At 46.5% G+C, this 225,505-nt stretch overlaps 6 protein-coding genes across 16 annotated transcripts in view; 5 read left to right on the forward strand and 1 right to left on the reverse strand.

The window, feature by feature from the left end:
* The first annotated feature begins 10,727 nt into the window (after positions 1–10,727).
* Positions 10,728–23,146, forward strand: ACTG2 (actin gamma 2, smooth muscle). Its single transcript, XM_028741124.2, has 9 exons — positions 10,728–10,856; positions 12,920–13,081; positions 14,953–15,081; positions 16,463–16,573; positions 16,848–16,932; positions 17,895–18,056; positions 20,355–20,546; positions 22,291–22,472; positions 22,898–23,146. The coding sequence occupies exons 2-9, from the start codon at positions 12,956–12,958 to the stop codon at positions 23,039–23,041; spliced, it is 1,131 nt and encodes a 376-aa protein (XP_028596957.1). The 5' UTR covers positions 10,728–10,856; positions 12,920–12,955; the 3' UTR covers positions 23,042–23,146.
* Positions 23,147–26,371: 3,225 nt separating this feature from the next.
* DGUOK (deoxyguanosine kinase) lies at positions 26,372–40,969 on the forward strand. Of its 2 annotated transcripts, XM_028741122.2 has the most exons (7): positions 26,372–26,528; positions 29,155–29,267; positions 31,062–31,249; positions 32,024–32,171; positions 35,243–35,358; positions 40,456–40,555; positions 40,756–40,969. In XM_028741122.2, the coding sequence occupies exons 1-7, from the start codon at positions 26,477–26,479 to the stop codon at positions 40,819–40,821; spliced, it is 783 nt and encodes a 260-aa protein (XP_028596955.1). In that variant the 5' UTR covers positions 26,372–26,476; the 3' UTR covers positions 40,822–40,969. The 2 variants fall into 2 exon arrangements, with proteins under 2 accessions (XP_028596955.1, XP_028596956.1); XM_028741123.2 differs by lacking the exon at positions 29,155–29,267 and having other exon boundaries at positions 26,399–26,528.
* A 6,409-nt stretch (positions 40,970–47,378) lies between these two features.
* Positions 47,379–168,266, forward strand: TET3 (tet methylcytosine dioxygenase 3). 6 transcript variants are annotated; one of them, XM_028741116.2, is made up of 11 exons: positions 47,379–48,750; positions 79,185–79,241; positions 127,807–130,516; positions 139,862–139,952; positions 143,734–143,827; positions 144,478–144,686; positions 148,690–148,840; positions 149,796–149,885; positions 151,988–152,125; positions 155,701–156,037; positions 157,952–168,266. In XM_028741116.2, exons 1-11 carry the CDS (start codon positions 48,436–48,438, stop codon positions 159,781–159,783), a joined length of 6,024 nt encoding a protein of 2,007 aa, XP_028596949.2. In that variant the 5' UTR covers positions 47,379–48,435; the 3' UTR covers positions 159,784–168,266. The 6 variants fall into 6 exon arrangements, with proteins under 6 accessions (XP_028596949.2, XP_028596950.2, XP_077787354.1 ...); XM_077931228.1 differs by lacking the exon at positions 47,379–48,750 and adding an exon at positions 78,585–78,758; XM_028741119.2 differs by lacking the exon at positions 47,379–48,750 and adding an exon at positions 78,765–78,903.
* A 2,782-nt stretch (positions 168,267–171,048) lies between these two features.
* On the forward strand, positions 171,049–178,625 carry BOLA3 (bolA family member 3). 3 transcript variants are annotated; one of them, XM_028741113.2, is made up of 5 exons: positions 171,049–171,171; positions 172,330–172,456; positions 175,603–175,691; positions 176,345–176,458; positions 177,728–178,625. In XM_028741113.2, the coding sequence occupies exons 1-4, from the start codon at positions 171,130–171,132 to the stop codon at positions 176,414–176,416; spliced, it is 330 nt and encodes a 109-aa protein (XP_028596946.2). In that variant the 5' UTR covers positions 171,049–171,129; the 3' UTR covers positions 176,417–176,458; positions 177,728–178,625. The 3 variants fall into 3 exon arrangements, with proteins under 3 accessions (XP_028596946.2, XP_028596945.2, XP_028596944.2); XM_028741112.2 differs by having other exon boundaries at positions 178,220–178,625; XM_028741111.2 differs by lacking the exon at positions 177,728–178,625 and having other exon boundaries at positions 176,345–177,206.
* Positions 178,626–183,946: 5,321 nt separating this feature from the next.
* Positions 183,947–192,212, forward strand: MTHFD2 (methylenetetrahydrofolate dehydrogenase (NADP+ dependent) 2, methenyltetrahydrofolate cyclohydrolase). 3 transcript variants are annotated; one of them, XM_028741107.2, is made up of 8 exons: positions 183,947–184,141; positions 185,810–185,994; positions 187,496–187,618; positions 187,781–187,933; positions 188,014–188,121; positions 188,770–188,862; positions 189,227–189,352; positions 191,397–192,212. In XM_028741107.2, exons 1-8 carry the CDS (start codon positions 184,008–184,010, stop codon positions 191,534–191,536), a joined length of 1,062 nt encoding a protein of 353 aa, XP_028596940.2. In that variant the 5' UTR covers positions 183,947–184,007; the 3' UTR covers positions 191,537–192,212. The 3 variants fall into 3 exon arrangements, with proteins under 3 accessions (XP_028596940.2, XP_028596941.1, XP_028596942.1); XM_028741108.2 differs by lacking the exon at positions 183,947–184,141 and adding an exon at positions 184,493–184,651; XM_028741109.2 differs by lacking the exon at positions 183,947–184,141 and adding an exon at positions 184,749–184,795.
* Positions 192,213–194,874: 2,662 nt separating this feature from the next.
* SLC4A5 (solute carrier family 4 member 5) overlaps positions 194,875–225,505 on the reverse strand; it is a 75,952-nt gene continuing 45,321 nt past the window's right edge. The window contains exons 11-25 of the mRNA XM_028741115.2: positions 224,376–224,550; positions 223,774–223,907; positions 222,436–222,707; positions 213,500–213,561; positions 210,863–211,063; positions 210,004–210,117; positions 208,262–208,423; positions 205,381–205,559; positions 204,697–204,769; positions 204,266–204,334; positions 201,789–201,962; positions 200,637–200,801; positions 198,951–199,035; positions 196,404–196,471; positions 194,875–195,008 (exon numbers count right to left, since the gene is read on the reverse strand). Coding sequence (XP_028596948.2) covers positions 196,437–196,471; positions 198,951–199,035; positions 200,637–200,801; positions 201,789–201,962; positions 204,266–204,334; positions 204,697–204,769; positions 205,381–205,559; positions 208,262–208,423; positions 210,004–210,117; positions 210,863–211,063; positions 213,500–213,561; positions 222,436–222,707; positions 223,774–223,907; positions 224,376–224,550 — 1,900 coding nt within the window. The 3' untranslated portion in view covers positions 194,875–195,008; positions 196,404–196,436. The remainder of the gene's footprint in view (positions 195,009–196,403; positions 196,472–198,950; positions 199,036–200,636; positions 200,802–201,788; positions 201,963–204,265; positions 204,335–204,696; positions 204,770–205,380; positions 205,560–208,261; positions 208,424–210,003; positions 210,118–210,862; positions 211,064–213,499; positions 213,562–222,435; positions 222,708–223,773; positions 223,908–224,375; positions 224,551–225,505) is intronic.

A 225,505-nucleotide genomic window follows, 5' to 3' on the forward strand; every position in this document is an offset into this window, starting at 1 on the left:
GTTTTAAAGCACACTAAGTAAGAATTGAATACAAAAGTAAGTCCCATAGTTTAGCCATGCACTATGGGAAGAAGCCCTTTATTTTATCAATATCTGCAAAGCTTACAAACTGTGGCGGTGAAAACAAGTCTCTGGCAAGAGGGGCTGCTAGGCTTGGGAGCTCCAGAAGACGAAGCATGTTCCCTTGGCAGCTTCTTAAATCTCTTCCCATGCAATGTGAGTGCATGTTGGGTGTTATACTCCACTTAAGTGAGGCCTAGCCGGCCTGGCAAACACCCCACATGAATTCTGTGTACATCTACATCAGCCTTCCTCAACCTGGCGTCCTCCTAGAATCATAGAGTTGGAATAGACCACAAGGGCCATCGAGTCCAACCCCCTGCCAAGCAGGAAACACCATCAGAGCACTCCTGACATATGGTTGTCAAGCCTCTGCTTAAAGACCTCCAAAGAAGGAGACTCTACCACACTCCTTGGCAGCAAATTCCACTGTCGAACAGCTCTTACTGTCAGGAAGTTCTTCCTAATGTTTAGGTGGAGTCTTCTTTCTTGTAGTTTGGATCCATTGCTCCGTGTCCGCTTCCCTGGAGCAGCAGAAAACAACCTTTCTCCCTCCTCCAGATGTTCTAGACTCGTAATTCCTATCAGCACAGCACTGTCCAAGTAATTTTGCTTCCTGAGACAAAGGGCAGGATGGCACCCTCCCATTCCCCCAACAGAATCTGATCAGCAGTTGAATCTTACTTTCCCTTTAGTGATAGGTCAGCATCACAGAATTGTAGAGTTGGACCCAAAGGGTCACCTGGTTCAACTCCCTGTAATGCAGGTACCACAGCTAAGGAATCCCTGACAGAAGCCTTCCAACTTCTGGTTAAAAACCTCCGTTCCATTAACCACATTGGCAGGCGGGGCAGGAGGACCAGCAGAAGACAAATACAGTGTAAAAAAAGCAATAATAAGAATTCAGAAATAAGAAATCAAATGCAGCTTTGGTTTTAAAATAGTTGCAAACCTAACATAAATTTGTATATGAAATAACTTTATGGAAACAAATGACAATTAAAGAACAATGTATATCTGCCTATATCCAAAGCAAAAGAGCACAAACACAGTATACTGACAAATTATAAACAATGGGAACAGATGATGGTGATGATTGCTATTACAGTGGTACCTCGGGTTAAGAACTTAATTCGTTCTGGAGGTCCATTCTTAATGTGAAACTGTTCTTAACCTGAGGTCCCACTTTAGCTAATGGGGCCTCCCACTGCTGCCGCGCAATTTCTGTTCTCATCCTGAAGCAGAGTTCTTAACCCGAGGTACTATTTCTGGGTTAGCGGAGTCTGTTACCTGAAGCGTCTGTAACCTGCAGCATCTGTAACCTGAAGTACCACTGTATCACCATTATTTATTACCCAGCCTTCCCCATAACATTGCAGGGTGGGTTAAGTAAAGGTAAAGGTACCCCTGCCCGTACGGGCCAGTCTTGACAGACTCTAGGGTTGTGCGCCCATCTCACTCAAGAGGCCGGGGGCCAGCGCTGTCCGGAGACACTTCCGAGTCACGTGGCCAGCGTGACAAGCTGCATCTGGCGAGCCAGAGCCACACACGGAAACGCCGTTTACCTACCCGCTAGTAAGCGGTCCCTATTTATCTACTTGCACCCGGGAGTGCTTTCGAACTGCTAGGAACTGCTACCCATAGCGCCACCCGCGTCCCACCGGCAGGGTGGGTTACAACAGTTTAAAAATACAGCATTAAAACAATTTGAAAAACTTAACAATTACAAAAAAACACAATCACAAAAAACAACATAAAATGCAATAGCATCTAATAAAATGTAACAAAAATTCATACAGTTGCTTGTATTTAGATTTCCAATCTTTCTGCATTAGAAATATTCATGGCTGTTTTTCTAATAAGATATAACTCACAAAGTATCACAGAACCCAAACATGTTCGGACCTCTGTCTTTCTCAGTGGTCTCTGTACTCTGGACACAAAAATTGTTCAGTGTACAAGTACATATTGTGTGTGTGTGTGTGTACATACACACGCACACACACACGTAAATGGAGGTGCTCCCCCAAGCATATGCCACCTGTGCCCCAGAATCCTTTGCACTGCAGTGCGGTTTCACAGCAGAGAACGGTAGTTCTTGGGCCAGCTTGTGGCATGGCAGGGGGTTCCTGGAAAGCACAAACCTCCTGAAAAGTGCTCTCTAGTGTGTGAGGCTTGGGAAGGCATTGCCCAGTGGCAGCTGCTTCCCTGGGCCAGTCCCCGGAAGTGTGGTTTTTCTGCTTTTGGAGCTCAGGCTATGAGCCTCCCCCCTCCGCCTGCTGGGAGATGCCAAGGATTCCCTGCAGCTTCTCTTCCTCCTTCCGGCTGGCCTGCTTTGTGTCATAGGTTTCTGCTGCTCCTCTTGCTGCTGCAGCTGCATTCCATTCCAGTGGCAGATGCTGGGATACCAAGCGCCCGTGGTGGGGCTGCGAGGGAAGCTGGATTGGCTGCCTGGGTCAAATGCTTCCTTATTAGGCTGTCCACTGCCTGTCAGGGTTTGGGGCTTTCAAGTGCAAGTGTTGTCTTTTCGCCCAAAAGCTCCCAGGGTTTCTATGAAGGACCCCCTTCTTGCTCGGCTCAGTGGGCATTGGCTTCCTGCTTTGCTTGAGCACAAGGCAGCCTAAAAGCCCTCCAATTTCAGGACTGCAGTGGGCAAGGGAGTCCAGGAAAGCAGGGAGGGATGTCTGGCACCCCTGACTAGGTAGATCAGGGGTCAGCAACCTTTTTCAGCCGTGGACCGCTCCACCGTCCCTCAGACCATGTGGTGGGCTGGACTATATTTTGGAAAAAAATATGAACAAATTCCTATGCCCCACAAATAACCCAGAGGTGCATTTTAAATAAAAGCACACATTCAACTCATGTAAAAACACGCTGATTCCCAGATCGTCTGCGGGCCGGATTGAGAAGGCGATTGGGTCGCATCTGGCCCCCGGGCCTTAGGTTGCCTACCCCTGAGGTAGCTCTTCCCCCAGAGGAAGGATTGTAGCTCAGTGGTTGGGTATCTGCTTTGTATGTAGAAGCCACATGGAGCAATGGACTAACTTGGTGCAAAACTGAGTCTTTGACCCGGGTGAAATACAGTCTAGTTTTGCCCCTGCTTGGTATAAGGCAGCTTCTTGTGTTCCTATTATAGATAGCAAACTGGGAATGGGGCTGATCTGAAGTGGGCCAGCTTGCAAGGAAAATCATAACAAAAACAAACAAAGAGAAGTGTGTAAAGAACTTCTAATGCTTCACTTGCAAAATGGCGGCTTCTACCTCAGCCGCACTTCTGAGGTGTTAGTCTGAGGGTTCCAGGCACCTACTCAGGTTTGGTTTCCTTAGAATGCAGGCGTGTGGAAACGGTGGCGTCTTTAGGATATATGGTTTTATTTACACATACAGTATATACAAGGGGTGACCGGAAAGTTCGGTGAATGGTCACAGAAATTGGAGAGTGAGAAATAATTCGAACATCCAATTGGCATCGGAAACCCACAGAATGCTCACAATTGTGGACGGAGAGGAAGCTGTAACTCGAAAGATAGTGTATGAGTGGCTTACGCGTTTCTGTGAAGGGCGGCAAACCATCGAAGTTGACCCTCAGTCTCGCAGAGTGCCGACGAGCAGAACGGCAGCAAATGTCGACAGAGTTCATGAGTCATTGATGCAGGATCGGTGTTTGTCCATCTGAATGATGGTGGAAGAATTGCATATTCCACGTGAAATCGTTACTGAGTTGTCCCACCCTCCATATTTTCCCGATCTGGCCCCACTGGATTTCTTTCTTTTTCCAAAACTGAAATTTGTACTGAAAGGACACAGATTTTCCAACATTTCACACGTCCATGCTGCTGTGACGAGGGAACTGAAAGCAGTATGAAAAGAGGACTTCTCCAGAAGTTTCCAACAGTTCTACGAACATTGTCAACGGTGCATTGTATCAGAGGGGGCCTACTCTCAAGGCCTGTAAGGTATGTATGCTTGAATATTTCTCGCTGTCCAATTTCTGTGACCATTCACTAAACTTTCTGGTCACACCTTGTACAACCGGAGCATAAGGTGGAGGGCCTCACAGCATTAAGATCCCATTAGAACTTGTTTCTCCGTTTGGATCCAGCCCAGAGCAAGCAGGTCTCTGGGCTCATCAAGACTTCTGCTTGCCCCATGCTTTCTAGACACTGGTGTGAGCAGTTTTGCACGTCCCGCAGCTTTCCCCGGGAAAACGCACTCTTGACCGCTCAAGGGGTTTTTCCATGGAAAACCCGATAGCCATTTGGTTTGATTCAGCAGTAAACTGTGGGTTTTCGTGGGGCAAATGGAGGTGTGGCTGAGCCTGTACAGCTTCCATCCTGTTTCCAGCTCAGCTCACCCATGCTACTCCTGGCTCTTGTTCTCCTACCCAACAGCTAGGTGAGGGGAGTGAAGGAAAGACCCTCCCTTAGCCTGGAGGCCGCATCATTATTTTGGGATGCTAATGAAGCAGCCAGCTAATTTCTCTGACAAGTCCAGCAACCTCCTCTGTTAGATTCTAACCTTCACTGGGTACCAGACCACCAGAATGAGAAGGGACTCAGGACGTTTTCCAGATGGATCCCCCAAACCCACAACACTAATTAGAGAAGTCAGATAATTTCCGAGCTGTATGATAAGCCCATGGGACGCGGGTGGCGCTGTGGGTAAAAGCCTCAGCGCCTAGGGCTTGCCGATCGAAAGGTCGGCAGTTCGAATCCCCGCGGCGGGGTGCGCTCCCGTTGCTCGGTCCCAGCGCCTGCCAACCTAGCAGTTCGAAAGCACCCCCGGGTGCAAGTAGATAAATAGGGACCGCTTACTAGCGGGAAGGTAAACGGCGTTTCCGTGTGCGGCTCTGGCTTGCCAGAGCAGCGATGTCACACTGGCCACGTGACCCGGAAGTGTCTCTGGACAGCGCTGGCTCTCGGCCTATAGAGTGAGATGAGCGCACAACCCTAGAGTCTGTCAAGACTGGCCCGTACGGGCAGGGGTACCTTTACCTTTACCTTTATGATAAGCCCATATGGAATTTAGAGGTATTTTATGATACCCATCCCCTCCATCAACTGAATTTGAACATAAGCGACGACTGCTGCCCCACTCCTCCCCAACTGGCATGGGTTTTTTAGTTTAGGTTGCTTTTTGATGTTCTGTTTGTTTTATTGGCATTAACAATAGCAGCCACAGCAGCAGCAACAACAAAAACACAATAAAATAATGTTTGTTAAACATGGCTCTGGGTCGTATCCAGTGTAAAGGTAAAGGGACCCCTGACCGTTAGGTCCAGTCATGACCGACTCTGGGGTTGCGGCGCTCATCTCACTTTATTGGCTGAGGGAGCCAGCGTACAGCTTCTGGGTCATGTGGCCAGCATGACTAAGCTGCTTCTGGCGAACCAGAGCAGCGCACGGAAATGCCGTTTACCTTCCCGCCGGAGCGGTACCTATTTATCTACTTGCACTTTGACGTGCTTTCGAACTTCTAGGTTGGCAGGAGCAGGGACCAAACAACGGGAGCTCACCCCGCTGACCCTCTGATTGGCAAGTCCTAGGCGCTGTGGTTTAACCCACAGCACCACCCGCGTCCCTGTATCCAGTGTAGTGCTGTGCTAAAGTCATTTCAATTTATACTTGCTCCATGGGTGAAATATTTTGTGGAACATTGTTGCATGAGAGAATGCATAAGCAGGTTGCTGCTCTGTTTGCCGCACCATAGACTGCACAATCTGTTGCATACTGTTGATCCTCTGCCTGTTCCCAGGTCTCAAGGAGGCTTCCCTTTGCCACGGTGAGCTATCAGCATCTATCTGTGACTCTTGCCTCCCTCTTTTGCTGCTGCTGCTGCTGCTGCTGCCCACTCCTGAGAGGCTCTGCCTGGCTACTGTGTACATTTGTTTTCCTTAAAAAGGCAGCAGGGAGTTTCTCAGCTTCTGGTTGGATCTTTTAAGGCAGACTTCGCCAACCTGGCCTCCTCCATATGTTTGGGGTTAAATTAAAGCAATAGCTTCACACAGCGCTTAATATAGCTCTTCATCGCCTGGCAATCTCTTGACTCACCTCACACCATGCTTATATTATGTTTACTCAGAAGTAAGTCCTGTTAGCAAAGATCCTCTGCAGCTTTAGTGAGAAGGATTCCCCTTAGTGTTTCTGCATCTAGTAGTAGCTTCCTGCTCCATACAGGATTGCTCCTGTCAAACTTACATTGGCAGGGAGTACCACAGGCCCATTATAGGCTCAGGCACAATAAAGGCCAACCAAACTTCAGGGGCATGGGGGACTACCAAAAATTTGGCAAATCTTGTGCTACTGAATTAGGTGCTCCTTAGCTGCCCTGTTATGCTTATGGAGTCGTTACATTGATTTGTTAAAGCATTTTAATTGTTTTACATGTACCGTATTTTTCGCTCTATAAGACGCACCAGACCACAAGACGCACCTAGTTTTTGGAGGAGCAAAACAAGAAAAAAAATATTCTGAATCTCAGAAGCCAGAACAGCAAGAGGGATCGCTGCGCAGTGAAAGCAGCAATCCCTCTTGCTGTTCTGGCTTCTGGGATAGCTGCGCAGCCTGCATTCGCTCCATAAGACGCACACACATTCCCCCTTACTTTTTAGGAGGGAAAAAGTTAGTCTTATAGAGCAAAAAATACGGTAATTGCTGTTTGTTTTTGTTTTTTAAATTTTTTTACATGAGACATGGTTTTAACTGTTTTTAAGGGAAGATTGTGGCATTTGCTCTGAGGAGGCTAAGTTTATCACGTGATAAGATTTTCATACAGTCACAGAATTGCGGTGTTGGAAGGTGCACAAGGGTTATCAAGGTCAACCCTTGCAATACACGTATGTAAGTTATTGCTTCATATATGCTTCTGCTGCATTGCAAATTGCACTGAGATGCCTCGTAGGAAGCAATTCATTAATGAAACAAATAATGTGACCAAGTTTGCTGATAATAGCAAATGGTTCAGCTAAAACAAAGAGAGGTTGGGAAATGCTCCTGGGACCTATTGAGGTGGGCATCAAACTGGAAAAGCACCTGCCTTCATGTATATGCTGAGCTGGGTCTCGGGGTTGTGACCGATAGCTTGAGGAAAACATTGGTGCAATGTGGGGCTGCTCGGAAACAGGCGAAGAGCATGCTAGAGAACAATTTGGGAAAGAAAGCTGCTGATATCATAATGCCACAACCGGGGTGTGACAGTGGTGTAGCGTGGGGGGTGCAGGGGGGGCCGGCCGCACCGGGCGCAACATCTGGGGGTTAGGGTTAGGGGGCGCAAATCCACGGGTTAAGGGGCGCAAATCCACGGGTTAGGGGTGCAAATTACTTGCCTTGCCACGGGTGCTGACAACCCACGCTACGCCACTGGGGTGTGACTCCACTATTAACATCCACTTGGAAGGCTGAGTTCAGTTCTGGTCCCTGCATCTCAAATGTGGTATTCTAGAGCTGGGAAAGGTGTAGAAAAGAGTAGCCAAAATGATCAAGGGGCCAGAGCAAATCTTGAGTGCCATCAGAGTGGCACTGCCAGTCAGCTATGCAGAATCCTGTACTAGCTGCCCAAGAGGCATTCAGTGCCTTTCCTTGTCACTTCCCTTTCTGCACAAAGCCTGATCTTTGGGGGAAGTTGGTTGCAAGGCCTCCCAGTCAACTTCAGTTACTCAACCCGAATTGTATGGTACGTGACTGAATCCTCCTGGAAAATAGTGATAGTCTGGAAGTGCCCTGCAAGGTAGAGGGGCATCTACCTTGCTGGTGCTGAAATAGCTTCCTGGGCTTTCTCCCTGTCCCCAGGCCCATCTAATAATAATAATAATAATAATAATAATAATAATAATAATAATAATAATATATTTATACCCCACCCATCTGGCTGGGTTTCCCCAGCCACTCTGGGCGGCTCCCAACAGAATATTAAAAACACGATAAAACATCAAACATTAAAAACTTCCCTAAACAGGGCTGCCTTCAGATGTCTTCTAAAAGTCAGGTAGCTGTTTATTTCCTTGACATCTGTTGGGAGAGCGTTCCACAGGGCAGGTGCCACTGCTGAGAAGGCCCTCTGCCTGGAATACTCTGTGTTGCTTGGAGCCAGGGAACCAGGTGGAGGACCACCTTTTCCACCATGAGCTTCTGGGGCGCTTGGGTAACCTTTGCAAGCTCTCCTCCAGGGACCCCCAGCATGTGAGGTAGGGGGCAACTGAGGAGTGAGCCTGCTTAGTGGTAGCACCACAGCTGTGAAACACTCCCCCCCCCCCGCAGGAGCAACATACTGTGTTCTTTTGGTGCCACACAAAATCCTTTTTATTTTTGATGGCAGTGTTTCCCACTGGTGGTCAGCGGACACCAGGAGGTCTGCAAAACCCACCCAGGAGGTCCGTGGCATCACTCACATAACAAAAACAACCATTGTTGTTGTTGTTTAGTCATTTAGTCGTGTCCGACTCTTCGTGACCCCATGGATCAGAGCACGCCAGGCACTCCTGTCTTCCACTGCCTCCCGCAGTTTAGTCAAACTCATGCTGGTAGCTTCGAGAACACTGTCCAACCATCTCATCTTCTGTGGTCCCCTTCTCCTTGTGCCCTCCATCTTTCCCAACATCAGGGTCTTTTCCAGGGAGTCTTCTCTTCTCATGAGGTGGCAAAAGTCTTGGAGCCTCAGCTTCAGGATCTGTCCTTCCAGTGAGCACTCAGGGCTGATCTCCTTAAGAATGGAGAGGTTTGATCTTCTTGCAGTCCATGGGCCTCTCAAGAGTCTCCTCCAAAAGAACCATGGAGATATCAAAATGTTCAAAAGAACATTCAAAAGTCTGTGCCTTGGCTTTTGAAAAACAGGTGTCTGCAGTACTAAGCTATTTGGGAGCCACTGCTCCAAGACCTTTTACCCTCCGTGGTTTCTGTCTACAGTTCTGGTTGCATCACCTCAGAAAGGGTATTATGAAGGGCAACCAAGATGATCAAGGGGAGGGAGCGACTCACATATGATGAAAGGTTGCAGCATTTAGGACTTTTCAGTTTAGAAAAATGGTGAGTAAGAGGCGACATGAAATAAGTTTATAAAATCAGGCATGGCATGGAGAAAGTGGATAAAGAAAAGTTTTTATCCTTCAACCTCAACATCCACTGAAGCTGAATGTTTGAAAAATTAATGGCAGATAAAAGAAAGTCCTTCTTCACACAGTACATAGTTAAACTATGGGACTCACTGCCACAGGAATCAGTAATGGCCACCAACTTGGATGGCTTTTAGAAAACGATTAGATAATTCCATAGAGCAGCGGGTTATCACAGTGGCTCTGTTCTGCCTCCATGGCTGGAGGTAACAATGCTTCTGGATACCAGCTGCTAAGAGCTACAGGAAAGGCCAGGGCTCTCAAATCCTGCTTGCAGGTTTCCCACAGGCATCAGTTTGGCCACTGTGAGAGCAGGATGCTGGGTTAGATGGGCCATGGGCCTGATCCAGTGGTCAACCAGATGCCTATGGGAACCCCACAAGTGGAACCGAAGCACAAGAGCACGCTACTCTCTTGCAGTTTCCAGCAACTAGTATTCAGAAACACAGTGGCGTAGCGTGGGTTGTCAGCACCCGGGGCAAGGCAAGTAATTTGTGCCCCCTAACCAGTGGATTTGCGCCCCCTAACCCGTGGATTTGCGCCCCCTAACCTGTGGATTTGCCCTAACCCCAGATGTTGCGCCCGGTGCGGCCGGCCCCCCCTGCACCCCCCACACTACGCCACTGCAGAAACATAACTGCTTCAGGTCACGGAGGCAGAGCAGACCTCTGCTCTATGAATCTGTCTAATCCAGGGGTAGGCAAACTAAAGCCCAGGGGCCACATCCAGCCCAATTGACTTCTCAATCCGGCCCACAGGCGGTCCGGGAATCAGTGTGTTTTTACATGAGTAGAATGAGTCCTTTAATTTAAAATGCATCCCTGGGTTATTTGTGGGGCACAGGAATTCGTTTATTTCCCCCCCAAAATATAGTCGTCCCCCCACATGGTCTGAGGGACAGTGGACTGGCCCACAGGTGAAAAAGGTTGCTGACCCCTGGTCTAATCCTCTTTTAAAGCCGTCTAGGCTGGTGGCCTGTGGGAGTGAGTTCCATAGTTCAGGTGTGCGCTGTGTGAAGAGTCAGACCTTCCAGTCAGTGCTGGATTTAGGGCAGCGTGGACACACACATACATCGGCTCAGCAACAACAACTTACATTTGCATGGGTACCTATTGAGAAGATCCATAAAAAGCAACTGTGAAAATAGGAAATATTTAGGGGCGTGCCGAATTTGGTCTTTGCTTAGGGTGCCATATTAGGACCCTGTCCACTCCTGTCTCAGTGGATTGGGCCCCTGATACTGAAGAGGAAGGGTGTGCATTTGGATTCCCTGCTTGTGGAACCAGAATGTCTTGGTCTGACTCTGGCCATTCTTGGTAACTTTCTCACCTCTGTCCCTGGACCGGCTGCCACTTCCTCTCCCCGTGAAGCTTATAAGGACTTGCCCCTCACTTGTTTACTGAAGTGTAGCATAAAAGGAGTCAGTTCACAAATGAGGCGTTGCTTCCCAACTTTTTCCCTGCATACATTTTTCTGAAGATAATAATTCACCAGGCTCTGTTCTACCATCAGCCCAAGGTCAATATAATGAAATAAAACACCTTATATGGCTAACATACTATCCATTGGCCTTTTTAGGGTCTTGGCTTGGAGAAGATCCGCCTCTGAGGTTTTATAGTCTCACTGGTATTTATACCAAAGGCATCGTCAGAACAGAGTCCCCGAGGAAAGGAGTTTTCCTGTGCACTTGGTGAGTAGCTGCAGAAAGATTCCGCTTGCATGAACCCTCTTCTTGGAAACTGCCTCGTTCAGGGGCAAGGCAGGAGTCGTGCATGTCAAGGGAGACTTGGGACCCACATTGCTGGCTGGCCAGGTTTGGAATGCACCTGAACATTGCTCCCTGTGTGTGCCTCTGGGAGGAGTGAGTGGCCTAAGCTCTGCCGCTTCACTGAAGGTTTCTGCCGGTTTTTGTGGCTGTCTTTGTGCAAGTGTTGTGCAAGTGTTGTGCAAGGCTGTCTTTGTGCAAGTGTTAGCGGCTGTGGCTTGCCTCTCTCCACAGCACACTTTGGAGGCAGAGGGAAAGACCGGGACTTCTTGGGTTTATGGTCCAATATGCAATCAGGGTGTCAAGTCGTTGCTGTTTTTTAAAAGCGCAACTTGGTGTTTTGGATGCCACTTTTGGAGAAAGCCAGAAGTTTTTGACTACTATTCCTGTGGATGCTAAATAATTTGAGATTATCTGTCACATGTTATTGATCGCCTAGGGCTAACCCCTCCCCCCACCCAGTTATTTATTCCATACAGCTGCTTTATTTTCAATACTTGCTGAAATTAGTATTAGCTGTGACTGTTTCATCTTTCTTTGTATGATAAAAGCAGGCTGGTGTGCCTGAATCTGAAGGAAATATGTGGGGAGGGGCCTTTTTTCCCTTTAGAAGCCAGGGGTTGGAGAGATTATTTCCATTTTTGGGAAAAGCTTGTGAGAAACCTCGTGTTTCTGTTTACTCTCGCCCAGAGTCCTGGCGTGGGATGCCAGGCTTGCTCTCTGATTCATGCCTGCAGCTTGCGGAAAATTTAGAAAAATTCCAGAGGACACAGAACAAGGCTTGCGCGTTAGAAAAGGAAAATATAAGTATATGATACAATTGCATCCTCCAGGGAAGGAAATCTGAAGTAAAGTGATCCAAAATCTCTGGTGTGTGAAAACTCTTGTGCAGAAACCCAGCATGAAAGCAACTGCACTCTGCACCTGCTCTGTGACACCTCCCTCTGGTACAATCCTGGCACACAAAAGCTTATACAGTACCAAGAACAAACTTAGTTGGTCTCTAAGGTGCTACTGGACAATTTATTTTTAAAATATATATATATATATCCCGGTGATAATTCTGCTAGCCATCCACCCTCACAGAAGTACAGGCCCCACAGCAGGTTCCTTGCAGAAACGAAATGACTGTCAAACTAAATCTGCACTGCAGACATGCTTTATGGGGTATCCTCTCACGGTTGGATTCACTGGCTGCCTTCAAGTCAGTTCTTTGGTCAGTCTCTGTGTTTCATGCTTGCAACATACCGTAATTGAATCCCCTTCTGCCTGTCCTTCATTCAGGGCTGCCTGAGCCAAAACACAAGATTCCAACTCTACAACTATAGCATTCTATGATTAGTGCAAATTCATCCTAATAAACATATTTGACTTATATATGCAGCAACATCCCCCAATAGGAGGCATTTTTGTACAGTATGTCATTTTCAATAATATATTCATTTTTTTGTGCACTTTCCCTTAGTATATGCATTTTTGTAAGCACTGGTTGGCAAACTGCGCCACAACATTCAGATGAGCATGAATTCTGAAGGATGACTCTGTCTTTTGCTTCACATATTGTTTTGAAAAGAGCAGATTTGATAGCTTCAGCTTTAATTGAAATACTTTATTGTCACTTGTGCAACTTGTATACAGTGAGATTACAAGTGTATCTTGTATTGAATTCCTCCTCCTCCTCTACCTCAGAAAGAAAATGGGTTTTTCAAGGAATGATCTACCCACTGTGTAAAAAACATGTGTGTTCTCCCCAGATATGCATTGACTGCCCACTATAATAGCAACTCCCACTCAACGCTGGTGAGAGGAGATCAGGCTAGCTTGGAGGGAAAATGCACACACATCTCCGTCTTCAAGCCCCTCATTGCCACTCCCTATAGCATCTTCTGCCTGATGCCTTTGCCTAATGATGCCTCTTGCTTTCACCAGCAAAGACCCCTCCTGCACACACAGTCACTACATGTCCTTCCCGATCTTCCCTCTTCCAGGTCTCCTGTGTCCCAGCACCACCCTCAGTCGAAGCCATGTGTGAAGAGGAGACAACCGCCCTTGTTTGTGACAACGGCTCTGGGCTGTGCAAGGCTGGGTTCGCCGGTGACGATGCCCCCCGTGCCGTTTTCCCATCCATTGTGGGTCGCCCACGTCACCAGGTTTGTGCACAGAGTTCCCTTTGGGTGCTTCTAATCAGGGATTTTTTTCAGCTGGAACTGAGGGCACATCTCAGATGGACGCCATTGCTATTACAAGAGAACAGGGGAGGCATTCGTGGTGAGTTCCGGCACCTCTTTTTCTAGAAAAAGAGCACTGCTCAGAGCTGGGACTCAGTTAGACTGGTAAAGAAAAAGCTATTTATATACGTTGTATGTGCGATATAACATTGTGCCACCAAATGGCAATGTGGAATCCCGTTTTTCTCTACCTGTTTAAATTTACAACGCTTTAAACTGAAACACTTCTTTGATGTGTCTAGATCCAGCCTTGGACTATGGACTCAGCTATACAGCTGCAAATAAAACATTTTAAGCGTGTTTTAAATGTAATATACAATGTGGCATTAGATGGCAATAGGGAACCTTATGGAAAATTCAATGTATTTTTAAAAAGGCATTTTCAGAACAGTTTTTATATGTGTATAAAACTCCCATCAGCCTCAGCCAGCATGTTCAAAACATCTGGAGGGCACCAGCTTGGCAAAGGCTGATGCATGGCATATACATGGGATAAAATTTATTATTACCAAAAGTATAAGTATACAAATGAATTATCCAAAGAAACACAAGATGAAGAACTATAAATCTTAAATGAAAAAGAAAAGGAACACTACAGTTTATTAGGAACCATCAATAGAATATATATTCAAAGGTCATAGTCAGAAGTAATTGTACAACTAAATGTGTTTGGATGTAAGAAATTTGTAGTTTCATAGACCAGTAATTCTCATGTAAGATACTGTAGGACCCCATATTTCATCAGCTAAATGCACCTTGAGATTTGCTGAAAGTCTGGCAGCTTTTTCACTATTAGAGTATCCCAGAGCTTTGCAAAGTCTCTCTCCTGCCCCCCTTTAAAGAACTGGTAGAGCAAATTTACCAGTATTTGGGAAATACCAGGTTAGCAGAATCACGGGAGTTCAGAGCCAGCCACATCAGAAATTCAGCAGGGGAAAGATTCCAGCAAATTATTTGATTGAATAAGATAGAAGAGGATCTGTTTTGAATGTTTTGGTCACAAGCAACTGTTTGTGGGCAAAGGACTCTGACAGGTTAAGGTTTCCCATGCGCAGTGCTTTTTTTCTGGGGGTGCTCAAGGGTATGCAGTACTGACACCTTCCCCCCTGTTAAAAGTGTAGCACTTACTGGAACAACTTCAGGGTGAGTTCCAGCACCTTATAAATAAATAAAAAAGCACTGCCCCTGTGAGAATCCTTGGAAATGGCACAGTCTGTGGCTGAGTTCCCTTGATTCTTAGTTTTCACAGCTATTCATGCGACTGCATTCATGCCATGCAGAATGCTTGCCAAATGAGAACCTTGCCATGTCTGTAGGGAGGAAGAGTAATTGATGTTCAAGATCTGGTCCTTGTCATTCTGTCAGTGAGGCTGAAATAGTCCATATTCTAGGAAATGAGACTTGTGAAGGCCAACATAACGGTTCCCATTTAGCAGGGTGGAATGAAGAGTGCTGTGAGGCAGAATGCCAAAACTTACCATGAGCGTGTGATCAAGTTGAGATTTGAGCTGAGGATTCCCTGGTGCACCACACTCCTACCCAATATAAAATTTCACCTTCTTATTATTTATTTGCTTATTCGTTGAAAAATGTATTTTCCAGTCTGTCCTCATATAGTTCTAAGTGGGTTGGAGAAGGGCGAATTCTAAATGGTCTTCAGAAGGGAGAAGTTATGTTGGCGGCAGATGAGTGGGTGTTGGATTATCCAGAGTTTGTTTCCCTTTCTTTGAATACCTCATGCCTGGAGAAGGATGAAGAGGGGAGTTGATGATGTTCCTCTTCTTGGTTCCTAGGGTGTGATGGTCGGGATGGGCCAGAAAGACAGCTACGTCGGGGACGAAGCCCAGAGCAAGAGGGGGATCCTAACCCTCAAGTACCCCATTGAGCACGGCATTATCACCAACTGGGACGATATGGAAAAGGTGACAAGCTCTCCTCTTCGCAGTGGCGTAGCGTGGGGGGTGCAGGGGGGGCCGGCTGCACCGGGTGCAACATCTGGGGGGGGGCGCTCGCACTCGCAGCTCTCTGCCCCTACCTGGCTCACTGCTAAAATCCATGGGTTAGGGGGCGCAAATTACTTGCCTTGCCCCGGGTGCTGACAACCCACGCTACGCCACTGCCTCTTCGTTAACTTTTTAATTCAGAGTTTGAATGGGAGGTGTTTTTTTTATTAAAATAGAAAAGCACAGACAATAGCCAGGAAATAAAATAACTTCTCAGAGTCTTGTATAATGTGTAAATCAGCAGAGCACCTACTCCTAAACCTTCCTTCTCCAGCCTTGATGTTTCTGCGAGTTTGTAATAACATTGTATCATTTGATATGATCAAACAAATAATAGGATAACATATGAATGGCAATTGATAAATTTCTTGCTAGATTCCGTGGCTTTCCAATTGCATTTTCAACCAATTCCAGAAAGTATTGTAGGAATTAGAGGAATTTCATACATAACAGTGGCTAGAGAATAATCAGTCATTTAGCTGAGCCAATGTGATGGTCTGAAGACACGACACACCAAACTTAATGACATGATGATGGCCTACTTCCATTTTATAAATAAAGCATTTTGCTGCTCTTACCCACCAAAAAAGCTTTAAAGTATTAGTGTGTATAGTCACCATCCTCTGTACTTCTTTGGACCCTAGCAGCTGGGGTGACCAGACTTTGTGGCTTGGATCAGGCATAGGCAAACTCGGTCCTCAGGATGTTTTCGGACTACAGTTCCCATCATCCCTGACCTGTTAGCTAGGGATGATGGGAGTTGTAGTCCCAAAACATATGGAGGGCCGAGTTTGTCTATGCCTGGCTTGGATCCTAAGATCCAATGAGGTCCATGTAAGGAAAGCAATTCTCCAGGCCCTTGCCCCAGGTCCATGTGATACTGCACAATCTGATCTGCATTCAGGTTGCTAGGCTTTATGATAGAATTAGTGCCATTCAGTCATGAAAGATTCACAGTTATGGAACATACGTGTTTGGGCATTATGGAGGAATGACAGTGGCACTGGTCTGAGGAATGACTGCGTTTCCTGAGCATCCCCCCATAGAGGCAAATTGACGAGGTTATTTTGCTTTAAGGGAAAGTGTGCCTGATAGCAGTAGCATACAAATAAGAAATGGCTTATCTGAGTCAGCAGCACCAGCTGGGCACGATAGGCAAGACCCAAAGATGGATGTAACATTATGGAGTCTTTTCACAATCACTGGCCAACTCTGAACGCTTGTGACGTGTTGAGAATGAAGTCAGGCGAGACAAAGCCCGGCACATTGCAGGCAACTCTTCTTTGTCCACTTTGCCCAGATTTGGCACCATTCTTTCTACAATGAACTGCGAGTGGCTCCTGAAGAACACCCCACACTTCTGACAGAGGCACCCCTGAACCCTAAGGCAAACCGAGAAAAGATGACCCAGGTAAAACCTCCTCTCCTGCTCAGCTGGACAATGTACAATGAACATGATGTATCTGCTTCAAGTGGTGGATTTGGGAAGCCATTAAGGGAGTTGAGGCAGAGCTGGGGGGGGGGGCGGGGTTCCCCACACAAGCCCCATTGAGATGCCTTCTGCAGCTCCTTTCCATTTCAATAAGATTTGCGCAGGAGAGCAGATTGTGCTCTCGAGACCGAAGCCTCCTCTATCCAGCCCTGGAAGAGTGGTGTGCCATTCATTCTCTCTTTTCCCCTCCTAGATTATGTTTGAAACCTTTAACGTCCCTGCCATGTATGTCGCAATCCAAGCTGTGCTGTCCCTCTATGCATCTGGCCGCACCACCGGTGAGTGCTTAGCTTCAATTGCCGAGTCTTCAGAAGTCTGAATTCCATACAAGTCCACACAAATCTGAGATGAAAGAGAGCCAGTGTGGTGTAGTGGTTAGAGTGTCGTCCTAGGACCTGCGAGACCAGGGTTCGAATCCTCACTCATTCAGGAAGCCCGCTGGCACAATAGCAGAGGCAGCCTGGCGTTCATCCTGCTCCTGATGGTGTGCTGATGACCAAGCACTTTACAATACAGTGATATGGATGGTTGGCATCTCATTGGATTTCCAAAGACAATGGATTGGGCCTCCAGGGTTGAACTCAAACTGCTGGAGAATCACAGCACCTGCTGATAACTTGTAACTGCTGCCTCCCATGTTTTTTGCTGTGTTAGCAGTACCAAAGTGACCTCCCATGGGGCGCAGGACTGAACAGTGTGTGTGGAGGTCCTGGGCTGCCCAGGCAAAGGGCAAAGGAAAGCAGCATAATACATTCAGCACCAGCTTGGCTGCTGGAGTTGCCAGAAGGAGGCGTACAAGGTGTCATCCAATTGTCTTAGAGAGCCAACTCCAGATTTGTGTAGGGTTTAATCCATGGGTAGGCAAACTAAGGCCCGGGGGCCGGATCCAGCCCAATTACCTTCTAAATCCGGCCTGCGGACGGTCTGGGAACCAGTGTGTTTTTACATGAGTAGAATGTGTCCTTTTATTTAAAATGCATCTCTGGGTTATTTGTGGGGCATAGGAATTCGTTCATTTTTTTCTCCAAAATATAGTCTGCCCCCCACCACAAGGTCTGAGGGACAGTGGACCGGCCCCCTGCAGAAAAAAATTGCTGACCCCTGGTTTAATCCTTAGCCTTTTCTTCTCCCTAAGATGTCCCGCAAGACAGCGGGTAATATTTCCTGAGTAATATGTTGACGTAAGAAGAGTCAATCGTGTCACATTTGTGTCACAGTCTTCCTTCCTCTTCCTCCTTAGGCATTGTTCTGGACTCCGGTGATGGCGTCACTCACAACGTGCCCATTTACGAAGGTTACGCCCTGCCTCACGCAATCATGCGTCTTGACCTGGCTGGCCGCGACCTTACAGACTACCTCATGAAGATCCTGACAGAACGGGGCTACTCTTTTGTCACCACTGGTAAGGAGGGGCTGGATCCTTGGAGCTGACGGCAGGGACCTAGGTGGGGCTGCTTCAGCATTGCTTTTCTTCTTTACAGTATTTTAATTTTTTACTTTTTAAAGAAAAGCTCAGATAAGCACTTTTATATTGTCATGTGGCTCAAGACATCTTAGCGTTGTCTCCTCGTTGCATTTTTTGGAGGGGGGGAATTGAAAGTAAATGGGGGGGGGGAAATAACACATTTTGTTAGATGGGATTGCCTTACCCCATCCGTTAGAATCATAGAATTGTAGAGCAGGAAGGAACACAAGGTTCATCTAGCCCTAGAAATTATAATAGTGCAATAAAATATAAAAGACACACGGAAATACACTGAGAGGAAATGGGTAGAGAGAGGTGTATTGAAAGAAAACTAACAATAACAACAATAACTAAGGCAGGGTATATACAGTGGTGCCTCGCAAGACGAAAATAATCCGTTCTGCGAGTCTCTTCGTCTAGCGGTTTTTTTGTCTTGCGAAGCAACCCTATTAGCGGCTTAGCGGATTATCGCTATTAGCGGTTTAGCGGCTTAGCGGCTAGTAAAGGCTTAGTGGCTTAGCGCTAAAAGGCTATTAGCGGATTAGCGGCTATTAAAGGTTTAGCGGCTTAGCGGCTAAAAGGCTATTAGCAGCTTAGCGGCTATTAAAGGCTTAGCGGCTAAAAGGCTATTAGCGGCTCAGCGGCTTAGAAAAAGGGGGGGGGAGTGAAAAAAATCGCAAGACGTTTCCGTCTTGCGAAGCAAGCCCATAGGGAAAATCTTCTTGCGAAGCACATCGAAAAACAGAAAACCCTTTCGTCTAGCGGGTTTTTCGTCTTGCGAGGCATTCGTCTTGCGGGGCACCACTGTATAAGACAGAGGACACCAAAGAAGGAACAAAGGGGGAGGAGCAAAAGTAAAAAAAGTAAAATCGTTGTTTATTGCCTTGACATATGCTGGGAGGGCGTTCCACAGGGCAGGCGCCACTACCGAGAAGGCCCTCTGCCTGGTTCCCTGTAACCTCACTTCTCGCAGGGAGGGAACCTCCAGAAGGCCCTCGGAGCTGGACCTCAGTGTCCGGGCTGGATGATGGGGGTGGAGATGCTCCTTCAGGTATACAGGACCAAGGCCTGCACCAACACTTTGAATTGTGCTCGGAAACGTACTGGGAGCCAATGAAGATCTTTCAGGACCGGTGTTATATGGTCTCGGTGACCGCTCCCAGTCACCAGTCTAGCTGCCGCATTCTGGATTAGTTGCAGTTTCCAGGTCATGGCGGGAGATAACCAGAGCATGCACCACTCTGGCAAGACAGTCTGCGGGCAGGTAGGGTCTCAGCCTGCGTACCAAATGGAGCTGGTAGACAGCCGCCCTGGACACAGAATTGACCTGCACCTCCATGGACAGCTGTGAGTCCAAAATGACTCCCAGGCTGCGCACCTGCTCCTTCAGTGGCACAGTTACCCCATTCAGGATCATGGAGTCCTCTACACAAGCCCGCCCCCTGTCCCCCAAGAACAGTACTTCTGTCTTGTTGGGATTCAACCTCAATCCATTGTTATCTTCAACCCTTTCATTCCAATAGCTTATGAAAAGGACCCATCATTCTAGGAACTTGTTCTCTTGTTGGCTTCTGACTTCTCTTCCTGAGTATTCCATTTGAACAGATGCTAATGTTTGCCATATTTTCTTTAGCCATTCTTTCACTTGGTGGGGTGTGGCAGTCACTTCAGTCTTCTAATATTTAGAGATGCAAATTCTGTCTGCATTCTCATTTCTGTTATGAAGATCAGCTTACATATTGCATGGTGCTTATGTGGGTGTGTGGAAACATATGATATACTCCCCCCACATAGGAGACGACTGTACAAATGGGTGTGTTTTCTTTTGGGTATGTGCATTGTGTGTTCAACATCATGCCTAGCTTTGTTAACAGCCTTCCCCAACCTGGTGCCCTCCAAACGTTTTGGACTACATAGCCCACCAGCCCGCGTCAGCACAGCCACCTCTGGAGAGAACCTGGCTGGGGAAGACTGACTTAGGGCATACCTTCACTGCAAATAGAAGGGAGTGCTAAATCGCTTTGAACTATTGTGGCCTCTTTCACTGTGCGGAGAGTTCGCTAGGAGTTGTCCTTGTGGGATTGTGCTGAGAATCTTGACAGAGGGCATTTCCCAAGGTTGGGTGTACTGGGAAAAGTAAATTAAAACAATTCAATTTGGTACGTCTTAGTTCATCTACCATCATATCATCATCTTCATTTATTAATTTATATACCATGCCTCTGTCTTTCACAGCTGAACGAGAAATTGTGCGTGACATCAAGGAGAAGCTGTGCTACGTCGCTCTGGATTTTGAGAATGAGATGGCAACAGCTGCTTCCTCCTCATCCCTGGAAAAGAGCTATGAGCTTCCTGATGGGCAAGTCATCACCATTGGCAATGAGCGATTCCGTTGCCCAGAAACTCTTTTCCAGCCTTCCTTTATAGGTGAGTCTGCATCTCTCGAGTCTGGGGTCAGAGAATCTGAAGTAATGCATGAGAAACAATATTTCCTTCTCTCTTGGGCCTCTTTTCTTTGATTGTGATATTTCAACCTGAAAAATCATTTTTTGGTATTAATATTTTATTGAAAAGGTTTCAGTTATAAAGGAATAAAGTGAGGCAAATAAAAATAAAATAAAAAGGCACAAAAATGTGTAGAAACAATATACAAATATATACAATGTACGAAAAATACCTTAACCCATACATTCTTGTATAAATTTGGTATTATTATGCTAATACGTATGTAAATATTAATAGTCTACTACATTTTGTATAAATTCATTCCAATTTTGTTGTATTTATCCAAGCAGTCTACGTCTGTAACAGTCTGTTCATAAGTTGCAAGTGTTATCATATTGTCAATCCATTTATTAAAGGGGATTATATCTTTATTCCAGTTGATCAATATCAGTCTCTTGGCTATCATTAGGGCACATAGAATCTATTTTCAACATCCTGTTGTTAACTTCTATACCAGGCATAGACAAACTCGGCCCTCCAGATGTTTTGGGACTACAACCCCCATCATCCCTACCTAACAGGGCCAGTGGTCAGGGATGATGGGAATTGTAGTCTCAAAACATCTGGAGGGCCGAGTTTGCCTATGCCTGTTCTATACAATAGATATATAGTTCAGAAGAATATAGTTCAGTCAATCATTAAAAGAAAACAGAGCCTTACCTCTTGCATTCAATTTATTCATCCCTTGCTTCTCCCTCTGAAGGAAATCCCAAAGCAACTAACAACACCATACAAAAAAATACAGTCATCTCAAAAGACAAAGGAATATTTTATTTGACAAAAATGCTAGAATAAACCTATAGATACATTTTGCATTCAGTACTTAAGAAAACAACAATTCAGTCAACAATGAAAAATCCATAAACAATGGAAGAAAACTATATATGAGAATGAATTCTTCCCATTATATAATTATATAATATAATTATATAATTTTTACACTACAATAAAATTAAAAACCATGGCCATTTTTAAAAGAAGGTAGTATTTAAAGCCCAGTGAAACAGCGACAGCTCTTAAAGGCAAACCAACAGCAGTGGCTTTTGCCAGTTGACTACAAAGGCTCTGATGGGAGAGGATGCAAAGATGTTTGAAACATGCTCCCCAGAAATGAACTTAATTCCAAAGTTTCATCAAAGCCAACCATAGTTCAGTGGTTGAGGCACTTGCTTTGCATGCAGAAAAGAGAGCCAGCGTGGTGCTGTGGTTAGAGTGTGAGACTAGGACTGGAAGAGACCAGGGTTCGAATCCCCACTGGGCCATGAAGCTCACCTTGGGCCAAGCACGGCCTCTCAGTCTAACCTACCTCACAGGATTTGGTGGGGATAAAACAAGAAGGGAGAGAACCATGAGCACCACTTTGAACTCCTTCGGAAAAAATGGTGGGCTATAAATGCAATGAAACAAATGAATAGCTCAGGTTCAGTCTTTGGTTTCTCCAGGTAGGACTGGAAGTCTCCCCTCTCTGAAATCTTGGAGAGCTGCTGGCAGTCAATATAGGCAATACAGAGCTAGATGGAGCAATAGTCTGACTCAGTGTGAGGGTTTCTTCCTATGTACCTATCAGCTGGGTAGTGATCAGTGCTGAACTGCCAGAGGAAGTTCATCTTACTGAGTTCCCATCTGAACTGGGGACAAGCTACTGATTTTGGACCCTTCCTCCTAGGCATGGAATCTGCTGGCATTCATGAGACAACCTACAATTCCATCATGAAGTGCGACATTGACATCCGCAAAGACCTCTATGCCAACAACGTCCTTTCTGGAGGCACCACCATGTACCCTGGAATCGCAGACAGAATGCAAAAGGAGATTACAGCCTTGGCTCCCAGCACAATGAAGATAAAGGCATGTCTGCCCTCTTTTCTTTCAGGGTTTGAAATACTGTCCCTTAGCAGCCGCCCGGCCCCATCCCACTTGCAACCTGGCAGGACAGCACATACTGATGGGAACAAAGATCCATGAGTGTGCTATGGGGAGGGGATTACCCATGAGTTTTTGGAACTGTGCCCCTTCCAACCGTCAACCACAGGGAACTCTTTGCTGTTATGCTCTGATGGGTATTGGCCCACTGACATGCCTATGGAAATAATCCAAAATTTAATACTATCTGTAGTTGTTGGCATATATCTGATGATAGCTGTGGGTCTTGACATTTTCTCAGATCAGAACTGACTTTTTGTTTGTGCTCAGTCTCACACCTTACTTATTCGGTAGCCAAATGACCATCAAAAATGTCACTCATTAACCCTATTCTACAAATGTTTTCACAGATCATTGCTCCTCCTGAGCGTAAATACTCTGTTTGGATTGGTGGTTCCATCCTGGCCTCTCTCTCCACCTTCCAGCAGATGTGGATCAGCAAACCAGAATATGATGAGGCTGGTCCTTCAATTGTCCACCGGAAGTGCTTCTAGAGGCCAGAGCTAGATTCTTCTAGAGCATGGAGACTCCTTCCTCCTCCTCCTCCTTTTGCAATTCTTTCTAACTCTTCAATAAGCATTAAAACGTTTTTCAAACTCTGCCTGTAGCACTTTGTCCCCTGTTGTTGTTGCTGCTGTAATCTACTTTGCACCCTAAGGCTCAGGGCAGGTTACAACAATTTAAAATACCATTTTAAAACACACAACAGTTTTTAAAAAACAGTGTGGGTTCTTAAAATATACATTTTAGGTGTCAAAGGTGCTAGGGTAAAAAGATGTGTCTTCAGCATACAATGGAAACTATATAGTGAAGGGCCAGGTGTACCTCTGTGGGGAAGGAATGCCACAACTTAGGGGCTGCCACAGTGAATGCCCTCTCTTGGCTTACCACCACTCCAAACTTCTGTGGGTTGTGGAACTACCAAGAGGGCCTGCTCTGTTGACACTAGAAAACTGTTTGCAGCAATGAGGTGGTCTCTTTCAGATATTTGGGGCCTGAGTCCTTTTGGGCTTAAAATGTTGATGTGATGACCCTGAATTGGGACCAGAAATGAACTGGCAACCAGTTCAGTTGTTTCAAAACAGCAGCTACATGAGATCTAAACAGAACCCCAGCCAATAATCTGGATGCTGCATTTTGGACCAATTGAAGTCGCTGAGTCGTTCAAGGTCAAGCTCACGTACAGCACATTGTAATAATCTAGCCTGAAAGTTACCAGAGCATGGAATACAGTGGTCAGGTCTTTTGTATGCCATCAATCTTCACATCTTGCTCTTGAGTAAACTTATTTATGTTTTATAAAGTGAAGGTATGCAATTCAGAGAAGTGGGGGTTGTTCAAATGAAATATACCTTTACCTGAAAATTCAGTACTTCAGATGCTAGTCTGTTGCATGAAAAACAACAAAACCATGTGGCATCTTAAGAGGGCTGAATCAAGACCATGATGTTCCCTGGGCCAGCAGCCTTTAGTGGGTACCCTACTCTACTCCCAACTCTAGAGTTGCATGTACGACGTCTTGGGCATGTGAACACACTCACCCAAAGAAAAAGCATGTTATGTGCAACGATGGGGTGGTAAGCTCTACTCACACTCAGATTAATGGGCCTAAATTATGTCCATTGATTTCAGTAGGTTTACTGTGAGCAGTGCTTAGTTGGATACAAGCCATGTGGGAAACATTTCTACATATCTTAAAGCAGGGGTAGCCAATGTGGTGCCTCCCAGATGATGTTGGACTGCAGCTGTTGCCATTTGCTGACCATTAATCCATAAACAGACCCCCGTGTTGCAATATAGACAAGCTGAACAAAATAACACAACACGATGGCCAATAACAATGGCACAGAACACTACTGTATTTATAGACTAATCCAAATGATCAGAAATTGCAACCAAAGTCTCTAAATCTTCACCAGTTGTGGCAGAGTAATTCAAAAGTTTGATATATACATAATCTTGATGAAGAATCGATTAAGATTGGCTGATGAAGCATTGAATGAAACAGATTGGTTATCCGGAAACTTCTGTTCCAGCGATATTTGATGACAGATTATGGGACGCGGATAGCGCTGTGGGTTAAACCACAGAGCCTAGGACTTGCCGATCAGAAGGTCGGCAGTTCAAATCCTCGCGACGGGGTGAGCTCCCATTGCTTGGTCCCTGCTCCTGCCAACCCAGCAGTTTGAAAGCACATCCAAGTGCAAGTAGATAAATAGGTCTACTTCACTCTGGCAGGAAGGTAAACGGCGTTTCTGTGCACTGCTCTGGTTCGCCACATGACCCGGAAGCTGTACGCCGGCTCCCTTCGGCCAATAAAGCGAGATGAGCGCTGCAACCCCAGTTGGCCACGACTGGACCTAATGGTCAGGGGTCCCTTTACCTTTACCTATGTATATATCAAACTTTTGAATTATTCTGCTGTGACTGGTGAAGGTTTAGAGACTTTAGTTGCAATTTCTGATTAAATAGTGTTAATGCCATTGTTATTGGTCATTGTGTTGTGTTATTTTATTCAATTTGCTGACCATTGGCCATGCTTGCTGGGACCAATGGCAACAGCAGCCCACAACATCTGCAGGGAACCGAGCTGGCTGCATCTTCTGCACTTCACCGGAAGCAAGACTGGAAAGGCCCCTTCACACATTTGTTGTGCCAAGGGGTCTTCTTCGGTGCAAGCACTGGCATCACCCCAGGTGCTGCGTGGCTTTCCTGGCCCTCTTCCAACCTCCACATGCTGGATGTGGCCACCTGCCTCAGGGAAGCCTCCCTGTTGCCCCTGCTGCCTATGTCCAGGGTGTGGCCATTAGGGTGGAGGCTGGGGAAAGGGCAGCATCTGGAACATGGCCAGCAGCATGGGCCCCTTGCTCTGGTGGAGACAGTGGCGTAGCGTGGGGGGTGCAGGGGGGCCCGGCCGCACCGGGCGCAACATCTGGGGTTAGGGCAAATCCACGGGTTAAAGGTAAAGTAAAGGTAAAGGTACCCCTGCCCGTACGGGCCAGTCTTGACAGACTCTGGGGTTGTGCGCCCATCTCACTCAAGAGGCCAGGGGCCAGCGCTGTCCGCAGACACTTCCGGGTCACGTGGCCAGCGTGACATCACTGCTCTGGCGAGCCAGAGCCGCACACGGAAACACCATTTACCTTCCCGCCAGTAAGCGGTCCCTATTTATCTACTTGCACCCGGAGGTGCTTTCGAACTGCTAGGTTGGCAGGCGGGTTAGGGGGCGCAAATTACTTGCCTTGCCCCGGGTGCTGACAACCCACGCTACGCCACTGGGTGGAGACCCCTTTGCACAGTTGACACATGAAGGGGGCTTGACACATCACCAAAGGGAGCAGGGCGATGTGCTGCCTCCTGCCGCCCCCCCCCCCACCTTCCACAGGCGGGGCACAGCCTCTTGCTCTTCTGCTGCTTCATTCCGCCTAATGGGTGGGCCGGCTCCGGTTCTTTGGCAACTTTTCTTCTCTAGAACTCCTGTTTTTAACTCTGTGGCACAGAGCTGTGAAATGCCACTCAAATTCGTTCCAGGAAATGCTCCGAGCTGTTTTATATCCCAGAAAGGCAGAGTTTGCCGAATGGCACCCTTTCTGCTCCTGAGCTGTGAGAGGAGGTGGCTACGCTACCGAGCACCGCAGGGGTGGGGCTTACTCCCGAGGAGACATGCACGGGGTGGCGCTGCAGGCGCCGGATCCTCTCAAAGCATGACTCCAGGGTGCCGCATTCAACAAGCACACCCTCCTGCCCCGCAAATGGCCGTCCGCGGGAGTACTGCTGCCCCGAGCTGCGCCGGAACAAAGTGAACTGGGCCCCTTTGGGCTTGGCGGGCTCCGGAAAGACACGAGCGACTTCGGCAGGGCGGTGGCGCAGGCGCAATAGCTGGGCTGCGCCTCCCGACAGCTGGGCGCTCGCTGGCGCGGCTCTGCGCGATGGCTGCGGCGCGGGAGGCCGGCAAGAGGCTCGCCATCGAAGGAAACATTGGTAAGGGGTCTGGGGAGGGGGCGCAGGAGGAGCTCGGGGGTCTTTTCTTCCATTTTATGCCGGCAGCGCCATCCTGAGACTTGGAAGCGCCCGTCCAGCCGGAGGTGGTGGTGGTGGTGGGGAGGAGGAACTCTGCACTTGCTCAGAGGCAGCCTTATTATTGCCTCGGTTGCACCAGGGCTCGGGCCCTTGCACGGTTGCAGGATATACGCATTAGGAGCAATGTTCCGCCCCACTCCCCGTCTTGCATCAGTTGGGGAAGCCGCGCAGTCTCGGGCTTTGGCCAGCCTCCAGGGAAGATCTTGGTTGGGTGGTGATTGATTGATTTACTATATTTCTAGGCTGCTTTTCATTCAGATGAATAGCAGGCAGTTACAAACAGTAAATAACATTCCAAACTCAACACAAATCATATAGAACAGATAACAAATTGAAATATACTCAGAGTCGCAAAGTGATTTCATGCTCTTTATTCAGCTCATAGTGGTGAGGAGGAATGAATGAAAGTCCCCTCAAAGTATCTGCTTTATATACATTATTTACACAATGGGCTGCACATGATTGGCTAATTCCGGAATTCTACTGTAAGCCAATCAGGTTGTGGATTCACTTCTAACTGGAGCATGATTGGGTAGTTCCTGCCAACCAATCATACTGCTGCATTGTTCTAGGACCAATCAGACTGCTGCATTCTGAATCCTATTGTTCTAGGACCAATCAGACTGCTGCCTTTTGGATCCTATTGTTCTAGGACCAATCAGGCTGCTGCAGTTTGGATCCTATTCAACTCAGTACATAACACAAATCATAAGTAAAACCGTTGCAATCCATATAATACCATCAACTAAAAAGGTTAAAGCCTGAACTGGTGCCTCCGCGAGTGTTCAGAAGTGAATGGAACTTGGTGGTGGTTGCAAGAGCACTGTTAGGTTGGGCGGTATTACTATGCCCCATAATATGCAGAAGGGGAGTGGGGCCAGGGTGAGGTGCGAAGTGGGTCACATGCACACCATACGTTTGAAGCACATGGCATCCGAATCCTGGGAACTGTGGTCACTTAAGTGTGCTGGGTATTGTAGCTCTTTGAGGAGCAAACTACAGGTCCCAGGATTCTTTATCCAATGAAGCTGAGCGTTGGAAGATTCAGGGCAGGGGGGAAAATGTCCTCCTTCATGGAGCATGTATGGAACTATGGAACTCACTTCCACAGGAGGCAGCAGTGGTCACCAACTAGGTGGCTTTAGAAGAGGGTTGGACAAACATTCACCTTTGGTGGACGTGCCCAAAGATTAAGGCTTTCTGGGAGATGATCTATAATGAAATGAAAAAGGTATTTAAATATACCTTCCTGAAGAAACCAGAGGCCTTTCTCCTGGGCATGGTCGGCCAATTGGTGCCAAAGAAGGATAGAACTTTCTTTATGTATGCCACAACAGCAGCAAGAATACTTATTGCAAAGTATTGGAAGACACAAGATTTACCCACACTGGAAGAGTGGCAGATGAAGGTGATGGACTATATGGAACTGGCGGAAATGACTGGCAGAATCCGAGACCAGGGAGAAGAGTTGGTGGAAGAAGATTGGAAGAAATTTAAAGACTACTTGCAGAAATACTGTAAAATTAATGAATGTTAAAATGATGTTGGATTGAAAATAAGTGGTATTGGTAATAAGGTTAATAAGAATATGCAAATATGGATTGATAATGGATGAAAATGTATAGTTATAATAGGTTAAGATATAGAGTAAAGATAAATGAAAGAGGGTAAGGATTTGCTGAAATGATTTTGTAAATGGGAATACAAAAAGGGGAGGTGTGAGGAGGTCAAGGAAACAAGTAAATGAGCTTAAAGATATTGAAAAATGGATTTATTTTTAAATTTTTTCTTAGCTATTTGTTTTTTGTATTTTGTATTCTCTTTTTTCCTTTTATGTATTTTTTGGTAATCTGTATTTTTCTTGTTATCTTTTTTCTTCTTTTTTCTATGTTTTCTTTTTAGTTTGTTAATTTTTGTTTTAATTCTCTTTATTCTGTAAACCTATGTTTTTTGTAAAACGCTAATAAATATTAAAAAAGAATAAAAATAGAAGAGGGTTGGACAAATTCATGGCTGCTGGCCTCCACAGCCGGAAGCAGCAGGGCTTCTGAACACCAGCTCCTGGAAACCACAAGAGAGGAAAGTGCTCTGTTGCTTGAATCCTGTTTGCAGGCCTCACAGGCATCTGGCTGGCCCCTGTAAGAACAGGATGGCGCTCCTCTTCTTACGTTCTTATTTATTTCATAAAATTTATATACTGCTTGACTGCTTGACCCACCCTCAGAGCTGTTTGCCAGAATGATTCTTAGGGGGAAGCCATGTGCCCCAAGTGTGTGGTGTGAATGTTACATCCCATCTCCACGGCTCATTCTCTGCTTCAGGATGAGAAAAGAAATCTTGCTCCGGCGGCTTGGCAGCAGCGGGAGGCCCCATTAGCTAAAGTGGTGCTTCAGGTTAAGAACAGTTTCAGGTTAAGAACGGGCCTCCGGAACAAATTAAGTACTTAACCCGAGGTACCACTGTATTTGGAAAGGCGGTATAAGGAGGAATGTTGGCTAATGGGCATACATGTTTTTTGCTCCGCCAGCGGTGGGGAAGTCAACGTTTGTGAGAGTGCTCAGAAAAGCCTTTCCAGAATGGTCCATGACCTTGGAACCAGTGTCCAAGTGGCAGAAAGTTCAAGCTGCTGGTCCCCACCAGGTAAGAGTGCAGATGTAAAACTTGTTAGGTCTGTAAGGAACTGAGCTATTTTGGTTCAGAATATTGTATTCAATCAACTGGGAGTTCTTCTTCAGTACAAGAATTCTGAGCAAAGGGGAAACTTGCCTTCTTACCAACATAATCATTCAGAAAAAATAACCATTCACTCTCGTGCAACTTCCTTTGGCACCAAATAGTCACCCTCTTTGTGCTAAAGCAGGCTTCCTCAAACTCAGTCCTCCAGATGTTTTGTGACTACAATTCCCATCATCCCTGACCACTGGTCCTGCCTAGCTAGGGATCATGGGAGTTGTAAGCCAGAAATATCTGGAGGGCCGAGTTTGAGGAAGCCTGTGCTAAAGTTTATAAGAACACCAGTAGAGCCTGCCGGATCAATCCAATGGCCCATTGAGTCCAGCATCCTGTTCTCCCCGTGGCCAACCATATGCCTGTGGGAAACCTTCCAGCAGGAAACGACTGCAAGAGCAGCCCTCTCTCCCCCTGTGGTTTCCAGGAGCTGGTGTTCAGATGCGTTGCTGCCTCCGACTGTGCAGGCCTAGCACTGCCAGCATGGCTTATATAGCCACCAATAGCCTTATCTTCCTGAATCTTCCAACATTTGCCTCCCCTGAATGCCTATGAATTTTAGTGTTCTGAGAGAGGTAGAAAAATATTTCTCTATCCACTTTCTCCATACAATGCATGATTTTATAAAGTTCAAAAAAACTTCTATAAAGATTTTTTAAGACTCCACCCATCCCCTGTGCTGTGCTTCTATTTATCCCAGCTTGCTGGCTGGGACTGATAGGAGTCCAAAAACATCTGGAGGGCACCAAGTGGGAGAAGGTTGAGCTGGAGGGAGGTGAATCATAGAATCATAGAGTTGGAATAGACCACAAGGGCCATCAAGTCCAACCCCCTGCCAAGCAGGAAACACCATCAGAGCACTCCTGACATATGGTTGTCAAGCCTCTGCTTAAAGACCTCCAAAGAAGGAGACTCCACCACACTCCTTGGCAGCAAATTCCACTGTCGAACAGCTCTTACTGTCAGGAAGTTCTTCCTAATGTTTAGGTGGAATCTTCTTCCTTGTAGTTTGGATCCATTGCTCCGTGTCCGCTTCTCTGGAGCAGCAGAAAACAACCTTTCTCCCTCCTCTATATGACATCCTTTTATATATTTGAACATGGCTATCATATCACCCCTTAACCTCCTCTTCTCCAGGCTAAACATGCCCAGCTCCCTTAGCCGTTCCTCATAAGGCATCGTTTCCAGGCCTTTGACCATTTTGGTTGCCCTCCTCTGGACACGTTCCAGTTTGTCAGTGTCCTTCTTGAACTGTGGTGCCCAGAACTGGACACAGTACTCCAGGTGAGGTCTGACCAGAGCAGAATACAGTGGCACTATTACTTCCCTTGATCTAGATGCTATACTCCTATTGATGCAGCCCAGAATTGCATTGGCTTTTTTAGCTGCCGCGTCACACTGTTGGCTCATGTCAAGTTTGTGGTCAACCAAGACTCCTAGATCCTTTTCACATGTACTGCTCTCAAGCCAGGTGTCCCCCATCTTGTATTTGTGCCTCTCATTTTTTTTGCCCAAGTGCAATACATTACATTTCTCCCTGTTAAAGTTCATCTTGTTTGTTTTGAAGAGGAACCCTGCAATCTCTTCACATGGCACAGGTTCACAGGCCCTGCTGTGGCGTCCCCCCAGAAAACACACACTTTGTTTTGTGGTTCCTGTTCCATTTGGTTCTTAAATGCTTGTCTCTTAAATTATTCCCTGTCACAGGCCTCTCCATCTCAGAGCTTTGCGAACCTGCTTCAAATGATGTATCAGGAGCCTTCGCGATGGTCCTACACATTCCAGACTTACTCGTGCCTGAGTCGGCTGAAGGCGCAGCTGGAGCCTCTGTCTGTGAAGCCCCTGAAGATGTGGGACCACGTGCGGGTTTTTGAGAGATCTATATATAGTGATAGGTATGGTGCCACAATCCTGTTCCTGAAGTTGGCAGCAGCAGCAACAGGCCAAGAGAAGTGGGGAGATGTTTGCCTTTTGAAAGAACTGTACATCCCCTGGCGTTGTGGGTTAAAGCCTCAGCGCCTAGGACTTGCCGATCGAAAGGTCGGCGGTTCGAATCCCCGCAGCGGGGTGCGCTCCCGTTGCTCGGTCCCAGCGCCTGCCAACCTAGCAGTTCGAAAGCACCCCCGGGTGCAAGTAGATAAATAGGGACCGCTCTGGCGGGAAGGTAAACAGCGTTTCCGTGTGCTGCGCTGGCTTGCCAGATGCAGCTTGTCACGCTGGCCACGTGACCCGGAAGTGTCTCCGGACAGCGCTGGCCCCTGGCCTCTTAAGTGAGATGGGCACACAACCCTAGAGTCTGTCAAGACTGGCCCGTACGGGCAGGGGTACCTTTACCTTATTCAGTGTCCCCTCTCCATGCGCAGAGTGCTCTGCAGTTTCTTCCCACACTTTCATTGTTGTTGAATGTCCTTGCAGTTCCTTTCAACTTATAATTGGGGAAACTAAGGACGGTGCCCCCTTAGCAAGGAAAGCTTTGCCATTCCTTCCATTGGAGCCTCTTCCCCGCAAGGAAGAGGAAAACCTTCCATTTTGTAATGATGAATGGATGCCAAATGCAAATACAATATTTTGGGAGCTTGGAAATTTCACATTTATCTCTGACTTGCCTGTTGTTCTTCTTCCTGTGTTTGTTGCTGTGCGGGTGGTTTAACTACACGGTCCTCCCCCAGGTACGTCTTTGCCAAAAACCTGTTTGAGATTGGCCACCTGGCTGAGATTGAGTGGGCAATTTACCAGGACTGGCACACTTTTCTCCAACAAGCGTTCGGGGACCAGCTTGACATCCATGGCTTCCTTTATCTACGGGCACCTCCTGAGGTAACTGGAAACCTCTGTTATGTTTATTAGACGCTTCGCCACCCTCAAAAATGAAAGTCAAAGTGATTTACAAAAATGAAGATTGAAAGCAAGTGTTGGGCCAAACGGTCCACTCATGTGGGAAACTGCCTGCTACATCTCTGTCTGAGTCATTGCTCTGGCTGCCTCACCTTCTACTCTGCTGAAGGCAGGTAAATCTGCAGGCTTGTTGCATTGGATGTGAATGGTTCCTTCAAAGTTGGTGCCCTGGGTGCACCTTCTCACAGTCAGGAAGCATGTCCACGAAGGTTTGGGTGGGCTTCTTTAATTTTAGAGGTGAAAGGGACCCGGTGGGTCATCTAGTCCAACCCCTGCAATGATAATAATAATAATAATTTATTATTTGTACCCCGCCCATCTGGCTGGGTTTCCCCAGCCACTCTGGGCGGCTTCCAACAAAGATAAAAAATACACTAAAATGTCACATATTAAAAACTTCCCTGAACAGGGCTGCCTTCAGATGTCTTCTGAATGTCAGGTAGTTGTTTATCGCTTTGACATCTGATGGGAGGGCGTTCCACAGGACGGGCGCCACTACCGAGAAGGCCCTCTGCCTGGTTCCCTGTAACTTGACCTCTCGTAGTGAGGGAACCGCCAGAAGGCCCTCGGAGCTGGACCTCAGTGTCCGGGCAGAACGATGGGGGTGGAGACGCTCCTTCAGATATACTGGACCAAGGCCGTTTAGGGCTTTAAAGGTCAGCACCAACACTTTGAATTGTGCTCGGAAACTTACTGGGAGCCAATGTAGGTCTTTCAAGACCGGTGTTATATGGTCTCGGCGGCCGCACCCAGTCACCAGTCTAGCTGCCGCATTCTGGATTAGTTGTAGTTTCCGGGTCACCTTCAAAGGTAGCCCCACGTAGAGCGCATTGCAGTAGTCTAAGCGGGAGATAACCAGAGCATGTACCACTCTGGCGAGACAGTCCGCAGGCAGATAGGGTCTCAGCCTACGTACCAGATGGAGCTGGTAAACAGCTGCCCTGGATACAGATTTGACCTGTGCCTCCATGGACAGCTGTGAGTCCAAAATGACTCCCAGGCTGCGCACCTGGTCCTTCAGGGGCACAGTTACCCCATTCAGGACCAGGGAATCCTCCACACCTGCTCGCCTCCTGTCCCCCAAAAACAGTACTTCTGTCTTATCGGGATTCAACCTCAATCTGTTAGCCACCATCCATCCTCCAACCGCCTCCAGGCACTCACACAGGACATTCACCGCCTTCACTGGTTCTGATTTAAAAGAGAGGTAGAGCTGGGTATCATCCGCATACTGATGAACACCCAGCCCAAACCTCCTGATGATCTCTCCCAGTGGCTGCATGTAAATGTTGAAAAGCATGGGGGAGAGGACAGAGCCCTGAGGCACCCCACAAGTGAGGGCCCAGGGGTCTGAACACTCATCCCCCACCACCACTTTCTGAACACGGCCCAGGAGGAATCATGGCAGGTTTTGACTTGTATACATCAGCAGTGGCTCTGCTTTGTTAGCCCAGGGGCCACATTTTGTACCAGCAAGCTCTCCAGGGGCCGCAGTACATGCTAGGCATTGTCAGAAAAGTCGGTGTGATGACCAACACACCTGCACATATGTGTGCACACACACTGAGCATGAGATTGTGAAGGAGGGGGTGGTACTTGGTGGTTCCAGCTAAAAACACAGCAGTTTCCTCCATTGCAACCTAGAACGCATTTCCAATCTAAGAGGGAGAACGGAGAAGACCATGGAAAGGGAAAGCCACAAGAGAGTGAGTGTGGCCAACCAGGTGCCTTTGGGAAATCCACAAGCAGGATTAATAATAATAATAATAATAATAATAATAATAATAATAATAATAATATTTATACCCTGCCCTCCCCAGCCAGTGTCAGGCTCAGGGCGGCTAACACCAATAAAATCACAGTAAAAACATAATAGGGGGGAAAGAGGGGGTGTGTGAGGAAAAAACCCCAATTAAAATACAGGTTAAAATGCAATTTAAAATGCAGCCTCATTTTTAAAGTAGCTGATAAATCTAGACCATAAGGGGAGGGAAACATAAGGGTCAGACTGAGTCCAAACCAAAGGCCAGGCGGAACAGCTCTGTCTTGCAGGCCCTGCGGAAAGATGTCAAGTCCCGAAGGGCCCTAGTCTTGTGACAGAGCGTTCCACCAAGTCGGGGCCAGTACTGAAAAGGCCCTGGCCCTAGTTGAAACCAATCTAACCTCCTTGAGGCTCGGCACCTCCAAAGTGTTGTTATTTGTGGACCTTAAGGTCCTCCGCGGGGCCTACCAGGAGAGGCGGTCCCATAGGTACGAGGGTCAAGCACAAGACACTCTCCGCTGCTGTAGTTTCCAGCAACTGATATTCAGAACCCTTTAGCCTTGTAGCCATCACTGCCTTCTGTGGGAGCAAGTTCCATAGATTAACTCTGGGCTGCATGAAGAAGGACTTCCTTCTGTCTGTCTAGAAACTTCCAACATTCATATTCATTGGATGTTGAAGAGTTTTATTGTTACGAGAGAGAGGGAGGGAAAACCTTTTATCTCTCCACTCTCTCCACGTCATGCATAATTTTATAAACTTCTATCCTGTTGCCAGTTACTCACTATTTCTCTGAACTAAAAAGTCCCAAGTGCTGCAACCTTTCCTTGTAAGGGAATCGCTGCATCCCCTTGGTTGCTGTTTTCTGAAGCTTTCCCAACTCTACAATATCCTTCTTGAGGTGAGGACTGTACACAGGACTGCATTCCAAATGTGGTCTCATCATAAGATTCGCATAACGGCATTACGATCCTGGCAGGTCTATTGTCAATGCCTTTCCTAATGATCCCTAGAATGGAATTTGCTTTTTTTCACAGCTGCTGCATTCTGGGTCTATAGAAAGTCACTTGGGGCTGGATCAGGCTTGCATTGTTTGCTCCCTTGGTAAACCTCCTTGGGTGTGAGAGTGAAGTGTGCCTCTCTGGCAGAACAGGAGTTGCTGGTTTTAAGGCAGTGTGGGGCTCTGGCGTTCATGCCGCTGGCCAATGAATTTCCCTTTCCCTCCTTTCAGATCTGCATGGAAAGATTGCGCCAAAGAGGGAGGCCTGAAGAGAAGGGGGTCCAGCTGCGCTACCTGGAGCAGCTTCACACTCAGCACGAACATTGGCTCATGGAGAAGAGCACAGAGTGAGTCACAGGCGGAGCAGCAGAGAGCTGGCTTCAGTGGCAAGGCAGTTGTGGCTCTGCAGGCAGCGTCTGCGCCTGATCCTCTGCTTTTTGGTCCCACTCGTTGTGTCACGTGGCAGGTGTACGCTGGTGCCAGAGCACCCACTTGATCCCACACGGAAGAGAGAAGCATGCAGCCAAGCCACAGTTCCCGTCACCTGGAGATGAGGATGATTGTTTGCATCCCACCTTCTTTCCTTCAAGGATCTCAAGGCGATGTATGTGGTCCTCTCGCTCCCTGTTTTATTCTCACAACTCTGTGAAGTGGGTTCGGCTCCAAGACAGTGACTGGCCCAAGGCTTCTGAGTGAGGATTTGCATCCAGGTCTCCCAGGTCCTTGTCCAACACTTTAACTGCTAAACATTACTGCTGCTGGGCTATGATGCTGAACAGCAGCAAGGGCGGCCAAAAGGAACCAGGAAGTCTTGGTAGCACAGAAATGGGCGGGCTAAAGACCACAAGGTGCAGGAGGGCAGCTGTGTACAGATGGATGCTGTGTCCTGGGCTGTGCACAACTCAGACCCCAAAATAAGATATGTGGCAGGCAACATTTGGAAGTGGGCCATGGGGTGTATTTGCCATTTGCTTCCCAACCAGAATCCTTAACAGTCTCTTGCTCACCAGACACAATTAGTGGGCTCTGGGTCACTCAAGAGCTGCTTTCCTAACAGTAAGTCAGGCCTGATCCAGGTTACTCTTTTATGATTAATTTGGGATTACTTATTGGCAGAATTTTTATCCTTTCCCATTGTCACAGTTTACAGGCCACTACTGTGTTAGTTAGGGGACGCGGGTGGCGCTGTGGGTAAAACCTCAGCGCCTAGGACTTGCCGATCACATGGTCGGCGGTTTGAATCCCCGCGGCGGGGTGCGCTCCCGTCGTTCGGTCCCAGCGCCTGCCAACCTAGCAGTTCGAAAGCACCCCCGGGTGCAAGTAGATAAATAGGGACCGCTTACCAGCGGGAAGGTAAACGGTGTTCCGTGTGCTGCGCTGGCTTGCCAGATGCAGCTTGTCATGCTGGCCACGTGACCCGGAAGTGTCTGCAGACAGCGCTGGCTCCCGGCCTATAGAGTGAGATGAGCGCACAACCCTAGAGTCTGGCAAGACTGGCCTGTACGGGCAGGGGTACCTTTACCTTTACCTTACTGTGTTAGTTGCAGTGTTGTTGCAAACCAAAGAGAGGCTGGAAGTTTCCGTTCTGCAGTGGGAGCGATGTGTGAAATCACAAGCTAGCTCAGCCTTCTCCAACTTTGTGCTCTCCCCATGTTTTAAGCTGCAGGTTCTATCAGCTCCAGCTAGCATGGCTGTGCTCCCATCAACTCTGGGGCACTGGCTGGGGCCGATGGGAGCCGAAGACCCAAATCTCTGGAGGGCATCAAGTTGGGAAAGGCTGCTCTAGGGATTAAGTCGTCGTCATCCTTTATTTTTTATTCATTCCGTTCCATTTATGAATGCTTCCTGTAGTGACTAAGAATAAAACCAAGTTTGTATATTTAAAACAAGTTCAAATCCAATGTATGTACAGACTGGGATAGAAATTTCTACTGCACTTCTTTTAAACCTGCAAGATGTATGTTCTCATTCTGCATGCTTTATTCTGAACACAGTGCTAGGGTTTTCCGACTGTTATTTAGCAGGAAGAGAGGCAGGAAGGAATTATTGTTGCTTTACACCAGCAGTTAAGGCGACTACAACTTCACCTCTCCACCAAAAAGCAGAAGAGACTGTAAATTACAGGTGCCCAATATTATCTTCCTTGCTGTTTAATCAGTAAACACATCTGACAGCCTTGCATATTGTGATCACTTACAACTGAGCTTCCAGAATCCAGTGAGCCTTTGGGTGGTGATGACTTCACTCAGCTGAGCTCTCTTGCCACACAGAGCCTGTCCATCAACTTCTGAACCTTAATCAGTGGAAGCAAAGCAGATGAACTTCTATGTTTTGCCTTGGTCTTTCACCCCCAGTCTTCTTGTTCTCAGCCTGTAGTTAGTCATGTCCATCTTAAAGAAGAAGTGTGTTTTCCAGTTCTACATTATTAGTTTTCAGAACCAAGCTTTTTTAAAGCTTACATAGTTGTATAGTACGAGCAAAGGCAGCAGAGTAAATGTCAAGCACGATCAGAACATGGGACTGTCTGACCTCCCCTTTCCACTGCTTGTGAATTCTAATGATTTAATTCATTTTAAATGAAGCCCAATTCTATATCCCTACTTACAGTAGTACCTTGGGTTACAGACACTTCAGGTTACAGACACTTCAGGTTACAGACTCCGCTAACCCAGAAATAGTACCTTGGGTTAAGAACTTTGCTTCAGGATGAGAACAGAAATCGTGCGGCGGCGGCAGTGGGAGGCCCCATTAGCTAAAGTGGTACCTCAGGTTAAGAACAGATTCAGGTTAAGAATGGACCTCCAGAATGAATTAAGTTCTTAACCCAAGGTACCACTGTACTCATAAATGTGGGGCACTCCTCCTTTCTTATCCTGACATGTTTCTTCTTGTGATGATGCAGACACTTACCCAAAACTTTGTCTCCCTCACTTGTGTTCCTCTTGATGTTGCATGTAATACTAAACTATAGTCAGAAACAAACTGTGGCTTACTGTGAATTTGTGTGTTCACACAGTTCAAATTGCACCCACCCTTTGCCAAGCTGGGAGTAAAGAACGCCACAGTGCTGGCTTAGCATTTTGTGTGAACCAGCATTGGTAGTTTGCATCTCTCCAAAGAAACTAGTAAGTCAAGAACAAACCTTGACTTCTGCCCATGGTTTGTTTGGGTTAGTGTTTGCACACAACTCTAATCCAGCACTGTTGTTTGTTTCTTCCCAGTTGGCAAATGGATGAGCAGAGTGGGTGTGATTTGAGCAGCACGTATCAGCTTGCTGGCACATTCATAGTAAACTATAGTTTGTTTCTGACCATGACTTACTGTTTGGTGCAAGCCAGGCCATTAACTAGCTTGTCCCATCCTTCCTCACTATAGCCCAGGGGTCTGCAACCCGCGGCTCCGGAGCCGCATGTGGCTCTTTTACACCTTTGCCACGGCTCCGGGGCGGATACTAGTGAGGGGAGGAGGCGCATTGTGCGCCCCGACACTCCCCACTGTGGCGGGCGCTGTACTGGCTGTGACGTCGCATGGGGGGCGGTGCGTGCGTTAGTCACGCACCATCCCGACGTCACCTTCCCGCCCGCTGTCAGATCGCAGCTCCAGAGATATATTTGTTTTAAATGTCGCAATGGTTTTGCGGCTCCCAGTTGTTGTTTTCTTCGGAAACGGGTGGCTCTTTTTGTCTTAAAGGTTGCAGACCCCTGCTATAGTCTGTCACTACAAACACACACCATCCCCTGTATCCTAAGTAAAGGCAAATAGAGAAAGCAGAGGTTTGGCTTGCAGTGAGGTGACCTTTGGTGTTGTGATCCTCAGTGTTACCTTAGACGAAGAAGTTTGGGGCTGAAAGACGGAGGCAGAGTGTGGGTGCATGGAGGCTAGATTGTTAAGTGAGCACATTGCAGAAAATGTTTGCTGCTTACATGATGCAGAAATTAAGGCTGGCACCTTAAGTTACAATTTCTACATTTTGGGATGTGCGTAATGGAATTAGTAAGTGCCTTAAAAATGTTTTTTTTATCTGAAGGTAGAATGTATTTGGCTTTGTTTCAAGGAAATCCATTGAATTATATGAGTCATGGTGACGGTGCAAGGCAGCAAAATTTAGCTCCACTGTGGGTGTATAATAGTCAACATATGCACTATGCTTTAAGATGCTGAAAGCTCTATCTCTGTGTAATAATCTGTAATCCTTGCATGAAGCTGCAAGAGAGGCTGTTTTTTAAAATTATTGCTGGTTTTATTAACTTCACAGTGTGATCAACAGTTCAAGGAGTAGATTTGGTATACAGTGGTGCCCTGCAAGACGAATGCCTCGCAAGACGAAAAACTCGCTAGACGAAAGGGTTTTCCGTTTTTTGAGTCGTTCCGCAAGACGAATTTCCCTATGGGCTTGCTTCGCAAGACGAAACGTCTTGCGAGTTCTTGCGAGTTTGTTTCCTTTTTCTTAAAGCCGCTAAGCCGTTAATAGCCGCTAAGCCGCTAATAGCCGCTAAGCCGCTAATAGCCGTGCTTCGCAAGACGAAAAAACCGCAAGATGAATAGACTCGCGGAATGGATTAATTTCGTCTTGCGAGGCACCACTGTATTGTATAGTATAAGCCACTGTTATCTCCAAATTGCTGTGGGATGGCAATACAGTGGTGCCTCACAAGACGAAATTAATCTGTTCCGTGAGTCTATTCGTCTTGTGGTTTTTTCGTCTTGTCAAGCACGGCTATTAGCGGCTTAGCGGCTATTAACGGCTTAGCGGCTATTAACGGCTTAGCGGCTTTAAGAAAAAGGAAGCAAACTCGCAAGAACTCGCAAGACGTTTTGTCTTGCGAAGCAAGCCCATAGGGAAATTCGTCTTGCGGAACGACTCAAAAAACGGAAAACCCTTTCGTCTAGCGAGTTTTTCGTCTTGCGAGGCATTCGTCTTGCGGGGCACCACTGTATAGTAAAGCTGAGGATTACAAGAGGGGCAGGAATCTTTGGGTCCATAGAGAGCATGCGCCCCCAGACCTCTGTGCCCTTGGAACATTCCCCAGGCCACGCCCCTCACTGACCCTGCATCACACCCTTTTTTGGCCTGGCTGGAATGTAAGCTTGAACTCTTGATTGTCTGGATGGATGATGGAGGGGTGTGTGTGTGTGTGTGTGTGTGTAGAAACTACCCTACTGCACAAAGGTAAATTTTCCATTCATTCTTCTGTCACTAGTATGTGATCCCGAGAAGATTGTCTAAAGGGAATGTGGCCCCTGGTCTGCAAAAGGTTCCCCTTGCTCTGCTTTCAACAACCTTGGCATGTAGTGCACTGAAGGGAATGAGGTGAATTAATGAGACAACTCAAAGTCAATGCAGATGAGATCATTCAAGGAAGTGAGCTGAACTACCCACTGTAACTGAAGCCACAATATTGATTGCATAGTGAAAAGAAATAACATTCTTATTGCCCCCACAGGATTCATTCTGAAAACATAAGAAACGCTCCAGTCTTGCTGCTTGACGTCACAAAGGATTTTGAGGATGACACAAATGAACAAGGGAGGCTTATGTCCCAGGTAAGATTTCACTTCTTTGAAATGTGAAAGCTTTGGTATAATGCACAAAACTTGCGTATTCTTCCATCAGATGAAAGTTGGCACCGTAAGCTACCAATTTGCCTTAATTGTGTGCCTCTTATTCACTGGAACTAACATGGCAACAACTGAACAAACAATTGTTTGGATTTTATTTGAAGATCTGTTTCCTCTTTTTGCAGGTGAAGACTTTTATAAAGACTCTCTCAGGGGAGGCTGTCCCTTCTGCGTCTACCACTGCCTCCTAGCCCAGGATCTCACAGCAGGCTCCTCTGAGTGGATGGCCACCAAGAGAAAGCAGTCCTTTTTTTTTCCACCCTAAAGATATTTATTAAAGTTTTCAAAATGTTACAAAAAGAAAAAGAGAAAATACAAAGTAAAAACAGTTAAAAACAATTCAATATTTCCGTATCTTATCTTTCATTTGCTTGTTCCCCAGACCTCCTCACACCTCCCTTTTTGTATTCCAGTTCAATTAGTTGGTTCAGCAAATCCTTTCCCTCTTTGTTTTTATCCTAATCTTTAATCTTAATATATTATAACTTTAGATTATCACCTGTTAACAATCCATTTTTACACATTCCTTTATGACATTACTGCTAAAAACCACTTAACTTCAACCCAACATCATTCTAACATTCATTAATTTTGCAGTATTTCTGTAGATAGTCTTTAAATTTCTTCCAATCTTCTTCCACCGACTCTTCTCCCTGGTCTCGGATTCTGCCGGTCATTTCCGCCAGCTCCATATAGTCCATCACCTTCATCTGCCATTCTTCCAGGGTGGGTAGATCTTGTGTCTTCCAATACTTTGCAATAAGTATTCTTGCTGCTGTTGTGGCATACATAAAGAAAGTTCTATCCTTCTTTGGCACCAATTGGCCGACCATGCCCAGGAGAAAGGCCTCTGGTTTCTTCAGGAAGGTATATTTAAATACCTTTTTCATTTCATTATATATCATCTCCCAGAAAGCCTTAATCCTTGGGCAGCCACTCATGTCATGTGCATCCAGCAGTTCTGACTTACATAGAACACTTTTGACGAACGATGAAACAGTTCCCTGCTTTCTGGCCCAATGGCTTTGAGTGTGCAGCCTGTTCTCTAAAGCAGGGGTGAGAATCTGGATCCTGCCAACAGGAGTAGAACCTTCTTGGTCTTGCTCTCCCCCTCTGTTCCTCTCTCTTTCTCCCAGCCCCCCCCCCATCAAATACACCAATCCAAGTTTGACAGGTGGGTGGGACTCCGCACATGCCAATCCCCTGATGTCACAGTGATGGCTGCTGGCCAGTTTTTGTCCGCGCAGTTGGAAAGCAAATGGTGCAGGCTAAGGCACAAGCATGTGTGAGTGTGGTGTAGTGGTAAGAGTGTTGGACTAGGACCGGGGAGACCAGGGTTCAAACCCCCACTCAGCCATGAAGCTCACTGGGTGACCTTGGGCTAGTAACGCGCTCTCAGCCTAGCCTACCTCACAGGGTTGTTGTGAGGGTGAAATGGGGAGGAGGAGAGCTATGTTTGCCACCTTGAACTCTTCGGGGGAAAGGTGGGATAGAAATGTAACAAGTAAACAGCAAATAAGTGTTGATGGCCAGCTGAGTCTAAAGTATTTACTGTTGTTGTTGGCACTGATCTGCCTTGGGAGACAATGAAGGTAAAGGTAAAGGTACCCCTGCCCGTACGGGCCAGTCTTGACAGACTCTAGGGTTGTGCGCCCATCTCACTCAAGAGGCCGGGGGCCAGCACTGTCCGCAGACACTTCTGGGTCACGTGGCCAGCGTGACAAGCTGCATCTGGCGAGCCAGCGCAGCACACGGAAATGCCGTTTACCTTCCCGCTAGTAAGCGGTCCCTATTTATCTACTTGCACCCGGGGGTGCTTTCGAACTGCTAGGTTGGCAGGCGCTGGGACCGAGCAACGGGAGCGCACCCCGCTGTGGGGATTCGAACCGCCGACCTTTCGATCAGCAAGCCCTAGGCGCTGAGGCTTTTACCCACAGCGCCACCCGCATCCGGGAGACAATGAAGTACCTTCCTAATTTAGTCAAAAAGATAGCACCGAGACCTTCAGAACATGAAAAGTTACAGCACTCTGGAATAAGATGCCAGTGAAGGGAAAATGCCTTTTAAAAATCTGCCTCTTGATTTTGGTGATGCACAAAATCGCTTTGCTGGGGAAATAACCAAATACAGTAGTTATTTCCCCAGCAAAGCGATTTTGTGCATCACCAAAATCAAGAGGCAGATTCGGTGGAGTTTCACTGGTCTGGTAAATGCATTTTAAAAGTTCCAAGCTGTGGCTGCCCACTAGGTGGTGCTTTATTTCAAACTCGCTTTCCTGACGCGAGTTTAATTAAGTGCTTCAGCTCCAGAGCCTGACAGACTCTGGAATAACACAGCTCTGTCCCAGGATGGGAGTGAAGCGCTGCTAGGCTGGAAGATGTCTTGGAGTCAAATGTTTTTTCCTACCCAGATCGGTGTGATGAGTTAAATATTTTTTGGTTGACTGCTGTCCACATGGTTAATCTGAAAGTAAGGAGACTCATGCTCAGAGGAGCTGGTCTTCAGGCCAGGGAAAGCTGGCTGCTCCTTTAACATTGAGGGCTTTTTAAAAATTATTTTTACAATCTGGAGGCTGCTATGCATACTATTTGTTTAATGAATTAAGAATCACTTCCCACAAAACATACCAAAGTGAATAACAAAAAACAAAAATGCCAATAAAAACATCAACACTAAAAAAATGTGTAACTGATGCATAAAGAACTAAAGGGTTTTATTGTTGGCAGCCTGTCAACTGTCAAGTTATAGCATACGAATTAAGGGGGAATCAGCAAATATTACATTACTGGAAGAATGGCAGATGCAAGTAATAGACTATATGGAACTGGCTGAAATGACCGGCAGAATCCGAGATCAAGGAGAGGAGCAGGTGGAAGAGGACTGGAAGAAGTTTAAAGTTTATCTACAAAAACATTGTAAAATTTATGAATGCTGAGGGCATTAAAAATGAAATGAAGGGGTTTAAGTGGTCAAGATAAATAGATTATAAAGAGAAGGATAAAGGCTTAAGATGAATAGTCAATGATCTTGCTGAACTAATTTTTAAATTGGAATACAAGAAGGGAAGGCGGGTGGAAGTAAATGAGAATAAGGTATTGAAAGTTATCAAAATGAAAGAGTGTTCTTTTTATACTAAACTTTTTTGTTGTATTTTTCTTTTTCTTGAGCGTTTTTTCTATTGGGATTTTTTGATGTTTGTTCGCTGTTGTTTTTCTCGTGGTTTTCTTTGTTGGGTTGTTAACTTTTTCTGGAAATCTTTAATAAACATTATTATAAAAAAAAAGCAAATATTACATTACAGGTGCAAGCTCCAAAGGTGTGTCCGACCTAATGCCTTGATGGGAAAGCTGATCAAAGAGCTGAAAGCACTGAAAGGGCATCTAGGTGGCATTGGTTTTGTTGCTGGTGACTTTTGCTTTATAAAGGTAAAGGTAAAGGATCCCTGACAGTTAAGTCCTGTCGCAAATGACTCTGGGGTTGCGGCGCTCATCTTGCTTTCAGGCCGAGGGAGCCGGCGTTAGTCTGCAGACAGTTTTTCCACGTCATGTGGCCAGCATGACACTGGTGAAACCAGAGTAGCGCACGGAAACGCCGTTTACCTTCCCGCTGGAGTGGTACCTATTTATCTACTTGCACTTCGATGTGCTTTTAAACTGCTAGGTTGGCAGGAGCAGGGACTGAGCAACAGGAGCTCACCCTGTCACGGAGATTTGAACCGCCCACCTTCTGATTGGCAAGCCCAAGAAGCTCTGTGGTTTAGACCACAGCGCCACCTGTGTCCCTTTATACATGCTTTATACAGTATGTTAAAAAGGAAGGAACAGACTCATGGACAGCTCTGGAGGGACCTGTTTGGGTAAGACTAGGACTACGTCCACACCAGACATTTAAAGCACTATCAAAACACTTTTAACAGACATGGCTTCCCCCGAGAATCATAGAATTGCAGAGTTGGATGCAGTAGGGTCATGTGGGGCGGCCAGAGGGGCGCTTGCCCCAGGCACATTTTTTGGGGGGTGGGCGCATTTTATTCCTTGCCACCCTGCCAGCCGCATGCTGCAGTGCCGCTGTCTACCTGCAGCCCTTGGCAAGCGCAACAGGCATGCTCCCAAGTAGCGCACTCATGCTGCTCTGCCAGCCGTGCCCTGCTTTGCGATGCTGCAGGGCTGCCCGAGGAGGATGCAACAGACATGCTCCCTTCCTGTTCAGGGCACGTGCCTGTTGTGTCCTCATTCAGCTTTGCTGCATCTCGGGGCAGCATGAATGCACCCTTTGGGTGCATGCCTGTTGTACCCTCCAAGGGCTGCGGGCAGGCAGGGATGCAGCACAGCCTTGCTTGGTAGGGGGTCAGCAGCGGTGTGGGCTGGGCATGGGCTTCATTCACCCTTCATGCTCTGCCCCCTGCCCCTGGGTGAGTGCTCCCCCTGGGTGCACAGCCACCCTCCTGCCCCAGGCACCACCACAAACGCTATGCCGCTAGTTGGAAGGGACCCTGAGGGTCCAAAGCCCTGCATGCAAGAATCATAGCTAAAGCATCCCTGGCATATGGCCATCTAAGCTCTGCTTAAAAACCTCCAGTAGGGAGTTCACCACATCCCAGTACAGTGGTACCTCGGGTTACAGATGCTTCAGGTTACAGACTCCGCTAACCCAGAAATAGTACCTTGGGTTAAGAACTTTGCTTCAAGATGAGAACAGAAATTGCAGAGTGGTGGCGTGATGGCAGCGGGAGGCCCCATTAGCTGAAGTGGTGCTTCAGGTTAAGAACAGTTTCAGGTTAAGAATGGACCTCTGGAACGAATTAAGTACTTAACCCGAGGTACCACTGGGTCAGAACAGGCTTCCTCAACCTCGGCCCTCCAGATGTTTTGAGACTACAATTCCCACCATCCCTGACCACTGGTCCTGCTAGCTAGGGATCATGGGAGTTGTAGGCCAAAAACATCTGGAGGGCCGAGGCTGAGGAAGCCTGGGTCAGAATCTACTTTCCTATGATTTAAAATGGTTTGCGTCCTCCCCCCTCCGGAGCAGGCAAAAGCATGCTTACTCCATCTTCTGTGAGGTGGCCCTTTATATATTTGAAGGCAGCTATCCTATCACCTCAGTCTCCCCTTTTCAAGGCTAACATTCCCAACTCCCTCAACCATTCCTCATGAGGCTTGATTTCTCTGGGAGTTGTAGTTAAGGGTGCTGAGAGTTGTTAAGAGACCCGTGTTTCCCTCGCAGAGCTACAATTCCCACAGTGGTTTAACTGTCCTGAGGGAACTCTTTGAGAATTGCAGCTTTGTAAGGAGAACAAGGTGGTCAACTAGAAGCGTTACCAGATGACAAGAACCTTGCTAGATCCTCACCCTCCTACTCACTGGCAAGCAAGCCTCACAGAGCAGCACAAATCAAGATGCAACTGATTTAACTGCAGAGTGTGTGACAAACTCCTGTACTGCTTGTTGTTGTTTAGTCGTTGAGTCGTGTCCGACTCGTCGTGACCCCATGGACCAGAGCACACCAGGCACTTGTTTTATGAGATACGTAATACAGAACTACGGTGGACCTGTGACGCTGTGTGTGGGCGTAGCTGGGGGTAAATCCTGGCTATGCCCATGGTGATGTGCAGATCATGTAACACACAATCTCCTCTTCTGAGCAAAACTTTTATTTTTCTTGATTTTTCACTTACATTGTATGTATTTTTGGAAACAGCCATGCTCCCCTCCCCATACACTTCATTGGGAAAGGGTGCATATGCCTGGTTAGAGACTGCCCGAACCTAGCATAAAACCCAATAAGAGTCTGCTGGGATCATCCCAAAGGCCCATCCAGTCCACTTGACACTGAGATGGTCAAGGTGTGATTGGACGGTACCACTTTAATCTGCAGGTGGGGAGAGGGGAGACCTGTAATTGAATGGATGCTCTTCCAACCCTCAAAAATTTCAGACACAACCAAGTAATATTCTAGTGGCCAGGTTACATCTTTCCCCTCTGATATGATGCTACTATTCTGTCGTGCATGAAGTTTAATCACTTGAGCCCCTCCTGGACGGCTGGAGTGGCCCAGCACGGCCACCCTTTCACTCCTCCCCCCTTTAAAAAGCCCCTGAAAGCTGCGGCCCTTTGCCCCTTTCCAATTTAGGCAGGAGCAGAATCCCTTCGCGCTCATGCCCAATAAGGGCCCTGGTGGGTGCACGTGTGAATGGCTCATGCGGGAACAGGCTCGGCTCTTCAAGAAGCTGAAGCATTTCTAGAGCGCTGCCACTTTCCGGAGCGCGTGTGTGGCCCGAACAAGTTTTTAAAATGCCCGTCGAGGGTCCTCCGGCTTCCTTTCCTCCTCTCCCGCGAGAGAGGCTGGAAAGCGCGGCTGAGGCGTCTCGTGTGAAGGCGCCGCGGGGCCGGGGAGGGGCGGCTGTGGCCACGCGGTTGCACCCGGGGGACCCCTGGCCCTCCCGCTGCCTCGCCAGCAGCTCCTTCCCAGAAGCGCTCGTCCGCGGCCGGGCCCCTTCTTCCGCGCCGCGGGGACCCCCGAGGGCAGGAGCGGGTCACGGAGCTGCAACTTGGCGAGCCCGAGGCGCGGCCGGTCCGGAGCCGCGCTCGCCCCGCCGCCAGTGCCGCGCGCCCCCCGTCTGGCTGGCAGGCGCGGGCGGGCGGGCGGCGCTGAGTCAGCCCCGCGCCGGCAGCAGGCCGCTTGCTGCTCCCCCCGGCCCGGCCCAGCCCCCGCCCAGCAACCGCGGGGGGGGGGGGAGAGAGGCACCTCCAGAACAAAGAAGCAGCAGCAGCAGCAGCAACGTGCGCTTCCTCCTGCTCCGCCGCCTGCAAGACGCTTCCCTCCGAGCAAGCTGCAGGCGGGGGCTCCCGGCCCCCCCCCGCCCCAACGGGCCCGATCCTAGCGGTTCCCCTTCCCAGGAGGAGGCGGCAGCGGCGGCGGCGGCTGGTGCTGGTGGTAATAAAGGGCTCCTTTGTGTCTTGGGCGGGGGCGGCGTTTGGAAGCTCCTTCTGGGGGCTTGACCAGCCGAGAGACTAGTTTGCCCGAAACACAACCCCCGCTTCTCTCTGGCGGAACGGGAGTCTTTTAGAAAGCAAAAGGAGAAGGGAGAAAAGTTCTCTCAAGCTTTGCCTGCGAGGAAGATCCTTCCACCAGGGAGTGGATTCCCGCCGGGATCTCGCGTGGGGGTGGGGTAGGGTGGCGTTTCTAAAGTTTTTAAAGGGCGTTCCCAGGGAAAAGCTTCCTTCTCCTCAAAACAAATCCAAAACGACACTTTTAAAAAAAATTGCTGTCTTGGAAACCCAAGAGTGCTGTGTTGCCACCAGTTCGATGTGGAATGAGCTTGGGCTGACGTGTGTCTCCAACCTTGATGTGCATATGGAGGGGGTGCTGTGAGTAATGGCCCCCCACTCCCGCCCCATTCCTCTTTAGAATACTTTGCTGAGGAAGTGCGACTTTGGACCACCAGGTGTGGAGCCTCGAACTGAACTCTTTCTTGATACTCACCCTGTCCAAAGTGCTTTTCCCTCCAGGATGGTCCATGTTCAGAGCACCTCTGACCTCTGTTGTCCTAAAGATCCCACCATTTGGGGGTGTAGCACCCTGGGAAGAGAGAGAATATCGGGAAAGAAATGTAGATGAAGTACAGCAAGGGGAATAGTATATCTTTTTTGTTGTTGGAGCGAGTTGGACTCATTAGGTAACCCAAATTATTCACCAAGGTGTTTTTGAGATCTTTGTTCTGAAGAGTACAAAGTCTTGCACAGCTTCATGACAGGGCATCACCCTAAACTGGGTCCATTGCCGTTCTCTGCCACTGCAAAGTCATGAAAAAGGTCTGTTTAGCGCCGCCACTTAGCAGCACCCTGGAGGGGGCCTGTCACTACCCTGACTTCAGTGAGATGCTGAGCACAGCCAGCGGTGGCTTCCCAACAACAGTGCAGAATGAGGGCTGCATTGGTGTGGACTCTGCCTCCCAGTCCCGGAAGAAACGAAAGCGCTGTGGGCTCTGCACACCTTGCTTAAGGAAGGAAAACTGTGGGGCTTGCACCCATTGTGTGAATCGAAGAACCAGCCACCAGGTCTGCAAGATGAGGAAATGTGAAGCTCTGAAGAAAAAGAAACTGGGGTGCATGAGAGAGGTAAGTGTTCCTCTTCTTAGATGTTTGTTTGAAGGGATTCCTTCTGTTGCCGGGAGCCCCGGGACCCTTTGCAATATTGAAGAGGATGTGCACTCTTGGGTTGTGCCCAGTTGCACATGATCTGTGAGATGTGGCTCAGCTCCCACTGTGGCACTGGCAGAAGTGTGGATCTGGGGCCACCTGTGGGTTCCTTGCGTACTTTCAGATGCTCCTTGAAACTACAGTGAGGAATAGTGTAGGGCAGTGGCTGATGAGCGAGAGGCTTCTTAGGAGTAACCTGAGAGACAGCCCACTTTTCAGTGTAAACTTTTAATGTTTAAAAAGAAGTGGCTGCTATCCTCTTCTGCAAGTGACTGTGTTCAAAGAATGGAAGGGGGGTGAACCAGAATGGACCAGAATTTGATTCCTGGGTGGGATGCATTTGGACCAAGGCACTTGTCTGCAAAAGGGTGAGCAAACTAGAATTGTGGTTGACTATAGAACATAGTTGGAAGAGCCACAGCTGCGTGCCATTTTGAGGGGTCATCATGGGGTGCACTCCTCTTACTGTGCTCTGCCTTGTCAGTCTCCCTAAAAACATGTGTCTTGAAATGGTTGCTTGGACTGTATAGTTGGGCCAAAACCCTCTTGGGAAAGCCTCTAAGTCTTAGAATGGTAGAGTTGGAAGAGACCACAAGGGTCATATAGTCTTAGCCCCCTGCAATGCAGGATTCTTTTGCCTAATCTGGGAGTTGAATTCACGGCACTGAGCTTAAGAGTCTCATGCTCTACCAACGGAGCTATGCTTGCTTTCTCACTGCCCAGGTGAGTGGTGGGAGCTTCTAGAGAGCAGCTGCCTGCACTTCAGTCTGGAAACTGTAGCTCATAGCTGGATACTGGGGTACCTCGGGTTACAGACACTTCAGGTTTCAGACTCCGCTAACCCAGAAATAGTACCTCGGGTTAAGAACTTTGCTACAGGATGAGAACAGAAATTGCGCAACGATGGCGCGGCAGTAGTGGGAGGCCCCATTAGCTAAAGTGGTACCTCAGGTAAACAACAGTTTCAGGTTAAGAATGGACCTCCAGAATGAATTAAGTTCTTCACCCGAGGTACCACTGTACCTTGAAAGCATCCGCTGCCCTTCCTGCAAGTGAATGTTTAATAAGGGATTCTGTCCGTATAATGGTAGTTGTTACATCATGGTTAGCAATTAGACACATGATGTTCAGCCAGATGGGAGGTGTGTCATGAATTGCTAGTACCATGACATAACAGCAACTCATGTGGGTGGAAGACTTTAAGCTGCTTCCTCTTATCAGAGTATGGGAAACTGTAGAAGCAGCAAAAGCAAACTACGCTGCTGCTAAATGCCGCTTCTAAATGAAGGCAATGCACTTTCAAAGTTGATTTTACTGGATAGTATGGTAGCACATGCTGGAGTTCATTGCTCTGTGGCTGCTTTGCATGTGATTCAATGTTGAGATGCGGCCATGGGAAGTTGTAATTTGCACAAGACTCTTTTCTGTTCACTTTTTTCCATGCGAAGGAGCCCTCCGTGCCAGTGTTAGAAATTAGTCAGGTGCATTTTGTGACCACATGGAGATTTCTGGATGCCAGGTTGCAGACTGACATCTCCATCTGGCAGGTCCTTCCAGCTTCCTTAAGCAAGTAAGCAGAATAACTTATTTATTGCATTTATATCTCACCTTTTTCTCCAAGGAGTACGTAGTTTACTCCCCTCCTCAGTTAATCCCTACAACAACCCAGTGAGGTAGGTTAAGAGGCTGTGACTGGCCCAGGGTCACCCAGTGAGTTTCATGACTGAGTAGGGATTTGAACCCTGATCTCCCAGGTCCTAGTCCAACACTCTAACCACTACTCCACACTGGCTTCCTGGAGTACCTCTGCTATGGGGCAGCTATATGAATTAATAAATAAATATGGGGAAAGCAAAATGTAACTCAGAGAAGGATCTGAAACATTTTCCTTGAAGCTTGAATTTGTTTTATTCTGGATTATTTTATTTTATATTTCAACGTGTTGTAAACGGCTTTGAGATTTTTGCTTTAAAATATAAAGCAGGATATAAATGAAATGAAGAAGAAGAAACTTCATTGGTGAAAAAATGGCACCTAGACATTCTGTTGAGGCGACCGTAACCTAGGTTTAAGATGCCATTTGGTGATTAGTTTATACTTCTGAGTTTCTAACACTGCTCCTTGCCCAACAGAGCAAGTTGTTAGTGATTGTTAATTTCTCTTCATGGAAGGTTAAGAGGTAACACCTCGGCCACCTTCAGCATCTGGCTCTTCTTGTAATTATTATTATTATTATTATTACATTTGTTATCTCAGGTGTCAAGGTAAAGAGATGTGTCTTCAGCATTCACCAAAAGTCATATAATGAAGGTACCAGAGGCACCTCTGAGCAGAGTGAATTCCGCAGCAGGGGCTGCCACAGAAAATACCCCCCAGTGGCGTAGCGTGGGGGGTGCAGGGGGGCCTGGCCGCACCGGGCGCAACATCTGGGGGTTAGGGTTAGGGGGCGCAAATCCACAGGTTAGGGGGCGCAAATTACTTGCCTTGCCCCGGGTGCTGACAACCCACGCTACGCCACTGCTACCCCCAAACTTTGAAGGAGGTAGAACTACTATGTGGGCCTCCTCCGCTGTGCTTAACACCCAAGAGAATCTGTAAGGAAGGAGGCAGTTTTCCAGCTATTTGGAGCCAAAGTCACTTTGGGCATAAGCACTTTGAATTGGGCCCTGAAATGAACTGGCAACCAATGCAGCTGTTTTAGAACGAGGCTATAGGAGGCAACCCCAGCCAGTTAACTGACCACTACGTTTTCAACCAGTTGAAGTTTCCAAGCCATCTTCGAGGGCAACCTCACATAAAGCACATTGCAATAGTCTAGTCTGGAATTCATCAAAGCATGGAGTACCATGGCCAAGGCATCTTAGTCCCAAAGGGGCTGTAGCTGACGAAACAGCTACCGCTGCAAATACACATTTGTAGGCTCCAGTGACAATGTTGGAACAGGAGTACCCCCAAGCTATGAACCTGTTCCTTCTGGGGGAGTACAACCCCATCCAGAACAGGCCATCTTCCCATCTCCTGGATTTGAGAACTTGGAGCACATAACATCTGTGTCTCTTCAGGATTCAGCCTCAAAGTTTTTGCCCACATCCAGCCCATCATTGCCTCCAAACACCTGTCTAGCATCTCAGGCACCTCTCCTGATTCAGATGGAACAGAGTTGGGTGTCATCTACATATCTGTGACACCACACTCCATATCTCCTGATGACAGCTCCCAGAGGTTTCATATGGATGTTAATGATAGGCAAGATAGAACCCTGTGGGACACCACAGGACAACTCCCATTGATCGCATTGGACAGTGCCCCCCCATCACTATTTTCTGAAGTACAGTGCTCCCAACCCCCTTCTCCTTGAGCTGCTCCGTTATACTGTGGTCAGTGGTATCAAAAGCTGGGGAGAAGGCATGAAGAACGAGCCAGGTCCCACTGCAGTCAGATTAAAATGTATCCCATTATTCAGCCTCCTCCAAGTGTGCTGGAATCTGGACAGCCACCATCTTGAGTTGTTGTTGTTTAGTTGTTTAGTCGTGTCCGCCTCTTCGTGACCCCATGGACCAGAGCACGCCAGGCACTCCTGTCTTCCACTGCCTCCCGCAGTTTGGTCAGACTCACATTTGTAGCCTCGAGAACACTGTCCCACCACCTCGTCCTCTGTCGTCCCCTTCTTCTTGTGCCCTCCATCTTTCCCAATATCAGGGTCTTTTCCAGGGAGTCTTCTCTTCTCATGAGGTGGCCAAAGTCTTGAAGCTTCAGCTTCACGATCTGTCCTTCCAGTGAGCACTCAGGGCTGATTTCCAGTGAGCACTCAGGGCTCCAGTGATTTCCACTCAGGGCTCCAGTGATTTCCAGTGAGCACTCAGGGCTGATTTCCTTAAGAGTACTCAGGGCTGATTTCCTCTTGAGTACCTTGCCCCAAAAGGGGAATATTAGCCACTGTGTGATAGTGGCTTAACCCTTCCGGGTCCAGGCACATTCCTATAGACTTCTGTTTTTGCATGCGGACAAGAACCTAGGCAAGTGAATCCTCAGTTCTTTTAGGCAAGAGTAGATGTGTTCGAGACACAACCAGGCATGGTGGAGAGAGAGAATGAGAGAGAGTGTGTGAATGAATGGAGCCCCTTAACTTGTTCATTTGCATATTCTAAAAGGCAACTCCTTTGATCTTTTAAGAGAGGGAGAGAAAGAAAGTTTTGTGGTTGCCATGCACAGAAGAATGGTGCATGCTGAAGGATGGTTGTGTCTGCATGAGGCTGCACTGTTTTTTTTTTTTATAAATAATATTTATTAAGAATTTCCAAAAAAATTAACAACCAAACAAAGAAAACCACAAAAAAAACAACAACAGACAAACATCAAAAAATCCCAATAGAAAAACACCCAAGAAAAAGGAAAATACAAAAAAAAAGTTTAGTATAAAAAGAACACTCTTTCATTTTGATAGCTTTCAATACCTTATTCTCATTACTTCCACCCGCCTTCCCTTCTTGTATTCCAATTTAAAAATTAGTTCAGCAAGATCATTAACTATTCATCTCAAGCCTTTGTCCTTCTCTTTATAATCTATTTATCTTAACCTTCATTTCATTTTCAATGCCCTCAGCATTCATAAATTTTACAATGTTTTTGTAGATAGACTTTAAACTTCTTCCAGTCCTCTTCCACCTGCTCCTCTCCTTGATCTCGGATTCTGCCGGTCATTTCTGCCAGTTCCATATAGTCTATTACTTGCATCTGCCATTCTTCCAGAGTGGGTAGATCTTGCGTCTTCCAATGCTTTGCAATAAGTATTCTTGCTGCTGCTGTAGCATATATAAAAAAGGTTCTGTTTGGGGCTGCTGTTAAAGACTGTTCTTTAGTTGGCTCAAAGTATGGGTCCAGAATGCTATTGGGAACCTAGCAAATGGATATACAGTGGTACCTTGGTTCTTGAACTTAATATGTTCCAGAAGTACGTTCAGCTCCAGAAACCGTTTGAAAAACAAGGCGCAGCTTCTGATTGGCTGCAGGAGCTTCCTGCACTCAAGTGGAAACTGCTTTGGACGTTCGGCTTCCGAAAAACGTTCCAAAACCAGAACACTTACTTCTGGGTTTTCAGTGTTCGGGAGCCGATTTGTTCAACAACTAAGCCATTCGAGAACCGAGGTACCACTGTAATGCCACTCTTATATTATCAACTACATTACTTCTGGGCTCATTTTTAAAGTGCTGATGGTTTTAATGGCCTGGGGTCAAGTCAATTTTAAGTGTCTTCTTTGCCTAAGCCATGAGATTGGAATTGGGTGTCCTGCACCAGCTATGAGGTGCAGGACCTTTTATGAGTGGCAATGCCAAAACTTAGTAGGGGTCCCCCTGGATAGATCAGTTGGGTCCCCTCTTTTCCTCCTTTTAGATGCACTTGAAAGCCTGCTGTTGCAACTGTTGTTAGTTGCAATTGTATTCTGTTTGTAATACAGTGGTACCTTGGTTTACGAACTTAATCCGTTCTGGAAGTCTGTGCTTAAACCAAAATAGTTCTTAAACCGAGGCATGCTTTCCCTACTGAGGCCTCCTGCCGCTGGTGCCCTTCGACCGTTCGGATTCCATTCTTAGACCAAGGTAAAGTTCTCAAACCAAGACACTATTTCTAGTTTTGCAGAGTTTGTAAACCAAATCGTTCTTAAACTGGACTGTTCTTAAACTGAGGTACCACTGTAGTAGGATTGCTTGTTATATCTTTTTAAACATTATCTTGTTTTAATTACATATGAGATTGCCGCTGTTTACTTTGATGCACACCACTTTGGATGCAAATATATGTGAAAAAGTGAGGTTTAAATTGACGTAATCTGCAGTCAAGGGACTTGGCTGATTGGTTTGGGTCATCCTGCAACCACGTGCCAGCGTGACTCCTTCCTTACTGTGGTTGTGTGCTTTTCATTCTACAAAGTAGAAAGTTCCATCTAGTTGTCATGATGCCAGAAACTGTCAACTGGTGGTTGGCGCTGCCCATTTTGGAGACGAGCACGAGGGAGATGGTTTTGTTTGTGTAGGGCAGGGCTTGGCAGATAACGTTCAGATACATAAGGATTTACTGACAGATCTCTGGGTGAGTTGCAGCAGATAGGCCAAGATTTCTGACTTTTCTGACATCCAGTTATTTAATAATGCCAACAACAAAATGACTTCCAACTCCAAAATTATATTGTTGTGATGAAGAAAGCTGGGGAATAAACTGTCATCTGGCTGGCCGCTCTGAAAACAATATAATAATAATAATAATAATAATAATAATAATAATAATAATAATAATAATATCTTTATTGTCATTGCCCCAAAATTTTGTTGTCATTGCAACAAAATTACTTGACTGCTCCATAAAAACACTAATTAAAACAATACAGTATAGTACAGCAAGGAAGATTAGATGACTTTCAAAGTCCAGGCTTCCCATTCAGGGCCGAGATCGCTCTGGAGAAGAAGCTGTTCTTAAGACGGCTCGTCCTTGTCTTCATCGTCCTGTATCTCCGTCCCGACGGCAGGAGCTCGAAGAGACCGTGACCAGGATGCGATGGATCTTTTACTATGTCCAGTGCCTTCCTATGGCACCTTGTGGCATAAATCTGCTCTAAGGTGGAGAGTGGGCAGCCAACAATGCTCTCTGCTGCCTTAACAACTCTGCACAACCCCATCCTGTCCTGGGTAGTACAGCTTCCGTACCACACACATAAGCCATAAGTGAGCACGCTCTCAATGGCACAGTGATAGAAGGCAAGCAGCAGTTTCTGCGGAAGATGGTTTTTCCTTAGAATTCTCAAAAAAGTACAGTCTCTGCTGCGCCTTCTTCACAAGCCCCCTTGTGTTGACACTCCAGGACAGATCCTCTTGTAATTCAATGCCCAAAAATCTGAACGTTGTTACCATCTCCACACAGACCCCATCAATCAAAAGTGGCTGGATATTGCTCTTCTGTCTCCTGAAGTCCACCACAAGCTCCTTTGTCTTCCTTGTATTTATGAGCAAGTTGTTAGCCCTGCACCACTCTGTCAGCCGCTCCACCTCATCTCTATAATCCGTTTCACCCTCCCTTTCGGTGATGAGCCCAGTCACGGTTGTGTCATCTGCAAATTTGACAACCCTATTACTAGGGTGAGCAGCGACACAATATGCTAGAGAGATGGGCTGCTGGCTCTTACTAAGTTCTGAATCAGGACTGAATTTGTGTGGGGCAGCTCCATTTAGTTCTGCTTCTCAAAGCAAATCGCTAGTTCCAAAATTCTTTTCATTCCAAATGTATGTCTCTTGCATTTGGATCTTGAGGTTCTAGTAAAAAATGAAGTACATCCCATAAATCTGAAATTTGCTCCCCCCTGGGATGGCAGGGAGTTGGTGGGCGTGTCTGCAGTTGCTGGTGCACTGGCCGGCATGTACCAATTGTCTGGTCAGTAAAACCACAGCAGAGATTTGGGCCTAATGTTTTTTGAAGCAGTGAGGGTTTAGTTTAAGTGTGTGTGTGTGCAGGTTCTGGTTAAGGGTTCCTTTCCCACGCACTGGCCTTGCAGCCAAGAATTGCCTCGCTTGTAGCCTTCTGAGGTTGCAGGAGTATCTGCCATACTTACCACCTGCATATGTTCTGTGGGGGTTTCCCCCTTATTCCCTGACCTATGAAAACGGAGACAGTGCTGTTGTTGTTCTGCTCTTCTATGCTAGAAGTAGGAGGCATGTGGAGAGAGAATTTCTGTGAAAGGGAGACTTGAAACTAAATTTAAAAGCCCTTGTCACACTTCTGCATTATGTAGTTCTGCTTCTCAGAGAAAGGAAACTCCTCTGTTGGTGCTTTTTTGTCTTGTAAGCCACTGGTGCTGGCCTTCCTGTCAGTTAGTGACTAATTTTCCAATTTTTGCATGTTGCAGTTGTGCAGCCAGAGCAAAGAAGCAGAGGCAGGGGCTTCTGACTCACAACGTTTACCTACTTGGGAGGAGAGAGGGAGGAAGGAGCTGCAACGCCTAGGGCCACCTTTACACGTTATGCCACGTGCTACCCACCTAAGGACACTAGAAGAGCCTAGCTGCTAGATCAGTCTAAAAGGACCCATCTAGTTCAACACCCTGTTTTCACAGCGGCCAGCCAGAAGCCTTTTTAGTACAGCAGACACTGTGTCAGTCCTATAATCGGAAGGTCCTGAGTTCAAGCCTCAGAGAAGGCAACTTGCAGCTCTCTCATTTGGACAGCCAGTGTGGTGTAATGGTTGACCATGACCTGGAAGACCAGGGTTCAGATCCCCACTTGGCCATGAAGCTCATAGGGTGACCTTGGGCCAGTCACCATCTTTCAGTCTAACCTACCTCACAGGATTGTTGTGGATACAAGATGGGGGGGACACACACCATGTAAATCATCTTGAGCTTCTTGGAGGAAAAGGTGGTATAGACATACATACATACATACATACATACATGTTGTTGTTGTTGTTGTTTAGTCGTTTAGTTGTGTCCGACTCTTCGTGACCCCATGGACCAGAGCACGCCAGGCACCTCTGTCCTCCACTACCTCCCGCAGTTTGGTCAGACTCATCTTTGTAGCTTCAAAGACACTATCCAACCATCTCATCCTCTGTCGTCCCCTTCTCCTTGTGCCCTCCATCTTTCCCAACATCAGGGTCTTCTCCAGGGAGTCTTCTCTTCTCATGAGGTGGCCAAAGTATTGGAGCCTCAGCTTCAGGATCTGTCCTTCCAGGGAGCACTCAGGTCTGATTTCCTTAAGAATGGATACGTTTGATCTTCTTGCAGTCCATGGGACTCTCAAGAGTCTCCTCCAGCATACATATGCCAGCCAGCCAGCCAGCTACCAAGCCCATTATGTGAAACCTGCAAGCCGGACCTGAGTGCAACTACAGTGCCCTCTCCACCTGTGTTTCTCAGTCACTGGTAATTAGAAGCATGCTGCCTCTGACACTGGAGAAAGGACATGCTCATTGCTAGTCGCCATTGATTGTCTTGCCCTCCATCCATGTGTCTGGTCCTCTTTTAAAGCCATCCAAGTTGGTGGCCATCACCCACATTGGTATGAATGAATGAATGAATTTATTAATACGGTCACAGACCAGCGTCAACACACACAATATCACAGATCATAAAAAATATCAGAAATACAAGGGACAATATGAATATAACAAGGATTTAAATATAAAAATTAAAATTAATTGTTAGCGTGCCCCCTGTAATTAACATTTAGGGGTTTGGACATTATGGGATACCACTTGCTTCCTGCGATTGATTGCAGACGCACAGAATTTAGCTACATTTAATGTAGTCTTGGGATTCTTGTCCTCTAGCAGTAATTTTAAACTATGGTATTCCGATTCTTTCCTGGACTTTTGCAAAACAGGCGTAATAAAAGTCAAACGTATGTCCTCATAAAGACGACAACGTAATAGTACATGTGAAGCAGTTTCAACTTCAAATTTACTTTTATATCAAATGCACATTGGTACTTTAGTTGAAGTTTGACTTGCATGTGCCCACAAGTCAAATCCCCCAAGAGAGAATGCCACTCTAGTGTTCGCCACAGCACCTGTGCAGATTTTTGGGAGGCTTTCTCCCAGCAGCCCAACACTGTAGCACAACCTGGACTACATTTGTGTGCTCCATCCATGGAAGGTTCAGAGGATGGCGACAGAAGAGCAAGCCTTTATGGTGGTAGCCCCATTTGTGAAATGCTCTCTCCAGGGAGGGAATGATGCCTGTTGCCATCTCCATATAGTTTTAGGTGCCAGCCAAATGCTTTTCTTTTCCCTTGGACTTTTGTCCCTTAATCTGAGGGACATTGTGGCTGCTTTTAGTGAGGTGGGACATGTACCGTATTTTTCGCACAATTGGACGCACCGGACCATAGGACGCACCTAATTTTTTTGGGGGGAAATAAAGGAAAAAAATTTCCCCTTTATTTCCCCCCCAAAAGCAGGTCAGGGAAACCGAACCAGGTCGAGGAACAGCGGGATAGTGGCGCTGCGCCTCCCTGCTGTCCCCCAAGCTTGTGGGGCTGGCCGATGTCTGTCCAGCGGGCGGGGAGCTCTGCTTCAGGGCGCCCCACCCGCCAGGCAGCAGGCTGCTATCCGCAGCGTGGGGAGCCCTGTGGGGAACTCCTGCAAGGTTCCCCACTCTGCGGATGTATGCCTGGCGCGAGGGGCGCTCTGCTTCAGGGCGCCCCACCCGCCAGGCAGCATGCTGCTATCCGCAGCGTGGGGAGCCTTGTGGGGAACTCCTGCAAGGCTCCCCACTCTGCGGATGTCTGCCTGGCGCGAGGGGCGCTCTGCTTCAGGGCGCCCCACCCGCCAGGCAGCAGGCTGCTATCCGCAGCGTGGGGAGCCTTGTCGGGAACTCCTGCAAGCCTCCCCACTCTGCGGATGTCTGCCTGGCGCGAGGGGCGCTCTGCTTCAGGGCGCCCCACCCGCCAGGCAGCAGGCTGCTATCCGCAGCGTGGGGAGCCTTGTCGGGAACTCCTGCAAGCCTCCCCACTCTGCGGATGTCTGCCTGGCGCGAGGGGCGCTCTGCTTCAGGGCGCCCCACCCGCCAGGCAGCAGGCTGCTATCCGCAGCGTGGGGAGCCTTGTCGGGAACTCCTGCAAGCCTCCCCACTCTGCGGATGTCTGCCTGGCGCGAGGGGCGCTCTGCTTCAGGGCGCCCCACCCGCCAGGCAGCAGGCTGCTATCCGCAGCGTGGGGAGCCTTGTCGGGAACTCCTGCAAGCCTCCCCACTCTGCGGATGTCTGCCTGGCGCGAGGGGCGCTCTGCTTCGGGGTGCCCCACCCGCCAGGCAGCAGGCTGCTATCCGCAGCGTGGGGAGCCTTGTCGGGAACTCCTGCAAGCCTCCCCACTCTGCGGATGTCTGCCTGGCGCGAGGGGCGCTCTGCTTCAGGGCGCCCCACCCGCCAGGCAGCAGGCTGCTATCCGCAGCGTGGGGAGCCCTGTGGGGAACTCCTGCAAGCCTCCCCACTCTGCGGATGTCTGCCTGGCGCGAGGGGCGCTCTGCTTCAGGGCGCCCCACCCGCCAGGCAGCAGGCTGCTATCCGCAGCGTGGGGAGCCCTGTGGGGAACTCCTGCAAGCCTCCCCACTCTGCGGATGTCTGCCTGGCGCGAGGGGCGCTCTGCTTCAGGGCGCCCCACCCGCCAGGCAGCAGGCTGCTATCCGCAGCGTGGGGAGCCCTGTGGGGAATTCCTGCAAGGCTCCCCACGCTGCGGATGTGTTCCCGAAGCGCCTGGAGCTCTGCTTTCAGGGCGCCCGGCGCTCCGGGAAGCAGACTGAGCGGAGCGCTAATCCCGAAGCCCCAAGCTTCGGGATTAGCGCGGCGCTTCGCTAGCCCTGGGAGAGCCACGCAACGTCGCGGGGCTCTCCCAGGGCTAGCGAGACCTTGCCGGCACCCAGAAGCTTGGGGCGCGCTGAGCTCCGCGTGCCCCAAGCTTCGGGATTAGCGCGGCGCTTCGCTAGCCCTGGGAGAGCCCCGCAACGTCGCGGGGCTCTCCCAGGGCTAGCGAGACCTTGCTGGCACCCAGAAGCTTGGGGCGCGCTGAGCTCCGCGCGCCCCAAGCTTCGGGATTAGCGTGGCGCTTCGCTAGCCCTGGGAGAGCCCCGTAACGTCGCGGGGCTCTCCCAGGGCTAGCGAGACCTTGCCGGCACCCAGAAGCTTGGGGCGCGCTGAGCTCCGCGCGCCCCAAGCTTCGGGATTAGCGCGGCGCTTCGCTAGCCCTGGGAGAGCCCCGCAACGTCGCGGGGCTCTCCCAGGGCTAGCGAGACCTTGCTGGCACCCAGAAGCTTGGGGCGTGCTGAGCTCCGCGCGCCCCAAGCTTCGGGATTAGCGCGGCGCTTCGCTAGCCCTGGGAGAGCCCCGCAACGTCGCGGGGCTCTCCCAGGGCTAGCGAGACCTTGCCGGCACCCAGAAGCTTGGGGCGCGCTGAGCTCCACGCGCCCCAAGCTTCGGGATTAGCGCGGCGCTTCGCTAGCCCTGGGAGAGCCACGCAACGTCGCGGGGCTCTCCCAGGGCTAGCGAGACCTTGCCGGCACCCAGAAGCTTGGGGCGCGCTGAGCTCCGCGCGCCCCAAGCTTCGGGATTAATGCAGCACTCCGCTAGCCGTGGGAGAGCTGGGTCTCCCACGGCTAGCGGATAGCTTCCTGAAGCCTGGAGAGCGAGAGGGGTCGGTGCGCACCGACCCCTCTCACTCTCCAGGCTTCAGCGAAAGCCTGCATTCGCTCCATAGGACGCACATACATTTTCCCTTGCTTTTTAGGAGGGAAAAAGTGCGTCCTATGGTGCGAAAAATACGGTAGTCTTGTATTTTTCGTAGATTTATAGAATTGGAGATGGAAGGGACACAAAGGTTTATCTAGTCCAGCCTCCTGCAATGGAGGAACCTCCGCAGTTTAGCTGCGTTTCCCCATCATTTTTATACTGGTGGTGTCTATAGGTTTTTATTGTTTTAAATTGCTTTTAAAGTAAGTTGCTTTGAGTTACCTCTGCAAGAAAAGTGACAAACAAATGCAATTCCTCCTCCTCCTGCAGATTTGCCATGCCTGGTCTTCCTGCTAATGCTGCCATTCTTCCATAGAATCACAGAACTGTAGAGTTGGAAGGGATCCCATTGATCATTTCGTCTAGCCTCCTGCAAGGCAAGAATCACAGTTAAAGAATCCCTGACAGTTCGCAGTCCAACATATGTTTGGAAACCTCCAGTGAAGGAGAGTCCATCACCTTCCCAGGCAGTGGCGTAGCGTGGAGGGTGCAGGGGGGGCCGGCTGCACCGGGCGCAACATCTGGGGGTTAGGGGGTGCAAATCCACAGGTTAGGGGGCGCAAATCCACGGGTTAGGGGGCGCAAATTACTTGCCTTGCCCCGGGTGCTGACAACCCACGCTACGCCACTGTTCCCAGGGGATTCCATTCCACTGCTAAACAGCTCTTATCACCAGAAACCCCTTCCTAAAGTTTGGTCGGGATCTACTCTCTTGTCCTTTGAATCCTTTGGTTTGGATTGTGCCCTCTGGAGCAACAGAAAATGTGCTTTGAGCATGTCCCCCCCCCCCAAAATGCTGCTTCCTGAAGCATGTGCTTTCCCTATGTCAAAGTTGGGGACACACTTTTACACCAGAGAAGGGTTTTTTTGGGGGGGGTTAGAAACGACCCACCTGCGGAGGAGCTCCCCCCACCCCAGCACCTCTCAGCATGACTCAGAATTGCTCTGGCGTCCAGGACGTCCCCACTGTGCCACTTGCCCTTCAACACGGTGGCTACCGACTGTAGGTGGGGGTTGGGGGGGGGGAAGCCAGCGTGGTTGGGTTTAACAGGGTATGTGAAATGATGCACATGATTTCACAGCACTGCCAACACATCATCCCATACTTACTAAGCACACCGGCTCACGCACCAGAAATATGCTACATTGTCAATTACCAAATCCACCCACACAGCAGATCTGTGAGCAGGTCAACACTTGCCTTTAAAAGCTCGCTTGTGACGACAACAAGCACAAGAAGCTTCTGTGTCTGTTTTCCCCTTTTTCTCTCCCCCCCCCCCTTTCCCCTTTCCCTTCTCTTTTCCTTCCCAGCCAGAGGCAGCCAAAGGCATTTGGCTCCTGAGGCAGAAAATCTAAATGACATCATCCCTGCCACCCCTCCCCAAAAAAGTTAAAATAATGAACTCCATTATTTGGTGGGGAGGGACCCTCAGCTCAGTGGCAGAAAACATGCTGTGAGCGCAGAATATTCCGGTTCATGCCTTGGTATCTCTGGGTCAGGCTGGGAAAGATTGAAGCCAGAGACTGTGGAGAGCAGAGGCTGCTGCTGATCAGTGTGGGTGAAGGGTGGGAATGCCCCCACCCTGCTAAGGGCCACATTCTGTTGGGGGCAATGTGGGGGGGGGGGACGCTTTCAGGATCATCAGCTTTCAGTGTTGTTATGTATTGAAGTTCTCACCCTGGGCCAGCAGGGGGATACTGTAGATAGTTTCACTCAGGTCCGCATATGCAAATAAGGAATTCAAAGTGACGTTCAGTGATTGGATAGTTACAGAAAGTTGTTACTGTTGCTTTGTAGTTGAACTCTATATAAGCAGGTTGGCTGAACCCTTCAGTTCAGTCCTGTTCTGGCCTGTGAATAAACAAGAGCTGTTTGAAGAATCGCTGTGTCGTCTGATATGTTCACCCACAACTTAACAAGTGTTACACACGCACACACACACACACACACACACACACACACAGCGTGCTTCCATCCATCCATTCACCTTCCTTCTCTCTCTCTCTCTCTCTCTCTCTCTCTCTCTCTCTCTCTCTCCCTCTCTCTTCTTCCCCTGCTGGAGTGGCAATTAGGGTTTTGTTTTCAGTTTTAAATTTAAAAAGCTCCCATTGGTGTCTGTCCCCGTCCCCGTCCCCAAACCTGATTGCCACACTTGGGAGTTAGGTGGGGTTTTTATCGTGTTGGCAGTGTGTGGCAGGGTGGGGAGCAGAGGGTTAACATTGTAGATTGAGTGGAGCTGGAAGCATCTGTGGGCTAACTCATGACAAGACAGCTGCCTACATTTTGAGCACAATTGCTGACAACTGGCTCTTCCCCTGCCACCGCCAGAGGCAGGCCGCCTCAGCTTGCCTTAATTTTGCGCTCAGTCCTGTGCCCAGATTTGCCTCATGCTCTGGACATGTTTATGTTCTGGCTCTGGCTCCCCCTGCCCTGCCCCAAATCAGCCAGCGTTTGGAGCCAGACAAAGTTTAGTCTGCCCCAAGTCTCACTCCAGTGGCTTGCAGGCAGAGGGAGCTAGAGACCTTCTCTGAGACTTGGCTGTGCCACAGTTTTGTGGGCCTCACACAAGTGTCCAGGATGTGATTGTTCAGTGGGTTTTGTGCCGGTGACTTGGGGGCTGGCAGGCAGGGATTCAGACCTGGTTCACCACCAATTGTATGATGACTTGAGTCTTGATAGTTGCAAAAGGCTCACCAAGTCATGAATTGAGGTCCTCCCAAGTCCTCCATCACTTCTGTTATGGAGACACAACCTCTTTTAAAGCTTGGGGACAGAGAGGTGTTCATTAAAGATTTAAGCCAGTTGGAAAGCTGTTTTAAATAGCATCCTTTTCCTTTCAAAAAAAACCTCTGGAATTTGTTGCTGTGTGTTGAAACTTGGGTAAGCTGGCAGGTGCCCAGTTTTCTTAGATGGAAGCCATGATAGTTGATAAGTCGTTTTTGAAATGGATTTCAGTGTGTGGTGTAGGTATGTCATAAGACCTTTCTTCCATGGGAGGTCCAGAGGGTGGCAACATGAGAAAGGGCCTTTTCTGCAGTGGCTCCCCACTTGTGGAATGCTGTCCCAAGGGAGGCTTGCCTTCATTGCATATCTTTGGGCACCAGGCAAAAATGTCTCTCTTTAACCAGGCCTTTGGCTGTTTAACATTCTATTTAAATGTTTTAAATGTGTTTGCGGGAGGGGGATTATTGGCTTGTTTTTGTTCTTGTTTTTATTATGTATTTTGTGGTCTAGTTTTGTATTTTTATGTTGTGAATTCCCTATGATCTTTGGGTGAAAGGCAGTATATAAATTTGATGAAAAGTGAATAATAAAAGATATGGTTGTTGTTGTTACAGCAATTATACACTGAGCTGTGCTCCTTTCTGTGGAGGAAGGAGGATGCAGAATGAAGCCTTTGTTTCTATTTGGTACTGTTCAGACATAGTGGCCAAGCCATAGCTTGTTGTGTTGTGAACAAACTTCAGACTCACCTGCTCCAATCTCTTTCCAAACCTTGCTGCCCCCCATCCAGTTTAAATAAGCTGAGGGTCTTGGTGAACCACTGAATTTTCTTCTTCTTCCTGTTGTAGCAATTGCAACACACTGTGCTAGTTGCAGTATGACTGTTAATTGTATTTTTAATTGCCTCTTTTTATTTCTTACATATTGTGTTACAACTTGAATTCCAGGGAACCTTTTCCAAGTGTCTCATGTTCACCCTGGCCGTTTCTAGTCTATCCTGCTCACCTTGTGGGCAGACTGGGCTGCTGAGTACTTACAGATGCTCTGCAGAGAACCTCCATAAAGCTCATGGACCACTGTTGATCTGCAGGTTTGGGAGCCCCTGGTGTAAACCATAGTTTGTAATATCCAGATTGGGGAAACCATGGGTTGCTTAAAACAGGAAGGGAATTGTAGTTCATGGTGTTGGGAGAGGGAGTGCAGTAGTGCTTTTATGACAGTCAAACCATGTTGTTTGAACCAGGCCTTAACTTTTCTCTTCAACCATTGTTGAAAATTTATTTGCTGGTGGAGGTAAGGTATTGTTGTTGTTTTTTTAAAAGATATTTACAGTATTAGAATTTTAGAACATGAAAAAAGAAAAAAGAAAAATACAAAATCAAAATAGATAAAAAACAATTCAATCTTTCCATCACTTTCTTTCATTTGCTTATTTCCTCCCTTTTTGTATTCCAGTTCGATTTATTAGTTCAGCAAATCCTTCACCTCTTTGTTTTATCCTAATCTCTAATCTTAAAATAAAGTAACATTAAATTTTTGTCTGTTAATTGTCCATACTCCTTATAGCGTTATAGCTAAAAACCACATAACTTTTCATCCAACATCATTCTAACATTCATTAATTTTACAGTATTTCTGTAGGTAGTCTTTAAATTTCTTCCAATCTTCTTCCACCAACTCTTCTCCCTGGTCTCGGATTCTGCCGGTCATTTCTGCCAGTTCCATGTAGTCCATCACCTTCATCTGCCATTCTTCCAGGGTGGGTAGATCTTGTGTCTTCCAATACTTTGCTATAAGTATTCTTTCTGCTGTCGTGGCATACATAAAGAAAGTTCTATCCTTCTTTGGCACCAATTGGCCCACGATGCCCAGGAGAAAGGCCTCTGGTTTCTTCAAGAAGGTATATTTAAATACCTTTTTCATTTCGTTATATATCATCTCCCAGAAAGCCTTAATCCTTGGGCACGTCCACCAAAGGTGAAAGAATGTACCTTCGGTTTCTTTACATTTCCAACATGTGTTATCGGGCAGATGGTAGATTTTTGCAAGTTTGACTGGAGTCATGTATATCATTTTCATAATATTCTCTCTTAAGGCATTACATGCCGTAAACTTCATACCTGTGGTCCATAACTGTTCCCAGTCAGCAAACATAATATTGTGTCCAACATTGTTGGACAGTTTCTGTAAATCAAAATTTTTGTTGGGACTGCTTGCACTGAACTGTATATGTTTCAGAATTCACATGTGACTTGGAAAGCTGTCACAGATTCATTTTTATGGGTGCCATCAATATTTTAATAATATATTGAAGGGAAGAACTATTTAAATAAGAGCCACCAGAGAAGGATTGGAACAATTGTTACAGCACTTTTGATTTTTGAATGTTGTTGTTGTTGTTTAGTCGTTTAGTCGTGTCCGACTCTTCGTGACCCCATGGACCAGAGCACGCCAGGCACTTCTGTCCTCCACTGCCTCCCGCAGTTTGATCAAATTCATGCTGGTAGCTTCAAGAACACCGTCCAACCGTCCAACCATTTTTGAATACACACTCCAAATCTAGCTGTCTGTTTCTGTCATTAATAGGTATTTGGCTTAACCCTTGGCCTTACATGTATATAGTGTTAAAATCAAGGGGGCTTACTCCCAAGTGCCTGGTTTTTTTTATTATTTTAAAAAAAGAATGATGTGTTTAGCACGCTCCAATTGTAGACCTTCACCTCCACCTCGCTTATGACTTTCTTCCTGATTCTCTTGCCAGCCAACTTTTAAATTGCTGTTTTTCCTTCCTTGCACAAAGTTCCCTAAGTGCATATTGAAACTGTTCGAAAGCCTCACAGCAGGCAAAATGGGTTAATTTGCATTTATAAGTACACCAGATATTATGCAGCACATTGAGACAGGGATCAAAGCTCATGGAAGCTCAATCATATTTGGTCCAGTACCAAAGGAAATGTTTAAGAGGTGCTGATAGTGTCTATTCCTCCAATCTAGCTGCTTTGTCTGAGGTGAACCATGAAGTTAAATGGTTTAACACAGCAGCTTTATAATACCTTTCATTTTTTTTAATAATAATTTTTTATTCAATACAAGTTAAAATACATACATATTCACAACAAAAGAAAATACAAAAGAGAAAAACAAATACATCTATCCAAGGAAAAGGAATTAGAGAATACTTTGTCTCTTTTCATATTTACAGTTATTTATACCTCTATAAAATGCTATTCATGATAACACAGTGAAATGAAATGTAAGATATCAGAATAAAGAAAAAGGGAACAAAGAGAGAATAAAAAAGTAAAAGAAAAGATCATATATGAAAATTTTTAAAAAGTAGATAAGCACTCACAATACATAGCCATTTCCCATCTATATTTACCGTATTTTGCGCCCCATAGGACGCACCGGCCCATAGGACGCACCTAGTTTTTTGGGGGGGAAATAAAGAAAAAAATTCCCCCCCGCCAGGTGCGGGGCTGGAAGAACCAGGTCGGGGAACAGCGGGAAGGTGCGCTCCGCCTCCCCGCTGTCTCCCGAGCTTTTGGGGCTGGCAATGGTGAGAAGTGCGCTGAGCCTGGGACTGGAGGCAGCTCTGCGCAGCCATCGGGAGCTGGGCGAGACTTCGCGCCCCGCGCCCGATGGCCGCGCAGAGCTGGGCTGAGCCCGGGACTGGAGGCAGCTCTGCGCAGCCATCTAGAGCAGGACGGGACTTCGCGCCCCACTCCCGATGGCCACGCAGAGCTTCCTGAAGCCTGGAGAGCGAGAGGGGTCTGTGCGCACCGACCCCTCTCGCTCTCCAGGCTTCAGCGAAAGCCTGCATTTGCCCCATAGGACGGACACACATTTCCCCTTCATTTTTGGAGGGGAAAATGTGCGTCCTATAGGGCGAAAAATACGGTACATTAAATTGTATAATTTCGTCTTGTCCTTATCTATCTTAAATAAATTGTTTCTTTTGAAAGAAAAAAGAAAAAAACTTTTTATAATACCTTTCAAAGCTTTATAATACCTTTCAAAGCGTGGGAATACAATACAGTGGTACCTCGCAAGACGAAATTAATTCGTTCCGCGAGTTTTTTCTTCTTGCGAGATTTTTGTCTTGCGAAGCACGGTTTCCCATAGGAATGCATTGAAAATCAATCAATGCATTCCTATGGAAACCGCCTTCAGACCAGGTCCGGGGACAGTCTGTCCCCCGACCTCTTCTGAAGGCGGGGGGGGGGGGGGGGACAAGGGCTTTTCTTCCCACCGCCAGCCTTCAGAAGGCTGTTCTGAAGGCTGGCGGTGGGAAGAAAAGCCCTTCTCCCCACCTCCCGCCCCGCAAGCTCCGGGGACAGGAGGGCTTCGCTGCCGCCCGCCAGCATTTTAAGATCGCCCCGGGACAGCGGAGAAGTCTCCGCTGTCCCGGGAAGGCAGGTGGGCGGGAACAAAGACTTTTGCCCTCCGCCGGCCTTCAGAAGAGGTCCAGGACCTCTTCTGAAGGCCGGCTGTGGGCGAAAGTCTTTGCTCCCGACCGCCAGCATTTTAAAAGAGGTCCCCGGAGATTTCCCTATGGGCTTTCTTCTTGCGAAGCAAGCCCATAGGGAAATTCGTCTGGCGAAGCACCTTGAAAAACGGAAAACTCTTTCTTCTTGAAAGTTTTCCGTCTTGTGAGGCATTCGTCTTGCGAGGTACCACTGTACCCTCATTCTCAGCTCACAAAAGGTCAGGAGCCAATTCTTGCCATCTGATCAATATTAAATATCAATATTGCCATCTGACTCACCTTTCTGAAAATGCTTTATGTTTAAAAAGTAACCATGCACCCATGGGTCCCTGGGCATCAAGCCCCTTGTACTCCTGTTTGAAGGATAAGTTGGAAGCCCCAAAAGCATTGCTTCTAGCATAATAGAATCATAGAACCATAGAACTGTAGAGTGGGAAGGGACCATGAGGGTCATCTAGTCTAACCCCCTGCAATGCAGAAATATTTTTGCCCAGTGTGAGACTTGAACCCATAACCCTGAGATTAAGAGTACCATTCTCTACTGACTGAGCTGTCCGATTCCCGTCAGACTGCCCATTCCCTTCATGTCCTCCTTGTGAGCTTCCCATGATGCATCTGGCTGGCCAGTGTTGGAAACAGAACGCTAGATTATTTATTTAGTCTGTTAAAAGCATTTTTATCCTGCTCTTCAGCAAATAATAAAATACAAATGTGACCTTAGTGTGGCTTTATAAATAGACAACAGCAGTTTACTACAAAGCCCAGCTTTCAGTTGCCTTTTATAATAATAATAATAATAATAATAATAATAATAATAATAATAATAATAATAATAATTTATTTATACCCCGCCCTCCCCAGCCAAGGCCGGGCTCAGAGCGGCTTACAAGCAATAATAAAAACAAGAAGAATGATTACAACTTAAAAACAAAAATAAAATACAACATTAAAATAATGGAACATTAAAATATTAAAATGTAGCCTCATTGCAGGAGGAGAAGGAAAAGGAAAAAAGAAAGAGAGGGAGGGAGGGAATCAAATTGGCTCCAAGCCAAAGGCCAGGCGGAACAACTCTGTCTTACAGGCCCTGCGGAAAGAAATCAGATCCTGCAGGGCCCTGGTCTCATGAGGCAGAGCGTTCCACCAGGTCGGAGCCAGAGTTGAAAAGGCCCTGGGCTCTGGTTGAAGCCAATCTAACTTCCTTAGGGCCTGGGACCACTAGGGTGTTGTTATTTATGGACCTTGAGGCTCTCCGTGGGGCATACCAGGCGAGGCGGTCCCATAGGTACGAGGGTCCTAGGCCGTGAAGGGCTTTAAAGGTCAAAAGCAGCACCTTAAATCTGACCCTGTACTCCACCGGGAGCCAGTGCAGCTTGAAAAGCACTAGGTGAATATGCTCCCATGGCAGAGACCCATGGTCCCTTTTGTGGCTACTCATTCAAGGACTTGAGAGCATCCTTGTCAAAGTGCTGCTGCTTCCACCTGTACTTTACTCTTCAAACAGTGCACAGAAAACGCTCACTTTCAAAAAGCAGTTCTCTGCAACTGCCCAGGAGTAGCAGTATTATCCCTACAGATCCTTGCGAGGCTTTCTGTTACTTCCACATCTCTCTCTGAAGCCAAGAGATTTCTGCAGAGATTCACCACCCACCTCTCCCCTTCTTGCTGCATCACTGACGTCCCTGGCTCTTTTGAGAGTGATGCTGGAGTTGGGAAAGTGCGAGCTGTGTTTCCATGCCGACAGTGATGATGTTTTCAAATTGTCTAAAATTGCTTTTTAGCTGGCAAACTCATATAAGTGTGGTGGCTGGGTGGTTTCATGCCAGTCAGTTTACAGGGTTTACGTGTGAGTTTGCCAGCTGCATAAGGAATGTGAAAATAAGTTGGGTCCATCTTTGCAAAAATTTGATAGGTAGTGATTGTGGCTTGTAGAAATTTGCTTTCATTCCTGTGTCTAATTGCCTTGTTGTACACTGCCATTATATAAACAAATGAAGAATAAGTTGCATCTGAACTTGTGTGTGTGTGTGTGTGTAAGAGAGAGAGAGCGGGGGGGGCGTTTCATAAATCTGGAATAGATCTGACTGATCATCTAGTCCCCAAATCTTGATGTGATGCATCATGACCATAGTGAAAGTACTATTTTTGGAGTGGATTGTTTTTAGTTGTTGTAGTTGTTTTTTTTTTAAAGAAGTGCACTGCCAATCCTGTTCTCACACATTTCCTAAGCCAGGATTAGCCAAATGCCCCCTAGATGTTGTTGGACTGTATCTCCCATCATCCCTGACCATTGAGCATGCTGGCTGCAGGTCCAACAGCATCTGGAGGGCACCATGTTGACTAACCTTGCTCCAAGGAGCCGCATCAGCACACCCTCTGATTGCTGTGTAGCTTGTACAGTATTGACCAGAAATGATTTATCTCCAGCTCTGCAAATATCATGACAAGAATCATGTGTCTTCTGCTCTCTCTATAAGTCTTTTCTTAGGTCCCAGCAATGAGAGACCCAGAATGTTGGACCACAGAAGAGCCTGACGGATCTGACTAATGGCTCATATAGTCCAGCATCCTGTTCTTAAAGTGCCCAATCAGATGCCTGTGGGAAGCCTGCAAACAGAACCTGAGCACAACAGAACCTCTCCCCGCCTGGGGATCCCAGCAACTGCATACCCTCCAACATTTCTCCAATGAAAATAGGGATCTCCTATTTAATAATAATAATAATAATAATAATAATAATAATAATAATAATGCCCTGCCCATCTGATTGGGTTGCCCTTGCTCCTTTGGGTAGCTTCCAATGTATATAAAGGTAAAGGGACCCCTGACCATTAGGTCCAGTCGCGGATGACTCTGGGGTTGCGGCGCTCATCTCGCTTTATTGGCCAAGGGAGCCGGCGTACAGCTTCCGGGTCATGTGGCCAGCATGACTAAGCCGCTTCTGGCAAACCAGAGCAGCGCACAGAAACGCCGTTTACCTTCCCGCCGGAGCGGTACCTATTTATCTACTTGCACTTTGACGTGTTTTCGAACTGCTACGTTGGCAGGAGCTGGGACCGAGCAACGGGAGCTCACCCCGTCGCAGGGATTCGAACCGCCGAACTTCCGATTGGCAAGCCCTAGGCTCTGTGGTTTAACCCACAGTGCCACCTGCGTCCCTCCAATGTATATAAAAACAGAATAAAACATTAAACATTAAAAAAAGCTTCTCTGTATATGGGGCTGCCTTCAGATGTCTCCTAAAGGTTGTATAGTTACATATCTCCTTGGCTCAGGGGGTCAGATAATGCCATACCCTCCAACATTTCTCCAATGAAAATAGGGACATCCTAAGGAAAAGTGGGGCATTCTGGGATCCAATCAGAAACCAGGTTGGCTTCTGCAAATCCGGGTCTGTCCCTGGAAAACCGGGACATTGGGAGGGTCTGCAATGGGTATTCAGAAGCATTGCTGCTTCTGACTGGGGGGCAGAGCAGAGCCTCCACCCTGCTTGTGGAGTTCCTATTAGGGCACCCGCTTGGCCACTGTGAGAAATGGTAGATGCTAGACTGGATGGAGCATGGTTTTGATCCATCAGGGCTCTTACGCTAGCCATATGCGTCACCATGAGTTGGATGAAATTGTAACAGAAAGCCAACTTTGTTCCAAAATTGTTGCTCTCTCTTTTGGAGTGACCGTGTAACCTTCTGGTTATATCTGCTCCTTAGTCTTAAAACTGTTGGGTTAAATGCCAGCCTTGACACACTGGTAATAGCTGTGATTTATGTATTTGTTGTGCTTTAGTCCATGCCTTCATTATCAGTGAAGGCTGATCGCCGAAGAATTGATGCTTTTGAATTATGGTGCTGGAGAAGACTCTTGAGAGTCCCATGGACTGCAAGAAGATCAAACGCATCCATTCTTAAGGAAATCAGCCCTGAGTGCTCACTGGAAGGACAGATCGTGAAGCTGAGGCTCCAGTACTTTGGCCACCTCATGAGAAGAGAAGACTCCCTGGAGAAGACACTGATGCTGGGAAAGATGGAGGGCACAAGGAGAAGGGGGTGACAGAGGACGAGATGGTTGGATAGTGTTTTTGAGGTTACCAGCATGAGTTTACTGCGGGAAGTAGTGGAGGACAGAGGTGCCTGGCGTGCTCTGGTCCATGGGGCCACGAAGAGTCGGACACGACTAAACGACTAAACAACAACAACAAAAGTCCATGCCTGCAGAAGAGTTCTGTGTAACTCAAATAGTCACTTCTATCATTTTATCATCACAGTGCTTGCTCTGTGTTTTTTCTTCTGCTGGACTTTGGGGCTATAAAGGGTGGGTTTTAGCAGAGCTCTTTCAGTGGGGCTGTCACGGGTGTTGTTTAAATGCAAGGGGAGGAGACATACAGCGTTTCTGTCGGGAATGGGGTGATTTTCAGCAGCTTGTGTGTTAGAGGCAGGCAGGGGCCATGGACCTCTGCAAAGGAAAAAAGGAATGGGTCTCTCCCCCCCCCCCTGCCTGTTTTGTTCTAGAGGTCACTATTGATTAGAGGGGAAAAGGTGAATGACCGTGGCTTTTATTTTTTACAAAAGATCACAGTGGGGGATCTTCACTGCAAGAAGCAAGTACTCACTGACCCATGAAAACCTGTCCTCTCCCCACACCCTTTCCCTTTTTACTGCAGCGAGACTTTCTCATTTAAACATCAGCTGCTGTCCGCATTGAGGTGCTGGTTAATGACTAAGCAGCCACTCAGCCCCAAAGCGACTTCATTACTTTTCAGGTGATAGCATTTGGGTCAGTGGTAAAGCCCATGTCTGGAACAGGATGTATGAGCCATTAGTGCTGAGTTCTTTGCTTTTGGTGGGTCCAGTTGCTCTAAAGTTTGGTTGTTTGTGTGGTTTTGAAACCTACCCAGTTCATTGCAGAGGCAGCAACTGATTGAGATCATAGAATTGCAGAGTCGGGAAAGACTCAAAGCGTCATTTGGTTCAAACCCCTGCAATGCAAAGATACTGGTTGTGGTTGAAGCCTCTCTCCAGTGAAAAATTGTTCTTAAGCTAGTTTTGATTCATTTCCCCAATATTCCACCCCAGATAGCAGAGTTATAATTGCACTGGCAACTTTCCACCAGTGGTTAAGTTCACTTTTAGAGTAATAGTAACACTCACACTTTCTCTTAGCAATTGAGTGTTAAGTGCTTCACATTATCTCTGTCAGTGGAAGGCAACTTTAATCAAGTTAAGGCAGCCTTTCCTAGCCTGGTGCCTTCCAGATGTTTCTGACTACAAGAGCTGTGCTCACCAAGACTGATGAAAGTTATGTGATCATATCCATACCATATATTTAAAACACTCTTAAAACACCATAATAGTCATGGCTTCCTCTAATTTATTTATTTGTGGCATTTATATGCCATCCTTTTCTCCATGCAGATCAAGGTGGCCTACATGGTTCTCTTCCTCCCCCACAACAACCCTGTGAGGTGGGATGGCTGAGAGTGAGTGGCATCACTCAGTGAACTTTGTGGCCAAGTGGGGCTTTGGACCCTGGTCTCCCAGGTCTTAGTCCAACCCTCTAACCATTATGCCATACTGTTGGTTAAAGGTGCTGCCTCACAGAGCTCTGACATCCCCAACAAACTACGTTTCCAAAGAATCTCCATGGCTGGTAAGAGTGCTTTAAATGTGTGGTGTTGCTGTGACTATATTCCAAAACCTCTGTAGGACACCAAGCTGGAAAAGGAGAGGCTAAGGATGGCAGAGGAGTGTGAAAGCTATAGGGTTCCTCATTGACCAGCTTAATACCTGCTGGCTTTCCTGCTGGTGACAATTGCTCTTGAACAGGCTTGCAAATGTGTCCTTTGCCTGGAGGAAGTTTTGGCTCCTTCCACACAAGTAGATAGAGGTGCTTCCTGATTTCTCTTCTCTTGCTTTTTGGCCTTAGAGGCTTAGATGGCTAACAAAGAATCACTATGTTCTGTGATTAAGAGTTTTGGATCAGGCCTGGGGAGACCCTGATTGAAATCCTGATGGCACTTGATTGCATGATCCCTCTCATCCTAACCTGCCTCACAAGGTTGTTGTGAAGATAAAATGGTGGCAACCACATATGCTGCCCAGTCTTCCACAATCCCTCTGGAAGGGATGTCATGATGGAAGATCTATAGCCAGGGTGATGAGCAGAGCCTCCATCTCCTCTCCTGCTTAGAGGCAGGCTGGGGGCAGAGGCAGCTGCATTGAGCTTATGGATGTTCCAAAGTTGGACACAGCTGTAGGGGGGAAGCCCTACCCACCTCTTGCAAGGTGGAAGGGGGCGTGGGCAGGTCCCCAGAGTGCGCAGGATTTTGAAGACCCTGTGATGTCTGGGTCTGCTTGGAATATGGAAGTGGGCCAGTTAACTTTTTATGTGAGCTCGACTGCCCTAAGTGGCAATCTGCAATTGTTTTGGACCCAGGTTCAATGGCACCCAATTATGTTGTCTGTGGCTTTTTCTACCCCATGTGCCAATATTTCTCCTTCCTTTATAAGACTCCAATACCTTGCAATAGTAACTTATAGTTGTTCATGTTGACAGGGCTGTGCTTCATTTAATCACAAAGGAAAAAGGAAAATCTGAACTATGCAACCTGTATTCATTATGCAAATCAAGCGGCTTTACCTATATTATCTTAGCTGGCATAAGGTGTTCTCCTTCCGCTGGGCATGCAGAGAGCAGTGGACAGGGGTGCAGGGCATCAGGCAGGCTCACGACCTCCTGGTTGCTGGAGTTCCTCCTCAGCCTTCTTTGGCTTTGGACATTTCATTTGGCAACAAGAGAGCCAGTGTGGTGTAGTGGTTAAGAGCGGTGGACTTGTAATCTGGTGAACCAGGTTCGGTTCCCCGCTCCTCCACATGCAGCTGCTGGGTGACTTTGGGCCAGTCACACTTCCTTGAAGTCTCTCAGCCTCACTCACCTCACAGAGTGTTTGTTGTGGGGGAGGAAGTGGAAGGAGATTGTTAGCCGCTTTGAGACTCCTTAGGGTAGTGATAAAGCGAGATATCAAATCCAAACATTTCCAGTGCACTCTGATCTCCAGTGTTTTCAGCATCATTGATGTCTCTTCCCTCAGAGGCTCACAGTGGCTTCCCTCTTCTTTCCTGGAGATAGCTTTGTCAACTGGGATTGGGAGTGTGTAGTGTGTGCTTGCTTGCTTGCTTGCATGCAGGCTCAGGTACTGTCTGAATATGGGCTGGCCATGCCCACTTTTGCTTTGGCCACACCCACTGCTGGCATGCAAGCCTTGGAGGGTTGGCTGACGGGAACTGCAGGCCTCCAGCTGAAAAGGCTCGCCACCCCCTTGCACGGCACCTGTAGTCATGAGGAGCATTCAGCCTCTGGCAGGCACAAACAGGTCTAGCAACCAGTTTACTTGCATCTGCTGATTCCAGAAATGTGCTGGATTGTGGTAGAGTGAATTCCTTTCATGTAGGCAGCTGATTTCAATCTGGGACGGATTTCTACAGATGATGGGACAGGTCTGTGCAGATCTTGTAGAGCAGAATGTGACTGGGCACGCAGCTTTCTCTTTAAGAGCACATTTCCATGTAGTTTGCATGTCTGCATGAATGTGCTTGGCTGTCTGAGAGGTTCCTGTGCATGAGGAATAAGCTATGAAGGTTGATTGTGCAAATGTGTTTGGGAGCTGGATGTCACCCTTCTGTGTCTGCTGTCTTCCTGTAGGGCCCTCTGTTGCAATAAGGGACACACCTTTTTTCTTGTTTGAATGAGACAACAAAGACCATTCTGAGAGGAATGATGTTAGTCCTGCAAACATTGCCTGCAAACTGTGATCCATCAGCCTAAGTATGACATGCCTAAGGAAACATAGCCTTTATCCTGGGATTGCTTAGTCAGTAGAGCATGGGCGCTTAATCTCAAGGTTGTGGGTTCAAGCCTCACATTGGGCAAAGGGTTCATACATTGCAGGGGGTTGAACTAGATGACCCTTGGGATTCCTTCCAACTCTACAATTCTGTGATTCTATGATACTATGAAGACTCACATTCCACACACCCTGCCACCTAGATCAAGTTTATAATCTTATATTTTCATCAGACTCTTGAGCAGCAAAAGCTTTGTTGGATTGCTCAGTTTCGAGTTGGATGGGAGGAATTGCCTATTAGAAAGCCTACCTGTCAGGGGAAAAAAAATCTCTTCCGAACTAGAAGAGCCCAGCTGAATTGGACCAAACATCCACCTAGCTCAGCATTTGGATTACAGCAATGGCTGGTCAGTGACACACCTCTTGGGCCAAAAAAGGTCTCCCCCTGTTGTTCATTTTCACCCAGCATCTGGCATTCCCAGGTGTACCGTCTCTGTCTCAGGCAGCCATCCCCAGTCAGCGGCCCTCCAGATGTTGTCAGCCTCAAACAATGGAGCTGTAGGATGTTGGAACTAATAGGAGTTGTAGTACAGAACATCAGGAAGGCACCAGGTTGGAGACTGTGGATGTAAAGACTGTCACGGCTGATAATCCTGGATAGCCCTCTCCATGAAGTTTTCTATCCCCGCCCCTTTTAAAAGCCACCTAAACTGGCTATAGGGATGCGGGTGGCGCTGTGGGTAAAACCCCACCGCGGCGGGGTGCGCTCCCGTCGTTCGGTCTCAGCGCCTGCCAACCTAGCAGTTCGAAAGCACCCCCGGGTGCAAGTAGATAAATAGGGACCGCTTACTGGCGGGAAGGTAAACGGCGTTTCCGTGTGCTGCGCTGGCTCGCCAGATGCAGCTTTGTCACGCTGGCCACGTGACCCGGAAGTGTCTCCGGACAGCGCTGGCCCCCGGCCTCTTGAGTGAGATGGGCGCACAACCCTAGAGTCTGTCAAGACTGGCCCGTACGGGCAGGGGTACCTTTACCTTTTTAAACTGGCTATGTCTTCTCTTCATTAGACAGATTGCATCTTGCATTTTTACCAGGGTTTAAATCCCTACTCTGCTTGTTGGGTGACCTTGGACCAATCTCTGGCTCTCAGCCTAACCTGCCTCAGGGCTGTTGTTAGAATAAAATGGGAAGGACCATGCACACCACCTTGAGCCCTTTGGAGGGAAGGTGAGATATAAATGTAATAATAATAAAAAAGACTATCTGAAAGCATAGTTGTGAAAGAACCTAGCAACCATCATTTTATGGCAGCAGAGTGCTTCCTTTTATCTGAACCTGCTGATAAGAAATTGATTGCGTTAGAGTGAGGGGTTCCTTGGCAGGCTGCTTTGGAGCAAGGACGGTTTCTCCGCAAAAGTGCGGAGGAGAATTGATACATGAAATACAGACCTGCAGTGTGGGGAATATTAAGGGTGACCTCCCTGACCAGGAAGCTGAATCGCTCTGAACACTAAAAAAATGCAGAGCATTGCTAGAAAAGGTTTGGGATCTTTGCTGTGATGGCAAAATCTATGACATGTTATAGAAAAGAAAAACCAGCAATAAAATTGGAAACCATTTGTTGAACACTGTGGCCGGGGGAGGGGGGAAATCCATTGCTTCCCCAGTCAAAGGGTGGCTTTGTAATGTTTCGGGTGTGGATTTGAATCCTGATCTCCCAGGTTCTAGTCCAGCACTCTAACCACTACACTGCTTCTCATGATTACATGCATTGCATGGTTCCTAAAGAGTTCTAATAGGAACAATTATTGCTAACTAAGGTCTTTGAACTTTATATCTTTTGGATTTTTTTTCTTTGTATGTGGTTTGTTTGTGGTTGCATTTTTCAATCTGTTATTAAAATTTCCGTACTGTTGTAATATTAAAAACTGTGGTGGTGGTGGGAATGCACAGCGTTATTTGTTTCGTGCAGAGCCACACGTGGCCGTGGTGCCCTTGCCAGGCGTTCATGGCATTCTTGGAGATGCCTGCCTTACTCCTTGCCAAACTGGCCCTGGCAGGCGCAGTTCCTCCTCTGCGAGAATCGGCCCACGTGAGTGAATGGCCTCATCCTTGCTCTGGACTTCCTCCTCCAAGAGCTGCTTCCCTCAGTAAATGTGTCCATGCAGGGGAAGTAGCAGAGTCCCAGCTCTCCATCCCTGGTGGACAGATCTTGGCCGGAGCGGCACTGGGTCAGTAGAGCAGTGGTGACAGCTCTGGGTGACCCTCCTCGTCCTTCTCTTTGCTTTGGTCTGCTGCCTCTGTGAGGCAGGTGAGAGCTTTGGGGAGGCAGCTGCAAAGCCCTGCCCACCCTCACCGCTCTCCTGCTCTGGCTGCTGCTGGGAGGGTTGGGTTTCCCCCACCCCTCCCCTCGCCCTGCCCCTCCTCCTTTGAGGCAGGCAGGCAGGCAGGCAGGCGGAAGCCTGGGCATGCATGTCACGTCCACCCTGCTTGTTTGGTGGGGAGGGGGGGAAGAGGGCTGGGAGCTCGGCAGTATGATAATGACTCTAGCGTCTGGCAGGAGAAAAGCCCCTGACTGCACCAGGGTGTCTGTAACGCCGCTTCAAGGAGAATGAGGCAAGATGGCTGCTTGGTAGCGATGGAGGAGGCTCGCTGGGGCTGAAGGCAGGCTGGCTTTTGGGGGGAGGCGAGCTGGCTGGGAGGCAGCAAAGGGAAGCGGGCCAGCGGAGTGGGAAGCTGCAGAAGGAAGGTTTGGGGCGAGGTAACAAATGGATTCCTTTCTTATGTTTATGTTCAAAGACCTTTAAAAAAATAGATGCAAGCCTCCCGCACCATCCCCTCCTCCTCCTCCTCCTGAGAGGATTATTGTAAATGGAGGATGAACATTTAAATAGCCCACCACAGGCCTGGCAAATTAAAGCTCTCTTGCATCTTGCTGGACACCTCGTTGTTGTTGTTTTGCTTCGGCTGCTTTCTAAAATTTAGTTTTGATAGTTTTTTCTTTCTTTCTTTCTTTTTATTTTTAAAAAAATTCCTCTGCAGGTGGAAATAAAGGACAATAAAGACACCAGCACACGGGATCGAAAGCCAGCGGTGGAGGTACTGTTTCTTTGTATACTTTTAAAAAGACAAAAGCACTGAAAGGGGATTTGGAAGTGGGAGTACGGCCAACTGTGAAAGCTGATATTGTGTGTGTGTGTGTGTGTGTGTGTGTGTGTGTAAGATCGCACTAAATCACACACACACACACATCTCCTGGTTGTCAGTTTCTGAGGCTTGCTTCTCATCCACAGTTGGTGTGTATGTGTTGGTTTTCTTGGAGTTCCTTTGGAGTTCCTTTGCATCCAAAGAGCACCCAAAAGGTGCCCCAGGTTTATGACAGGCAAGCCATGATTTCTCTCTCTCCCTGTTCCCCAGATCTCTGTATTGAGCTCGTAAAATTATCAAAGGAGACGAGACTCTTTGAAACAGGTGTGACATCATCCTGATGTAACCATGGTGACTGTCTTAACCTTTCTGTGATGTGGCTTGAAGTGACCACTTGGTAGCGATGGTGCAAAACAGGAACTTTCCCTCTCCTAATTTTGGGGAGGTATCAAAAAGGGGGAAAGGAGGTGAGCAGTTTGATCATGTGCTTGTTCAGAACAAGGCCAGTTTCTGCCTCCTGCTATGCTGATCTTTGCGAAGAGCAACTTGACAACTGAAGAGCTTATTTTCCATGTGCCCCCCAACAGAATCTGGTGTCATGGGCTGCTCCAGACCTGAGAGCTGCTTGTGGGAAAATCCCTAAGAGGAGGCAGTTATGGTGATGATGAAACACCAAGCTCAGCATTGCAGCTTGTGGCGGTTGGGTGTTCTTGGTAGATATGAGAGGGAGGGGAAAGTGAGTTGGAGAGGCTGACTTTTCTGACTGGTCTGATAGAAGGTCGCACAACCAAACTAAGATTTGGCAATAGTTGCCATCCTACCAACCGCAGGTGATATGTGGGTTGCATTTCTCTATTTTCTGTTAGCCAAGGTTTTGTTCTTTCCCAGGCTGTCCTTACACTACACACTCAGGTTTGGTTCATTAAATTTGGTTTGGTTTATTAAATTTCCCAGACACTTTATTCTAGAGAAAGGCTCAAGGTGTCTTACAATTTAAATATGCAAAGGTTAGAAACAAAACCGTATGGCTAAATTTCCAGGACTTACTTAATATTTTCTTATGAAACAATATGAATCTGCCTTTCATTGGCCACTTATTGCCAGTGGCTAGGCTGGTATTCTGAAGATACTGGAAATTTCTGGAGGGAACAGCAATAACCACATGGTATAAGGAAGTCTTCCAGTTAGCACTTGTGAAAAATATCTGACTAAAAATTTATAATTAGTGAGGGGTTTGAAACAAAAGGGCACATTTTCAATGGATCGGTGCGCCTTTACTAAAGAAGACATGCTGGAGCCTCCTTCACACTGCAAAAGTGTTGGTTGGTATAACTTTAAGCTATAATCTGTTCTGATATGTAATGGGCACTGACATCAGAGTACTCTGTAACCACGTACCCTGGGGCACTGTGGGGAGGTGATGGTTCTGCTCTTATATTGCTCTTTGTTGACAAGTAACGTAAGAAAAGATGTAATCGCCTCATTTGCTGAGGATGAAAAGGTAAAATAGAGCTGTGTGTTGTCTGTGCACTGATGACAGAACATTCCAAGCCTCTTGTGACCCCACTCAATGGTTTCATGCAGATGTTAAATAACATGGGGAATATCATACTGGGGAATCGGTGGGGCCGAGCAATATCCCCTCAGCACTACCAGCTGGAGCTACCCATTCAAGTAGGAGTGGGACCAGTGCAAAGCAGTGTCCACCTTCCCAAATTTTATAGACCCTGCTGAAGGATATAATGGTTGATGGTATGGAAAGCTGCTGACAGATCAAGGAGAACCAACAGGGTCAGATTCCCCCCTCCCTCTCCTGGTACAAGGTGGCCAAAGCAGTCTCTATGCCAAAACAAGGCCTCTTCCCCAATTGAAATGGCTCCAGAAAATTGGCTGGTTCAAGGAAGGGGCAACTTGCCTGTGTCCTAAAGTTATTAAAGTCTTCCAGGTCCAGGGAGGGTGAGACTGCCTCTTTTAGGTAGCCTAGGACCTCTCCCTCCCACAAGGAGACATTGAGCCATCACCTCCTGGCTGGATTTTAATGAGCCACAAGACACAAGGATGCAATACACAAGTAATTGCATGAACAAGAATTGCCCTTTGTCCTTGGGCTTCACCAGCAGAAATTCATTCAAGTAAAACCAGAGAGGAGAGACTTCTCTAGATCTCACGCTTGCTATAATAGTGGGATAGTACATGCAAGCAGCTTTATCCGCAAAATATCTTACAGATATGGTACAGTGGTTCAGCCTCCTTTCAACTCCAAACTACCTGGAAAAGTTTGTGCTGGATGGCATAAAGAAGATGCAGTGGGAGGTGGAAAAGAGGGTTTTTTCATCACCTCCATTGGTACTGAGTGGGCATGAACACATACCAGTGTTTGGTTGTCTTCACTGGGATTTTTCTTTTCTACCTGAGCTCAATCTGTCTCCCAGCCTGGTTCATCACTCTCAGATCTGGGGGAGACCAAAGAGCTTTCTGAGCTTTGCCAGACAAGGAAGCCTTCTCAGGAGTAATTGTGTCAGCTGCTGCTCAGCTCTCTTCTGCATTCCACATTTCAACCAGGACTTCAACTGGAGAGCCAGCATTATCTGCCGGAATAGCTCGTAGGGACCTCTGGAAATACATATCCTCTCTTGGAGGCACATAACCGGGCTCCTGCCAAATGGGACCACCAGCTTCTCAGATAGCAGATTTTCCTTGGAACTACAACATCCGGAAAAGGGAGGGAGGAGGGAACCTTTCAAGAGAGATGTCAATGGAGTAGTCCTTGTGACTCTCCCCTCCCCCAGGGGTGAACTCCCCTTTGCCACCCCTTTTGAGATTGCCAGAAACACTGCCTCCCACAAGGAAAAGGACATTGCCCCTCTGCTGGCAATGTTCCTCTAGTGTCCTCCTCACCTTCAAGAGCAGGGCCAGATGGAGAACAAACACACCTGCTTTGCAGATTGTCCTGCTGCTGCTACTCCAGCTTGCTCCTGAACTCCTCTTCAGTGGCGGAGCTTCATGCTCTGGCACCGGGGGGCGGGGGTGGAGAGCAGGCGATGGTGGGGCTGGTGCACGTCCTGGGGGCATGGCGCACTGCCCACAGGGGTGTGATGTGCCTCCTGGGGGTGTGGTGCCCAGCGTGGGCAGGCGGGCAGCCATGATGGCACCCCACTGGGATCGCGCTGTTGGGGGCGGTGCGCTCCCCCCGCACTCCTCTTCCTCCGCTAGTGCTCCTCTTACCAGCCTGTTGAGGCCCCTCCATAGGTATTTTCATTAGGAGATTCTCGTGAATCTGTTCCAGGCCTGCTGGAGCAAATCATAAGACTCTCAAGTGCTCAAAAGAACTTTGGGCTGGACCTATTACCTAGACTCTCCTTCTTGATTAAATTGTTCCTACAGATGATTCTCAAACTGGTCTTTGTATCTGCACGTGACCCTTCGGTTGTGACTCACTTCTTTGAGCACACTGTTATGTTATGGATCTGTTGCTTTTGTTACTGTATCCTATATTTTGTACTGTGCAACAATTTGTTTTAAAATAGTAATTTTAAAAGAAAAAAGTACAGTGGTACCCCGCAAGACGAACGCCTCGCAAGACGGAAAACCCGCTAGACGATCTTAAAATGCTGGCGTGCGGGAGCGAAGCCTCCGCTGTCGCCCGCCAGCATTTTAAAAAGCCCCGGGACAGCGGGGGATTTCTCCGCTGTTCCGTGGCAATTTAAAAGCCCCGGACCATGCCCCGATGCCGGGCGGCGGACGGGAACGCCTCCCCCCGCCGCCCGCCATCGGGACCATGCCCTGATGCCGGTGGACGGGCGGGAACGCCTCCCCCCGCCGCCCGCCATTGGGACCATGCCCCGATGCCGGGGGCGGGGCCGCGAAGCCTGGGCGCGCTGATCTCAGCGCGCCCAGGCTTCGGCATGCCGGCAACTCTCCGCAAGCTGCGGCAGCGCTGCCGCTGCTTGCGGAGAGGTCCGCGAACCCTGGGCGGACATCTTTTGAAGGCAGGGGGGGAGCAAAGACTTTTGCCCCCCGCCAGCCTTCAGAAGAGGTCCTGGACCTCTTCTGAAGGCCAGCGGGGGGCAAAAGTCTTTGCTCCCCCCTGCCTGCCTTCCCGGGAGAGCGGAGAAACGCAGCACGTTTCTCCGCTGTCCCGGAGGGCTTTTGAATGCAGGCGGGGGGAGCAAAGACTTTCGCCCCCCCCAGCCTTCAGAAGAGGTCGGGGGACAGACTGTCCCCGGACCTGGTCTGAAGGCGGTTTCCCTAGGAACGCATTAATTGATTTTCAATGCATTACTATGGGAAACCGTGCATCGCAAGACGAAAAACTCGCAAGACGAAGAGACTTGCGGAACGAATTAATTTCATCTTGCGAGGCACCACTGTAGTCTGATCATATAACACCTGACTGCTGTACATTTCCTGGCACAGTTCAAGTGCTGTTCTAACCTATAAAGCCTTCAAGCTTGGTACCCCGATACTTGACAGAACAACACTTCTAATGGGTCCAGAATCTACAGTAAGGCACTGCCCTTTAGAACCAATTAAAACCTCGCAGAATAGCAAGCGAATATTCAGCTTACTCAGAACTCTTCATCAGTTAGGATGTTAAACAAAACAGGAAGCCAACATGAGGAGGGGCCTTCTCTGCAGTGGCTCCCCGTCTGTGGAATGCTCTCCTCATGGAAGTTCGCCTGGCGCCTTCATTATACACCTTTAGGCGCCAGGCAAAAATGTTCCTTTTTAACCAGGCCTTTGGTTGATTTGATTGACAGCCCTTTTAAAATGTAGTTCTTAGTTCTTTTTTGGGGGTGTGTGTGTTCTATTGGGTGGTTTTTATTTTGATTGTATATTTTGTGGTTTTATAGTTTGATTTTGTTCTGTGAATCACCTCCGGGTATAGGGTGGTATATAAATTTAATAATGATGATGGTGATTGGGGGGGGGGGGGAAGAAGCTGCGAGTGGTGTTGAACTTAGAATGCCAGGGGAGTTTTGCAGATGTTATTGAATCAGGTGCTCAAGGTGTGAGGCAGATTGTAAGAAACAACCTAGTGCTGTTGTGTTTTCTCATTTTTGAGACTATATAAATTACAGTTTTTACTCAGGTCTAGTTCAGGCCCTAATCACCCTAATTGGGTTCCCTTGGAAGGCAGAGTGAAAAAAAAGGAAAGGGCAGTGTAGTTGTCTTCATATTAGCAAATCTGGATATTAGTTTTTAGCTGCTATGCTATGGAGAAAATCAGATAGGAACTACATTCAGGAACATTGCCTAATGGGTGGAGCACATCCAAAGTTAACTCCCATCTTCAGGTGGTAGACTACCATTTCCTTGTGGTTTCAGGATCCCTCTTATGCATGCCATATAACACTCTCAGCTTTTCTCTTACCTTTCTCCGTTTTATAGCATCTTGCCTGTTGAGAAGTGCTGAATAACTCAAGGGTTTGCTCACAATTCTGTGATATTTTAATTGGTCCTTATTAAACTCAACATCCCTATTGTGGATTTTGAGTGTTTCTTTGCCGCTGTAAAATTTCATTATCTGATTGTTATTCTGTGTTTTCAGATTACATCCATATATGTGGGGGTTTGGGAGGGAGGCTAATGGAAAGAATTCTGGAAACACAAAGATCTTTGTATGGTAGGAAAAGCTAAGAAATGGAGAATTGTGATTCCTGTTAGCTTGTGGCAGCTTGGAACACAGTAGAGTTGAAGGCATTCCCCTTTCCTCCTCCTATCTCCTGCCCATCACTCAGAAGCAGCACCTCTTAAGTATAGTAGCAGTGCCAGCGCTTTTTTCAGCCGGAACTCACTGGAGCTCAGTTCTGGCACCTCTCAGGTGGGCTCCTTTGCTATTATAAGAGAATAAAGGCCGTGTTCATGGTGAGTTCCGGCCCCTCTTTCTCTAGAAAAATAGCACTGAGTAGTACTGAGAAATTCCATCCTTGTGTGGCAGGACCTTAGAATGCTCCCTTTGTGCATTCTGAGCTTGGCTTTGTATAATTAATGTACGTGGGGTGGGATTCAAAGTTTGTCTATTCCTCTGAACTTTTTTTATTATTATTATTAAATGAAGTATCCCATATCTTACTCCAGCATGTTTGACTGCGGCTTTTCAAAGTTAGCTGAAACCTATTGACAGTAATGGGACGCGGGTGGCGCTGTGGGTAAAACCTCAGCGCCTAGGACTTGCCGATCGCATGGTCGGCGGTTCGAATCCCCACGGCGGGGTGCGCTCCCGTTGCTCGGTCCCAGCGCCTGCCAACCTAGCAGTTCGAAAGCACCCCCGGGTGCAAGTAGATAAATAGGTACCGCTTACCAGCGGGAAGGTAAACGGCGTTCCGTGTGCTGCGCTGGCTCGCCAGATGCAGCTTGTCATGCTGGCCACGTGACCCGGAAGTGTCTGCGGACAGCGCTGGCTCCCGGCCTATAGAGTGAGATGAGCGCACAACCCTAGAGTCTGGCAAGACTGGCCCGTACGGGCAGGGGTACCTTTACCTTTTACCTATTGACAGTAATACCACTTAGCATTTTTAGAATGCATTTCAAAAGTCCAAAGTGAAACACATTCAGTATAGTCTCAGTCACCGTTAAAAAAGCCCTGGTGGGCAGGCTCTTTACCCCCCCCCCCCCCATAATAGGCTGGTGGGTACTAGAGTTAGTTGATGAATATGTGGGTGAGGTGAAATTTGGAACAGGAGAATTTTCAGTTCTTCCTGGTGGCTCATTTGCTTCTGCTTCTCTTACATTGTCCTGTGGAAGCAACAAGTGCCCCTCCCTTTTTGCAGCAGGAGTGAGTCCAAAACATTGAAAGACATTCATGAACTGTTGCAGTTAAAACCTGAATTTACTGTACTTTGATACATAGCTGCCTTATGCTTGGAGATCTATACACTGTAAGGATCCCTTCTTCAAGAAGCTCAATGCAAGCATAGCAGTGCAATTTGTGTAAAATATTGCTATATTAGTCTCGAACATGATAATGACCATCTGCAATTGTTCAGTAAAGCATGCAGTTATAACCTGAAAAATATATAGCTCTCCTATGCAGTCTTATGCTCAGTTCTGGGCATCACAGTTCCAGAAGGATATTGACAAACTGGAATGTGTGCAGACGAGGGAGACCAATATAATCAAGGGTCTGGAAACTTAGGAGGAACAGTTGAGAGAGTTGGGTATGTTTAGCCTGGTAAAGAGGAGACTGAGAGGATATATGATAGCTATCTTCACATATCTAAAGGTCTGTTTTATGGAACGTGCAGCAGTCTTGTTTTCTCCTGCTCCGAGAGGGTAGGGCCTGAGCCAATGGAGTCAAATGGTAAGAAAGGAGATTTCAACTAAACCAGGGTTCCTCAAACTCAGCCCTCCAGATGTTTTGAGACTACAGTTCCCATCATCCCAGTATGTTTCCGAGCACAATTCAAAGTGTTGGTGCTGACCTTTAAAGTCCTAAACGGCCTCGGTCCAGTATACCTGAAAGAGCGTCTCCACCCCCATCGTTCTGCCCAGACACTGAGGTCCAGTGCCGAGGGAATTCTGGCGGTTCCCTCGCTGCGAGAAGCCAAGTTACGAGAAACCAGGCAGAGGGCCTTCTCGGTAGTGGCACCCGCCCTGTGGAACGCCCTCCCACCAGATGTCAAAGAGAAAAACAACTACCAGACTTTTAGAAGACACCTAAAGGCAGCCCTGTTTAGGGAGGCTTTTAATCTTTAATAGACTATTGTATTTTAATATTTTGTTGGAAGCCGCCCAGAGTGGCTGGGGAAACCCAGCCAGATAGGCAGGAAATAAATAATAAAATATTATTATTATTATCCCTGACCACTGGTCCTGCTAGCTAGGGATCATGGGGGTTGCAGGCCAAAAACATCTGAAGGGCCGAGTTTGAGGAGGCCTGAACTAAACGTTAGAAGGAACTTTCTGACGGCAAGAGCTGTTCTACACTTCTATTGTTCTATGATCCTATGATTCATAGTAAGTGCATGAAATAGTCCTCATCAATAGAGTACTGGTAATTGATGTTTAAATACAATGACTTTGAGATTCCATGTATGTTGATTTCTAATTGCTTGGGTCGGGCTGGGCAATATCTGGTCTCCAACACAGCGATATATCACTATTGCAATTTGGTGATATATAATGATGTCTGAAACATTGAACTACGTGGGGTGGGGTGGGAAGACCACTGCCCTGAGACCTCTGGGTATAGGGCAGTATATAAATTCAGTAAATAATTGTTGTCATCATCAGGGGAAGGAGCAGCCATGGGGGGTTAGGTGGGGTGAAAGAGCAGTGTGGGGGGGGGGAGTGTGTGAAGGAGCAGTCTTTGGAGATTGCACAGGTGTGTATGTCGGGGGGGGAGAGATCAGGTGTGCTGGTGGGCAAAGGAACATGGAGATTGGGCAGGTGGGGGGGGCGTGGAGATCAGGCATTTGGGTAAGTCAAGGACACACAGACAGAAGGGAGCAAGGGAGGAAAGAGGCTGGAATGACACAGGGCTACTTACTTACTTATTTTGTGGCATCTCAGCGACCCAGCATTGGCAGTGGCTTCACGAAACCCTGCTTTCTGCCAGCTGCTTCCAGGCAAACACACATTGCATTCACACACATGCTGTGATCCGTGTTGTATTGCCACATCAGTTATTTTCAAACTGTTATCATGATGTGGTCTAGAAACCAGTACTGGACGATCAGTATCAATATATTGGCCAGCCCTATGCTTGGGTAAAACTTTTTCAGTTGGGTTCCAATTTCTTCTGTGCCTGCCATCATGTGCGGTGATCCAGATGTGTTTCCTTCTTCTGAAACTTCCACCACCAAGAACAAGAATCTTCCTTCTTCTGAGATAGAACATTGAACACTGACTGGCAGTGATTGTCCCAGGTTTCCCTACCTAGAGACGCTGGGGATTGAATCTGGACCTTTTGCATGCACAACAGATGCTCTACCACTAAGTTACAGTGGTACCTCGCAAGACGAATGCCTCGCAAGACAAAAAACTCGCAAGACGAAAGGGTTTTTTGTTTTTTGAGCTGCTTCGCAAGACGATTTTCCCTATGGGCTTGCTTCGCAAGACGGAAACGTCTTGCAAGTTTGTTTCCTTTTTCTTAACACCGTTAATACAGTTGCGACTTGACTTCGAGGAGCAACTCATAGAACGCGGTGTGGTAGCCTTTTTTGAGGTTTTTAAAGACTTTGGTGATTTTTGAAGCTTTTCCGAAACTTTCCCAACACCGTGCTTCGCAAGACGAAAAAAATCGCAAGGCGACAAAACTCGTGGAACGAATTAATTTCGTCTTGCGAGGCACCACTGTACGACCCTTCTCTGAAATAATATTATTCATCTGTTGGGTCTGGATTAAAAGACCCCTTTCTGAGACCTGTTCCCTTGCTGTAGCTCACTGCATATTTATAGCCCCATACTTGTAACATTGCATATTAGACTGTTTTTTTCCAATGCTCTTGTGAAAGGGGACCATAATACTCGGTGCAGTGTCTTGCGCTAAGCCAAGGTTCTGCTGCCCATGATCCAAGAGTTGGGTGCCTCTTATGAGCCAAGCATTTTCTGGGATGTAGCAAGAGGTCCTGGAACTTTCAGAGGTTTTGCTTGTGCTCCTAAAATATATAATTGCCCCGAGCAACTGTTTAGGTTGCTTGTGTAATTGGGTCAGTCCAGGGGAAATTTTTCTAAATTTATATATGTTTGACAAATTATTTTCAGTTGTTTATTTGCAGTTGTCAGGAAGCAAAACACAAAGTGGGGCAGTGTAAGGGTGTTGCTGAAAGTTGCTGGTTCCACAGGACCGAACACCTTGAGCCTCCTATGTCTGTTTTGTAATGCTGTAAGGGATTTTCAGATGTTGATGAAGGCTGTGGTCTCTGGCTGAGCTGCGTGGGTGTCAGAGGGGCAAGAAAGGCAAAGGATTGTCTCTTTGCCGCTGGCAGTCTTCCTTGCATCCCGCTTTGTGGATACTTGACTCCCATGCAATTTAGCTTAATGAGTGAGATAGGAGGTGAAGGTGACTCCTCCACTTTGCTGTCAGGAGAGGGTCTTAATTGTGATTGCTTTGCTGATGTGTGGAGGCAGCAATAATTTAGACTCAGACGATGTCCTCCTGCTCATTCATCTTTTGACTCCTAAAAATACTTGTTGTGTTGCAAGGTCACAAACTGAGCTGTTGGCGTGGTTATAGATCAAGCTGTCTTACCTAGTTGGACCATTGGTCAGTATAGCCCAGGTTTCCCTCTCTGATAATGGCTCTGAAGGTCCAGGTTGGGTCCTTTTGCAGCCCTTGCCTCCTGAGACCCATTTAACAGGATTAGATGCTGGAAATTGAATCTGTGACCTGGTGCCTACAGAGCCTGTGCTTCTGCACTGAGCTATAGATCCTCTCTGACTGAGACTACAACTCCTATGATCCCTGGTCATTGACCATTCTGACTGGGGAGGATGGGAGTTGGAGTCCAACAACATCTGCTGGGACACTAGGCTGGGGAAAGTTGCTCTGGTGTCACACAAAGACAAGGAGCTCGTGCAAGATGAAGCAGAGATGCTGGAAGCCAAAAAGACATCAAATAAGTCCAGGTGCTGCTGTTAGGAGGAGAGGCAGTGGGCGTGTGCTCAAAAGATCAAAGGCTTGTTTTAAGTTGCAAAAGACCTTTAATTCTTCAGGAACCATCCCATCGTGCAATCCAGCTCAGAGTGAGCTATGTACACTGCAGCAAACAAGTAATAATCTCTGAAGGGCTAACTATCAGAGTTTCTCATCAATAACAAATATAAGTGAAACAGGTTGGGGGCGGGGAGGAGAGAGAGAGAAAGAAAGAAAGAAAGAAAGAAAGAAAGAAAGAAAGAAAGAAAGAAAGAAAGATGAGAGATGCATCCTCTCGTCTCCTGGAGCTAGACCCCAAGGCCTGTTTAATATGTGTACGTACAGTATGTACTTTTATAATCAGGGCTTTGTGGGTGCTGCAGCTCTGGCCCAGAAGGGAGTTTGATAATAATACTGAGCACAGAAAATGGCTTCTTGAAAACCTCAGTCCCACCCCCTTCTTAAAAAAACACAAATTGCAAAGCACGTCTTCTGAACCAAGTTTGTGGACCATACGTGGTGGGATGTCGGAAACTACCTAGGGGTGTGTGTGTGTGTGGTGTGGTGTGTGCAGTAGCGATGGGGGTGGGGAGGTGTACTGTTAGTGCCTGGTGCAGACTCTCCAGGCTTTTCTCATTGCAAGTAGATCAGGATAAACTATGCAGAACAAGACATATATATCAACTTTAATTTACAAAGCTGACCCGGGTCTCAGAATCCTGCATTTCATATAATTGTGGTGTTGGAAGGAATCCAAAGGGTCATCTAGTCTAACCCCCTGCAATGAAGGAATCTCAGCTAATTTCCTGGTACAGTCATACCTCTTGTTACATTTGCTTGAGGTTGTCTTTTCAGGTTGCGTCCTGCGGCGACCCGGAAGTACCGGAAAGGGTTACTTCTGGGTTTCGTCGCTCGCGCATGCTCAGACACGCAAAATGACATCACACGCATGCGCAGAAGCGGCGAATCGTGACCCACGCATGCGCAGATGCAGGTTGCGTTCCTTTCAGGTTGCGAACTGGGCTCCGGTACAGATCCCGTTCGCAACCAGAGGTACCACTGTATAGGATTTTTGTTTTCATATTTTTAAGTACACATAGTTCATTGTCCTGTGCAACTCCTTTGGGCAGCAGTATTTCCTTATCTCATATGTATCCCCCTCAGCAACCTTATGTGGTAGGTCACTAGCATAATTCTTGTTTTATTTCCGTGGAGAAACAGGCTAATTTGCTCGAGACGAAGAAGTCCAGAGCAAACCTGGAGTTTTTCTTTTTTAAATAAAGATTGGAATGCCAAGTTATAGCAGAGATAAGAAAAGTTTTATGAAACCTATGAATTACCCCCAGTATCTTCTTCAGTCATCTGTGATAGTCTGCTTCTGGCTACTGTCTCTGATTCCTGGGTTTGGACTGTTCCTGTCCCACAGATGAATTGGACGCTGATGTTTGGATGGATCTCTAATTCTTCAAGAGCCCATATTGAAATGTGATGCCCAGGTGGGAAATCTGTGACCCTCTGGATATTGTTGACTAAAATCACCATTAGTCCCAGCTAGTTATGGCCAATGGTTGGGTGGGGGATCCTTGGCAGAGGATCATTAGTAGTGCTGTATGCTCATGAGGTTTTGCCTTATGTCCACAAAGACCAGGGCTTTTAGCGTGGTAGCACCTGCCCTTTGAAAGGTGCTCCCAATGAACATCAGGTGGGCATTGGCATTTCAACACCCACTGAAGACTCGTTTGTTCACCCAGACTTTCCCTGAGGGTGATTCAGTTGTGTTGATGTACGAGGGGCGTTCATTAAAGATTTCCCCTGACCCACTTCCAGTGATCGTAGCAGGATGAAATTGCGCATACATCTCTCCATAGGTAATGTAGTAATTTGTAGCTCTGAATTCCTAACAGTTTCTCTGTTACGAGTAATGTCTGCACATCATGCAGCGGTCATCAGGTTCTTGTACTTGAAAGGGCGCACACCATGGGAGACGTTCGATGAGATGAAAAGGACTTATGGGGAGGATGCTCCATCATATGATGTAGTCAAGCACTGGCATCGTCAGTTCAAGTGTGGTCGGACTTCGGTAGAATGGCTCCCATTCCTGGGTAACCACAGTCCTCCATTGATGAAGACACCATCCGGCAAGTGGAGGCCTCCATTTTGGAGGATCGTCGCATAACCTTTCGCCAACTAGCTGCAGATGTCAAGACCAGTGTGGGCTCTGTAGAAAAAATAATCCATGACCATTTGCAGATGGGAAGGGTGTCCGCACAGTGGGTTCCTTGGCTGTTGACGCCTTTCAAGAAGCAGGAATGAGTCAGATGCTCACGGGCTCTTTGGGCCATGTGTCACAAAAACCATGATGACTTCTTCACCAGATTAATTACTCAGGTTGAAACATGGGTCCATCATTATGACCCAGAGACTAAATCCCGGTCCAAACAATGGAAGAACTCTGCCTCACCACCTCCAAAGTAGGCACATATCTAACTGTCAGCAAGCAAGGTCATGCTCCCGGTCTTTTGGGACCAGCATGGAGTAGTGATGATGGATTTCCTGGCAAAGGGTACCCAATTGCTGTGACATATTATGCTTCACTGCTGCAGAGATTGCGGAAGGCCATCAAAATTGAGAGGTGTGGTATGCTGACCAAAGCTGTCCGCCTCCTGCAGGATAACACCCCGATTCACAACTCGCATGTTGCTCAGACTGAAGCATGGTCCTGTGGCTATGAAATCCTTCCTCACCCCCTTATTCTCCTGACCTCGCACCATCGGACTTCCACCTCTTTCCAACCATGAAGTTATTTTTCAAGGGCAAGCTTTTTCCAGATGAAATGCTGATTTCTGAGGTCAAGTTGTGGCTTCTGACGCAACCTGCTGACTTCTACAGACACGAGGTCTCCACAGACTCTTGTTGGTAGCTATGTAGAGAAGGACTAATAACCGTGTCCAGTTTCATTTGTCTCAGTCCATGGGAAGTATGTCAGGGGAAATCTTTAATGAACGCCCCTCGTATTAAGCTGATCTAGCGATTTGTGGTGCCATTATAAATGTAATTTTTATTGCTGATATTGTGCTGTTCACCGCAATAATATCTTCCATACCATTGGTATGGCATGGAAAGTTTATAAATACGTAAAATAATTATGGAAGTTATCGCTCAACAGCACCTGCAGTGTTCTGCATGTGGTAGACTGAACAAGTAGAATTCTGTGTTGACCCATGTTAGAAAGCAGGTGTGGGGGGGCAGTCACATTAAAATATATTTGAGTATCTTTGTTGGCATCTGTCTGTCTCAGAAGACAATGGAAGAGTGCACCTTCAGGGGTGAAGTCACAGCGCCTGCTGTGGCTTTCGAGACCAATATGGGAGAGACATGTTTTGTTGCAGCTAGGGCAGATGCAAGTGTCTGATACACCATCGCGTTTCTTCTCTCTGCGCTCCTTCCAGAGGTCATTCCTTCTCTGGCGACTGCTGTGGATGCACGACCCCTGACCGCTGTCTCCAGTCACTGCAATTGTTTGCAAGGGATTCCCACTCAGCAGTTAGTTATTTGAGTATGCATTAAATAATAATTGCAGAAGTTAAGTAAGGGTATGCTATATTACATGATTGCACCTCCCGTTTGTTTGCTTTTGAAAAACTACTATTCCAAAACTTTCTCTCAGATATTGCTAGGAAGTTTTTATTGATGTGGGAAGCATTACGAAAAACATGATTCCCTCACCCACCCAGTCTGAAGTGGAACTGTTCCACATTCTGCTGGCTTCTTACTCTATTGTTCTTTGGAATGTGGAGAATTGATCCATTCAGTGCTCTCCCCCCCCCCACATGTTCCAAAATTCTCTATGCCTGTAAACCTAACCTACTTATACTTTGTTGTATTTGTGACTCTACTGGAAGACAAATGATGATAATATTTAGCATTTATAGAACTCATTTCTAGTGGTTAAAGCACATTACACAACATTATTGGCTTCTCCTTCTATGTATGCACCTGGGTAAAGCATTGCAATATTACAATACAGTATTACAAACATCAATAATTTATTGCTCTGTGGAGCCACAGCTTGAATTTGCCTTTCTTTATCCATGGTATAACTATTTCAAATCAAGAGAGGAAGGAAGGTGCCTTTTTAAAATGGGAGAAGCTTTCAGCTCCTGCCTTGGCATTGTCTCCCACATTGGTTTCCTAAGGCCACAAATCTGGTCAAAACTGCAGAAGCACTTTGGATAATGGGCGCGCCTCATTCTAGAGTGTTTGGGACATTTGAAAGAGTGTCCCTCCTCCTCCTCCTCCTCCTCCTCCTCCTCCTCCTCCTCCTCCCACCTGCCTGGAGATGAGGCCTTACGCAGCGGTGGTTGGCAGTCAAAAGTACCAATTGGTTCTTGCTGCAGTCTGCTTGCTTGCCCGCCTGCCAGCACGTGGCTTTTAGGTTTACAAACATTGCAGGCTGTGTGTACACCTCCCTGTGAGTCAGCAAACCTCAGCATGGTCCTAGGGCTTGCAGATTGTGGACGAGAAGCTGGAAGACAAGGGAGAGCAGCATTTTCTTGCTTCTTGGACCCAATCCCTGAAATGGTGGCGGCACCAAAACCTATCTTGCTCTAAGCAGGTTCCTTCCCTTTTCCTTTTCTTTTTTCCTGTTGATTCATTTGGCTACTTGGGAGACGCAGCAGGAAATCTGTGCAAGTCACGGCGCTGCCAGAAAGTGTGTGGGATTCTCCTCTGCATAAGTGATTTGTAGGAGCAGACCTCTCACCCCCCACCTCCGCTTGCCTGCATGCAGAAGACTATTTAAGTGCCTCCTTTTTGCAAATTTAATCTTAGGTTTTGGAACGGCACACTGGGAATAGAAAATATGAGGACTTAACGCTGGACCAACTGTTATTGCTACATAATGGGCGAAATTCATTTTCATGTTCAGCCTGCTGTTTGGGTTTAGTAAAAAACAAATTTTCATAAAAGCATTTTGGAAGATGGAAGTGTGTGCTTTTTGGGGGCATTGGCTGGGATTTAATTACTTTGGCTATTTTTAAATTTATTTTGTTGCTTTTAGAGTGACTGGAAAAGGGAGCTGAGAGATCGGGGGACAAAGAAGCGGGAGAAGGAAAATGCTTCATATCAGATGAAAATAATGATGCACGGCCAATTCTGGCAAGCAAGGCTACCTAGTAAATCGTGTCCTCCAGAGTCAGCTAATTGAGAAGAGAGGGTGGGCAGGAGGTACCACCACAATCAGAACACATCGGTTATTTGAAGGGGAGATGTGGGGCGGGTGAGAGTTGTATTGGTTCAGCTTTAGTATGTCAGCAGCAAGCAGAGCGCTCTCCTCCCCCTTCCTTGCTGCTGCATTTGAAGAGGGCCTTTTCCACAAGGGCTATTTTTAGCCACCCGTCTCCAGGCATTAATGGCAAAAAGAGGTGACGCCATAGCTCTTGTGCGTGAGCAAGATTTCCCCTGCAGCTCACTCACGTTTGATCCTCTGGCGCTGGGGAGGGGAAGATGAGAGGAGGGTTGTGAAAACTAGATTTGGGGTTTAGCCAGAGATCCTTTTTTGTCTCAATAATGCACCAATATATTCTCTCTCTCTCTCTCTCTCTCTCTCTCTCTCTCTCTCTGTGTGTGTGTGTGTGTGTGTGTTGCCTGATCTGCTGGAAGAGAAGAATATATTCCTTCCTTAATGGAAACAACATGACTATTGAGAGAGACGCAGAGGAATTTCTCTGGCATCCATTTCTTGCAGGCCTCTTAGCCGCATTAATTCTTGAAGCACACTGAATGCATGTTGTTTGATTTACAGTTGCGTTCAGATTTTGGGAGGTTTTCTGTAGCGGGGGCAGCTTTATTGTGAGGCAAGGGGAGGCAACTATCAGAGGTGCTGGATTTTGGAAGTCATGGACATTGATATGGCTGTGCAAGAACACAGAAGTGCTCCTTTCCGTGGGGCTTACAGAGGGGGTCTTTTTCCTAACTGATTTGTGCCTTGTGTTCATTAGTTGAGGGGAGGTGTCACTTGAATTGGCTAGCTTGGGTACCAAAACCAGGCTGAACCTGTCCTTACATCAGGAACGCAGTGTGTTTCTGAACACATGCAAATTAAAACTTGGGTGAGTTGTTGGCAAAGGTCTAGAGCAGTGTTTCCCAACCTTGGGCCTCCAGCTGTTTTTGAACTACAATTCCCATAATCCCTGACCACTGGTCTTGCTAGCTAGGGATGATGGGAGTTGTAGTCCAAAAACAGCTGGAGGCCCAAGGTTGGGAAACACTGGTCTAGAGGCCTTTTTGTGAAATATGTGGTCTTTCTTAGAAGCCTGGCATTTGAGGTGCTCTTTAGATTAATTCAATAGACCCATTTTGCTTAGGTCAGCCTTCATGGGTGTAGCCAAGGGGGGCAGGAGGGGGCAGCTGCCCCCAAAATCAATACAAATCTGATGTTTTGCCCCCTAACAAAAGCCTGCCCCCCTAACAGAAGCTTGCTCCCCCTAACAAATATTCCGACTATGCCCATGTCAGCCTTCTTCAGCCTTGTGGCTTCCAGATGTTTTGCATTACACCTTCCATCAGCCCCTGCCAGCAATGCCTAGATCATGTTGAAAAAGCACTTTAAAAAAGCAGGGGGTGGACTCTTTAGCAGCTGTGTGTGTAGCAGAGGCCCACCAATAGCGCTGAAACAACCACCATTGCATGGTGTCAGCCCATTAAAAGTTTCCCTTCCTTTCCAGTCTGATATCAAGCAATGACTTGAGATCAAGTTCTTGTGATCTAGTAAATACATCCCATTCATGTGACCTTAAATATGATTCACATTATAGGACATGCTTGGAAAGTGGAGTGGAGAAAGTAAACAGGTCTCACTTGATACAACTTGCCCTAAGACAACCTTTGCTAACCTGGTGCCCTCTAGATGTTTTGGACTACAATTCCCATCAGGCCCAGCCACCCTGGGCATGCTCCCACACAATACCACATGGTTGTGCTCACTGGGGCTGGTGAGTATTGTTGTCCAAACATATGGATAACATCAGGTTGGGGGAGGCTGGCTTAGATAGTTACATAGCTTTTACATAGCGCTTGTCCATATTGCATTACATTTACTCAGTGCCAGAAGTAGGTCCCAGGCCAGTATTTTGGGAGGATTAACCAGAAGCATGTTTGTTGCTTCTGGCTAGGATATCAAGTGGCAACCTTTGTGTGCCAATGGGCTCTCGCAGATCTGTTGTCCCTCATAAACTTCTGCATTGTCCCAGCCACGTGATTTTCATGTGCACATATCTGATTGCTGTTCACCAAGGTAAGAGCAGTGAAGTGGCGTTCCTGTATGTGTGAACCAGTTGAAGATGAGTAAGTAGCAAAATATGTCAAGGTTCCTTTTGCCTTCTCTGTAGCCATGAGATGGTAAATGGAAGTTCAGCAAGCACTGTTCCTATGACGTGACATGTGCCTCTCCAAATTCTTGAAAGAAGGCTAATCTATGCAGGCGGGCCAATTATACTAGTTGAGAGAGAATGCCTCAACTTCTATACTTCTGCAAAGATATATGTGCTTGATTCAGGAGCAAATCTTGTAGTTGCACAATGTCTCATTGGGAATTGGATTCTGTCATTTAATCCTGGTAGGAACACTCATGAGCCAATTGTGTCAGGAGCCCATTTAAGTGAGATGTTTTCAGGTGTGCACTCCCATGCAAGTCAGACTCAAAGACAACCTGAGCATTGCAAATTTTTGCATTGGTACTGGCTGCCCCAGAGTGCTGCCCCAGAGTACTACCCTGTCTAGGAGAGGCCCTCAACTTCATATTATGGGGTTTGTACATGGTTTTGGAAGTCATTTGGATCTCTGTTTTAAAGTTTCTTATTTGTCGAAGATTGGAAAGCGTTTTGGGGCTCGGCTCCTGAAGGCCCAGGTAGAATTTTATAACTTAGGAGTGTAGACACACGGACATACATGGCTTGAATGGCAAGTCTGCTGTGAATCACTTTCTAGCTACAACTTTCTCAGAGAAGACAACTTTCAGGCAAACTGCTCTTCCTGTTTCCAATAGAAGCCGGCTGTGAAGAGTGCTAATTGGCTGTCTCTTGTGACAGTCATACAGTCCCTTCCCCCTTCCTTTCCTGGAGCTGTGTTTCAAGTAGCAGGGAAACTGGCTTTAGAAAAAAGGTTGGGTGTGAAAGAGCCACACAAATACTTAACTGGATGAGTATGCCAGGCATCTGATTTGGGGGAGGGGCAGGGAGGGGAGAGGGACTCCAAAAACCTCTCTGGATCAACTGGATTTGGAACTGGGGTTGTGCCGTTGTGTTTGTCTAGGGCAGGGGTCTGCAACCTTTAAGACAAAAAGAGCCACTTGGACCCGTTTCCGAAGAGAAAAAAAACTGGGAGCCGCAAAACTCGTCATTATAAAAATAATTTTTTGTCACTTTTTTATTATTTCTTTGTTTGACCCCTCAGAATTACTCCTCCTCATAGAAATAAACGTTAAATTAACAAGTTACCTTTTTTTGTGTGTGTGTTCTTCACTCCCCTTCAAAACAGTGACCAGCGTACATGCCCCTTTTCAATGCAGTGACAAGCGTACATGCCCCTTACAATGTAGCGGGCGGGCGGGAAGGTGACGTCAGGACAGTGCATGACTAACGCACGCACCACCCCCATGCGATGTCACAGCCAGTACAGCGCCCGCCACAGTGGGGAGTGTCGGGGCGCACAATGCGCCTCCTCCCCTCGCTAGTATCCGCCCCGGAGCCGCGGCAAAGGTGTAAAAGAGCCACATGCGGCTCCGGAGCCGCGGGTTGCAGACCCCTGGTCTAGGTTGATGGGGGAGCAAAGTTGAAAAACATTTCAGGGTGCATTTCTGTACATTGGTAGGTACGTCAACTTCAGCCACTTCTAAAGAAGGCTAACAGGACCATTGTGATACAGTAGCCTAGCCTATCAGTTACCACACGATCTAACAGACTCTATGTGGGGCCATTGTTGAAGATTGTTTGGACACCAACATTGGTTCAAATGGTGTCCCCTTGCCTCTGATGAGAATGACCCAGAGGTATTGCAACACTTGTTTGAAATAGCTTATCACTCAGAATTTTTGGTACTGGCCTTAAAAAGCAGGCCAGGGTTCGTGATAGATTAAGGGCTGTTCCCGCCTTGTCTGTGAGCTCTGCAATGCATTGATGTCATCAGGTGAAGAGGTTCTAATCCAGGTACTGACCTTGTTTGAGTCCAGACTGAAGGACAAGGGCCTTTTCAGTGGTGGCACCCTATGGTCTATTCTTTATGGCGGACCATACAGAAGGTTTCTGTATTGGAGGGGGTGGTGGAATACAGTAGAATTTTGGACTACAATAATATTTTCCTTGAGGGTGGATCTGTTACCGACTGCTTTGCTACTGGTTGTTTTTGGTTGTCCTGCCTTATTTATATTGTTGTTGTGCTTGGATTTTGGGATTTCTGTGTGCTTTAATGGCAGAAGCAGTTTTGAGAACTGAGTGAAGGTGACAGGATATCCATTTCAAAATAAAAACAGCAATAAGGATGCCTGGCCCTCTTGACTTGCTACAAATACAATCTGTGCAGTTTCTCCCCAACCTGGTGTCCTCCAGATGTTTTGAACCATACTGGCTAGGGCTGATGGGAGATTCAGTTCAAAACATCTGGAGGGCATCAGAGTGGTGAAGACTGGCTAAGAGGATTGAGAGCTAAACAGTGTGGAAAGTGCACAGCTGCCAGAAGTATTGGAATGATACGGGAAAGTTTGGAACATGCTAGTAGTCTTCGCATACATTTACCCCTTTGCAGGGGTAGGGGGCTTGCTTTTGGGGACAGTAACTGCCACACTGCGGGGAGAACCTGGAAAATGGACCTCTGTAGATGTATACAGTAACTGTGTTCAGAAATGTCACAGATTAAATATTAGGAAATCATTTATTTAAAGCGGAGGGCAATAGGGTTACCTAGAGGGACACTAAGAGGAAAGGGGGTGGCAGGAGGGGACTGGAGGTGTAAATGACTATCAGACTTGAAATGTTTGTGTCATTGGATCAAGTTCATTAGTTTTGTTGAATTAATTAAATAGTTTTAATTGGACTTTGCATAAATGTGCAGTTAATTGATGTTTTTAATTTTTTGTGTTATTAACTGCCTTTGTGGACTATGCAAACCATTATTCTGAATAATGCTTTGGATAGGATAGGAGGCACAGGGAATGAGTTTATGGAACCAAGTGGGCTGTGGCTCAAAAAAGTTTGAGAACCACTGATTTAGAGCATTTTTACTTTGCTCTTCAAGAATTGTTTGATCCAAGTTTGGAGGCTCTTCTGTTCTTTTGGGGGGTGTCTGTACTCAGAATTATTGTCATTCAAAGGCCCCCATTACTACTTTTGTTTAATTCTCTCCCTGCCCCCCCCCCATTACTGCTAACCTGGTATAGCCACACTTCCAAGTGTTTGCGTACCCAGAGGAAGAATTGATGGTTTGTTTTAAGCCATTCATTCCCTTCCCCGAGTAAGTGTTGGAAACATGAGTTCAGAAGCTAAGAGTGCTTCTGCTAGGGGAGACAGCTGGTCTAGATGTAAGGAAGAGGACTGACTCCAAGTCTTTTCATTCCCTTGGAACTTGCTCCATCAAGTTCTGACTCAAACAGCTGCTCCAAGGAGCTTGGAAAGCCACAGGGTTTGCCCTGCCAGCTGGCTCCCCCCTGGACAGACTTGCTTCTGCTGTGCGCTGTGTGGATACTATGATGGGGAGTTCAAATTACGGTTTGGGCACCAGCATGAATGGCTGTGTTCTTGAAGACACTTCCTTTCCCTGGCAGCCCTTTTCTCTGACCTCGTGGTTTCACTTTGTCACCGGGAGGTTTGTGCGCATGATGCAATTTACAGTAAGACACATCGGGAACTTCCTTACTGAGCTGAAATAGGGGTCCATCTATCCACCTGAGTATCATTTGGCTCCAAGCTACTTTCCAAGTTTGTGGCAGAGGGGCTTTCTTGTTGGAAAATTAGGGGCCTTGCATGGAGACCACCAAAGATGTTTTGCATGAGCATGCTTAGTTGTGGGACTCAGCTATTGAGCCCCACCAGTGGAAGCGTACACAGGGACTTCCGCTAGCGCAACAGGACTTCCCTCCACCACCTCCTGCAAACTGGCTCTGGGGAGAGAACCCCAGGAGAAGCATGCAGGATGAGAAGATGGGAGATGATTCTGTTAGGCAAGCAGAAATGACAGGCAGAGCAATCTGCTTAGCAGATTAGACTGAATTCCTCCTAACCTCTGTAGACTGTTGTTCTTGAGGTTGGGCTGGCTTTGTGGGCAGCCTCAACACTGGTGTTAGCAGATTAGAAGAGCCTTGCTGGCTATTAGCAAAGGTCCGTCTAGTCAAGCACCCAGGAGCAGGGGGTGAAGGCAACATCCATTTACCAGCATTGCTCTCCAGGGAATAAAAGACCTGCTGCTTCCACTTCTTGAGTCGTGTGTGATAGACCTCCTCTCCCAAGAATTTGTCTGATCCCTTTTGTAAAAGGGAGGCAATGGTGGCCACCAACCTAGATGGCTTTAAAGAATGGTTAGACAAATTCATAAAGGAGAGGGCTATTGATGGCTACTAGCCAGGATGGCTTTGCTCTGCCTCTGCAGATGGAGGCAGCCATGCTTCTGAATACCAGTTGCTGGAAGCCACAGGAGGGGAGAATGCTTTTGTGTTCAAATCCTGCTTGTGAGTTTCCCACCGGTGTTAGAAACTAAAATATATAAGCTAGTCACCAAATGGCACCTTAAACCTAGGTTCCAGTTCTCACAATGAAATGTCGGGGTGCCTTTTTTTACAATGAAAACTATTATTATTATATTCATTCCATTTCCATACCGCTTTAAATTTTAAAGAAAAATCTTAATGTTCTTTACAATGCATTAAAACACCAAATGAAACAACCCAGAATAAAATAAATTCTGCAAGCTTCAAGGAAAATATTTCAGATCCTTCTCCAAGTGACATTTTGCTTTCCCCATATTTATTTACCTACTTATTTTATATAGCTCCCCCATAGCAGAACTAGTCTAGGAGGCCAGTGTGGCATAGTGTTTAGTGTCTTGGACCAGGATCTGGGAGATCAGGGTTCAAATCCCCACTCAGTCATGAAGCTCACTGAGTGGCCCTGGGCCAGTCACAGCCTCTTAACCTACCTCACTGGGTTGTTGTAGGGATTAACTGAGGAGGGGGTTGAACCATGTACTCCTTGGAGAAACAGGTGGGATATACATGTAATAAATAAGCTGTGGCTCACTAGTTTAAGAAAGCCGACAGGGCTTGCCAGATGGAGAAGTCAGCCACCAGCCTGGCATCCAGAGAGCTCCACGTGGTTGCAGTTGACCCACGCCAGGAACACAACCCACCTGGTGTTTCGTTTGACTACTGGGAGAACAGGATGCTGGTCTAGATGGACCATTGGCTTGAACCAACCGACTCCTCTTATGTTTTAAGCCATCTAAGCCAGGGGTGATTCCCACATTTTTCAGTTCTGTAAATTAATTATGTAATCATAGAATCGCAGATTTGGAAGGGGCCTCAAGAGTCACCTTGTCTGTTGTTGTTGTTTAGTCGTGTCCGACTCTTCGTGACCCCATGGACCAGAGCACGCCAGGCACTCCTGTCTTCCACCGCCTCCCGCAGTTTGGTCAGGCTCATGTTTGTAGCTTCGAGAACACTATCCAACCATCTCATCCTCTGTCGTCCCCTTCTCCTTGTGCCCTCCATCTTTCCCAACATCAGGGTCTTTTCCAGGGAGTCTTCTCTTCTCATGAGGTGGCCAAAGTATTGGAGCCTCAACTTCATGATCTGTCCTTCCAGTGGATGCGTTTGATCTTCTTGCAGTCCGTGGGACTCTCAAGAGTCTTCTCCAGCACCATAATTCAAAAGCATCAATTCTTCGGCGATCAGCCTTCTTTATGGTCCAGCTCTCACTTCCATACATCACTACTGGGAAAACCATGGCTTTAACTATATGGACCTTTGTTGGTAAGGTGATGTCTCTACTTTTTAAGATGTTGTCTAGATTTGTCATCGCCTTTCTCCCAAGGAGCAGGCGTCTTTTAATTTCGTGACTGCTGTCACCATCTGCAGTGATCATGGAGCCCAAGAAAATAAAATCTCTCACTGACTCCATTTCTTCCCCTTCTATTTGCCAGGAGGTGATGGGACCAGTGGCCATGATCTTCGTTTTTTTTGATGTTGAGCTTCAGACCATATTTTGCGCTCTCCTCTTTTACCCTCATTAAAAGGTTCTTTAATTCCTCCTCACTTTCTGCCATCAAGGTTGTGTCATCTGCATATCTGAGGTTGTTGATATTTCTTCCGGCGATTTTAATTCCAGCTTGGGATTCATCCAGCCCAGCCTTTCACATGATGAATTCTGCATATAAGTTAAATAAGCAGGGGGACAATATACAGCCTTGTCGTACTCCTTTCCCAATTTTGAACCAATCAGTTGTTCCATATCCAGTTCTAACTGTAGCTTCTTGTCCCACATAGAGATTTCTCAGGAGACAGATGAGGTGATCAGGCACTCCCATTTCTTTAAGAATTTGCCATAGTTTGCTGTGGTCGACACAGTCAAAGGCTTTTGCGTAGTCAATGAAGCAGAAGTAGATGTCTTTCTGGAACTCTCTAGCTTTCTCCATAATCCAGCGCATGTTTGCAATTTGGTCTCTGGTTCCTCTGCCCATTCGAAATCCAGCTTGCACTTCTGAGAGTTCTCAGTCCACATACTGCTTAAGCCTGCCTTGTAGAATTTTAAGCATAACCTTGCTAGCGTGTGAAATGAGTGCAATTGTGCGGTAGTTGGAGCATTCTTTGGCACTTCCCTTCTTTGGGATTGGGATGTAGACTGATCTTCTCCAATACTCTGGCCACTGCTGAGTTTTCCAAATTTGCTGGCATATTGAGTGTAGCACCTTAACAGCATCATCTTTTAAAATTTTAAATAATTCAGCTGGAATATCATCACTTCCACTGGCCTTGTTATTAGCGATGCTTTCTAAGGCCCATTTGACTTCACTTTCCAGGATGTCTGGCTCAAGGTCAGCAACCACACTACCTGGGGTATACGAGACATCAATTTCTTTCTGGTATAGTTCCTCTGTGTATTCTTGCCACCTCTTCTTGATGTCTTCTGCTTCTGTTAGGTCCTTTCCACTTTTGTCTTTTATTATGGAAATCTTTGTACAAAATGTTCCTTTCATATCTCCAATTTTCTTGAACAGATCTCTGGTTTTTCCCATTCTATTGTTTTCCTCTATTTCTTTGCATTGCTCGTTTAAGAAGGCCTTCTTGTCTCTCCTTGCTATTTTTTTGGAAATCTGCATTCAATTTCCTGTATCTTTCACTATCTCCCTCGCATTTAGCTTGCCTTCTCTCCCCCGCTATTTGTAAGGCCTCGTTGGACAGCCACTTTGCTTTCTTGCATTTCCTTTTCATTGGGATGGTTTTAGTTGCTGCCTCTTGTATAATGTTACGAGCCTCCATCCATAGTTCTTCAGGCACTCTGTCCACCAAATCTAAATCCTTAAACCTGTTCCTCACTTCCACTGTGTATTCATAAGGGATTTGACTTAGATTGTATCTTACCGGCCCAGTGGTTTTTCCTACTTTCTTCAGTTTAAGCTTGAATTTTGCTATAAGAAGCTGATGATCTGAGCCACAGTCAGCTCCAGGTCTTGTTTTTGCTGGCTGTATAGAGCTTCTCCATCTTTGGCTGCAGAGAATATAATCAATCTGATTTCGATGCTGCCCATCTGGTGATGTCCATGTGTAGAGTCGTCTCTTGTGTTGTTGGAAAAGAGTGTTTGTGATGACCAGCTTGTTCTCTTGACAGAACTCTATTAGCCTTTGCCCTGCTTTGTTTTGAATTCCAGGCCAAACTTACCAGTTGTTCCTTTTATCTCTTGCCTCCCTACTTTAGCATTCCAATCCCCTATTATGAGCAGAACATCCTTCTTTGGTGTCACTTCTATAAGGTCTTGTAAGTCTTCATAGAATTGGTCAATTTCAGTTTCTTCAGCACCAGTAGTTGGTGCATAAACTTGGATTACTGTGATGTTAAAAGGTCTGCCTTGGATTCGTATCGAGATCATTCTATCATTTTTGAGATTGCATCCCAGTACAGCTTTCACCACTCTTTTGTTGACTATGAGGGCCACTCCATTTCTTATATGGGTTTCTTGTCCACAGTAGTAGATATGATAGTCATCCGAACTGAATTCGCCCATTCCCGTCCATTTCTGACCTTTTTGCATTCCCACCACATATGATAAAATGCACCGTCTTTTTCTTTATGTCTCCAACAAGTTTTTGATCCTGTCTTATACATTTTAGCCACTTTCTCTGGTGTAATGTACCATCTATACATCATTTTCATATAATTCTCTTTCAATAAAATAGTCTGTAAATTTTAAATTCAGCTTCCCCATCCTTTCCCAGTCTTCAAATTGTATTTTATGATCTTGAGCCCACTTTATTTGTGCTGACTTTACCATCTCATCCAATGTTTCCCCATATAGCAGGAGATTATACCTCTTTTTAAGTAATTTTGTATCACTCTCGATAATTTCTTTTTGAAAGTTTGAAACTATGTAACCAAAACCTCTCTTTGAACTGTTCATTCAGCTTTCTATGATGTAGCCAACTTTGCAAAAAGACTTTCAATTCTTCATACTCTTTTAGTTTCAACCCTTCCCCCCCCCCATCAATAATTCTCTAAATGTCACCCAGCTGCCTCTCCTGTTGAGTGGTTTTAATGCTAATGCCTCCACTGGCAGAAGCCACCATGGGGTTTGGCTTCTTATTATATGGTTATGAAAGCCTTTGCGTTTTTTTATCTTTCCCATACCATAAATATGAATGCCAACCAGATCTATTATTGTGCTCTTCCAAGTCCAGTATTTCATCTTTCTCCAATTTAATCCAGTCCCGAATCCATGTAATACATGCTGCTTCATAGTACAGTTTAAAGTCTGGGAGGGAAAAGCCTCCTCTGTCTTTTATATCTATAAGTATTTTATATTTTATTCTAGACTTTTTCCCTTTCCAGACAAACTTAGAAATATCTTTTTGCCGGTTTCTGAAGCAGACAAGATTACTTATTATCGGTATTGACTGAAATAAAAATAACATCTTTGGTAGTGCATTCATCTTTATCACTGCTATCCTTCCCATCAGGGAAAGGTCCATTCTGTTCCAAAACTCCACATCTTTCTTGATCTCATTCCAAACTTTCTCTTGTGTTGCTGCAATCTAAAGATATTGGAACTGATGACCAAGTGAGATGTGACACTAGAGTGGTTTGTGAAACACTCAGATGAAACAACACACAATACAAATGGCACAGTTATTTAAAATATATATTATTCATCGAACCCAGCATATTCACAGTAAAAATTCTCCAACATCTCAACAGTGACATAAAGGAAAACCAAGGGACATTTATGTATCCATTTCCCCCTAAAGGTCTGGGTAAAAACATGTGACTTGACACCGGAAGATTGTCAGTGAAGGAGACAAACAACACCTCCAGAGGATGAGAGCTCCACAATTGGAATGCCACCACATTGCCACACAATGGACAATGCCTATTTACAAAACCACAAGAATCGTTTCCTCCATAGATCTCAAGGCTTTGAACTCTCCAGGGAGAGGATAGGACAAGATGGAAAGAACAAGCACAAATCCTTCCATTTTAATACACAGAGTGTATTATAAATATATGAAGAGCCGTGGAGGAGCTTGTATCAGTGTTCTCCTGTCAGGGACCGGCAGGAGTGGGCACCAGGGGATTGGGGGCTGGAGTCTGACTCGGGAGAGGGTGCCAGTGACTTGTGGAGGAAAGAGTTGGAGGGAGGGGATACTTCAGAGCTGGAGGTTGAGCATGGAATGGGTTGGAGGAAGAGGCAGGTCAGGCAAGAGTCAAGCCAGGTGCTTCCCCAACCTCTCCTGCACCACTTTCTCCCGGAATCAGGAGGGGACTGAAAAGGGATGAGCAGAGGAATTTTTCACATAGGCGCAGTCTGTGGCTGCATGTGCGCAGCCCATCTGGGGAAGGTATATAAGCTGGTGGAAGGGTGGTGGTCCCCTGTTGCTGGAAGAAGAGGCGAGGGGGGCCAGCTGCTGTGCTTACCTTCCCAGGGGCGTGATCCGTAGTGCATTTCATCTCAGTGGGCTTGAGCAGTTCTTCAGGCACTGAACAAGTGGCCTTGAAACAATTGCTGCTTACTTGTGAGTAAGCGTGTCTTTAGGGCTATTAGTGTCCGTGCATCCAGCGGCAGGGCAGGGTGTGGCTACACGCCAAGATGCGGCGTCTCCTGGCGGTGTAGGTGGAAGCTGGCGGGGAAGGGAAGGCGGACTTCTGGAGGTGGCATGGTGGGAGAAGCTGGCGGTGGGCACTGCCTTTGTCTCCTTGTGACAGGAAGAAGAGGCCAAGCGGTGGCAGCTCTTTCAATCAAATGCTGCTGAGCTAAACCAGGCACGGCGATTGAGTGGCAGAGTCGCTGCCGCTCGGCCTCTTCCTCCCTTCGCCATCGCTGGGAGTCTTGGTTTTGCAGCGTGGGGTGCGGGCTGGATTTATGACCCAGGTGGGCCTGATTTGGCCCACAGGCCTTAGTTTGCCGACCCCTAGTGTTGACCTAGGAATAGTAGCCTAGATGCTAGATTGGTGTGCATAGATAGGCATCCAGAGCTGTAGAAGCAACTGTGCTATCTTTGACAATCAAGAGTTCACTATCTGCCATGTGCATTCCTTTGGCTGTGAAGTGCCTAAGACTCCCCCCTCCACCACATCACTCCAAAAAAGCAGTTCGGAAGGCACTTTTGAGTGGAGAAAGAACAAGAGGGAGCAGACTTAGCAGCCCCTCCTTTCTACCGTTCTTTTTCTTCCAATTAAGGATGCATTTTCACTACAAAATAAAATAAAATTGGAAGACTGACATGCACTCATGCACCATCTATATGCTTTGGCCCTGAACCTATGCCCTTTCCATTACAGATAGTCTCTTCTTGCTATGGTATATATAGGAAACACCATTTTAAAGAGGGATTTCTCCTTTACGCACAAAGAAAAAGCCAGAGAAATCGTGCAACGTAAGAAATCATGCCATCGAATTTGGCTTTTCTTGCCATAGAATTTGAGCAGCAGGCATGCAGAAACTTAAGAGAGAGAGAGAGAGAGAGAGAGAGAGAGCATACACATGCAAGCGCCACACCATCCTGCCCTGGGTCAAGGAGGAAACCAAGATTAGATTAGGCTCCTGTCCTGCAGACGTGCAGGCAGGCCTTGCAGCGGGTCATGTGGGAAGAGCACTGACTCATGCCCAGCATCATGAAACTTCCAGTATTCTCTGGGTTTCACTGGAGCACATCTGTTGCCCAAGAGAAGATGCCCAGCATGTGAACTGGGCATAGCAGGGACTGCACTCTTTGGGGCCTGGGGCTCTGGCCAGTTGCTTGTGCTGCTTTGAGTTTCCCAGACTTTTTTTGGAAAGCATATGGAGCAGATTAACCACAGGCGTCTGAAAACGTTCTCCCTGTGCTATGGTGACAAGCAAAGGGGACACGAAGCCCTATGCTTTTATACTCTGTTTGCAGTTACTCTTCCTCAGGTATCTTCAGAACATTGCCCTCCTTCCATTTGCACAGTTCTGAGGTTGCATTCTTGCTGGACAGTTCGTGAACTTGCAAGCCTCCTGTGGTGAGAGCATGGCGGGGCCAGCGAAGCAAATTGAACAGTTCAAGGAGTGTGTCCATCTTAGAAACAGGATTGCTGCTCATGGCCTTCTTTCCACCTTCCATGAACAATGTGAAAAACCATGGGCGAAGAAAGCTAACACAAAGGAGTTCAGTGGAACACACCGCAGAGCTCAGGCTGGGGAAGTCATGGCACTGATAAATTCTTATCAGCATCATATTTGATTAGTGTTGGATACAAATTGTCCAGCAAGAGCCATCAGGGCACCTGAGGCAGATCCCAAAATGGTGCCCCCTTCCCTGCTTCTACACGAGGAATAAAGGGGGGGGGGGAGAGAAAGATTGACACTGGGATCTGCTGCCCCTGTGGGATCCTGCCACTAAGGCAGATGCCTCACTTTTCTGTGGCAGGAGGAGCCAGCTACTGGAGCTGTGCCATGCTTGGCTCCATGCTTCTCCCCTGCACTTTTTGGTCATTGAGGGGCCCCCAGCCCCTATTCCAATAATATTCGGAGTGGTGGCCAAAAGGGCTCAGCCCCCCAGAGCTGGTGCCCCTGTGTGTGGCTAGTTCTTTTTACATAGCTTCTGTTTCTGGGAAAGATCCTGTTGGGTTCCCCCCGTCCCAGTGGTTAAACCCACAGCCCTTGGTTTGCCTCCCATCTACAGTCCTCATAGTGGCTTATTTTTCATTTGCCTCTTGAGTCTCTTGCTTGTTGCTTGTCTGAGTGTAATATCAAAACCGGCTGGTGCAGTCCCAGCCCACTATAATGTTTAATTTCCCTTTGTTTTCTTTTGGGGAGTTGGCAGGTATGCTGTTTGGCTCTTTAAAGACTCAGAACCTGCTGAGGCAGCTCCAAAGTCTCTCCCTCTCCCTCCCTCCCTCCCTCTCCCTCTCTCTCTCTCTGTGTGTGTGTGATTCAGTATTTGCATGTGCCCTTAAAAAAGTAAAATAAATAAATAAGTGAGCTATTAACAGACTTAGTTCAGCCTCAGAGCTGTGGTTCCAAGGTTGCTCCTGATTAGAGCCATGTGGTGAAGGAGGGGATTGTTTCAAGGCCACATAGCCAAGCCCTTTCGCTCACTACCATAGCCAAGTCCTTCCAGAGTTCTCAAGACGGGTTTGTCTGCAAATGTAGGAAACAGCTCTTAAAATACCTTTTAGCAACACTGACACTTCGGAAGAAGACCAGAAATATTTATTCAGAGGATTGTAGAAGTTTTTTTTGGGGGGGGGGAAATGGAGCTCCGGAATTGGAGCATGTACACACACACCTCATTTTTGTCTTTCTTAGGCAGGTTTTGCCTGTCTTGTGTTCTTTCAAGCCAACTATGAAATGGGAGTGGGCCTCCTGCTTGGCTTTTAAATCAGGGCAGGGATAATCAGTAAATGTTGTTGTTTAGTCGTTTAGTCGTGTCCGACTCTTCGTGACCCCTTGGACCAGAGCACGCCAGGCACCTCTGTCCTCCACTACCTCCCGCAGTTTGGTCAAACTCATGCTGGGAACCTCGAAAACATTATCCAACCATCTCGTCCTCTGTCGCCCCCTTCTCCTTGTGCCCTCCATCTTTCCCAGCATCAGTGTCTTCTCCAGGGAGTCTTCTCTTCTCATGAGGTGGCCAAAGTACTGGAGCCTCAGCTTCACGATCTGTCCTTCCAGTGAGCACTCAGGGCTGATTTCCTTAAGAATGGATGCGTTTGATCTTCTTGCAGTCCATGGGACTCTCAAGAGTCTTCTCCAGCACCATAATTCAAAAGCATAAATTCTTCGGCGATCAGCCTTCTTTTTTTTTATATATAAATATTTTTTATTGCGTTTCTTTCCATAGGTTCACAAGTTCAAAAATACAAGAGTAAAAAACAAGAAACAAATTATAAAGATATAAGAAAATAAAAAAGAATAGATATGTGTCAAATCATCTTTCCATAATTTATCACTGTCAGTTGGACCTCCTCACATCTTCCAGGCCTTGCGTTCTATGCAATAACAGTGTCAGCAATTTGTTACCTTATTTCGCAACTTACTGTAACTTTCAATTATTATGTTTCCAAATTCAGAATGTTATAACCCAGTTTTAGTACCTTTAAAATAAACATAATATATTTGTTTCACATTTGTCTCCTCTTTTTTTCTTTGTTATCACTTACTTTACCATTTACTTAATCAAATTGCGAAAGCATAACATTTCCTAATCGTGCACATTCTTAACATTCATACAGTTTATAATGTTTTTGCAAATAGTCTTTAAATTTTTTCCAGTCCTCCTCTATTATTTCCTCGTCCAGATCTCGGATTCTGCCAGTCATTTCAGCCAGTTCCATATAGTCCATCAACTGCGTCTGCCATTCCTCCAGTGTGGGTAAATCTTGTGTCTTCCAGTGCTTTGCGATGAGAATTCTTGCTGCTGTAGTTGCATACATAAACAAGGTTCTATCTTTTTTTGACACCTTCCGGTCCACCATGCCCAGAAGGAAGGCCTCCGGTTTCTTGGGAAAGGTATATCTAAATACCTTTTTTAGTTCATTATAAATCATTTCCCAGAAGGCCTTCACTTTTGGGCAGGTCCACCAGAGGTGAAAGAATGGACTTCTGCCTCTTGACATTTCCAACATTTATTATCAGACAGGTGATATATCTTAGCTAACTTGACTGGGGTCATGTACCACCGGTATACCATTTTCATAATGTTTTCTTTCAGGGCACTACATGCCGTGAACTTCATTCCGGTGTTCCATAACCTTTCCCAGCCTTCTTTATCAGCTCTCACTTCCATACATCACTACTGGGAAAACCATGGCTTTAACTATACATTATTTAATCAGTAAATAAGTGAATGCTATTACATGATAAATACAGCACATGGAACAATGATTTTAGCTTGGTTGTGTATGTATGTGCTTGTGGTTCTCCTTGGTATGTGAACTAGGGTGTCAGAAGAACGTCTCTAATTTTATCTGTCAAAAGCTGAAGGATTGGCCTCTGAATAATTGGGTTTGTGCACCTCATTAATTAATTAATTGACTGGGGGTTTGAAATGGTTAAGTTACTTCACATAGAATCATGTAGTTGGAAGGGATCTTGAGGGTCCTCTAGTCTAACCCTGCAATGCAGGAATCTCAACTAAAGCACCCAACCTCTGCTCAAAATCCTCCAAGGAGAGTCCAACACCACCTCCATTCCATGGTCGAACAGCTCTTACTGTCATAAAGTTCTTCCTGATGTTTAATTGGAATCTCTTTTCTAGTAATGAGCTGAAACGTCATATAATGGACCGACCATTAGGTCCAGTTGTGGCCGACTCTGGGGTTGCGGCGCTCATCTCGCTTTACTGGCCGAGGGAGCCGGCGTACAGCTTCCAGGTCATGTGGCCAGCATGACTAAGCCACTTCTGGCGAACCAGAGCAGCACACAGAAACACCGTTTACCTTCCCGCTGGAGCGGTACCTATTTATCTACTTGCACTTTGACGTGCTTTTGAACTGCTAGGTTGGCAGGAGCTGGGAACGAGCAACGGGAGCTCACCCCTTTGCGGGGATTCGAATCGCCGACCTTCTGATTGGCAAGTCCTAGGCTCTGTGGTTTAACCCACAGCGCCACCCACGTCCCAAAACGTCATATAGTTGTTGTCTATTAGAACCATATGGATATGTGACATTTATTCTTGCCCTTCAAGATGGGGGATTCAGAATGTGCTGTGAAATGGTTAAAGAGATATTCCCAGTCTGAGCCCTATATTGTATGAGACACCTTACAGTTAATAATAGAGGTGATACTTTCCTCCTAACGGAGTACGAACATAACGTAGAACAAGATTTGTGTGCTCAAAAGCTTCCCTTACTAGAGTGTTATAAGGTAAGTAGCCTTTGATGGGTAACAACTTGACGCTTTGATGCAACGAAAACTTTGATTGGCTTCTAATTGGCTGCAACGGGAAAACGTGTCACTCCCATAGCGTGATGACTAACGCTTCCCCCTTGCTGTCCTTAAACTTTGCGCTTCCCACCAGCAGCGAGGAACTGAGCCTAGAGTCGTGTGACCCAGGACCGCATGCCCCATGAAACGGGGTTGGTGATGTGACCATGTGATGTAGAGAAGGAGCAATGTCTCTGCAGTACTGGGGACTTCTGGATCGCGTCAGAGGGATCATTTACGAAAGAGAGACCGGGGATGGGAGGCAGGTTCTCCGCTGCGCTTACCTTGGAAGGGATTTCGTTAGGATGAGACGATGCTCTGACGTCAGACTTGTAGTACTTGGATGGGGGGGGGGAGGGAGCTGCAATTGGCCACAGCCATGTTTCCACGCTTCTGTTGCAGCGAGCGCAACTGGTTCCTTTTAACAGAACGGTCAGGAGGGTCATCTGAGGTAGTTTTGTAGATGTCTGCAGTAGGAAAACACAGCACTTGCAAGACGCAGTGCTTTGAAGAGTGGGCGACTTCTTGTGCATACGTCAAGTTTGTGGAATTAGATTTTATTCTTTTAAAAAACACATATTTTCAAAAGACCTTTTGGAAAGGTGAAGGCCTTCCTCCTCCAAGCCTGCTGGGGTGTGGCTTCCCCCACCCCTTCCAGGGGGGAAAAGTCTCTTCCTGTCTCCTGCAGCAATCCAGTCCTCTCTGACTCTATGCAGCACTGCAGCCATCCTGGGGATGTACGTGCAATGTGCAGGAGGGATAATGGCCCCCACAGCTGTTCGGAGAGGGGAGGGGGAGGTCTGTGTAGGCTGAATAACTAGATCACTGTTACCTCCTCTGCAATCGGTCTTCAGTTGTGGCATATCTCATTTTCCTCGGGATTCCTCCATGCTTTGCTTTTCTTCTCCTTCGCCGTATTTGGTTCTCTCTTGGCGAATTCTGGAAATGTAAGTGCTTCCTTGTGCTGTTTTCCCCTCTTCTCCCCCTCTCCTCTCTTGCCTGCAGTTTTCCAAGATGTCTGTCTGTCTCCTTCTTTGTGTTCGCTGGAGAAGCAATTGACTGGTTTGTTCTTTGCACAGAGCACTTAGCCAAAGGCAGCTTTTTCTGCACACAGGCTGGGCTGCCCTCCTGTAAGCCGAGTTCACAAATCTGGTGTGTAAGGCAGCAAACACACATGTCATTTTTAACAAACAGGATTTGCAGCACTGTAGCTAAAGCGGAGGAGAAAATTGGGGCACCATTAGGGGAGGCTGAGTGCGTTTTGGAAGCCCTGTGAAACGCGAACCTCTGTCAACATTTTGCTTGCTGTTTCTGAATCATGGCAGTGCCGCTGTGCAGAAGGGGTTGAGGCACGAAGATCTGCAGAGAGAGCCCAGAGAGTGAATTGTGCCGAGTGTGTAGGGAGGCAGATGCAGTTCGTGGTGTGGAGGTTACTCTGTCATTTTGGTTTATTGCTTTTTTCGCACCTTGCAGCTTTGCAGTGGAGTTTTCCCATAATTGCATCAAACCACAAATGGCTGCTAACTTTTTGAAGTTGGATTTGAAACCTTTGCCAAAATCCTTGAGGTCATTTTCCCTTTAATGTTGGGAGTGCTTTAAATTTTTTTGTTTTAAATTCCAAAAGAATGTAAGCCTTTTGTGTTGGGGGTGGGGTGGGAAATATGTGACCCCCCTCCCCGCTTTCATTTTCCTCTTGTATTGCTATTCCCTCCCCCCAAGCCACGGTGAGGTGTGGTGGGGAAAATGTTTTGTTATAAAGCATTAGGATGACTTTTGTATTTGGGGTGCTGCTTCCTCCAGGAACATTTAAGCAAGGGAGTGCATGCCACATAAATGATCCTTGCTCTGGGACCATCATGTCCTCCAGGGGATCTTTGTTTGCCGAGGAGGAGAGGAAACCAAAGGGTTTGTTCGGATCATGGAGTTTTTGCAAGGGAGCTGGGTGGGAGGGGGATGAATGCACAAAAGGCTCTGGCAGACCCTGCTGCTACTGCTGTGCTGGGAAAGAACAAAGGAATGGATTGGAAAACACAGGAATGGGTTAACAAAAATGGGCAAATTTAATCTGCAAAAAATTAAATCAGCAGCTTTCCATAAAAGCTGGTGTATTTATCTAGCATTTCAGAAGTTGGCCAGCCTAAGTTAGATTGTTGTGATTTCAGGATAAGGTAAGCTTGTCCCAGCTTGTTGCCAAGACTGGACTCAAATTTGCTGCTTCTTTTTTTAACATGGGCTGCAAGCAGAATTGGGGATGCATTTTATTTCTGCTCCTCCTGCTTCTTGAGGGAGGATGTTGGAAGATTCAGGACAGCTGAAAAAAAAAAAAACTTCTTCATGCAGCACAGAGTTAAACTGTAGAATGGACTCCCATAGGAGGCAGTGATGGCCGCCAATCTAGATGGCTTTAAAAGAGGATTGGACAAATTCATGGAGGAGGAGAGGGCTATTGATAGCTACTAGCCGTTGTGGTTACACTCTGCCTCCACAATCAGAGGCGTATGCTTTTAAATACCAGTTGCTGGAAACCATAGGAGGGGAGGGGGCTCTTGCACTCGGTGCTGCTTGTGGGTTTCCCACATCTGGTTGGCCACTGTGAGAACAGGATGCTGGACTAGATGGGCCATTGGTCTGATCCAACAGTCTCTTCATGTGTTCTTTAATCAGGTACACTGCCACTGAACAATGTCTCTTCCCCTGAACACTTTGGAGGTGTAGACACACGTGCTCCCACTCCCAACACCTCATATAAGCACTGGGCAATGGGCTTTGTGGGGTGGTAAATGCTTCCCTCTGTGAGAGAGTCTTCCTGGACCCACTTAAAGAAGCGGTTATTAAACTGCTTCTTAAAAAAAACCATCTTTGGACCTGGCCATTATGGCCAATTATCACCCAGTCTCAAATCTTCCATTCTTGGGCAAGGTGGGTGGTCACTTGAACAACTCCAGGCACATCTGGAGGATGCAGACCATTTGGACCCCTTCCAGTCAGGGTTCGGGCCTCATCATGGGACTGAAACTGCCTTGCTTGCACTGGTTGATGATCTCCAGCGGGCTAGGGACAGAGGTAAAAGCTGTTTCTTAGTTCTGCTGGATCTCTCACTAGCAGCTTTTGATACCATTGACCGTGGTATCCTTCTGGATTGTCTAGGGGGGTTGGGAGCTGGGGGTGCTGTTATGCTGTGGTTCTGCTCCTTCCTCCTGGCTCATGTCCAGAAAGTGGTGTTGGGACCCCTGGGCACTCATTTGTGGGGTGCCTTAGGGCTCTGTCCACTCCCCCATACTTTTAAACATCTATATGAAGCTGCTGGGAGAAATCATCAGGGGGTTTGGGCTAGGTGTTCACCTATATGTGGAGGGTACCCAGCTCTACCTCTCCTTTAAATTGGAACCAGTGCAGGCGGTGAATGTCCTGCGTGAGTGTCTGGAGGTGGTTGGAGGATGGGTGGTGGCTAATGGATTGAGGTTGAATCCCGACAAGACAGAAATACTATTTTGGGGGACAGAGGGTGGGTGGGTGTGGAGGACTCCCTGGTCCTGAATGGGGTAACTGTGCTCCTGAAGGACCAGGTGCACAGTCTGGGAGTCATTTTGGACTCACAGCTGTCCATGGAGGCACAGGTTTATTCTCTGTCCAGGGCAGCTGTCTACTAGCTCCATCTGGTATGCAGGCCGAGACCCTACCTGCCTGCGCACTGTCTCGCCAGAGTGGTGCATGCTCTGATTATCTCCCACTTGGGCTACTGCAGTTCACTCTACGTGGGACTGCCTTTGAAGGTGACCCAGAAACTACAACTGATCCAGAATGTGGCAGCTAGACTGGTGACTGGGAGCAGCTGCCGAGACCATATAACACCGGTCCTGAAAGACCTACATTGACTCCCAGCATGTTTCCGGCCACAATTCAAAGTGTTGGTGCTGACCTTTGAAGCCCTAAAAACACAGTATACCTGAAGGAGTGTCTCCACCCCCATTGTTCAGTCCGGACTCTGAGATCCAGCTCTGAGGGCCTACTGGCAGTTCCCTCACTGTGATTATGTGAAGTTACAGGGAGCCAGGCAGAGGGCCTTCTTGGTAGTGGTGCCCACCCTGTGGTATGCCCTCACATCAGATGTCAAAGAGATGAGTAATTATATAACCTTCAAAAGACATCTGAAGGCAGCCCTACAGTGGTGTTGCCAGTTGCTCTCTCTTCCTCCCTGTGGTGGGAGGTGTGGTGGTGAGGATTGTGCTGAGAGAGAGAGAGATGGTGGCTGTTGTTGTCTGGGCCACAGGGAGAAAGTGAGTAGCCAGTGAACAGCAGCCATAGTGAATGGTGTGCCCCTTGCTGGGTTTGGGCCCTGGCGGGTGCTGCCTAATGCTACCAGTTGCTGGCAGGTTTGTTCCTGGAATAGTTCACCTACATGAACACCCCCATGACTTTTCTCGGAAGTCTTTGACACATAATAATAGTAATCATATTTGGCACAGTTATTTGTCTCTGCAACCCACTGAAACCTTTAAAAAGTCCATGTAGCTGTAACCAATGGGCATTCTTTCCCTTCCTTGATCTCCTATCCCTTCCTTTGTCAAGTTTTAAATATATGTTCTGCAAGGTTAGGACCTGTTTTCTTTGCACAGTAACTTTGATGGTGTGGTATAAATAAAGTTGATCCCAAATAGCATTTTGGGTTCACAGGGTGGGAGAGAGGTTGGATTTGTACCTCATAAGAAGAGCCTGCTGGATGAAGCCCATCTAGTCCAGCATCCTGTTCTCACAGTGGCCAACCAGATGCCTGCGAGAAACCCATGAGCAGGATTTGAGCACAAGAGCACTCTTCCCTCCTGCGGTTCCCAGCAACCGGAATTCAGAAGCACTGCTGCCTCCAGCTGTGGAGGTAGAGCATCGCCAACATTGCTAATAGCTATTAATAGCCCTCCATCAATTTGTCCAGTGCTCTTTAAAAGCCATCTAAATCATTGGCCATCACTGCCTCTTGTGGGAATGAGTTCCATAGTTTAACCATGTGCTTACTACTCCCAAAACCACATATCCTCATTCTTCTCTTGTCCCCTGGATAATCTTCTCTCAGCTCTCCTCCCTTCATGCCCCAAAGGCCAACTCATAGCCCACCTTTTAAATCTGGCACCTACATGAATTGCTGAGGCAGCACAGTCAGGCAAACAAGCAAGCAAGCAAACAAACAAACAAACAAACAAACAAACAAACAATACTAGGTAGTTATATATTCTATTCCATTAATAAGTTTTTATATACCACCCTTCACCCAAACTGGTCACAGAGTGGTTTACAAAAACAAACATAATAAATGGAAACATTAAAACATTCTCATAAAATATAGAAGTAGCATAGTTAGAAACACCATAAAAATTACTTGACCCCACCAGCCACTGAAAGGCTGGTGAAAAATATGGGGTTTTGATCTGGTGTCTGAAAGAATACAAAGCTACACACCTCTGTGGCGAGGTCACTCCACCACCAAAAAGGCTGTCCCAGAGATGCCTACGCCACATACTTTTTTTTTATCTCGGAAACACCAGGAGAGTCTCTCCCACTGATCTCAAAACATGGTTTGTGTGATAGGGGAGAAGATTTTCTCTCAGATGCTTCTTCCCCAGGCTTAATCCAGGCTTTAAATGGCAACACAAGCACCTTGAATTGGGCCTGCTTGGCTTGGGAACTGAAGGAATCAAGCAAAACTAGGAATGGCAGGGAAAAAAGTTGTGGGCTGGACAGTTTGTTGCTGGTTGACTGGCCAAATCCAAAGAGTGCTCACTAATGGTTCCTTGTCATCCTGGAAAGAAGCGACAAGTGGGGTGCCACAAAGTTCTGCTCTGAGCCCATTGTTGTTCAACGTCTTTATGAACAACTTGGGTTGTATTGTGGGGGTGATCATCATATTTGCAATTGACACCAAACTAGGATGAGTAGCTAATGCTGCAGAAGACAGAATCAAGATTCAAGATGACTTTAACAGATTGGAGAACTGGGCCAAAACTAACAAAATGAATTTCAGTAGGGGCAAATGTTGGGTTCTACACTTAGACAGGAGGAACCAGCTGCACAGATATAAGATGGGGGACACCTGGCTTGCCAGTAGTTCATGTGAAAAGGATCTAGAGGTCTTAGTAGACCACACACTTAACTTGAGTCAACTGTGTGATTCAGCGGCAGAAAAAAAGCTAGCACTATTCTAGGCTGCATCAACAGAAGTCTAATGTCCAGATCAAGGAAAGTAATAGTAGCACTGTATTCTGCCTTGGTTAGACCACACCTGGAATACTGTGTCCAGTTCTGGGCACCACAATTTAAGAAGGATATTGACAAGCTGGAAGGTGTGCAGGGGATGTTGACCAAGATGATCAAGGGTCTGGAAACCAAGTCTTATGATGAAGAATGGTATGTTTAGCCTGGAAAAAAGGAGACCGAGAGGAGATATGAGAGCCTTCTTCAAATATCTCAAGGGCTGTCACATGGAAGATGGAGCAAGCTTGTTTTATCCAATGGCATCAAGCTACAAGAAAGGAGATTCTGACTAAATATTAGGAAGGACTTTCTGACAGAGCTGTTCAACAGTGGAACAGACTCCCTCAGGAGGTTGTGGACTCTCCTTCTTTGGAGGTTTTTAAGCAGAGGTTGGGTGGCCATCTGTCATGGATGCTTTTGTTGAAATTCCTGCATTCCAGGGAGTGGGACTAGATGACCATTTATATCCTTTCCAATTCTATAATTCTATGATTCTTTGAATCACGAATATAGAGGCAAACCTTTCCTACATCTACACAGGCTCATTTCAGACATAGATCAGGCAACTTAACTTGATTCACTGTGATAAAGGAAATGATAAACTATGGCTTGTGTTGGGCTGGTGAACCAGAATCAGAAACCAGTGTTTGAATTACGCTCACACTGTGGTTTGGTGTGGTGTCTGAATTGCAAAAAGCAGTCATGGGACTGCTAAACAGAAGAGAGCAGACAATAATATATTCTATAGTAGATGATACCTAATACCGTAATTTTCGCTCCAAAACACGCACTTTTTTGCTCCTAGAAAGTAAGGGAAAATGCCTGTGCGTGTTAAGGAGCGAATGCACTCGACTGGATCCATGGCTGCCGTCAGTCAAGCAAACAGCCAGGAGGAGGGGGAGGAGCCGAGGAGGGAGGGAGGGAAGGAGAGCCATGGCAGCAAAGCGGGCAGCAGCCGCTTACACGCGAGGAGGGACAGACGGGAGCCATAGGGAGCCGGAAAAGCGCCGCGTAGCCAGCAACAGCTGCTGCAGCCTCAGCTACCAACGCTCTCTAAACGGAGCAATGAGGCTGCAGAGGGACGGCAGGGCACAGGAGGGCTCTGAGCCACGAGCGCAGTGAAAACCAGTAAAAAAGTTTTTAAAAAGGCTGCTGGGGACAGGAGGGCACGGGATGAGGGAGAGAGGGAAATTACGATTCTCCCAGCGTCTCAGCTGATCCGCTGAGCAGGACTTGGGTTGCAGGGGATTCGCCATTAGCTGCGTAAAGCAGCAAAGAGGGAGAGAAGGAGCAAAGTGGGAGAGGAAATGAGCTGCTTACACTGCTGTAAGTGGCTGCTGTCTGGTTGGCTCCTTTAAAGCAACAGTGCTCTTTCCCTCCCCCCTCCCCTCTCAGCTCGCCGAAAAGCTCCTTTTCCACACACCCCACTCGAGCTCCTTCTCCCCTTAAATCCCTCTCCTGCATCATTAGCCACATCCTTCTCTACACACCCCACGCGTGTTCCTTCTCCCCTTAAATCCCTCTCCTGCATCATTAGCCACATCCTTCTCTACACACCCCATGCATGTTCCTTCTCCCCTTAAATCCCTCTCCTGCATCATTAGCCACATCCTTCTCTACACACCCCACGCGTGTTCCTTCTCCCCTTAAATCCCTCTCCTGCATCATTAGCCACATCCTTCTCTACACACCCCACGCATGCTCCTTGTCCCTTGAATGCTTTTCCTTCCCTCCCTACTTAAAACGTGGTTACAAAGCACGGATCCACATGGATCCTCAGGATTTTTGCACTGGGTCACCCCAGGTTCACCATCAGATCACATAAAATGTCCATGGCTACAGCCTGCACCAAAAAAATCACGCACCCACTGTTTCATGGGGCTGCAATGGCGCAAAAACGTGGTTACAAAGCATGGATCCACATGGATCCACAGGATTTTTGCATTGGGCTACCCCAAACTCACCGTCAGATCACGTTTGTGGCCACAGCATGAACCACAAAAATCATACATCCACTGTTTTGTTTAGAATATTTTTTTCTTGCTTTCCTCCTCTAAAAACTACGTGCGTGTTATGGTCAGGTGCGTGTTATAGAGCGAAAAATACGGTATATCACGTTCAAGGCACTGAACATACATTATCATGTTGTGAAAACAGTGGTGTGAGGTAGAGATCTGTATTACTAGTCCTAGATTGCAGATGGTCAGGGCTCCACAGTATTTGATGGTGGGAGCCAAGCCACAAACTGCAGCTATCAGGATGCTGCTTTTCCACTGCCCCGTCTTTGTATCTCTGCTCAGTGTCAGCCACTATGCTACCTCAGTTCTCTGACAGCTGAGATTTTCAACCTTTTTGAGTCCATGGGTCCCTTGACCAACTGCATTCTTTCTATGGCACTCCTGTGGGGCTCAGGAGGCCAGTTAGGTCACCTCTTGCCTGCAGAGTGGGCAGCCTCTCACCCCTTTTCGAACACCCTCCCTTGTGGAGTGTTCCCTCAGCCTCCTCTCCTTGGCAGTCCTCCAGGCAGCCACTGCTGCCACCCTGGTCTCTGAGCTGCCCCCCCCCCCCGCCCCAAAGAGAGGTGCCTCTTCACACTGCCCCTCAGAGGCCTGGGAAGCACCCCCTGGCGAGCCCCAGAGGCACCATTCGCCTGGGGAGCTTGTAGCCAGGGCTGCTGCAACAGACAGCTGTGCAAGCCTTTGGGAGGCAGAGATGCGGGAGAGCATCAGAGGAGGGAGGGAAGGAAAGGGGGACAGAGGCCAGTGTTGCCCACGGCACCCCAGACTATCATTCAAGACACCCCACGGTGCCACAGCACACTGGTTGAAAACCCCTGCCTTACAGCATCCTTCACCAACCTGGGGGCCTGAAGATCTTTTGGACTACAACTTCCATCAATCCCAGCATCATATGGCCTTGGTGGCTGGGGCTGATGGGAGCTGTAGTCCAAATTGTTGAAGGCTGCCCCACAACCTTAATTTTTGAACTGGGAATTAATCTACTAAGAGGAGTGAAACAAAGGGAGCATTTCTCTCCCAAAAAGTTTGTTCATTTGAGGAGCTGCTGAAGTTAACTGATGCCTTCTCTTTCTTTCCTGGTTACACACACAAAATACCATTCCTCTTTTGTTGCCCTTTGTTGACTACTTTAGTTTCATGAATACCTTCTGGTGAGAGATTTTGTCAAAAGACTTTTAGAAAGTCTAAACCTGCCTTATCAACTGAAACAGCCTTAGTTGCAAGGACATTGAAAGCCATGATAAACTTGATTAAAATTGTCAAAGGAAGGGAGAGGAGCCCAGGAATTTTACTCCTGAAATGTTTTAGGTTGGCTTTTTGGAACCTGAAATAGTTTTCCAGCACTTGATAGCTTCTCTGCAGCATAATCTTAACTTGGAAAATATTCAGTGGTTTTGCTTGTAGTTGTTTCATTTTCTTTTTTTGGGGGAAATTATGCCTGTGCTTTGAAGTGATGGCTTTGAAGAGGGGCGCGCCGCCTCTGGGTCCTACCAGCAAGTTTCTTTCTAATGAAATGGCTTTCAGATGTTTCTTGGCAATGTGTTCAGTGGACATAATAGACTGCTTGTATGACTGGTGCTGGAGTATTATAGTATGAAATTCAAAGGAGGAGCCATGGCCCTTCCTAACCTCCAGGGCACTTGATCAATTGTGAATTTCCCCCACATGGTTTTTGCAGGAGAAACAAAAAGCAACTCATGGATCAGTCCAGCTTTTAGGATTCTGAAATAGGCTTTACTTAGGAAACTGCCTTGGTCGTCCGGATGATTATTTTCTTCTTGGCTCAGAAACAAAACTGGTGACCAAGTACACCTTCAAGGTCTCTGAAGAGCTCAGCTGGTAGAGCATGAGGCTCTTAATGCATAGGCAAGGGACAGTGGAGGAATGCTAAGCTACGAAGGGTCAAAGCCGCTGAAGCTGACTTTCCCATTATTTTCAATTCCACAGCATTAAAAGGTAAAGGTACCCCTGCCCGTACGGGCCAGTCTTGACAGACTCTAGGGTTGTGCGTTCATCTCACTCTATAGGCCGGGAGCCAGCGCTGTCCACAGACACTTCTGGGTCACGTGGCCAGCGTGACGAAGCTGCTCTGGCGAGCCAGCGCAGCACACGGAAACGCCGTTTACCTTCCCGCTAGTAAGCGGTCCCTATTTATCTACTTGCACCCAGGGGTGCTTTCGAACTGCTAGGTTGGCAGGCGCTGGGACCGAGCAGCGGGAGCGCACCCCACCGCGGGGATTCGAACCACCGACCTGACGATCGGCAAGTCCTAGGCGCTGAGGTTTTACCCACAGCGCCACCCGCGTCCACAGCATTAGGCCTCATCAATAGGTTGGGAGCAGGCTCTAATTGGCTGCAATATAACCTAGCAGGGAAGCAGCCTATAACATTTCCTAGGTTAGAGACATATGTGGGGTTTGCAGGACAGGCACAGCCAGTGTTGTGGTCAACCAGAAGTAGCCACAACCCCCCCTTCCTGCCTGTGCACAAGCTACCCCAGTAAACACTGGCAGCCCTGCTTGTTTCAGGAATGCTGAGCAGCCTTTGCGAGAGGAGGGTTGAACAGCTGCTGTATCCTTGACCGACTTGGACGGAGCCCAGGCAGCTTCCAGACCTGCCTTATCTGCTCTCTGAGCAGGGCTGCGCTTCACATTGGCAAGAGCTCACACAGAGAGGGTGTGCGTGTGCAGGGTGTGTGTGTGCATGCACACCTGTGAGTGGGTTTATGTGCAGGGTAGCAAAAGACTGGTTTACAAGACAACCACAGGCAGCTTCTCCAAGAAGAGGCTTGTTGGAGCTTGCCCACTCCACTGGCTTGTCAGTGCAGAGCACAAGTCGCTTAACAGGCTTCTGGCCTACAGTGGCGACAGCAGCAGCAGCACAGGAGAGTGAAATAACAGTGGGAAATCTTGCAATCTTTGGAGAGCTTTCCCATACTGAGTTAGAACTCCCAGACGGAGGATTTTTCAGGTCCTGGGCACACAGTTTCAGCACTCTGATACGTAACTCTCTTCTGTGGCTGCCTAGAAGTTACTGGGCCCAAGTTAATGTGTTAATGTTGGCTTAATGAGAGCCAGTGTGGTGCAACAGCTAGAGTGTTGGGCTATGACCTGGGAGACCAGGGTTCAAATCCCCACTGGGCCGTGAAGCTCACTGGGTGACCTTAGGCAGTCACTGTCTCTCAGCCTAATCTACCTCTCAGGGCTGTGAGGATGAAATGGGGAGGAGGAGAACTATGTATGCCACTTTGAGCTCCTTGGAAGAAATGGTGGTATAAAAATGTAATATATAATATGAACTTACAAATCCTGAATGATTTGGGACCCAAGTACTTGATGGAGTGCCTCTTCCCATACTGACCAGTCCAGTAATGGGAACAGCCATGACTCATTGGTAGAGCATGTGCTTTGCATGCAGAAGACACCAAGTTCAATCTCTGGGTTCTCCAGATAGGAAACATTCCCTGCCTGGGATCTTGGAGAGCCACTTCCAATCAGTGCAGACAAGACTGAGCTTGCTGGGCCAATGGTTGTGTTCGGTATAAGGCAGCTTCCTATGTTCCTAAGGCTCTCACTTCAGCAGAGGGGCCCTTTGGTATTCTGGACCCACAAGTGTTGTGCTTTGACCACTGCTTTTAACTGTGTTTTTTTTCTTAATTTACTGTTGTATTGTGTTGGAAACTGCTTTGGAGCTACATTGTGGGGGAAAGTGGTTTATAAACATTATAGCTAAAATAAATAATAGGCAGGAATTTGGGAGGCGAATGGAGGGAGATAGTGATATAAAGATAGTAATAAATAAAATTATTGGTAAAGGAAGTTTCCTATCACTTCCCCTCCAGCAGCTCCCATGCCCCATTTCAAATTGTTCAACCCCACAACTCTTCAGAGAAGGCTTAGAATCATAGAATCTTCAAGTTTGAAGGGACCCAAGGGTCACCTAGTCTAACCCCCTGCAATGCAGGAATCTTAGCTAAAGCATCCATGACAGATGGCCATCTAACCTCTGTTTGAAAACCTCCAAGGACGGAGAGCCAACCACCTCTCGTGGGAGTCTGTTCCACTGCTGAACAGCTCTTACTGCCAGAAGGTTTTTCCGAATGTTTAGTCGGAATCACCTTTCTTGCAACTTGAAGCCATTGCCTCGAGTCCTCCCCTCCAGAGCAGGAGAAAACAAGCATGCTCCCTCTTCCATGTGACAGCCCTTAAGATATTTGAAGATGTCTATCGTATCTCCTCTCAGTCTCCTATTTTCTAGGCTAAACATACCCAGCTCCTTCAAGCACTCCTCATAAGGCTTAGTTTCCAGACCCTTGATTATCTCGGTTGCCCTCCTCTGCACACCTTCCAGCTTGTCAACATCTTATTAAATTGTGGTGCCCAGGATTGGACACAGTATTCCAGGTGTGGTCTGACTAAGGCAGAATAGAGTGGTACTTTTACTTCCCGTGATCTGGACACTAGACTTCTGTTGATGCAGCCTAGAATAGCATTAGCTTTTTTTGCTGCTGCATCACACTGTTGACTCGTGTTATGCGTGTGATCCACCAGGGTAACAATGTATTATTATTTTTAACCTCTCTTGCAAGCCTGAGCTCATTCTGAGCTTTAGCCAGCCTGACTTCCCCCCTGCAACTGTTGGCTACTCATGTATACTCCTCCCTTGTGATTTCCCTTTTCTTCCATTTCTTATACATGCCCTTCTTAACTCCCAGCTCATCTGTAAGCTCCTTATGCAGCCACACCAGTTTCCTTAGATGTCTCCCACTTTTCTTTCTTGTTGATATAATCTGCATTTGGGGCTTCTCCTTTTAGAAACTCCCATCTTTCTTGGACTTCCTTCTCATTGAGTGTTTCTGACCATGGGATCACACCCAGTAGCTCCTTTAGCTTTTTGAAATTTGCCTTCTTAAAGTACAGAGTGCATGTCCGACTACACTCAGTTTTCCCTTGCCTCTGTTTCCTGAAACCCAGGAGAACATGATCTCTCCTCCCAAGTTTCTCAGCACTTCCACTTCATCTGTTAGTTCCTCCCTACTGGTGCTGTGGTTTAAACCACTGAGCCTCTTGGGCTTGCTGAACGGAAGGTTGATGGTTTGAATCTGCATGAGAGCTCTCTTATTGCTCTGTCCCAGCTTCTGCCAACCTAGCAGCTCAAAAACACACCAGTGCAAGTAGATAAATAGGTACCGCCGCGGCAAGAAGGTAAATGGCATTTCCATACGCTCAGTATGGCTTGGTGGTCTATAGCAGACACACACAGTAAGGTCACTGTTGTTTCTCTCTTCTACAATTTTTACCCATTTACTCTCAATCTGCTTTTCATGCTCCAGGTCATGGATTTCTTCAGAAGTGTACACATCCTTTATATACAATGCTACGCCTGCTCCCTTCCTGTTTGGTCTATTCCTTTTGAACAGGCTTTAGGGATTGTAGGTGGCTGTAATGGAGAGAAGAGAGTAAACTTTTCTTCCATAGACTTGCTTAAGTTAACATATCTTAGAACCTAAGAGCATATGCTGCATCAGGACAGTGGACCATCTAGACTAGCACCCTATTCTCACAGTGGCCAGCCTGTGGGAAACCCATAGGTAGGATTCAAGCACATGAGCATTGCTTCTTCCAACTGTAGAGGCAGAGCATAGCTATCATGGTTGTAACCATTAGTAGCCCTTTCCTCCATGAATTTGTCTAATCCTCTTTTAAAGCTGTCTTGCTTGGTGGCCATCACTGCCTCCTGTGTCAGAGAGTTCCATAGTTTAACTCTGTGCTGTGTGAAGGAGGACTTTCTTCTGTCTGCCCTGAAGCTTCCAACCTTCATCTTCTCTGGATGTCCACAAGTACTAGTGTTATGAGAGAGGGAAGAAAACTTTTCTCTTATCACTTTCTTCATGCCATGAATAATTTTATAAACTTATGTCATGTCACATCTTACTTTCTCTAAATTAAAAAGTCCCAAATGCTGCAAACTTTTATTGCAGGGGAGTCTTTGTATTGTAATGGTTTTTAACCAGAGTAGCAGTGGTGTTTAGGCCCGTTTTGAATGGCTGTGAGGGGTCAAGGAAGCAGCCTTGAAGGCTTGTGTTAACTTGGATTAAAGGATATATTGACTAAGTATCTCTGTTTAAGGGATACAGTTAACACTATCAAAATGTTTCCCTAAAACGAGATACTTAGTCAATATATTCTATTGGGCAACACTACTAAAATAGCAGGCCTTTCTCCTATGTGTTCATATGGATGGTGCTACTTGCATAAAGCAATAGCGTATAAGGAAATGAATGTCAATTGAAGAATTCACCATATGTACAGCAATGGCCTTTCCTGGAATGGTGAGATGGGGAAGCACTTACCTGGGTGCTGAATTTTCTGGCTGTATATTTAGAGCAGTGTTTCCCAACCTTGGGCCTCCAGCTGTTTTTGAACTACAACTCCCATCATCCCTGACTAGCAAGACCAGTGGCAAGGGATGATGGGAATTGTAGTCCAAAAACAGCTGGAGGCCCAAGGTTGGGAAACACTGATTTAGAGCACCACCTTCTTCCTAGTTGAGAGGCTCCAGTTGGAAGAGTGAGAACCCAAGTGGCGCATACAGTAAGCCCACAACTTACAGAGGGGTTACGTTTTAGTTGTTGTTGTTGTTGTTTAGTCATTTAATTGTGTCCGACTCTTCGTGACCCCATGGACCAGAGCACGCCAGGCACTCCTGTCTTCCACTGCCTCCCGCAGCTTGGTCAAACTCATGTTAGCTTCGAGAACACTGTCCAACCATCTTGTCCTCTGTCGTCCCCTTCTCCTTGTGCCCAGCATCAAGGTTTCCCAACATCAAGGTTTGGAGATCACACCTAAAGCCAACATTGTGTATAGTCAAAACTCATTGAGTTTATGGCGGATGGGATTGCCAAAGCTTTCTGTTTGGGGCAACCCAGTCAGATGGGTGGGGTTCAAATAAAAACATCAACATCACCAAGATGCTGCTTGACTCTGGTTTGTTTGCTTCACTAGAACTCATTCTTTCTGTTTTTCTTCTCTTGTTTCAGACCGGTTTGGAGTGCAATTCGGTTGATGGACCCAAAACAGGCCAAATGGAAGAAGGGCCATTTAGCCATGTTGAAGAAAGAAGGTTGAGCGAGGACCATCTGCCTGGCTTGGCCAATGGAGGAGGATCCCAAGCCGCTGGAAGAGGGGCCATGCTGATGGAAACCCCTGCATGGCTCAACAGCTCCTGCGCTGAGCAGAAAGCCAACTGGGAGAGGCTGCCATCTGCCCCAAGCCAGGGAGACTCCTCCAGCAATGCCAACTTGGAGGGCGCTCAGAACTTGGTGGATTTCTCAGCAGCGGCAGAAGCAGCCATGTCTTCACACGGGATGGTGCCTCTGCGGTCCCCTTCCTTGCTGAGCATGCAGCTGTATGAGAAATTCAACGCCGAGATGAATCGCAGCAGTGGGGTAGACAATGACCTGGCAGTGCCTCTTTCCGGCACCTGCTCTGGCAACGAGGACCTGACTGCTCTCAAAGCTGCTCTGAATTATGCAAAGCATGGCGTCAAACCACCCAACTGCAACTGCGATGGACCCGAGTGCCCAGACTACCTGGAGTGGCTTGAGAAGAAGATCAGATTGGCCACTGGAGAGGACCAGAGCTGCATCCCACAGCCTCTCAGCCAGGAACACCAACCCCCCTTAGACAATGGTGCTAATCATAAGCTAATGCCTGCTACAGAAGAGAAGGAGGCTTCGTGTTCCCTGGAGGCCCTCCCTCTTACGGAAAATGCACTGAATATTGCAAAGGAGAAGAACATCAGCCTCCAGACAGCCATTGCTATTGAAGCCCTCACACAGTTGTCGGCTGTTCTTCCTGAGCCAGCCCAAGAGACTCCTCCCCCTCCTCAGAGTCCCTTGCAAGCCATGGCATTCATCTCCAAGGAACAGCTGGAGCAGCCTTCCCGTTTCCCGGCACACAACCACCCCAACTCGGTGCTATCTGAATCCGGTGCTGAGCTGTACCAGAGCCAGGCCTCGAAATCATACATGAGCCACAACCTGCTCCAAGCTCCTGCATCATCAGCACCATCTTCCTGGCAGCAGGGAGCAAAGGTTGCTCAGGATATGGCCCCCTATTGCCTTGATCGCAACAATGGACATCTGGAGCCATCAGAGCTGTTCCCCAACTCCTCCACCCCGCAAAAAGTGGAGTTCCCCGAGCAGTGGGGTGATGAAGGCAAGCTGAAGAGCAGCCTATGGGGCCTGCATTCCAACACCCCTCCTTCTCCACTGGTGAGTGATCCCATGGCTGAGCTGGAGCAGCTACTGGGCAGCGCCACGGACTGCATCAAATCCGTGTTCAAGCGACCTGAAGCAATGCCTGGCAAAGCCAAAGCTGCCAAGCCAAAGCAGGAGCCATTTGCCCAGAAGGACGACAGCCCCAGCTACCCCAAGGCAGCCTCCTCCAGCCCACAGCTATCGCAGCTCCTGCAGGAGACGAGCTTCCACAAGAAGACCCAGAAGGCTCTGCAGCACCACCTCCACCATAAGCGCAGCCTTTTTGTGGACCAGAAGACACCTCCGGGAAGCCCCCAGGAGCAGATGCCAAACTGGTGGGCTCCCAGCACCCAGGCCCAGCCACCACCACTACCAAAGCCATCAGAAAAGCCTGTCAAGGAGAGGAAGAAGAAGGTCCAGCCTGATAAAAATACTCCAGCCAAGCCGCTGCGCAAGCAAGTCCAGATCAAGAGGTCCAAGCAGAAGGATGCTCAGCCCCTCTTCCTCCCTGTCAGCCAGATCAGCTTGGAAGGACTCCGCTCGGTTGCCACTCCAGAGCGTCCGAGCAAAGAGATGCCGCCTGAGCAGCTCCTGATCTCCAGCACCCCTCCCAGGCTCCTGCCCCCTCTTCCCATGCCAGCCAGCCCTGCAGAGCAGTCTCCATTGCAGAAGTTACTTGAAAACAGAAGCCCGGCTCCCAACACTCAGGAAACATGCTGTCCCAACCAGGAGGAGAGCCATTGCTACTACCCTGAGAACTCTGCATGCAACACGGCTTCCCTTGCCGCTCCTGTGCCTGGCTTTGCCCCTTGCTCATCCTCTGTGGCCTGCAGCAATGGGCACGAGGAAGCCTTCCACAGGACTGCAAACCCCGCAGACCACCCTCTCTTCGCCCACAGTTCCATCGCGATGGATGACAAGCTGGAGGAGCTGATCAAGCAGTTTGAAGCGGAGTTTGGAGAAAATTTCAGCTTTCAGAATTCTGAGCTTCCTGCCCCACTGCTCCTTGGGGATGGGCCACTTTCAGCCCCCCACCCTCCTCCTCCTCCTCTGCCCCCATTGTCTTCTCTGAGCCATTCTCCAGAGCCCACGGTGGGCTTAGAGGCAGCTCTCCAGCCTCCGGCTAGCAAGGACTGCCCCCTGCCCCTGACAGGTGCTGCCAATGCGGGTCACAAAACGTTACCCCTCTTGCCAGGGGCTGGGCAGCCTTTTGAAAACCCTTTTGCAGCTCGCTCCCCTAAGCAGATAAAAATTGAATCTTCTGGTGCTATTACCGTGGTGTCCACCACGTGCTTTTACTCTGATGAAAACCAAAACACAGATACCGCTTCCATGGAAGGGACACCAACCAAGGATAAAGTGCCGCTCATGCCTACTCTCAGTGGATTTCTGGAATCTCCCTTGAAGTACCTGGACACGCCAACCAAGAGCTTGCTGGACACGCCTGCCAAGCGCGCTCAAGCAGAGTTCCCAACTTGTGACTGCGTGGGTGAGTCATGTGATTTCCCTGCCCCCTTGTGTCTTGCAAAGGAATAATCCTGATTTCTAAAAAACGAAAACGAAGTTTTCCCTTTGGTGGGTTTCAGAAGAGGCTGTTTGTGTCTGTGCGCGCGTGTGCACATGTGCGGAGTTGCATGGCATTTGCACTCTCCACATCAGGATTTTGAGCTCTTGCAAATAATGCTGAGGCTTTCTGTGTTAACTCTGGCACAAGTTTGAAACAAAAATGAATCTGCAGCACAGGTGTATTGCCAGTCCCTTCCAAAGGATTACTTTTCACAAAACAACTAGCTGAGTCATTTTTACTGACTGCTCTTCTGGTAGGGTAATGGGGCCTAAACTACGTGTATCTAAGTCAGTGACCATCACCACACCTTGTAGCAGTGAGTTCCCTCAGTTAACTGTGCATGAAGTGAATAAGTGTTTCCTTTTTATCTTCTTCAGAAGCATGGGACTTGTTGCATTTAAGGAGTGCAGGGGCACCCTTGCCATCATTGAGGAAGCTTTAAAAAAGTTGTTTGCACACAATAAGGAACTGTAAGGCCATGTTTCCTGCACAGCATCTGATGGTAGGTGTGGGGTTAGCTGTATGGGAAAAGAGCCTTCAGCTGAGTACAGGTGAAGGGAAGGGCCCCATAGGGTTTTGAGCTGGCAGCTCTGCCCTTTCCTACATCTTCCATTGATGACCCCTGCAGCAGAGGTTTGGGCCCCAGATTGTGGGTGCCCAGCAGCTCATGCATGACATGATGTCTTTTCGTCACTTGCGTCACCATGTGACGCCCACTGCCTTGCCTCCGCTGGCTCTCCGGCGTAACGGCAGTGACTGGGACAGGAACTTTGTTGGCCCCATGCAGATGGTGCCTATGTCATGCCATGTGATGTCACACACGCAATGTTTTGGGGTGCCTTTGGGTTGCCTGGCTGGGTATCTGGGCCCGCCAAAGATGGCACCTATGCCCTTCAGTGTGGTGGCTGTGAGCTGAATACACCACATGGAAAAGTCAGCTCTTTGTGCTGTGCACATCGGCTTTCTTCATATGGGGGAGAAATAATGCAATAAAGGAGAAGGCAGCCAAGAGGAGTTACTAAGGACTTATGCCATCAGCTGCTGGTGATAAAACCAGACGGCGCTGCATGTCCATTATTGGTCGTTTGTCTGGATGGCTGCTGTCCAGCTGAGATTTGTTTTCTCTTTCTCTTGGCACTGGGCCACAAAGATGTGCTTGGAATAAAAATTAGGGTTGGGTGAGAAAAGGGCGGTGGTGGGGGAAGCAGGAGTTCCTTTGTCCCTCAGAAACCTTCAAGTCAGCGACTTCCAACTTTGAAAGTGCTTTAACCCCTGTGGAAAGGAGCCTATGCCAACATGGCACACTCCCAGGGGACCATATGGTGGGAATTGTAGTCCAAAACATCTGGAGGGCATCAGGTTGGCAAAGGCTAATGTAAAGTTTGTAGAGCACCCGCCATGGGCCAGATGTTGTACTGGGCAAGTTCTGAAATATCTCCAAACTCTCTTGCTATGGCCGCCACAATGTTTGAAGAAGCTGCACTTGGTGTGATCTCCACCAACACCGTTCATTATGTAGCAGAGAATTCTGATGGTGGCCACAGGTCTCAGCCCACTTACTGGCCTTGTGTCAGTTGTAGCTAATGTTGGTCCCTTCAGATGTTGCTGAGCTGCAACTTCCATCACCCCAAACCTTTAACCAGGCTGCCTGGGGCTGATAGGAGTTGGGATCCAACAACATCTGGAAGGCCTAGCGTCAATCATCCCTGCCTTTCATAGATATAATATATAAATGATGTTGGTTTTCCTTTACCATGGCTATGTGTTTAGTTTGAATTCCTGCCCCATAGTGAAGTATCGGCTGCAACTATGGGGTGTGGGGACCTGTGTGTGGTCAAGGCCCAACAAATTCATAAGCTAGCCTTCCTAAGCATGTTCAAAGTTATCTGTAAGTTACCAAGTGGCCAAAACTGGAATATATGGTGTTAAGCCTTCTAGCTAATAGCAGCAGCAGCAGCAGCAGCCACAGCAGCAAAAAAAGCAATTCTAGGATACATGTTGCTACCATTGGCTGTTCTCAGCGGGGTTGATAGGAGCTGAAGCCCAACTACATCTGGAGGGCATCAGTTTGCCCATCCATGCTTTGCATAGAATCATAGAATTGTGGAGTTGGAAGGAATCCCAGGGGTCATCTAGTCCAACCCCTTGCAATGCAGGAATAACAGCTAATGAATCCCCGACAGATGGCCATCCAACCTCTGCTTAACAACGCCCCCCCCCCAGTGAAGTGGAGTTCATTCCACTGTCAAACAGCTCTTACCTTCATAAAGTTCTTCCTAATGTTTAGTCAGAATCTCCCTTCCTCTCATTTGAATCCATTGGTTTGGGTCCTGCCCTCTGGAGCAGCAGAAAACAAGCTTGTTTCCTCTTCCGTGTGACATTCCTTCAGATATATGAAGTTGGCTGTCATAGCACCTCTCAGCTTGTCTCTTCTCCAGGCTAAACAGACCCAACTCCCTCAACTGTTCTTCATAAGGTTTGGCTTCCAAACCCTTGATCATCTTGATCACCCTCTATGTCTCAGCCAGCCTCTCTGGCCTTCATGCTCTTGTGAATATCTTTTGTTTGTATTTTTACATATATTGATGTCTTCCTCTGCCAGCTTCCTCTTGCAACCTCTCCAGGCAGTGATGCTTTCAGAGGTGCCACTGAAATTCCCTTCTCCAGCTGTTTACAATGAGCCTATCTGTGTTATCCTGCTAAGTCTCTTGGAATATTTTGTTATACAGCAGGTCATACACCTTCAATTTGGTGGGGGAGTGGCTTTTCAGGTTAGACCTTCAGCCCTGCCCTGGACCCAGTCCAGTAAGGCTGTCCTTAGCTTCCCAACAGTATTAGCAGGTATAGGCAAACTCGGCCCTCCAGATGTTTTCAGACTACAATTCCCATCATCCCTGACCACTGGTCCTGTTAGCTAGGGATGATGGGAGTTGTAGTCCCAAAACATCTGGAGGGCCGAGTTTGCCTATGCCTGGTATTAGGCTCAGTTTTTTCCACCTGGAAAACAGGCATAGTTTCTTCCTTCCTCACTGTATTTTCAGAGGAGTAATGAGCTCATCAAGTTTTCCCCCCCAATCTGAAAAAAGGCTCAATGAAGGGATTTGATAATGAGTGCCTGGTTGAATCAGGCTGTAAATAGCTATGTACCTGGTTGCCAATGGTGAGTAAGAAATTTTTGCAAGTGACCAGTGAGTGGACCTGGGCCAATGCCAATTGTTTTCTTTTAGGGTATATCTTACTAACTTAAGGATCTCTGGGCAGGTGGGCTTGCAACTTTTGTGGACTTGTTTGCAAAACAATTTTACTGTTTTAACAGTTATAAAGCCATCTTACATGTTGCTATGTCACTGATTAACTGATCTTTGGCTGGCCACTAGTAGCTGAGATCAGGCCTTTAGGTCAGCATAGACCAACCATGCCGATGCCTTTGCATTTCCTGCCCTAGCAATGGAACTGGCCAAGATTTAAGGATTTCTGTTTTGGGTCTCTTGCTATTTTAAAGTAGCTTGGCAACTGAGCCAAGTGTAGTCTGGCCAAAGCCAGTCTCCATCAGACTTCAAAGAAAAGACCAGCTGTGTTTACACCCAACAGAGGGCAAATCCTTGCAGTCTGCGACAGTGGAGCAAGTCTCACCTTACTGGAGGGTTTGGTTGCTTTTTTGTTTGCTTGTTTCAAGAACAAATATGGGAAGAAGGAGATGGTGCTTCTCAATTCTGGAAAGGCAACACCATAGGTGCAGCTTCCAACAATTGCCACAAAGCTGAAATCATGCTGCACCTAGGTTGGTGGCTTTTGCTGAATTGGTTTTGATGAGAGCCAAGCACCAGTGTTCTAAATTCCCAGGTAGGTACCAGGCGCATTTTGCTGCTGGCACAGGTCCAATCATGACTACGTGGAGAGTTTGGGGCACCAGGCTGGCAACTGAGCCAACTGACTTGCATGCAGTCCTCCATCATCACGTCAAGGAAAGTAGGTGCAGGGCTGAGTACAGAGATATTTGACTGTGCTGCAGCCTCTCCACAGGCCACCCAAAGGGAACTCACAAATCACTGTTTAAAAACCTCTGCCTTGTTCCATAGTTAATATCATTTCCATTTCCACTGTGTGTGTTTCTCTGTCTTGCATACTGGGACAAGTGAATTGTTGTAAGAGCAAGCTACAGTCAATCAATGTAGTTGAGATCATAAACATGTAGAATTGTAGCATTGGAAAGGACCCCAAGGGTCATGCAGTCCAAGCTCCTGTGAATCAACATCTTCTTGTGGTGACCACAACATAGGTCTAAAGCGCCATTTAGTGCCCTGCTTATATATCTGAGTTTCTAACACCACCAAGCTTGATTCAGTCAGTTAGGATTGCAGGAGCCTTTGGTTACAGATAGGTAGCCGTGTTGGTCTGCCATAGTCAAAACAAAACAAAATTCTTTCCAGTAGCGGTTGATGGACTTCCATTTCATGCGGTGCCTTTGGTGTGATAGTTGACTGAAAGGGACTGTGAACCCCCCAGGACCTGCTAGGGCTTGACAGCATGAACTGTCTTTTCCATTTACTCTCGGAGTCAAAGGTATGGAAGGTATCAAGTGGTAGTTTCCAGGGCTTTACCTGCGACTCTGCCAGCAGAATTGGGCCTTGGACTTGGACTTACACTTGCACTGTTGTTTCTGAGGGGAAGAGAGTGGCATAGCGGTGAACTCAACCCAAGGTGGGGACTCTTGTCTTTCCAGGTATGAAGTGGTATGGTGTCCCAAAAGTCCACAAGCTCATAGAATCGTAGAGTTGGAAGGGACCTAAAGTGTTGTCTTAGTGATGTATGGAAGTGAGAGCTGGACCATAAAGAAGGCTGATCGCCGAAGAATTGATGCTTTTGAATTTTGGTGCTGGAGGAGACTCTTGAGAGTCCCATGGACTGCAAGAAGATCAAACGCATCCATTCTTAAGGAAATCAGCCCTGAGTGCTCACTGGAAGGACAGATCGTGAAGCTGAGGCTCCAGTACTTTGGCCACCTCATGAGAAGAGAAGACTCCCTGGAGAAGACACTGATGCTGGGGAAGATGGAGGGCACAAGGAGAAGGGGGTGACAGAGGACGAGATGGTTGGATAGTGTTTTCGAGGTTACCAGCATAAGTTTGACCAAACTGCGGGAGGTAGTGGAGGACAGAGGTGCCTGGCGTGCTCTGGTCCATGGGGTCACGAAGAGTCGGACACGACTAAACGACTAAACAACAACAACAAAGTGTTGTCTAGTCCAACCCCCTGCAAGGCAGGAATCACAACAAAGAATCCGACAGATGGCGTTGGGTCACTGTTGCCAACTTGTGCATGAAATGGATGAGACAGAGTGGGCCAAAATCTGATCCATGGTCAGTGACCTTGGAACTCCATTTATAATAATAATAATAATACCTTTATTGTCAATGTACAACCTGTGTACAATGAAATTAACCAATTTAAGCTCTAGTCAGGCCTCCTCCAGCTGCTCTCCAGCTTTTTGGGGCTACAGCTCCCATTAGGACCAGCCAACATGGGTTTGCCATTGTTCTGATGATCTATGAGAAGCTGAAGAAGCCCTAGTGGCAGGGCGGTGAGGGCTGAGGACCCTGATTTCATTCTGTGTAATGTGTAACACTGGCCTGACGTGCTCCTAGACCAGGCATAGGCAAACTCTGGCCCTCCAGATGTTTTGGAACTACAATTCCCATCATCCCTAGCTAACAGGACCAGTGGTCAGAGATGATGGGAATTGTAGTCTCAAAACATCTGGAGGGCCGGAGTTTGCCTATGCCTGTCCTAGACCTCTGACAGCTGCTTTCAAGGGGCTTGCAAATAAAGCTTCTTGAGCCCTTTTTGGCATTAATGCAGTGTCAGATGGGAAAGGCTTGGTCTGATGGACCAGATTGGTGTAATTAAGCCCGAAGGCACAGGTGGCAATGTTGCTGTGGCTTTTCACCATCTTTCTAAGACCTGCCTTTTCTCCCAGGCCAACTAATACTGCCTTAGGTCCAGGTGCTTTTGTACACCTCATGGTCTTAGTGCAGTAACGTTGTGTTGTAGTGTATGGAATTGCTTTTAACTGACCTTGGTCTGTTGAACTACCTTTATATTGTTGCACAACTCTTTGGGGCTTCTGGTGAAAAATGGTTTATAGATTCTATGAAATAAATAAATCAAATAAAAAATAATAATAACTTCCATGAGTAGCCTTGTTGGTTTATTTGAAAAAGATCCCAAAGTCATAGGAGAGCAATAAATTGATTAGGACCAAGTGAAATGTCACAAACAACATGATCATTCTTTCTGCAGGATTTTTCTCTGTGCTGTTTTGGTTGGCCCCAGACTGTTTTAACGGATCACCTTTAATTAAGGTTTAAGGATGCAGTCCTAACTAGGGCTGGGCGATATCTGCTTTCCAACATCGTAATATATCGCCAACTAAACTTCACGATGTGGTGGTATATTATGATGTCAGAAAGGAGATGGGGAGGAAGAAGACAGTTGCCAGCCCGGGATGTGATTAGCATCATCCTGTGCAGCTTCTGCCTCTTCCTGGCAAGGCTGGGCAGGTGATACTACCCTGGGCACTACCCACAGCAGCCAGGGCACCACATGGCCTGGCACTGGAACTGCCAGCCGCAGCTTGCCCCAATGATAGTCTCTCATTGTACAAGCGGCGGCTACCACAAACCACTGTTCTGCTCTGTGCAAGGAGGAATGGAGGGAGGAAGCGGCACTCACATGGCCAGGGAAATAAATGAAGGCACTGGCTTACAGGCAGGCAAACCCCACTCCTGAGGTCAGCGGTTGGGCTGTGGGGTGTGTGTGTGGGTGTGTGGGTGGGTGTGAGCAGGGCCACAGATTAGTGATACATTGTCTGATTGGAAATTATCGCTCTTGCAATTTTAAATTTAAACCAGTTTCAGGCAACGTATCAATACATTGCCCAGGCCTAGTCCCAACCATGTCTACTTAGAAGTAAAGTCCCATGTAAGGGAGCTAACGCCCAGATAAGTGAGGTGAGGATATTTGCAACCTTAGTTAATTAACTGGTGAAAGCAGTTTCAGCTGAGAGAGGCTACATAAATAGCTAGCTGTTGCTATTCTAGTTCCAGTTTGTTATTGTTATAAATACAGTGGTACCTTGGGTTAAATACGCTTCAGGTTACATACGCTTCAGGTTAAAGACTTCGCCAACCCAGAAATAGTACCTCGGGTTAAGAACTTTGCTTCAGGATGAGAACAGAAATCGCGCGGCAGCAACGGGAGGCCCCATTAGCGAAAGTGGTGCTTCAGGTTAAGAACAGTTTCAGGTTAAGAACGGACCTCCGGAACAAATTAAGTACTTAACCCGAGGTACCACTGTATAACATTATTTTATTAGGAAACAGAAGATATTGGCAGCCATCCTCTTTTTCCATCAATGAGTTGTATTTTTTGTTTACTAAATTGTAGGTTATCTTATGACAAAAGGACGCAGGAAGGGTAAATCTCAGCTCCCAGCTAGTTGGTATGGGATTCATTAGAACTGGCTTATTAAGATGGGCATGTGGACCATTTGGGAGCCTTTCAGAGATGCAGAGCTGAAGGCATTCCTGTTTTTCAGTCAGATACCTTTGTTGTGCTCTGTGGAAACAGGAAACAGAAGCACTTTGTTTTCAGAGCTGGGAGGGAAGGAGGAGAAATAAGTTTTGAGCTCAAGTCAGGGTTACCATTTGAGCAGTGAAGAATTTTGTATTTGTAGCTTACCTTAATTACTAGGTCAGCAGACCCGAGATCTTAACCAGAAGGGCTTTCCCCTGATCTTGCTTAGGGCCTCTAGATGTGGCTGCACTTTTGTCTGGGGTTGCAAATATCAGCCTGGGACCAGTCCTTTTTGCTACTCCAAGTAGGTGAGAGGTCCCTGCCGCTTTAGGATCTCTTGCATGTTTCTTAAGGCATTTGAATGAATATCATGAAATACACAGCAGTATTGCAGAGGGAGGATGCACATCTTTTAGCTTGTACTTTTGCTTCTTTGACACCACTTATATATAAAATGCCACCAGCTCTCAAGGAGCCGACAGGGAGAACAGGTCATTTGCAGAACAGAGAATGACAGTGCCATGGCAGCTAACTTACGGTTAGTTTCTTTATTAAGGAAGCAGAACAGAGAAAACACTGAGACTTCTAAGGGTTGCTGCTAACTAGATCAGGCATCCCCAAACTCGGCCCTCCAGATGTTTTGGGACTACAATTCCCATCATCCCTGACCACTGGTCCTGTTAGCTAGGGATGATGGGAATTGTAGTCCCAAAACATCTGGAGGGCAGAGTTTGGGGATGCCTAATCTAGATGAACCATTTGCCTGGACTGGATTGTAACTCCCCCCACTCACACTCTAACCCTCTGTGTCAAGCACCTTCCTAAGGGACCTGCCTGGCTCTCTGCTCTGTGACATGCAGTAGATGCCTTGTTCTGGGAGTGGGGGGGGGGGGGCTTGCAGTCTGTCAGCAGAGAAGCTGTCAGGGTGGCTCTGTGGTGGAGCTGCCAAGTCTGATTCCTGTGGGCACTCACCTCTCTTCCATTTGTGGAGGCAGAGCCTAGCCATTGTGGCTAGTACCCATCTCCCTCCCCTCCCTGATCAGGCTTGGAATTGAGCTTGCAGAAAGAAGCCACAAACAGCAGAGTTCCCCTCTTACTTGGAGAATTAGTATAACGCTTAGCCTGTTCTTGATGATGTCTCGGGGAAGAGAACAGAGTCAGGTGTCTCCCACAGCTTCCCCTATGAAACTCCAACCAGCCTACCTGCCTAATTGACCTTGCTGCTGTGGTGGCAGCAAGGGATTAGCTGGGACTGGAGAACCTCCAGCCAATAACCTCCAGTTTTTGGACTCTGTCAGCCTCAGCCGGCCTGGCCAGTGAGTCAAGAGAATAGGAGTTGTAGTCCAGCAACATTGGAGGGCACCAGTCCTCTACTCCTAGAATAAAGGAAATTTATTTCTTTGAAAATAATTTTAGGCCACTTTTGAGCATAAGCTTCACAAAATAGTTTGTAACTTATCATGTTGTGTAAATCACAGTGCAGTTTAAAATCCCAGTTGTGTTTTGGTGAGCTGTGCTTCCGCTCTCTCCTTCCCCCCTCCCTCGTTTTTGCAGTTTCAGTGGGGCATCTGACCAAGGTCTTCATTCTGTCCACCTTCAGCTTAACAAACTTTCAGTTACACCTGTTCCCTTTGCTATAAAAAGGCAAAGACACCGAGGTGAAATAATTCACCTGGTTTTGTTTTTAAACAGAGCAAATAGTGGAAAAAGACGAAGGGCCCTATTACACCCACCTGGGATCTGGACCAACTGTGGCAGCCATCAGGGAACTCATGGAAGAACGGTAAGTTGCAAAACATGTGCAGTTTAAAAAGATTTCTTCTCTTTTCTCTTTTAAAATTCTTGCATCAACATAGATAACCTTCAACACTTTGATTCTGTGATCACCGTTGTTGTTGTTGTTGTTGTTTAGTCGTTTAGTCGTGTCCGACTCTTCGTGACCCCATGGACCAGAGCACGCCAGGCACCTCTGTCCTCCACTACTTCCCGCAGTTTGGTCAGACTCATGCTGGTAACCTCGAAAACACTATCCAACCATCTCGTCCTCTGTCGCCCCCTTCTCCTTGTGCCCTCCATCTTTCCCAGCATCAGTGTCTTCTCCAGGGAGTCTTCTCTTCTCATGAGGTGGCCAAAGTACTGGAGCCTCAGCTTCACGATCTGTCCTTCCAGTGAGCACTCAGGGCTGATTTCCTTAAGAATGGATACGTTTGATCTTCTTGCAGTCCATGGGACTCTCAAGAGTCTTCTCCAGCACCATAATTCAAAAGCATCAATTCTTCGGCGATCAGCCTTCTTTATGGTCCAGCTCTCACTTCCATACATCACTACTGGGAAAACCATGGCTTTAACTATACGGACCTTTGTTGGCAAGGTGACGTCTCTACTTCTCAAGATGCTGTCTAGGCCTGTCATTGCCCTTCTCCCAAGAAGGAGGCGTCTTTTAATTTCGTGGCTGCTGTCACCATCTGCAGTGATCATGGAGCCCAAGAAAGTAAAATCTCTCACTGCCTCCATTTCTTCCCCTTCTATTTGCCAGGAGGTGATGGGACCAGTGGCCATGATCTTCGTTTTTTTGATGTTGAGCTTCAGACCATATTTTGCGCTCTCCTCTTTCACCCTCATTAAAAGGTTCTTTAATTCCTCCTCACTTTCTGCCATCAAGGTTGTGTCATCTGCATATCTGAGGTTGTTGATATTTCTTCCGGCAATCTTAATTCCAGCTTGGGATTCATCAAGCCCAGCCTTTCGCATGATGTATTCTGCATATAAATTAAATAAGCAGGGAGACAAAATACAGCCTTGTCGTACTCCTTTCCCAATTTTGAACCAATCAGTTGTTCCATATCCAGTTCTAACTGTAGCTTCTTGTCCCACATAGAGATTTCTCAGGAGACAGATGAGGTGATCAGGCACTCCCATTTCTTTAAGAACTTGCCATAGTTTGCTGTGGTCGACACAGTCAAAGGCTTTTGCATAATCAAAATTTTTTTGCATGATCACCGTAACTCCCTATAAAAGGGAGCCAATAGGAAAAGGGTGCAGGTGCCCCATAATTTTTTTAAAAAGTTTTTAAAACACGTCTTTTGGGCAGAAGAGGTATTGCACAAAACAGCTGTGTTAAAAATAGAAATTTTCCCTTGTCAGGTATAGGAGGTGGGGAAGGGAAAGGGAAAGGGAAAGGGAAAGAAAGTAAGAATAAGGTTTTCATGCAAGTGACTCAATCCTTGCCTGACTTGGAGTGACACAAATCTCCTGCGAAGGAGAGGCGCTGCGCTGCGCGGAGAGGGAGAACTGCGCAGCGCCCATCAAGCGAAGCTGGAGGAGGAACTGAAGGAGACCCTTCTGCTCCTCCCCCGGCTTCGCAGAACAGGCACCTCGCTTCCATAGCCATGCGTCACCTCTCCAGCTGGGAGAGGGTCGCGGGGCTATTCGTTAGCCCCGCGCACGCTCCCCCAGCTGGAGAGGTGGCACGCGGCTAAAGAGGCTGCTTCTATAGCCACGCGTCACCTCTCCATCTGGGAGAGGGTCGCGGGGCTATTCCTTAGCCCCACGCAAACTCTCCGGGTTGGAGAGGTGGCGCGCGGCTAAAGAGGCTGCTTCTAAAGCCGCACGTCACCTCTCCAGCTGGGAGAGGGTCGCGGGGCTATTCCTTAGCCCTGCGCACACTCTCCGGGCTGGAGAGGCTGCTGCCATAGCCGCGCGCCACCTCTCCAGCCGGGAGAGGCGGCGCGGGGCTATGGCAATACCCCCACCTCCCGCAAAAGCCCACAGGAGCCGCGCACCCTTTAAGGAGCACGCGGCTCCTGTGGGCTTTTCTACGAGGAGGGAGAAGGGACTGATTGGTGGCGTCAGTCCCTTGTCCCTCCTGAGGAAAAGCCCGCAAGAGCCGCGCGGAGCTTGTGTGTGGCTTTTGGGAGCTTTTCCTGCCTGCCTCCCCCCTGCATTCGCCCCATAGGACGCACACACATTTCCCCTTCATTTTCAGAGGGGGAAAAGTGCGTCCTATAGGGCGAAAAAGACGGTACTTCACCTTGAGCTCCTTTGAGAAAACGGTGGGATATAAATACAATAAAATAAATAAATAAATAAATAAAGTCCACATGAGTTTTCTGAGAAGGGAGGAGGGAGCATGCAGCTTGTTTCTCATCCTCCAAATCATGGTTTGGAGAATTGTCTGAAGACTGCCATGTTTTTAAAAAGGGAAGGTTGGGCTGAGGCTCACATCCTCTCAGCATTAAAAATGTAAGATGTTCAGGTACTTCTGTTAATTGTTGCCAGTAGAAGTGTTGTCTCCCTGGCTCATCCAGAAGGTCATTTGAATTTTAGGTATACCATACAAGAAAGAGGTGCTTTCCCCACTATTGTTTCCATTGAGGAGTTTTGCCCAGGCAACAGGGAGGGTTAGTGCTGCAGACTGCTTGCAGGTGGGCCGACACATGTTCAGACTGATTAGGTTACTCCCCTGCAGTTGACTCATAGACTGCTGAAGAAGCTGAGTCACCTCTAAACACATTGCCACTGAATCACCACCGCAGGCAGCACAACCAGGGCTGGGAGGCTGACGATCCTAAAGGCGGAGGTGGGAAAAGAACCTCTGTGCATCAATAACTGAGATGAAGAACAGCTCCCACGCTCAGTGAGTCCTTTTGAGAAGCACGTCTTCTGCAGTAAAGTGAAATGCAACCTTTTCCCAGTGAATAGCAAAGCCCCAGTGTGTGACCTCCGGTATCCTGGAGATACTGCTCTTTGGGAAGGTTGAGTTGCAATTAATAGAACTAAGGTAGGAAGTTGTATTTGGCTGTCTCTTAGCTATGATGCCCCGAAGCACTGGGATGGCAAAACAAGAACCACACCAAGCATTTTAGAGTACATGTTGGGTGAAACATACACAAACCAGTCCTGGCTTTCATAAGCCTTGCACTTGCATGTAGCCTCCCTTTGCTCTTCCTTTCACACAAGCAGCTGAACAAGTCATCTTTCATTTCCTAACCACAGCTTCCTGTTGCATCCAGACTCCTAAACTATGGTGAACAGCTCACAAACAAGCTAGAATATTAAACCATGGTTTTGAAGTCAGCTTACTATCCTGGCTAGCAGGGCTGTCTTAAGCATATGGGGCACTGGGATGCAAAGATCCGCCCGGCACCTGCCTCCCCATGTTGCCCAGTCCTAGGCACGCAGGAGGGTGGAGTCGGCTGGTCGTCTCAGCGTCTTGCTGGCTCGGTTGCCCCTGAACTTGCAGCACAGAGCCACTCGCAGCAGAAGAGCCCACTGCGGCGCTCCGACTGACGGGTGGGCTCTTCCCCGGACTCCACTCTCGGGCCCCAGACTCTTGGCCTGCCACCCCTGAGATCCCAGCGCCCGGGTGCCCCGCACCCCTAGCACCTATGGGTAAGATGGCCCTGCTGGCTAGTTTGAAAGCCATTTGGCAAGTGGAAGCCCAACCCATCTTGTAATCTTTCTCCAGTCTTTCAGAAAGAGGTTTCACTCAGATAGTCCTCCAGAGCAGAGCTCTCAGTCATGTGCCCTGTTTGTCTTCCTAATGTTGTGACTTTTTCAACCAGGTATGGTGAGAAGGGAAAAGCCATCAGAATTGAAAAAGTGATCTACACAGGGAAGGAAGGAAAGAGCTCCCGCGGCTGCCCCATTGCGAAGTGGGTAAGTGGCTGCCCTCCTTTCCCCTGGCATTTAGCATTTATCCCAGAAACCTGGCCGAATAGCAGTTCCTATGCAGTCACTGCCGGCAAACAAGAATGTTCCCAAATTCTGCCCCAAAGACCCTCAATAACTCTCATTGCAGGAATAGTGGAAGGAAGATACAATTTCATAGTGGTGGTGGCAGTGGAGGAGGAGGAGGAGAGGGGCAAGGGCTCTCACCTAGGATGCCACTTCACTCCAGTTGCTTGGGCATAGCAATGGAGAAACGCTTCTACAGCCCACTTATTTTCTTTCCAGAGGGATCCGGCTGGCCACCGTGGGAAACAAGATGCTGGACTGGGTGGGCTTTTGGTGGTCTGATCCAGCAGTTAGGCATCTCTTATGTTCAGGCATTGATGTGGAGACTGTCACCAGGCAACAGAAGGGCAGCACTGCCACGCCAGGGCAGTCAGCAGCAACTGCAGTTCCTTCAATTGTGTGGAAAATAAGTCTACAGTGTGCCACTTTGCCCCATTAATGTTGACTTCTCTTTGGGCAGTTCTGCCCAGGAGGCTGGGCAGCATCACTCTGGCCCCGTTGGGGGAGGATGGCAGGGTGAGGTTGGAGGCTTTATTTTCCTTAACCAAGCAAAACCCTCTCCTGTTTTCCAGGTCATCAGGAGGCACAACTTAGAGGAGAAGCTCTTGTGCCTGGTGCGACACCGTGCTGGTCATCACTGCCAGAATGCTGTCATCATTATCTTGATTCTGGCCTGGGAGGGGATCCCTCGTGCCCTGGGGGACACCCTGTACCAGGAGCTCACTGACACCCTCACGAAATATGGAAACCCCACCACCCGGCGATGTGGGCTGAACGACGAGTAAGTTCCTTGAGCCCTGGCCAGGCTGCTGGAGACAAGAGGCTTGTGGGACACAGCATTTTCTCAGAGATCTTGGCCGGGAGGAGACAAAGCAGCTAACCACAGCCCTGTTCTGCTTGTGTGTGTGTGTGTGTGTGTGTGTGTGTGTGTGTTTATTTGCCCATGGTTTACTCTGCAGTATGAAGTTTGCCTCACTTTCCTGAGCAATGGAGTTGATTTACTGAAAGTTTCCTTGGACTTGGGGAGAGGCGGGTCCTTTATTGACTCCTGATTTCTGCTTCTGACGAGGTGAACATGTTACCTCAAAAACTAACAAATTTCTCCCGCTTTCCCTCCTCCCTTCTCTCCCCTGACTACCGTTGATTAGGGCCCAAATAGAAGATCCTTGGGTCCATATGAAACTTGCCCCCTCCAGGCCAACATTTTGAGCTCTTCCCTGCTTAAAATTATCAGATTCAGTGATAACGGGAATTGGCAATCCTTTTTTAAAAACAACAATCTTGACATGAGACAGGGAATACTAGAATCACACCCTTGGAACCGCCCCCACCAGCGCACTTTTACCTTCTGGAGCTGTTGTGCCAAATGGGCCTTAACCCTCCCAAGCAAGGCAAAGGGTTTTTTAATTTTTAAGTTCTTTGCCTTGCTTACCAGCTCTGGGAGGCTCTCATAGGAATGTGTGAGACATCATGAGAGCCTCTCAGAGCCCACATGAGAGCCTTCTAGTAAGCAAGACAGTAAGCAAGACAGAGATAAAATAAAACTTTATTCGCATTGCAATGTAATGTATACATTACAGTATACGCAGAAAAGGAAATTTGATATAAGAGCACAATTTAAAGTCCTGAATCAGCTGTCAGTTAGTGGCCCTTATTCTGATTGCCCCTGCTATGAACCTAGCAACCTTTGCTGTTATCTGCTCATTTTGATCTGATAGAAGAAAGGACATTGTGGCAGTGGTTGAGCGCCCTGGGATGGTTAGTACGAGTGGGGTGATGATCTCGTTCCTCAGGTCTTTGTAGAGAGTGCAAGACAGGAGGACATGTGCCGCTGTTTCGGTGCTACCATCTCCACAGGGGCAAAGACGTTTCTCAGGCGGGATCTTTTGGAATCGACCCTCAAGTACCGCAGATGGCAAAACATCCAGTCTTGCAAGTGTAAAAGCACGTCTGTATTTTGGGATAATAAGTTTGTGTAGATATGGGGCCAGAGAATCAAAATGGAGAGTGGAAAATGAACATACCAAGGGCAGAATTTCCTTATAGTGGCCAGGTTGTTCTGATGCTCGATATCTTTTAGACGTTGACCAATTAGACTGTTTGCATTAGTAGGGCCCATAGTGAGTAGGTGTTGTGGGGATAGGCCGCAAGAGTAAAGTGTTTGATAGACGGTTTAAAGCCAGGCACTTTTATGGGAGTCTTGAAGTACTAGGGATAGTAAACCGGGGAGATTTGAGTTTAGGCGGAGCCAGAAGTTAAGAGTTCTTTGCCAAGTCTGTACTTCTACTGAAGGGAGACTGGCCTCCAGTCTCAGTGATGTGTTTGGGACGCATGGCAGTACAGAAAAAATTTGCCTTAGAAACTTTGATCGAACTGCTTCCAAAATGCTAAGGTGGTTACCAGTCCAAATCTGAACCCCGTATAGTAGCTGTTGCCAGGGGGTTTAGCTTAGAAGACTTCTAGGGCTGATGGTATATGTTTGCCACCCTTTGTATGGAAAAAGCAAGTCAAAGTCTTGGCACTTTGGGATGCTTTTTCTTTTGCACATTTTGGTGTGCTCCCCATGACCCCATGGACTGGAAGATAAGGCCCAAATATTTGAAAGCTTTGACCTGTTCAATTGGCTGATTGTCCATACACCAACTGCGGGGCCTATATTTTCTTGAGAAAACCATAACTTTGGTTTTCTGATAGTTTACGACCAGGTGTTCTCTCTGGCAATACACTGAGAATTCTCTCAGCAATCTTTTTAGGCCTATTTTTGTTTGGGATAAGAGGACCGCATCATCAGCATATAATTGTACAGAGATTGGTATTGAGGCCAGTTTAGGGGCCTGGAACTCTGGAGATGTTAGCCACTGGACCATGTCATTTATGTATAGGTTGAAGAGTGCCAGGGCTAAAATGCATCCTTGCTTGACTTCCTTTGTGGCTGGTACAGATCCTGTAAGTTGGCCATTTGTAGAGCAACGCACTTTCAGCACAGTGTCTTTATAAAGGCAGTTAATAAGATCTTTTGTCTATGCTTGAGGTGTTCAGTTTAGCCCATAGTCTTACTTGTGAGATTGAGTCAAAAGCAGCTTTCAAATCAATGAAAGCAGCATACAGCACATCGCGAGATTGCTTGGCGTACTTATCTATGAGGTGGGCTAGGACGAAGCAATGGTCTATGGTAGATCTGCCTTGCCTGAATCCTGCTTGCTCTTCCGCAAGGATAGCCTCAACATCAATCCAGTGGATTAATTTATTGTGGAGGTGTTTTGCATATAATTTACTAACTATAGGTAAGAGGCTGACAGGTCTGTAGCTGGCCGGATCCGAAGTAGGGCCCTTTTTGAATATTGGGATGATTACCGCAATGGCCCAGCTGTCAGGGAGTAAACCAGAAGAATCAATGTGAGAGAATATCGCCGCAAGCAGATGTGTCCACCAGTCAATATTGGACTTCAAAAGTTCTGGGGGCAGGTGATCAATGCCTGGGGCTTTATTGTTTTTTAGCTGTGTAATTAGGTCTTTTACCTCAGTCGTGGACACTGGGGGCCAAGCTGGTAAGTTTTCTGGAGATACTGTTGGGTGATTAAGCTGAGTATCCTGGTCTACGAAAAGTGAGCGGTAGTACTGCGTCCATTCTTGGGGTTCGACAGTACAAGTTGGCCCTCTCCATGCTCCAGTAGGCCTGATATGGTACGCCAGAAACAGGATGTGTCCTTGTTGTGCGAGGCCTTTATTAGGCTGTACCAGGCATTTCTTTCAGCTCTGCAAGACAGAGAGCTTAAAAGCTCTTTCTGTGCTGGGGAATACCCTGTACAAAAATAGCTTTTAAGCTCTCTGCATTCTGTGCATTCAATTTGTGCAGTTTTAGCTAGCCAGCCTTCAGCCAGGTAAAGTTGAAACCGCACATGTTACCTGTACACAATAAATTGTTACCTGTACACAATAAATCGTAGCTATGTGTGTTTGAACGGGATGCGGGTGGCGCTGTGGGTAAAAGCCTCAGCACCTAGGGCTTGCCGATCGAAAGGTCGGCGGTTCGAATCCCCGCGGCGGGGTGTGCTCCCGTTGCCCAGTCCCAGCGCCTGCCAACCTAGCAGTTCGAAAGCACCCCTGGGTGCAAGTAGATAAATAGGGACCGCTTACTAGCGGGAAGGTAAACGGCGTTCCGTGTGTGGCTCTGGCTTGCCAGAGCAGCGATGTCACGCTGGCCACGTGACCCGGAAGTGTCTCTGGACAGTGCTGGCCCCTGGCCTCTAGAGTGAGATGGGCGCACAACCCTAGAGTCTGACAAGACTGGCCCGTACGGGCAGGGGTACCTTTACCTTTACCTTTATGTGTGTTAGAAAGCTCCCATGATTATGAACACTTATTTAGAGAAAAGACAATAAGATTTAAGCTCATTAAACTATTGCAACATATTAGCCACTGATAAGACAGATATACATAACAGTTAACACACTACGTTGCAAGCACATTAAAAGTTAATCTTGGGAATAAACTTCACATCACATTAATATGAGCACAACCCATACCTCCCACATTATCGGAAAGGAAAGAAAAGGAAATCCCCTTAACTGCTTTATAAGTCAATGCTTTTTAGAGGTCAAGTGTTGGTTTATGGTTGTGCTCCCTTGATGGGCACCTCCTGGTGGGGGGATTTGGCCTTCCCAACTCATTTGTGGTTGACACCTTTAGATTCAGTGGGTTGGGAATGACAAGAGCACAGGTCAGTAGCTCCATTTGGCTGCTGTGGACAGCATCTGAAATGCCTTCCTTTGTATTCATTGCAGCCGGACCTGTGCATGTCAAGGCAAGGACCCCAACACCTGTGGTGCCTCTTTCTCCTTCGGCTGCTCTTGGAGCATGTATTTCAATGGGTGCAAATACGCTCGAAGCAAAACGCCCAGGAAATTCAGACTTCAGGGAGACAACCCCAAAGAGGTTAGTGAGACACCCACCCACCACCACGCCTCCCTTTGTTTTGCTTGTTCATTTTTCAAGGGGGATTAGGGCTCCAGGGTTCACCAGAATCTCTTAAGGGGAAGAGCAATGACATGGGATTCTGGCAAAGTTCATGTGAGACTTCCCCAAAAGTAGGCTGACCAAATACCTGCTTGCATTTGGTCAAGCAAGTCATTGCTTCCTTCTTGTAAACGTGAAAGGGCTGGAAAATAGCCTCTACAAACCATACCAAAAATAAGTGGATGGAAAAAGTTTTGGAATTTGTCCTAATGGCAAAAATATTTAAGAACTAAAGGAGGGGGCTGCTAATAGGGAAAGTGCGTCACGAATTGTAACCATTGTACTGATTACTCCAGAATGAATTTCTTGTTTCCTCATTTGAAAGGTGTTCACAGTTCTTATAAATAATATAGGTTACTGATCACTATGGATTGCATCCAACTAAGTTCTACTCAGAGTAGATCAAGTGAAATGAATGAACCTAAGCTTGTCATGCCCATTAATGTTGGTGGGTCTACTATGAGTAGGACTGGCATTTGGCTACAACTCTATGATGCTAGCTTTTAATATTTGGTAGAAAGGATTGGGTCTGGGTGAAACGCTTGGAAGTATTACCCCTTGTTTTGGAAATGTCCTTGCTGGCACTAGTTTTTGATGCAGCTCCTTTGAAATGCTTTACTATGGATCCATTAAAAAAAGGTGAAAGGGTTAGAGGCTGTTGTCCTGTAGAAAAGCCCCTGCTTTGAGTGCAGAAAGTTGCAGCCTGAATGAATCTCTGGCATCTCCCATGAAAAAGGATCACAGGCAGTGACAGTGAGGTAGGAAATGTCTCTGGGCCTCAGGGAGATGCTGTTGGCTGCTGGGCATAGGCTATTGAACTAGGTAGTCTGACTCAGCAATGAGCAACTATGACTCTCCCAATCTCTCCCTGCAGGAAGAAGTTCTCAGAAGAAGCTTCCAGGACCTGGCCACAGAAGTCGCCCCACTTTATAGGAGGCTGGCACCCCAGGCCTACAAAAATCAGGTACCTGGAATGGCCCACTGTACAGCTCTGGTTATTCTTGTGCTGCTGATTTAGGTATAGATCCCAGTGGTTTTCAAACTTTTTTCTTTGAGCCATATTTCAGAATAAAAGTTTGCTTGTGCCACACTGAATTTTTGGCCAGGGGTGGGGTGGGGACCAGCTTCTAGCAGTGCTTGACTGGTAACATTGAACACATCTACTTGATATGCTCATGGGACATCCAGAAAGGATAAAACAATTCAGCTACATAAGAACATAAGTCATTCCAAAATATTATTATAAAGCACCTCTTTCATAGGTACCCCACAGTGAGAGGGTGTGAGCTTGCAGCATTACTTGATGCTCTCATGTTAAAAGATAGCTATCAATATTCTGCAATAATGATACTATACAATCCTGAAATGTTTAAATGTTTCTTTGATTATCCTCAAATCTTCCCACCACGCTTGCCATCCTCTCCTGCTGGTGTGCCACAGCCTTTAAGAACCATTGACCTATACTGGCTATGAGGCTGTTGCCAAGGTCCGTTGCAGGAAATGCTCTGATTCGTTGCATACTGGTTTGACTGGTTTACAGCAGTCTTTGCCCAGCCTGCTATCTTCGAGATGTTGTTGGAACTCAAGTCAGCTCCCAAAACATTGGCCAGCACTGCCTGGGGCTGATGGAAGCTGGAGTCCCAGCAACATCTGGAGAGAACCAGATTGGCACTAGAAGAAATATTGAGCAAACAAAAGATAGAGCCCAGGGTGGGGCTAGGTAAATGAAGGTTCAGGTCTTTGTGTAATCATAGAATTCTAGAGTTGGAAGGGACCCAAATGGTCACCCCCTTCAGTGCAGTCTTGTTTTCAAGGACAGTCCAGTCTTGGACTGCAACTCCCATCAGCTCCAGGCAGCATAATGTTGGATTCCAGGGCAGATGGGAGGGTGGCTCTGGTGGCTGGGGCTGATGGGAGTTGGAGTCCAAAATGTCTGGACAGCACCGGGTTGAGAAAGACTGCAGGAGTCCATTGAAAGTGTGGGTGTTGCTTTTGTCTTGGCACTCAGACTTTAGCCCTTTGTCCCTTTACAGCTCTAACAAATGCCCCCCTCTCCCAGCTTGTGGAAAGCTGTCCCAAGAGAGTCATGCCTAGCCTCATCTTTGCCCACTTTTAGATTGGAGGCAGGGGCTTTTACCTTCCCCCAGCCTTTTGGTCTCTTCTAGTGGTGTGGGTGGCGCTGTGGGTAAAAGCCTCAGCGCCTAGGGCTTGCCGATCGAAAGGTCGGCCGTTCGAATCCCCACGGCGGGGTGCGCTCCCGCTGCTCGGTCCCAGCGCCTGCCAACCTAGCAGTTCGAAAGCACCTCCGGGTGCAAGTAGATAAATAGGGACCGCTTACTAGCGGGAAGGTAAACGGCGTTCCGTGTGCGGCTCTGGCTTGCCAGAGCAGCGATGTCACGCTGGCCACGTGACCCGGAAGTGTCTCCGGACAGCACTGGCCCCCGGCCTCTTGAGTGAGATGGGTGCACAACCCTAGAGTCTGTCAAGACTGGCCCGTACAGGCAGGGGTACCTTTACCTTTACCTTTAGTGGTGCGAGAGCTGTAGTACTGCCTCCTCTCCCTATCTAAAGCTATGGTTTTAGCCTTTATTTGTGTTGCTGTGTTTTTACTTACTGTTTTTATTTTATTTTAACGTAAGCCATTTGAGTTGCTGCTGCTGCTGCTGCTACATTTACATTTATTTATAGCCCGCTTTCTCCCAGGTGGCTTACACAAATTAATACGACACAGATAAAATTCAAAAATTTAAAAATGTATGGAAGACAATTGTTACAAAATAATTAAACTCCATCTGATGTCAACTCCAGGGTGACTTCAGTATCGTCTTATTTTTATTCTACTCCTGACTGTGTTCTGTGGGGAGAGGGAGGGTTAGGGGAATTAGGTGAGTTTTTCTTGTTTTGTTCAACTTCATGCTTTGTATTACATAATAATAATAATAATAATAATAATAATAATGTCACAACAACAGGTTTTAAAACTTACATATTAATATAAACAAACCAACCATACGTCTTTCCCAAGGTACTGCTGTGATTTGAGTTGTTGCTGTCTTTTCTCACCAGGTTACAAATGAGGATATAGCAATAGACTGCCGGCTTGGACTGAAAGAGGGGAGGCCCTTCTCTGGTGTGACAGCATGCATGGACTTCTGTGCTCACGCTCACAAAGATCAGCATAACCTTTACAATGGCTGTACTGTGGTAAGGAAGCATCACCGCTCATTTTATTAATCATTCATTGCATAAATGATACAATAACTGCGTTCATTTTCTTAAAGGAGCTCAAGGTGGCATACATGATTTCCCCCCCCCCACCCCACCCCCTATTTTTATCCTGTGAGGCAGGTTGGGCTGAGAGGCAGTGAGTGGCACAAAGTCACCAGATGAACTTCATGACTGGAGGTTTGAACCCTGATCTCTCCCAGATCCTAGTCTAACATTCTAACCACTACATCTGGCTCTCATTTTGGTTTGTGTGTGTGTGTGTGTGTGTTTGTTGTGGTTTTTTTGCATTTCTCTCTGCAAAGTTCCACAGGGGTGGCTGTCTTAGCCTGTTACAGCAAAGCTGCTGAGATTCTTGTAAGCCATTCTTCACCAACCTGGAACTTTCCAAATGTTTGGGACTGCTGCTTCCACCAGCCAACTTAAGATGCATCTGACTTTGTGCATTTGACTAAATGAACTCTAATCCGTGGAAACTTTCTGACGAAATCAACTTTAAGGTGTCACCGCAGTTGTGGAAGGAAGAGTAGGGGGCTTGTTGGCTAAGCGAAGATACTTTGTCTTTATTGTGGGAAAGTGAAGCAGAAACTGAAACGCAGTTCTCAGGGAGACCCAAATTAAAGGAGTACATGGCCTTAAGACAACCTTTGCCAACCTGGTGTCCTCCAGTTGTTTGGCTACAACTCTCCTGGTTGGAGCTGACGGGAGTTGTAATCCAGCAGCATCTGGTGGGCACCGGGTTGGAGAAGGCCACCTTAAGGAAATGAAATATGATGCCTGAATGAGGATGGATAATAATAATAATAATAATAATAATAATAATAATAATAATAATTTATTATTTGTACCCCGCCCATCTGGCTGGGTTTCCCCAGCCACTCTGGGCAGCTTCCATAGAAACCAAAAAACACTAAAATATCATACATTAAAAACTTCCCTGAACAGGGCTGCCTTAAGATGTCTTCTGAATGTCAGGTAGTTGTTTATCGTTTTGACATCTGATGGGAGGGCGTTCCACAGGGCGGGCGCCACTACCGAAAAGGCCCTCTGCCTGGTTCCCTGTAGCTTTGCTTCTCGCAATGAGGGAACTGCCAGAAGGCCCTCGGCGCTGGACCTCAGCGTCCGGGCAGAACGATGGGGGTGGAGACGCTCCTTCAGGTATACTGGGCCGAGGCCGTTTAGGGCTTTAAAGGTCAACACCAGCACTTTGAATTGTGCTCGGAAACGTACTGGGAGCCAATGTAGGTCTTTCAAGACCGGTGTTATGTGGTCTCGGCGGCCACCCCCAGTCACCAGTCTAGCTGCCGCATTCTGGATTAGCTGTAGTTTCCGAGTCACCTTCAAAGGTAGCCCCACGTAGAGCGCATTGCAGTAGTCCAAGCGGGAGATAACTAGAGCATGCACCACTCTGGCGAGACAGTCTACAGGCAGGTAGGGTCTCAGCCTGCGTACCAGGTGGAGTTGGTAGACTCTGTGATCCATGTCATGTTTGCTGGTTGGAAGATTCATGGAGGAGAAGGTTCTTGTTGGCCACAATACACGATGGCTCTGCAGTTGGAGGCAGCAGTGCTTCTCTAAGTACCAGCTGCTAGAAAGCACAGGAGCAGAGTCCTTTTGTGCTCAATTCTTGCTTGTGGGTTTACCTTTGGGGCATCATGTTGGCCCCTGTGAGAACATAATGCTGGCCTAGATGGGCCAGTGATCTCATCCAGCATATGTTCTTATGTTAGGCATTCAGCCATATACTCATGGTGTCTCGCTTTAGCTTTTTTTTTTTTTAAGTGTTTCAATATGTGCTTCAAATACCCATCTCTAAACACATTTTTCTTTCATGATACCACTTTTTAAAATGCCCCGTTGTAAATGTTGTGAGCCAAGGATTGTTTTGCAATATTCAGAGCAGTGCAAAATCCATGGGATAGTGATGTTCCAATCTGCACACTTGTCAGGGAAGGGTCATGGCCCGCTGGTAGAGCGCTGGCTGTGCAAGCAAAAGCTCCCTGGCATATCATGGGGGGGGGGGATGGGAGGCACTCCTGTCTGAAAGCCTTGAGATCCACTACCAATCAGCACGGGCGCTACTGAGCTAGGTGGACCAATAAGGCTACTTCCTCTTTCCCATGTTCTACATCAGGTCAGTTCATATCAGGAAGATGGAATTTCTCCACCATCCCTAAGACACCTTGCCATTAAAAACAAAGCGAATAGGTCTTGAGGAATTCAGATTGAGATTACAGTGGGGGGGGGGGAGCTGAGAAGAGGGAATGTGTTGTGTCGCGCCCCGGTTTGCTTAACTTGTAGAAATAACCCCCAAGCTAGAGGGGTGCTGTTGGTTTTCAATGGGAAAACAGTATGTGAGTTAAGAGCCTAGGGCATCTGCTGAGACATTAAGAAATACAATAAAAGATGGATAATTGTCTTTCCCTTCATAACTAAACTTCTGTTAGCTGCTGCCAGAAGATTTCTTTGTCAAAGTTGGGTTAAAAAAAAAAGGGAGAACATCATCCATGAGAGAATGGATAACTAAAATCTGGGACGTAGTATGTATGGTTAAGCTTACATGTATGTAAGAACTAGAGAGGGTAGACAACAAGGAAACGTCTTCATTTTGAAACGGAGCCTTTTCATAATGTACTGGAGTAAAAGGTATAGGAGAATGCAAATCCATTTGTGTTACTTGGAACTTCGTGGTACTAATTTATTATGTTTGATTTTGGTGTGGCAATCTTTTCCTTCATGTTTAGCTTTAGATACCACCTTTGACTCTACTTTTATTTCATTTTATTCAGCATCTATTATTATATTTTTCTATGTTTTGTTATATATATATACACAAACAAAAACATACCACCTTTGACTCTACTTTTATTTCATTTTATTCAGCATCTATTATTATATTTTTCTATGTTTTGTTATATATATATATATATACACAAACAAAAACAAACCAAACCAAACATTCCTGACACATTCATTAGACAGTCTCATTCATTAGACACTACTCTTTTTATCCCACATGTATCCTGCCTATCATTTGTTGTTGTTGTTTAGTCGTTTAGTCGTGTCCGACTCTTCGTCACCCCATGGACCAGAGCACGCCAGGCACCTCTGTCCTCCGCTACCTCCCGCAGTTTGGTCAAACTCATGTTGGTAACCTCGAAAACACTATCCAACCATCTCGTCCTCTGTCGCCCCCTTCTCCTTGTGCCCTCATCTTTCCCAGCATCAGTGTCTTCTCCAGGGAGTCTTCTCTTCTCATGAGTTGGCCAAAGTACTGGAGCCTCAGCTTCCTATCATAGCATATATTATAAATTCCTACTACACTAGTCACAGCTCAATCTCATCACATCAGTTTGACCTAAATATATAACCCATGATTAATTGGCTCAGGTAAAGTGAAAGTATTTGTTCAACCAGCTGGCAATAGATATGCCGTCTTGAAATTCTCAAGCTTCTAGACAAGTCACTTTTTAGACTCTGGCTTTGCCGTTTTGTGTGTCCACATTGCATTAGCTAACTGGGACTCCCTGTGTGTTGTCTCCCCACTTCTTTAGGTGTGTACCTTGACAAAAGAAGACAATCGTACCACTGGGAGGATCCCTGAGGATGAACAGCTGCATGTCCTTCCACTGTATAAAATGTCCCCCACCGATGAGTTTGGCAGCGAGGAGAATCAAGCTGCCAAGGTCGGCACGGGGGCAATCCAGGTTCTCACCTCCTTCCCCAGAGAGGTGAGGAAGCTTCCTGAGCCAGCCAAGTCTTGCAGGCAGAGGCAGCTGGAAGCCAGGAAGGCAGCGGCTGAGAAAAAGAAAATGCAGAAGGAGAAGCTGATTACACCTGAGAAAATCAAGCAGGAGGTTTTTGAGATGCCACCACTTCAGCAGGATGCAGGTGAGGGCAACAGGGGTTGGAAGCTGAGAAGGCCACTTGTCTTGTGCTTTTGATGTGCTAATCTGGTTAGGTTTCCTACGCAGCTGCTGTTGGGATGCAGTCTGATCAATAGTTTTCAAAGTTTGGGAATGCTTTATCAATCAATGTCTCTGTTGAGGCACTGCTAGGCACAAGCAAAGGATTCTGGGACATATTCTTGGGTGCCAATCAGATTATTAGCTAGGCCATTTGGGCCTCACCATTTTCCTGTGCACCCTGTGTACTCTCTATCAGCTTTTTCCAGCTTGGGACACTCCAGAAGTTTTGGACTACAACTCCCATCAGCCCTAGCCTGCACTGCCATATCGGCATGGCTATGCTGGCTGGAGTTGATTGGAGTTGTAGTCCAAAACACCCAAAGGGCATCAGGTCCGGGAATGCTACTTTAGAACGATATTTTTCGAGTTAGTTGCATGCCACCCGACTTACTCCAAAGGCACCAATTGGAAAGCGCTGCTCAAGAGCATGGCAAACAAACACTTTCTGCACAACTTAGAGGAAGATTGGTAATGGAAGATGAGTCATTCCTGGAAGACTGCTGTCCTCAATTACTATTTTCATTTGTAAATTTCATTTCTATTCCACACTTCCTCCAAGCAGTTCAGGTCAAGCGTTCATGGTTCTCTCCTCATAAGAAAGAGCCCTGTAAGGAAGGTTAGGCTGAGAAATAGTGACTATCTTAAGGCTTCCTCTAGGTTGAGTGGATTTTTCAACTTGGGTCTCCTAGTCTAATACTCTAGCCACTATAACACAATGGCTGTCTCATCCACATTCTTGTTGATGAATCTCTAAAGCTGCCTGGAAAGCAGAGGATTTCATGGAACCTAGGCTGATGATGATGATGATATTTGCACATTCAACAAAGAAAGAAAGAAATTAAATTAAATTAATTAAATTAAAGAAGGGGGAAACAATAATAATAATAATAATAATAATAATAATAATAATAATAATATACTAATAATACCAATAATAGTAGACCATCATCCATTCAGTTACCATCAGCACACAAATCTTAAAATGAGACATATAAGTTAATACAAGCCTTCCAGATGTCCAAGTAGGTAACCATATGAAATTGATGCCTATATGAAATATGTCTGAATGTAGCCAGGATGGTAAGGTAATTATGTAATAGATGGTGGGTATTTATCCTTCCAGGTTTGAGGTATAAGCCTCTTAGGTTGTCTTAGTTTTGAAATTATCAGCATTGATAATTAATTACGGTGCGAATGACCACTGTTGGTTTGGGTGGCAGAAATCCTGTTCAGAAAGCTTCTCTTCAGTGCTGTGAGACGCCCCAGGGCAAGAAGTGAATGGCATGCTCCACAAAAATTCTGGAGCATCACAACTTGCTCCAGTGTTCTCTTTCCTTCGTTTTTGTGGTGGGGACTGGATTGTAGCACTGCTGCCATCGTCGCAGGATTTGTCAGGAGGATTTTGCAAAGGAAAATAAATGTGGTTGGAATGTGCTTTGCAGGATGATTTGAGATTCCCTTGCCCATGCCCTGTCTGTGGGGGCAGAGAAATATCTATGATGCAACACTAGTAATGTGTCTTAGGCAGTGCAGTCACACTATGCAAAGGCCTTGCACAAGTCAAGTGTGCAAAGAGAGAGGATTTCTCAGTTTTCCTGAAGGTGGTCAAATTTTGTCACTTAGGAGGATAGTGCAGACTATCATAATGTGCATGTAGCCACTTGGTTAAGTTTCCCCCTCCTAAATGGTGTTCTTAGACACTCAGGCAAGGGACAGAAAGTCTGCTAGTGTAAACAGAACACTAGCCAGAAGAGCGGCCCAGATCTTCAAAGGTCTTGTGCCAAAGAAGCAATCCTGTTTCTGCAAATTAACATTGGTTCTTGTTTTGCACCTGCAGATATGGCTTTGAAAAGTGGACATTCCCAGCGGTCAGCCAAACCTTCCATCAAAGTGGAACCTCAGAACCACTACAACAATTTCAAGTACAACGGGAACGCTGTTGTGGAAAGCTACTCGGTGCTGGGGAACTGCAGGCCCTCTGACCCATACAGCATGAACAGTGTTTACTCCTACCATTCCTACTATGCACAGCCTAACCTGCCTTCCATGAATGGGTTGCATTCAAAGTTCTCTCTTCCATCCTTTGGGTATTATGGATTTTCCAGCAATCACATGTTTCACTCCCAGTTTTTAAATTACGGTGACACAAGGAACGCACCCTGGGCAGGCACCAGCTACGAGAAGAAGCCTGATGTCCAAATGTTGCAAAATAACTTGAGCCATGGTTACAAGAATCCCGAACAGTTAGATGAAATCCCACCCACTGTACGAAACAAAAACCACCACCAGCGCACCTACGAGAGATCCAGCAGGCATTCCGGCAAGCCCACGGCTGTGCCCCAGAGGTGTAACTCTGTCCCTGCAGAAGCCCTGTCATTTGCACAAAACACAAACTGCTTCAATCACCGAACAATCAAGCAAGAGCCAATGGACTCTTTGTCACACATGGAGTCTTTTCAGAGAGCGGCTGCTATTAACGGCCAAAATCCAAATCTGAACCTATCTGATTTGTCCATGTCATCTCAGAATGGAGGCCCAGAACAACAGTGGAGCCCTTACAAAGTCAACAGAAATGAGTCCCCTTCGGACAGGACTAGTCATGCTGAGAGCCCTTGGAACATGTTTACACCCAATGACAATGCCGGCGTTCTCAATGCAAACACACAGAATAAGTCCAGCTTGTTTGGTTCCCACTCAAATGCTACCAGGTTACCACAGTCCCACCTCTTGGAAAAACAGTGGAATATGTTTCCTACAGAAGGACAGCCTTTGCCACCTGGCCCTGATGTGCTGGGGAAATCATGGAGTCCTTGCAAAGTCAACGAGAACCCTTCAGCCTTTTCAGTGAATTCAAACCTTCAGGAGAAGCCCTGGAACTTGGGGCAGCTGAATTTTGGTTCCATCAAGGGAAACTCCAGACTTCAAGATGAACTTTGGGGTTCTGTCAAAGCAGATGATAGGAGGACTCCTACACCGGGCACAGGATTACCCAGCAGACCATGGGCTTCCTTTGGCTCTGTGGCATCAGGTGTGTGTGGGGAGAAGCCATTCCCTTCCTTGAAAGCCGATGGTGGTACAATGCTTCTGGATGCTGGCCAGGAAGAAAGGCCATGGGACTCATTCAGCTTAGATGACAGCATGGAAGAGACACCCGAAAAGAACATCAAGGAGGAAGAAGAGGAGGATGATGAAGAGGTGTGGTCAGACAGTGAACACAACTTTCTGGATGAGAACATTGGCGGGGTGGCAGTGGCTCCGGCCCACGGCTCCATCCTCATAGAGTGTGCAAGGCGAGAGCTACATGCCACCACCCCGCTGAAGAAGCCCAACCGGTGTCACCCCACACGCATCTCCCTGGTCTTCTACCAGCACAAGAACTTAAACCAGCCCAATCATGGACTTGCCCTCTGGGAAGCAAAGATGAAACAGCTGGCAGAGAGAGCCCGGGCGAGGCAGGAGGAGGCAGCCAGGCTTGGGCTCCAGCAGGACATCAAAGCCTTTGGCAAGAAGCGAAAATGGGGAGGCAGCTTGGCCACTGAGCCCCAGCAGAAGGAGAAGAAAGACACTGTCCCAACCCGGCAGGCCCTGGCTATCCCAACAAACTCAGCTATCACTGTGTCCTCTTATGCCTACACCAAGGTAACTGGGCCGTACAGTCGCTGGATTTGAGCAGAGCGCAGCTGGCATGGGGCCATTTTACCTCAAAGTCTGCAGCACTGGAACACAGTGCTGGTTTGTGGTGCTTTTTCCTTCGTGTGTCGGAGAGAAATACGAAGCCAGGCCAAGTGTGACATTTCCAGTATATTATCTGCACTTGGGAGTTGAGCTGAAGAAACTTATTGCTGTTAACATTTTTCAGTAATCTAAAAATATTTATATCTGTGCATTTTTAATCTGTACATCATGATAATGGCAAGAGAAATTTGTAGTGTCCTTTCGCAAAGGAGAGCTTTTTAATTCCATTCCAAATACACATGTGTATATTGGATTTTTAAACAGAAATTATTACAACTCTGAAGGGGATTATGTGACATAGAAGCAAAATTTAAAACTCAGCTGCACCCTAAGCCAATAAGAATCTGCACCATCCATCACATCCAAGTGGGGTAGAAATCTCACTTTAGAGACCTCCCAGAAACCAAGACTTACAATTAAAGTAATTGTATAATTTGCTGTGTGATGGTTTCTTAGAGATTTAGTAGATCTCTTCCAGGAAGGAAAAAGGTTGGTGGAAGAATTAAGTAGAGAAGACAAGAGACTACAAATAGGCAACAGTTTCCACCTCATTGGTTTTGAACAGAACATAAAATTTTGTGTGACACTTCTCTTAACTTGGGAGGGGCCCCCAACAGAATAGATGGATTCACACAGTGGGAAAGCTGTAAAAAGGTGACCCAATTTGCCTGTTTCAATCCTCAAGACAACTGAGTCTGCCTGGAGCATCTCAGGGGAGTACCAGTCCTCTGGCATGAGTGCAGCTGGCACACGTTGCTGTCTGTGTAAAAATTATGTCGTGTAAACCACTGCAAAGTCAGGTTTGCTGTGAGCTTGTGGCCTAACTTTAACCAGTTTCAGAGGAGGTGGAAATGAAAAGAATGAAGATAAAGATATTATTTCTGCCACTGCATGTGGTTACGTTTTTATTTAAAGGCAAGTTCTGGAATGAAGTTCTTTTGCCAAGGCAAGAGGCAGCGGCTGTGCAGCCTGTGTAAAATTAAGCTAGTTTAGCTTCTCCATTAACTGTTTTGGCATAAATATCTTACCCAGTTAAATTCATGAAGGAAGGAACTGAGAAAAGGACAGATTTAAGGAGAAGAGGTGGAAGGGGAGGTGGGGAGGACTGGGTAGAAGTGAAGCATCATAAAACAATATTTGGAAGGTGCTGTGTTTGCCCAAGAGGTGACCTTTTGATTTTCATGTCTCTCACTCTGTGGGACTCACAGAATAGCACTTAGCAATGTTTCGGTTCTTGCCAAATTTATCATACAGTGTAACCATCCACACTTAATTTTCCCGTAGGCTAGGCCTGACTATTTCGAACTGATGTCCGCCTCACTTTTGAATCTTTTATTCTGTAGTGGTAAAAGAAAAGCCACTCTGGAAACAAAAGAATCTCGGGCTGAGCTCCTGTATCTTTAAGAAACCATCATGGCGAACCTCTTTTTAATCATCTCTGGTGCAGAGTCCAATGAAAAGGAAGGACACAGTAGATCTGCTGTGTTTTCAAAAGGTGCATGCTTACCAAATGAAAATGTCCACACACACACACCAACCTTTACACGTGGACATTTTCAAATGCAAAAATGAAATTGGCTTATTGTAAGTTTTATTTTATTTTTCTTGTGCCATTTTTTAAAGAGGAAATATCAACGTTATGTGATAACTGATTACTGCAAAACAGCTGGTGCTTTTCAAACTTTGAATCACAACTTTTTAAGGTTAACCTCTCTTTCCCCATCAGTAATGCAAGTTGTCTTAAGAATAGCTGATTCACGTAAGTGGCTACACTTTCTGAAGCCAGGCTTCCCCTTGACAGAAGCATTGTGTTGCTAAAATGATGATAGGAAATCTTCCCTAAATTAGGATGAAATTCACTCTAATTCAGAACCCTTGTACTATTTAAACTACACCAAAAAGTTTACTTATATCAGGGTTGGTTGTTGTTGCTGTTTTTATTTAAAAAAATCTTAATAGGACAGGGCTCAAGGACAGAAGTGTTGTGTAGGAGGAAGTTTGTGTCTGTGGTTCTTTTCCATATTGTGTGAATTTCATCCTTTACTGGGAAAATGTTAATGGTGCAGTCCCTGCTGGGCTTTAGGTGCTCTCACTAAATTTGCTCAGAAAATCTCCATGAACTTCCATTGGAATTGGGGGTAGAACCTTCCAGCCTTGAGGCAGCACCTTCAAAGCGTCTCCTCAAAATGGGTGCCATCTTCAGATTGGGTGGCGGCAACTCTTTTGGCAATGGGTGCAAGAGTGTTTTGCTGCCTTATACTACGGGTCTTTCTGTAGAAAAATTGGGAGGTCTGACTCCTTCAGCAGAGTAGGTCCCCTATGGCTTTGATAAGCCATGTGCATGCGATTTCTCAACACTGCAGAAGGCCAGAAGATCAAACACGTTCGAGATCTGAAACTGATTATTCCTTGGCCACCTCCTTCTGCACTTAACAGGTGCCTTTTGAGAAAGAAAAAACGGCTTGCAAATTAAAACCTGTACATAGCATTTTGTTTACTAGGGAACCTTCTCAATCCTCACGCGCTGGAACAGGAAAAAAAAACAAAACAAAGCCAGGATCTCTATACAGCATCCTGAGTGTTTTATGTGGTTCTGATTTTAAACTGTAAATAGAGAAAGATTTTTTTAAAAAAGCACTTTCACCAAGATTTAAAAGGAAAAAAAATTACCCAATAACTTGAAGAGCAGTATGTTTTAAAACAGATTATTGCGGGAGAAATGTAAATAGAAACAAAATATTTAACATGCTTTTCCGTCCTTTTTTTGTTTTTACTGTATTCTGTAAAGATGCTTTTTTTTTTTTTTTTTTTGGCAAGGGGAAAATCAATGAATGATAATTGATTTCATATGCATACCCATGAGCGTATCGTGCTTGTTAAGAATTGTTCCAAGTCAGATTTATAGGAAATGTTCTGAATGTCATAGGATGATAGTGATGTCGTCCCATGCAAGGCCCGGTCCTCCACTTCTGTAAATCAGCCATTGATTTCAGTGGGGCTGTTCTGAAGGCCATTCTATATGTTTGTTGAATCATGGACTAGTAGGCCTGCCTCGATTATACCACTTCAGGCTTCAGGTGGGAAAATCACATTTCTTTAAAGATTCACGTGGTCCCTCACCCCATAAACAACTACACAAAGTGGAACAGGCTTTCTCTCTGTTATTTTAGATTACTGCATGCAGTGAGGGTTGGTTATTTCTATTTAATGTTGAAGCGTCTGCTATCTGAAGTCTGATGTGGTCCAAATCCAGGAGGTCTCTGCATAAGCATGTCGCTCCAGCCCTCAGTTGAATCACCACATATTCCATCTTCTCAGGCTTTTTAGGCCAATGGCTGCTTGCTATTGGCTAATGTAGGATGGATCCGTTAGCCGGCTGTAGTTGGGGGAAAGCATTGGACTTGTATCTCTTTCCAAAAACATTTTAGTTTGGTTTTTTTGTTTCTGTAATTTCCTTGTTAACGTCTCATTTGACTTTCCTATTTTAAAGGTGTTGCAGGGGTGCCTTGGAAGCTTCATTTGCATGACTTTGGAGAGCAAGAAATTGTAATATATGTGGGAAGGGAGGTGTGGCTGTGCATCTGACCTGTTGAAATCCTATTGTGTGTTCAGCTTCCGTTTAGGGATTTTTCTGAGGTGTCTGATCATGGCGTAATGTGGCTCTGAAGCTGAAACTTTCTGACCTAGCAATGGTGCCCTTAAGATCTCTGGATGAGGGAAATACCTTTTTGTAGAGGCAAGAACAGGAGCTGTTTTGGGAGTCCGAAGGTGGCAACGCAGGAAGACCCATGAATTATTCAAAATTTGCCTGTGTCCATTTCCACTGTTTCCCCCACAATAGGAATAGAGAAAAGGAGAAAAACAAATTGGCAGGGCAAGTCCTTTATTTGTCTCACACAAATAATCCAAAGGACCAAATGGTGCTTTCCCTTCACACTGACGCAAGTCCAGAGTGAATGAAACTGGAATAATTGTTCCTATTGAAATTGTGCGTCTAAGGCAAAATTCTCATTTGCTTCATCTTAGATGGGTTTCTCTAAGACTTTTGGACTGAGATTCTCTCTCTTTTTTAAAAATGAAAAATAAAAATCTGTCTCTCCAAACCCATTGTGCCAGGTGTTTCCCAGTATAATTGGTTGATCTTGGTGCAGATAGCAGGCAATCCACATGCTATTTGATTCTGGCAATGGCAGTATTAAATTTATAGCAGCATTATGTGAATGCCACCATCATTTTCTGCAGCACATACGTTATATGCACACTTTAAAACAAGGCTGCTAGAAGTAAAGGCAAAACTCCTGACTCTCAAAATCCTGGATAAAGTGATGTACTTACGAGTACATATTTACGAGTAGGGTGCAATCTGAGGTTGTTTCTCACTACGAATATAACCTACCTCGAATCTCAGTTGTTGGGAAAAGTTACCATGCCTCAGATTTATGAATAGAACTGTGCACAGATTATCTACTCCTGCTTTAAAAAAAAAAAAGGGGGGGGGAGAAATATTTTATTTGGCAGTCATCTTTTTGCTTGCACATGGACAATTACAGCTCCTGTTGTGGTCAGGGTCATTTAGAAAAGTAAATGGAAACAGATATGCATTTATTTACAAAGGTGCTTGTAAAAGGTGTCTTAAGGGCCCCACGTTGGCCTGACCATACTAAAGCCAATGGGGTAGTGCTAAAAAATGATTACACTTCTCAGTCATAGGAAGTTGGATGTGCCATTATGGCAGGTCTCCCTCAATCTGCAGCAACATTTGTGAGCTTAATTATGCTGTTTGTTGCATAGAGCAGCCTTCCCTAGTCTGGTGCCCTTGAAGGACCCATCAACCCCAGCCAGCACAGTCCATGGTCATAGGTGATGGGAGTCGGAGTTCAGCAACATTTGGAGAGCATGAAACTAAGGCTGCCTTAGCGCGTACATCTCTATATGCCCACTGAACATCCTATTATGAGGTGCGGGAAGCCAAGACCACCAGGTCCTTGAGCATCAGAAATCATGAATCCTGACTGCAGCCCTTCTCAAAGGCAAAGCAACTTCTGCAGGACGGTAGTGAGAAATTTCTTTGAAATGTATTTTTGGGGGGTAGTGACATGAAACAAGTTAACAGCAACTAACCCTCAATCATAATAGCTGATGGTGCTAAAATTACAAACAAAACTGTAATCCCTGGGGGGAAAATCTTGAAAAAGGGATTCAGTGGTGCGCTTACTCTTCTGGGTTAATCAAGAGCTCAAGCAGATCATGGTAAATAATTATTTATGAAGAAAAAATGCATGGACCAAACAGTATAGAAGGCAAAGGAACAATTCTGCATACAGGGGGTCCAGTTTGGGAAGGTGACAAAAAGGCTCATTGCTTGTGAACTTGCTATGAACTTTTGTGTGTGTGTAACAGGGATGTTGTGTTGCTGTCTCTGGTTAGCAGACAGTTGAGGAGCTGCATCAGTGAGACACGAGGTTATCCCAATATATCAGTAGAGTTAGAGAGCTCCCTTCTTTCTATTTATCATAGGTTGTAACTGTGTCCCATAGAAAGGCAAAGAGAGAGAAAAATGAGCAAAGAAGCCCTGAGTTGCTTCAGCTGATGCAATGTCTGCACTGTAGGCTAAAGACACAAATTTTAATAACCGAAATCTTCTGATGAAATGGTGCTATCTTGGTGGGTTTGTTTTAAAAAAGGGTGTTTGGGCTTGTTTGTTTTTGCCAGATTCCATCTTGCTATGGTGCTACAGTATATGTCAAACCAGAGAACTGTACAGTTAACTGATAATAGAAAGTTTCAATGTTTTAAATACATGTTTTTTTTAAAGTCTATGCTCTGAGTCTGAAATTTACAGCTACATAATTTTTAGCTCATTTACATTGTAGATCCAGCAGAGGTTACTTTGGTATAAATGACAACTATCCACATCCTAGGGCTAGATCCTTAGCTGATATAAATGGAGCAGCACAGCTTAGGATCAGATGCTGAGAGTTAATCTTTTTACTAGTCCTACTTCGCTCAATGGAATCAGGTGCTGGCAAAATTACCACCAGTGAAAAGGGCTTCTGGGATCAAGCTCAAAGGAAGTTTAACTATGAATAAGTAAAATTTAAAATGCTTTCCTTAAGCAGCTGGAAAATAAGGTACTACAAACTACTTTGAGATAACACTTGTGCCAATTTAGCAAGTGTGCATGGTGCAGGTATCTGTAACATTCTGTATTGGTCATTATTATGCAAAAACAATGGGTGCTGAATTGGAAGTTTTGAGGTCACTCCAAGACAGAGCAGCTATTTATAAAGCAATGTAGTTGCGTCTTCTCCAGCTTGCTTGCTTGCTTGCTTTTATAGTTAACAGCAAAAAGTTATGACTTAGTCCTGCATTCCTTAACCAAGGAAAAATCCTTCTTGGACCACATCTGCATCTCAGTGTAAACAGGTTTATTCTATAGATGTTAATATTGAAAACGGACCCAGCCTGTTGAAGGTTCATAGTGGAGAAGGGAACCAGGGTCTGGCCACACATGGATTTGCTACCCTTTAGTCTAAAATGCCTGCTTCATTCTGCTACTTTATGATGGCTTTTTCTTTGTATATTGCTATTTGTGAGTAGTTGTGTCTGAAAGTTTTACAAGATACCTTTTTGGTGCTATTTATTTTCTCTCTCACTCTCTCACTTTCTCTCTCTCTTTTTGTTCACAAGACTTGTTTTAAATGTGTACAGAAGCCAGGTTTTCATCATATAATAAGCTTGCTGTTATCACAATACATACAAAAAATACCTCAGAAACAGTATTGTGGCAACCTGTGATTCAGTTATAGCTAATGGGATTGATACAAATATTAGAAACAAGGTGTGTATTTTATTACGTCAACACTGTACTTGACATCTTATAAACTGTATGGCCTTTGTAGTTCTATTCTTGGGCAAGTTCTCACTTTCAAAATAATGAAACATAATGAGGAATCAGTGCACAGAACTAATAAAAAGGTGAACTGGGAGAGTGGTGCTTTCATTTCAGTGAACAGTAGATTTTACTGAAGTACCTCAGAACATCGTATGGCCCACATGAGAAAGCATTTTTAGAAATAAGATCTTAAGCAGCTATATTATCAGTAATCAAATAATAGTTTCTGCACGTTTGGTTAAAAAAAAAATCTGCCCCAATAGAATGTTCTCAAACTCTTTTTGCAGCAGAATTTGCAAAGGTTTCCAATGAGGTTTATTCAATATATTTATTCATCACCACCCCCTCCCCCCGCCAGCAAAAAGTGCATTATTTTTTTCAAATATGCCATCCAGTTGGATTACTCCATTAAGTAGTTTTGAAAATGCAGAAATGACAACACTGGGTGGACTAAGAAACAGATTCCAGGGGCAAAGATGAAATGTTGGTGCTAGATTGGGACAGATTCCCCAGCATATTGCTCTATACCACTTCATGGACAGTATGTGTCTTGTTTTTCCAGACAGCAAATTATAAATCTTATGGTAACTAGCAAAGAGCAACATTCCTGTATTCTCTTAGGAAGGCAGTTCTCTGTGGAATGCAGCAAGAGTCTTGCCTGCATTAAGAATATTTCATGGGTCAAGATGTGAATTGTCGTTTCTCTTTTTTTGCCTAAGAATAGTAAAGCAAATTGGCCAATTTTCTCTTCTGCTCCAATATCAGGGATATATTTTACAAGTGATTTTTGTTTGCCATCCTTTTCCTCCTTTTTTGACACCTGTTGTTTAGAGTTTACTCACTGCTGTTCAATCTTTGGGAAAGGTCTGCTGTTCAGCTGGCTTTTGGCTTTTTGTTTTCTTTTTGCGTGTAAAACTAATTAAAAAGGTATAAAGCTAACTTCTAAATACATTTTTTTAAAAATTTTTTTAAGAGAAATGAGGAAAAGAAACAAGGTTGGATTTGGCAGACTAATTCAGTTTAGTTAACCGAAGGCTGTAACTTCTCAACGTATTTGATTTCTTGTCTCTTTGAATTCACATTTGGTAAACGAGACCTCCAGTGGAGGCCACCTTGTGGACCACACTTGAAGATTTCTTTGTTGATTTGTGACTGTGGCTACTTGAAATGAAGTTTATCTGGGGTTGGTTGACAAATGGTAGATTTTACAATGTCTCAAGGCAATAGGACTTGTGTATTAAACTGTAGATATCCTTAGTATGGTAAATTTATGCTGATAATTTTATTTTGTATAATTTCCCCCTCTTGTCTGTATTTTTTTCCCCTTTCACACTTCTCCCTTCAGTGTCTCTGAAAATTTATTTTTAGGATGCCTAAAAATTGCAAATATGGACCCTCTTTTTTTTAATTTGTATTTTATTATGTTAACACAACCAACTGGTTTGTGAAATGTATTATTCCCGATATCTTTAAACTATTGTGGGTGTTTTAATAAATTTTATATTTATTTTTTGCACTCAAATTCTGTGTGTTTTTTCCCTCTCCATCATCCAAGCTTAAGATTTCTTCTCACATTACATTTAAATGGTATTGCAGTAGTAATGCAAGTCATCAGGCCGAATTGCCATCTGCCCCTCATGCCCTGGGCCTCAGAGGACAGAATCCTGCCCTGGCCATGCTGACACTCACTTAACTGCATGGTCCTCCTTCGTGGACAACAACGGGCACGTGGGATGCCTGTCCTTCACCCTTCCTGATACACAGAATAATGTGGCTGGACTGCTTGCTCAACTCATTTGGCTAGTTTCCTATTAAAGGTAAAGGTAAAGGTACCCCTGCCCGTACGGGCCAGTCTTGCCAGACTCTGGGGTTGTGCGCCCATCTCACTCAAGAGGCCAGGGGCCAGCGCTGTCCGGAGACACTTCCGGGTCACGTGGCCAGCGTGACATCGCTGCTCTGGCGAGCCAGAGCCGCACACGGAAACGCCGTTTACCTTCCCGCTAGTAAGCGGTCCCTATCTACTTGCACCCGGGGGTGCTTTCGAACTGCTAGGTTGGCAGGCGCTGGGACCGAGCAACGGGAGCGCACCCCGCCGCGGGGATTCGAACCGCCGATGGCAAGCCCTAGGCGCTGAGGCTTTTACCCACAGCGCCACCCGCGTCCCAAGTTTCCTATTACGGAGGTCTAAAACAGCATTGGACACACTTAGTTTTCCTGGGCATGTCCACCGAGTCTTCATTGTGACACCCTGCAGTGCCCCCCCCCCCGGCTCAGTGTTCAGTGCAGGGAAACCAGTTGTGCTGCCCTAAACCCGCCTCTACCCCAGGGGGTGCAAAAATCATGCCTCTGCACTCTGGCTTAGCAGACTCTCTGAGCTGCTCCTCTGGCTGGCTGGCCGGCTGGCTGAGGAGTGCAGTCTCCTCTGGCCACCTTGGTGGAGGAGCATAAGGGACTGTGGGTGGGTGCTTATACAGCTCCTTGCCAAGGGCGCTAGGGAGCCTAAGTATGCCTGTGATGCAAAGTCCAATGCCTGTTTTCCTCTGTGTCACATACACACAAACTGCCTTCCTCTTTCTCAGTCAGGTGATAATTAGGGCTACCCCAGCAATCTCCCTCTGCCTTGGGCTTGGAGAGTGACTCTCTGGGCAGGGGCATAGTGTGGATTGCCAATGCCCAGGGCAAGGCAAGCATTGTGGACCTGTGGACCGTTAGCACTTCCTGAGTCCCTTCCACCAGTCCAGTATTGAACCCCTTCTTACCCCCAAGCACATGCACTGTATTTTAAGAAAATACTGATGTAATTAAAGCAAGATGCATTTAATGATAGTATACTTAAATGTATTAAAAATCGCTTGGTTTAAATTTGTGCAACTTTTTCAATAACAGTCTTGAAATCTACATTGAAAGCTCTCTCCATGGACAGTATTGGTAGGTTACTCATTGCAGATCTTTTGATACATTTTGATTAAAGTTTTGCGATCCTCAACATGGGATACACTTTTTTCACAGTTGCTGCCATGCACTTGGCTGGCATCTTCACCGCCTTGACCCCGAGGTCTTGCTTTGAAGTTGGTGCAGGGGGGGAAATCATAGGAGGGTGCAGGGACTGCACGAAGACACAAGAGGGTGCTGTAGCCTAACAAATGAGGATCAAGGAAGCCTTAAAAGCAAAGCCAACATTCTCCTGTTGCCTTATGAGCCAGGATGCCTGTTCCCTAAATGAAATAGGAAAATTTGGAGACTTCGCACATATACGGACACAACCTACCTAATGCATGCAGAGTGCTGAGGGCTTGTGCTCTCAGGGCACAACAGCGCTCCCAGAATTTCATTCTGAACTTGCAAGAAATTGATCTTTTAGTGTTGCAGCAACCACAATTTATTTCATAAAATGTATACGCTGGTTTATTTGGTTTTTTTGAATGGTTAAAGCAGTTTTAATGGTTAGAGCCCCTCCTTTGCCTTCCCGCCCCCCGGGCAAAAAGATACAAGAAAAATCACCAATAAGAAAGAATAATAACCATAATTTAAGACTTTAAAGTTTAAAACAACTGTAGACTGAAAACATTAAAACATGCACCAACTTTCCAAGCATCTGGGTAAAAAGGTAAAGGGACCCCTGACCATTAGGTCCAGTCGTGGACGACTCGGGGGTTGCGCACTCATCTCGCTTTACTGGCCGAGGGAGCCAGCATACAGCTTCCGGGTCATGTGGCCAGCATGACTAAGCCGCTTCTGGCGAACCAGAGCAGCGCACGGAAACGCCATTTACCTTCCTGCCGGAGTGGTACCTATTTATCTACTTGCACTTGACGTGCTTTCGAACTGCTAGGTTGGCAGGAGCAGGGACCGAGCAACGGGAGCTCACCCCGTCGTGGGGATTCGAACCACCAACCTTCTGATCGGCAAGTCCTAGGCTCTGTGGTTTAACCCCCAGCGCCACCAGCGTCCCAAGCATCTGGGTAGGCTAGTCTAAACAAAAATGGTTTTTTAGCAGGCTCTGGCAAGCACCCTGTGAAGGCATCTGCCTGATGTCAATAGGCGGGGAGTTCCAACGTGCAGGTGTTGCCGCCCTGCAAGGTGGAGGTCCCACGTGGCACCAGCGGCAGAGCCCGTTCCGCCGACTGAGTATATGGAGTAGGACCGCCTGGAAGGTGGTGGCCTCTCCTTCGGCGGAGGGGAGAGAACCTTCTGCTCCGAGATTTCCCTTGTTAACTCTATGCTCTTGGGAGAGCCGGAAGAAGGGGCGGCATTGCGACTCTACCCGTTTCCTAACTCTGTGCTCTTGAGAAGAGCCGAGAGGAGAAACCCAGCTGCACGGCGCACGCGCGGAACGTCATCTTCCAGCGCCTCCAAGACGCGCTCCCCTCTGACGCAACGGCGCGATGGCTGCCGCCGTAGCGAGGATGGCCGCTTGTCGGGGGAAGGTCGGTGATCTGCGGGCGGAGAGCTGCGGCCTCCTTGGCGGCGCTCTTCGCCGGAGGCCCTGGAGCGGGGGGGGGGGGCGGGCAGCGCCGCCCAAGCCCGCTCCTCGGCCCCCGCCGGCCCAGGCGGTGTGGGGCCCCCGACGCCCTCGGCTCTGGAGCAGCGCAGTCGCCCCAAGGACGAGGAGAGCCCCTCCTTTGCCTTCCCGCCCCCGGGCAATAAGGCTCGGGCTCGGGGAGCCTGCTGTCTGACGTTGCGCATGGTTCCCCCCTTCCCCGCCCCCCCCCGAGTTTCTGGTTTATTCTGCGTCGCGTTTCTGGTTTATTCTTGGTAGGGATCATAGCTGTCAACTTTCCCCCTTTTAAAGGGAAATTCCCTTATTCCGAATAGGATTCCTCGCAAGAAAAGGGAAAAGTTGACAGCTATGGTAGGGATCCCAGTGCGGAATAACTTGTGGGAGAGCAAGAGCCAGGCATTTTATTTTATTGTGTGTGCCATTGTGATTTAGGGGATTGTCAGTGGTGGAGCAAGGGACGCGGGTGGCGCTGTGGGTTAAAGCCTCAGCGCCTAGGGCTTGCCGATCGAAAGGTCGGCAGTTCGAATCCCCGCGGCGGGGTGCGCTCCCGTCGCTCGGTCCCAGCGCCTGCCAACCTAGCAGTTCGAAAGCACCCCTGGGTGCAAGTAGATGAATAGGGACCGCTTACTAGCGGGAAGGTAAACGGTGTTCCGTGTGCTGCGCTGGCTCGCCAGATGCAGCTTGTCACGCTGGCCACGTGACCCGAAAGTGTCTGCGGACAGTGCTGGCCCCCCGGCCTATAGAGTGAGATGGGCGCACAACCCTAGAGTCTGGCAAGACTGGCCCGTACGGGGAGGGGTACCTTTACCTTTACCTTTTACAGTGGTGAAGCATGCCCTTAGCATGCAGAAGGTCCCAGGTTCAGTCCACAGCATTTCTAGGTAAGGTTGGGAAAGATTTGGGGCTGAAACGCTGGAGAACCACTGCCAGTCATTGTGGGCAATACAGAGCCAGGTGCAGTGTGACTCAGGTGGTGGCAGCTTCCCATGTTCCCATAGGGACGTTTACATCCTTTGCCATTATTATAGTTGGCTTTATTCTGACGATATCCCAACTAACACAAACTCTTTCCATTTCTCATCAGATCCATTTTCTTCTGCGCAATATAGTGCGGACCTTTGCTTCACAGACGGAGGGAGAAATCAGGGTGGCACAAGTACTTAAAGAAAAGTTCCCTCAGGCTGCTGCTATCAAAGTAGTAGATATATCAGGTAATTAGCAAAGCCTCAGGCTCTGTCTGAACACTTGCCATTCTGCAGGCTTTCCTGTGATCTGAATCATTTCTGTAGATAAGATTTGGAGAAAGGCATTGCTTTGTGGTTAATTGTAATTTTGGGTTAAGATTAAGAGTTGGCATTGTGTGCCCCTTAGTCTACCTTGTGGGTTTACATTAGCCAGAAATACTGTTTTTCTCATTTTGCTCTTGGATGCCTTTAATAAAGGTACTGTATATTGAAAAATCCAGTGGCAGTACTCTTAGAGAATCAACATGTAGAGAGAAATGAAAAGGCTAGATGAATTCCCCCCCAAATCTTGTAAATTCTAAGTCCAACTAACAGGCAGTTGGTTGCCTTAGGTTTCCCATGTTGTTGTTCTTTGGAGATCACTCGTAGCCAAATAAGATTGTTTTCCATGAATATGGTCTTAACAGTGTGTCCGTAAGTGACTGTGGAGGCCAATTCTGGAGCTGCAAATCTTTCCACAGTGAGGACATAGGTTTCTGGGCAGGAGTTGATCATGGTGAGGATTTGCCAAACGTGCCTTCCTCTTAGCTCATGCAGAATACAATGCAGTTTTCATTTGGTATCCACTGCAGTCATGAACATTTCATTATTTAATACTTTATACCACGTCTTGACTGCCAAAGTACAGCACAGAACACAAAATAAAAATCACCTCTGCAAAATTATAATCAATAATGAAATTGAATGAATCCTAAAACTTAAAAATAAAGTTAAATGTTAGAATAAAATAAATTTTATAAGCCAGGTTTGGGTCATCTATTAAAACAGGAAGAGCAAAGTGGCCCAGATATGCTCCTTGCTGAAATATATTCCAAAGTTCAGGCAACACCACAGAGAAGGGTTGACTTTGTGCTCCCACAAATCGCACTAGTGTGAAATCTGGGGCACAGAGCATTGCTTCCCTTGAGAGTGGGGTAGAACATATGGGAAGATCCTGAAAGTATAGAGGACCTGCACTATGAAGGTAGTTGCCAGGATGTTGAATTGGGCCCTGGAGCATATTAGACCAGAATAAAAGTGATATTGCACTGTCACATTCCGTAGCTCCCAAACATGGCGAGCAGCACCTTCTGTTATCACCAGCTGAGAAACTTAACAGGAAAGTAGCACCAAAGAGAACCCCACCGTGTTCTGAAGAGCTGGAGAGCCAGCATGGTGTAGTGGTTAGGAGCAGTGGACTCGTAATCTGGTGAACCAGGTTCGCTTCCCCGCTCCTCCACATGCAGCTGCTGGGTGACCTTGGGCTAGTCACACTTCTCTGAAGTCTCTCAGCCCCACTCACCTCACAGAGGGTTTGTTGTGGGGGAGGAAGGGAAAGGAGAATGTTAGCCGCTTTGAGACTCCTTAAGAGGAGTGAAAGGCAGGATATCAAGTCCAAACTCTTCTTCTTTTTATAATATTTTTTATTCATTTTCCAATACAAATTTATACAATTCATACATCTTAATTATATCCCCTTTCTCTTTTTGACTTCCCTCAACCTGACTGAAAATCCTTCACAATTTTACTTCTTCCACATTCCTAAAGTCACACTTCTACTATTATTATATATTAAGCCTTATTTTTTTAGTAATATTCTAACATTTCTTCTCACAGAGCTTCATTAAAACTTACAAACGTTATCTGATTATCACTTAGCGTTTGCATATATTCTGTAATTTTTTTCCAGTCTTCTGAAAATCTCTGATCTCGTCGATTTCGGATCCTTCCCGTCATTCTGTCAAGCTCTGCATAGTCCATCATTTTAAGTCTCCATTCTTCTAGCGGAGGTAGCTCCTCTTGTTTCCACTTCTGGGCCATCAATATTCTTGCTGCTGTCACTGCATATAAAAATAACTTCTTTTCTTTCTTATTTATCTCATTCCCTATAATACCAAGTAAAAAAGCTTCTGGTTTCTTAACAAATGTATATTTCGACATTTTCTTCAATTCATTATATATCAATTCCCAAAAGCTTTTTACTTTCTTACATTCCCACCACATATGATAAAATGTACCTTCCTTTTCTTTACATTTCCAACATTTATTCCAAGTCTTATACATCTTAGCTAATTTCCCCGCTGTTACATACCATCTATACATCATTTTCATCACATTTTCTTTTATTGTTGTACATGCAGTAAATCTTAAACCTTCTTTCCATAATTTCTCCCAGTCCTCCATTTGTATATTATATCCAAAGTCTTTCGCCCAGTCAATCATGACCGATTTTACCTCTTCATCCTTTGTACACCATTCTAATAGTAGCTTATACATTCTTTCCAGAATTTTAAAGTCATTATTTATTATTTCTCTTTGGAATTTTGATTCTTTATCATCAAAACCTCTTAAAGTCAAATCTTTTTTAAACATTTCATTAATTTGGAAGTAATGCAGCCAATCATTAACATATTCCTTAACTCCTTCAAATGGTTTCATTCTCCATTTACCTTCTGTTTTCTGTATTAACTTCTGATATGTCACCCATCCCCCTTTCATATTGATTTTTTTCACACTCATTGCCTCCAATGGTGATAACCAATACGGAGTTTTTGGTTCCAACAAGTTTTTATATCTTTCCCAAACTTCGATCAAAGACCTTCTTATGGTGTGGTTTTCAAAACCTTTATGTACTCGTTTTTTGTCATACCACAAATATGTGTGCCTCTTCTTCTTCTTCTTTGTCTTTGTCTTCGTTGTCGTCTTATTCTGAAGGAAGTGTAACTTTGTGCATAATGCCAAAACTGACAAGCCTCCCAACCTAGGCTCTGCCACCATCATGATCTTTGTCATTGAATAAACAACTTGTTTGCCCTCAACCATCCATCATCATAGGCTTATAGAACTGTAAAGTTGGAAGGCATCCCAAGGATCATCTAGTCCAACCCCTGCAGTGTAGCAATCTCCACTAGATCATACATGACAGAAAGGCACAAATGATCTATTGTAGAGTTAGTTATTATAAATTGTCATGTGGTTTCTGTTACCATGTAGATTTCTTTCCCTGGTTGATCGTGTGACACCCCCCCCCCCCAAAAGCCCCTATTTAAAAGTGATATCAAGTTAAAAGAGCATAGGGAATTGTTAAAATAAAATAGCTGAAAATATGGTAAAATCAAATCCATTTTGTCAAGGTGGCTGTGGAGCAATGTATGAAATCCATATAGAGTCTGAAGAGTTTAAGGAAAAGAGAATGGTACAGCAACACCAAATGGTCAATCAGGTAAGCAGGTTAACATATTCTGGGTTGTCTATCTCTGTGTGGGAAATTATATTACATTTTCAGTTTCATGGATGCTTTGGATCTTGAGTTTTTGAGTTTCAAGCATTTTGCAGGATAATCTGCTCTTTTCTGTTCAAGCTCCCCCAGACTGTTCCCTATTCCATTTTCTTTGAATTAACTTAATTGTTCAAGTCTTTGACCTTAGTTGAGATGAGCTAATACAAGCAGTAGAATAAATTTTTGTATGGCCAGATGTTTAGAGCATGCTTATAAGTTGTTTTGGGTTGCCTTGGACAAGATAAACTGACCAACAGTTACAATAAATAATAGTAACAAAAACAGAGATGGAATACTCTGAAGGTCGGTAACAATTCACCTGCTGCTCAGTGCATTGCAGTAAACAGCATCCATACCTGGACACAAATAGCTTCATTTTTTAACTAGTTGGGTTTTAAAATTCCATAAGCAGATGGCCAGAAGCACCTTTCCCCACTTTGAAAGCAAAATACATTGGATCAAATAGAAGCTGCTACTTTGAATTCTGTCTGTGCTTGACGGGGTGTTTTGAACCATGCTTGGGTGTTGCCTTCTGGTCTTTGAGGTTGTTTCACCCCACTTTTTGTGTAGCTGCTTGCAATGCTTTCTTCCTCCAGGCTTTAAGTGATGAAATTAAAGCAATGCATGGACTACGGATATTTACTTCTGTTCCCAAGCAAGGAAGCTAGGAGTGGCTGACAACGTGCAAGATTTTCATATTCCAGAAACTGGTGAGGCTCTGAGAGAATGCTGCTTAGCACATGATACAGCCAGATGCCTTTATTTCCACCCTCCCACGCTTCTCCATCTCCTTCTGATCTACAAACTACAAATAAAATCACTGTGCTGATGTGCTGTAAAATAAGGGTACCTAAGGCTCGTTTCAAAAGCAGTATTTATTTCAGATGCAGAGGTCAGCTCTCTTAATTGCATTGATTAACCTCTTTTCCCCAAGAAGACTCGTGTCAGAGTATCGTGTGAGTCTCTTTTGCCAACAGCTCTAGAGAAAGAACGAAGAATATTGTAGAGAGGAAGAAGTACTCCTTGATATCCACCCCTCTTTATGCAAAAGTATGCCAAAGTTCAAGGGAAAATTATAGATGAAATGTGCTGCACTTGTTTCTGGGGTTTATGGCAACTGAGGAGCTGAAAAGGAATTTCAGAACAACAACTTTAGAGAGATTACTGAAAGAAGAATGCAGATGCCTTGTACACAGAGTGCCTTCCTTGTAATAAGGTTGCTTTAAACCAGCTGTTACAAACAGCACAGTTTTCTAGGGTTAAATGATCCTAGCAACATTGTTTTATTAGCTGTGATGAGCAGGGCTGCCTGTCCTGACCTTTCTAGGAATGTTACTGCAGTTAGTTTCTTGAAATGTTAAATGAGGTGTGATCTTTGGTAAAGAGTATCTTGCCATTTTTGCATGAGCAGCAGTGTTGAATTCTGAATATCTAAAATAAAAATGCTACTTAAGTTTTCTTCCAGTCTAACTGCAAAGCGCTCTGTACTCTAACAGTATTGTATAGTGGGCTGCACTGGAATACAAAAGGGACTTGTTGGACTGCAACTACAATTAGCCATATATCACACTGTGGCCTCTGGGAACCGCCAGTACCATTGCGATGCAACCCACTGTAATATTGGTATAGGATCCTTTGCACGCCCTGCAGCAAAGTTGAAAGGGCAACAGCATCACTTCAAGCCACAGAGAATGCAGCAACAGCATTAGATAAACCTCAGCAACCATGGCAACGTTGCTGACATCCACCAATTACACTGCAGCATTAGGATGTCTTCACATTAACCTTGCTTGCCAAGAACCAAGCCATGCATAGTGATACCCCTGTAACGCCATACTGCTCATCACACAGATGAGACTCAAACTGGCAGATACTCCACACTTTCACAATTGTTTGAACCACTGTGGTTTCCTCAACACAAGGCAAGTTTTTTTTTAATTACCACTTTAATAGGGTATCTTCCTGTGTGTTTAAAAAAGGTAAAGGTACCCCTGCCCGTACGGGCCAGTCGTGTCCGAATCTAGGGTTACGCGCTCATCTCGTTTAAGAGGCCGGGAGCCAGCGCTGTCCGAAGACACTTCCGGGTCACGTGGCCAGCGTGATGAAGCTGCTCTGGCGAGCCAGCACCAGCGCAGCACACGGAAACGGCGTTTACCTTCCCGCTATAAAGTGGTACCTATTTATCTACTTGCACTTAAGGGTGCTTTCGAACTGCTAGGTGGGCAGGAGCTGGGACCGAACGACGGGAGCTCACCCCGCCGCGGGGATTCGAACCGCCAACCATACAATCGGCAAGTCCTAGGCACTGAGGTTTTACCCACAGCGCCACCCGCGTCCCTCCTGTGTGTTTAGTTCTCTGTAAATCTCACTGGAATCAAGAACTGAAGGGAAGATATATGCATGTTTTCATTACATAAACAGTCCAGCACTCACTGCAGCTGGGGGATTGAATCCCCTTTTTCCACATACAGAGCTTGCCAACAACTGCCTGTGTTGAAAGGGAAGCAGAATGAGGTGCAGAGGAGAAGGAAGATGGAAGCCCCTAAGAGCTGCTATTGATTGTGGTCACTTGCCATTCATACTCAACAGTTCTGAGCACTTAGCCAGGCAGAACACAGTATGGAATGTGAGCATTGGATACCACCTACTAAGTGGTTAATGTTACAAAATGGCTGTGGAACGTGATGGAGCAGATCATACATCTGTGCCTCAACACACTTTTGTCTGTCTTTTAGTCATGTTAATAGAGAGAATCGTATCAACTTATTGTCTGTTGGCACTATAAAACACCCACTGTGATCCTAAAACATAGCTTGTGCTACAACCTTTATCACAGAAATGTGAGTGTTTCTTCAAATAAAACATAACTTCACTGTATCACTGAAGTCTTAAGACTTGTTTTGGAGCTGTTTCATCAGAGAATCTTGAGTTTTAGTCACTTATTAATTCATTTTCTTGACTGCTTTCTGCAAGAGTCTTAAAGCAACTTTCAAACACTATAAAAATAAGAGTATTTAAAATTGGCAATTAACACACTAAAATCCACTAATATAATCCCCTAATATTTAATAAACAAAGGAAACGATGGATAAACTTGGTCACCATAAAAGTATGCCTGCAGGAGCCGTAATGACCTTAACATTCAAATGCTTGGGAGAAGAGAAACCTCTTCATTTTGCACCAGAAAGATGTTAATGTCCCTGTTCACTTGCACAACAGAAACTATGGATGGACATAGGGGACTGGCCTGCAAACAGACTGGCTTCACATTGTAATGAGAACAGTGAAAATATTGGTGTAAAACCAGTCTCCACAAGGGGGAGAGTGGAGCCGTCCTTGCTTTGTGGTACAAGCAGGAGGAAAGCAAGATGAGCTTACCTGCCTCTTATTATTTCTCCTCCTCCTCCTCCTCCTCAGCACATTACAAACGTTTGAGGCTAGTTTGAAACTTGCAGGGGTCTTACTGGCAGAGGAGATTGTCCTACTGTTACCTCCCACCTCTGGGAGTGGCCCTCTGGCAAAAAACGAGTATGTAAAATACCAGGTGTTAGACCTGCTTTTCACAATTAGTGGGCAGTATTTGACTCACTACTAGAGATGTATGTTTTTGTGGCAAGAATAAGGCAATGAGTGGTTGTGTTGTGGGGGTGGAGAGTATTGAGAAATACAAAGCACATATCTTTCTAATCACACCTTAGCACACTTTGCTGATTAAGAGCATGGTAATTAGTTTTGCAAACAGGCATGTTCAGCAAATATATTAATTAATTTCTGCATGGCATAGAGCACCCTTCCTCAACTTTGTGCCCTCAGGCTGGTTGGGCCCAGTCTTATTCAACATCTTTATCAACGACTTGGATGATGGACTCAAGGGCATCCTGATCAAATTTGCAGATGACACCAAACTGGGAGGGGTGGCTAACACCCCAGAGGACAGGATCACACTTTAAAACGACCTTGACAGATTAGAGAACTGGGCCAAAACAAACAAGATGAACTTTAACAGGGAGAAATGTAAAGTATTGCACTTGGGCAAAAAAAAAATGAGAGGCACAAATACAAGATGGGTGATACCTGGCTTGAGAGCAGTACATGTGAAAAGGATCTAGGAGTCTTGGTTGACCACAAACTTGACATGAGCCAACAGTGTGACGCGGCAGCTAAAAAAGCCAATGCAATTCTGGGCTGCATCAATAGGAGTATAGCATCTAGATCAAGGGAAGTAATAGTGCCACTGTATTCTGCTCTGGTCAGACCTCACCTGGAGTACTGTGTCCAGTTCTGGGCACCACAGTTCAAGAAGGACACTGACAAACTGGAACGTGTCCAGAGGAGGGCAACCAAAATGGTCAAAGGCCTGGAAACGATGCCTTATGAGGAACGGCTAAGGGAGCTGGGCATGTTTAGCCTGGAGAAGAGGAGGTTAAGGGGTGATATGATAGCCATGTTCAAATATATAAAAGGATGTCACATAGAGGAGGGAGAAAGGCTGTTTTCTGCTGCTCCAGAGAAGCGGACACGGAGCAATGGATCCAAACTACAAGAAAGAAGATTCCACCTAAACATTAGGAAGAACTTCCTGACAGTAAGAGCTGTTCGACAGTGGAATTTGCTGCCAAGGAGTGTGGTGGAGTCTCCGTCTTTGGAGGTCTTTAAGCAGAGGCTTGACAACCATATGTCAGGAGTGCTCTGATGGTGTTTCCTGCTTGGCAGGGGGTTGGACTCGATGGCCCTTGTGGTCTCTTCCAACTCTATGATTCTATGAAGTTGTAGTCCAAACCATCTGAAGATCACCAGGTAGTAGAACCCAGCACAAATTTCTCACATCTCCGTCGCTGACCTTATTTAACACCAGCTACTGTGTGGGAAAAGCCACTGGGAATTGTGTTACATATTATAGTGGGCTCTTTGCCAAGCCTTCCAGAGATTTTTTCTCCCTGCTTGCCTGGGAGACTAAAAGCAGCAGGAGAGCTTCCATCAAGCAAGGTCGTCTGAGGCTAAGCATCCATATGCACACTGAGTACAGTTGCCTAGCAGGCTTTGATAAAATCAAAGAATTGTAGAGTTGGAAGGGATTCCAACCCCTGCAAAGCAGGAATCTTATCTAAAGCATCCATGATGGCTGGCCGTCCAATCTTGGCTTCAAATCTCCAAGGAAGGAGAGTCCACCACCTTCTAAGGAAGTGCATTCCCGATGTTTAGTTGGAATTTCCTTTCTTGTAACTTGAAGCTATTGGTTTGAGTTCTGCCCTCCAGAGCAGGAGAAAACAAGCTTGTTCTATATTCCATGCGACAGCCGTTGAGATATTTGAAGATGGCTATCATATCTCAGTCTCTCTTCCAGGCTAAACGTACTCAGCTCCTTCAACCATTCCTCATAAGAAGAGAAGAAGAGTTTGGATTGATATCCCGCCTTTCACTCCCTTTAAGGAGTCTCAAAGCGGCTAACATTCTCCTTTCCCTTCCTCCCCCACAACAAACACTCTGTGAGGTGAGTGGGGCTGAGAGACTTCAGAGAAGTCTGCCTAGCCCAAGGTCACCCAGCAGCTGCAAGTGGAGGAGCGGAGACGCGAACCCGGTTCCCCAGATTAGCAGACTACCGCTCTTAACCACTACACCACACTGGCTCTCATAAGGCTTGGAATTGTTATAAAATTTAGAGTGCGCACACATAGCAGACACACACTTCACAGAAAACCAATCCTTCACCCTTCAAAATATAGGAAATATTTTCTGAGAAAATTACACATTGGTTTAGCACACAGAACAATCCCCAAAAGCCATCCTGACTCTCGACTAAATATTTCCTCTGCAGAAGAGAAACTTTCCCAATAGTTCTTTCACTTTCAAATCCTGTCTTAAGGGCATATTTTGTGTATGAATAGCCGTGGGCCTGGCACCTGGATGAGACCCAAAGTATTTACCATCTCAAAAGAATGGCCAGACTGCCCAGGTAAAGCTATCAGTAAAGCATCAGGTATCCTGGCAGAAAGGAGAGAAGCCACACAATCAAATTTCTGTGTAGACTGCCTCTTTCTGTGATATATATATTTGATGCTTTTAGTGCATAGTGTTTGGCTAATGGGTTGGGCAACATCTATAAAGGGGCGTGCACTCCTTTGTTCTGGGTCTCTCGCCTCCCTGCAAGGAGGTGGGGAACCCTGTTGCAATAGAAAAATAAAATCTGCCTTGCTTTCACTAGATCCTGCCTCCATCCATCCTTGTCTGACCGATCATGGACTTATGGGACTCAAGAGTCCCTTGGGGAATTGGGCAGCAAAAGCCAACCCCCTATTTTTCTACAACAGTTTCCAGACCCTTGGTTATATTGGTTGCTCTCCTCTGCACATGTTCCGGCTTGTCAACATCCTTACTAAATTGTGGTGCCCAGAACTGGACACAGTACACGCTAGCAAGGTTATGCTTAAAATTCAACAAGGCAGGCTTAAGCAGCATGTGGACTGAGAACTCCCAGAAGTGCAAGCTGGATTTCGAATGGGCAGAGGAACCAGAGTCCAAATTGCAAACATGTGGTGGATTATGGAGAAAGCTAGAGAGTTCCAGAAAGACATCTACTTCTGCTTCATTGACTACGCAAAAGCCTTTGACTGTGTCGACCACAGCAAACTATGGCAAGTTCTTAAAGAAATGGGAGTGCCTGATCACCTCATCTGTCTCCTGAGAAATCTCTGTGTGGGACAAGAAGCTACAGTTAGAACTGGATATGGAACAACTGATTGGTTCAAAATTGGGGAAGGAGTACGGCAAGGCTGTATATTGTCTCCTTGCTTATTTAACTTATATTTAATTCATCATGCGAAAGCCTGGACTGGATAAATCCCAAAATGGAATTAAGATTGCTGGAAGAAATATCAACAACCTCAGATATGCAGATGACACAACCTTGATGGCAGGAAGTGAGGAGGAATTAACCTTTTAATGAGGGTGAAAGAGAGCACAAAATATGGTCTGAAATTCAACATCAAAAAAACGAAGATCATGGCCACTGGTCCCATCACCTGGCAAATAGAAGGGGAGGAAATGGAGGCAGTGAGAGATTTTACTTTCTTGGGCTCCATGATCACTGCAGATGGTGACAGCAGTCACAAAATTAAAAGGCCCCCCTTTCTTGGGAGAAAAGCAATGACAAACCTAGACAGCATCTTTAAAAGCAGAGACATCACCTTGCCGACAAAGGTCCGTATAGTTCAAGCTCTGGTTTTCCCAGTGGTAATGTATGGAAGTGAGAGCTGGACCATAAAGAAGGCTGATCGCCGAAGAATTGATGCTTTTGAACTGTGGTGCTGGAGGAGACTCTTGAGAGTCCCATGGACTGCAGGAAGATCAAACGCATCCATTCTGAAGGAAATCAGCCCTGAGTGCTCACTGGAAGGACAGATAGTGAAGCTGAGGCTCCTGTACTTTGGCCACCTCATGAGAAGAGAAGACTCCCTGGAGAAGACACTGATGCTGGGAAAGATGGAGGGCACAAGGAGAAGGGGGCGACAGAGGACGAGATGGTTGGACAGTGTTCTCGAAGCTACCAGCATGAGTTTGACCAAACTGCGGGAGGCGGTGGAAGACAGGAGTGCCTGGTGTGCTCTGGTCCATGGGGTCACGAAGAGTCGGACACCACTAAACGACTAAACAACAAATGCCTTTTCTTGACCTGGACCCTCGACTTCTGTTGGGGCAGCTTAGAATACCGGTAGTATTAGCTATTTTTGCACCGAGAACTAAACACACAGGAAGATACGCTACTAAAGCCGTGATAAAAAACTCGTCCCGACTCCGCAATGGAAACTTCCCCTTTCAGAGCAAAGGAAAAGAGAAGGAGGCGCTGCCCTGCCTGTACTAGGCACGGTCCCGCCCCTTCCCTCAGATTGCTTTATTTCAGGACCTGTAAACGCGCTCTTCTTTCCTGCGTTGACCAATCAGGACTTTCGATGCCCGTTTAAGCCCGCCCCCTGGTCCCTCCTTTCCGGGTTGCATCAGCCTTTCCCCCGCCGCTTACAGTAGAAGCCACGGAGCGCTCCTCGGAAGCCCCCCGCCCTGCATTGGCGTCATTCCCGGCCCTCGCCCAATCAGGGCAGCCGCGACTCTCCCCTCGCCGGACCGCGTCATTCCCCTTTGCAGCCAATGGCGGCGAGGCCGGCTTGGGAAACGGGGCGGGGCGGAGCCTTTATAAGGCCTTGCTCTGGAACCGGCGGCCGCTTCCTCGCCCCTCGCTCTTCGCCCGCGTTGCCGAGCACTGTCGCCATGGCAACCGCCTCCGCGCTCCCGCTCTTCCGGATCCTGGCCCGAGCCGCCTCGGCCGGCCCCGCCGCCCCTTGCTGCTGCCCGCGCCTGCCCGGCCCGCGGGGGACTCGCCGGCTCCACCTCACGGCGCCCAGGTAGGCGGGGTCGTCTGTCGGGCGGTGGAGCCTCCCTGGCCGGGCGCAGACTACCTGAGGAGAAGGAGGAGGAGGGTGATAATGGCCAGTTCGAGGCTTCCCCCTCTCTTCCCCCCGCGTGTCCCTGTCTCCGCCCGGCCGCCGCCTTGGGAGAGGAAAGGGGGCAGGGGGGGCTGGCAGCGACCCCCCCCCGGGACCCCCTCCCCCCCGGCCCATCTCTGCCCCGCTGCTTCCCTCGGGGAGCCCCTCCCGGGCGGGCGGGCCGGCCGGCGTCGTGGCGCCACTCCCCCTGGCGGCGGCGCGGAGGGCGGCAGGCTGATGAAATCGCCCCGGCCGCTTGCATGGCTCGGCCCGGAGCTGCTGCTGCCGCCGCCGCGGAGTTTCGCGCCGCCAGCCCGGGGTTGCTTCTGTGCCTCTGATGGGGCGGGTCACGGGAATGCTTTATCATCAGTATCATGGGCATCGGAGGCGCAGGGGCGCCCCAAGGCTTCCAGGAGCAAAGAGTTGGAGGTGCAGTGTGTTGTGTAATGGTTAGTGTTGGGCCAGTTCACTGTCTCTCAGCCCACCCTACCTCGCAGGGTTGTTATGGGAGATTATACCAGGGGGCGGGGGGGAGAACCACATGCGCTGCCTTGAGCGCTTTGGAGAAAAAAGGTGGGCTATTAAGTAAAGACATAAATAGTCGTTGCTTGAAAAGGAGTACTGAATCCTATCCCTAGAAACCTGCTGAAGTGGAGGGTGTGGGTCCCAAGACTTTCAAGGGCAAAGTGTGGAGCCTTAATTGGAAAAGGGGCACCTGTCATCTTTCTCTCTCCCTGGTGCTCTTATCGCTTGAGGAAGCCTGGTCTGCTGGATAATATTCTGCAGAGCGCAGTTGCACCTTCCCCACTTCATGAAAAACAGCTTTGAGAACTTGGTTGGTGTTGGGAAAACAAGTTTCCCAGGCACTTTTTGAGACTCTGGAAGTTTGAAGAGTGTGCAAAAGGAATGTGAGAGAAAGATGATCTCTTTCCACAGCAGATTTGCCCTGTGGGTATCAGTGTACCTGATTCACCAAGACCCATTGCATGTTAGCCAAAACCCCAGCATGGTTGGCTCACAGTAGCAGCAAGGGGGTTTCCTGCCTCACTGCAGCAAGAAGTGAAACTTGCTTCTGAGGCTGCACCAAAATATCCTGCACAGAGATAGTAGCTTAAGTAAAATGCTTTTGTCTGAATATATTAAAATGTTATTCCAAATGGGCTCTGTGAAGTCATTCTACTGATACTGCAGTGGCAATTGCATGTAGAATTGGGCATTTTCTATTTTTTAGAGCAAGAGAAGGCCTGATCTTGTTCTGGAGGTCATCCTTCTCTTACTCTTCATAGTGCCTCTGAAGTTATGTAATGCCTTTGTGGCAGTTGTTCGTGTGAAGTTTTTAGCTCCCTTGCATTCTTGCTCCATTTTGCCAACTGTTGGCTGTAGAGCGCATGCATTCGGCTGCCCCCCCCCCCATGTCCCTGTCCTTTTGTTAGGCTCCTGTCTCCCATGAGATCTGTGAACCTTTATGTGTTGGGTCAGATAGCCTCGGAATAAGTGTAAGCTGCTCTGTGGAGAAGTAATGAATTTCCAACAAGACACTCCTAAGCTTTTTTGGGATCAAATGCTTTAAAAACTCTCTGCTTGCAGGAATGAAGCAGTTGTCATTTCTGGGAGGAAGCTGGCACGGCAGATCAGGCAAGAAGCCCGCCATGAAGTGGAGCAGTGGGTTGCAGATGGAAACAAAAGGCCCCATCTCAGTGTGGTTCTAGTTGGTGAAAACCCCGCCAGCCACTCCTATGTCCTGAACAAAACTAAGGCTGCGGCTGATGTAGGTATGTCTTTCCTGGCCTGGGTCTTCTGCAGTATTAGTTGCTGGCAGAAAAAGGGTCTCAGATGAGTGTCAGTCCCCACAACTCAGCTTGGCTTGTCTCTCCTCCTGACCATCTCCTGGAGCCTGTCTCAGCTGCTGCTTCCTCAGAGGCCCTTCGTTTTGAGCAGTGTAACCTCGCCTTACCTCAGGAATACTGGCTGCAAGTGATCCCCAGGGTTTAAGAGAGGCAGCCTTCTCGGCCCTACCTGGACACACCCAAGACTGAACCTGGGATCTTTTGCATGCAAAGCAAGTGCTCAGCTGCTGATCTGCAGGCCTCCTCAGTGAAGGGGCTGGGGTGCAGACGGGTGGGCCTTTCAGCTATATGGCAGACTGCAGCAGGGTTTGGCCAAAACTGTCTCTCCCCCACCACAGTCCACTTAATTTTGTTTTCTCTGGCTTCTGCCATCTCATCCCTAATGCTGCTGCTCTAATAATCCAGCTTCACTTTTGCGTCAGTAATTGTTTCAAAGCTTGAGGTGGGAAATTGAAGTAGGACTTGAAAAGTTTCAAGCTGAAAAATGCAGCAGGTGTTGCCTCTTCAGCACTTCCTGCTACTATGGTGGTATTAGTAGCAACAGCAGAGATCTAAAGCTTTAAAACAATATTTTGGGTTGCTGAGCTTTGTCAGAACTCTGTCTAGGCAGCAGTTGCTTTTGGGGCTTCACTCTAGATGTGACTTTTGAATGGAAAATGTAAAAGGAGAAAGACCCCAGGGCTTGGCAGCCACTTGAGGTTTTCATTTCACTGGTCAGATTGCAGTTACTGGATCTTCACTGCCTCATCCACTCTTGCTGTAGTTTGACATGAGGACAGTGGGCCTCATGTATCCTAAAGAATGTACACAACATTTTTGCACTGTTAAGCAACTCTGGTATTCATGGCTTCATTTAGCTGGCTCCAGCAGTTCCCTTGCATAGTTTGCAAGCCTGCTAAGTGTTTTGGGAGGGGAAGTGCTAACCAGGGGCAAAAGGCACAGGCTCACTGTCTGTCCAGATGTAGGATCATATATAAAGACACTTGGGCTTCACCAACTCGTGGACGATGTCACAATTAAAAGCCCTTCCCCATAGTCCAGGACACTTTTCACTAGGAAAGCCAAAATGTGGTGTTGCTCACTGCATCTATTATTTCTTTTGTTCTTCAGAATACTTTTCTAACAAACATTTTGAAATCTATTGTATTCTGCGTTTCCATCCGGATCTATTCCGTATCTTAATGTTCTGTGTGCTGCTGTTTGCCTATTGTGTTCCTTCTCTCCTGTATTTTTCCTCCAAAATGACTTTTTGAAAAAATTGTAAATGGCTTTGGACCAGGATTCTATTTGATTTCTCCCCTCCTGCCCCCCAAATAAAACAGAATAAAGTTCACACTGGAGCCATTCATTGACTTATACTCATGAAGTATGGTTTACCAGCTTCAATTGTCTTTTGACCCTCTTTCATCACTTTTGGTACTTGTAGGAATCAGCAGCGAAACGATCCTGAAGCCAGCCTCCATCACTGAAGAGGAGTTGCTTGATTTAATCAGCAAGCTAAACAATGACAGAAATGTAGATGGCCTCCTGGTTCAGCTCCCTTTGCCTGGTGAGTGTGGTGCTTTAGGAGAAGCTCTTCATCCAGCATCCCTAGACACATACCCATAAGTGTCAGCTTCTGATTTCCCCCTCCGTTCATCCTGTTCCTGGGATTACATACATCTGACTCCTTGCACTAAAATCTCTCTTCCCGCCCCCCCTTTCCCTCCAGAGCATATTGATGAGAGGAAGGTCTGCAATGCTGTGAACCCAGAGAAAGATGTGGATGGCTTCCATGTGGTGAATGTGGGCCGGATGTGCCTTGACCAGTACTCCATGCTGCCAGCGACACCTTGGGGCGTGTGGGAAATCATCAAGAGAACGGGTAGGTTTTGTGTACAAATACTGCTGACCTTGAGTCGCTTGAAAGAAGGCAGAGCCTGACTTGGGTGTGCTATGTTGCAGGGATTCCGACCCTCGGCAAGAATGTGGTTGTGGCTGGACGGTCAAAGAACGTGGGGATGCCCATTGCGATGCTGCTTCATACGGATGGGCGGCACGAGCGCCCCGGAGGTGAGGGTCTGGGGGGCCTTCAAGTGCAAGCTGCTTTTCCCAGGGATTCTTTCCCTCTTGGTCCACTTTCCTGGTGAGACGGAGGCTTTTCTGATCTTTGCAGGAGGCAGCAAGTCATGTTTGCTGCGAGTTCTTGTTGCTGTGTGGCCCCGGACTGACAGGTCCACTGTGATACTGCCTCTTCCTTGCCTGGATAGAAAAGGGTGGGGGGTTTTGTAGGGGTGGGGGCTGCATGTGCAAAACTGGCTTTTACAGTACAAAGTTAAGAACCACACTTGTTGCTCCACCCACTGCCTGCATGTTGCCCATATAACCCTTGTGTTATATGGAAGGTATGCCTGACCCACATTTCCCCTTCAGCTGAAGCCTTTAACTCCGAATCGTTAAACTGTTGTTTTTTAATGCGCTTTTTCTTGAGGCGCTGGGAGGTCTTGCTGGACCTCTTAGTGGGAGTATACAAAGTAATCAAACCCAAACTGTTTCATGAGGCAGGTGCGAGGAGTGCAGACTCTGTGGGTGGTAGGAGCATGTGGCGAATTGCCAGATGAGATGCAGCCCCATTCCACCTCCCTAGCTGCCGCTTGCCCTTCCGAAGGCCGTTTGAGGAGGCCCGGTGTGTCCTGTTCTGACTGTAACTTCTCTTTTCAGGGGATGCAACAGTAACCATCTCTCACCGCTACACTCCAAAGGAACAGCTCAAGCAGCACACGATTCTTGCTGACATTGTGGTTGCAGCTGCAGGTAAGATTCTGGGTGTCTTCTTTAAGAAAAACAGCCTGAAAGCCGAAGCCCTTGGAAGAACACGGCTGCCATTCCTGTAGTGGCCATGCTAAGAATAACTAGGAAGGCTTCCGCTAGGAGTCTGAATGCCGACGCTTCTGCCTGTGGAATTTCACATGCTGCTTCAAGCAGATGGCTACTGGCTTGCAATGGCTGCCCTATGTTACGATGGATGGCAGGCACCCTTTGTCAAGCTCTCGGGCTTTGTCCTGTGGACGTCTGCCTGTGGCTGCATTAAATGAAGATCAGTAGCTGCCTTAGATGTTACATGCAGAAATGAAAGTGAATGAATTAAAATGTTAACCCCTGAAATGTTGCATTGCAGGCATCCCTAATCTGATTACAGCCGATATGATCAAAGAGGGAGCTGCGGTTATTGACGTTGGCATAAACCGAGTCCGGGACCCTGTTACTGCAAAACCAAAACTTGTTGGAGATGTGGATTTTGAAGGTAAGCAGGGTGCTTTGTATTTGGACCCCCAGTCCTCACAGTGACTGATCTTGCCTTGCCTTAGGCCACCTGACGCCATGCAGTTGTTTTGGAGTATGCCTCCCATCCATCTTGTTCTGACTGGGGCTGATGGGAATTGTAGTTCAAAACATACTGAGAGCGCCGGGTTGGGGAAGGCTGGGTTAGGCAGATAGGCTCCTGCTGTCTCAGCTATCCTTGGGAGGGTTGCAGTTTTGAACGAGCTGCATAGCTTCTCCTATAAGGCAGTGGGTTAGCTTGATGCAGAATATATCCGGTTACTTGATATCTTACATAAAAAAAGATTGTAATTCTTCCTTGTAACTTCATCCTGCAACTTCTGTGTTGGATGGAGCAGCTGGTGGGCTGCGAATTTTGAATCTGATGCGTGCTCTTGGCAGCACGGAGTGGACTCTTGCGTGTGACCTTGTTTCAGCGAGTAATGGCAGGAGTTCAAATTTCTGAAAGCTTCAGCACATGCAGCTCTTGATACTGTAAATATCAGCTTAGCTAACGTATTAAGACAGTTTACCCGACAGAAAAACACCTGGATCTGGCCAGTTTTTTTGTAATGTAAGGATGGGTAGCTGCCCAGAACTCCTCCTGAATGTACACCACTGTGTGGTTTGGGGCTTCTGGCAAAAGGGCCTGACTCCCTTTCCTGAGAGCCAGTGTGGTGTAGTGGTTAAGAGCGGTAGACTCATAATCTGGTGAGCTGGGTGACCTTGGGCCAGTCACACTTCTCTGAAGTCTCTCAGCCCCACTCACCCCACAGAGTGTTTGTTGTGGGAAAGGAAGGGAAAGGAGAATGTTAGCTGCTTTGAGACTCCTTTGGGTAGTGATAAAGTGGGATATCAAATCCAAACTCTTCTTCCACTGTTGCCCTCGCAGGACTTCCCCTACCAATTACCAAGGACACTGTAGCTCATTAGGATTTTTTTTTTTTTGGTAAAGGTTAATAAGGATTCTGAACCTCTTATAGGATACAAATTATGGGTATGTTATCTCACAATGCGAAATTTTAGATACTTTGTTTTTGTTTTATTTGGCAACTAGCATGGAGACAAAAGCTCAGAGGTCTCTGAATGTGGGAGAGGTCTAGGGTGGCTTTCCAGTGGTCAGGGGAAGTGGCAGTAGTGCTGTCAGCAGCACCTGTGGCTCTTACTTTGCCCTGCTTGGTCCCCTTGCCCCAACATTCACACTGTTGTGTCACCACAGCCTTTCCCAGCAGAGATTTCAGGATTAGCTTCTTTGGGGCAGCCACCCTCTGCACCCCCCATCTTCTGTGATGGCTCTCTGCCTGTGGAATACTCTCGCCATGGAGACTTGCCTGATGCCGTTGTTACGTATCTTTAAGTGCCAGGCGAAAACATTCCTCTTCTCCCAGGCCTTTGGCTAATTAAACAAATTGGACAATCTGTGGCCTTTTAAACTGTGTGTGGGATTGTTTTTGTTTGTTACTATGGTACAAACACCCGCGGGACGCGGGTGGCGCTGTGGGTAAAAGCCTCAGCGCCTAGGGCTTGCCGATCGAAAGGTCGGCGGTTCGAATCCCCGCGGCGGGGTGCGCTCCCGTTGCTCGGTCCCAGCGCCTGCCAACCTAGCAGTTCGAAAGCACCCCCGGGTGCAAGTAGATAAATAGGGACCGCTTACTAGCGGGAAGGTAAACGGCGTTTCTGTGGGCTGTGCTGGCTCACCAGATGCAGCTTGTCACGCTGGCCACGTGACCCGGAAGTGTCTCCGGACAGCGCTGGCCCCTGGCCTCTTAAGTGAGATGGGCGCACAACCCCAGAGTCTGTCAAGACTGGCCCGTACGGGCAGGGGTACCTTTACCTTTACCTATGGTACACATTTTTATGTTTTTATATTGTAAACTGCCTTTTCATCCTTGGGTGAAGGGCAGTATAGAAATATAGCAACAATTTTGTCCTTGATTTGCCTTTGTCCTGCTTGCAGCCTCCTCCTCGGGCTTTTGACACTTGTTTTCCTTCTGTGCTCCATTATCTCCTTTCCTCCTTTTCTCCAGGTGTGAAGCAGAAAGCCAGCTACATCACTCCAGTCCCTGGTGGGGTTGGGCCCATGACAGTTGCCATGCTCATGAAGAACACCATCATTGCTGCAAAAAAATTGTGGCGGCCTCAGGAGCTGGAAGCCCTAAGTGCCTAATGCTGGACTTCCGAGGGGCAAGCAGCAGCAGCATTCCAAATCTCTTCCCAAACACAGCCTAAGGGACAATGCAATATTTATTTATTGGCTGAAAGGGCATCAGAGTCTCGCTCTGGAGTATTTATTTTAAAGCAAATTTTTTCCAAGGCAAAAGGGTCCAACATGATACATTATGATTCCGATCATTTAAGCGTCTTCATTTATGTGCAGGAACCAAGCTTGGGGTTAGAATGGAGGGGAGTGATTGTGCTATCTCTCAAACCCAGTAGGAAGCTGTAACTGAGGGCCAAGTGTGTGTGTTCATTGTACAAAATGTGTCTTAGTGTGTGCATCGTGCAATTTCAATTCACCAGCTTCTGCTGAACCCGGGAGATACTATGTTATCTGCTAGGATTATACCACAGCTATTCTGGAGTCAGATGTTGCTATTTTCTACAAAGCCTTATTTGTATGACCTTTCGAAGCTCTCGTAACAAAACTTCTCAGTTCCTAAACATTTTTTTTCGAAGATGGAGTGGACTCAAAAGCTAGACAGTATTTTGAGATATAGTGTTGTGTTAGCCTGCAAAAACTTGGGTGAAGTTTTTCTGTGCCTGTTCAAGCTTGCTTGCTATTTACATGGGCTGTTACTGGAGCTTGGAGGTTGCATCTGAATAAAAGCGATTCACATAGCGCATTCAAACGTTTGCATTCCAATGTGCGCACTGACAAGGGGGATCTTAATTGTGCAGCAGCCGAAGAAGAATAGTAACTTGGTGGTAAAGCATATGTGTTGTGTGCCAAAGGTCCCAAATAGTATCCCTGGCATTTGTATCCCCAGGTTTTTTTGAATACCAAATCTCCGTATGACCCATGTGGTTTTTTCGCAGTCTGGTAAGAGTCCCATTTTTTGTGACACTTGACATTTCCAATATGTGACTACATCTGATAACACACTATTACTCTCTCTCTCCAACCTGGTGCCTTCTAGATATGTGGTCAACAGTGCCCATCAACCCCAGTATCATCCAGCTATGCTGGCCATGAGTCATGGGAATTGTAGTCTAAAGTATCTACAGGGGCATCATGGTGTGGTGTGGAATCCTGACTTACAGCACCCAAGTCATTTTAGATGGTATAAATCTGAGAATCCTTAGCAAAATACTGAATTGGCTCTTGAAGATGAACATGATTTTCATGAGCACAACACAAAAGGAAGAGGTTCAAAAATTTATTAGACTATAAATGTTACTATAGTAGCAATGTAATAGCTCTGGGGCTGAAAATCTTTTGCTTTTTAAATTGTGTGTGTGTGTTTGTAGTGGCACTGAGCACTGCAGTGCTCAGTAGCTGATGGTGGGAGTAATAGATTTCACAAGCACAGGTGCATGAAACACTTGGCTTCCACAAACACTCTTTTGATTTACAAATCCTGCTAAAACTTTATAACAGTATTGTTAAAGCAGCCTCTACTAAGCAGTACACAGTAGTGGTACAAAATAAGTAAGGAAAATATACAAGGCTATGTTCAAGTTCAAGTTGTTCTTGCAGCCTTCATTGGCTTGGCACCTTCCAATGGTTTAGGAATCCAAATCCTACGAACCTCCACTAGCCTGGCCACGCTACAACGGACTGATGGGGCATAGGTTTCAGGGAGGCTAAGTTAATTCTATTTAGAAGTTGTTGCCCAGGCATAATACAGTTTTGTTGAATTTTGTCCAACAGTTAATGGGTACTTGATTGACATAATATGATAAATAGGATGCTAAATTCAAGTTTTTCTTTTGTTTTGACTTCAATATTTACAAAGTTACAAGGAAATCAGCATTAATTTCACACAGGTTCAAACCAGGTGCAATATTTAGCAAGCCAGAATATTCTGTACATAAGAGTCCTGTTTTAGAAGTAAAGTATCCTTTCCAAAGAAAATATCAAGTCTTTGAAACTGCACAATACGGAAGAAATGGTAACTGAAAAAAATCTGATTCCAAGATGTTTTTTTCCTGACAAGTAGAAGGAATGATCTTTAAGCCAGTTAAGGCCAACAGCCATCGGCAAACTATCAGATAGCATGACAGCCAGGTGACAAGCCACACACACACATTTCTGTTGTAGACCGCCTTTTTCTGTGACACGTGTGTGATGCTGTTTGCGCGGTCCTTGGCTAAGGGACAATTTCTAAAGCCTTTAAAAGTTCATGTGCTCCTTTGATCTGGGTCCTCACCTCCTACCAAGCAGAGTGGGGGTGGGGGGAACTTCTGTTGCAACAGAACAATAAAGATCCGCCTTGCTTTCACTGGATCCTGCCTCAGCTCATTCTTCTCTTGACCAATAATAGCTCAGTTGGTTAGAGCAATAGTGCAGATAATGCAAAGATTGCAGGTTCAGTCCCTGTATGGAGCAGCTGCATATTCCTACATTGCAGGGGGCTGGTCCATTCCAACTCTATGATAACAAACTTGGGGGACTTGAGTCCCTTAAAAGGGGTGTTAGGCTGTTAAAGCCCACTCTCCAATTCCTTGGGGACAGTGGTATTGGCACACACCGAGGGAGGTATCTCATGGCACTATGGTTGGCCAGGGATGCCATGCTGGGAACCCCCAGCTCTTAACAGAAAACACTCATTCACTAAGGGCTTACCCACATTTCCTCGTGTTCGGATGGCGAAGGTGACCATTCTCTTGGAACCAGCTTGGGGCCTTCATGGCAAATGCACAAACAACCAGCATTTCTCATGAAGGAATTCCACGGGAGGTGTCTCCTTGGGCCAATTGTTGAGGGTCATCAGAAGTCCAAATCTGCTTTGCTGCAACTGGATTCTGTTGCTCCTCCGCCTTCGTCAACAAGCTTGTGCAGCATTCAGATAAATGATACGTCATTTGAAGATGGCAGTAATCCGGCTCCTCCTGCCTCTGCAATACTATGGTTGATAGTGAGAGAGAGGCTTTTTCTACAGGAGTGGAAGGTTTTCTACGCTTAGCTACGAAATGAATAAAAAAGCTACTGGCTCCACTGAGAGATATCCTACTGAAATCCATGAGCCTTCAGAGGAAAAGACCAGCAGGTCCAATTGGAAGGAACTGCTGCAGACCACAGGGAAGACACCCAAGTCCAAAAATGATACTGTTCCTCCATCCAAGGAGCTCAAGTTCTAATAAGTTCCTTTGTTCCCACAGACTTTTAAAGTCCTATTTCCATGTTGCTTGGATGGATCTTAAGCTGGAGATCTAGGGTCATCATGGCATGTGACCAAGCAGGATGGAATGTCACAAATTGTCTAATTTTCTGATGCTAAATCTACATACAAAGGACCCCCCATTCCTGGGACTATAGAGTGGTCTCGCTGCCCATGTCCCGGGGGTGCTTCTCTGTGTCAGTGTCTTCATAATCTGACTCCATCTCTATCTTCACCTGGGGCACAGCACAAATGGGATTTCGAGAGTAATTAAATGCAGGAGAAGATGGACAGGAAATCTTCAGGTGAAGTGTAATACTGGAAGAAAAGCAGAAAAGTTGGTCAGACCATTGCAGCCAAGGAATTCTATTCTATTCTAATCAGGCCTTGTTGTCCCTCCATCTGAACAAATCCCCTTTCCTCTTGTGGGCCCTGAAGGCTCACGAAGCAGCTGCAACCTGGTGCCCCCTTGGCTCCCTGGCCCACAGCTCCAATCCTTTCTCATCTTGCCACTTCCTCCTGGGCTGACCATGGTGGTGGCAGAGTTGGGTCCAGCCCTGCTTTTTGGCTTGGCCAAAGCTGCCCTTTGTTTCACTTTGTTCCATTGCTTGCTTTGCTCCACTTCCTCCGGCCATCCTGTGCCTTGGCCAGTCTCTCTACATCTCTCTCTGACTTGTTGCACAGGCTCTCTCCTCACTCTGAGGACAGCAGGCTTCCTTCTAGTTGCCTCACTGTCATTGTCCTTTTCCTCATTCCTTCTTCTTCACTTAACATTCCTTATACCTCCATTGGCTTGACCTCAGCTGCCTTGCCAATTATTTAATTTATTTACTTATTTATAGCCCACCTTTTCCTCCAAGGAGCTCAAGGTGGTATACATGGTTCTTCTCCCCCTTTTTTCATTTAATCCCCACAACAACTCTTGAGGGAGGTTAAGCTGAGAGGCAGGGACTGGCCCAAGGTCACAAGCAGTGAGCTTAAATGGCCAAGTTGCAATTTGAACCCTGGTCTCCCAGGTCCTAGTCCAACACTCTAACCTGCACTGCAATAGCCCTCCCTCCCAAGATGTCTTCCCAGCCTACAGCTGGCGCAGCAACACTATTTGTGCCCTTGATTTGACTCAGAGCTAAATGGACCTGTTTTTATGTCATATCACTGAAGTTGACTTGAAAACAGTTGTTCCATGAAATCCTCACATTCCATATTTTTATAATGCCAATCTGTGCTGCAAGACTAGAAGATAGAGGGTTGGGGGCCCCCAGGAAATCTCCACTTGGACATGTTCAGCTGGATGAGTTGCTCTCCAATTTGTGTGCTGTTTCAAAGTGCTACATAAACACTTCACTGTGTAAATCAGTGCCATGACTGCTTAACATTGTAGGGCGTAGAAGTAAGAGATGGCAGAACCCTTTGCAAATTGAAAAGGGGTATAGCAATGAGGCATTTAATTGCTAACCCCTTTATAATTGTTAATAATCTTCCTATTCTTAGTTTGCCTTTATCAGGGCTCCCCTCCCATCAGAACTCAGCCACTGCCATTATAAGAGAACAAGGGTGGTGTTCATGCTGAGTTACAGCACCTCTTTTTCTAGAAAAATAGCAGTGCCCCTTATAACCCCATCTTCTTCTGCCCCCCAGATCTGGAGGATTCTCTATTTGCATTTCTTTATGTTAAAGTAGGAAGGCTGTCAGCTGGCCAAGTGTGTTGTTTACCTGCGATCCAGGTCTGACCCGTTAGGAGATGCATCAGAACGCAAAGTTGCAGCTGGAAGACCTCTTTCCTGCAGAGAGACAGAGATGGCTATGAAACTGTTTCAAGGCAGGGGAGGAGGAAAGCATGAAATGAATAAGAGAGAGGAAGAGCTCCAGAAGGAAAGGCCCAGCTTGTTTCCAACCAAGTTCTCATCACCCATTCCCAAGGTGCCTCCATCCATCACTGACCACTTTCTTGGAAGGAACTGATTAGTGGAAAAGGATTTTGGATTTAATGAAATTTGCATGCCCTGCCCTCAACCAATTTTAGTAGAACTACGTTCTTCCAATAGTCTTTTAAAATCAGTGGCTTGAAGCCACCCCCAAATGCAAAAGCCCCACCCCACCCCTCTGGCCCTGGGAGTGCTTTAGGGCGGGGAGTGTGGGCTCAGTGAGAACATGGCACACCATGAGATTTCTGGGAGCTCATGACCTCTGGTCCCCTGACTTCCAGAAATTAACATGGGGCACAAGCAATCCATCTGTGCAAGCCCAACTGAAGTGAGTGTCACCCCTGCTGCTCTGCCCCAGCTCCCACCCCTCTAAACGGGACTCCTGCAGCAGGTGAACTGTTGGACAAACTTTGCCCTCAAAGCACCACACTGGTTTGACTCCCACTCTGCTGCCACCGGTAACAGCATCCAAAATCTGCTGCCTCTCACCTTGCTCATGGTAGGGCGGCCTCTGATGACTCCACTGAACTGGAGCCTTCTTGCAGGAAAAAAGTGAAGTGTGTATATCAGACATAGGCATAGTACGGAAGACAGGCATTTACGAGTCCTGAATAACCCAGAACATTGTTCATCTTGGCTCTTCTGAATGCTCTTCAGCTCATCTCAGAGAGGCAGCACGTCGGTTTTTGCATTGGGTTTATCAACTTGCCCTTTCCAAAAAGGTTCACAGGGCAGCTGGTGGGTGATTACTGGCCACAGCTCAGGATCCTTCCCCAAATCCTTTCAAGTGCATAAGGGCCTAACAGTGGCGTAGCGTGGGGGGTGCAGGGGGGCCCGGCCGCACCGGGCGCAACATCTGGGGTTAGGGCAAATCCACAGGTTAGGGGGCGCAAATCCACGGGTTAGGGGGCGCAAATCCACGGGTTAGGGGGCGCAAATTACTTGCCTTGCCCCGGGTGCTGACAACCCACGCTACGCCACTGGGGCCTAACACTATGCATTCCACTCAAGAGCAGGAAAGGCTGTTCCATGCGGAGTGCAGAGGGGCGATTAACCCTTTCTCCACCACCCACTGCATCTCCCACTCCCATGCTTTCCCTCCCACTGGGTTTCAAAAGCCTCTTTGCCTCCCCAAGAGAAACACAGCTCCGCCCAGCTGGTGGATTTACTGCTGAGGAACTGGACAATGGTCTTCTGAGAAGTGTTTTAGTGCAGAACTTCATTTCCTGCAACTAGAAACAATGGACTCGGCCATCAGTATTACCCAGGATACGCTGCAAAATGCACCTATGAAGTCCTCCTGAGATAAGGCCACAAAACTCATTTGCATTACAGCCCACACAGGAGTTTAGTGTGCGATTGGAGCTGCTCATTCATGCAAGCAGCCTACAGGTTCCACATTACATCGCTGGCATCACAATGTCACAGCCTGTATTTCCCTCTATTTAATATGAATTTACTCTTTTCATGGAAAATCTGATAGGAACAGTTTAAAATTGGAAGGGCAAAAACCTAAGTACCCATTTGTAATATTCAAATGACCCCATTTGCAATATCCTCTGCCTGGAGGCAGCCCAGGATAGTTTTGTGGCAAGAAAGATTGCATCCAGTGTCAGCAACAGAAGAGATTTAAGGTTGTTCTTGAAATCCTGAACATCCCTAGGATCACTGTGAGCCACCTAAATGCTCATAATATCTCCAAACTGCAAGCTCTAAATGGCAACCTGGAGTATCACTGGGTGTGCCTGGGGCCTTAAAGTGGTGCCTCTGCAGAGCCCTCCTGCACCATCATGTGAGCTGGGTATGTTTAGCCTGGAGAAGAGGAGACTGAGAGATGAAAGGACAGCCATCTTCAAATAACAAAAGGAAGATGGAACAAACTTGTTTTCTGCTGCTCCAGAGTGCAAACCTCAAACCAAAGGATTCGAGTGACAAAAAAGGAGATTCTGACTAAACATTAGGAAAGACTTTGTGATGGCAAGAGCTGTTTGACAGTGGAATTTATCTGAAGAACTGGAGGCAGAGAATATCCTCAAAGCACCCAAATGCTCTGTCTGCCTCCTCATCCCCACCCTGCAAACATGCACACATTACTTCAAGCTGCAATGGTGAAGTCAAGTTATGTCTCATTCTCTCCATGGGTTAGTGTGATTAGTAACCAACAAAAGATAAAGCCCCACTGAAATGAAGGGGAAATATGCAAGAAGACAAGCCCCCTCCTCTTCTTGGCCAGTTCAGTGGCTCTTGTGTTTCTGGTCAAGCATGTCCAAAGGTTTTTAAGTTGCTGAGTTAGCTGTTAATTAAATATCTGACAGCGCGTGAGCATGTTACTTACTGGAAATGCAATGCATACTGTTTTGGGGTTCAGATGGGACAGGGTCCAGTGGGATGGTTATGACAGAGGGAGTGGGGAGCTTGGGCTGGGAGAAAAGGGGAAAGAGAGACAGTGAACAACTCCAGTGGTGCTGACAGGTTCAGGTTTATCATGGCAGGCCAGACACAACACTCAACCCAAAGGAAAACACACACAATCTGGGTATTTGGAATACATCACATCCTCCACAAGATAGACTCAGATTCATAGGAGAAGCTGGGCAGAAAATCAGCCATGACTTTTCCAAAGCACTTCTCATAATAAATTAAAACTCTTTCACAGGGACTGTAGTAATGTTGTTTCAGTTTGAAAACTTTGGTCACTCAAAAACAAACTAAGTAAAAAAACCCCTCAATTTAAAAATAAGAACAAACTTGATAAGAAATTCATTGCTGGGGCACTGAATTGTCATAGGTAAAGGTAAAGGTACCCCTGCCCGTACAGGCCAGTCTTGACAGACTCTAGGGTTGTGCGCCCATCTCACTCAAGAGGCCGGGGGCCAGCGCTGTCCGCAGACACTTTCCGGGTCACGTGGCCAGCGTGACAAGCTGCATCTGGCGAGCCAGAGCCGCACATGGAAACGCCGTTTACCTTCCTGCTAGTAAGCGGTCCCTATTTATCTACTTGCACCTGAGAGTGCTTTCGAACTGCTAGGTTGGCAGGCCTGAATTGTCATAATGTGTATTAAATTGTTGAATTGTTTATATATTTAAATAACCAAACCATTATTTTTGAGAGAAAGGCATTTTCATGAATGCAATGGGCTGGTGAATTATTCTTTCTTTTACAAAAAATTAAATTGCATACATTGAAACATACTAGGTGTACATCAGGTCTTTGAACTTCCATTGCTTTGGTTTCTGGTGCTTAAGAACATCAGAAGAGCCTGCTGGATCAAGTCAAACTGGGCCCATCTAGTCCAGCATCCTGTTCTCACAGCAGCCAGCCAATACCTGTGCGAAACCTGGAAACAGGACCTGAGCACAAGAGCAACTCTCCCCTAATGTGGTTTCCTGCAACTGTTATTCAGAAGCATGGCTGCCACCAGTTGTGGAGGCAAAGCAGAGCTACCCTGGCAAGTAACCATTGATAGGCTCTCCTCCAGGAATTTGTCTAAACTTCTTTTAAAGCCATCCAAGTCGGTGGCCATCCCTGCCTCCTGTAGGAGCAAGTTCCATGATTTCGCTCTGCACTGAGTGAAGAAGCACTTTCTTATGTGGAAACACTATATATGTGGCAATGGATCTCAAATGGTCCAAAGAGGTAATGCTTCTTTTCAGAGAAGAACTGCTCCTTGCTTTGACTCTAATGAGTGCCAATGCAGACCATTTAATGCAGGGGTCAGCAACCTTTTTCAGCCGTGGGCCGGTCCACTGTCCCTCAAACCTTGTGGGGGGCTGGACTACATTTTGAAGAAAAATATGAATGAATTCCTATGCCCCACAAATAACCCAGAGATGCATTTTAAATAAAAGCACACATTCTACACATGTAAAAACACGCTGATTCCTGGACCATCCGCAGGCCGAATTTAGAAGGCAGATCCAACCCCCAGGCCTTAGTTTGCCTACCCATGAGTTAATGGGTCTGGCTGGCAAGAAAGAAACACATGTCCCACCACACTGCCCCCAAGCGTCACGGACACACCTCGTCACTGCTATCATCCTCCCCTTTGTTGCCTTTCTTCTTTTTCTTCTTCTTGTCATCCTCCTTCTTCTTATCCTTTTCAGGGATGATGTTATCAATCCATGCGAGGTCATGTTGGGAAAAGACAAGGTCTAGCATCTTCCGGACTAAAATCAAGGCTAAAATCTAAAAGGAGAGAGAGAGAAAGAGAAAGAGAGAGAAAGGAAAACAAAAACCCACCAAGACAAGGCTCAAATAATCTAGCATGAAGACTATGAGTTGTTTAGAATCTAAGTACCCAAAGTGCAATGAATGAGATCAAATTTCAGTGGGTTACAGGTTGATTCCTTGCGGGGGCTGATTCTGTGGCAGACCTGGGTTGGTGTAGAAGCAGCAGCAAGAGAAGAACTCCTGGCTATGATACTGGCAGTCCAAATTCTTAGGAGGGGATGCAATTTGGAGTGGGAGTTCATTCATGTTTCTTACTCCTTGCCCAAAATTTCACATGTGGAAGGCACAGAAAGGCTGGTTTTGGGCCTGGCACTTTCCATCTCATCGGTGGAACCATTTTTCTTTTGCAGCCTGACTCAGACAAAGAGATGGTCTACAGAATAACTGCTTCCCATCCCACAGAAACAGAGATATATTTCTCTCTCTGGACAGAAGTTGGCATTCACTGCTTAATTTCATCCAACAACATGGAGCCCTGGTTTGGTCTACAACTCCCACCAGTGCTGGCTGGGGCTGCTGGGAATTGTAGTCCAAGACACCTGAAGGGCCCCAGGCTGGGGAAGGTTGCCTTCTTTTTTATGCAATAATTTTTATTGGTTTTATAAATGAACACAAACTGTAAAAAAAACCCCAAATCTATATAAAGAGATTCTCTGAATCTTGAGACTTCCCCCCATCCCCCCCATGGGGTCTTATTTAAGACATCTACAACTGCATATTCAGCCGTACTCCAATTTTTATATCAAACCATATTGTCCATCATATTTTTACACTACCAATGATCAAAATCCTGGGGAAGTTGCTTTCTTTAGTAACAAAAGAACTCTGAATAAGACACATTTTCGGCAACAGATCATTGGCTTTGTGGGTGGATGTGCACATCTCAGAACCTTCTCCCAGTGGGCCCTAGAACAGGAGACAACAGTGAACATAGCTGCCTACCATCACAGGGAAGATTATGGCTGCCACAGTGGATTTCAGGATCCAGAGGATAGCCAGACAGACAATCTGAACCATGGTGAACAGGTGGATTCGCCGCAGAGGGACATGCCTGAGGTAGACGTAGTCAGGCTGGTGTTTGGCTGGCATCAGGAAGAGCTTGCAGCGATCCCAAAACTGTTGGGGGAAATGGAAGGATTAGTTCTGGGGGGTGGCCAGTGATGAGGAGTGGCAAAGATATTGAAGAAATCATTGAAGGTTCTGTTAAATGCCAACAATGTACAGTGGAACTTCGGGTTACATACCATCCTCCTTCGGGTAATGAGCTCCGCTAACCCAGAAGTAGATGCCCCTAGTTGCAAACTTTGCCCTGGGATGTGAGCGGAAGTCGTGCGCCAGTGGTGTGGCAGCAGTGGGAGACCCCATTAGCAAAAGCGTGCCTCATGTTAAGAACGGTTTCAGCTTAAGAACAGACCTCCGGAATGAATTAAGTTCATAACCGGAGGTACCACTGTACAAGGATCTGTGCTAAGCACAGAATTTTATAAAGTCCATTTTCTTTTTTTTCTTTTTTTTAATTGATTTTAATTCGTTTTGCTACATCAAACATTAAAACAAACGAAAGAAACATATATAACACATACACACAAAAAAGAAATACATAAAAAAGAGAAATAATAATAAAGAAAACAAAAGAAAAAATATCTCCTAACATAAGATACCAACGAATTAGGTTGCATTTACTAAATAACACACAACACTAATTGACTTCCCTTCATCTCGGTTTCAGAATATATTATATGATTTTTTATCGGCAGTTTCTTTTCCTCAAAAAACTCTTTACATCACAAGTGTTATGTCACACCTACTGTGATTTTTAGATTTTTTACCTCTGTTTCCATGTATGTCATAAATTTATTCCATTCTTTGTTAAACTTTATGTCTTTTTGATTTCTTATTTTCTGTGTCATTTTTGACAATTCTAAATAATCAAATAGTTTGGATTGCCACTTGTTTATAGTTGGGATTTTTGATGTCTTCCAATTCTGCGCTATTAGAGTTCTAGCAGCCACTGTCGCGTACTGAAAGAGTTATAAAGTCCATTTTCTGTGGGCTGCCGTTAGGGTTGGCTCAGATGCAGGTCAGCACTCAAATGCAGAAATGAGCAGGAAGTTTAATTTTTTATTCAAGGAAACAGTAAAGAACGCAGGGAACCTTCAAGGCAGGACCAGCCTCTATAGCACAGTTGTCAGGACTGACGGTTCCCGCTTCCCCCTAAAACCACTCTTCCTCCAGAGGCCACCAACACAGACATAAGCTATGGTGGGAGGGAACTTTGCCTGCTTGGCCTTTTCAGGAACAGGAAGAAGCTGTGCACTGTGATGCTAATTATCTCCATGGCCGGCAACTGCCTTCTTCCTCCCCGCCTCCTTTCCGACATTGTAATATACAGTGGTGCCCCACAAGACGAATGCCTCGCAAGACGAAAAACCCGCTAGGCGAAAGGGTTTTCCGTTTTTGAGTTGCTTCGCAAGACAAATTTCCCTATGGGCTTGCTTCGCAAGACAAAAACGTCTTGTGAGTCTTGCAATTTTTTTCGCTCCCCCCCCCTTTTTCTAAGCCGCTAAGCCGCTAATAGCCTTTTAGCTGCTAAGCCTTTAATAGCCGCTAAGCCGCTAAACCGCTAATAGCGCTAATCCGCTAAGCCGCTAATAGGGTTGCTTCGCAAGACGAAAAAACCGCTAGACGAAGAGACTCGCGGAACGGATTATTTTCGTCTTGCAAGGCACCACTGTACCACCATATCACAAAGTCTAGCTGGCTGCATATTACTATGTTGGAAAGCAGATATTGCCCAGCCCTAATGCATAGCTCTTCGTGTTCTTGGAGGTAACCGGGGGGGGGGGGGGGAGAGCCTAATACAGCAAGACAGGCAAGCTCCTGGGAAGCTCCCCGTGCAGAGTCTGAACCACTATCTGCCCTTGACTCTTCCCTCTCACTCACGCCTGTTGCTTCTTCAGCAGCCCACCATCCCTCCCCTCCTTTGTCTCCTGACTGTCCTCAGTGTCCCACCCCCAGAGCTTGTACCTTTGTCCTCTGAGGCTTCCCTAGGGGATTCGCCAGCTGGTGCCTCCCCCCCACTCCTCACCAGCCAGCCAGTCCCTGACAGCTTGGTAGTGGGGCTGGCATCTATAGATGGAGCAACCAGGCGCCTGCACCTCAGCAGCAGCCCCACGGACAAGGATCCCCTGGGCTTGGTGCAGTAAGGAGATGGGTTCCCTGAAACAGGTGGACCTGTGGGTAGTGCCTTGCCCATGGGACCTCCAAAAACTCTGCAGAAATGTAGCCTATACTTTTCTGAGCAAACTATTCCATTGCTAAGTAGAAACCTGGCCACTTACGCAATAACCTGAGCTGGTAGATAAAGGTGGTGATTGCCAAAATCATTATGAAGTTGCCAGAACAATTCATGTTCTTACCTGGATGCCATTTAGCGAGGCCACTCCCATGTAGAGGAAGACTCCATACAGCACAGGCATTGGGATGTACTGTGGATATATATATATATATAGAGAGAGAGAGAGAGAGAGAGAGAGAGAGAAGGCAGGTGAGGCCTCCTCTTTATCAGACATTTCCACAAATGCTTTTGCAAGGGCTGTTAAGGCATGTTCCCTTGATTAACCTGCCTTTTAAATGATGAATCACTGAAGGCTGCAACACTATGAATGCTCACATGTGAGTAAGATCTTTTGAACATGGCAGGATTTATATCTGAGTAAATATATATAGGGCTGAACTGAAATTAATCTGATGTAGATGTTCAGATTGGGCCAAAGCTTTGGATAAAAATAAGAAACCACATGCTAAACTTATGCTGAAGATGATGACAAAAATTTCGGGAATGTGTTACCTTTAGAATAGGAGCCAGGAAGACAGAAATCCCAGTCAGAACAAAGACAATGATTCCCGTGATTCTCTGCTCCCTGAAAAAGAACAGAAGCAGTGAAATTGAGGATTTAACTGTTACCACATTCTCTGCTTGTGGTTACAGCACAGCCCCATGAATGTTGACTTGGAGAGCATTCAGTGGAGCTTACCTCCAGGTAAGTGTGCACAGGATAAAGCCTAAAATTTTTGCGATGCTCTACTAGAGGTCATTACTGTGCATGGATAGGTTCTTCCCATGCCTAGCATAAGTACTGTTAAGAGTGTCTGTTGGTGTATGGCTGAGAAATGATCTACAAATTTAGTAAGAAACAAACAAACAAACAAACAAACAAACAAACAAACAAACAAACAAACATTGTTGTACTGTTGACTCGAATGGCAGAACTGCATAGGATTCTGATTACATTATGCTGATGGCCAGTTTTGGTGGCTGCTGGCAAAACAGGACCATCGAACTTAGATCTAAGCAAGGTGAACGGGAGGCAGCCAGAAACACAGTCTGGTGAACTGCAAGATGTGTAACAGGCCTGCTATAATAATATGCCCCCCAAAACCCTCATGGTCAAGGAGGAACTTATGTAGAGCACTGTTACATTGCACTTCTATTCGCAACTGCCCTTTACAGGTGAGTTCAAGGAACCCTCACCTCACTCCCAGGAACTGAGGCTGCTCTCCTGGTGCACTGGTCTCTGTCTCCATCTTTAAGCTGTCAATGTGTGCGATGGAAATGACTGTGGCTGCTACATACCATGGTAGCCCCATGAATGAGCAGACCGCCATAAGGATGCCCACCCAAAAGAGGTCCAGATGATAGCCTGCAGCTTTCTGAAACAAAAGGACACACTGTTTTCATAGAAGGAAATGGATTCTACCTCTTTAGCCAAATAAGCTCTCAATATACCCAACACATTAGAACTAGGATTTGTGGAGGATGCTGGGACCTTAAGGCTAAGCAATTGTAACAACTTATCTGTTTGAAAAACTAGAGAAATTAAGGCACAGCCAGAAGTATGGTCAGGTATAACAATGGGCCGGTGGAAAAAAGAGCTGTGATAACTCCTGTCTGCTTCAAAGTGCCAGACCCAACCTCTAAAGGGTCAGCTGAGCCACAAAATTGGGCTGGAGCAAAAGAAAATGTATGGATTGCTATTAAAATTCATATAAAACAGAATTCAAGTTTAATCTTCCCCCAAATTTAAAGATACATAAACAATGAATGAAATTTCTAAAATGCAATAATTATAAGGTAAAACATAAAGCTAAAGGACCTTTGGACAGCTAAGTTCAGTCAAAGGCGACTATGGGGTTGCAGCGCTCATCTCGCTTTCAGGCCGAGGGAGCCAGCATTTGTCCACAGACAGTTTTCAGGGCCATGTGGCCTGCAAGACTAAACCACTTCTGGCGCAACTGAACACCGTGACAGAAACCAGAGTGCACGGAAACGCCATTTACCTTCCCACCACAGCAACATCTACTTGCGCTGGCATGCTTTCGAACTGCTAGGTTGGGAGAAGCTGGGACAGAACAACGAGAGCTCACTCTGTCACAGGGATTTGAACCACCAACCTGATTGGCAAGTCCAAGAGGCTCAGTAGTTTAGACCACAGCGCCACCCATGTCCCTAATAATTATAAACACAGCAATGATAAAATGAATGCTGCTGGCCACGGGCACTTCAACCCACAAGGGGTCTTCCTCAGCAGCCAATAAATAAAGAAATTACAGAGGTGTTGCCAGAAGTAAACATTTGACTGATCTAAACAGATACGGTGAGCTGACCAATTGTTCCACCAAATAATTCTGCATGCATGGGAAGCCTGGAGATGAATGGATTGATAGAGAACAGGAATTTTTCTATTGCCCAATCATGTATATTTTGAGGGTATTCTCCAGGGTTCTGAATATCAATCGTCACCCACCCACAATTATTCATCATGGGTTGTATTTTAGAAATTTCATTCATTTTTTAAATGTATGTTTATATTTTCAGATTAACTTTCAGATTAAAGTTGAATTCTATGTTATATAAATCTTAGCAGCATTCCATACACATCCTTTTGCTCACACCCAGTTTTCTGTCAGGTTGTTGTTGTTGTTCCTGTGTCAAACCTGGGGAGCATGGAATCTTTATGCAAACTTGCGGATAAATGATCAAAGAGATTAATGGAAGGGGAAATGTTTTCCTGGAGGCAATGGGATTACTGAGAGGGGCGTTAAGAGCCAAGGGGTGCTGGAGGTCTAATGACTATCAAACTTTGAAAAACTGGCATCACTGGATCAATCCATCAATGTTGTTGCATAGTTTTAATTGGATTTTGCATAACTTCACAATTAATTGTAAGGGAAGATTATTCATTGCATTTATATCTCACCTTTTCTCCAATGAGCTCAAGGTGGTACACATGGTTTTGTTAGGAGCGTCCTACTCACGTGTAGGACCCTGGCAGAGATACATGCCCAACTGGCATGTTCTCTCTCTCCTGGTCGATCATTTGGGAGCTTCAAAAGCTTCTTCCAACCTGAACATCACAGCAACTGATGCCAAAAGGCATTAGCACACTTAGGGATCCGCAGAGTATTCACATTTTGGGTAACAGAACCCAAGCACAGCATTTTGGCTAATCTACTTTATTTACATAGAATACACTTGGAGCATTCTGCTTTAGCTCCTTCCTCTTTCTCATCAGACAGCAAAGAGGGAAAGAACAAAGGACAATAGTCCCACTTCAGGGAACACAGTGATACCAAAACACCCTGTCTTTGTCACTTCCCACACTGTGGAATGAAAACATACACCGTCATGTGATAGACAACAATCCCATGACTGCAGACATGGGGAATGTATCTCCAACAGGTTTCCCCCCTGCCCATTTAGTCCCCCTGACAACCCTGTGAGGTAGGTTAGGCTGAGAGGCAGTGACTGGCCCTGAAGGTCACCCAGTGATTTATAGGACGTCTGAGAGGGAATTGAAACCCTGATCTGGCACTCTTAACACCACACTTCTAGACTCCACAAAGATTCCTGGGAGAGTTAATCCCAGGGCCATAGGTTCAAGCCTCACATTGGGCAAAAGAATCCTACATTACAAGGGGTTGGACAATATGACCCTTTGGGTCCCTTCCAACTCTACAGTTCTTTGAATCTATGAATGTTATTATCTTTCTTAGTTGGTTGTGCAAACTACTGTTCTGAATAATGCTTTTTATAGGGAAGGAGGGAGTGGAGATGGGTTTATGGAACCAAGGGGGCAGGGCCCCCCAAATATTTGAGAGCCACTGGTATAGACAACACTGAGCCAGATGGAGAAGTGGTCTGACTTTGGATAAGGCAAAGTTCTATGTTCCTGGCCTTGTATACTGATCCTATCCCTTTCCTTTTCCAAATGAGTGGGCCTTTGAACTCCATGCCCACCAGGGCTCCATCATCAATGCCTTCTTCCAGGTTTCACAGCAGACAGTTCTCTATCTCTCAGTGGGTTCAGTATTGGTGAACACCCAAGTTGCAAGGCAAGGAAAGGAAAGCATACCCGGAGCTTGTGCTCCTTCCTGTTCACTATGACGGCTGTAATTTGCTGGTCCATGAAGATCAGGATGGTGACCAAGAGAGCGGGGAGCGCGCTGGCCAAGTAGATCCACCAGGGATTCTTGCCAAATGGGAACACAAACCATCCACGGTCTAAGCGAGTGGGCTGTAAATGCAGTTCAAGGGTAGAAGGTTACCTATCACCACACTACGAGTACGGTACACAAGACTGGCGCCAGGAGCCCTACATGTCTTGTATGCTGCCTCACAGCACAGGTCTGCCGTGTGTGGGAGGGCAATTTCTCTCTCACTTCAGATTTCAGCATCAAAAGTGCTCAGATGGAAAGCAGAAATGTAGCTGGACAGGGGAAGCCCAAGAGCACATGAAAGGGGGTGGGATGGAGGGGCTGTTAGATGGCCCTATACAGTATCTTAAGACATATTGAAACAAACAATAAGAAAGGTTGAAATGAATTGATTACTTCAGTGCAAATTTATCAGGGGTAAGGTGGAGGCACCGGGGCTATGGGCATGGGCAAGAAAATACTTGATTTGCACAAATTAAGTGAACCAAAAACACTGCTATCCCTGGAAATTCTTCTTTTTCTGAATTCAGCAGTGCAGTTCTCCAACCAAATAACATGCACAGAAATATACATATTAGGGGAAAGTGTGGACAGAAAGGCAGGTAGCCGAGAAAACAGAATAAAGGTATGTATTATGCTAGGGGAATGTGTATACTGGGCAAGATTGCATTAAAATGTGTGCGTGAAATGAAATAGGAATGCAGACAATTTTTAATGAGGGCTTCTTCAGAAATGGAAATTGATGTGGAAATGTGAAGAACTAAATTTAACATTAGAAAAATGGAACCGCAAAAAAATGAAATTGACTAATTCATCCAGTTCTAGTTGGGGCAAGTTGGCGTTTTGATCTGATCTACCTTTATGATGGTCTCATTCATTGATTTTACCTTAAAATCTGTAGGCACTTGTAGTTTTGGAGTATTCAGTCCAAAAAGACAATCAAGACCAACAAACATTAGTATGGACATGAAGATAGAGAAATCACTAATAAGCTTTCGGAGCTAGAAAAGGAGCAAAGGGAGAGGAGACATACCAGAAAGAAAGCAGAAAGGGGCCGTGTTAGAAATTCAATAAGAGAGAAAGAAAAGATTTCAGTTAAGAAATTGTTTTAAAACAAACAAACAAATTCTTATTCTACTTTGAAGGGAGAGAGAGCCATCATTTACGAATATTCGTTACAATACATTTTTTCAGCATACTGGGGTCTGAATTAGGGCAACGGCTGGTCCAGATCATTCTGCCCTCCCCAATCCCTTTCAAGCCCAACTTGCTTTGCAGGCTCTGAGTTCAGCTTTCGCTGAGACACTGAAAATCCTACATGCAACTCTCAGTCCTTGATCTTTCAAATCTGACACCCCTGCCCTCTTGCATGTGCACTATCATCAAGGTTGTGGCGCCCAGTGGTGTCCCTCTTGGCTTGGCGCCATGTGTGTGGAACTGGTGGCGCTGCCCTAAATCTGCCTCTGGCTTGAGGTTACCCCATTCCTGAGATATACCAGTTCACTTTGACCCTTGGTTGTTGTTCAAGTAACTGGGCCAGCCAACCACAAAGCAGTAACGAAACCTTGAGGCTACACAGAGAAGTTTTTGGAAGCGAGCAAGCAAAGGGGTGGAGCATTAGGAGATAAGAGCACATCAAAACCCACAAGGGAATCCGAACCTTAATTATACTGGGCACATGCAATTTGGGAGTATCCAGTCCCAGACAGGCATCTATTCCACAGAAGAACAGGATGGAGAAGACAATGGAAAAATCAGCAATCAGGGCCCTGACCTAAAAAAAGAGGAGACAGGGTTTGGAAGGAAAAGGCAAATGAAGTGGAGTGATGACACAGAGGGAACCTTGACATCATTTTTGCTGCCACGCAGGTAAGCAGGAAGGGGAGCCATCTGCAGGTTTGCAGCTTCTGAGAGCTAGATGAGCAGACACACAGAGGTTTCAAGCTCAGGCTGGTTAAAGCAACTGGTTCACACCTCATTTTATTTCAGTTTCACACCCCATTGGCTCAGAAGAAATCATTGCCTTTTTTCTGTATAAATGTGCCTTCTCTTAAGAGTTGGAAGTGCTTTTTCTTACTAAATTTGTGCAACTGTTTTAAACTGTAACCCTGCTTAGGGTGAAGGGCAGGCAAATAAAAATAAAAATAATACAATTGTACCCACCTTGATCTAGTTGGGGGGAGTGTTGGATAGAACTGATTAACATGTAGCCTATAGATCTTTGGGGGACCCAAAATGCTTTCTTCCTAACAAGACTCTTGATCTCTGGGTCATGGGTTTGAGCCCCATGTTGGGCAAAAGGATTCCTGCACTGTATTTTGTGATTGAAAAGTTTTGCTTTTGGAGTATAGAGCTGTCTTCCCCAACTTGTTGCCCTCCAGATGTTTTGGATTACTATTCCCATCAGCTTCCAGCCATCTTATCAGTGCTGGCTGGGGCTGATGGAAGTTGTAGTCCAATACACCTGGAGGGCCCCAGGTTGGGGAAGGCTACTTGAGAGGATTTGTGGTTTTACTTACCTTTGTAGGAAAGTAGCGACTGAACTTGAATTTTTTCAGAGTCAAAGTCATGGAATAAGTCCCAAAGAAGAGAATGAAAGACATGAGGGCCAGGTCAGGGACGAATTTGCAGGACTTCCCCACCAGACTTCCTCCATATTTCAGACATTCCTTTTTGCTCAGCTGGGTCCAGTCCAGAGCTGTTACATTAATAGGATTGTACTTGAAAGATGGAAGAAAACAAACCACAGTATTTTTAGGATGCTAAACAAGAATTTGTTTTCATTGTCAAGTAAAATGCTGTTGGTCTTAAAAGGCACAAATCTCTTGAATTCAGAAGATTAACAATGTTCCTAATCACTGTCCTGTCTGAAAAGCATCAGAGCATCAGAGGGAAGTGTAGAGTATATACTAGAAAATGAAATATTAGTAGTAGCAGAATCGACTGGTAATACAGTTTTTCAAGGTTGCACAAAGTTCTTTTGAAACTTTTGTTTTGCTTTGTACAGTGTTTAAATTCTTATTTATTTTATTTTACATTTCTTACTGGATTATTTTAACTTCATAATAAAGTCTTGAAAATTGAAGAAAAGTTATTTTGAAGATTATCACAATTAACACTCACACCCTCTTCAACAAGTTTAACCTATCTAAAAACATTTTGGATTGCTCTGATTTATATGAGCAATCATACTCCACTCCTTTGCCATTTGTAATCAATGAAATAACACTACCAAATCCCATGGAAAAAAGCAGCTGCAGGGTTCGAAGGCAGATAAAGAGTGAAGAATCCACTCTAGCAATGCAAAATACCCACTGGGTGGCAGCAGTCATCGTTGTTCAAATAGGTACCTGGAAATGTTGGTTGATTCATAGCACAGTTCTATGATTTAAACAACTTCTCAGGTGTGCTCAAGGGAGTTTGCTCCTGTGCTTGCCTCTGGCTACCTGATGTGTTTGTAGTTGGTAGGAAATTTTAATTTTGCCATCCTAGCTGGGGCTGATGAGCACTGTAGTCTAAAACATCTGGGGAGTGGGGACTTAATCAAATCTTTTTTCCTCAGCTTAATCTACATGCTTTGTAGATTCACCTTGATATAAAAAAGGTAAAGGTAAAGGGACCCCTGACAGTTAAGTCCAGTTGCAGACGACTCTGGGGTTGTGGTGCTCATCTCGCTTTACAGGCCGAGGGAGCTGGCGTTTGTCCACAGACAGTTTTTCCTGGTCATGTGGCCAGCATGACTAATCCGCTTCTGGCGCAAAATCAGAGCAGCGCACAGAAACACCGTTTACCTTACCCTTCCCTATTTATCTACTTGCACTTTGATGTGCTTTCAAAATGCTAGGTTGGCAGGAGCAGGGACCGAGCAACGGGAGCTCACCCCATCGCAGGGATTCGAACTGCTGACCTTCTGATCGGCAAGCCCAAGAGGCTCAGTGGTTTAGACCACAGCGCCACTCGCATCCCTCACCCTGATATAGGGTGCATTTAATCTGATATAGAATACGCATGTTTGCTTTGCTGTGTCAGGGCTGTTCCCAATGTCTTGCTTGTCCTTTGAAAACACTTGGTCAGAAAGTGAAAAAGAAATGGCTGAATTCTCCCCTTCTTTTATTCGTTTACTTCTTAATAGATTTTTTTTACTGCCGTTCACCAAAAATGGCTGCAGGGGCCATAAATAAGATTTAAAAAAAAGACAATAAGCAAAACATTAACATAAAAGGTAAAGGTACCCCTGCCCGTACGGGCCAGGCTTGACAGACTCTAGGGTTGTGCGCCCATCTCACCCAAGAGGCCGGGGGCCAGCGCTGTCCGCAGACACTTCCGGGTCAGAGCCGCACACGGAAACACCGTTTACCTTCCCGCTAGTAAGCTATTTATCTACTTGCACCTGGGGGTGCTTTCGAACTGCTAGGTTGGTAGGCGCTGGGACCGAGCAGCGGGAGCGCACCCCGCCGCGGGGATTCGAACCGCCGACCTTTCGATCAGCAAGCCCTAGGCGCTGAGGCTTTAACCCACAGCGCCACCCATGTCCCTTCAAAAAACATTAGCATAGTTCTCATAAATTACATTAAAATGTAATTAGCATCACCATTCAAATGACAAACCATCGGCCTCTGAAAGCCTGACCCAAAAAGGTATGTCTTCACTTGGCCTTCAGAAGAATTATAGAATCATAGAATTGTAAAGTTGGAAGGGACCTGAAGGGTCATCTAGTCCAACCCCCTGCAATGCAGGAATCTCAGCTAAAGCATCCATGTCAGAATATAAACATGGGAGGGAGGCCATTGAATGGGCACAGAGCCACCACGGAAAAGGCTCTTCTGCTCCGGCCCGCACTAGAGCACCTCCTCTGACACAGAGACCACCGGGGAGCCTGCTCCTCTGATCTTAGTGCCTGAGTAGGTCAATGCAAGACTTGAATGTCAACAGAAACACCCTGAACTTGGCCTGGTTATTGTTGAGATGTCAGAAAAGAAAGATTTATAAATGACAGCAAAGAGTTCTGTCTTCATGGGAGTAGCCCTGATTCCACTGGCTTTATCTAATTTTGCCTCCTCTATGGAGTTAGGTAAAACATGTAAACAAATATGCAAGCACCAGTTATTATATATGGGAGGGGAGGCAGAGTAGAAAATTAAATCCCAGCTACTTACCACAGAAATGTTAGTGTTGTTTGGGGCCAGTGGAACTGAAGCATTGAACAATGTTGTATTCACTGCAGAAAAGGAGTTAGTTAAGATTTTAAAAATATATATTAAAGAAAAAGTCTCACTCCGGACATGAAATCTTGCTTAACAAGCCATTGTTCTCTCCGCTGGCTTGAACTGTTTCGAATAATCCCTATTTTATAGGCAAAGCAGAAGCACAATCCAAATTCAGTTACAAATTCCAGGGTGGGATCCAGAATCTCCAGTCAGTTGCATGATGAGGCATGAAGCTTGAAACATTGACAAAACTCTGACCAAATTTGGGGATGCAATTACAGATTCTTTATGGTGGGTTAACAAGGAAATGCCTTTCTGCCTGAATGAGGTTTGGCAAGTTGGAGAACAAATGCCCTGGTTCTAACTCCAGCAAAAACTTCTCCCCGATTAACATAATGTGTGGCCTTCCAATTTGGCTCCAGGGGTGACTTCCAAAGGCCAAATTAGATGCCTCCCAGATACCCAAGGTGTATTTTGGCGCATATTGGAACAGTTGACCTTATATAATAGCTACAGGGTATCAAGGCTGCTCAAGAGACGGCATGGCTGAGAGGCAATGGTCCAATTCAGATCAACCTGGAGGATTGGATCTACAACTGCACGGAAAACTCTCCATCTTGGAAGAGGCAGTGACTGATCCTTATTTGATCCCATATTTGCTTCCAGACATCCTGGCTGCCAAGCAAGGCTGGCTACAAAAACACAACTATCTCAAAAATAAAAAGCCATTTACAACAGAGAGCCAGTGTAATGTGATGGTGATATTGCTGAGCCTTCATCTACCTGGTGCCATGCTAGCTGGAGCTGGTGGGAATTAGAGCCTAAAACATCTGGAGGGCACCAGACTGTTTAGTTCAAATCCCAACTCAACCAAGATGCTCACTGGATAATCTTGGGCCAGTCTTGATTTCCCAGTAAGCTACTAAGTCGAGGTGTGGGGTGCCATGCATGTTGGTGAACTATTTGAAGCCCAGCCCATTAGAACACACACAATCACATTTTGAGAAGGTTGCAGTTCAAAACAGACAAGATACTCACCTGTTATGAGATGGGAGAAAGTGGCAGGAAGAACTGACCAGATGGCTTGCTCATAATCAAGACTTATAACTTATTTTTATTATAACTTTTTTTTTAATTAAAAAAATACCACATAAATATGACTTTTGTACTTTGCTAGGTTGCATTCTTTGGTACAAACCTTTTATATCCTGGAATTATTGTCCTAAGACAAGAGATGGAGTATAAATTTGTTTCGGTTTACATTTTGACGCAAACACACCTAAATCACACTTCCCAAACTAGCTTGCGAACTGAAACAGTTCACAATGAAAATTTTGGAATGCAACTTGCAAAACAACAACAACAACAAAGTGCATAAAAAGCTTATGTTAACAGAAGGTGCATGTACACATTAGTGAAAGGAACCTTATAAAAATAAAAATAAAAAAATAAAAATGGGGCAAAATTGTGTACAAAAATGTCTATGTTTAGGAGAAATGTGCATGAAAATGCATATAATTTTCTCTGTAGTTTTTTATTGTAAAATGATGCAGAAATAGGAACTGAACTTAAGATTGGAAGCAGGAGAAACTGAATTTAACAAATCCCTCAATCCCTACTGAAGGCCACCACTGTGGCAAATACAAATAGAAAACACCCACCCACCCTCCAAAATTTGTGGTCAGTGGGTAGCATCTTCTTCAGGAAGTGTTCTTCATCTGCCATCCTGGATTCTCACTGCAAGAAAGAGGATCCTTTCCCACCCACCTTTTCCAGAAGAAAACAGAGAAAAAGCAGGCCACCTTTCAGGGGAAAATATGAAGAGAAATTCCAAATAAGCAGCACTGAAACCAAAACAATCCTTATACTACTACTCCAGAATTTCATACCAAGGGATCTCAAAAGATGTGCTTTTGCAAATAGTAGTGAAGTCCAGAACAAGTCATCATTATCCTTACAGATTTACAGATGTGGTCTATCTGCTTCAGCTTGGTCAGGTAAACAGGTAGCTTGAAGGAGCTGCATGGCCAATAAAGGCAGCAGGTTGACTCACCGACGTCTCCTTCATTGGACTCTCTCACCCCCACTGAGCTTATAGAGATCAGACCTCAAGCAGCCAGGATCTCTTCTTGGAAAGCCTCCTTGCTTTGGGGACCGAAAATATTAAATTCATCTCTGCTCAGGATTCCAGAATGATAATAGTGGGGGAAAGGAAAACATGTGGCTGAAAATAACTCTTATCAGCCTGAACAAGCCCCAACATGAGCAATTTTGTGCAGAAATGTTTGTTTGGTTTTGATCACTGGGTCAACTAAGCCAAGCTGTGGTACTGCATTATCTCAGCGATAATGAATCTTTCCAGTGGAGGACAACATTAAAGGAGTTAATGAAGGAGAAGTGATTGCTGGGTTAGAATCAGAGTTTTTGGTACTATTGGGTCATAACACTCCACTGCTGAAGAAAAGCAAAATAAGACCAAGCAGAGAACAGAGAAAATCACTGTTATTCATTCCAGATTCCTTTATGGGGTTACAACAAAGTTTCTCTCCACAACTGTCAGTTTTTTCCAGGACCAGACATATTTTGTGATTTCCAGTAGCTTAAAAAGTTATTGTTTCATTACCCAACTTAAAAGAATTCTGTAGCATTGGCTGTATTCTTATTCTTATTCTTATTTAAATGGTTTGGATGAGAAGGCTCATGAAATGCTTTATGTAAGCTGTGTATATTCAGAACTAGTGATGAAAGTAATAATTAAAAACAAAAAAGGAACGAGTATCAAATATTAAATAATTTTAATATTTATAAAATGATACTCACTTGAGATTGAAAGCAGCCAAATAGATGTGTGCAGCAGAGACAAATATGGTACAAATCAGTTACAGTAATAAAAAATCATAACTAATGAAAAGAGAAAGCAAAAAAAAAGCACCAGAGGGCGATTATAGCAAGCACTCTCAGTATAAAGAGGAGAGAGATGTTTAATTCTGATACCATTTATGTAAAAACATAAAATAACAAAATTAAGCTGATCTGTGGAAGGACCATCAACAACATGCAAAATGCTAAAAAGAGAATGTACCAAATTATCCTACGGTGCAGACATGACAATGTCAGGGACCAAAAAGTTGGTCTCAACATGGTTCAGCATCCATTTCTGGTTTGCCTACAAGCTAACACAGAACTGAATCCTATCCATGGTTTCTGAATGACTGGAAATGGATCTGGGATTGCCAAAGCTACCCCGTTGTTGTTACTGTTGTTGTTGTTATGTTTACGGATAACATTACTACCCAGTTATCTGCAAACGTCACCCTGTGTCCAATTCTGGGCACTACAATTTAAGAAGGATGTTGACAAGCTAGAACATGTGCAGAGGAGGGCAACAAAGATGATGAAGGGTCTGGAAACTAAGCCTTACGAGGACCTTTTGAAGGAGCTGGGTGTGTTTAGCCTAGAAAAGAGGAGACTGAGAGGAGATATGATGGCCATCTTCAAATATCTTAAGGGCTGTCACATGGAGGAGGAAGCATGCTTGTTTTCTCCTCCTCTGGAGGGGAGGACTCGAACCAATGGCTTCAAGTTACAAGAAAGGAGATTTCAACTAAACATTTGGAAAAACTTTCTGACAGTAAGAGCTGTTTGACAGTGCTATGGTCTCCCTTGGGAGGTTGTGGACTCTCCTTCCTTGGAGGCTTTTAAGCAGAGGCTGGCTGGCCATCTGTCATGGATGCTTTGGTGTGATTCCTACATTGCAGGGGGTTGGAGTAATTGGCCCTTGGAGTCCCTTCCAACTGCATGATTCTATTTGCTACCTGGTAATGCAGTCTGCACCAGGTTGCTTTGGCTCAGAAAAAAAGCTTAGCTCTGCTCTGGTGCACACACAAACCTCTCGTGGATGTGGACTGCCCAACTCACCTCAATGGAAAAAGCAACAGTGCGCACACATAGGAACACCCATTAAGACCTGCGTCCCCCAATGGAAGTGTTTGGGGAAGTTCCTGGGCTCAGGTCAGAGCAGTCTCTGCACACATCAGAAGCCCCTCTTCTAAAAAACACTGAACTTACTGGAGACCTTGGCAGTAAAATGGGAATTTTACCTTCACCTTTGCGCCTTCAGTCAGGCATGGAAAGGAGACTGGCCAGTGTAGCTTTGGGTTTGTTTGTGGGAGAAGCAGGTCCAAATCTTAGTCATGAAGCTGACTAGGGAACCTCAGACAAGCTCTCAGTTGGTTGCAGTAAGGGGAAATTGCAATAAGAATGAATAATAAAGTGCTTTGTGCACTGTTATTGCAACCTTCCCCAACCTGGTGCCCTCCAGATGCTTTGAATTGCATCAGCCTCAGCATCAAATGGCTGTGCTGGTTGGAGCTAAGGGGCACAGGAGTCAACTCCTAGGGGCTGAGGTCCCTTTGCTGCCACAAAATATTTGAGCCCCCCCTCCCCCAGTTGATGGACATTGCCATTCAAATGGTATGTGTGACCACTTTATGTGATTGATTATGCAGGATGGGGCTTCCTTGCCCCCCCCCCATTTTATTCATGTTGACATCCCTGCTAAGGGGAGTTGTAATCCATATCATCTGGAGGCCACCAGGGTAAGGAAGGCTGGCTTAGTGATACACAGAGGAAGTAGTTGAGGTTGCTTCCATGTATGGGGCTTAGGATCAGTAATACCTCTAGTGGCCAGAATGAACCTTGAGCATAAGGCTCTCTCCTTAGATGCTCAGGAGATGTTGACTGCCAGGAGCAGCTTTGATCAGCTGCCGTTGATTCACCAGCCACAGGTCCTGCTCAGACTAATGGATCTAAGCTCCTGTGCTGGTGACATCCAGACTGTATTGCTCTCTGTGCGGGGCTACCCTGAAAGGGAAACTTCGATAGCTGCAAGAAGCAGTCACTAGAGTACTAGTAGGACAAAGTCAAGCTCACAGTGCACCTACCCTACAGCAGTTAACACTGGTTAACCAGGTCAACACTGGTTGACCTGGGTTCAATTTAAGGTGCAACCATTGACTTGTAAAGCCCTAAGCACCCTGCAACCCAGTTACCTGGAGGTCTCCCTTCACCCTTAAGAATCCAAGTGAGTCGCTTTAAGATGATAATCTCAGCAGAGCAGAATTATGCTACGTGCTAAGGAATAGGCTTCCTCCGAGAACATGCTCAGCCCAAGGACTTTTGATGAGTACCAGAACCAAGCTCACAAGTCCTTCCGTTCAAAAACCCATGCCTGGTTTCCCCCACAAGCAGTATTGTTCAGCAATCTAAAGTGGGAAAGCGTTTAAATAATTGCTATAGACAATTGACAGTCAGAAATTCCTTTCTCATCAATGGCAGATCACCAAGAGATCTGCCAGTAGCTCCCAGCCTTCCTGATTTAGAGAGCAATCATAGGTACGGTTACTCAGTCAGAATCAAGTCACACTGAATTCAACAGGCCTTCCTCCCTTCCTCCCAAGTAAGTGTGTATTGGATTGCAGTTTTACTGAACCCTGGGGTAATATCGATAGATTTCACAGCCACCCAAGAGCCACCACAAACAGTTCCAACAACAAAGTGAAGTTTGTATCTAAAGTTCAAAAAACTAACACAGATGGTGGGGGTAGCTGTGTTGCCCATGACCTGTGATGTCTCAGTTAAGTGTCCATAATATTTGAACACATTCTATAGAGAATTTAGAACAGCAATGAATGCTATCAGGCTGGGGAACGTGGAGGCCATGTGTCCTTCAGTGGGGGTGAAGGAAGGGAGATAAACCAGCAGCAGAAGAGTGACCCCAACAGAATAGGAGTAACTAACTGCAAATTCATTGCATGAAAAAAATGTGGAGAGGAGAGAGTGACCTGACCCCCCCACCAAATGAATGTCTTTTCCTCCAGCTCAGGATGGAGACAAGTAACTGAGATGTCCAGGTTGGAGCTAGAGAACATATGAGGATGCAATAACTTCAATAGTTTTTTTTAACTGCAGAATTTCCATGTATTTTGTTCCAAATACCACTTCTTCTGAGAGTTAACGTTTTCTGCTGATTTATGCAGAGGACTCTGTTGCCCTTCAATATAATGAAGGTAAGTTTTGCACTTTTTGAGCAAATATATACTTGAGAAATGGCAAGTTTTGGTGCAGCTCAAATAGGCAGGTGCCCCCCAGGAGTGGGGATGAGGGAGAAACTCAATTCAGATGAATCTATCAAATTTGCACTTTCCAAAACAATATGAGAACTGAAACATAGCTGTCCGTCAAAATTCACACTTACATGAATTTTGCAAAACAGTTCTCCAACCAGACAGTGTTTACAAAAATGCACATAATAGGGGGATATGTGTATAAAAATGAATATATTAGTGAGAATTACAAAAGTTCATTTGCAGAAAATGTGTTTGTTAGTCAAAAGTGCAGACAGAAGTGTGTTTATTAGGAGAAAAGTCACACTAAAATGCTGAAGAATTTCCATGCTGTTTTTTAAATCTGCATCCTGGGAGTTCATGCTGATGGTCTGTTAAAAAATTGACTGACTGACTGACTGACTGACTGACTAAATAAATAAATAAATAAATAAATAAATAAATAGCCTTCTACAATACAGCCACTGTCAGAGAAGAGTACATCATGGCTCTGGAAAAAAAGAATTTGGTTTCTTTTCCCCTTATGAGATATTAAATTGTCTTGTAAGTCCGCTCACCCCTCTCGGTGTGGTGGCACTGCAGGACAGTGGAGGCTTCACTGGGGCCCCAACGAGGGAACTGGAACTGCGGTACCCTTCCTGATAGGCGGTGGGGGCATAAGCCCCTGCCACCTATCAAGGACAGGGTCCTAGCCCCAGACGGCGGTCCCTGCGGGGGTCACCCTATTTGATGTAAGTCTTAGGAACCCCCGCCTGGATTGACCACACATCACTTCCAGCGGGTGGGCCAGAAGTATTTAGATTGCCCCGTGCCCAAGCCAAACCTCTTTCATCTGTATTCAGTAAAGTTGTGGCCTGTTTTGACCTAAAGCTTATTATTGGTCTCTTATTTGCATGGGTTGGGGTATGGAGAGCCTGACGCCTGGTCCTGCAACTAAGATCCTCTCTTCTTGCAGTTGTAGTGTCAAACACTTTATAGACATTCAGGAAAACTTTTCAAATGTCAATATTATAAGTGGAGCTATATCTAGATCATGGGTGCCACATCGAATTTTTAAATTTTAGTAGAACCCCAAGACCAACCAATGAGAGACTGGTGGTGTTCTTTTAAGAGGAATGGTTTGGGATGGACACGGGGTGGGACCTAAGGGGATTTCTTCTTCTGTAACTCTCATTGAGTATTACAAAATGAAAGTAACTGGGTTTTCGTCTTTTATTCATCATTTCTAGAAGTGGAGTTCTTTGGTCGTTAGTTAAGTTTGTCAGTTTAAAATAAAAGTAATCAGTGTTAAAGAAGCCCATGAATTCATCTACCACACAAATCAGAGATGGGTTACAATAACATGAACTCAGAAGAAGAATAAGAAGAGCTCTTCTCCTTGGGAGTATCTCAGAGAGAGCTTGCTAACTGAATGTGCAAATAAATCCAGACTCAACTCTGTGTGAAGGTATCTCAAATTCAGCACCAAAGAAGCAGCAACTTATGCATCTCAGATGAATTAGGCAAATTTGCTTATATTTTCCTATTTTTTGTAATATCTTCTGCTGGGATGTATTTTTACTGAGGGGCAGCTACTCTGCTCGATGTCACTGCTCTTTCCCTTTCTGGAACTTCACACATTTTGAAGCTCAACTTCACAGCCATAAGGACTCCAAGCTTACATTACAAAAACCCAGAAAGCTGGAAAAACCTCAGGAATTTGAATTCTGTATGTGACACAATATACCATACACGTGCCTTGATATTTCAGTATGCATGCAAGCCTCTTTGTGATCCATCAGCTTTAAAATCTCACAAGGAAGGAACATTGATAATGTTGAAGTAAGATTCAGTTGCCAGTCCAGTCAGCTTCTGTGCATGGCCTCTGCCTCAGGCAGCAAAATGACTTGGGCTGGCCTTGACTCTGACTGACAGACCCCGGGGTCATTGGCTCTTAAATAGAATTTTGTTAAAATGCTGGTAAAATTATTTAGTACACCAACCACCAATTTAACTTCAACGCATGGAGACTTCTTGCATGCCAGTTTTCACCCGCTTGCCTCAACATGCCACCTCTATGCACAATGCTCCTGGTCACTGGCCTGAGCACATTACAACATCATGCAGAAGAAGCCCCAATGAAGAGGGGCAGCCAGAGATGCCTCTGCTATCTCAAACCAGTCTTTGCAAGGAGAAACTTACGGTCTTTGCAAGGAGAAACTTACGGTCTTCAAATAAAAACATCTTGAAGGTCCCAGGCCACAGAGAAGTTAGGCTGGCCTCAACTAGAGCTAGGGCTTTTTCGGCTGTGGCTCCGATCTGGTGGAACACTCTGTCACAAGAGACCAGGGCCCTGCGAGACTTGACATCTTTCCGCAGGGCCTGCAAGACAGAGCTGTTCCACCAGGCCTTTGGCCAGGGCACAGCCTGACCCCCTCCCTCGGCAATCTTCGCGGAGCTCTGGCCCAATGGTTGCCAGTGGCTTGAATTAATTAATTAATTTAATTAATTAATTAATTAATTAATTTTATAATGAATGATTTTAGAACGTTGTTATGCTGTACTTTTGTACTGTTTTACTGTTGTTAGCCGCCCTGAGCCCGGCTTCAGCTGGGGAGGGTGGAAAATTTATTATTATTATATTATATACATCAGAAACCTTTCGCAGGACTCATCTCCTTCAGGCACAGGGTATCAACACAGAGCTGTGGTTCAAGCAATGGATGGCAGCAAGGAACGCACACCAGGATTGCATCAGGAGGATGCAAGACTTGTACTCACCTGGGTCTGGAGCAATGCACTCGCATTTATACATTGTCACGTAGTCTGGCTTGAAGCCTGCATTGATGGGGTAGTACTTGAAGGCTCCAATCATCTTCTTGATGGCGTCGTAGATGAAGATGAAGCTAATGAGAGTGGAGAACCCTTCCTCGGTGAACCGTGTGATGTATTTTATAATGAAGCTGGCATCTGTAGCCACCAGGATAAGGCACTGGAGAGCAGAGTGCAAGCCGATCCAGAGGCGGAACTCCATGTAGTCAATGCCATTGCCTCTGAAATTGGAAATGAAATGAAGTCAAGGGTTGTTTTAAGTAATACTAATAGGACATTTGATCCTTATAAGGAAAGGCAAGAAGAACACGTGAATGATGTTGCCATAATTCATCTAGTATTTTCTTTAATTTGGGTCCTGCGAGGCTGCTCGTCCACTAGCCCAGGAGGCTCCCACTGGAGCCTTCCTTCCTCTCTGCAGCCCCCTCAACTGCTGATGCAAAGAAACATATAGAAAGGAGAATTCCTGCATGCCAAGATCCAAGTCTGGGGCAGTACTCTTTGGTGAGGCAACCCCAGCAGAGATTTAATAAAATCACAAAATCTGCAGCAAAGCAAAATGTGGAAATATAGGATGTTAGACCTTTAAAACATGTGCCCCTCCAAGTGAGTTCCAAAATGCCCCCTTAAAAAGTTTCTTTCAAAATGTTTTCTTAAAAGGTTTATTTCTTTCCCTCTCTGCCCAGTTGGGAAGTTAAAAATTGCTTACTTACAAACTCTCCAATGGTCAGGATTAAGTGCTTTTCCATACATCAGTCAGAAAAGATGCACAGGAAAACTTATTTACAAAGTGGTAAAAGTCCCTAATGTATACAGGAAGTCAATAGAGGCTTGTGAAAACTGTGCAACAGCTCAGACCTCTTCACATGCGGAGCTTCTTAGGTGGACTGGGGAAGAACAAAGGCTTACTCCATGGTATCAAACCATTTGTGCATTAATTAGACTGAAGCATGTTGGATATATGAGGCTGGTTATCCCACAAACACCCTGAGGGAGTTGGATGAACATCTGGAGCAGATTTTGAGAGTGCCCAGGGAGTGAAACTCTGCATCTGTCATGTTGGATGCAACCCTTGTTTATTCATACATTTTGCAGAGCCCTTTGCACTGCAGACATTTCCAACACAAATCAAAACACAGCACTTAAAACAAAATGACAGTTAAAACATAAATTAGCAGCAGCACAGAATCGAACAATCCTAAACTCCGGAGTAGGGTTAGCCAAATGCAATAGAACGAAGCAAGCTTACTTCTGTAAATTAATCCTGTTAGGAATGATTTCACTTACTTGCTGAAATCGTAGAGAAGTTTTTCAAAGATCAGGATGGGTCCTGTGCTGCTCAGGATAATGAGGGGCTGCCCAGCAAAGAAGCAGAATACGGCCCCTGCCATTGCTGTGCCAAGAAAGCTCTCCATGACTCCCTGGTGGGAGGAAAACAGCTAAATGTCAATAGGTGCCATTTTAAGTGCTGTCAAAAATGAGACTGTTTGGGTGCAAAACAACATCACAACAATCATTGCCACATGTTCAAGAGTGCCTGGGTACCAGGTACCTGCAGATAACAGGGTAGGGCTCTGGGACCACGGGCAGCATGCAGAGTCATGTCTGTGCTGATGGTTCTTCACGCACCTGCAATGCTTTGTTCTACATGCCCACATTTGGAGATGGAAGATGAGCCCAGGTGCACTCAGATGCACACCCACCTAAATACGGACAGCTTCAGTTCCACAAATATGCATTTAAGCATTTGTTTATGTATTTTCGTACAGGATGGAATGGTCTCTCAGAACAAACACATTCATAACTAGCCTGGACCATGAATCGGCTTATCCGCCCATTCCTAGGGAGCACTGCCTGTTCCTGAAGCCTCAGTTTTGGCCCAGACTTGCCTGGTAGTTTTCTGTCGCATCCCCCAGCAGCCCGCCAAACGTAATGGCATTTGTGATGCAGCCAAGGTAGATGAAGAGGATGGCAGAGATGGACTGGATGTGAAAGCCCTCATAGAAGTCACTGGGAAACCAGGGCAGCTTCCTCTTGATATCCAAAAATAGGCCACCACAGAACCTGGAAAGGGAACAGGAGAGGCTGGGCACACTCTGCACCGGAGGAAAGCACACAAGAGCCACTGAGGGAGAGCAGGGTTGGAATCCCCCCTCAGCCATGAAGCTCACTGGGTGCGGCCTTGGGCCAGTCACGCCCTCTCAGCCTAACCTACCTCACAGGGGGGTTGTGGGGATTTGATAAGGAAGGGGAAAACAACAGTGGCGTAGCGTGGGTTGTCAGCACCCGGGGCAAGGCAAGTAATTTGTGCCCCCTAACCCGTGGATTTGCGCCCCCTAACCCGTGGATTTGCGCCCCCTAACCTGTGGATTTGCCCTAACCCCAGATGTTGCGCCCGGTGCGGCTGGCCCCCCCTGCACCCCCCACGCTACGCCACTGGAAAACAATATACACTACCTTGAGCTCCTTGGAGGAAAAGTGGGCTACAAATGCAAATACTACTACTACTACTAATAATAATAATAATAACAACAACTGAATAAAACTAAACAATAAATATTTTTTTAAAAAAATACATTTCCACAAAAGTCAACTTCTGTGACTAGAACATATCCTGCAAATCAGATAACTCTGGCTAGATTTTTGGTGTTGCCCGGTGTTTTCTACTTCTGTTGGCCATAGGGAGAAGACACTAGCCAACACAACACTGTGGCTGCCTTCACACCACAGTTCATTCTGTTTCCCCAACGGTTAATTTCCACATTATATTTGAGCTTTCACATGACGTAAAAGCCATTTCCAGAAATCTAGCAGAATACTGTGGAAGTTTAGTGCTCTTTTTCATGTTAATTGCTTCCAGAAAAACAAAACAAAAACAAAGCTGTTTATAACTCCATTAACTCTGAAAATCGAGGGAGTAAAGTGATGAAATTTGGGGTGGTATCCTGCCATATAGTTTTCAGGGGGGAATTTATTGCAACTTGTCAGTACCTCGGTCCAAAAGCTACAGGTCCAAAAC

The sequence above is a fragment of the Podarcis muralis genome, chromosome 7, assembly GCF_964188315.1.
Source record: "Podarcis muralis chromosome 7, rPodMur119.hap1.1, whole genome shotgun sequence".
NCBI classification, from domain to species: Eukaryota; Metazoa; Chordata; class Lepidosauria; order Squamata; family Lacertidae; genus Podarcis; species Podarcis muralis.

Coding starts and splice junctions, on each gene's coding strand:
- ACTG2 (XM_028741124.2), top strand. CDS start 12,956: ATGTGTGAAGAGGAGACAACCGCCCTTGTTTGTGACAACGGCTCTGGG. Junction 13,082..14,952: donor TGGGTCGCCCACGTCACCAG/GTTTGTGCACAG, acceptor CTTGGTTCCTAG/GGTGTGATGGTCGGGATGGG. Junction 15,082..16,462: donor ACTGGGACGATATGGAAAAG/GTGACAAGCTCT, acceptor CACTTTGCCCAG/ATTTGGCACCATTCTTTCTA.
- DGUOK (XM_028741122.2), top strand. CDS start 26,477: ATGGCTGCGGCGCGGGAGGCCGGCAAGAGGCTCGCCATCGAAGGAAAC. Junction 32,172..35,242: donor ATCTACGGGCACCTCCTGAG/GTAACTGGAAAC, acceptor CCCTCCTTTCAG/ATCTGCATGGAAAGATTGCG. Junction 40,556..40,755: donor AAGGGAGGCTTATGTCCCAG/GTAAGATTTCAC, acceptor CTCTTTTTGCAG/GTGAAGACTTTTATAAAGAC.
- TET3 (XM_028741116.2), top strand. CDS start 48,436: ATGAAAAAGGTCTGTTTAGCGCCGCCACTTAGCAGCACCCTGGAGGGG. Junction 144,687..148,689: donor CGATGTGGGCTGAACGACGA/GTAAGTTCCTTG, acceptor TATTCATTGCAG/CCGGACCTGTGCATGTCAAG. Junction 156,038..157,951: donor ACCACTTCAGCAGGATGCAG/GTGAGGGCAACA, acceptor TTGCACCTGCAG/ATATGGCTTTGAAAAGTGGA.
- BOLA3 (XM_028741113.2), top strand. CDS start 171,130: ATGGCTGCCGCCGTAGCGAGGATGGCCGCTTGTCGGGGGAAG. Junction 171,172..172,329: donor TGGCCGCTTGTCGGGGGAAG/GTCGGTGATCTG, acceptor ATTTCTCATCAG/ATCCATTTTCTTCTGCGCAA. Junction 175,692..176,344: donor AACACCAAATGGTCAATCAG/GTAAGCAGGTTA, acceptor TTCTTCCTCCAG/GCTTTAAGTGATGAAATTAA.
- MTHFD2 (XM_028741107.2), top strand. CDS start 184,008: ATGGCAACCGCCTCCGCGCTCCCGCTCTTCCGGATCCTGGCCCGAGCC. Junction 184,142..185,809: donor CTCCACCTCACGGCGCCCAG/GTAGGCGGGGTC, acceptor CTCTGCTTGCAG/GAATGAAGCAGTTGTCATTT. Junction 185,995..187,495: donor TAAGGCTGCGGCTGATGTAG/GTATGTCTTTCC, acceptor TGGTACTTGTAG/GAATCAGCAGCGAAACGATC.